Source organism: Lepidochelys olivacea (genome assembly GCF_965140295.1).
Source record: "Lepidochelys olivacea isolate rLepOli2 genome assembly, chromosome: 7".
Taxonomy (NCBI): Eukaryota; Metazoa; Chordata; order Testudines; family Cheloniidae; genus Lepidochelys; species Lepidochelys olivacea.
Window position 1 is genome coordinate 37,714,160 of NC_140417.1, and position 226,833 is coordinate 37,940,992.

At 41.4% G+C, this 226,833-nt stretch overlaps 5 protein-coding genes across 21 annotated transcripts; 2 read left to right on the forward strand and 3 right to left on the reverse strand.

Annotated features, from left to right (window-relative positions):
• Positions 1-1,004: 1,004 nt before the first annotated feature.
• Positions 1,005-2,499, reverse strand: LOC311524045 (uncharacterized protein). Its single transcript, XM_084634770.1, has 2 exons — positions 2,067-2,499; positions 1,005-1,426 (listed from the first exon to the last, which is right to left on the reverse strand). Exons 1-2 carry the CDS (start codon positions 2,400-2,402, stop codon positions 1,415-1,417), a joined length of 348 nt encoding a protein of 115 aa, XP_084490896.1. The 5' UTR covers positions 2,403-2,499; the 3' UTR covers positions 1,005-1,414.
• An 11,095-nt stretch (positions 2,500-13,594) lies between these two features.
• On the forward strand, positions 13,595-113,637 carry RAF1 (Raf-1 proto-oncogene, serine/threonine kinase). Of its 12 annotated transcripts, XM_084634765.1 has the most exons (21): positions 13,807-13,922; positions 14,607-14,671; positions 42,463-42,523; positions 46,441-46,492; positions 47,922-48,154; positions 51,356-51,468; positions 53,713-53,815; positions 55,827-55,984; positions 57,531-57,629; positions 59,496-59,649; positions 63,540-63,567; positions 63,664-63,791; positions 66,537-66,654; positions 87,270-87,354; positions 88,472-88,648; positions 90,887-90,933; positions 93,770-93,888; positions 105,650-105,781; positions 105,963-106,091; positions 108,852-108,986; positions 112,497-113,637. In XM_084634765.1, exons 5-21 carry the CDS (start codon positions 47,948-47,950, stop codon positions 112,635-112,637), a joined length of 2,073 nt encoding a protein of 690 aa, XP_084490891.1. In that variant the 5' UTR covers positions 13,807-13,922; positions 14,607-14,671; positions 42,463-42,523; positions 46,441-46,492; positions 47,922-47,947; the 3' UTR covers positions 112,638-113,637. The 12 variants fall into 12 exon arrangements, with proteins under 12 accessions (XP_084490886.1, XP_084490888.1, XP_084490891.1 ...); XM_084634763.1 differs by lacking the exon at positions 46,441-46,492; XM_084634766.1 differs by lacking the exon at positions 42,463-42,523.
• A 4,672-nt stretch (positions 113,638-118,309) lies between these two features.
• On the reverse strand, positions 118,310-141,669 carry MKRN2 (makorin ring finger protein 2). Its single transcript, XM_084634777.1, has 8 exons — positions 141,510-141,669; positions 139,977-140,105; positions 133,028-133,206; positions 131,518-131,825; positions 128,786-129,000; positions 125,956-126,066; positions 119,803-119,947; positions 118,310-118,876 (listed from the first exon to the last, which is right to left on the reverse strand). The coding sequence occupies exons 1-8, from the start codon at positions 141,533-141,535 to the stop codon at positions 118,733-118,735; spliced, it is 1,257 nt and encodes a 418-aa protein (XP_084490903.1). The 5' UTR covers positions 141,536-141,669; the 3' UTR covers positions 118,310-118,732.
• A 96-nt stretch (positions 141,670-141,765) lies between these two features.
• MKRN2OS (MKRN2 opposite strand) lies at positions 141,766-159,814 on the forward strand. Its single transcript, XM_084634778.1, has 4 exons — positions 141,766-142,568; positions 148,986-149,035; positions 151,202-151,364; positions 158,460-159,814. Exons 1-4 carry the CDS (start codon positions 142,351-142,353, stop codon positions 158,734-158,736), a joined length of 708 nt encoding a protein of 235 aa, XP_084490904.1. The 5' UTR covers positions 141,766-142,350; the 3' UTR covers positions 158,737-159,814.
• A 675-nt stretch (positions 159,815-160,489) lies between these two features.
• TSEN2 (tRNA splicing endonuclease subunit 2) lies at positions 160,490-202,870 on the reverse strand. Of its 6 annotated transcripts, XM_084634774.1 has the most exons (13): positions 202,855-202,870; positions 198,057-198,131; positions 184,894-185,101; positions 183,746-183,827; positions 183,569-183,605; positions 169,397-169,952; positions 169,068-169,145; positions 168,436-168,486; positions 167,518-167,656; positions 166,325-166,361; positions 165,211-165,322; positions 162,244-162,333; positions 161,557-161,873 (listed from the first exon to the last, which is right to left on the reverse strand). In XM_084634774.1, exons 3-13 carry the CDS (start codon positions 185,080-185,082, stop codon positions 161,814-161,816), a joined length of 1,431 nt encoding a protein of 476 aa, XP_084490900.1. In that variant the 5' UTR covers positions 185,083-185,101; positions 198,057-198,131; positions 202,855-202,870; the 3' UTR covers positions 161,557-161,813. The 6 variants fall into 6 exon arrangements, with proteins under 6 accessions (XP_084490902.1, XP_084490900.1, XP_084490899.1 ...); XM_084634773.1 differs by lacking the exons at positions 198,057-198,131; positions 202,855-202,870 and adding an exon at positions 186,991-187,063; XM_084634775.1 differs by lacking the exons at positions 198,057-198,131; positions 202,855-202,870 and adding an exon at positions 186,620-186,698.
• Positions 202,871-226,833: the final 23,963 nt, after the last annotated feature.

Below are 226,833 nucleotides of genomic sequence, written 5' to 3' on the forward strand. Positions count from 1 at the left end.
GCTGCAAATCAATTTGGAGTAGGAAAGTCCACTGTTGGGGCTGTATTACTCCAAGTGTGCAGGGCAATAAATCACATCCTGCTGCGGAGGACCGTGACTCTGGGAAATGTGCATGAAATAGTGGATGGCTTGGCAGAGAAAGGTTTCCCTAACTGTGGTGGGGCAATTGATGGTGCACACATTCCAATTTTAGCGCCAGACCACCTTGCCTCTGAATACATCAAGAGGAAGCGATACTTCTCCATGGTGTTGCAGGTGCTTGTGGATCACCGGGGGCATTTCACGGACACGAAGTGCAGGCTGGTCTGGAAAGGTGCATGACGCACGCATCTTCAGGAACAGAAAGGGACTTTCTTTCCAGACCACAAGATCACAGTGGGGGATGTGGAAATGCCCACAGTAATCCTGGGAGACCCAGCTTAACCCTTACAGCCCTGGCTCATGAAACACAGGACACCTGGACAGCAGCAAGGAGAGTTTTAACAACAAGCTTAGCAGGTGCTGCATGGTGGTAGAATGTGCCTTTGGCCATTTGAAAGCTGTCCGGAGGTGTCTCAATGGCAGGCTAGACCTTACTGAGGATAATATTCCTATGGTCATAGCCGCGTGCTGCACTTTGCATAATCTGTGTGAATCTAAGGGCAAAATGTTTGTTCAGGTGTGGAGAACTGAGGCAGAGCACTTGGCTGCACAGTTTGAACAGCCAGATGCTAGGGCTGTCAGAGGAGCCCAGAGGGCTGCTATTCACATCAGAGAGGCTTTGAGGAATCACTTTGACAATGAAGGGCAATAACACATGTCTGTTTTGGAATTGTTTTCCTGGTACATCCATGTACAATTGTGAGGCCCAAGATGCATGCAACAAAATGCCTTAGAAGCCTGTTCCCGAGAGTGAATTGATTGCTATACGCTTTTGTAGAACACAGAATAAAAATAGTGTACCATTAAAAACCTCAACATTTATTTATTGTTAAAAAGGGTAAAACCTCACAACTGTGTGTAGCTCCAGCTATCATTGTGCAAGCTGTGAGAGAGGGTGGAGTGATGGGGAGGCTCAGGAGGGCTGTGAAGTGAAAAGGAATGTGTGGGCATAGAGCGGGGTGGGGTTGGCAAAGAATTGTGCATCTGCATGTGCTGCAGTGGAGGTCGACCACGGATCTGCTCAGTCTGCAGCTGTACCAAAGACTTGACGTCTCTGTCTGATCCTCCATCGCTTTTATCATCTGCTCGGTCGCTTGCCTAGCAAATGCAGCAGTCTCTTTTCCGCCCTGCCTTTCGGGTTCCCAGCACTCTTTGCATTCCCTGGTCTGTCTCTCACCACGCTGCAGCACCTCCTGGAACATGTCTTCTTTGCTGTGCCTAGGGTTCCTCCTTATCTGCTGGAGCCTGTCCACGGGGGTGCGTGGCGTGTTCCTCAAGGTCTTTGCTGAACAGAAGAGGGATGGTTACATTCCAGCAAATGATTGAAACATTTTAGTAACAAGGGCCTTTTGCTAGTAGAAATCACCTTCTCTCTGACACTCTAGGCAGGCACACAGCTCCGCGAGCACCCCAATCATGCTGAGCGTGGGGAGTGGGGGGAAGGCGGCTGTGCGTACGGACAAAATGGTCACGGCTTGCAGGGCAGCTTTGCAGGGAACTCATTCTAAGATTATCACACACTTTTTCACAGGTGGCCAACCCGCTGGCTGACATCTCGCTGCTGCGGGTTACCAGGGAAACCAGAGCACAACTGCTGAAAGCTTGCGGCTTTCACTCTGGTCTATATGCAGCTCAGCTATGTGCCGCTTTGGTCCCAGCTCCAGCGATTGCTAAATGGCATGGTACAGTTTCCTACAATGGGGGAACTAACAAGGCTGCAATCCCTTGGAATCTGCAGCAGAGGATAAACAAGTACCTCTTGGAAACTTTCCAGAACTTCTCTCTGGAGGATTCCCTGCAGGTCTCGATGTCCATTGAGACCCTGGTTGGCCATGCAGATTAGCTACACAGGGCAATGTCCAGCTCACAGAAAATACTACCTGCCTCCCACTTTTCGATTCCCTACACAACCCACAGCAACTTACCCAGCTTCTCATCTGCTCCTGCTCCCAGATGAGCTCTTGTGGTGTGGAGAAAAGTTCCTGGCTGCCTGCTGAACCAGGCAACCCTGCTGGGAGAACAACATCCTCTTCTAGCTTGACTTCTTCATCCAGAATTTCAGCCTCCGGGTTACCTCCTCTTTCCGCTGCCTGCGAAGTATCCACGGGGCTATCAGCGATGGAGGTGGGGTCACCACTGAGGATAGCATTCAGCTCCTTATAGAAGCGGCAGGTCTTAGGTGCACCACCAGAGCGATGGTTCTCCTTTGCCTTATAGTACGCCTGCCTCACCTCCTTTATCTTCGCTGTACACTGCTGCATGTCCCAATCATAGCTCTTTTCGCACAAGCCTCGATAAATTTGCTTTTATGTGTCCCAATTGCTACGGGTCAATCGCAGCTGTGACTGAACAGACTCCTCTCCCCATATACTGATCAGATCCAACAACTCAGAGGTGGTCCAACTGGGAGCACGTTTGGTGCAATAGCCAGCCATGCTGACCTGGGAAGCCACCTGGGAAGCTCCTCTGGGAAGCCAGAAAGCAGGAAATGAAATTTTAAATTCCTGGGGCTTGCAAGGGGGAGGGACGGGTTGACTGCAGGGCAATGGAGTTCAAACTGCCGACCAGAGCAATAGCATGGGAATTGTGGGATACTTTCTGGAGGCCAATAAAATCGGGGGAAAAAAGCTGTGGTGTCTACACTGGCTGTTTGTTGACAATAAAGGAAGGGGAAAAGACAAAAGTCTCTCACTGGGGTGGTAGTTTTTTGTCGCCAAAACTAGGTATCTGTTTCGAAAAAAAGTCATATTGCAGTGTGTAAACTATCACTGTTTTGGCGACAAAACTTGCCAGTGTAAACAAGCCCTTTGTCTCAAGAGATAAAGAAGGTACTAAAAACAAATTGTTTTGACACTGGAAATACATTTTAAAAATAGGGTTGTTTAGTGATTAAAAAAATTAATCACGATTAATCACGGGATTAAAAAATTAATCGCAGTTTTAACCGCACTGCTAAACAATGTTAGAATACCATTTATTTAAAAAATTTGGGGGGTTCTATATTTTCAAATATAGGCTGGGAGCTCTGGGCTTCAGCCCTCCTTGGGGCATCAACCCACTCAGAGCTCCAGGCTTCTGTCCCTCCACCACCCACAGAGCTACAGACTGGGGCTTCAGCCCCTCTACAGCTCCAGGCTGGAGTTTCAGCCTGCCTGCCTCCCCACCCACCTTGGAAAGCTCTGGGCTGGGGCTTCAGCGCCTCTGCCGCCGATGCGTCCCTCCCCACCCACAGATATGCAATTAATGCGTTAATTTTGTTTTCAGTTAATTCACAGGCATTAACTTTGATTAACTGACAGCCCTATAAAAACCTATTTCAAAATATACACTGGAGTGGAGTGCAATAAAACTATAGGAACCATATACAATTGACAGACTGTTATACCTAAGCTTGTCTCATAAGGGCCCTGTGGCAAAGCTACACTGGGTAGAAGAAAGGCATATTCTACTTAGAGGACCTAAAGTGTGAGATTTCTCTATTCTTATAGCACATAACTATAGCAACATAGATTGTGAGTTAAATAGGTCCTTACTAAAACTAAAAAATATTTTGAGGTTAGATCCTGCAAATGGATCTGCCCAGGTACACCTGTGTGGAGTCTGACTTAAATGGGCTCTGGATGACTGCAGTAGTCTGCCCACATGGGTCCATTTGCAGGTTTTAGTCTTATCTTGAAGGTAATGGGAGATCTATGTGAAGGAAGATTGCAGGATTTAACCCACCACTGATGATAAATTTTAGATTGTAAACTCTCTTGGGGAGAGGGAGGAAGGTGTCTGGTGCCTAAAATGTGCTAGGTGCCATTTTAATAGAATAACAGTCCTCTTTAAGATCTAGCTGTTGTGACTCACCATGGGAGAAAAAGTATACGCTGTAAATAACCCAAACAGCAACTATTCATGTGAGTATCAATTACTGTAAAAGTTTAGCACTGCAATACTCTTGCTATTTTTCTTTAATCTTACCTCCAGGACATTTTGGGATGAACCAATGTAAACAGCTTTATTCCATTTTATTTTTTCCATTCCAGAAAAATCAAGCTTGCTGCCTTGATAGTAGCTTCATATTTAGGATGTCCCATTGCTGTGCATTAAACATGCATGCAATCTAAATTTAAAATGGAGGGGGGGAAATAATTACTCTTCCACTATCTTTTACCACACCAAATACATAAGGGCCACAAATCCTTTTAAGGCTTAGCTGTAAAATATAACAAAGCTACAAACAGCTGCAATAATAAGCTCCTTCTTAGTGTGTCACAGCTCTTTTTTTGAATAGCTTACCTTTTAGATTTTCATCGCTTGGTTTAATGCCTTGATTTGTTCAAGATGCTTTCTATACAACCTGTTTACCTTGGACTTCTTTTGTACCCAGTGATATAAATACTGTAGGCTGAAGGTAAAAGTGAAGTACTGTTATAGCCATTCCTCCCTGAGAACTTTGTGTGTGCATTTATTTGTCTTTGCTTTGTTACTTTTTTCACTTAGCCCTGGTAGACACTTAAAATATAGATTAACCTAGCTGTGTTCTCAAAGGCATGAAAAATTCCAACCCCTCTGCCCCCCATCGTTAAGCCAACGTAACACCTGAGGTAGATGCTGCTAGATCAATGGAAGAATTCTTGTGTCAACCTAGCTACTGCCACTTAGGGAGGTGGCTTATTACATCAATGGAAAAACCCCTTCCACTGATGTAAGCAATCTACATTATGATGATACAGCAACATAGCTGCAGCTGTGCCACTGTAGCGTAGATATGCTCTAACAGTAGTCTTGTCTGTGCTGTTCCTTGTAGTTTATCCACATTTGTTTTTATCTATGTATTTATTTAAATGCAGTGAAATTGCAATTAAATGGTGTGGAAAGTTTAAGACCAATGTTTTACACTCATCATTTGAGGATCTTAAAGCAGTTTAGAAACTAAATCGTATAATCCCAGTCAAGTAGATGAAAAATATATGTACTGATACTGCACATAGTAAACTGAGGCACAGAGAAGATAATTCTCAAGATCACACAATGATTAGTGGTATTCCTGGGAATGGAACTCAGGAGTGCTGACTTCCATTCCCTCACTCTAATCACTGGCCACCCTACTTCTCACATTTGTACATAGTGAGATCTTCTGTGATGTTCTCTCTGAAGCTGTATCTGGACATATTAGAGCATGACACAAATGAAGTGAGAGACTCTGTATTGTACTGTCAACCTAAGCAAACATGAACATGAAACAAATCAACCAAGAAAGACACTAATAACTTCTACTTTATTTTGACTGTTTTTTTTTCCACTTCTATTTTTGTGTTGTGATAATTTTGTTTTGTTGCTCAATTTCCTTGTTCTGGCTTTCTTTTTCCTTGCAATGGCTATATTTCTTTACAATACTTCACTGTTTAGCTATTTGGAATTTGGCTTAGTTTGTTCCCTACATATGTTAACTTTTTCTATGACTGTGTGGCTTCTTCTCTCTCCTATAATGGTAAGCTTTGTGTGGCTTCTTCTCTCTCCTATAATGGTAAGCTTTGTGTGGCTTCTTCTCTCTATTACAAGTTTAAAAATTAATCAGCAGTCTCTTATCAATATCACTTATCCTGGGATCACTTTCCCCTTTCCTCTCTATTTTTTCTTGGGTTTCTTTTGTCTCATGTTGTCTTGTTTATCTCATATTTTACAACTCTTTATATAAAGTGCACAGTGTAGGCTCTGCCAGAACCTATCTCCTTGACACAGTATTATACAAATTAAGTATGTCTGTATAACTAATGTTTAAATGGCTTAAAATTACTTGTTTTTCTGGGCCAGATTTTGCAGTCAGATGTGCATACAACTCCTATTAAGGCCTTGAGAGTTGTATACGTGCATCTGAGGGCAGAACTGGACACAAGGTTTAATATAACAATTTAATAAAAACTACTCTACAGGAAAAGTTCAGTTCATGTTTATAAAACATGCCTTTTGGTGTGTGTCAGGGTCTTGCTCTTTGGAGATATCATATCGGTTTTATTTGTTGGTCTTTTTTCTTTTTGCAGGACAAGGCCTGTGGCAGTGGGAAAGAGGGGAGAATAAAGGTATGTCTACAAGGGAAAATTTTACCAGTTATACTACTATAGTTAAACTGTTGTTATGCCCCATGTGGACACATTTTCTGGTATGAGTGCCTTTTTTTTTTTTTTTTTTTTGATTGAGCTTCAACCCTCACCAAAATGACATAAATTAAACTAAAATAAGACACTTAGGCCAGGACTACACTAGAAAAGTTTGGTGTTATCACAGTGTTGGTAAGGAGGGTGATTATTTATTACAATTTTATACCAGAAAATCCTAATGTAGATGCAGTTATACAGGCTAATAATTTTATCTAGCTGTTATATAGTGCTTTTCAACAGCAGATCTCGAAGTGCTTCACAAACTTTTAATGTATTTATTCTCAAAAAGTGTATTTACCAGTATAGCTTATTTTGTTCTGGCAATTGGCATAAGCTATGTTGTCAAAAGCATGGTTTTGCTAGTATAAACTGCATCTACACTGGGAGAGTTTGCTGGCATACTATGCCAGCAAAGCTTTTCTAGTGTAGGTTAGTCCTTAGGCTGGCATAAATTTCCACACATAGAGGTATACTGCTATATTGGTTTAAATTCACACCTTAGTTGTTTATACTGGTATTTTCCTGTGTAGACAAGCCCTAAATATGACGGATTGGAAAAAACCTCCATGCCATCACAGGCCTATTTAGGCAAGAGTTATTGGTGTTGAGTTAACTGATCTGCAGTTAACATGATTGTAAATGCAAACATATATGCTCTACAAAGTATTGTTCCAGGACACAATGTGGCTGAGACTTGACTTACGTTTAGAAAATTAGGTTGGTTTAACTATGTTGGTCAGGGGTTTGAAAAATCTACACCCTTGAGCGGCAAAGTTAAGCTGACCTAAATCACTGTGTAGACAGCGCTAGGTCGACAGAAGAATTCTTCTGCCGACCTAGCTAATGCCTCTTATGGAGGTGGATTACCTAGCTAACAGGAGAATCCCTCCTGTTGCCATACATAGTGTCTACACTGAAGCGTTATGGGAGGGCCACTGTAGTGTTTTAAGTATAGACAAGCTCTGAGTCTTTGGGCTTGTTTCCATTAAACTTTTATACTGTGAGTTAATTGACTGCTAATTAACTTGAGGTACTTAACACATTTGCAAAGGCTAGTCTTACACACTTTCCATACATTTGTTCTAGGCTACAACTGTTGCTTAACTAGTAAAGTTTACAAACTTTAAGCCTTGCAATCCAGTCAGCTAGATACAAGAAACATATTGATATTACAGATCTGTAAACTGGTAAAGAACAAACATCTGTAGCCCAGAACAAACATGTGAGAGGTAATATCTGGTAGTAATACATAGCTCTTATATTATGCTTTTCATCAGTCGATCTCAAAGAATTTGTCAATTTTTAATGTATCCATGCTTGCAACACCCCTGTGCAGGAAGGCCTTACCTAACATCACACAGGAAATCTGTGGTGATCAGAGAATTGAATGCAGGCTTCCCATGGTCTAAGCTAGTGCCCTAACCACTGGACAATCCTTCTTCCTCTTAAAAGTCTAGTGTACAGATCGGAAAATGGTATTAACACAAGTTAATGTGTACATACAGATGGCTGGAGGGAGGGTAATACAGTGTTGCCACCTCTCACGATTTTTTCATTAATAGTGAGGTTTGGCCAGGGCTGGAGTGAGGCCATGTCTACACTACAAACTGTGGTAGACACAAGTTACGTAGGCACACAGCTGCCAAAGTTTGTGTATCACTCAAATGCATGCATACTTGGCGGCTTGCTTTGGTACAGTATGTATTCACCTAGCATGCTTGCGTCCATGTAAAGTGCAGCGCTCCACAGATAAGTATCCTGGTGCAGTGTGTCACATGCTGCCAACTACTGCAATGTCTTTTTTGGGAATTTTTCACAGTGTGTTGTGGGATAAAAAGGATTTGCCCAGGGATGTCTAGGAGCTTCAGGTAAACTTCCTAGCATGCAAATTTATCCTCCCATAATGCCATCCAAATCCCATAATTTTCATGCCTTTAAAAAATCCCACAAACCTGTATAGCACTTTTCATTGTCTCCTGTCTCTGACAGGAGCATGGAGCCTGCAGAGTTCTGCGCTATTCTCATGAATGTTGCAAATACAGGATGCATGATTCTCCTGTATTTACAGACCCACAGGAAGTACTGCAACAATGGGGAACATGTAGATTTCTTCGCAGACAGTTTGCTGAGAAACAGAGAAAAATAATTCAAGGTTGTTGGTGGCATTCACAGAGCAGCTGCAGGCACAGGAGTGCTGCTTCTGGGGCCGAGAAATGAGCACTGACTGGTGGAATCACATCATAATGCAGGTTTAGGATGATGAGCAGTGGTTGCAGCATTTGCATCCAAAAGGCCACATTTTTAGATCTGCATGCCAAGCTTGTTCCAATCCACCAGCATATGGATACCAGAATGAGAGATCCATTAACAATGGAGAAGCAAGAGGTGATCGCACTCTGGTAGCAATCCTGTACTGAAAGCTTCCAGTCAGTGGGAAATCATTTTGGAGTTGGAAAATCCTCAGCTACGGTGGAGGCCATCATCATGCAAGCATGTAGGGCCATTAACCATCTCCTGCTAATGCAGGCCTGTAACTCTCAGCAACATGCGGAGAATTGGGGGAGGGATAGCTCAGTGGTTTGAGCATTGGCCTGCTAAACCCAGGGCCATTTAGGGATCTGGGGCAAAAATTGGGGATTGGTCCTGCTTTGAGCAGGGAGTTGGACTAGATGACCTCCTGAGGTCCCTTCCAACCCTGATATTCTATGAATAATGGATGGATTTTCAAAAGTGGGGTTCCAGAACTGCAGTGGGGCAGCAGACTGCATAGGCATGTATATCCTTACTTGTGGCAGCAGCCCACTTTTCTACAGAGTAAACCAGGGGTGGGCAAACTTTTTGGCCTGAGGGCCACATCTGGATGGGGAAATTGCATGCAGGGCCATCAATGTGGGGTTGGGGTGTGGGAGGGGTGCGGCAGGGGGCTCAGGGCAGGGGGCTGGGGCGCAGGAGGGGTGCAGCAGGGGGCTCAAGGCAGGGGGTTAGGAGGCTCAGGACAGGAGTTTGGGGTGCAGGAGGAGTGAGGGGTGTGGGCTCCGGCCCTGTGCCGCTTATCTGGGCCCCTGGGGGAGGTGGGGTGCAGGTACCTCCCTGAAGCTCCCATTGGCTGCAGTTCCCCAGTCCCAGCCAATAGGAGCTGCGGGGGAAGGTACCCGCAGGCGAGGGCAGCTCACGGAGCCCTCTGTCCCCACCCCACCCCACCCCAAGGGCTGCAGGAACATGGTGCCGGCCTCTTCCGGAAGTGGCGTGGGGCCCATGGCGCCACAGGGTGGCAATCCTGTATCTGGCCCATAGTTTGCCCACCCCTGGAGTAAACCAACAGAAAGGGCTACTTTTCTATGGTCATGCAAACATTGGTGGATCATGGGGGGGATGTGTCATTAATATTAATGTGGGCTGGTGAAGGAAGGTGCATGACATTTGCATTTTTAAGAACTCGGGAATGTCCAGAAAGTTGCAAGCAGGGGTGTTTTTTTCTGACTTGTGGATTACCATGGGCAATATCGAAATGCCAATAGTGATTCTGTGTGACCCAAACTCCCCTTGTTCTTCTGGCTCATGAAGCTGTACACTGGCCACCTTAACAGCACCAAGGAAAGATTCAACTGCTGGCTCAGCCAGTGAAGAATGATAGTGTGGTTTTGGTGGATTGAAGGGACACTAGCAGTGTTTACTCACTAGAATGGATCTCAGTAAGAAAAATATCCCAATGGTTGTAGCTGCCTGTTATCCTGTATAATGTCTATGAATATGATTTTGTTATACTAAAATAAAGCAAATTTCACAGAACAATCATAGGGAAAAATGTACAAAATCAGGGTATGGTTATGGGAGAGCTGAAGCCAGAGCCTGAGCCCTGCTGCCTGGGGCTGAAGCTAAAGAAGACACGGAGATCTGTTAAAGTCATGGAATCCATGACCTCTGTGACCAAACTGTATCCTTAATAATGACTCTGAGAGAAAGGGAGAAAAGCTACTGCCAGGATGGAGGGAAGACGTGGTTCTGCTATCTGCTGAGTTTGAACAGCCAGACACAAGGGCTATTACAAGAGCCCAACATAGAGCTGTGTAATTGACGGAGGCTTTGAAAGAGCACTTTAATGGTCAGAGACAGTATTGTTCTGTGGTGATATTGTCTGGGCCTGCAGCTTTGGGTGCTGCTAAGAACTGTATAGTGCTTGCTATAAATTTATAAATATGACTTGGTGTCTTCCGAAAGCTCTGAATTACTGTATGTGGTTTTTATTGTGCATTTACAAGTATTGTTTGTTTTGACTACCGCTATGCATTCTGCAAAATTTGTTGTGAACTAATACAGTAATTTGATTCTCCAAAATATAGAATTTTAGGGTGGGGAGGGAGGAGTGCAGAAATATGTTAAACTTTTTTTTTTAAATCCAAAGGCAACATATATAAAATTTTCAATGTAATGGGACAAAAATTTAAAATGAGAAAGGAAATAAATGCTTATGTCCATTTGAGTGCACAAATGTAGCCCATTATTGATACACATAAACTGACCTGTATGAATCAAAGCTATTGTATGTGAAACAGTGGTTTTCCTTACTGTTTCCTGGCATGCAGTGGTAGGGGTAGTAATGTGACATGTGATATGTTGGAGGATATAGTGAATGGCAAACATGGAGTCCTCCAAGGACTACAGAGGGTGGAGAGTCTGGGATTTTTTGACCTACAGAGGTCAACCAAGGTCTGTAGCATTTAGGATTGCTGCCTGAGAAGACCCTTTATGTCTTGGTGGCATTTTCTTCTCCTTATCCTGTTGGGACTCCTGGGCCCTGTTTCTTCTCCTCTTTCTCTATGCTCTTGGTCATATTGGCCCTCCAAGCCCTTTGTTCACGGTCCAATGCAGCACTGGCTTGACATGTTCTGCAAGATCTGCTTCCCGCATCCTCTTTCTTCTCCTCCTCAGGGTCAGGTGTTCCACAGGCATGGAGGGGCACCCTTCAAGGCTGCCATGCCAGATGTGTCATTGGATTTACAGTCACAATGCAAAGGGAAAAATGTTTCAAAACTCCCTTCTTTTATTCCAATAAATACTTTGAATAAGAAATGCTGATTGACACTTTAGCTTCAGAGTGCCTTGGACACAGCACTGCTCTCCAGCCCCAACCATGGTGCGTATGGCCTACCATGGATTGGGGTGGGGAGGAGGGATTTTCTGTTACATGAAGCTATAAAACTTTGGTCCCTATGGGTATAGGACAATGGCAGTGAATGTTGGCACTATATCCACAGGTGGTGGTGATTTTAGCTGATCTCACTCCTGAGTGTGTCAAAGGCACAGAGAACACAGTTGTTACTGGTTTCCTGAAGCCACTGAGGCCCATATACTATGAGCCTGTTTACTGCAATAGTGCCATCCAAACTCATCATAGAGTGGCATGGAAAAGTATCCTACCATCGAGGAAGAAATAAGGCAGCTATCCTTAGAAAACTTATGGAGATCCTCTGCCGTCCTCACCCAGAAAATTAAACTGAAATCTCTAGGAGGATAAAACAGCTATCCCCATGTACATAAATGGGGTGCTTGCATAGCCCCTCTCCAGCCTACCCCAATAGGGGAAAGAAAAGCAGTTGCCAACTTTACGTCCATCTGTTGTGTCTCTACTTCTTCTCATAAGAGTAAAATAATGAAAAGTCAGTATCTTTTTTCTTGTTAACGTGGGGATGGGATGGGTGCCGTCTTTACATTTAAACATTGTAAGGAAAAACGAATAGACACACTTACCCGAGTTCCCTTCCCCTTCATCAGGCTCATCTGCATTTGCCTGGTGACACTGGCTAGACTGTGGCAGTCTCAAATAGCTCCTGGCTTCCATGACTGGAATCTACCACTTCTTCCTCTTCCTTCTCCCCGCTGTTCAAGGCAGGGGTCCCTGTCTCAGGGTCCTTCAGGTATCCACAGTGGTCTGAAGTGTGCTGGTGGGGTCTCTGCAAAGCATGGCATGTAGTTCCTTGCAGAAACAGAAAGTCTGTGGTGAAGCATGCAGATCTACTGTTGTGCTCCCTCACCTTGTGGTTTCCCTGATGCCAGTGCCTTTGCTTTCACACCGCACTGCTCCTGATTCCTGTCATACCCCTTTGCCTGGGTAATCTGCTCACATGTAAAATGTCCATGTTTCTACAGGTGGCCTGTAGGTGTGAATGCACAGGAGAACCATTAGTTCCTGTCTGATCCAGGCAGGAGCACAACTAGTGCGCAGAGCTGCCATGGTCAGCTGGGCGGTTGCACACAACAAGGGTGAGCTACTAGCAGAGGTGAAAGTGGGCCAGTACAGTGTACTGGTAAGAAGTTGCCACCGGTATGGGCCTGTACACAGCCAATGTTAAAGCACTGCTGTGGCAGAGTTTTAAGGACTCTCCTGGGAGGGCTGCCAAAGGTGTTGGGGGGAAGGGGCAGCTCTCCAGGGCCTGGTGATTTAAAAGGACCTGGGGCTCCCACAGCAATGGCTGGAGCCCTGGGCGGCGCGGAAGAGTTGGCTGGTGGTGGCTGACCCCCAGCTCCGCCTCTTCTGGGGTCCCAGAGCCAGGCCCCATACAGGTGAGAGTTTTATGTTACTTTCACCCCTGGCTGCTAGGTATGCTTGCCAAGGTGGGCAATCAGTAAAAAGCATTTCAAAAACACAGGGGAGGTTGTAAAGGCAGGAGGGTGGTTTCTGGTCGGTGAGCCTTGAGCAGTGGAGTTTAAAAGTGTGACTAGCAGTCAGTGTAATGGAATGGGGCAGTGTGGGCCAGCTGCTGGAAGACTGGGAGGGTCAACACAGGTCCTGCAGTGGCTACACAGGCACTGCGTCCTCCTCAGACGGTCGATGATGCCTCTACCCTGTTGAGAGGGTGGTTTTCCTGCATGTTGCTGCTACACGGGCTGGAAACAAATTTGAGCACAGACACTTCCACAAATAGGTCACCGCAAGGGAACGAGCGGCGCCCAGCCTCGCTAGGGGAAGCTAGTCTCTCACGCTGACAGAAGCAGCACCAGCTACATCCAAAACTGCAGCTACTGGGGCGGGTGTGACACCCCACTGCCAGGCTACTTCCCCCAGGGGAAGAGCAGACAGCTCAGCAGAGCTCTGGCAGGCAAGCCGAGCTCGCCTCTCCCCCCTGCAAGTAGCCAAAGCCCCTGCATCCCGGAAGAGGCTGAGGCGGAGGGAGCAGAAAGAAGCGAGGCAGAGCAGCCAGCTGTGAGTAAAGAGATCCCGCCGCAGCTGCTCCCGGAGGAGAAGGGCGAGCCCCAGCCCCCAGGAAGCGCAGTGGCGCCGGGGCAAGGCGTATGGTCGCACTGATTGTCACAGAAGAGGGGCGGGCAGTGGCTGTTGTCAGACCCCACTCCGCACGTAGAGCCGGAGTCTTTCACCCCCTCTCCCCACGCGGCTCCCCCTGCTCTCAAATGGCGACTTGGGTCGCACAGGGGGCGGGCCAGAAGGTGGGTCTCATCGATGGCTCGGCGGTCTGGGCTAGCGGCGGGGGGAGGAGGAGGAGCCGAGCGCCGGCCCGATCGATGGGCTCGCGAGAAATGTCTCGCGGAGGGTGAGGCGGCCATTTTAGATGGGGAGCGGAACGAACGGCGCCGAGTGAGGAGCGAGGCCGGGGGAGCCGTGGAGCCTGCGTGAGGGAGGTACGGGCAGTGCGGGGACCAAGGTCACGGAGGGGGGTGGAGTAACGGGGGTTCCCCCTCCCTCGGCCGGGCTCCCCTTCCTAGCTCCTTTCCCTGGAGCGGAGTCAGCGGTTCCTTGCCCTGTTGCTGAACCCCGGGGACGCTGACCCGCCCGGGGAGGAGACGCCGCCCCGTTGGAGAGCGGGTGTCAGCGAGGTGACCCTCTCTTCCCCCGACATAGGCTGAGGGCCCTGGGCTGCCCTTGCGCTAGGAGCGGTGAAGAGACGGGACCGGACGGGGGCAGCCTGCTGGAGCCGTTTGTAGCTGGGTCCCTGCCTGGCTTGAGCCTTGAGTAGGGCGCTCCAGGCGCAGTGGCCTGGACCCAGCACCGCGGAAGGGGACAGGGACGGGGAGGGGGGCTCCTCCTTCTGTAGGCGCTGCAGATCAGGGGAGGGCGGCCCTTTTGCCTGGCGGTGTCAATGGGAGCCCCCCAGAGGTGACTGGGGGCAGAGAGAGTATTCCCTCCTGCAGGGAGAGACGCTGGAAAGCGGGGCTGTAGCCAGGGGTCTGTGACACACATTAGCTAAGTGGCCGAGTAGTGTGGGGCGTGCCATGTAGCTGAGGAGTTTGTACAGCCCTTCCTGTTTTAGTTTTTCTCCTTCTCCATGGGTTTTTTTTTTTAATCTCTCCCACACTGTTCATTAGGTCTGGCGGGACAGGTGAGCAATGGGCACCTAGAAGCACCTGGAATGCTACCCTGATAAAGTATGGTATGCTGTTCTGTATTTATCTGTACTGACAGGTTTCAGAGTAACAGCTGTGTTAGTCTGTATTCGCAAAAAGAAAAGGAGTACTTGTGGCACCTTAGAGACTAACCAATTTATTTGAGCATGAGCTTTCGTGAGCTACAGCTCACTTCATCGGATGCATGCCGTGGAAACTGCAGCAGACTTTATATATACACAGAGAATATGAAACAATACCTCCTCCCACCCCACTGTCCTGCTGGTAATAGCAGAGGAGGAGGTATTGTTTCATGTTCTCTGTGTATATATAAAGTCTGCTGCAGTTTCCACGGCATGCATCCGATGAAGTGAGCTGTAGCTCACGAAAGGTCATGCTCAAATAAATTGGTTAGTCTCTAAGGTGCCACAAGTACTCCTTTTCTTTTTATCTGTACTGAAATGATCTACTTGGAGCTGTACTAGTACTGCACAGAATTGGGGACTATTGTGCCAAGTTTCTAGTGCTGTACAGATGTAGCCCACTAAATCTTACTGTCACCTTGATCTGCTCTATTGCACTGAGAATAGAAAGTGTATGTATCTCTTATATGGTTAAATGAATCAGTTTTTAAACACAGTGCAAATCACTGTTTGGACATTGGTATTTCAGTTTTGATGCTACATGCTTTGGTTTAGCTTAAACCAGTTCTCAGTTGATTTAAGTTCAAATTAAATACACCTTTTGAGAACTGCAATGAGTGTGTCTTTGCAGGGATTTTTTTTTTTTTAGCAATTTAACCAAATATGTTTAAAATTATGACTTTTGTTAAACTGGGGCAACTTTGCCATGTAGACAAGGCCTTTCTCTAGAGCAGTACCTTATGATTATGCGGTTACATAGAGCCCATTTATCTAAGGTTCTGGTAGGCATACAAATGGTCTTCCCCTAAATAGCATCTGCTTGTATAGTTGTCATGTCTTCTGGCACAGATTCTGAAATTTACATGTCTGATGTTGCCTTCTACCCTAATAGCCTTGGAATGGCATCCATAAATGAAAGGAGTTCGTCAGAGGCTCTGAGGCCTCAGAACCAATTGAAGTTGGATTGTCAAGTTGGGGATGTGTTCCAGGCCTGTAAGAGGCAGTTGGAGATTGTCTTAAGCATGTAAAGAAGAGAAGGAAACTGAGTGGGCCCTTGAACATTTTACTTGCCTGGGGCTCTACAGAAGCTGAGGCCAGCTGTGGTGGATGGAAAATGCTTGAAAAGAGGGTTAAAAATGATCATCTGTGTTGAAAAGCTTGTAAATAGCTAATATTTAGATAGTGCCCTACAAACATTGACTAATTAATAGGTCTGTTTGTTGTGTGAAGATGAAGTATGCTTGTGGCGAGTTTACATAGGGACATTCAGGAAAATTAATCCAAATTAGCTAAAATTGTGAATTTAAAGCAGATTAGTTAAACAGTATTAAAACCCTGTGTGGGTGCTCTCATTCAGAATTGATATGATCTTAATTTGATTTAGTTTAAGTAGTTAATTTCTCTCTGTAGACAAACTCTTAGATTACTTTTGGTCACTAAATTGTGTTGACACAGATCAGAACTTTAACCTATTTCATGAGTGTAATTTATTTAATAATACAAACCTGGCAAAATTGTGTTGGTAACATAGATTTGCAAAGATTGCCTGTAATGGATTATTAAATTTGAAGCACACTCATCATGCAGTTTATGTACATACTCAATATCTCCAAGACTAGATATTTTATTTCACAACAGCAATAATTTACTGTACTTTCATGTTTACCCGATTTGAGAAATGTGCTACTGTTTTCGGACCAGTCATATCCACTTGATACATACTGTTTGTAATGACAGGATCATGGTGGGGTACTTATGGATATAGGATGAAAAAATGCTCTTATATTTTGTGGCATGTATTTGTTGTAAGAAAACTCTTCTAAAGCAGAAATATGAGATGTGTTCAATACATACATAGGACAGGTTCTCTAAGTAGACTGACTAGATAATTCATGTCACTGATCAAATATAACAGAGTTCAGTGAGGCAAAAATGCTACCTTTTTGGTCTTTATAAAATTAACTAGATTCTTTTAAGGAATGGGTATGAATTAATTGCTTTTGCAGGTTTGAGATGATTTGAAGTTGGTATGGTATGCCTTGCATAGTTGAATACATGAATAATCTCGGTATGCTTTCAGTTATGTATTTGCTCTAGCACTGCTAAAAGGAAAGGCAGAATTTAGACAGACATAATTTTCTGAACAGTTAATTCTCAGTGGATTACTGGACCTTGCTACTTGCACAGTATTTTTTTTGTAAATAACTATTTTACTTTGGTAAGCATCGGCTGCATGTTTACTTACTTAGTTACTTGAATATTGCCTTTATATTATAAACGTCGTCTGTTCCATGCAAAGGTGATTTTGTTGGAATTCTGGATGCTAACATTTTATAGTTAAATGGAACATGCCTCTTTTGTGTATTAAAACCCTACTTTGGTTACATTACAGTCCAATAAATGAAATACTGTCAGACCAGGTCTGTGCTACAAACTTACATCAGTATAACTACGTCACTCAGGGGTATGAAAAATCCACACCCCTGAGTGATGAGATTATATTGACACCCTCCCACCCCGTAAATAGCACTGTATCCATGAAGACCTGTCGACATAGCTACTGCCTCTTACAGAGGTGGATTAATTACACCTCCCGGAGTAGCTCCCATCGGCTTAGTAGTGTCTTCATTAAAGCTGCTGCAGCTTTTTAAGTGTACACCTGCCCTCTGAGAGAAATTTTTGATTGGGTTTAGCCATGATCTCTCAGTAGAGTTCAAAGCTAAGAAATGTAACAACCACGGTTAAATGGACTTTATATCAGTGGACATTTGTTTTCATGGGATATAGTCAATGTTGATTGACTCCAAGTGTTTTCTGGAGTTTTTGCCTTCTTTGTGGTGAGGAAAATTTAGCTTTTCAAAACTAGGATTGCAATACAAAAATTGTCTAGATTCTCTCATGAGCAATACAAAAATATATCCATCTGACTTTGTTTGTCATTGCAGGTGTGTCTAAGTTTTGCCATTCTTCTCTAGTGCCTGCTCCAAAAACAGATATCCTGCTTACTGAAATAAATGGAGCAGAGCATACATTCTAACCAGTCAAAGCTGATTTGTTTTAACTTTAGACAAAACAGTTAGGCAGTGGGCCTTTCATGTAATGTACTAATATATATGGCAATACTGGTTTGTTTCCTTTCCACTCTCGGGGAAATCAGATTTAGGTTTGTATCTGGAGACCATTCTGATATTTAGCTTGATCTTTCTGTTCTGCAATTTTATTCCATTTTACCCTTCTATTGAATCGTTACATTGCCTATACTATGTGAGGCCTGCTGTCTGCATATTTCAGTTATGTATTTCAGTGCTGCCTAGCTTCTCCTCTTTTTATTGTTATGTTAGATTGTTCTAATTCAGATTCCAAATTGGGTGTTGCATTGCATCTTTGTTGTTGGTTTGACCAAAAACTGTTTCTTTTGTAAATTACTCACAAAAGGGTGTTAATTTGTATTGCATTCCAGTTGATGTACATAGTATTACTTAAGAACAGTTGGGACATCTTATAAGTATATTTTTAGATCACAAACTGAAGGAGGTTGCTTCACTGACTTGCAGCTGGGTGTGGTGAAGGGTTAACCATATTAATTAAAGTTGGCTCAGAATTTTAGACTTTTAATATAATGGGGGCTCAGATTTGCTTTTCTTAACTCTCTTTGGAGAGCAAGCTAGAATTTTGAAAATCATTGTTGAGGGAATTGTCCAATGGAGATGCAAAGCTGGAGACTTAGCAAGAAAGAGACAGGCATTGCCCTGCTTCATGGAGCGAGGTGGTCCCCTCTTCTCTCTTCCTACCTCCTGGATGACTTGGGGAGAGTGGGGAAACTCCATTCTGTGTTGCACTCCTACTGCTAAATCCCTTTCTCGCTCCTCAGAGGAAGGGTATTGTGGCTTTTATTCCCTGATCACTGCTGCTTGCTCTGTCTAAACCTATGGGTAAATCAGACAGTGGCTTGCTGAGGTGGTAGAAAGACTGTTCGCATTCATTGCTTGTAAAGCATGCCAGATAATTACTAGCTTGTGGTAGGTATGAAAGGAGGGAACCAAAAGGGTCCAGGAGGAGAGCAATGCCGTGATGAGAGGCCATCTACATGAGAATGAGAGGATACTAAGATGCTAAGATTCCCCCCCCCCAACCCCCCCAATGGCCTCTTGGCTGCTACAAGGGAAGTAGACATCCACTGCTGTTGTACTGTTCCCTCAGCCCGGGCTCCTCACTGCTGCAAGGGGAAGGAAGAAGAGGTTTTAATTGTAATTCTTGGGTCCATGTCTCCTGTGAATACCTCTTGTGTCAGTTGCTACTGCTGTCCAGAGTTTCCCAAGCAACAATAGTAGCTCAGACTACATGATTGTTAAATTTCACTGATGCCCATAGGATTCTGAATAGCAACAGTGACACAAGTCTTAACTTCATTGTGGTCTTGCTTGACAAAGTGATGAGCAACAGTAGAGGCACACTTGTTGCCTGTAAGCTTAAGAAGGCAAAACTGCCTGGTTCTGATTCGGTTTGTTTGAAAGGTTATCTTTGCAACTAAAGGTATTAGAAACTTTGTAAAAATGAAAGCTTAGATTGTGCAGAAATTGATATAGGGCCTCCTGCTCGTCAGAACAAACTTCCCACCCACTGTGGACATCTGGATTTTTTAGTTGGCTGTATACATCTGTTTACCAGTCTGGCCTGCCAGCGCAAGTGTGTGTCATGAAATAGAGAATTAAGGATCTGAGGAGTTAAAAGAAAACTGTACTGATTTTGTTTAGCCTAGCAAAATCGGATATTATTACGTACCTGAAGAAATTCTGTGTACTTGAAAATAAATTTTAATATTAGAGGTTTGGCATTTGCAATTTTATCTAATAAAACGTTTAATAAAAAAGTTTTGAGTCTTTATAGTCTCCTCAAATATTTTTTGTATTTAAATGGGTTTCTCTCTGTCCTCCCCTGGTTGTTTTTTGGTTGTAATCTTCTCTGTCAACTAATTGTTTGTGAAAGTTGCTGGTCTGTTTGACATCAGTAGAAGTCTGGAAAAGTCCTTGATTTATGTAGAAAATAGTATCATGTACAGAAGCTTCTACTAACTTGCAAAATGCCTTGCCCCGATCTGGACTATCTCTAGGGTTGAGAACATAGTTCAATCTCCATGGCCACACTAGATATTTGTAAGTTTAAAGTTCCATATCCAATTACTAATCTGCCTATTTTTCTAAATTCTTATGTCCTTTATTCTGCTAATCTTTTCCTTCCTCTTCTTGAATCTCAATCTCTCTCTCTCCTTAATTTAGGGCATTTCTGTAATGCACCACTTTCTTATTTTAGTCTTCTTATCTCAAAGATCCTGGATTATGGATACTTCATTTGCTGAAGAACTGGACCTGGTTCTCTCTTCAGTGTTTAGAATGGTCCTTTCAGTCTGCTTGGGAGGATTTCTAGAGAAAAACATATACTTCACTTCTTACCTCCTTCCATTCTCTGTCCTGTTCCTCTCCTGGGATGAGTTTCTCCATAATGCAGTCACTTACTACCTGTTGGACTGATGAATGATGTACCACAATCTTTGTTCACTTTGCCTTCTTCCACTTGTAAAATTCTTCTCCTTTTCCCCGCTGTCTAGTTTGTAGAGCACTATGGTAGCATAAGGAGAAACTTGCCTGTGCTGTTTTTCTGTGCCACTTCCTTTGTGGCTGGAGCACAGAGAAACAGATGAGGAATGAGTAGTCCTCTTTAGTTCACTATAGCTGAATAAATATTATGTTCAGGAGCACAGTTGGGATAGTTTCACAGTGTAATGTAACAAATGCAGGAAAGCCTGGTGTGGAGTGGAAGAAGACTGTATTTTCAGTATCTTGCATGTAAACTGGCCACTAATTGAAAAATGACAGGTTTCAGAGTAGCAGCTGTGTTAGTCTGTATCCGCAAAACGAACAGGAGTACTTGTGGCACTTTAAAGACTAAAATATATTAGATCATAAGCTTACTATATGTTCCATGAAGATATATATATCTTCTTACTATATGTTCCATTCTATACATCCGATGAATCATAGAATATCAGGGTTGGAAGAGACCTTAGGAGGTCATCTAGTCCAACCCCCTGCTCAAAGCAGGACCAATCCCCCATTTTTGCCCCAGATCCCTAAATGGCCCCTCAAGGATTGAACTCACAACCCTGGGTTTAGCAGGCTAATGCTCAAACCACTGAGCTATCCCTCCCCCCCTGAAGTGGGCTGTAGCCCTTGAAAGCTTATGCTCTAATATATTTTAGTCTCTAAGGTGCCACAAGTACTCCTGTTCTTTTTAATTGAAAAATGTTTTTGATGTATTAAGAATTTAATTTTTTTTTAAACCTGTGGGTCACTCTTTTACTGAAAGTTGACCTCATTTGTAACAGGATGTGGACCTGATGTTAGGTCGAAACCCAGTTTCTAGCCACAATTCTAAAACCATAAAATTAACTTCAAAGTTGTAAAATACTTACTGTAAGACAACTTTGAAATTGACCTTTCAATGCATTCTGATGGAATCTGAGTTTTCTAAGTTCTAAACTACTTTTAACCTTGTAAGATGGCTGTTTTCTTTCTAAGTTCCATCATATTTTATATAGTTAAATTACTGTCTCTTAATTGTGATTTTAGTGGTTAGAATATCTTTTGTTACATTACAGACTTGGTTTAAAAGAAGACTGCAAAGTTAAACAGAGGATGACAAACATGCCAAAACCTCTTCTCCCCCTTTCGCCCCTCCCTTCCCCCAGAAAAGCTTGAAGTGTAACCTCTTTAGAGCAGAGAATATCTTTCTGTATGATTGGACTGGCTTAGTTCATTGTGCGTGCTATTGGAATACAAATAATAAATATTTTAAAAACCAGTGTTTGTCATCAGTCTTAAATGAGTTAAATGTTTTTGCATTGTTTATCCAAGAAAGATGAAAAGAAGCTTTAATAGTGCCTGAGGACCTACACTCAACTTGATGGCATTTGTTTGTCATATGATACATTCTGAACATTGCCACATCCAGTGAATTCTAAAATTTCAGGGAATGGTTTAAGAATTGGGGCAGAACATTGCCGATTTTGATGAAAATCGAAAAACCAGAAGAAGGAAATGGGGGACCTAGCAGCTTCAACTACTCTTGTCTATAGATCAACTATTAACGCTTCCCACCATAACAATACCTCACCCCATCACTTCTCAGGCCTGCCCATGGTCCCAACAGGGTTTAAAATGTTAACACCCTGAATGACTTACTTCCCAGGCAGAAAGAAATAAAATAATGGTGGGAGAGGGAGTAGAGAATGGGGTTGAACACAGAGCCCTTGACATAAAACAGAAGGAGGTAGTGGGGATTGCAGGGAGTTCCTGAAATAGAACAGGAGGGAAGGGAGGAATACAAGGGACTCCTGTGTATGTAGAGTGAGCTTGTCCTACAGAAGCAGAACATTTTGACCCTCTTGTTTTATGGTTTGGTTATCTCAAATGACAAAATACAAGGTTCTAGACTCATAATTCATTTCTATGAAACTATAGGGATGTCAGTGTAGAACTCGCAGATAGGCAATAATGATTTGCAAAAAAAGTAAAGGCACAGTAATGTAGTGGATTTAAATTTAACTGAAGGTGAGTTACTTCCCGGTCTGTCTTTTCTAGTCTCAAGCTTTAAGTTTACTGTGTTTAATGTGTAGCACATGCATAGGCAGTTAAGTTATGAAAAGAGAGCCAGCTTATGTTGCAATCTAAGCAGTGGCCATATAGTGGAAAGATTCCCCTTTGGCATGTTCACTAGTGCTATTTTTACCTATTCCAGTAAGATCTGCCCGTATGATTTTAAACTACAGGACAGTGACTGGAATTACTTTATTTTACCAATTTACAGTATGCGCTGAAGAGTGTTGTGAGAGAGTGTTAACCAGATGCTGCCAACTTAAAATCACATATGTCAGAACATAGTTTATATTGTCACAAATAAAATGACCACTACAGCTGAAAGAAATAGTTTTCTCCATTTCTTTTGTTTTGTGTACTTCGCATTTAACAGAAGTTTGTCAATAGTCACTTTGAGAAATTCCCTTGTGAAGTATTGAGATTCCCTTGTTGAGTATTTCCCTTGTTTGTTTGTTTTTACTCCTGCAGCAGCTAGGGAGAAACATTTTTAAAAAGAGCCAATACGATTGTAAAACAACAACAATTGGCCTCGTGGCACAGGAATGGGCATAGTGTCTGAAACTGTTAACCTGAAATTTAAGTCAATTAAAAAAAGTTTTGTTTATATTCTGCAAAATCTATAGCCTAAGATTCTTCTTTCACCAGGGAAAACGTTCCACACTGTGAGTAGATTTTTCAAGTCCTGCCAGAGATGAAACACTGCAACTAGAAGACTGATAATAGTGAAAATTGGAGCATATAATGAAAACACTACTTCTGTTATCACTGTAGTGTTGCAAAAGTAATAGGCTAATAGAAAATACCACATATATACAAGTTATTGCCATGTAACCCGAACTTTGACTTTTCCAACTTTCATGATTATGTAATCTTAACTACAACACTGCACTGTTGTGGTTTTTTTGAACTTATTAAATATAATATGCCTTTATTTTGAATAGATGTGCTTCTTTCTAACAGTGTTGGCAGGTATTGTGATTTAAAACTTTCCTGATTGCAAACTGTTGGGCATGCTATTTTTGGACTTTAGAAATGTATATTTATGGTAAGCAGAATTTTAAAAGTTACAATATCAGGTTAAAAAAAATCAAATAAGCTTAAATGAATTTTTTAAAATGCAAAGTGATGAACTTACAGACAGAAACAGTACTCTATTTTGCTTTTATAATGAACGTACTGAGTTGATTTTTAAACAAGAACATTACAAGTGGTTTTTATTAAAATGGTCTTTATTTCTATTTAGTTGGTACAGACAAAATTGTTAAGAACAAAACATGTTAATTTTTCTCAAATTAATGTGGAACATTGCTATAATTTACAAAGCTGTTGATCTGATTAAACAAATGGCTTGTGTGTGTATGCATCTGTTGGTTCCCATTGAAAAGCAAGAACAGGCTGGCTTTTTTGGTCTACATTTGTTTTCATTTAAAAAGAAAAGGAGTACTTGTGGCATCTTGGAGACTAACAAATTTATTTGAGCATAAGCTTTCGTGAGCTACAGCTCACTTCCTCCTGAAATGCTTGTCTTTGTAGCAAAGTGTGTGCAGTATGAAATTGGAAAAATGTGTATGTCAAAAGTGCCAGGTAGGTCAGTTCAGTTTTAACCTGCTTTCAAAATAAGCAGACTCTTGTGACTTGAAAAATAATAATTTTTTTTTTTTTAAATTCTGTGTTGTCCGGAGTTTGCTGCTTCAGACTAGTGGCCTGCAGCTTTCAGCTCTTCAGGTGATAGAAGAGAGCTCATTTCTGGCTAGAAACATCCTGGGATTACAAAGTCCTATCTTTGAAATTCTGTTTCTGTTCTACTTCCTGGCCTTCCATGGGATTTTTACCCTCTGACTCAGGGCTTGTCTACACTGGCAATGTACAGCTCTGCAACTTTCTCGGTAAGGGGTGTGAAAAAGCACCCCCTGAGCGCAGCAAGTTTCTGCTCTGTAAAGCTCCAGTATAGACAATGCACCAGTGCTGGGAGCCACGCCCCTCGTGGAGGTGATTTTTTTTAGAGCACTTGGAGAGCTCTCCCAGCGCTCTGCCGCTACCACACAAGCCACGTTAAAGCACTGCCAAGGCAGCGCTTTAGCGTTGCCAATGTGGACTAGCCCTCAGTCAGTGTTGGATTATTTTAGGAAGTGTATGTTTAGTCCAAAATGGGGATTCTGGGTCCCAAAAGTATTTTTACTCCTTTTAGCTTTCCAGCAGCACTAATGAGAACTAACAGCTTTTCTGATTGATGCTTGGTTTACAGTTCTTCCTTTGCCCAATCTGAGCCTCATGTCTTAGTTATTAAGACTTGTCCGGGTTTCCTAGAAATTTTTTCTCGTCATGTGCAGGTTTGTTTAAATATAACTACTTTTATGGCCCTCAGAGTTCTAGTTTGGTACTGCATTTTCTTGAACCAGTGCTTGGCAACAACAGCCTCAATTCAGCAAGGTGCTTAATTGTAGGAACTTTACACAGGAGTAATCCTATTGCTGATCAGCAAAGCACTTAGCAAGTGCTTGACTTGACTTCAGTGAGATTTAAGCATGATACTTTGAGTAAAAGTGAAATTAATTAAGGGCTTTAGCATCCTGCTGAATTGGGGACAGCATTACAATTAATTGTGTGATATGTAGAGACCAATCTAGCCTTATAAATTCAGTGTCTTTCCACTGAAATGTTGCTTAAAAATGACTGACAACTCCTTACCCAAGGCTTAGAAGGTCCTGAAAACTTGCCATGATAGTGTAGGAGGAAATAAAATTAACTCCTATGTTAAGGTAATACTTGTAATATGCAAGTAATCGTTTCAGTGTGGTGTATTATACAGCTGTCATATTTATGTTTTTGAATACCTCTGCTTTTTGTTTATATTCACCAGGTGTTGTACCTGAGGGTTTCATTCCCTAGGACTCCAGTCACTTTTAGTAAAGATTAAAAGTATAGATTCCTTTTCCATTCCGCATGAGTTCTGGCTCACTTTTCTGTAGGAAGGGCCATCTCTTCAGTGTCATTTGCTATGCATGCACTCTTTGGCTATTGAATAAAATGTGGCTCGGGGCTTTTCAGAAATACCTGACGTCTGGTATGATAGCTATAGTTGTGCAGATTTGTGTTTTGTAAGACATACACAGTTTGGGTGAAGTGCAATGTAACCATAGTTTTTAATCAATCTTGTACAATATTTTGCTTTGTGCACCTGATAGTGCAGAAGGTTAGTTTTGTCCCTTATTTACATGTTCTCTTTCTCTTGATAGCATCTATCTTTCTGCACAAATGTAGGTCTGTCACAAATAATGGTAAGCCTCATTAATTTGTGATTTGGATTTCCAGACTTACAAAATGCTGCTGCAACCAGGATTTATGGTAAGTGGACATTGCTCTTCCTTTGCACCAAGAAGTCTATTATGAGGAAGACCTCTTTTGAAGCAGAGTTTGTCATTAGGTTCATGGAATTTGGAGCAATTGAAGAAGCATCCCTATAAAATAAATCTTTATAATTCAGGAAAATGTGTGCAAAGGATGGTGTGGGGCATCACGGCTTACCATACCAAACAGAGGTGGAATTCTTTGAGAACACCATCTAGAACATACTTTCTGGACACTTGTGAGGGTATATTAACAAATGACTGACAGAATAGCAAACAGCTTTTTCCCATGTAGGATCTGGAGCTTCTAATTTAATCAAGTATTTGTTTACCATTTTATGTAGGCTGCTTTGTTCACCCTTCTGGTATGGTAAACTGTAAAATAAGAATAATAAAAGTGGTTACAGAGCTGTCCAAACAGTTTGGAGCTAATAAAACTCTAGAGTATTATCGTGTGTTCGGTTTCTACAACCTGAGCCAAACCTATCTTGACCCATGCCCAGATGTATTTTAAAAGCAATTAATGTAGAAGAATGTGAAAACTCTCTTGTTCTTTCTACTTTGATGACTCAGGAAAATAGTTAATTGTGAGTTAGTTGGTTCATTGCATCCTATTTTGTGTTGGTATGTAAACATAATATACTATAGTGTCTAGTGATTTGTAAGTATCATAGTAGAAAGGAAAAGGTCTTTCTCAAATACAGACTAACACAGCTGCTACTCTGAAACCTGTCATAGTAGAAAGGCTTTTCTTAGGCAGTATTGTAACCTAACTATTTTTATTTGGTCCCCATTTTTTGTAAGATAATACAATATAGCACCACGTCTTTTATCCTTGTATTGTTGGTATGCTCTGTAAACAGACAGTCCCATTTGACTGAGTTGTAGTTTCAAGAGCACAAACATCAACTTTGAACAAATAGCTTTCTGGCTTTTTTTAGTGTGAAAGGGTTATAGAAATAAGGTCAATTTTTATGAAATATTTACTCATTTGAGCTTTATTTTAAGTTTTAGAAACATCTATATCCCTTAACAGCTAGTTGCTTTAAAAGCAATAATGTTTTTTTCTGATGAAATTAAAGCAATATATTGTACTGAAGTGGGCTCCTCTCAGCTAATTAAGGCCTGGATAAATGGAAGTCTTGCATTGCTTCCTGAAGCTCACCAAACTTAGTTTTAAAAAAAGAAAACCAAAAACCAACCTCCTTTGGTGGTGGTAAAGGAGACCTGCGGAGGAATTGTTAAAAAGTGGATTTGCAGCATCTTCTGCTTTTTTTTTTTTTTTTAATTAAGCTGGCCTGAAAGATCCCTTTTAAAAAGAAAATTATTTGCTTTTACCCTAGGTCTTGCCTACACTTAGTTTTACCAGCACAGCTATATGTTGGTAGGGGGTAGTGGTGGTTCCCCCCCCCCCCCCCGGACAAAGTTATTCAGCGACAAGCCCTAGTATAGATAGTTATACTTTATATAAAGTGCTTTATATTGATATTCAGATTTGGGAACCAAAAGAAGCTATAAGTTATATTCGTATAAGCCCTTTTATACTGATGTAAGCAGATCCAGAATAGAGGTGTTTTTGCCACTTTAACAATGCCGGATAGTTAAGGCAGCAAAACTTATAAGTGTAGACAAACTCATAGAAATATGAGGAAATAAATTCTGGCCATCCCTGGGGTTTGCCCTTGTGGATGGTTTGGAACAGGTGTATTTTTAACTTTTGCATCTTACTTGGATGGGCAGTGGTGAAAAGATAGCTATTGCAGTTACATAGATTTAGCAAAAATGAAAACCAAAGTTTTGAATAGTGTGACCGCTATGACCTTTGTAGCTTAATTTTCACTCATTTTGTGATGCTGACACTTCTCTAGTTCCAGTCATCTTAGTTTTCCAGGTGAGATAGGACATGAATTTGTAACATTTAAAAAAAAAAAGAAAAGAAAAAGAAAACCAAGAAGGAGGGGGAAAAAACCTCTTGAAATAATTTGGAGGGAACCCCTCTCACCATCTTCATACATCATAAAGAAGCAAGAGAGTGATAAGCCCAGTCTTTCCTTTGCAATTCACTTAGTGTGTCAGTGCCATCTTAGGCTCCTTCTTCTTGCTCTTTGTTAAATGGAGTTTGTGTATATTGTGTCTAAATTATTCTCCATTGAAAAGTCTGTTATGGAATGTAACTTTTTTATGCATAATGTAAACAGGTTAAAAGAGAATGAAGAACAAAGAAGGAAAGAGGAAAACCACCAACCATCCTAGAAATAAAAAAGTTAAAGAAGTAATGAACATCAAAAATGAAATGTCTCTTCCCATCAATAAAAGTATAAAAATGCAAAAATCCTGCTTGCTGCTCTTCTCTATGAGGTCATGGGCCTGGAACAGGGTCTTCTTTTTTTCAATACTAAATATGTCAATTTGTTTAACCTTTCCTTATAGACCATGTGTTTTTTTTTTCAAAAAAACCTTTTATTTTTTTTCCTCCCTTCTGGACAATATCCAATGTGTCCATATCTTTCCTAAACTGTGGCATCCAGAAGTGGACACTGTACTCCAGCTGGGGCCTTACCACTGTGAGCAGAGCAGGAAAATTATCTCCCGTGTCTTACATACATACTTTATCTACCTGTATGCAAAGGGTGGGAAGAGAGTAATTCCACTTCCCTCCCTCAGCAGAGACCCCTCTCCTTTGCTGGCTGTATTGCTGCTAGAGGAGCTGTAATGGGGAATTTTCTGTGTGCCAGGCTCACCATCCTCTCGGTGCTGATTTTGTTTGTGATGAAGGACTGACAAAACCTCTTACCATCTGTATAGACTCCCACAATGAGTTAATCTCCCATGTCCTGAGCCTGGTACAGCTGATTTGAGTGCCCACAATGTACCATGTCATAGCTTTAAACTGGATAATTCAAGGGAAATTATTTTTGTTAGCTTGAAATTACTTTGCATCTAGAATATCCTGTCTGTTTTTTTTTTCTGGCTTGTAAAAGGTAAATGTTTAGTCTGAACAGCTAACAATTTCGCACTTCCTTGCCAATGAGTGTTTAGTCTGATGATCAAGAAGTCTGGAAGCTCTCATGATGTATAGTTAATATGAAGTTTATGAGATTTGTAAAATGTCTTTTCCCTTCTCTTTCTTTTTACTGTTGTACAAAGATTTAAATATAACTTTTTCCCCACAACTTGTCACTTCCACGTGGTTAGCCAACTGATAAAGTCACACATGGTTTTTAATCAAACATGTTAGTACACAAGGGGAAAGCATAGAAGATGAACACTTTTGAAACAAAATCTGTTTAAATATAAGATTTTTCTAGGAGGAATGAGGATTTAAAAAAATAACAAACAAAAAACAGTTCCTGTCTCAGGCATAAAGATCACCAAATTATCCATCAGCATCTTTGGTTGTTTAGTTTAACTCTGTGGTCTTTTTTGATACGTTTTTTGTTTCTTCAGTGTAATAGTTAAAAATTGAGGGTGGTATAGAGGGTTTTTTTGTACAGAAAAGCTTTGAACACTTACCTGCTTGGGTGTTTATTTTCTTATTATGCAAGATATAAAACATACTTTTTGAATTTATTTTTAAACTATGAAGGTTGGCAGATGAGACTAAAGGCATGGTTATAGAAAATGTTTTAAATATAATTATAGTGCATGAGTTTTGTTCAACTGAACTGCATGAATCTAAATACAGCATATTTCAGAAATTCACTTTTTAAAATTTTTTGGGATGTTCTCTATTTGTACAAAACAATCAGAACTGATGTAAACAAATATACAAACAATATCCATCTTCAGAAAGGCATTTGTTTTCATTAGACAGTGATAATAGTTACCTAAAGCTAAGTGCGCAGTTTTCAGTGTGTAAGTGTTAATTTTGACCTCTACCCAGCAGCCTGCTTTCTTTTTGCTTATATTATTATAATTCAATTGATAATTGTTAATGATTTGTTCTGGTTCAAAAATATGAACAAATCCTAGAAATGCAGGGCTGGATTATAGCTCAATCCCTTTGAGATTTTAAAATGTATTTACTCTGAATCAGTATTGTAGGGTATGTCTACACTAGAAATGCTACAGTAGCACAGCTCCAGCGCTGAAGCTGCAATGCTATAGCATAGATACTACAGTGATGGAAGGAGTTCTTCATCATCATTACACATATTGAATCTATTTCCCCATGTTAAGTATCCTTGCACCTTCTTGTCAACTGTCTATATGGGCCATCTTGATTATCACGACAAAAGTCTTTTCTCCTGCTGATAATAGCTCATCTTAATTAATTAGCCTCTTACAGATTGTATGGCAACTTCCACCTTCTGTGTGTGTGTGTGTCTGTGTGTATAATATTATATATACACACACACACATAATCTTCTTACTATATGTTCCATTCTATGCATCCGATGAAGTGGGCTGTAGCCCACGAATGCTTATGCTCTAATAAATGTTAGTCTCTAAGGTGCCACAAGTACTCCTGTTCTTTTTGCGGATACAGACTAACACGGCTGCTACTCTGAAATGAATGACTGTAGTAAATCCACCTCTCCAAGAGGTGGTAGCTAGTTTGACAGAAGAATTTGTCTTTCAACCTGGCACTGTCTATGCTGGAGCTTAGGTCGCCTTAGCTACATCTCTCAAACAATATAGCTAGGTCAACCTAGCTTTCTAGGGTAGACCAGCCCTTAATCCAGGGGTGGGCAAATTTACTGGCCTGAGGGCCACATCTGAGAATAGAAATTGTATGGCGGGCCATGAATGCTCACAAAATTGGGGTTGGGGTGCAGGAGGGGTGAGGGCTCTGGTTGGCGGTGTGGGCTCTGGGGTGGGGCCAGAAATGAATTCAGGGTGCAGGAGGGGGCTCCAGGCTGGGGTGGGGGAGAGGAGTGCCAGGGGGAGGGGAGTGAGGGCTCTGGCTGGAGGTGCGGGCTCTGGGGTGGGGCTTGGGATGAGGGGTTTTGGATGCAGGAGGGTGCTCTGGGCTGGGATCGAAGGGTTCAAAGGACAGGAAGGGGATCAGGGGGTTGGGGTGCAGGCTCCGGGCTGCGCTTACCTCAAGCGGCTCCTGGAAGCTGTGGCATGTCCCTTCTCCGGCTCCTATGCGAGGCGTGTTCCAGCAGCTCTGCACGCTGCCCTGCACAGCAAATGGGAGCTGCAGGGGCAGCGCTTGGGGTGGGGGCAGGGTGCAGAGCGGAGCCCCCTGGCTGCCCCTATGTGTAGGAGCTGTGTGGCACGGCCCCTGACCCTGCTTCCTGGCTGGAGCGCCGGAGGGGGCCATGCTGCTGCTTCTGGGAGCTGTGCTGGAGCGCCGGAGGGGGGCAATCTCCAGACCCCGCTCCCAGCACGAGCTCGAGGGCTGGATTAAAACAACTGGCGGGCCATTGTTTGCCCGCCCCTGCCTTAATCACTTCTTCAGCCCATTATGCTGCTACTGTGACTTCAAGGAATCTTTCTTTTTATAGTTATGCCACTTCATTCAGGATTTTATTATTTTTTTCCATCAGCTGCTCTGTCTTCTACCAGCAGCGCAATTGAGGGGGCAGGTGTTCAGCCTTGGGTGTGGCACAATTCAGGACCTTAACATAATTGTGTTGAGTGAAGATCAGAAAAGACCATAACAGTTTTACAGTCCTAAAATTGTAAATGTAAGTGTATATTCTGGAAAATATGGAAGCAATACTGAGAGAGGTTGCACTTTAACAGATTTTTAATGTCTGCTTTTATATATATTTTGGGAGGGGCTAGAAAAAATTATTGGACACCTGTTTCCTGCTATTTCCACCTATTGGTTTCCTGCTAAATGCTTACAAAATTGCAGTTTAAAATAATGTATGGCAAGAAGGGTTAGGCAGAGCCTTAAGGACACCTGAATTTTGGTATTGCATCTTGGACTTCAACACCAATTGATTTTACAACCGCATGAACTTTGCAAATTAGTTAACATGGGTACAGTAGGGCATGGAGTTTAAAACTTTGTCCTGAGTCTTGTTTCAAAGCTTTTCTCGTTAGTATTTAATCGCTTACTAACTCAGTTCATTGAAAGTTGCATAAAGTATGTTCTGTGCTAGATTTATGTTCATTCTGTTATAACTGTAATCTTAAACTTGGTACTGTTTTCCCCAGGATTCAGAAATATTGGGGATGAGGCTGTGTTCAGTTTTAAACATTATGTGGAGAATTCTGGTTTATCAGTTAAAAATAAAAACAACCCTCCGCCCTGACTGTATTGTAAATTATTTCTTATCTGAACTGAGCATACTGCACCACATAATGTTTTTGTTTGATCAGATTTGTTGTTTCTTAGCAGTAATATGGTAACATCCTCACAGCTGCACCCTGTTTCACGAAGAAAAAAGTGTGCAAAGCAGGGGAGTGTGCTGTAGAGGTGGGGCTAAAAGACGGAGTTTCTGTCAGCATGCAGAGGCTGCAGAGAGGAATCAGCTAGAGATTCCAGCCAGAAGGTGCAGCTGCAAAAGCAGCCAAAGCAGGGATTCTGGGGAGGGGGAAAGAAGGGGGGAATGGAATAAAATGATGGCCACATGAATCCCAGCATACGCTTAGACCCAGAATTCTACAGGGGAGCAGCTGCAGAAGCAGCCAAAGGAAAGGCCATCAGACATCCAGAGAACTTTCTACAGTTTTGGCTGGACTTTGTGCCTTGTGCTGTTCAGCTGTTTGCCCAACTCTCCCTCGCAGTCTCTTCAACTGGGCTTTACTCCATATCTGTCCTTACCCTCATCTTGCTCCCCTTTCCTACCTTCCCATTTCTTGCCACTCCATCCCCTCCTAACTAAACCTCCCCTTCCTTCGCTCACCCCCAAATTGTAGGAACTGACATAACATTTATGCCATCACATGGTTTACTTTGGTTGTGTATTATATTACACACACAAGTTACATTAAAATATTAAGTTTGCAAAGTAAAGCACTCAAAAGTTAGGAAATGCCAGTATTAAGGTTGCCTTAATTCAGCCTCCCCTACGTGTGTGCATTATGATACAGCCTTTAATTACATGACCAAGTACTATTTTTTCCACTATGCTCTGGGGAAATCTGGGTTGCGTACTGAAGGTGGTTATTGTCTGTAGGGTCCTTGCCTCGTTTATCAGAGAAGTTGGAAGGTGTGTAAGACTGAGGTGGGAATTGAAGGAGGACTGTCTCATAATTAAGGCTGATAAATGCTATTCTGGAGAACTGGATTTGTTCTCTGCTTCTGCCACAGGGTTCCTGTGTGTGATGCTAGGCAAGTTACTTAAACCAGACTTCTCACAATTTTGTGTTCTTCATTTTCTGGGTGCCCATCTTGAGACTCTGCAGTCAGACCTGCAGAAATGTTGATCACTCCAGCAGCAACAGAAGTCAATAGAAATTGTGCTTTGAACATATGAAGTACTACATAAATGCTGAGTATTCTGAAAAATCAGGTCCTAGGTATCCCAAATTGGTTAATGTTTGGCAAAGTTATAAGCAACTGAAATCAAGGTTTTACAATGGGAAGTGTTGGGCAACCTTAACAGTCAGTGCTACCAACTCCACTTATAGTCCCCAGCCTGTCTTGTCAATTTTGATTGTAAACTCTTAAAGGCAGGGATCATCTACTACTTAGCACAGTGGGGCCCCATTCTTAGTTTGTCCCGCTGTAATAAATGTGATCGGGTATGACACTCTCTATATCTGGCTTTGGAGTGGGAGTTTCAGGGCTGCTCAATAAATAATTCTCGACGATCTAGAAACTAATAAATTAGGCATGCAAAACACATGCCTGTTTCATGCTTTCAGTGTGCAGATAGCAAATATGATTTTGCATGATTAGAGTTGCCTGTGCAATCCTGATGATTACTGCATAAGCAAAAATCAAGAGCATATTTATGCCCCTAATTTTTTTTAAACATGAGTCCCAATATCAACTCTGCTTGAAAGAGAGAATTCAGGGCTAGGCTGCGGATGGGAGGGAAGAAGGAATGGTATAAACCAAGTAATAAAATATGAGATACAGTTCTCCCTTGACTGAGGTTTGTTTGTCATGTTAGCAAAAACTTCTGTAACTGCCCATAGACCATACCAAAATATAGCCTGGAATCATGGTTTTTGAGATCCCAAAGATAACAGTTCTGATACTGTTGTTGTTCACTTCCAGTAGTATGCACACTGTCAACAATAATTTCTATTTGTACATTAAGAGCATATTTTTGAAATACTTAGATACTAGCTGACGTGAAAAAATATTCTACAGTAGAACCTCAGGAATGTACACATTGCTCTAAGCCTAGAAATTGTGACTAAAACAGAATGATTATACTAACAAAACAAGACAGAGGTGCACATTACGGCACCATGGAATGCAAATGATATAGTGCAGATTTTTTTAATTTTGGTATGGTAAGAGAAATAACTATTCCAGATACTGTGAAATAGTTAAACATTCATTAGTCTCAGTGATACTGTATTCAAAGTGACCTATTATACTTGTTACATATGACAGCGTCATGTGGTGTATTTTTTTTAGTGGTCCAATAATTAGAAAGCTCCTCTTTTCTCTTGTCTGACTTGTGGGGGATTTTCTCTGTGTGCAGTGTGAAGCCTTTTGGAATCAGAAAGTGGTTTTCAGATTACTCATTTCAATATGCCACTGAAACTCTCTTCATTCAAAGGTATCGGAGAACTGCTCCAGGGGTCAATGTTAATTTAAAGGTAACTTACAAAGAATAATGGAGGAGAGGGTTTTGTTCTCCAGTTTTGCTGCATTTGCAATGTGTGAAGGTTTGGTCAGATTTCTGTGCTTTTTTTAATATTACAAATCCAACCATAGAAAGAGAAGACTTTGACTTTCCTGGTTTTTCTAAGGTAAAAAAAAGAAAAGTGCCAGGAAAAAAAGTGGGCGTAAATTTTTTGTAGGTCACCTTTATCAGTACCTGAGACCATGGTAGTTTCTGTTCCACAATGACAATACTGAGAGCAAGAACAAATATTATTATGGTTGAGAAATAAATATGTAGTCACAGAAAGTTCTTTTGATGCTTCTGTAATTCCTGTTAGTGATGATGGAAGTCAGGTATGTGTGTACCTGAAGGGGACAATAGGCTCCTCAGCTGTTTAAGCTGATTAAAAGCATTCTTTGTTTTTCAAGTTAGAACACAATATAATATCCATATGAAACTACTACGTTAAAAGAACATTAAGGTTGCAAAGCAAAACACTCAAGTCATGAAATAATAAAACTAAAGTTGCCGGTGCAGTTATAACTGTCACCTTGTGTCTGTTATGATAAACTACTATTTTTTGTTAGAACCCTGGCCTTGTTCAATGTGCAGTTTGAAAAGTCCTTGAGGAGTGACAACTGCCTATTCTCATCATTTGGCCCATATTTCATTTATTGCACACCATCCAGCTCCTTCACTAAATAAGGAAAATGCTTTTCTGATGGTTACCAGGCTAGCAGTACCTGTGACTCCTTTCCAGTCTTTGAGGACACCCCTTCAGGTCTAAAGCCTCATGCCTTTCCTATCACAGCATGGAATTCTGCAATTCATAGAATCATAGAATATCAGGGTTGGAAGGGACCCCAGAAGGTCATCTAGTCCAACCCCCTGCTCAAAGCAGGACCAATTCCCAGTTAAATCATCCCAGCCAGGGCTTTGTCAAGCCTGACCTTAAAAACCTCTAAGGAAGGAGATTCTACCACCTCCCTAGGTAACGCATTCCAGTGTTTCACCACCCTCTTAGTGAAAAAGTTTTTCCTAATATCCAATCTAAACCTCCCCCACTGCAACTTGAGACCATTACTCCTCGTTCTGTCATCTGCTACCATTGAGAACAGTCTAGAGCCATCCTCTTTGGAACCCCCTTTCAGGTAGTTGAAAGCAGCTATCAAATCCCCCCTCATTCTTCTCTTCTGCAGGCTAAACAATCCCAGCTCCCTCAGCCTCTCCTCATAACTCATGTGTTCCAGTCCCCTAATCATTTTTGTTGCCCTTCGCTGGACTCTCTCCAATTTATCCACATCCTTCTTGAAGTGTGGGGCCCAAAACTGGACACAGTACTCCAGATGAGGCCTCACCAATGTCGAATAGAGGGGAACGATCACGTCCCTCGATCTGCTCGCTATGCCCCTACTTATACATCCCAAAATGCCATTGGCCTTCTTGGCAACAAGGGCACACTGCTGACTCATATCCAGCTTCTCGTCCACTGTCACCCCTAGGTCCTTTTCTGCAGAACTGCTGCCTAGCCATTCGGTCCCTAGTCTGTAGCTGTGCATTGGGTTCTTCCGTCCTAAGTGCAGGACCCTGCACTTATCCTTATTGAACCTCATCAGATTCCTTTTGGCCCAATCCTCCAATTTGTCTAGGTCCTTCTGTATCCTATCCCTCCCCTCCAGCGTATCTACCACTCCTCCCAGTTTAGTATCATCCGCAAATTTGCTGAGAGTGCAATCCACACCATCCTCCAGATCATTTATGAAGATATTGAATAAAACCGGCCCCAGGACCGACCCCTGGGGCACTCCACTTGATACCGGCTGCCAACTAGACATGGAGCCATTGATCACTACCCGTTGAGCCCGACAATTTAGCCAGCTTTCTACCCACCTTATAGTGCAATTCTCCCACTCTGTCTGGGCCCTGAGCTACGGTACTCTGTGTAGCAACTGTGCTTACCCAAAAAGAAAAGGAGTACTTGTGGCACCTTAGAGACTAACAAATTTATTTGAGCATAAGCTTGCATGAGCTAGAGCTCACTTCGTCGGATGCATTCAGTGGAAAATACAGTGGGGAGATTTATATACATAGAGAACATGAAACAATGGGTGTTACCATACACGCTGTAAGGAGAGTGATCACTTAAGGTGAGCTATTACCAGCAGGAGAGTGGGGGGGGAGGGGGACGTCCTTTTGTAGTGATGATCAAGGTGGACCATTTCCAGCAGTTGACAAGAATGTCTGAGGAACAGTGGTGTTGGAGAGCTGCCTAGAAGCCTCTTGTTCATATTCCGACCTATTCATGACACGGGCTGAAATTGTGGAAAAGCAGCATCACTTGCCCCATAACCTCAGCCGTGCAGAACACAATGCCATCCACAGCCTCAGAAACAACTCTGACATCATAATCAAAAAGGCTGACAAAGGAGGGGCTATCGTCGTCATGAATAGGTCGCAATATGAACAAGAGGCTGCTAGGCAGCTCTCCAACACCACTTTTTACAAGCCATTACCCTCTGATCTCACTGTGGGTTACCAAAAGAAACTACACCATCTGCTCAAGAAACTCCCTGAAAAAGCACAAGAACAAATCTGCACAGACACACCCCTGGAACCCTGACCTGGGCTATTCTGTCTGCTACCCAAGATCCATAAACCTGGAAATCCTGGACGCCCCATCATCTCAGGCGTTGGCACCCTGACAGCAGGATTGTCTGGCTATGTAGACTCCCTCCTCAGGCCCTACGCTACCAACACTCCCAGCTACCTTCGAGACACCACTGACTTCCTGAGGAAACTACAATCCATCGGTGATCTTCCTGAAAACACTGCCCTGGCCACTATGGATGTAGAAGCCCTCTACACCAACATTCCACACAAAGATGGACTACAAGCCGTCAGGAACAGTATCCCCGATAATGTCACGGCAAACCTGGTGGCTGAACTTTGTGACTTTGTCCTCACCCATAACTATTTCACATTTGGGGACAAGGTATACCTTCAAATCAGCGGCACTGCTATGGGTACCCGCATGGCCCCACAGTATGCCAACATTTTTATGGCTGACTTAGTACAACGCTTCCTCAGCTCTCGTCCCCTAATGCCCCTACTCGCACTACATTGATGACATCTTCATCATCTGGACCGCATGGAAAAGAAGCCCTTGAGGAATTCCACCATGATTTCAACAATTTCCATCCCACCATCAACCTCAGCCTGAACCAGTCCACACAAGAGATCTATTTCCTGGACACTACGGTGCTAATAAGCGATGGTCACATAAACACCACCCTATACCAGAAACCTACTGACCGCTATACTTACTTATATGCCTCCAGCTTTCATCCAGACCACACCATACAATCCATTGTCTACAGCCAAGCTCTACAATACAACCGCATATGCTCCAACCCCTCAGACAGAGACACACACCTACAAGATCTCTCTCAAGCATTCTTACAACTACAATACACACCTGCTGAAGTGAACAAACAGACTGACGGAGCCAGAAGAGTACCCAGAAGTCACCTACTACAGGACAGGCCCAACAAAGAAAATAACAGAACGCCACTAGCTATCACCTTCAGCCCCCAACTTAAACCTCTCCAACGCATCAAGGATCTATAACCTATCCTGAAGGACGACCCATCACTCTCACAGATCTTGGGAGACAGGCCAGTCCTTGCTTACAGACAGCCCCCCAACCTGAAACAAATACTCACCAGCAACCACACACCACACAACAGAACCACTAACCCAGGAACCTATCTTTGCAACAAAGCCCGTTGCCAACTGTGTCCACATATCTATTCGGAGGACACCATCATATGGCCTAATCACATCAGCCACACTATCAGAGGCTCGTTCACCTGCACATCTACCAATGTGATATATGCCATCATGTGCCAGCAATGCCCCTCTGCCATGTACATTGGTCAAACTGGACAGTCTCTACATAAAAGAATAAATGAACACAAATCAGATGTCAAGAATTATAACATTCAAAAACCAGTTGGAAAACACTTCAATCTCTTTGGTCACTCGATTACAGACCTAAAAGTTGCTATTCTTCAACAAAAAAACTTCAAAAACAGACTCCAATGAGAGACTGCTGAATTGGAATTAATTTGCAAACTGGATACAATTAATTTAGGCTTGAATAGAGACTGGGAGTGGATGTGTCATTACACAGAGTAAAACTATTTCCCCATGTTTATTCCTGTCCCCTCCCCTTCACCCCCCTGCCGTTCCTCAGATGTTCTTGTCAACTGCTGGAAATGGCCCACCTTGATTATCACTACAAAAGATCCCTTCCCCCGCTCTCCTGCTGCTAATAGCTCACCTTAAGTGCAGGTTTCAGATTAGTAGCTGTGTTAATCTGTATTTGCAAAAAGAAAAGGAGTACTTGTTGCACCTTAGAGACTACAGCTCACTTCATCGGATGCATTGATGTAGCTTATGCTCAAATAAATTGGTTAGTCTCTAAGGTGCCACAAGTACTCCTTTTCTTTTTGCGAATACAGACTAACATGGCTGCTACTCTGAAACCTGTGCTTACCCAGCCATTCCAACTGTGTTTGGACACCTGCGGTTCTTCTCTTGAGGAGCCTGTAACCACTGTTACACAGTGATAAAACAGCCTTCTTAAAACCAAAGTATTTTTTATTTTAGTAGGTACAGAGCCTAAGAGGAAAAAAGGATTTTAAAACAGTTTACACCAGTGGTTTTCATCTGGTGGTCCATGGACCGCATACTATGTCTAATGGGTCAGTGAAGGGTGACTATGAAAATCAAGGTTTCAGAATGCATCCGATGAAGTGAGCTGTAGCTCATGAAAGCTTATGCTCAAATAAATTTGTTAATCTCTAAGGTGTCACAAGTCTTCCTTTTCTTTTTATGAAAATCAAGTGTCAAATCCCCAAAAAGCATTACATTTTTCTGATCATTCAAAAGTATGTGAATACCCCCACCTACTGGTCAAAACCTGGAAGTCTTGTTGTTACTATTAAAGCTCATGGTTTAATGCCCTTTCTCAGGTTGCATCAAATGCTGTACCAGGCATGTGCAACATTTATAGTTGAATTCTGTTCCTTCAGTTTTCAGTCTAAGGCTGTGTCTACACTACAGACTTTACAGTGACAGAGCTGTACTGCTGCAGCTGCACCACTGTAAGGTCTCCTGTGTAGCCGCTCTATTCTGACCGGATAGTGTTTTCCCACGGGCATAATTAAACCACCCCCAAAGAGCAGTGGTAGCAATGTCGGTGGGAGCATGTCTCCCGCTGACATAGTGCTGTCTACACTAGCGCTTTTGTCGGTGGAACTTATGTCCGTCAAGGGTGTGGGTTTTTTCACATCCCTGACTGACAAAAGTTTTGCCGACAAAAGTGCTAGTGTAGACGTAGCCCAAGACTTGTATGGTAGGGGACGCAGACCACAAGCTGAATTTCCAAAGAGGTCTGCACTTCCATTTGAAAATGTTTAGGGGTCCGCAAATGAAAAAAGGTTGGAAACCCCTGGAGTACATGGATGTGTGCTTTACCTAAAGGCTTATCATCCCCTGTTAGTAACCTAGACCGGCTTAACTTCTTCAGACATCCCAAGTGGTCTTCCTCTGGTTCCCCCAAACAACTTCCTCTCTCTTGAGAAAGTGTTCCTTTTCTAAACCTGCCACAACTTTTGATCTTCAGTGTGTGTGGGGCCTTTTCCTGTCCTGGCTTCCTGCTTGTTTTTCCTTACAGCCTCTGATTAGATTAAACTAGTGTATTCATACTGTAAACATCCTAATACCCAGATCAACATACAGTATTCTTAAATGACTACACAGTGGCTCCGATTCTGTCACAGAGTTTTCTAGACTTTTCTATGGTTGTCATAACTAGTATGATATCTTGATTAACTTATTCCCAGAACATCCCCATAGGGCAAGGAAGGACTGTATTACTACCATTTTACAGATGTGGCACTGAGGCACAGTTTAAGGTTCCAGAATTCAGTAAAACTGTTAAAGAATGTGCTTAACTTCAAGCATATGAGTAATCTCTTCAAATTCAGTGGAAATATAACTGTCCTTAAAGTTAAGTATGTGCTAAGTGCTTTGCTGAATCGGGGTCTAAATGAGTTGCCCAAGATCACACGAGAAGTCTGCAGCGGAGGCAGGAATAGAATCCATATTGCTAGATTCCTAATCCAGTGCCTTAGTCACAAAGCTATTTATTCTTTTCCAGCAGAATCCTGCTTCATTTGCTACATGCCTTAAAACTTTTACAGTGGACACCAGGCTTATGCATGACACACTAGCCAATTAGTGCAGTGTGTAAGAGGGGTGCTTTGGACCCCTAAACAAATGCACTCCATAACCTTGCTTTATTGTCCAATGTTCTGAGGGTCCAAAGGCAAAGGTTCTGAGGAAAAAAGTATGTGAACGTGTAATTGAAGACTCATATTATAGGGGAAGCTGGTTGCAATCTCCATATTTACACTGCCTAACACTTTCTATTACAAGATTCTTGTGATCTTCATGGATTCTCATGATCTTTACTTGACAGCCTCTCACTGTTCCTTGGTATGCAGTAGGCTTTCCATATTTGGCAGGAGGAAGGCCCTTGGGCTGGGGAAGTGTTTTTTTTTTTTTGTCCCATGAAATGTTGTTCAGCTTTTGGCAAGATACAAATTTTAAAAATTGCCTTTTCTCATCTTTTGTATTCCTCAAAAATTTTGGTAGCATGCTTAAAAATAATAAAAAAGGAACATTTTAATTCCTAGATTGGTACCACCACTGCCACACATGCTGCACAAAGGAATACTTTTCAGAGTAGCAGCCGTGTTAGTCTGTATTCGCAAAAAGAAAAGGAGGACTTGTGGCACCTTAGAGACTAACCAATTTATTAGAGCATAAGCTTTCGTGAGCTACAGCTCACTTCCTCAGATGCATATCGTGGAAACTGCAGCAGGCTTTATATATACACAGAGAATATGAAACAATACCTATTCCCACCCCACTGTCCTGTTGTGAGCTGCTGGAGCAGCTGAAAAGAGATTTCAGGGGGTGTGGGGAGAGAAGAGAGTAAGCTTGTCCCATCCCCCAATCACAGGACATAGCCTATTTCTCCTCATTCTTCCCTCCTGAACCCAAAATCCCACCTCCTAGTGTGAGGGGGGGAAAAGAGGTGGACAAAGCTTGTCCCCCGCGGTCCTCACTATGAGAGAGCCTTCTGCTTGTGCCAGCTAATATAATTAATCCTTTAGCTCAAGTGGTGGCTATCTTTGTTTAGAGGTTTTTCTAGTTGTACATAATAGTATTTATTTGTACCTTTTTTCTTTCTTACTCCCCTTCCCCCAACCAATCTAGGAAATTACATCCAAATAAAATATAGGGTCACAGGCTTTGTTGCTTCTCTAGGCTGAGCGCATTGCCCTCACCAGGCAATTCCTCATGCCCCAAATTTCTCCTTTCTACTCCATACCAGGTTCCCCCACTCCCCCTGTATGCCATGGGTTCTGTGTGCCTCCTCCATTCTACTTCCTATGTCAGTGGTTCTGTGTGCATCACCATCTCCCTCCAAAACCACCATTCTTTATTTTCTTTCTATTTCAGGGTGTCAACATTTTAAAACTGTATTGGGAGAATTGGTAGAACCAAGATCAGGTGTATTGCCAGGGAATTCCATGAGTCCTCCATTTTCCCTTTTTGGTTTTTCCCATTTTTACCAAAATCAGTAGGTTCTGCCCATTGACACCTAGAACAGTCCCTGAACTTTTGGAATTGAATAGCTGTGGCGTTCAGAAGTTATTACATCCAAACAGAGAAATGTCATTAAGTTGAGTGCAAGGCCTTGCAAGTTCAGTCGATTACATTAAAAGAATGGTATTTAGATTGCAAAGTCAAAGCATTTCAAAGCTGGGAAATGCCAGATTTGTTTGTCAGTGGAAACTTAATTCTTTCTCCTTGTGCATATGCATTATGATAGTCTTTAGTTGCATGCTCACATTCTATTTTTTCCACAGGACCCTGCCTCATTCAGTGCACAGGATAGACATGCAGTGGGGCAGATATAACTTGGCAAAGGTAACTGTGAAAATGGCATTTCCTGACTTATCTGTGCCTGATTTTGCAACATAAATGTTCTTTAAATATAGTTTATTGTATTTCATACATATATAAGGAAAATCTGTATGTATATAAGGCAGCAGTGTTAAGATTGCACAAGCAACTTTAATTTTTGTCCCTTCCTGACTATTGATAGGGTCGATTTGCAACTTGAATGTTTTTTATGCAGTTCCGTTGTATAGATTTTCCTACTTTTTAAAAAAGATAAATAAAACACATTTTTCTGTGTGCTGCTATTCACTAGACATGAGTATAGTGCTATGTACCGTACATGTGCAGTACATGAGGTGGGAGCCCTTGTCAGATTAGATTTCCACCTTTCTCTATCATGTGGAAGAAAGGCCTCCTTTGGCGTTCCTGTATCTCTCTTTTTTTTTTTTTTTAATGCACCTCCATCGATCGCATTTCAGTGCCCAACCGAGCATAACTGAAATATTGCTCCACTTGACTATACTTGGGTATGTCCTGTGGAATCCTGAGGTGACCTCTTTTTGATTACAAATATATGCAGTGTCAGATGAAGGAACTTGGGGAGCTTATTAGTTTTAATTGTTTGTTCTTGTATTCATACACTACATACATTTAAAAACCCTTTTATAATCCAGCCATAACAAATTAGCATTGTGTGTTTGCATCAACTTCCGTTGTGATATTGCAGCTGTTCAAAAAGTGGTTACAAGATTATTTTTTTAGAAAAATTAATTTTTTTTTAATAATTATGCTCAAAAACAGCTTAACTATTTCAGTAAAAGTCAAATGCAGCAGTGCAAAGCTCACATGATTCTGGGCAGTTGCGTTGCCCATCAGAATTTTTTGGGAAGAATCATGTCGTTGTCATGTCATTTGCTGCCTCCCAGGGAAGTCTGGAAGAGGATTGAAAAGTAGAGGAGGGGGAAAAAGGGGTAGACTAGTTAAGAATCGCCACCACCCCCAGAGCATATAAGGGAACAGGGGAAGGTGAGTAGCAGATACTACTTCCTTTAAATGAAGGAGGCTTTTGGGGTGAGGTGAAGAGAGGACACTTTCTGTACAGGTGGGGGTTGGAAGTGACTTGGATTTAATCACATCTGTGGTGCTAGGAAGAGGAGCATGGAGAGCACCCTCCTCTTCCCAGCAGCTGGAAGTTGTCTAGCTTTCTGCACTCCTGGATCTCACTGGTGGTAGAAGCTCCTCCCTCAAAAATCTTTCTTATAGGCCTCTTGTTGTTGATGCCTGGTAAATTGTTAAAGCCCTATGTACAATCTAAAGATGTGACATCATATGCCCAGTGATATAATTCTAGAAAGTCAAAATAATGTTTGCAGCATTTCTCTTTAAAGGTAATACATAGCTGGAAGGCATTGTAAAACCAGCATAGTATGACCAAGTCTATTAATATTCATGTTCAGTAACATGTATATTTTTGCATATCAGAATCAAAGGCTTTTATGAATGCTTCTTAAATTTGATTAGAAATAACAGGAAATTATAGCTAGCATCCATCTATTGTCTTCATTCTACGTTTTGTATGTAACTTGTTGGGACTCTTATGTATCAGTTGCATTTTTAACTGTGATAGGTTAATGTAGAGTCTACCTGATCTTAACAAATTTGTTGTTCTGAAGTTTGGAAAGGCTGGGGAAAACTATTAGTTGGTATTTCAGTGCTAAGGGAAACAAGTACCACGTCAAGTTGAGATTTTATGGGAAATAAGTGTAGAGGAGGTATGCTCCCTGACAGCTGTCCTCTCCCTGAAAAAAAAATTACAGCTAGTAAGTTATTAATCTTGATCCAGATTGGCTAAACAGCTTATCAGTTTAAGTTAGACAGCCACTCTTAACTATAAAAGCTGTTGTAATTTAACTTGCTGACATTAGTCTCCTTTCCTGTTTGATTCTCAAGTTGCAAATACAAAACCAGTCTCATTTATGCATGCTAGGTAAATTTTCAGAAGTGTCTTAGTCCCATTAACTTTCAGTGGGATTCGAGCTCCTTAGGTATTTCAGAAAATTTTTTATCCCTTTGATACTACAACATCTGGGAGATCCTATTGTTTTTGGCACAGTTGAAGGAGAGGATTGCTTAATGTTATGGTAGAACCAGTTTAGAGCTGATATTTGATAGAGAATATGTCTCGTAATTCCTGTGCAAATCCACCCAAATTTGGATAAATTATACAACTTTGAAAAATTTTAGTTTGCATGTGCTCAGTAAACACAAAATTTAGTGGCTAAAATCTGTGAAGATTCTATCTTCCTGGGGCATGCTTCGTTAGCTCTTAGTGCTGACCAAACTCTGCATGCACTGTCCTAACAAAGTGACTGAGCATGCTCCATTCCTAGGGCTAAGGAGGCAAAACTGAACTTTTCCTGTAGTTGTAGCTTCCAGTAGCTGTGACCTGGGTACTGGAACTGAGAAACTGTCTTTTCTCTACTCTGATTATCACTCTGCTGGCACCTAGGAGCATGGAGGAAGAAGTTGTCTGACTTGAAACCTGAGGGGATAAAAGGAGACCGGGGAAGAAGGGGAGTAGATTGGGACAAGGATTCTGGTGAGACTGGGACTAGAGAGAAACTATAAGTGCGAGCTGGAGTGTGGGGGGAAAACTGCTGGTTGGATAAGGAGACTGGGTTTGAGAGCCAGATGGGGGGTGGGCTGGTTGGGCAAGAAAATTCGGACTGGGAACTGGTGCGGGAGAGGGAAACACAGATCAGGCAAAGAGCTTGGTGGGAGGAGAAGGAGATTGGGACCGAAGACCAGTGTGTCAGGGAACGGGGCTGGGAGGTGATAAAAGACATGGAGCCAGGAAAAAACTTGGCAATGAGACTGGGTCAAGCAGCCAGGGAGGGGGGCTACTGAGGCCTTGTCTACACTACAGGGGAAATTCAATCTAAGCTACACAATTTGAGTTGCGTGAATAGCGTAACTTAAATAGACGTAGCTTAGACCTACTTACTGCGGGGTCCACACTATGCAGTGTCTACGGGAGACGCTCTCCCGTTGGCTCCCCCTACTCTTCTCGATCCGGTGGAGTACAGGAGTCAACAAGAGAGCGATCTGTGGTCGATTTAGTGGGTCTTTAGCCAGGGTTTAGCTAAATTGACCGATGCATCGATCGTTGCTCGTAGATCCCTTGGTAAGTGTAGACAAGCCCTGAGACAAGGAGAGTGGGGGACAGATCTGGGAGCAACTGGAACCCGCAAGGAGAGTGAGAGAATGAATGAGGATCTGGGAGGGGGGGAAATGAGACTGGTTTGACAAGGAGTTTGGGATTGGGGGATGAGAAGCCTGAGAAGTGGACATGGAGACTTGGACTGGGAGGCAGGGGTGGGGAAGAGATAGGAATGGTACTTGGACAGATTGGAAGTGACAGGACTTGGTGTCAACAGGCAGAAAAGTATCTGACCTCTAGAGAACACTCTACTCCAGAGCCTGAAATGGAACCCCAGATTTCTGAGTTTCATCATTCCTTTGCTGTCAGTACATACCTGTGAAGCCCACTAGCAAAGTGTCTTATCCCCCTCTAGTGCTGGTCCACATAGAGGATGACAACCTATTACTGCTATCACTTATTCTGTTAGCCCAAGTGGTAGAGGTCTGTCCAGTGCATCTAAAGTTTCCAGCTCTGCTGATAACTCATGTAGGTGTTAGTATGATGCCATGTGATGGAATTTTTTTCCCTGTTTGCTCTTTAAAAGACTGGAAAATTATACACAGAACCTCTTCTCTTCCATCCCCCCACTCCCCTATTAATAAAACATTAAGGTTGCAAAGTTGAGCACACAGAAGTTAGGAAATGCCAGATTTATGGTTGCCTATGTAACTTTAATTCATCCTCCTTCTATATATTTATTATGATATGGTGTTTACATGATCACATACTGTTTTTTCCACAGGACCCTGGCCTAAGTCACTGCACAGATGGACCTGCTCTGGGGATGAATCAAGGTAGTATAGTGATGGAGGACTCCTACTTCATTAGTTGCAGAAGTTGGAAGACGTGGTAGTGCATGAGCAGGAAATTGCTTAAAGTGAGAGGATGGTCTCATGCAGGCAGTTAAATGCTGCCATGGAAAACTAGATTCTATCCTATCCTCTGCCACAGAGTTTCGATGTGATGCTAGGCAAGTCACTTAAACCAAATTTTTCACACATGATCTGTAATTATGCATTCTTCAATTTCTGGATACTTTACTTGAGGTCCTGGGGTCTGATTTGTAGAAGGGCTGAGCACTCACAGCTGCAACTGACGTCAGTGGGGGGAGCTGTGCTTTGAACTTAAATAATGCTGAGTACTCATAAATAGTGATCCATTGTAAAGCCCATGAGAAAATTAGTAATTCTGCCTTCAGAACAGGGTTTAAGTAAAGTGCAGTAAGTAAGTTTTAGGGCCACACATTGAACTGTGAAGATAAAACAAATTATTGAATAACTGCTCATGAAGTGAGAACTGTCCATTTTATGTACCGAATGAGACAGGGATCCTTTGGGGGGAAAAAAAGTGTGATCATGTAATTAAAGACTGTCATAATGCATATGTATAAGAGGGCTGAATTAAGGTTGCACAGACAGCCTTAATTCTAGTATTTCCTAGCTTTTGGGTGCTTGACTTCGCAATCTTAATTTTTTAACATAGTTTTGTGTGTATAAAGAATATTAAGATCAGGAATAGAGATAATTGTCAAAGACTTATTTAGCAATAATCTCTCTTACTGTAACTTGGCTAGGTAAATATACTTAAAAAGCTTGCATTGTGTAATTGTAGAGCCCTGTCTTCAGATACTCTTTGCTCATCTTTTTTGGGGGGGAATGTATGGGCTTAATTTTGTTTCTTCTCAGTTTTTGGAAAGCTTGATAATGACTTAAAAAAAACTGAACAGAAAAAAGACTTCACACTTTAAATATATTTATACTTTAACTCAGACCTTTTAGTTTCAAACGTAGCATGTACTTAGCCATGAGTGAGGGAAGTATACTTCAGCTTGGAAAGGAAAAATTCCATCAGAAATGTAAGTGTGCACTGAACGTGTTGCTTTCAAGATTCACAGGAATGTGTGCACGCATCTGTATTTATGGAGATCTACACAATTAAGTAAACTTAGCTGAGATTGCTGTAACTACATTTTTATGAGTTTGTCTGTTGTAATAAAACACGGACAATAGCATTCTGCATAAATGTTGTTTGTATAATTTTACAATATAACTAGGGCATGATACCATGGTTGTAAAGCACTTGAGATCTACTGATGAAAAATACTATATAAAAGCATAAGGTGGTATTATTTATTACATTGTTTGGTCTTTTACTGTATTTGCTTACAGATTTATCTTAACATCTGAGAACGTTGTAATTTCTTTTGCCTGTACTTCATTTCAGATTTTGCTGTTCCTTAGCCTGTATCAATGGAGCACATTCAGGGAGCTTGGAAGACCATCAGTAACGGTTTTGGATTTAAGGATTCTGTCTTTGATGGATCAAACTGTATTTCACCTACTATTGTTCAGCAGTTTGGCTATCAACGCCGAGCTTCTGATGATGGCAAGCTCTCAGATACATCTAAGACTAGTAATACCATTCGGGTTTTCTTGCCTAACAAGCAGCGCACAGTGGTAAGTCTACACAAGCCTCATGTATGGCTACGTCTACATTACGGTCTATTGGCAACGCTGTGTAGTGTAAGTGTAGCTACATGCAGCAGTCAAAAGTGTACCACATCCACACTGCAGTATGTAGCTACACGTGTCAGTGAAAGGCTCTGGCAGAGGGGAGGCAGCAGGGAAAGCTTCAGCAGCTGCGTGCTGCTGGAGCCTTTCACTCTGGCGAGGAAAAGTTCTGGCTGGGAGGAGGCAGCAGGGAAAGGCTTCACCTCTGCCAGATCCTTATCTTGTGGCAGGGAAGGGCTCTGGCAGCAGGGAGGTGCTGGAGCCTTTCCCTGGTGCCAGAGTTTTTCCTGCAATGGGGAAAGGCTTCAGAAGCAGGGAGGCAGTGGGACGCTACATGGCTAAAAATAGCAACGTAGACTGGGAGGGACGGCTTGGGTGACTAGAGATCCATGTAGGATGTGTATTTGAGTCTACTTCAGATGTATCTGTAGTTTACTCACCTAAGCAATGCCTCACAGGCTATACTGCTATTTTTACCTGCGGTAGGGAGACTGTGCATGTACGTCGACTACACGCCTCCAAAAGAAGGGAGTGCTGAAGCATCCTATGAGATATAATAGACTTTTACTATTGTTAATGTGTATGTGGCAACAGAAATGTTAAATAAAACTGGAAGGTTGGTCTATGTTTAGGAAAGTCACTGTTAGTCCATTAATCCTAAAGGCTATATTTTAAAATATAGCATCTTATTCTGATGCAACGTTCTACAATATACATGTGTAGATTACATTCAAATATTTAATGGCAAGAGATTACAGTAGTGGGCTAACCTAATTTACAGTACTGTTGCAGAACTATCCTAGCCTATGTGAACTCAAATATATAATGATTTTGTCACAGGTTGCTTCAACATGGATCCCTACAATGAAATATATTGAAGATAGATTGAACTTAAACATTGCTTGGTCTTTGTTCCAAGCGGAGCATTCCAATAATACGCTAAAACTCTATCCATTGCTTGAAATCCTAATTCATGTTTTGTCCCTTCCCTCAACATAATGCCATCCACCCACTCACAGTGCTGTCATTTCTGTCTGTGTATGTGTCAAGTATAAAATATTCTGTCTAGCATAAAAACAGTAAACTACAACAAAATTTCCTGACTCAAGTTGATATATTACTGTGGGTGTGACAGAAAATATGCCTGTCTGGCCTGTTAGGACAGCATGCCATGAGCCAAAACATTAAGTCCCAGCAAGTCCATTGTTGTATACCACAAGTTAACTTTTGTAGACAAACCTTCAAAAGTGAACTGTAAAGCAAGTGTGTGGTGTTTTGTTTTTTGTTTTTTTTCTTTTTTTAAAGAGTGGAATGGATCCTTTGATCTATATAACTGCCTCAAACATTTTCTGAAAAGCTTTTTTCTGCTTCTACGTTAGGACTTACTGCTTTTCCTGTGGAGGACCTGGAATGTGACCTCATAGTTGGAGGTAGAAAGTTGAACAGGAGGAAAGGATGAGACTTAGGCTGGGAGAGCTGTAACTCAAATTTCAACCTCTGGTTCAAACATCACATTCCAAGCCCAACTACTGCCAGTGTTTCCTAGGGGGAAAAAGAAATATGTTTGATATTTCTTATGTTAAGCAAGCAGAATTTTTTTCTTAAATCTAAGGCCGTCTTTTCTCATAATAAAGGAATATCCAGAACAATTTTTGTTGGTATGAAAAACAAACTAGCCACAGTAAATATAGCAAACCGTTACAATAAAGTGATTGTGGCAATCACCAAAATACCTCCTTCCAAAACTGATGAGAAGATATTGACAAACTCAGAATGCCATACACAAAACCTGTATCATCTGCCTTCGTTTTGGCTTCTCTTTTGGTCAAGATCAAGTGGCATGTTGAGCCAAAGGGTCATACAGGCATAATTCTTGAGTCTATTGTAGATCAAGTGGTAGGGATGCAGCATTAAAAAGTTATATATTGCATCCAAACAGAGAAATACCATCCAATTGAGCATAAGACATCACAAACTTGTCCAATGTGCTCATGGGCATGTAGATTCAAACATTCAACCTTACATTTCACTTCCTTTAATGTCAAGGCAAACGAATGAAGCAAACAGTGGCTTAACTTCCTCTTATTTTCTGCTGACCGTCCTAGAAAGCAAAATAACTATTATAATGAAATTTTTTTGTATGGAAGGATAACTTTTCTTTATCTTGAAGTTTTAAATTCTTACAGAAGCCCAGAAGTTGATGCACATGATGCAACCATAATTTCCACTAAGCATAGTAGTTTATTCTTAAACATTTAGGGAGGGTAGCAAAGGCAGGTCTCCCCTTTTAAATGGGGGTGAATATACCATTTGTTAAGGAGGTTCACAACTGGAGATGCTTCTGGATCATAAGGGGTAGCACTGATGGCCAAAAAGCACTGCTATGTGCATCTGATCAGACTTACAGCCTTTCAGTTTGAAGGGAGACCTTGCCACAGTTACCCATGTCTTTATCCTATTGAGATTTGACAATGCATTCTATGGGAGCTGCATTAGAAGACCATTCTGAAATTGCAGCCAATGAGAGAGCAGCAATATCAGCTATCCGCATTGGCTGCTGATTTGCTTTTGGGTGCCATTCTGTGTGGTGTTTGATCTTAATAAGCCCTGTATGTATGGTTTGGGATCTGGCTACTTAAGAGACTACCTTTGTCTCTCCGTTGTCACACCACCTCAAATCAGCTAAGGTACTTTCAGTTTCACTCAGTTCCTGGATTTGAAAGTTTGGGAACTGTTCTGGTGGCACGATGATTGAGTTCATTGCTCCTTCACACATTGATCTGAGAGCTCCAAATGTGTTTACATTAAGGGCATGATGTAAGGCTCATTTGTTTTCTAGGGAAAGCTATATTGGATGGATTTTTGGATGGATTTGTTCAGTTAAATTCTGAAGGAAATAGTATCTCTTATTAATCTGATTTAGCATTGCTCCTAGAAATGCTTGTACATGTCATCAGTGTGGCATGTTAGGCACACTTTTTTGAAATTTCAGTCTCTATTAATAAAAGTGCTACTAAGTCTAATTTCACTGTAGTGATGTGTAGAATATGATGTGTCTAGTCTTGTGTAGAATATGAAGATCAGAAAAATGGTATTTTAAACCCTTTTATGTCCTCATTAGAGTTTTGAATTGGCTCTTGTTCACAGGTAAATGTGCGGAATGGGATGACCCTACATGATTGTCTTATGAAGGCGCTCAAAGTCAGAGGTCTGCAGCCAGAATGCTGTGCAGTTTTTCGACTTTTTAATGAACAAAAAGGGTAAGAAGCTGTGTACTAAATCAGAGAAACAGTTTTAACATTCTGTTGGATTTTTCAAATCCTGGTTTTAAACTAGCAGAAACTGTGGTTTCTTCCCCCATTTTTAGAAGTCTAACTTGGTTGTGAAGACTCTCTTCATGCTTTCTTTGCTCTTCTCAGATTTCTTATTCAACAAGCCATGCCTTAAGCATGCTGAAATGATGAAGAAATTAAATATTAGTTTTATTTAAATGCTCATACTCCTGGGGGATTTCTACACCACTGTATATGCGCAGATTTTTTTGCTTCCCTGCAGAAAAATTACTTTCTGATGGGGAAACAAAGAGAAGCCTCAAGAGCTGTTATGTGTCCCTCCCCAGGAGTGTGGGCACATCATTTTGGGTGCCTGGAGCAGCTGGTGGAGAGGTAAATCACCACAGTGGGTGGGGGGGCCCTGGCGAGACCCCGACCGATGACTGACTCCTACCCTGCGCCAGGCTCAGCTGCTAGTCCCAGATTGTCTGGGGGCAGGGGAGGAAAGGATTTTCTTTTCCCTGCAAGGAGCAGCCAGGGCTGGGTCAGACCCACCCCCAGAAACCTCCCCTTGCTGTAGGAACCCCCAACGAGCTCCTGTGCATTCAGATCCCCCCCACCCGAACCCCCCAGTGATCCACCCGCACCCAGATTGCCCCACACAGAACCCTCTCACCCCACACCTGGATTCTCCCCCCAAGCCCCTCCACATTTGGATCTTGCCGGACTAAGCCTGTCTACCCACATCTGGTGTGCCTGGCACAGAGGGACAGGGTCCTGGGGTGTTTCTGGGGCAGGGCCAGCCTTTGTGCTGTGTCAGGGTTGGGTGCAGTCTCACCACCAAATCTGTGTCCCAGGAGGGCAAGGGGTTTTGCAGGGTGATCTCCCACCTCCATGTGGCCAGTGCTCCCCACTGCCATGCTGGAGCCTCTACATTTATTTATTGTCAAATAAAATTTGCAGAATTTTAAAATGTGTGCAGAATTTTTATTTTTTGGCAAAGAATTTTTAATTTTTCGGTGCAGAATTCCCTCAGGAATAATAGTAAGGATTTTATATACACCATGAAATATGTCTGCACTTCTATTTCAAAACTGAAGAAGGAAAAATCTGAGTTAGCTGCTTTTTACAGACTTCTTTATATCATTCTAATCTAGCTAGATTGTGTGTTCAAATTTGAACACACAATATTTTCTTCCTGCATTTGAAGATACATACTTCAGCATTATACATGCTTGATTCTCTCAAATAAGGATCCTTGTATTCAATTTTAATGTTATAAATTCCTGTGGAAATTTTAAAATGTTATGGATTTGAGTCTCATCTCAGGTAGGTATTCCTTTGCGTTCTGTAGGGCTGGGGGGTGCTGCTATTAAATGCCAAATGATTATTTTACAAGCAGAGAGTGTGAAGGTATCTCGTTGAGTTAATGTATTAACTTCACACATCAGAAGACTTGGGCTCAATGCTTTTTGAAGCCACAATTATGAGACAGTCATTTGTGGGTATTAATCTCTGTGTAACTGAGTCTGTATTGAGATCTCAAGTAACTTTGGCGCTCAAGCACATAATATGGTTTCTATATCACTAAACTTGCCATTCATAATTTGGTACATTTGTTCATAAAGAGATTTCTACTGTGCCCATCACCATAACACCTGGATGCCTTTTATCTTATAAAAACAATCATCAAAATATATGACAACCCATGTAAGGTATTTAAACTGCTATTGCTGAAAAATTGGAAATCACGTACAATTCTGTGTTGTTTTTTAAAAACAAAACACTGAAATACCATTAATTCTAAGAGATTGCTTGTATTTGTTTTCATCTGGCTGATGAATCTTGCCCATATGCTCAGGGTTTAGCTGATCGCCATATTTCGGTTCCGGAAGGAATTTTCCCCCAGGGCAGATTGGAAGAGGCCCTGGAGGTTTTTTGCCTTCCTCTGTAGCATGGGGCACGGGTCACTTGCTGGAGGATTCTCTGCTCCTTGAAGTCTTTAAACTACGATTTGAGGACTTCAGTAGCACAGATATAGGTGTGAGGTTTTTTGCAGGAGTAGTGGGTGAAATTCTGTGGACTGCGTTGTGCAGGAGGTCAGACTACATGATCATAATGGTCCCTTCTGACCTAAATATCTATGAATCTATGTTATAGGAGCATGTATTACAATTTACATTATTGAATAGACCTAATTATTCTCACTTCTCAGTTTTTTTTCCTTTTTAGCAAAAAAGCACGCTTAGATTGGAATACAGATGCTGCCTCCTTGATTGGAGAGGAACTGCAAGTAGATTTCCTTGATCATGTTCCACTTACAACACACAACTTTGTAAGTTTAGTTTTCTTCTGTTTTTTGAATGCAGGTTCAGTTGACTTCTTAAACACGGGAAGCAACTTTAAATCTTGATGCTACAGTATTCTCTCCCAATAAATTACTATTAATTTATTAATCAATAAAACCAGAATGACAACAACCCCAGATTATTTACGGGTATTAGTCCCCTAATCTCAGTAATTTTTTTCAGACCTGGCCTAGAACATGTGTCAATGCCCTCTTTTATTTACAATAGTAGTAATGAAATAACAACCTGACAGAGGATCAGAAGCAGAGTTTTTTTTACACTCCAGTTGACAGTATTTTCTAATCCCAAAACTGAATGGATGTCTTCACCTTAGTCTTTTATTTCAGAAAATTGAATAATTTCTCTTACATATTCAGTAAAGTTCGCATCACTTATGCAAAGAGAAAGTATTCATGGTTTCTTTGGCACGCATGTTTGCTTTTTTTGAAGGTATCAGCTGGACAATGATTGTTGCTAGAATAAGGTGTTGCTTTTTGGGCTAGCAGTAGTCCTAAGCATAGTCATGAAATGCCTGTCTCTGGTGACTGATGGTCTTCGTCACCTGGGTTTAACTGTGTATATGTGCATGTGCTTCCAAGGATATGGCCTTCTTGGAAGGTGGTTCAGGATCTGAAAATGACTTGCATTTGGAGTCTGGATGCTTCGGTCAAAAAAATCAATGATGAAGCCCACTTATAGAATCTGTTATAGAGGCTGGTTGTTTTTTTCAGGATGTTAAGCATGTTGATGTCCTGCAAATTCATAACATCTCTTTGCCAGGCTGTGTATGAGGCTATGTTCACAATTTGACAGAATTTTGTTCTGTCAGGAGGTGACTCGTTTTGATTATAGTTTCTTCCCAACAGCATGCTATGGGATTCCTTTGCTTGGGATCCAGTCAATACTGTACTCAACAGAGATAAGGCAACAGATATATCCAAGCAGGGTTGGAGTTCTGATCTATGTCAACTCTAAGTCTATGGTACTTAGAAGCAAAAGAAAGCCAGGCTACATTTAATTGTGTGGGAGGGGAGAACAATAAGGTTGGCTCTCAAGGCCTTTCTTCCTTCTATCAAGATGGAATAAGGCCAAATTTTTTCACAATATGACCATGCATTATCTAAACTGATGGGCAACTTCATTCCAGTCTTCTCTGACAAGATTTGATTTTTCTATAGGGATATTGGATAAAGACTGAAACCCTTCTGATACATCAGGCAGGGCTAACAATTTTTTTTAGCAGATTGTCAGTTGGAAAGGTTATGATTGACATAACGATGCCCCATTTATTTGATCCATTGTTCTGTCTGGGGTAGACCGCAAGCGAACTTGTTTGTGACCAGGCAGAACAGAAAGTGTAAAATCTCTTAGATTTGGATCCTGCCTTAATTGTACATTGTGGGGGAAAGGACTGTTATATGCCTTGCTTCCCAAAAGTCTTGGTAAAGAGATGTCAAGATGTTTAAAAACACGGAAGTTCACCTAAAAGGAAATTTGCCATAAGGAATATAACTACTAAATAGCATTCTTTTGTGCATAACATATTGATTACTTTTATACACGCAATTCTATAACTCTTTAAAAAAGAGAAAAGAAAAGTCCAAGGTGAAGTGATTGGTGCTTTACATTAGGAGTCTAAAACGTCAATGAAGGAAGTCAATGTCAAAACTCCCAAGCACCTTATTGGAAACAAGATGGTGCTCTGAATCTTGCAAGGATACACTTAAATTTGAGAATTAAATAGCTAGGTAAAGAGCTCACTAAATGTCTACAAAATATCCATAATTGTAACAGCACAAATCCACAGACTTTCTGAAGTATAGTGTTAAGTTCAATATTTGGTGTGGAGCAGTTTTATAAAAAGTTTTCATTCATGATTTTACAGTTAATTTTTGCCAGATCCTTAGGTATTCATCCAAGCCACTTGACAGAGCTGGTACCACAAGGGGGTGTGAGAGTGTGTGTACACACATTTTAATCATTTAACTTGTGTTCTAGGCTCGGAAGACATTTCTAAAGCTTGCCTTCTGTGACATATGCCAGAAGTTCCTGCTAAATGGGTTCCGGTGTCAGACGTGTGGCTACAAATTCCATGAACACTGCAGCACTAAAGTCCCAACCATGTGTGTGGACTGGAGCAATATCAGGCAACTCTTGTAAGAGCTTTTAATTACTAATACTAACAGTCTCTGTGACTGAAGAATCTCAGACTCAGTCTTAATATCAGTGAGAGTTATGAATTGTTGAGCAGTGTAATATGTAAAAAGATTTGTGTATTGACGTGATGAAATAACCATCAGTATCTGCTCCCAGCCAGTTTATGCAATAGGACTATTGCCATGAAATATATTAGGCTCTTTTTGTAAAATATTCTGGGACAAGCAGACCCAGACATGGCAAATGTCCAGCTAATTTCTGTAATGTCACCTCAAAGTTCATTCAACATGGACGTATGCAAGAGTTCCTTGTACAACTCATTTTTGTCTCAGGCCTGGTTTACACTGGGGGTGGGGGATTGATCTAAAATAAGCAACTTCAGCTACGAGAATGGCGTAGCTGAAGTCAACGTATCTTAGATCGACTTAGAATCACTTACTTCGCTTCCTTGCGGCATGGGATCGACGGCTGCTGCTCCCCCATCGACTCTGCTTCCTCCTCTCACCCTGGTGGAGTTCCGGAGTCGACAGCAGAGTAATGGGGGATCGATTTATCGCGTCTACACTGTTCACGATAAATCAATCCCCGATAGATTGATTACTACCTGCTGATCCGGCGGGTAGTGTAGACTTGGCCTCAGGGAAAAATTAACCCTTTTGACATAGAGTACTATTGGTATTATGGGGCTTTTGAAAATTTTACCCCAGATCCCATAGTCCTTTTGAAACTCAATGAAATTTAGGTTTCTAAGGCCATGTCTACTGTAGTCCTTATGTCAGCAAAACTTTTGTCGCTCGGGGGCGTGGTTTCATTGAGCTGGTTTTATTATGTCGACGGGAGAGCTTTATCCCACTAGCATAACGCAGTTACACAAGCACTCTTAGAGCGGCACAGCTGTATTTGGTACAGCTGTGCTGCTGTAAACTTTTAAGTGTAGATATGGCCTAAGTCACTAAGGGGTTTTTGAAAATGTTATCCTTGTTTCATATTAGGAAGCTGCGTAACTAAGTGTAACTAAGTCAAATTTAATTATAAATAAAATAAATTTAATTATACTGCTGCAGAATCCTAATGCAGATGCAATTAAACCTATTTAAATGAATAAAATGGTTCAAGTACATCTACATTAGTAGTTTATATTATTTTAACTAAATTTAGTTGCGTAGGTATGCACTTTCTAATGTAGACCAGCCCAAATAGTGTAGGATAAATTGTAGGATTCAGAGCTAACTTCTAAACCTTCCTTTGCACTAGCAGTTTGGTGTTGAATGTCATGCCAGGAAAGGCTAATACCCAAAGTTGAATTTAGAAGTAACACTTGAAAAAAATCATTAGGTCTGTAAGGGTTTATTTGTCATAGAGCACACCATAAGCTTAAAGACAGAGCAGGAAAACAAACTGCATATAAATATGGATAAATCTAATATCTTGCATGATAGAAATCAATCATAACACAAAAATAGGAACCTATAATCATACCCTTTTTTGTAGCATTGATCAGGATGTATTGTAGTACTTACTTAATTCTTTTTGTTGATATTTCAGATTGTTCCCTAATTCAAATATCAGTGACAGTGGTGTCCCTGCACTACCTCCCTTGACAATGCGACGGATGCGTGAGTCTGTCTCCCGGATGCCTGTTAGGTAAACTATTTCCATTACTTTTTGTTTTGGGAAGTATAGTTTTAATAAAATGGAATGATCATGTAATACTGGTGATGGACAGAATGCACTAAAACAATATCACTTCAGTTTTAAGGCTGAAATGCTAATATCTCTTTACATATAGAGATTGTAAATAAGGTGTGTAATATCCCCCTTTTCTACAGTTCCTAGGATTAAGAAACACTTGCACTTGAGATTGCTGGCTTTGAATTTTTAGTCTTGAGGTTTTAAATCAGATCATTAAAGGTGTGGGGATTTTTTTTTAAATATTTGAGACTATTGTCTTTTAACAATATCAGTATCAAAAAGTAATATGCTGTAGAATATAAGTTCCTTCAGACAGTCCTGTGCCAATAGCCCCATTAGAGCACAACTAGTCATGTAGTACATATGTGAAAATGGATGATTCATTTGTTTTGCATGAGTCATATATAGAAATTTTTAAAACACCATCAGTTTTGATACTACTGCATATTCTTAGTTTAACCCAGTGATTCTCAAACTTTTGTACTGGTGACCCCTTTCACATAGCAAGCCTCTGAGTGTGACCCCCCCTTATAAATTAAACACACTTTTAAATATATTTAACACCATTATAAATGTTGGATGCAAAGCGGGGTCTGGGGTGGGGGCTGACAGCTTATGACCCCCCATGTAATAACCTCATGACCCCCTGAGGGGTCCTGACCCCCTGTTTGAGAACCCCTGGTTTAACCTAAGTAGAGGGGTTTAAAAAGGAAACAAAGTGTATAATAGGTTAAAGAAAACATACTACTCTTGAAATTCTGAAAATTAAAGAAAATTTGTGTGGATTTAGATGCTAAATGCATATTGTTCTCCTTCCATGCAGCATGTCCTCTGACCCTTACTTCAGGCTTGGGTCCCTTTCCCTGCAGTATTGGAGGCTGATGAGGTTAGGCCAGGCCAGAAGTGTATGCCCCTCAGCTTCCTCCTGACAAGACTGTCTTTTCAGGAGTGGTGCAAGCCCATTTCTGTGATCCCAGCATGTTAACTTGAAACATTGTCTTTTGGGGGATCTGCAGTAGTAACTCATTCCTTCTTGACCTCCTATCCCACTTGCAACCCGGGTAATAGCAAATGGATTAGGGATGCATCCTTGTCATCTTTTGTAAATAGTTAGTTACTTCAATCTGGCTATTTATGTGATTTAAGGTAAACAGGATTTGGTTGGCCTTTAATCCTGATTGGTAATTCTTTGCTTCAGCTGTAATCCAGTACTTGGCCATATGTTAGACAAATTACATTCTTTATTTAACCACTGTTGTTTGATTTCCATAGAACTGTATAGAGCTCCTTTTAGCTGGTATTAGGTTTCATGACTTCCTCGTAAGCTGTTCTGCGTGATCAGTTGAACAGTCCCAGCAATCTACTCCCCCTTCCCAAACTATAATTTTCATAGCAAATAAAAACTATTTTTTAAACTCCTAAAAATTGACGAGGCTTGAAAGAAGGTTCTTGCTTAAATTTCTCAGATCGGAATTAATTCTAACTGAGCTAGTATTTTAACAATTGGTTAAATATGAGTCGGCAGGAGTTGAAATGAGGAGTAACAAATTAAATAATGGCAAAAATACCACAGACTGCTGCTGAACGTGCCAGGCATGTATTGCCAACTGTTAAGATCTTGCTTTAAAACCCTTTGATTTTGTTCCTAAATTAAACTGGGCAAGATCCAACTGGCTAAATAGGATTAGTTCTATTTGCTGACTAAACTTCCTGGATTCTGTGTGTCTTTGTTTTTAGGCAAGATGCTATACAGTAATTTACAGCTAGTATAGAAAGAAAAATGAACTGTGACTTATTTTTCCCGTCTCCTCATGTCAGTTCCCAGCACAGATACTCTACGCCTCATGCCTTCACATTCAACACATCAAATCCTTCCTCTGAGGGCTCCCTGTCCCAAAGACAGAGATCTACATCCACCCCGAATGTCCATATGGTCAGCACTACCATGCCTGTAGACAACAGGATAATTGAGGTAATATGCTGAATAAGAAACTCTGTAGAGCTCATCTAAAACTACTACTGGTTATTTAACCAGTGTTTTAATCATGTTGTTGCTATTTTCTTCTTAACATCTTCCCTTAGTTTGGTAAGTGGTGAAAGCCCAGGGTGAGCAACATCTGCCTAGAGATTTAAGTATCTTATCTTTCATGCTTGCAGCCTCTCACCTTTGCAAAAACTTTTAACAGGTTTTGTGCTGCTTTACAGAAAATTGTTGGAGCCTAATGTTCAGAAGTTCAACAGATCACTCTTACTGCGCAAGAGCAAGACCAGATTTGCTACACAGATGCTTACTGTTCGGTCCTTTGGAATGTGTTCTTTGCCATTTAAAAAACATAAACTCACAAGCAAATTGATAAATCAATCAGATGGTGGTGCATATCTGCATGTCATTTGCAAAGAATGAATATTAAAGGCAATGCCTCTTGTGCTATGCAGCCCATTAGACCTATACTTAGTATTAAGCACCCTAGAATTAGGTGGTAAGTTTCAGCACAGCTGAGATTCATCCTCCTGCAACTTGCTTTCAGACTTCTATTCTTTTTGTAGATTGGCAGTGCAGTCAAGCCTGAAACAGGTGCTCTAGTTGCTATTAGGTACTATTAATGTTAAAACTCACTGGGGGTCGGGGGGGCTTGCAGGAAGAGGAGCATGACCTGCACAGTTCCTACCAACCAGAGCCTTTATTCTAACAGATTTTGGAACTTCTCAGGACACATCCCTAGCTGCAGAGATTGTAAGATGCACAGAAAGGCTTGTTGCCTTTGGTTCCTCTCTGGCATGCCTCCAAAAGGGCTCATGAGGGAGCGTATCTTCTGAGCACCTTTGGACTCTACAGCTGGGGAAAGATGCCTGTATGGCAGAGCTTCTGAGCTCTTTTTGGAGCAGAGGCTATGTTCAAGCTGGGCTTTATGGGGCTTCCGTAATAATTGTGTAGTACACAGGGCTTTGACGGATACATTGTCATGTTTGTGTTTCATATACTGTGATAATGAGATGCCAGTCTTTCTCCCTTCTCACCTTTTTAATATCTTAAAGGGTTGTGAATGAAGTAATGTAAATGTGCAGTCTTCCAGAAACAAATAGCTTTTTACATAATCTCTGGAAGGTGTTTCACACAGTAATTGAATGGAAAAGATTGGTTTTTAATAAAGTAGTTTTCAAAAATGTGGGCATTAATATTCTCTCAGTAGTTTAAAACTATACTTAATAGAGAGAAAAATATGACCTGCACAGAGCTAATGAATAAAGCTGCTTTTTCTTTCCTCAAGTTCCTGATTGTTTCTGTTCTTTTATTCATCTTAGCAACTGAAAACTATTATTTTTTACTACTTCCTCTGTTCTTTTTTTTTATTTCTCATTGCTTTGTATTAGAACAACAGCTTGAATGCTTCTCCCAGTTCCTGGTGCAGACGATTTTGTTTGAGGGGAAGAGTAGGTATTTTTCTTCGTGCCTTTGCTTTCTTGCAATTTAACAGCATTTGTAAGACTGTAAACCATAGTAATGGCTAAGTGAAATTATTAATCTAAAATTGGTTTAATAAAGATGTTGGTATGGCATGTTTGGTTTAGTTCAGTTCTAATATGTGAGTACTGTAATTGGAGGGGATACCTGGGCAGAGTAGTTTCAGTCATGGGTTAAGTTGATAATTCTACAGAAAGTGAAATTCATCCTTTGTGTAAACCCATTCACTTTAGTAGGGTTTACACTAAAGATGCATTGGCCCCACAATGTTTAAAATAATATCTTGTCTCAAACACGTCCTTTAACGTACTGTCTGGCCTTCTCTCTGGGAATTGTTTTGGTGAATTATAGCATGGCCACACCAAGATGATATAGCCAAGTAGAAACCAAGATTAAATAAATAGTGTGCTCATGGAGTCACATAGCTTGAGGCCAGAAGGTACCACTAGATCATCTAGTCTGACTTCCTGTAGATCACAGGCCACCAACACCACCCAGCACCCACGCACAAAGTCCAACAACCATAATTAGATCAAAGTATTGCAGCCCACAGGAGACTAGACTATTATGTGCCACAGCCAGAGAATAGGAGGGACTCAGGTGCACCACTACCCAAAGCCCCTGCTGTGGCAGAGAAACGATTGTCAGGTGTACCCAGATAATCCTGGCAAGTGAGCCACTTTGCACTACTTGTACTTCACATAAAGATTAGGTGTAAATGACAAATTATAGTACTGGTGTATAATTATATGTATGGGATTACTCAAAAGAGCGCCTATATTATTTCCTTGACTAAAAGGATTCAGCAGAGGTTAATATTTTCCCTTTAGCCCAAACTGAGATAAAATAAAATTATTGAAGTACAGTAGAAGTGCTTTTTTCCTTAGAAATCAGGTGTATGTGTATGTAAATCTAAAAATGTAACTTTTTAAAATGGTTTTCTTTAAAGTAGGTGAGTTTTTCAACTCATTTGACTGAAATTACACTCCTGGGCAGCTGTACAAAATCCATCACTGGTACTGATTGCAGATTCTTATAAAGTTTTCTGCTTTGTGCCTGGTTGTCTCCGTTCTTGAACGGGTAGTGTAATTCAAGAGTGCTTCAAAGAGTTAGATTTCTGCACATTGTAATCTGCTGAAGGTTAGAGCAGAGAAGTACAGCAGAAATGTGTGAATATTTTGATTCAAAACACAGGTCATAGGTCAAAGTTTGTTACTAGCCATGACCGCATACCTTTCTAACTGAATCTTTAGGAATTATAATTAAGACAACTCTTTAAAAATACGTTGCTTACCTTAATAGAGTTAGTATGGATCATTCATAAGCCTTCGTGTAGGATACTTGTAGGTTGTTCTGCACTGCCATGAAATCTAAATGTCATCTGTGGATAGTTGGTTGGAAGATTTGAATTGACTTCTATTAATCTTTTTTAATATTTGACATTTTTGTAGTGCATGTTCCTGCTTTGTGTAGTACTTAGCCATTTTGCCTTTCCTGTACTTACTTTTGTATGGGATATGATTTAGTAGAAGGAACAAGTTGGAAAAGCTGCTTCTGCCAGAACTGACCCTGTGCATGATTACAGAATTAAGTGCTTTAAAGTTTGTGTGGCATGAGGTGAGGGGAGGAGAAAGGCCAACTCTGGTGCAGTGTAACAACCTATTTTTAGCTTATTTGTAGAGTTGTGTTTCGGTCAGCGATGTAAATCTTGTGAGAACTTATTTACTTTGGTATTAGAGTACAAATCTCAATCTTTTGCAGTCTCACATGGTACAGTGGGTGTATGTACTTCCAAAGTGTCTACTGGTTTTAAAGTTTGTTCACATTCTAACAATATTCCCCATTATATGTGTAAGGAATCTCTCTCAATGCAGTGCCAAAATAATAATAATTTTCTAAATGCACTCACTGTAGGTAGTAGGCCACGTTATGAATTATGTACCTATCTGAAATTCAGGGGTGCATAACAGTTTCACAAGACAGTACAAGGGCTGGGAATATCAAAAACATGTTTAGTATTTTCTTTGACACAAAGGTTCTTATTCAGCAGGAGCCATTGTATAGCAATATAGTTTAACTTCCCCATGAAAATTATGTAAATTAATTGTGCAAGCTCATGATTAGAGCCAGGTTGAAAAGGGGGCAAACTAGATGTTTTCAGCAAGTAACAGTTGGATTCTTAAATGATTTCTAAAATATCCAAAACATTCTGTTTTGGAAGATACTGGTCAGTAATCTGGTGCCCTGAATCAAAGCTCTTTAGCACCATTTCATGGGTGATCTATGTTTTCTGATATCTGATTTCCAGACCCCTTTCCTCCCTCCACACTCTGTGTTTGACATCTTACTGAAATGTTGGGGTTTTTTTTGTTTTAATTTTATTTTCTCTCCCGTTTTAGGATGCAATTCGAAGTCACAGTGAGTCAGGTAAGATTTCTATACATAAAATAATTATAATTCTTTCTTTTACTCAACATTTATTTTCTCTTGTTCATATTTCCTGCTTTGTTTTTGTGTATTAAGCTTCACCATCAGCTTTGTCTGGAAGTCCCAACAATATAAGCCCAACTGGCTGGTCTCAACCGAAAACCCCAGTGCCAGCCCAAAGAGAGAGAGCTCCTGGATCCAACACACAAGAAAAAAACAAAATTGTAAGTACTGTAGTATTTGTTTTCAGACTAATCCTGAAGGAGAAAAAGAGGGACTTTGTGACAAAATTCCAGTTTTTGAAGGCCATAACTGGTGATGAAACTATTGGGAATGTTCTGTTTAGTTTGTGTTGAAATGAGATGACCTTGTACTTTAAATTCCTATAACAAATCACTGTGTGTAACTTCAAGTTCATGTCCCATGTAAAATGTTTGTAGTACTGATTCAAGCATTATCATCTGAGTTTTTTTTAAAGGTCGATATATTTTTTGAAAGATACTAGATTTTTAAAATTGTTTGTCTTCATTTGAAACTTCCTTTGGCTTTCATTGAAAAATGATGTTGACAGTGTCTGTTCAATTTAGTGGTAAGTAGTTAAATGAAATTTGTTATGAAAATTGAATTTAACAAAATGCAAGTGTTCTTTTAACATCTTGGTCTAGTAGTTTAGGCCTGTAAGTCTAAGGCTATGTCTACACTACAGTCCTTAGAGCGGCACAGCTGTACCACTGCAACTGCGCTGCTATGAGGTCTCCTTTATAGTCGCTCTATGCCAATGGGAGAGAGCTTTCCTGCCAGCATAATTAAGCCATTCTCAATGAGCAACATTAACTGTGTTGGCAGGAGTGCATCTCCTGCTGACCTAGTGCTGTCCACACTGGTGCTTTTGTTGGTGAAACTTACGTCAGTTGGGTGTCAAGAATGATGATGTTCTCATGCACTGCTCTTTCTTCATTAGGCTCTGTAAGAGAGTATTTCCTAGTAATATATGTATCCTGCTTTAATGTAAGTCTTGCTCATAAACTAAGCTATGCGCTTACATGATGGTCATGGTGCAAATATATTACTTTAAATTATTCACCAAGTGTAGTGCTCACGTGTTGTTAACAAGTCAGAGCTGCTGTGTTCATTTTTAAGGAAAAAAAGATTTGGAATCAGGAATGCATTTTTCATTCTGTTACATGCTTTCAGATGCATGAAATAGGATTAAGTCACTTTGTAGCATCCTTTTAAATGTAAGGGATGTCAGTCTGGTGTGAAAGGTGATTCACCATAGAGCCGATATTTTTGACATGAAAGGGCAATTTGAATTATTTTAAATTAAGAGGTAGAGTGATTTTGTAGTTGTTGGTCCTGGTCTGGGACTTGGGAGATGTGGGTTCAGTTCCTGGCTCTGCCACAGATTTCCTTTGTAACCGTGGACAAGTCCCTTTGTCTTCCTCTTTCGTACCTCAGTGTTGCTGAGGATTAATTAATGCTTGTGAGGTACTCAAATACTGCCGTGAAGGTCTTGTCTAGATGTATGTATTTTGTACACTTCCCCAAACTTCCTAATCAATGCTTTTCTACTTGTGCTGTTTGTGGTCTTTGGGTAGTAGGCCACTTTTCCTTAACAGTTGCTGGAGACACTGTCAATACCTTAAATATCTTTTAAAAATAAAAAAATCATGTGGTATAATTTCAGATTGTCCAATTACATATTTCATGTGAACAGGAACAGATTGCGGTAAAGCAGATAACTAAATATGTATTTTTGTCAGTAACGTCAGCAAAATATTGACCAGTGGATGGTATGCACCTAAATTACTTAGATGCTTTGGAAAATAAGTCCCATTGAAATGGAACTTGTGCTCCTAAGTCACTTAGGGGCTTCTAAAAATGCCAGACTAGTATCTTGTCAGTTACCATGGGCAATGGGTAGGGGCCTGCCAAATTCACGGCTGTGACCATGAAAAATGCTTCACGGACCATGAAATCTAGTCCTTTTTTTTGTGTACTTTTACTCTATGCTATATAAATTTCATGGGGAGACCAGTGTTTCTCAAAATGGGGCTTCCTAGCCAAAAGAGGGTTGGGGGTGGGGTTGCAAGGTTATTGTAGTGGGGTTGTGGTATTGCCACCCTTACTTCTGCACTGCCTTCAGAGCTGGGCAGCCAGAGAACGGCAGCAGCTGGCCAGGTGCCCAGCTCTGAAGGCAGCGCCCCATGAGCAGCAGCACAGAAGTAAGGGTGGCAATATCATACCATGCCACCCTTTCTGCTGCGCTGCTGCCTTCAGAGTTGGGTCAGGAGTCCATCAGTTACCACACTGAAATTTCAGATTTAAATATCTGAAATCATGAAAGTTATGATTTTAAAAGCAAATAATTAAAATTGACCAAAATGAACCATGATTTTGATAGGGCCCTAGCAATGGGTGCCTTTTGAAATGCATTTAATAAACATTTACATTTTATTCAGGAGCATTTTTTACCAGTAGCTGCTCTTATAATTTTTAAGAAGTTGATAGGGTCTGTAAACATTACATTAATTTAAAAAAAATTTCTTTACTCAATTGTCTTTGAAGATCTAATATCACAGTTCTGCTTTTCCCTTGCAACAGTTGATAACGTAAGGAGCCAAAATCATCCAGGTAAATGTTGTCTACCTGTTTTTGGTTTTGAGGTTATCAACTGTTGTAAGAGGAACATTGAATCCTGAAATGGGTCCTGGAAAGAAAATGGAGGAACAAACTGGTATGTGTTAGAATACAAGATAACATATTAGCAATTGTCTTTGCATTTAGCAAAGATCACCCAGAGTGTTGCAGTTCTGCAGTTCATCTTTTTAAGACTTTATGAGTCAAGTTGAGTGTATTTTTAGGTACAGTCCTTGAAACATATTGTCCAGGCAGCTAGCCATGTTAATACTTGAGAGCTATCCCAATGGTTGACATGCTTGTACCTTAAATATGTATTTGTGTTCCAGAGGCCTCGTGGACAGAGAGATTCAAGTTATTATTGGGAAATAGAAGCAAGTGAAGTTATGCTCTCAACCAGAATAGGGTCAGGGTCTTTTGGGACTGTTTACAAAGGCAAATGGCATGGTAAGTACTAAACACTTAGTTTTGTATTTTTTTAAAATGTTGATACTATGAAATGGCAGCTATCCAGAAAAAGATAAACTCTGTAATAATACTCTGCACTTTTAGTACTTTTGGTCTGTAGATGTGCACAAAATATTAATTTTCTTGTTTAGTAACTGGTGAAACTGAGGCACAGTAAAGTCATGACTTTTCCATGGTAATGTAGCAAGTCCATGGCAGAACTGGGAATAGAATCCAAATCTCTCAACTCCATCGTATGTTTAATATGCTAAAACAGACTTGCCTTATTTTCTTCAATCTAATATGCTCTACAATAGCTTTATTCCTGAAAAGGATATTTAGTTGCTAGCAATGGAGTTTGTATAAAGAAATTCCATATCCTGACGCTAAAGATACTAACATAAATGAATTTTGACCTACTGAATTTTAATTAGTTTAGTCATCTTGGTGATCTCAGAGAAAGGAAACAAGCATGTATGACATCTGCAATGGAATTTGGATATGGATGGGAAAATATCTGTTTACATGAGTTTTACTATAAGGTGCATAAAAATTGTTACAGTACTTGTAATTGCCAAGTCAATTTAGGCCTCAAATGTAGGGCTTGTGGGTTTTTGTTTTTTTTAAAAAGCCTAAGATCAATAACAATTTTTCCATAGTTAAAAAAACAAAATTAGATTCAAAATATTTTTAAAGGAAAAATATTCCCTGTATATTTACAGCTCAAATGTTGTATCATCGTCAATGAGGATTGGACAGTTAAACTGAATAGGAATTGGTTATAAATAATTAAACTGATTTTCGTTGTCCAAGTCAAGTGAAATATAGAAACAAACCATTATAACTGGAGAAAGTCAATTTTTAAAATATCCTTCAATGTAAAATTTTATTAAGAATCTTTTTTGTTTTTTACCTGACATATGCCCTTTACTGAGTTACTTTTTGGACCAGATTTTCAGGAAGTTTGGTTTTGTGATTGCACACCTTAAATATATATGTTGTGTGTGCACAGTATGGGTAAAGTTGTACATGCAGTCAATTATATAACAATAAATGGTTATTTGTATGCTTGTCAACTAATAGGGTCTCACATTTGTGCTAGCTGCATGAGGAAATTTGCCCCATTTTTAATAGATCTCTTCAACCATACTGAATAGTAACAAAATGACTTTTTTCTCTTCAGTTATATATAAATAAAAGTTAAATCTAGTGAGATACAACAGAAGTCACAACGTAGGATCCAGTTTGGTTCTAACTTACAATGTTTTTCTGTGAAGTCAAAATCAGCCTTGTTTACTTTACTTAGGTCTGATTTAGGGTGTGTCACTGACTTTGTTAAACAGCAGCTTTCTGGGAGAGCATGTTTTGGCACACATGCTTTTTAATGCAGTTAAATACTGTGGTCTTAAATCATTTAGATGGGTTATTTTCCTTTGAATCTTTTTCTGTGTAGGTTTGAGGAAACAGCAAGCTCATGCTTCAGTTAATGAAGTCACGGGCCTCTCTGTGTCAAACTGTTTTGATAGTATAATCATTGCACTAAAAGCTTCCAAGCAGGAGCTAAATAAAAGGAGACAAAATGGGCAGATTGCTGTAACCTAAATAGTGTTTCCAGACCAAGCTAGAGGCACCGTAAGCATTGCTGATTTGTTCAAGAATAGGGGTGTGACGATTTGAGGAATCTGTATAATTTATGAATTCTGGTTTATGAAGTTGTTTATAAAATTGCTGCATCAGGGAGTGCCTCTATGTGGCTGTGGAATCCACCACTTGCTGACATGGGCTGAAGCATGCACTTACCAGACAAAGGACTATGGAGAGTCAATAAACTTAAATATCTTTACTCTGATCGAACAGTTGGCATACTATGGAGATTAGCTGGAGCTGGGAGAAGATACTCCAACTTGTGTTTAGGCATCTGGTGAAGTGAAGAGTGAGGAAGAAAAATTAGCAACAGAACAAAGAAACTGGTTGGGGAAGGGTAGGAGGACATCTACATTTGAGAGACTCACTGAGACTGGAACTGGAAGCTTTGGACAGGTGAGGGGAAAAGAGAGGCATACTTTCATAGCAGGGTTTCCCTGTTTAGCTATGGAGCAGACAAGCTCAGAGAAAACTAGCTGAGCCGAAAGACTCCATGGGTTCAGAATAAAAATTGTGAGCTGCTGGGGAAGTATCCTTGGCACCCCAAAGGACTGCCCAAGCCTAAAGAACTCTCCAGAGTGGTGAGGAAACAGAGGCGGGAGAAGTGTGTGTTTCATCTAGTTTTGTGTTACCTTATGCTGTTAAGCAAAGAATGATGGTGTGTTAGATAGGCCTGGAACGAGATTCTGGCTTTAACTTTGCATGGGCCCTAAAGAGGTAAACTGTAAATCAAAAGTGTCCACACAGCTCAAGTTCTGACAGAGCGTGTGTTTAAGCTACAGTGCATTCTGAGTGGTTAGCACTGGTCCTATGAGCAAGGCAATTGGACGATGGGTATTTTGACTCTTGGAAGATGGTGCTATAACAGAGGATCTGCATCTTGAGAGTGTTTATAGAGACTCCAAGCCAGGATGGTGCCTGGACTGTGTTCAGATTCTGGAGGCTTAAAGCACCAAGGGCCCAACAATCTGCCGAGTGTCCAACTGGGGTCAATTGACTAGATCTGTAGTAAGAGGCTTGCTGATCAATGGACCATTGAAGAGCACAAGTGTGAGGGCTATGTTGAGAGATTCTCTGAAAAAAATGTCAGAGGCTTATTTAACTCTTCTTGCTTTGCCTTCAAGGAAAAAGGTGAAATCAGTAGATATTTTCAAGTATATACGATCACTTGCAGTGTTTTATTATAGTTCTCTTAAGGTAATCTTACAGAGAGGAATGCATGCTTAACTGGATGGATATCCTGTGTTTTTCCAGAATGTTGTGATGAAAGGTTTAAGTATTAGTTTTGATATTAGCACCACTTCTGTTACAGACTGTCAGAGTCCATTTGGATCCTGTCGTGTCCTGCTAACATGCCTCTAGCTTTAAAAGGAAGAAAGAGAGCAAAGGTTGCTTAAAGTGAGTTGGAAAACTGCCTATCACATTTCCTCCTTGGCCCTGATGATGGCATTTTGACAAAAAATGGTCAGTTCTAGACTTAGGTGTCTCTGTGAGGTTGGTGGGAGGTGAGAAGAGGACTATCTAGAGTATGTTACTTAGCAGGAGCAAGCACTCTTATGTATTTTTCTGTGGAGAAACCTGCCTTAGGGTCAATGTTTGCCTTCACTGGTGGATGCCACATCAGCTACTAGTGCTATTAGACTTAAAAAGACAGGGTGCCTGTTGCTTTAACTTTTTTGTGTCTTTTTATAAAATACAAGTGGGAAATGTCTATTAATTGATGGAACAATTCCATATTCTAAAAAGTCATATTGAGAATAATTTTAATTTGTTTGGCTTTATATAATCAGTGGTTACTGCATCTTTGCCTGGTTGTGTTATATCTGGTAACAGCCCACCATAAATCCTTTTTAAATAAAATAATTTCAGTTCAGTATTGTTAACTGCTGGCCTCATAACATACATCAACGGCAGTTACAGCAGGATCCGGTCAGTTAATAGCCTGTTGTGTACTGTGTAGAATTTTGGTGTTTCGGAGAAAAATATACATCTGTAAGTTACAGAACAAACTGCAAACTAAAAATATGAAAATGGCTCTCAGCTGAATGTTTCTAGGGAGTGTAATGGGAAAGGTATACGGCACTTACTGAAGTTACAATGAATCTGACAAAGAAAATAGGATAACACATTCTACCATCAGTGTTCAGAGTAGCGGCCGTGTTAGTCTGTATTCACAAAAAGAAAAGGAGTAATTATGGCACCTTAGAAACTAACAAATTTATTTGAGCATAAGCTTTTGTGAGCTACAGCTCACTTCATCGGATGCATTCAGTGAAAAATACAGTGGGGAGATTTATATACATAGAGAACATGAAACAATGGGTGTTACCATACACACTGTAAGGAGAGTGATCACTTAAGGTGAACTATTACCAGCGGTGGTGGGGAGGGGAAAGGAAACTTTTGTAGTGATAATCAAGGTGGGCCATTTCCAGCAGTTGACAAGAACGTCTGAGGAACGGGGGGGGGAGCAGAGGGGGGAATAAACATGGGGAAATAGTTTTACTTTGTGTAATGACCCATCCACTCCCAGTCTTCATTCAAGCCTGAGTTAATTGTATCCAGTTTGCAAATTAATTCCAATTCAGCAGTCTCTCTTTGGAGTCTGTTTTTGAAGTTTTTTTGTTGAAGAATTGCCACTTTTAGGTCTGTAATCAAGTGACCACAGAGATTGAAGTGTCCTCCAACTGGTTTTTGAATGTTAGAATTCTTGACGTCTGATTTGTGTCCATTTATTCTTTTACGTAGAGACTGACCAATGTACATGGCAGAGGGGCATTGCTGGCACATGATGGCATATATCACATTGGTAGATGTGCAGGTGAACGAGCCTCTGATAGTGTGGCTGATATGATTAGGCCCTATGATGGTGTCCCCCGAATAGATATGTGGACACAGTTGGCAACGGGCTTTGTTGCAAGGATAGGTTCCTGGGTTAGTGGTTCTATTGTGTGGTTGCTGGTGAGTATTTGCTTCAGGTTGGGGGGCTGTCTGTAAGCAAGGACTGGACTGTAAGCAAGGACTGTAAGCACCATGTCTCCCAAGATCTATGAGAGTAATGGGTCGTCCTTCAGGATAGGTTGTAGATCCTTGATGATGCGTTGGAGAGGTTTTAGTTGGGGGCTGAAGGTGATGGCTAGTGGTGTTCTGTTATTTTCTTTATTAGGTCTGTCCTGTAGTAGACGACTTCTGGGTACTCTTCTGGCTCCGTCAGTCTGTTTGTTTACTTCAGCAGGTGAGTACTGTAGTTGTAAGAATGCTTGATAGAGATCTTGTAGGTGTTTGTCTCTGTCTGAGGGGTTGGAGCAAATGTGGTTGTATTGTAGAGCTTGGCTGTAGACAATGGATCGTGTGGTGTGGTCTGGATGAAAGCTGGAGGCATGTAGGTAAGTATAGCGGTCAGTAGGTTTCTGGTATAGGGTGGTGGTTATGTGACCATCGCTTATTAGCACCGTAGTGTCCAGGAAATGGATCTCTTGTGTGGACTGGTCCAGGCTGAGGTTGATGGTGGGATGGAAATTGTTGAAATCATGGTGGAATTCCTCAAGGGCTTCTTTTCCATGGGTCCAGATGATGATGATGTCATCAATGTAGCGCAAGTAGAGTAGGGATATTAGGGGATGAGAGCTGAGAAAGCATTGTTCTAAGTCAGCCATAAGTGTTGGCATATTGTGGGGCCATGCAGGTACCCATAGCAGGTACCCATAGCAGTGCTGCTGATTTGAAGATATACCTTGTTCCCAAATGTGAAATAGTTATGGGTGAGGACAAAGTTCAGCCACCAGCTTTGCCGTGACATTGTCAGGGATGCTGTTCCTGACGGCTTGTAGTCCGTCTTTGTGTGGAATGTTGGTGTAGAGGGCTTCTACATCCATAGTGGCCAGGATGGTGTTATCAGGAAGATCACCGATGGATTGTAGTTTCCTCAGGAAGTCAGTGGTGTCTCGAAGGTAGCTGGGAGTGCTGGTAGCGTAGGGCCTGAGGAGGGAGTCTACACAGCCAGACAATCCTGCTGTCAGGGTGCCAATGCCTGAGATGATGGGGCATCCAGGATTTCCAGGTTTATGGATCTTGGGAAGCAGATAGAATACCGCAGGTCGGGGTTCCAGGGGTGTGTCTGTGCGGATTTGTTCTTGTGCTTTTTCAGGGAGTTTCTTGAGCAGATGGTGTAGTTTCTTTTGGTAACCCTCAGTGGGATCAGAGGGTAATAACTAAATTTTATAGTCTCTAAGGTGCCACAAGTACTCCTTTTCTTACCATCAGAGTGTTTTCTGAATCAGATTCCAAATGAATGGCAAACAGAAATTAAAGGGATGTCTGCAGTGATTAAAATGAGTACATTGGAAGATAACTGCAGTCTAGTCTCAGTGAGTCCACTAGTATTTTTAAGCTCGTTATAGTTAATGATGGGGAAAAAATTAGGATGTTTTAGTTCAAGTGCTTGTTCACGTCAGTTCCAATCAGGTGTGCACGCATCACATTCATGGTCGTCGGAAAGTTTTCCTTTAGCAGCTCCTGTTGGGTCGGCTGTGGAGCCCCTGGAGTGGCACCCTCATGGCATTCGATATATGATCCTGCCAACCCGACTCCCCTTCAGTTCCTTCTTACCATCTGTGACGGTCATTGGAACAGTGCTCACTGGCTCAGCAAGTGCTCCCTTAATGTTCTTCCGTTAGTCATTAGAGTTTCTAGTTAGTGTTGTAGTTAGTTTAGATCAGAGGTGGACAAACTAAGGCCTGCGGGACTGTTCTGCCTGGCCTTTGAGCTCCTGGCCAGGGAGGCTTGACCCCGGCCCCTTCCCTGCTGTCCCCCTCCCACACAGCCTCAGCTCTCTCTGTCGCCAGCGCTCTGGGCGTCATGGCATTGTGGCTGCTAGTCCTGGCACTCTGAGCGGCATGGTAAGGGGGTGGGAAGCGGGGGGGTTGGATAAGGGGCAGGGGGTCCCGGGGAGCAGGAGGTGGTTGGATGGGGCGGAGGTTTTTTGGGGGGGTGGTTGATAGGTGTGGGAGTCCGGGGGGCTTATTAGGTGGTGGGGGGGGGTTGGATAGGGGTCAGGGCAGACAGGGAGTTGGGGAGGGATTGGATAGAGGGTGGGGTCCCGGAGGGGGTGATTAGGGGCGGGGGGTCCCGGGAGGGGGGCGGTCAGGGAACAAGGAGCAGGGGGGGTTGGATGGGTTGTGCATTCTGAGGGGGGCAGTCAGGGGGCGGGGGCCAGGCTGTATGGGGAGGCATAGCTTTTCTTTCCCGGCTCTCCATACAATTTCTCAACCCCAATGTGGCCCTTGGTCCAAAAAGTTTGCCCACCCCTGGTTTAGATAGTAGGTTGGGAGCGGGGTCTCTCCCCAATCCCTAATCCCCCTTGGGCTCCGGGGCATGCCGCAAGTCTACGGCTTTAAGCCATGCAGTGCTTGCAGTAAGCCTATGCCCATCATTGACCCCCATGACTCTTGTTTAAAGTGTCTGGGGGAAGCGCACCAAACGGACAGGTGCAAAATCTGCAGGGCTTTTTGGCCAAGAACCAAAAAGGAGCATGATTTCTGCCTAAAGCAACTGTTAATGGAATCTGCTCTATGCCCACAACTGGCTGCGGACCTCCGGGCACCGGCACCCGACACGTCTGTACAGAGTGCTCCGGCATCCATGTCTGACACAGTGCCGAGGAAGGACTCTAGCACAAGAGACCCTTGACACCGGCGCTTTCCGGCATCGCAGCCAGGGATAGCAGCCCCGTACAACTTGACAGTCCTACACCTCGCGGCTCCAAGGCCACTGTGTCCCAACTGCCCCTTCAGGCTCCGGTCGAGGCAGAGGCCACTCCAGCACAGGACCAGCTGCAGGGTCAGGCTACAGACCTGCAGGCTGTAACCACCACAGGGGTGTGCACTAACCAAGAGGAGGTCAGGGAGCCAGAGGGGCAGGAGGCCACCTTGTCCTCTTCCACTGATGAAGCTGTGGTAGGGGCGTCCGCTTTGGGCCGCCCTCCCGTTGACCACAGGACACATCAGGACCTCCTTACGCCGATTGCCCGTTACTTGAGGTTACAAGCGGAGAGGAGGTGGTCGAGGCCAAGGACCCCATGAGGATATTCTCACTTCCGAAGGTCCATCACAGGTAGCTCTTCCTTTGATCAAAACAACATAAAGACGCTGTGGCAGACCCCGGCCTGAATTCCTCTGATCGCCAGGGGAGTGGAGCGCAAATACCTTGTCCCATCCAAGGACTGTGAATACTTATTCTCACACCCGCAGCCATGGTCTCTGGTGGTGTCGGCGGTTAACGAGAGAGAGCGTCAGGAACAGCAAGGACCACCCCCCAAGCCTAAAGAGGCAAAAAGGATTGCCCTATTCGGTAGAAAGGTCTATGCCACGGGGGGCCCTCCAGCTGAGGATAGCTAAACAGCAAGCTATCCTAAGTAGGTATAACTTCAATTCACGGACTTCCATGTTGAAGTTCAAAGAGCTGATCCCTGCAGACTCTGAGGCTGAATTCTCTGCCATTGTAGAGGAAGGGAAGACAGTAGCACGGACCTCTCTACAGATGTCCCTAGACTTGGTGGATTCGGCCACCTGTACCCTCTCCTCAAGCATAGCCATGAGGAGAACATCATGGCTTCAAGCATCTGGGCTACCCCTGGAAGTGCAGCAGACCCTGCAGGACTTTCCCTTTGAGGGCGCGGGGCTCTTCTAGGAGCAGACTGACTCCAAGCTGCACAGCTTGAAAAATTCTAGGGCAACCATGAAGTTGTTGGGAATGCATATACCAGCAACTCCAAGCAAGAATTTAAGCCCCAGCCACAACAATAACGCTCATATCCCTCTTGGCCAAGGCAGGAACGGCAGGTGAAAACCTTCCAGTCCCCCTTCGGGGCAAGGTCATGGCCAGTCCAAACCTTCATCAGGCTCTAAACAGGCCTTTTGAAGATGCACCCACGGATGGTGCACCCATCACACCACCAGATCCTTACCCATGTTTTATGAATCATCTATCCCACTTCTACCATGCTTGGTTCCAAATAACATCGGATCGCTGGGTTCTTCGCATGGTAAAAGTGGGATATTCTCTCTCATTCTGCTCCTCCCCTCCCTCCCACCCCCCTTCCCTGTCCCTCTTCAGGGACCCTTCTCACGAGCAACTCCTTATCCAGGAGGTGCAATTGCTCCTTACCAAAGGGGCAGTGGAGGAGTTTCCTCAGGAGCTGTGGGGCAAGAGTTTCTACTCCTGTTGTTTTCTAATCCCCAAGGCAAAGGGGCAGGGGGTGCCTTGGACCCATTTTAGACCTGCGAGGACTCAACCAGTTCATGGTGAAGTTGAAGTTCTGCATGGTCTCCCTAAGCACTATTATCCCTTCCCTGGATCGTGGAGACTGGTACGCGGCCCTTGACATGAAAGACGCATACTTTGACATAGCCATTCGACCTGTGCACAGATGTTTTCTCCGGTTTCTGCTCAACCATAAACACTATCAGCTCACGGTCCTCCCATTCAGTTTGTTGACAGCCCCCTGAGTATTCATCAAGTGAATGTCGGTTGTAGCACCTTCCTCCAGAGGAGGCAAGTGCAGGTATGCCCATACCTAGACGACTGGCTGCTCAGGGGCTGTACCAGGGAGCAGGTAGAGTTTCTTGTATGATTGGTCAGGTTCACTTTCGAGAGATTGCGGGGACTCCTCAACATGAAGAAGTCAACTGTATCTCCAACCCAAAGAACAGAATTCATCAGAGCGGTGTTGGACTCTGTACAGGCAAGGGCGTTCCTGCCAGAGACCCGTTTCCAGGCGATGACACATGTTCAAAGCCTCAGGTGCTACCCAACCACTACTGCAAAGGAATGCCTGAGTCTCCTTGGACACATGGTGGCCTGCAGGTATGTAGTCAGGCATGCCAGAATGAGGCTCAGACCCCTCCAGGCTTGGCTCGCCCAGATATACCGCCTGGGACGCGACAGGCTGGGCTCAGTAGTGATGGTGCCACAACACATACTTGAGTCCCTACATTGGTGGCTCAACCCCCAGATGTTATGCGAATGTGTCCCCTTCAACAGTCCACCGCCCTCCTTGTCCCTAGTAACAGACGCCTCAGATCTGGGTTGGGGGGCGCATCTGGGAGATCTCCGAACACAAGGCCTGTGGTCTCAGGATGAGCTCTCCCTTCATATGAGTATTAGGGAGCTCAGAGCAGTGCGACTGGCATGCCAAACTTTCCAGTTCCAGCTGCAAGGCCAGAGCATGGCAGTGATGATGGACAACACCATGGCTGTATTTTACATCAACAAACAGGGAGGAGCCCGGTATGTCAAGAAGCCTTCCAACTGTGGGAGTTCTGCATAGCCCACTCCATTCACCTGGAGGTGTCCTGTCTCCCAGGAGTGCAGAATGAGCTAGTGGATCACCTCAGCAGATGATTCTATAACCACAAATGCTTCATCCATCCAGATGTTATCCATCCCATCTTCCAAAGGTGGGGATTTCCCCAGGTCAACCAGTTCTCCACCCGGAGCAACAGGAAGTGCCCAATGTTCTGCTCCTTCCAGAAACACAGCCCAGGTTCAATCAGGGACGTGTTTCTGCTACCCTGGGGAGACTGCCTCATGTATGCCTTCCCATCGGTCCCACTCGAACACAAGGTGCTACTCAAGATCCTCAGGGACAAAGTGGAGGTGATTCTACTGGCCCCAGTGTGGCCCCATCAACACTGGAATACCACGCTTCTGGAGCTGTCAATGGACACCCCAATCATGCTACCGATCTGATCACTCAGGATCACGGTCGCCTCCACCACCCAGACCTCCAGTCCCTCCACTTCACGGCCTGGAAGTTTCATGGTTAAACCCCATGGAGCTCCTATGCTCGGAGCTGGTAAGGGAGGTTCTACTCGGCAGCAGGAAACCATCTGTTGGGGCTACTTATCAAGCCAAGTGGAAGAGATTCACTTGCTGGTGTGCCCAGCAACACACACCTCCACTCCAGGCGTCTATACCACTCATCCTGGAGTACCTTCTGCATCTCAAACAGCAGGGCCTAGCAGCGTCATCCGTCAAGGTGTACCTTGCTGCTATCTCAGCCTTCCACCAAGGAGTGGCTGGAGGCTCTGTGTTCACTAACCCCATGGTAAGACATTTTTCTTAAGGGCTTGGAATGCCTATATCCACAAATTAGGTAACCGCTTCTCACATGGGACCTTAACCTGGTCCTCTCCAGGCTCATGGGGACCCCTTTTGAACCACTGGTGACTTGCTCCCTGCTCTGTTTGTCATGGAAGGTGTCCTTCGTGGTAGCCATCACATCAGCCAGGAGGGCGTCCGAATTAAAGGTTCTGACATCCGGCCCACCCTACATGGTCTTTCACAAGGACAAGGTGCAGCTCAGGCCTCACCCAGCCTTCCTTCCCAAAGTAGTGTCACAATTCCGCACTGTTCAAGACATTTTTCTACCTATCTTCTATCCTCAGCTGCACATCAGTACCCAAGAGCAGAGGCTGCACTTACTGGATGTTCGGAGAGCTCTAGCATTGTACATCAAGATCATGAAACCGTTTAGGAAGTCGAACCAACTGTTTGTGGTGGTAGCAGACCAGGTGAAAGGACTCCCGGTCTCATCTCAAAGAATATGTTCCTGGATCACCTCCTGCATCTGCACATGTTACGAGTTAGCCAAGGTCCCAGTCCCAACTCTTATGCCACATTCCACAAGGGCACAAGCCTAGTCAGCTGCGTTCCTGGGCCAGGTCCTGATACAAGAGATCTGCAGGGCAGGTGCATACGTTTACTTCTCACTATGCTATCACCCAACATGCCAGAGATGATGCAGCATTCAACAGGGCGGTGCTCCAATCAATGGTTCCTGAACTCTGACCCCACCTCTGGGGTACAGCTTGGGAGTCACTTGATTGGAATTGATGTGAGCAAGCACTCGAAGAAAAACAGTTACTCACTTTGTAACTGTTCTTCAAGGTGTGTTCACATCCATTCCAATACGCACCCTCGTTTCCCTCTGTTGGAGTAGCCAGCAAGAAGGAACTGAAGGGGAGTTGAATTGGCAGGGTCATATATTGAGCGCCATGGAAGCACCACTCCAGGGGGCTCCATAGCCGATCCAACAGGAACTGCTAAGGGAAAACTTTCCAACAACTGTGCCTGCGGTGCGTGAGCACACCTGATTGGAATCAACATGAACAACACATCTTGAAGAACAACGGTTATGAGAAGATGAGTAACTGTTTTTATTAAATTATGGGGTTAATACCATGGGTCTTTGAATTACCCGTTTGTATATGCCTCATGCTTTTTGACGTAATTTGCTATAGATGAAACAGTTGGTACCCATCATTTATTCAGTTCATATGCCACATATCAGAATAAGTTTCATCTGTAATGTTTAAAGTATATCCTAAAAAACCCCACCTGTAAGGTAAACCTTCATAAAGGTTTTCTGATAGGTCCCTTTTATCTAATACTGACAAGCAGGGAGGATCTTATAAAAGCATATAACTTAAAACTGTGACGATTAAACCAAAGTGGATGAAGGCTAGGATGACATTCTAGTAAATGGGAAGGAGAGAAAGGTGTTAAATTTCTGGCGCTTTTTTTATGTGAGGGTCATATAAGTAATTGCCAGTTGTTTACTTTGTTTTGGTGTCCCTGAGTAATTTTCCCTTCTTCGAGTAGTGTTCCTATGGGTGTTCCACTGTCGGAGTGTGTGTGTCCCTGCGCTGCTGATCAGAGAACTTCGGTAACAGTCCCTCCTGCCTGCACAGGTGCTGCTCCTCACCTGCCATGAGGCTAGCCAGCATGTGCAGGCAACCCTCCTTAGTTCCTTCTCAACTATCCCTGGCTAGAGATGGAGTCAGAGCTGTTTGCAGCTCATTAACTCCCTTTAGATTTGCTAATTTTAGCTTCCCTTAAAGCCTTTTTCTTTGTTACTTGGTTTACATTTTATTGGGTTGTGCCTAAAAAAAACAAAGAAGAAAAGTTTCCCTCCCGCCAACCCTGGTGGCAGGGACACCTCCCCCCCCCCCCCAAGAGTACTTCAAAAAGTTCCTCAGTTGGGGGAGGAGGGGAGCACAAAAGTGTGGTTTGTGCCAACAACTGAAGCCCAGGTCCAGGAAAGACTAAGCAGTAAGGCTCAGACTCTTTCTCATTGAGTTGGCCCTTCAACGGCCAAAGTCCTAGCGGGAACTTTCTCCGCAGCCTTCTACTTCGAAGGGAGATGAGCCCAGAGAGATGACAGTCACACAAGACCACTAAGAGAAGGTCTGTGAGTCCCCATAGCAAGCCCCAATGAAGCTGAAAACAATCCGTGGCTCCATCAATATCATTAGTACCAACAGCACCAGTTTAAATCCACCCCTTATGATCCGGACTGGAAATGTTTGGATGTGTTCAGCAAGGCGGCATACTAATCAGCTGCCCTCCACTTCCATGTAGCCGACTACTAAGCCTTGTTAGCAAAATATGACTATCAGAACTATACAAAACTCAGTTCCCATATTGAGCAACTCCCTGACTCTCATAAGGACCAATTGAAGGCCATAGTTAACGAGGGCCAACTGGTGGCTAAGACATCCCTCCAGTCCGCATTAGATGTGGCTGACACAGAGGCATGATCAATTTCAGTGGCGGTGATGAGACAGGCTTTGTGGCTTCATTTGTCTGGCTTCCCTAGAGAAGTCCACGCTATGGTAGAGGACCTTCTTTTTGGAAGAGATGAAGTATTTTTTTTTGCCTCTGTTTTCACTAACAAGGTCAGCTCCCAGACTGCTGCGCTGGGCATCACAAAATGCGGAAGAGATGGCCAGCCCTCTGTGGAGATAGAGGCGGTTAGGGACTATTTAGAAAAGCTGGACGTGCACAAGTCCATGGGGCCGGACGAGTTGCATCCGAGAGTGCTGAAGGAATTGGCGGCTGTGATTGCAGAGCCACTGGCCATTATCTTTGAAAACTCGTGGCGAACCGGGGAAGTCCCGGATGACTGGAAAAAGGCTAATGTAGTGCCAATCTTTAAAAAAGGGAAGAAGGAAGATCCTGGGAACTACAGGCCAGTCAGCCTCACCTCAGTCCCTGGAAAAATCATGGAGCAGGTCCTCAAAGAATCAATCCTGAAGCACTTGCATGAGAGGAAAGTGATCAGGAACAGTCAGCATGGATTCACCAAGGGAAGGTCATGCCTGACTAATCTAATCGCCTTTTATGATGAGATTACTGGTTCTGTGGATGAAGGGAAAGCAGTGGATGTATTGTTTCTTGACTTTAGCAAAGCTTTTGACACGGTCTCCCATAGTATTCTTGTCAGCAAGTTAAGGAAGTATGGGCTGGATGAATGCACTATAAGGTGGGTAGAAAGCTGGCTAAATTGTCGGGCTCAACGGGTAGTGATCAATGGCTCCATGTCTAGTTGGCAGCCGGTATCAAGTGGAGTGCCCCAAGGGTCGGTCCTGGGGCCGGTTTTATTCAATATCTTCATAAATGATCTGGAGGATGGTGTGGATTGCACTCTCAGCAAATTTGCGGATGATACTAAACTGGGAGGAGTGGTAGATACGCTGGAGGGGAGGGATAGGATACAGAAGGACCTAGACCAATTGGAAGATTGGGCCAAAAGGAATCTGATGAGGTTCAATAAGGATAAGTGCAGGGTCCTGCACTTAGGACGGAAGAACCCAATGCACAGCTACAGACTAGGGACCGAATGGCTAGGCAGCAGTTCTGCAGAAAAGGACCTAGGGGTGACAGTGGACGAGAAGCTGGATATGAGTCAGCAGTGTGCCCTTGTTGCCAAGAAGGCCAATGGCATTTTGGGATGTATAAGTAGGGGCATAGCGAGCAGATCGAGGGACGTGATCGTTCCCCTCTATTCGACATTGGTGAGGCCTCATCTGGAGTACTGTGTCCAGTTTTGGGCCCCACACTTCAAGAAGGATGTGGATAAATTGGAGAGAGTCCAGCGAAGGGCAACAAAAATGATTAGGGGACTGGAACACATGAGTTATGAGGAGAGGCTGAGGGAGCTGGGATTGTTTAGCCTGCAGAAGAGAAGAATGAGGGGGGATTTGATAGCTGCTTTCAACTACCTGAAAGGAGGTTCCAAAGAGGATGGCTCTAGACTGTTCTCAATGGTAGCAGATGACAGAACGAGGAGTAATGGTCTCAAGTTGCAGTGGGGGAGGTTTAGATTGGATATTAGGAAAAACTTTTTCACTAAGAGGGTGGTGAAACACTGGAATGCGTTACCTAGGGAGGTGGTAGAATCTCCTTCCTTAGAGGTTTTTAAGGTCAGGCTTGACAAAGCCCTGGCTGGGATGATTTAACTGGGAATTGGTCCTGCTTTGAGCAGGGGGTTGGACTAGATGACCTTCTGGGGTCCCTTCCAACCCTGATATTCTATGATTCTATGATTAGCTGAATTCCTCCACACACTGAAGGATTCTAGGGCAACTCTTCAATCCCTTGGGATTTATACTCCCGCCTACAAAAAGGAAGTACAGTTCTCAACCACCGTTCAAGTCTTGATCATCACAGTACACATCTTGGTATTTGTCACAAAGATCTTTGGAGCCACAGAGGAAGCAAAGGTTCCCCAGACAAAAACAATCAGGACCCCAAACAACTGCATCTCAGCCCTCCACTTTGAAGTGGCAGTTTTGACGAGTTGATTGAGGTGCCCATAGAACACTCTACTCACCATCTCATGGTGGAAAGCCTCGCTCATCCCTTCGGAGACAACTTTACCCCATTCCACAGCACCTGGGAACGGATAACCTCTGACAAGTGGGTCCTGAGATCATCCAGAATGTATACACCATTCATTTTTCCTCCTTCATCCCTCCCAAACAACCTTCCCTGTCCCTCTTCAGGGACCTTTCTCACGAGAGTCTGCTATGCCGAGGGCTAAACCATCTCCTCAAAGCACAGAAGTTCAAGGTGGTTACTCTGTCAGTGATCATTCCAGCATTAGAGAAAGGAGGCTGGTTCTTGGCCCTCAACCTTCAGGATGCATACTTCCACATTTTCATCATACCTAGTCACAGATGTTACCTCAGATTCATGCTAGGCCAGGACTACTATCAGTACAGAGTACTCCCTTTTGGCCTCTCATTGACCCCCAGGGTATTCTCCACGGTCCTCTCAGTAGTGGCAGCCCACTTAGTCTCTCAAGGCTTTGTGATTTATCCTTACCTGGACTTATCCTTACCTTCTCAGGGTATGGTCCTTCACAGAAGCCCAAGCAGTCACTCACACCACGCTGGACCTGTTTCAGAATCTGGGCCAAGAGATCAACAAACAAAAGTCAACTTTAGCACCAGTACACCTGAAGGCATTCTCCCTCATCACGGATTCCAGTCTCTCCTTGTTGATAGAGACAGCACAATTCAGTCCCCAAATTTTGGCCAGACATTGCCTCCAGCTCCTGGGGCACATGGCCATGGGCACGTTTGTTGTTGCTCATGCCAGACTACACAAGATGCCTCCAAGCATGGTTCGGTTCGGTTTACAGGCCAAACAGAGACCCCAGACCACATAAGCAAACTTCTACGTCTACCAGAGTCAAGCAATCTGTAGACTGATAGAAGGACCCAGTAAATGTCTGTATGGGAATCCCATTTGTTCAGTCTTCCCCATCTCTACTTTTGCCCACTGATGCATCCGTCTTAGGATGGGGTGCACATCTCAGTGGTTACACAATACAGGGCAAATGGTCTCCAGCAGAGGCATGCCTCCATATCAACCTGCTCAAACTCAGAGCAGTCAGAAATGCGTGCGTTCACTTCCTCCCGCTGATGAAACAAACACACACACATCATAATGAACTATATGGCCTGCATGTATTACATAAACTGACAGGGAGGCACCAGGTCTCATTCCCTGTGCATAGAGGCATTAAAACTATGGAACTGATGCTTCTCCCACAATGTCTTAATATCAGCGGCCTACCTACCAGGAGTATGTAGCATGATGGTGGACAGTCTCAGCCATAAATTCCCATGCCGACCACGAATGAGAGATAGATTTGGTGGTACTCTACGACATATTCTGACAGTTGGGGACATTGGTAATAGACCTGTTCGCTACTTACTGGAACAAGAAATGTCCACAGTATTGCTCCAGAGTGGGGATTGGACGACACTCGGAGAGACACACTCCTCCTCTCATGGGACAAGGGCCGCCTTTATGCCTTTCCCCCGTTCCTTCTATTACTGAAAATCCAGCTGAAAATGAAAAGAGAAAAAGCAAACATCATACTGATTGCGCCCACATAGCCCAGACAGACGTGGTACCCTTACCTATAACAGCTGGCATTATGTCCACCGATGACTCTTCCAGTCACTCCTCACCTCCTGTTGCAGAACAAGAGATGCACTCTATCCCAATCTATGGATTCTGTGCACCAGGTGGGGGTAGGCAGGCGCAGCCCAGCGGGATCCTAGTATGGAGGGGCTTAGTATGGGGGGGATCCAGGTTTGGGGTGAGAGGTTTGGGTGGGGCAATCTGGGTGCAGGCATCTGAGCGGGAGATCTGGATGCACAGGGGCTCTTTGGGGGGGTTCTGGGTGCAGGGGCAATGGGAGTTTGCAGGGGATCCAGGTGCATGTGATTGGGGCTTAGCGGGGGGGTCTGGGTGTGGGGAGATGCGGTTCAGTGGGGGTGGATCTGGGTGTGGGGAGCTTGGGGGCAGGTCTGGGTGCTGGGGGAGTGGGCCTTGATGGAGTGGGGGTCCTGGTGAAGCTGGTTGGGGCTCAGTGGGGTGAAGGTCTGGGGGTGGGCAGCTCGTTCTGGGGGTCTAGGTGTATTGGGGTAGTGCTTGTCAGGATGAGAGTTCAATGGGCTTGCTTAACAGGGGGAGCTCTAGCTGTTGCTGAGGGGATGCTGCATTCTGGGCTTCTGCTTACCTCCATAATTCCCTTATACCCTTTTTTCCCCCATCTCATGCAGGACCCCACTAAGCGCATTAGGTTGGCAGAGTGCATCCTCAATACCGTGGCTAGCATCGACTCACGGAGTGGTGCACTGTGGGTAGCTATCCCGCAGTCCTCACTGCCCATTGGAATTTTGGGCTAAGCTCCCAATGCATGATAGGGCAAAAACATTGTCACAGGTGGTTTTGGGTACATGTCGTCAGTCTCCCTTCCCTCCCTCCCTCCCTCCTTGAAAGCAACGGCAAACAATCATTTCACTGCTTTTTTTCTGGGTTATCCGTGCAGATGCCATAGCATGGCAAGCCTGGAGCCCGCTCAGCTGCACATTGCTTTTGTGAGCATTGTAAACACCTCGCACATTATTCTGCAGTATGTGCAGAGACTAGCTAGGAGCCGCCAGTATGAGGAAGATTGTGAGGAGGACATAGACACAGACAATCCTGAAAGCATGGGATGTGGCAATTTGGATATCATGACAGCACTGGGGTATGTTGATAGAGTGGAACGCTGATTCTGGGCCTGGCAAACAAGCACAGACTGGTGGTTCTGCATAGTGTTGCAGGTATGGGATGATTCCCAGTGTCTGCAAAACTTTTGCATGTGTAAGACCACTTCCATTGAACTTTGTGAGTTACCTTCCCCCGCCCTGAAGTGCAGGAATGCCAAGATGAGACCTGCCCTGACAGCTGAGAAGTGAGTGGCAGTAGTCCTGTGGAAGCTTGCAATGCCGGACTGACTATATTCCCTGACTATATTAAGGATGGCATTTCCCCCACAGAAATGGGAATAGATTTAGGAGCAAGAGTGGATAAATGTTATGATAAAAGAGCTCCATTGTGAAGCCAGGGTATAGTTCTGAACTGCAACTGTTAGTGATAGTATAATGGTTGCCCTGTTTTTAGTACTATGTGTGAGAGGAGGGCAGAGGAAAAAGGGGGTTAGCTGGAGGCTGTGAAAGACTCCAGTGGGATTCTTTACAAAAAAGCTCTTGTAGGAAGATATTGGTAGATATTGCTCCAGTACTGTGGCTAATTCAAAAATAAATATGAGTTAAGTAGAGAAGATGGTCAGCCAACAAATGCTTACTTTTCTTGTGTTGAATCCATGGACAGCGGGTATCATAGGGGGTAGGCTGTGCCTTCCCAAACAGCCTAGCGTTGCCTTGCCCACACTCTGCACCCAACCCAGGCCCCATCCTGCGGTTCCCAGAGTGCTCTGACTTGGAGGTTGGCTGGGGCTGGTTGGCCTGCCTCCTATAGGGAGGAGTCAGGACCAGGAATGCTGTTGCCTGGCCGCCCGGAGCACTGGGGCTGACTGCCCTGCCTGGCCACCGGGAGCATTGCCACCTGGTGCTAGGACTGGGGTGTGTGGTTGGGGTGCTCTGGGCTCCAGTGGGGGAGGGGGGCAGGGCCTTGGATACAAGGGGAGGTGCTGGGGGCTAGCCTCCCTTGGCAGCTGGGTCACGGGCCGCCCATGTTTGTATCCCTTTCCCCCTCTCTTTTATTTATTTATTTCTAGATTGAAGGCTCCTCAGACCAGCGAGACTCTTCCTATATGTTTGTATAGCATTTAGCAAAATGGAGCCCCAATTCCGGGTGGGGCTTCTGGTCACTACAATAATACAAATAATAATGGTGATTTAAAATAACACACAGAACATGAAAAATACTATTAATATCCATTTCTATATATGGAACACCTGCTGTGTAGCTGAAAGGATTGTGGAGACTTTTCCTCAAAGAACCGGTCAGAACTTTTGGAGATTAATCTTTTTCTAAAGGCAGGAGAGACCATCTTGGAAAAATCGTTAATTTGCCATTATGATTGCAGATAAGCCTGTGCCCGTTGGGGCTTTGTTTAACGTAGGTGGTTTGGCAATGTTAAATAGGAGTAACCTTAAAACTGTGTGAGGTGCATCAAACAGGCCTATCATCAGGCAGGTCCTTAGGTTTACTTATGTACAGATTAGGCCAGCCAGCTTCCTGCAGTTCTATTTGACAAGAGGATTACAACCATTCTCACCCTCATGAGGCCCTGCCAATACAAGATTATTCCCTCCAGCATATTCTAATGTGCAATGTACAGTCTAATGTTAAATGAGTGTAACTTTCACTACTTCCCTGGAGGGACTGATGGTCCCTGCTTTAAAAATTCCTCCTTACATTCATTTGCTCAGCATCGTACCATTATTATTGTACTTTCTTGAATCATATTTGTCTCCCTCTTTGTTTACCCAAGTAATATAATTATAAACAGCTGACCCTGGATATCAGTCTTCCCATACATAAACTAAATTGCTGCTTAACTTTGGTCTTTGTTTATATTCCTGCAGCAGGTGCAGAATCCAAACAGGTGCTCATGTTCAAGTTAATTTGAATTCGCTTTTCAAGTAATATTTTGTAATATGCTGTATCAAATGGTTAAAGAACTGATGCACTATTACTCTTCCTTTGTCCACTAATTCTGTAATTCAAACATTAAAATCATGGTTTATTCTGCTGTCCTCTAGACATTAATTTTGAGGGAATAAAAGTCTAATTCTATTAACTTCTCTGTACTAAAACTGGGAAGAGGGAAGAGAAATGAGAATTTGGGTTCCTGACAGAAATCTATTGAATACAGTGGATACAGTGCTTGAAACAATGTGCTGAGGATGCATTTCTCCCCAAATAGCTCTTATTTAGAAAAACAACTTAATTGGTTTCCCCTAGATTAATAACTAAACTGTTTATACCTTCAGATTTAAATATGTTGTACAGTGGCCTTTGTTTAAGATCACATATGTGGTCCCATCAGCCGGTTACTAACCATTTAATAATAAAGAAACCCTTTTCAAGTAGTTAGAAAAAGACTGATCTTCTATTTGAGGTTACCTGATACCATCTCCACCAAATGAGTTGTATGAAAATACAAAAGTCTGTTTTGTCCGTGGACCTCTCTCTGTACAAATTACCAAAGATGTATTATGCAGAAATTTCAGAATTTTTAAGTTTAGAGGTGATAAAGCTGCTCTAAAAGACTGTTATAAAGGTTACCAACAATATTGTGTTAAATGTATTTGCAGGAGATGTAGCAGTGAAGATATTAAAGGTTGTAAATCCAACCCCAGAACAGTTTCAGGCCTTCAGAAATGAAGTGGCTGTATTAAGGTGAGCTGATAACATGGACTTGCATAATTTTGTATTTACTGAATTTTCTGTACAGTATGTGGTACAGTGTTTCCTGCTATGGACTGTAAATTTACTGCCTTTTGAGTGCCAGCTTATCACATGGTGCAGGATAATAGAGGTACTGGTCAGTTTTGAGACCTTTATAATTTTCAATACCTCATTTATTATCCCTTGTACTCTTCTTTCTAAGCTAAATAGTATTAACATTTGTAATCCCTTGTCATATATGAACCTTGCCATAATTTTGTTGCCATTCTCTGGAACTCTTGAATCTCATCACTTTTAGGTAAGTTGATTGATACTGGACAGAATATTTGAGATGAAGGTGTGCCTTTTTATATAATGTAATAGTATTTTCTGTACTTCTAAAATCCATTCCCTAGTCAACTCAGAAAACCTCTTTGCTTTAATTACTGCCTATGCAGTGTCCAATATCATTGATCCATCAATAATGATGAAGTAGAAACCCTGTAATTAAGAGTCATTTTATGTGTTTGGGACTAGCTTTTTTTTGCCTCCATTTAATTATTTTACACTATGAAGTTAAAAGTGTCCGCTATCATGCTGCGTAATGCTCCACTGTATTTAAATCTGTCATTTTCTCATGTCTCTCTAGTCTTTTCTGTGAACCAGAACAATTTGATGTCATCTGCAAACTGCAGCTTGACCTTTTGATACCATTTCAGTTAACTTTTCCAGAGTTCTTTAACATAGAAGAGAGGGATAATTTGCCTTTACAGAAGCTGTAGTAGTTTGATTCTGTCACGTTATACTTAAGTATTGTATTAATCTGTCTTTACTTGGACTCTGACGTAACTTTATTGAAACTAAGAAGAAACATTTTAAAGTTAATAATTGGTAGGGTTTTTTTTAAAAAACATGCCTGCTATCTTTCCTGTTTTTAAGATGTAATTGTGGTATGTTGTTTTCTAAAAATAACATCTTGCACATATGCATCCACATGCTCCTCAAATAATTTTTTTAAACTCTAGATCTAAATACGTTGATGTCTCCTTAGCCAAGAATACATTTCAGGGAACTTTACAAATGTTTAAAAGAAGATATATGTTCTTTTCCTTTCCACTTCTTCCATTAGGAAGACCCGGCATGTTAATATTTTGCTGTTCATGGGCTACATGACTAAAGATAATCTGGCTATTGTTACGCAGTGGTGTGAAGGGAGCAGTCTGTATAAGCACCTGCATGTACAAGAGACCAAGTTCCAAATGTTTCAGCTCATTGATATTGCCCGACAGACAGCACAAGGAATGGAGTGAGTAGGATTAGAAATTGTCTATTCTGATCTGTCGACCTTCTTTAGGAGCAACTAATACATAAAAGAAACATTGTCCTAATGTATAATAGATATTAACATGGTACCAAACCCTCAAAGAGTTACAGTAGAACATCAGATTTATGAACAGTTCGGGAATGGAGGTTGTTCGTAACTCTGAACAAAATGTTATGGTGGTTCTTTCAGAAGTTTTCAATTGAACATTGACTTAATACAGCTTTGAAACTTTACTATGTAGAAGAAAAATGCTGCTTTCCTTTTTTTTTTTTTTTTTTAAAGTAATTTACGTTTAACACAATACTGTATTTTCTCTTTTTTTGTTTTGGGTCGCTGCTGCTTGATTGTGTACTTCCGGTTCCAAACGAGGGGTGTGTGGTTGACTGGTCAGTTCGTAACTCTGAGGTTCTCCTGTGTACAAATTATTAGGGAAGATAATGTTGTTTGGGGACTGAAAGTCTGAATAACATTTTAGAAATTTTAATGTTTCAGAGCTTCTTAAAAACACAATTTAAAATCCTCCTGTCATATAATTTAAAATGTACATTTGTATTATACACAAAAAACTGGAGAAAAATAGCATGTGATCATGTAATCAAAGACCGTATCCTAACGCATATGCACAAGATGATTTGAATTAAGGTTGCATGGGAAATCTTAATTCTGGCATTTCCTAATGTTTGAGTGCCCGATTCTGCAAACTTAACGTTTTTCTAATGTAGATTTTTTTCTACTTTCCAAGGCTTTTAAAAAAGCAAACTGAAAAAACAAAGTCCACCATGTGGCATTATATTGATACGCGTGTGTGTTCTCAGCAGTGGTGGAACTTTTAGATCTGCCACTCAGACCTCTGCCACTTGTGCTAATGGAGTAACTAATAGGTTCTCCTCTTTGTGCACCAGCACTAGAGGAGGTGGAGCACAGGCTTTGCCACAGGGTTTCATAGATATTTGCTGACACCAAAGAAATGGTGAGACTCAAGGAATCTTGGCTGTGTTCTGAGTTTTGGAGGAAATTGTTTCTAGTAGTCAGAGACTCTTCCACCCCATCCCCTCCAACCTGTGCCTGTCCTGTCTCTGCCCCACCCCAGTCCATTCTGTTTGCCTACCCAGTCCACGCTTCTCATCCCGGTCCCAGTATGCTTACCTTGCATAGTCTAGTCCTAGTCTCCCTGTGTGGGTTCTATCAAAAATCAAATCCATTTTTATGTATAGAAAAGTATCTTAAATTAGTAACCTTTTATGTAATAAAAATTAAGGGAGTTAATTTGATTTAAAAAACAAAGTGAAATATATTTACAGTTTTTGCTAGGCAGATAGTTTGTGTAAATTTTGGCTCAGAATAAATTTTAAAACCAAATTGTAAGCAACTAAAAAAATTAATATAGAAAATCCCTGCAATTTCTTATATATTTACAGTGGTGCCAGTATGCCTTTATAATTATCTGTCAGCACAGGTTGCAGGAAGATTACAGTAAGTTTAAAAATTCTTGTCGGTGCTGCGTGACATTTAGATAATCTTTTCTTTCTTGCTCTTAAATCTGAGACACAGGATAACACTGTCATACAGCCTTTCAGAGATGGGGGCAGTTCACAAATTTTCAGTATGTTTTTAATTAGCAATGAGTGCAACGTTTGGTTTGCTTTGCAGAGAAGAAGCTGGAAGATATAGTTTAACCTTTAGTTTATCGGCAGACAATTTTAAGCTGATTTCAACCTCACTAGTGTAATTTTGGGTTGATGTAGGTTAATGGAATGCAATATTAGGTAAAGATAATTTTACATTAGTGGTGAGTTGCATCCCTTTCTTTGGCTGTTCTAAAAGAAAAGATACTGACCAATTCATGTGGAAAGGAATGACACAGTTCTTATAGTATTTTCTCATTATTGAAGGCAAGTGTTGATACGTAAACAGCAAATGGGGCATAAGCACAAAAAGAACTTTATGGAGAACGTACAGAAATGATGGTTATTTTCTGTTTTTAGTCTTGTGGACTGGTAAAATTAAATACATGCTATGAAGCCAAAGGGCGTTTAGGACCAAGTTTTAAGTTTAGAACAAGTTGAACTATAACCCTAAAACACTTAGTGATATAATCTTATAATTTATTCAGGTAGCTTTTGTAAAAAAATTTATTTAGACTAAATTTGGTTTGCCAAATTAGTATAAATATATATGTAACAATTGATATATTTTTAAAACATTTTTTTCTTTTCACAGCTATTTACATGCAAAGAATATCATCCACAGAGACATGAAATCAAATAGTATCCTTTCTCTAATTCGTCAAATTTCCTTTAACTGTTTAAATTGGTATCAGACTGATGACTGAATATAAATACTCTGAAGGTCTTCCTGTGAAGTTGAAACATCCTAGTTAAAATTACAACAATTAAAAAAACAAACCAAAAAAAACCCAGTTCTCTTTCGTGATCAAGAGGAAGTCATTCTCCAGCCAGGTAAGGATGTATGGAATATATATTTATACACTTTGTCTTTCTTACCTGTGTTCATATACAATCTTGGGATGCAAACCTGGCCTATTCTAATCTAATTGACTTCCAGTATAGCCCCAGCTTCAAAAGATAATTTAGGACAGAAATTAGACTCTTGTTTTGATTACTTTCACATGGGATTAGATGACCAAAAACACAAAAAATCTGGAAACTTCTGGTGGAAACTGAGCCAAAAATCTTCTTGATTCTAAAATTGGGAAAGGAAAATGTATAATGAACTTGACTATTATGTTCCTAGCAGCATACGTGTTGAATAATTCATACTAAATAAAGATTCTGCAGTTTCCTTTTGCATGTCACTTTTCTTTTCTTGATATGTGAGGCTTATGTGTAGGTAATTTAAAAGAAAATTCTATTCTAGGAGCTTAGTTTATGAACTGAATATCTGGCAAATCTCTGGCTTATGAACTTCATACAAGTCTCTGGCTTTGAAACTACCAAGTAGAATGTTGACTGAAACTGGCAAAATAACAAACTCAAACTTGCCTCAGCAGAATGTAGGGGGGGGAAGCTGTTTTCTTAAATGGCAGAATTTCTACAAAGATAACTTCAGTTGTTCAGTAAACAAATGAGTGTTCATGTTTTCAATGAGGATGAAAGACTAATCATTTTAAGTCTAAAATTGCTATTGATACATTTATAATTGCAACTATCTTTTATATCATTTTATTTCAGTCTGCTTTTCCCCTCGAGTTCACCAGATATCATAAGAAGAGTAAGGGATAGCTCTCTCTGACACATCTATAGAATCTTCCAGAATATTAGATTTTTTTAATCAATTCTTGAATTAGATTTTGAAGTGTGTTTTTCCTTCTGGAACAATACCACGACTAAAGAACATATTGGAGCTGTTAATGATTGGTATACTGTGTAAGACTTATATCCCATGCTACAGACTGTAGATCTCTCAATTGAGTGACATTCTTAAATTAAGCTTCTTGGCACACCCCCCCAACAATGAGCACCAGATAGATGAGTTTAATTTGGTTTCTGTTTCCAGTGATAAATGTTTCCACTTATTTTGAATTCTGTGATAAACTGTGTGCTTTTTTCACCTACTTAGGTATATATGCAGATACAGACATGAACTGTTGTGAGAGTTATGATCTAAACTTAGCTATGGTAGAGATGAAAGGCTAGTTACTCCTGGGGGAATTCTGCACCACTGCATGTGCATAATTAATTAGCTGTGCATATTTTTTATTTTTTTGTGCAGAAAAAAGCTTCTGCTGGAAAGTTGTTGCAGTTCCACCTTTTGCACACCAGAGGGCGCCTTGGCTCTAGAACAGAGCAGCTGCTCCCAGCCAGCTAGGGAAGAGAGAGAGCCTGCATTCTTCACAGTGCCTATTGGGCTAGGTCAGGAGACAGGCTTTGGGGGAGACAGTCCTCATGGTGCTGCTGAGGGGAGGGGATCAGACTGGCTCATAAGGGCTTGTGCGTGAGGACAGACTAGGGGGATGAATGGGAGTGGAGGCGCAGGGCCATGCAGGGGGAGGGAGGAGCAGGCCCACATGGTGATGGGGGAGGGGGTGCAGAGCTACATAGGGATGGGGGTGGCTGAGTGGGACACATGGGGATAGAGGGGAAGGAGTGTCTGGGGGTGGAGGGACACGTGGACAAGGGGGTGCAAGGACACATGGGGATGGGGGGAGTGGGTGTCTTAAGTGGGGGTGGAGGGACACATGTGGACAGGGGCAGATGTGACTGACTGAATGAGAGACACTAGGGGTCAGCCAGGGTCTGCATGGGGGAAGCTCCCTAACAATCCCTGCCTGCCCCCCCCCCCCCAAAAAAACCCCAAAACAAAAACCTGTTCCATGCTTTTCCCACCCAAACCCAGCTACCCTCCAAGTTCACACTCAGGCTCCTTCCCAGCAATTACTTCCCTCTCCCATAGCTCCTCTGTTACCCCGACATCCCCCAAGCCTTTGCACTGCTTCTGAGGGGTGTTGGAAATATGGTTCTGTATTGTAGTTTAAATGAATTATTACTCCGAGTTCTGTATTAATATGCGTAGTAAGGAATCTATTTGTCAAAAAACATTTCCTGAATCTTTTTTATTGTCTGTATTGTTGCAGACATACTTGGTATTTTGAAATAAATGACCAAAAATAATTGAAACTGGTGTGATTATATAGTTTTATTTTGACAAATAAAATATGCAGAATTTTTCAGAATTTGAAAGTATTGTGTGCAGAATGCTTAATTTTTTGGCGCAGAATTCCCCCAGGAGTACCTAGTGCACTAAACAATAATACTGAGCCATCTCCTATAGTTATTCCAGCCCCTCTGCTAAAATATTTGCATTTTCCCTGAGTGTTAGTTATGTTAGTGTAGGCACAATAAATATGAATAAAATGAAAGGGGAGGTATTTGGGATTATATTTATTTCAAAGCTAGGAAAATGTTTTTAACTACCACCTATTGAGGTAATGCATGAAATGAATCAGAGCAAATACAGAAACTGGACAAAACTCTTGGCCCACTGACTGGAATGTGAGAAAAACGAAACCATTTGGTAAAGGTGATAGAAAATCCAGTCTGATTTACACAAAATTTCTGCAGAAGTTCCTAAACAACCTTTTAGATATATTTCTTCATGAAGGCCTCACAGTGAAGATAGGAGATTTTGGTCTGGCCACAGTAAAATCCAGATGGAGTGGGTCTCAGCAGGTGGAACAGCCTTCCGGTTCAATCCTCTGGATGGTAAGAAAAATACTTGCTGATTTTTTTAATTCTGCCTCGTTTATGTGCAAATTCAAAATGTTTTGTCAATGGGAGAATAATCTGATTCAAACTGTTTTGATAATATGCAAAATTATACCTTAAATAAAACAAAGGGAAATTGCAAATAAATACGTAAATAAATCTCTCTCTCTCTCTCTCACACACACACTCTCTCTCTCTCTCTCTCTCTCTCTCTTGTTAATTAGCTAATTGCTTAGTCAAAGGTACTTTGTTGTTCCAAAGCATGTAAGTTCCTTTGGGTACTTGATCTCTTATCCATGGAGATGTGGGCGTCCTGTGTTTCCTTATTTCGGTGCTCACGTCTGAGAATGGTTTACCAGCATAGAACAAATGCTGCTGTCAGTCCTGCAAGTGTCATTTTTTTAAAAATGGTTTTGATAGGACAGCAAAATATTTGCTTTACCTAAAGGGTTGAAAGAGTCAGAATTCTTTAGAACAGTTTGGCATTTTGCTTGTATTGTGCTTCAAAATATTTTTTTTTTTTAAATCATCCATTCTGGCACATTAGGCTCCAGTAAGCTTCAGCCGTTGCCATATAGCAGAAATGTTAATTATTCTAATTTTTAGAAAATATGCAGATTATTAAAATTATTAATTTTTGTTCCCTTGGTGTGATGGGATTTTAAAAAATGTTGAGTGTTGCTGGATTAGTATTTTATTGTGTTTCTGTAAAGCCCCTGTAGTGATTTTGTTGGCACTACTTTAAAAATATCATTCTAGGTCAGTGGTTCTCAAAGCTGGTCTGCCGCTTGTTCAGGGAAAGCCCCTGGCAAGCCGGACTGGTTTGTTTACCTGCCGCGTTCACAGGTTTGGCCGATCGCGGCTCCCACTTCCCGCAGGCCCATTGGCCTGGAGCGGTGAACCGCAGCCAGTGGTAGCCATGATCGGCCGAACCTGCGGACGCGGCAGATAAACAAACCGATCCTGCCCGCCAGGGGCTTTCCCTGAACAAGCGGCGGACCGGCTTTGAGAACCACTGTTCTAGGTGACTTTGAGCAAATGAGTGTCTCTACCTTTCAGTCAACTCATAAAGAACATCCTGTGCTACTATACAGATAATTTTTTTTTTTTTATGAAGCTACTCATGGGCAATCCCTGTTGCTAATATGCATACTTGCATATTCTTGTAATGTATATCCCTACTGCATACATTCAATATAGTAGACTTGGCAGGACATGAGAATTTTTTGTTTTCCAACTCAGCATCTGTGGAGTGTATTTGTTTTGACTTTTGATTAAATTGGAAATATTTTTTTCCTGAACCACTTGGAGGGAGTAACATGTGTATAACTTACTGTACCTTTGAAAGAGGGTCACACTGTGGGGGAAATATTTATGTGCCCTCCTTTGATGCTCTATTTACTACTTAAATGCATTTTGCTAATCAAGTTGCAGTGGGGGAGGTTTAGATTGGATATTAGGAAAAACTTTTTCACTAAGAGGGTGGTGAAACACTGGAATGCGTTACCTAGGGAGGTGGTAGAATCTCCTTCCTTAGAGGTTTTTAAGGTCAGGCTTGACAAAGCCCTGGCTGGGATGATTTAACTGGGAATTGGTCCTGCTTTGAGCAGGGGGTTGGACTAGATGACCTTCTGGGGTCCCTTCCAACCCTGATATTCTATGATTCTATGATTCTATGATCTGTTTAGTTTTCTCCCCATTTGATTTTGCAAAGAAGTTGTAAGGCGCTTTGTGAAAGATATGATATTGCTACCAACACATGGTGTGGTTTCATTACTGGATCAAACAGAGTGACGTGAGAGAGGATGCGTTCTTATTAATGTACACATCTTGAATAATAGCAAGAGAGAAATAGAAATAATAGTAAAGTGAATTGCTTTTTATCTAAATATTCTGTCTCAAATATGAAATTACCTTTTTACACAGTTCCTATGTTGGGTTGTATTGATCAGTTCACTTAATTCTGATTCATGGCTCTGGCTCTTTCTTACCTTTTTCAATGTTTCCTACTTGTATATACTGCTTTCTAACAAACTGAAACCAATAAGTGAATTTTTTTTAAAGGAATTGCAATTCCTGTTAGCACTATGGACCAAAACTACCCTTGTGTCAATAGTTGATATCTATGAGGACTCTTGTAGCATATATTGACAGAAGAGGGTATAATTAACACTATTTAGGCATCTCATGCTTCTATTAAGATTCCTGTCTGTAAAACTAGGATATAGAATAGTAAGTGTTGTCTTTCTTCTTTTATACAAGCAAGAGTAACAATACCTTATAGAGTGTTTTCTCTACCATTAAATGCCAGTTCTAAGGAAATATAGACAAAGTAGTATTAAGTTTGAAACTTGCAAGTAAGGAACAGAAATTTAAGGCTTCTTCTCTATCCTCTTCACACCCTGTTGTTCATAGAAATTTCACTGCACACTGATGGTCCCCTTCTTTACCTAGGCATAATGCAACAAGTCATTATATCCCCACCCTTGCTTTTGTGGCTTGCATCAGCTGCTAAATGTTACTTGAGTATAGGATTTTGTTACTACTTTGGCATAATGCTTGCAGCATGTTCGCTGCTTGCAATGGACTGGAAAAATTGGACTCCTGTTGAAGATTGATGTAAGTTTACTTAAGTGTTACATAACTTTGTTCTTGGCTAATGGCAGAACATGCGATATCAGAACAGCTGGACATAGTTTGCAGCTTTAAAGTAGTCTATGTAATCATGCAATCCATGTGTAACAAACAAAATGGATGTGAATTCAAATAGCTGCCGTTTAGCCATAAAAGGCGTCAACTGCTTTTTGGCTCTGATCTTGCAATCCCCCTACTCATTCAAGCAGTCCTTACTCATGAAAAAATACTCCCGAAATTAATTCGGTTGTGGTACTTGTTTTAAGGACTGATCATCTGAATAACACTTTGCAGGGTTGGGCCCTTTACAATCTAATGATTGCATAGTTTCACACTTCCTTAAACTTAGAAAACGTGCTCTGGATTGTATTCAACTGTACATTTTAGGTTTTTGTATTGTTCTTGGTATATCTTGTGTATTTCAGTCAACCAAAACTGTAAGATTGTGAAGGTAGAGAGTTCTTCCCTCCTTTTAGTAGTTTTTAATATGTGGCGTGCTGTTTTGGTATCAAATTTGCAAATAAAATCTAAATAATTTGTACTAGACAGTTATTGCTCTGACACTGGAAAGTGCATGTGCTGTGATCATTTTGAATGACGATTTTCAGCTACATCACAACTTCAAGATAGCATAGTTTTGCATTCTCTGAGATTATAGTCCAATACTTTATGGGTTGCTATATTTCAACGTTCCTTCCAAAGCTGAACTCTTACTAGGCTATAATGTATTGACAGTTAATTCCTTTTCTGTCTTTTTTTTTTTTATTCATGTCCAGGTTTATCATGCCCTATATTAATGCTAAATACATATGTTCGTAGCATCAAGAACTTGACTAAAGAGCCCTAAAGAATTAGGTACTACAATGATGGGCACTAGAGAAAACCGATAGGATATGGCTGAACACTTACGATTGACAATTTTTGGCATTTAGAGTTTTAACTTTAATGTTTAAAGAGCAAGGATTATATGAAGTTTTCTTTAGCATTTGGCATTCATGTGATATGTTTTCTCATAAACAGTTAAGTTTTTTAAATCGATAGGTTTAAATTAGTTCTAGGAAATAAAAATATTACACAAAAGAAAGGGGGAGTAAAGCTTTTATGAAGCATTGCATTTTTGGTACAATTTTCTGTTTGCTATTATGTTTTAGATTATTTGTATACTTATCTTCCATAAACAAATCTTAGCCAAGCATCCTTGTATTCTTAACAAACATTTCCTGGTTTTTCTCAGACCACAAATCTAGAGTAACAATGAAGACTGCCAGCCCATATTAACACCAAGAGCTTACATTTAAAGTAACACTTGCAGGTAGTCTAATACTAAAATTCAGGACTGTTAAAATGTGTTAATTAAAATATTTAAAATTCAGTATATCTTTGAGTTAAATTATTCCGAGGCAGTGTGAATCTTTCAGTGTTGTCTTAGAACATAATCTGGAAAATGATATTGACCAATCTTTTTTCATTGTGAAAACTGAGTGAAGGTTTTAAAAAAAAAAAAAGAAAGAAAAGAATATAAATGATGAAAGTGAAAACTTTGTTAAAATGTTTCAAATTAATACTCTAAGGAGTTGGGTAAGAAACTTTTTTTCCTTTTTACCTGATAATGGACATTTATTATTAAAGGACCACTAAAATTTTTATATTTAGTACTCTTAGGAGCTCTGTGGGTTTTTTTTTTTTTTGTTGACATATTTGACATGTTGTTCCAATAAGATTTATTTTGCTAGATTTCATTTTATGAAGGAAAGATGTAAGACTGAATCCTAACACTCGCAAAAGTGAAACTTTAAGGCTGTTTGAAATTTTCCTTTCAATTTGGCTTAGACTTTACAGATCATCAATAAAGTACATTTTCTAAACTTTTCTATAGGTCTTCGATTAAATTCAAATATCTATTCTGATGATTTTGTGTCAGAATCAGTAAGTTATATTCTAGCAAATTCTCAGCCAGGAAGCATTACTTACAACTCTCTTGCAGGAGCTGAAAAGGTTTCTGTTATGCATAAAGGACCCAATTTAGGGTTCGATTGTGCTCCTGTTGATAGCAGAACAAGGCATTTACTGAGATTTTATTGTTGCTGTCATAAGTACAATTTTCTGTTTAATTAGAACACTTTGTTCATTTACTCTGAAGGGAAAGGGAATACTTGACACTGATTTAAGTGGCAAAAGACCAAATGCTTTGGTTTTTGCCTATATATTCCAAATAACCCACACTTGGAAACTGAAATAGCATAGAAGGAACACTTGATGGGGGAAAAATATTTCTCTGCCATTGTAGAGGAATTCACAAGGATGAGTCTGGCTTTTCAGACTTTGTGAACTGGGGCCAAGATTTGGGCACTTCCTAGTTCTTATTTTAGGCTGTCTGCAGATTCAGGAAGACAGCACTATATTGATGGATTTGGTTCTCACTTGGAACTTTTATCTTTGTAACCATAAGGGGTAGAAACATGAAAGCTTAGGTTATTCAGCAACTTCTGGTAAGTCCTTATTAGCAACTAGCTCAGGGGTGAACAAACTTTCTGGCCCGAGGGCCACATCTGGGAATAGAAATTGTATGGTGGGCCATGAATGATCACAGAATTGGGGTTGGGGTGCATGAAGGGGTGAGGGCTGTGGTTGGAGGTGCAGGCTCTGGGGTGGGGCCAGAAATGAGTTCAGAATGCAGGAGGGGGCTCTGGGCTGAGATGGGGGAGAGGAGTACCGGGGGGGGGGGCAGGGAGGAGTGAGGGCTTGGCTGGAGGTACGGCCTCTAGGGTGGGGCTGGGAATGAGGGGTTTGGGGTGTAGGAGGGTGCTCTGGGCTGGGATCAAGGGGTTCAGAGGGCAGGAGGGGGATCAGGAGGTTAGGGTGCAGGGAGAGGCTCAGGGGGCGCAGGGTCCAGTCAGCGCTTACCTCAAGCAGCTCCTGGAAGCAGTGGCATGTCCCTTCTCCCGCTCCTATGCGAGGCACGTTCTGGCGGCTCTGCATGCTGCCCCGTCTGCAAGTATCACCCGTGCAGCTCCCATTGGCTGCAGTCTCAATGGGAGCTGCAGGGGCAGCACTTGGCATAGGGCAGTGTGCAGAGCGGAGGCCCCTGATTGCCCCTATGCGTAGGAGCTGGAGGGGGGGCCATGCTGCTGCTTCCGTAGCTGTGTGGCATGGCCCCTGACCCTGCTCCCTGGCTGGAGCACTGGAGCAGGGCAAGCCCCAGACCCTGCTCCCCAGCTGGAGCTCAAGGGTCAGATTAAAACAGCTGGCTGGCCGGATCCAGCCTGTGGGCTGTAGTTTACCCACCCCTGAACTAGCTGTTGGCAAGTGGATTTGTCAGGCTCTGTTGAGAAAGCAAGTTATACACATAAAGATAGATGTCAGAGTAGCAGCCGTGTTAGTCTGTATTCGCAAAAAGAAAAGGAGTACTTGTGGCACCTTAGACACTAACCAATTTATTTGAGCATAAGCTTTCGTGAGCTACAGCTATGCATCCGATGAAGTGAGCTGTAGCTCACGAAAGCTCATGCTCAAATAAATTGGTTAGTCTCTAAGGTGCCACAAGTCCTCCTTTTCTTTTTACACATAAAGATGGTGCTACTTTTAGAACATACAGTTTTTAATACTAAAATATATTAGCCTCTAGGTACTCTTTAAAGAACTTTTAGAATTAAACATAGGTAGACATAGATTTGTATGACTTTCTGGATCTATTCACTAATGAATAACTTCATAGTATTGTTAGTTAACCTGATGATGAAATGTTTTCCACAGAGCAGAGGGCTGCTTTCATCAAGATGGAGCATTCAATTCTTGGTTTGATAGCCTCCACTAGTCACACCTTATAGTAAAGCTTGAGGGCAGTTGTGGCCTGCACTTTGACTACCTCTGTTGTCAAGACTCATGAAATATCAGTATTCCCGTGTGGGTTTTTTTGGTTATACCAACGTTCTTAGGGGTCCAAATTCATCTTTGTTGTAGATTAGGGGAGACCTGCCCTTTCTTTGAGGAATATCGTTGTTTTTATCCTTTCCTACAGTATTGGCCCTTTGTAGTAGCTGATATCCTCATGCATGTCAGTGGCGTGACAATTTTTTCTGAACAGTAATATCTATTTTGCTACTTTTACACACCACTGTGGAACTTTGGAATCAATCCGTGTTATGCAGTGGTTCTCAAGATGTCAGCCTCCACCCCAAATCCTGCTTTGCCTCCAGCATTTATAATGGTGTTAAATATATAAAAAGTGTTTTTAATTTATAAGGAGGGGTTGCACTCAGAGGCTTTCTATTTGAAAGGGGTCACCAGTACAAAAGTTTGAGAACCACTGCTGTTATGTGTGTATAAAAAAGTTCTGCCACAGAATCCAAGATTTTTTTTTTAAATTTTAAAACAAAAACATCCATGTTTCTAGTCCTCATGATTGTGAAGAAAATCGGGAAAACTTGAATGGAGTATAAACCAATGCTGTTTTATTCAAGTCTGCAAACCACCTGAAACAATAGCACTGAGAATTTTGAATCACCCCATTCATTTCAACAGGTTAACTTAGAAATGTAAAAAAATACAGTGAGATGGAAACATATATCATTGTGTCAATACTTCAGTTCCAAATAGCTTCCCTCTCCAAGCGTGAAAAGCTCTAACTTTCTTAATTCCACTGATGAATTCTGTAATGCATTTAATCCAAAAAAACAGCTCTGTGGATCAGGTGACTGCTTGGGCTCTCTCAAGCCCATGTGACCCCGTGGCTCTGAGTTTAGGTGGCTAGACTGAGTCTCTGCTTCAGCGGCAATATCCACATTGGTATTCTTAGCATGCTTGGTCACTCCCCTCATCCCTACCCCAGACCAAAAAAAAAAAAAAATTTGGTAGAAGGTTTCTGAAGAAATTGATCAAGGAAAGCTATTTAGTGGTTTATGTCTGGGTTTATGAGAGCAGAATCATTCAGCCATGTTTCTTTCAATCAGTTTCTGGCTGCATTTGTCAGGGCACAAGTTGATTTTATTTCTGTGTTTTGTAGTGGCTCTAGCATACCATCTGTTTTTTTTTCAACCTTAACTTTACATTCTTTTACAAACATTTCTTCATTGTTAAATATTTGCAGTATAAATTCTATTAGGGAATAAAAGTCTGCTGATTATATCAACTGCTGATTTGTGAATAGGAACGCATGTAGTCATAGAGAAGCCTCATATTGATGGTATTTGTCATCATGAAAAAAGAATGATTAGTCAGTCAACTTGAAAATCACATTTCTGAAACTTGTATGCCTACATTTATTACAAATAGCACATTCAATTATTATACTTGAAAGAGATTGGTGGTGTTGGGAGAGGAAGATTTCTTTAGTTTGTTAACTTTGAACATTTTTGTGTGTTAGGAAAGCAGAAAAACATTAGGAGTCTTTTGAAACAGAATTTAAAAACTTCCCCTGCACTTCTGTACATCTTATTTAGGGGGTAGGTGCTGTCAAACTTAAAATGAGTCAATTTTAAAAAATTCAATTGATAATAGAAAAGGAGTACTTGTGGCACCTTAGAGACTAACCAATTTATTTGAGCCTAAGCTTTTGTGAGCTACAGCTCACTTCATCGGATGCATACTGTGGAAACTGCAGAAGACATTATATACACAGAGACCATGAAACAATACCTCCTCCCACCCCACTCTCCTGCTAGTAATAGCTTATCTAAAGTGATCGCTCTCCTTACAATGTGTATGATAATCAAGTTGGCCATTTCCAGCACAAATCCAGGTTTTCTCACCCTCCGCCCCCCCCCCCACACACACACACAAACTCACTCTCCTGCTGGTAATAGCCCATCCACTCTCTTTACAATGTGTATGAAAATCAAGGTGGGCCATTTCCAGCACAAGATCAAATCCGCACAGACACACCCCTGGAACCCCGACCTGGGATATTCTATCTACTACCTAAGATCCATAAACCTGGAAATCCTGGGCGCCCCATCATCTCAGGCATTGACACCCTGACAGCAGGATTGTCTGGCTATGTAGACTCCCTCCTCAGGCCCTACGCTACCAGCACTCCCAGCTACCTTCGAGACACCACTGACTTCCTGAGGAAACTACAATCCATCGGTGATCTTCCTGATAACACCATCCTGGCCACTATGGATGTAGAAGCCCTCTACACCAACATTACACACAAAGATGGACTACAAGCCGTCAAGAACGCTATCCCCGATAATGTCACGGCTAACCTGGTGGCTGAACTTTGTGACTTTGTCCTTACCCATAACTATTTTACATTTGGGGACAATGTATACCTTCAGATCAGCGGCACTGCTATGGGTACCCACATGGCCCCACAGTATGCCAACATTTTTATGGCTGATTTAGAACAACGCTTCCTCAGCTCTCGTCCCCTAACGCCCCCACTCTACTTGCGCTATATTGATGACATCTTCATCATCTGGACCCATGGAAAAGAAGCCCTTGAGGAATTCCACCATGATTTCAACAATTTCCATCCCACCATCAACTTCAGCCTGGTCCAGTCTACACAAGAGATCCACTTCCTGGACACTACAGTGCTAATAAACAATGGTCACATAAACACCACCCTATACCGGAAACCTACTGACCGCTATTCCTACCTACATGCCTCCAGCTTTCACCCTGACCACACCACACGATCCATCCTCTACAGCCAAGCTCTGCGATACAACCGCATTTGCTCCAACCCCTCAGACAGAGACAAACACCTACAAGATCTCTATCAAGCATTCTTACAACTACAATACCCACCTGCAGAAGTGAAGAAACAGATTGATAGAGCCAGAAGAGTTCCCAGAAGTCACCTACTACAGAACAGGCCCAACAAAGAAAATAACAGAACGCCACTAGCCGTCACCTTCAGCCCCCAACTAAAACCCTTCCAACACATTATTAAGGATCTACAACCTATCCTGAAGGATGACCCAACACTCTCACAAATCTTGGGAGACAGGCCAGTCCTTGCCTACAGACAGCCCCCCAACCTGAAGCAAATACTCACCAACAACCACATACCACACAACAGAACCACTAACCCAGGAACCTATCCTTGCAACAAAGCCCGTTGCCAACTGTGCCCACATATCTATTCAGGGGAGACCATCACAGGGCCTAATAACATCAGCCACACTATTAGAGGCTCGTTCACCTGCACATCCACCAATGTGATATATGCCATCATGTGCCAGCAATGCTCCTCTGCCATGTACATTGGTCAAACTGGACAGTCTCTACGTAAAAGAATAAATGGACACAAATCAGATGTCAAGAATTATAACATTCATAAACCCCTCGGAGTACATTTCAATCTCTCTGGTCACGCAATTACAGACATGAAGGTCGCTATCTTAAAACAAAAAAACTTCAAATCCAGACTCCAGCGAGAAACTGCTGAATTGGAATTCATTTGCAAATTGGATACTATTAATTTAGGCTTAAATAGAGACTGGGAGTGGCTATTTCCCCTTGTTTTTTCCTACCGCCCCCCATCAGATGTTCTGGTTAAACTTGGATTTATGCTGGAAATGGCCCACCTTGATTATCATACACATTGTAGGGAGAGTAGTCACTTTGGATAAGCTATTACCAGCAGGAGAGTGAGTTTGTGTGTGTGGTTTTTGGAGAAAAAAAAAAGGGGGGTAGGGGAGAGAAAAATCAAGGTGGGCCATTTCCAACACAAATCCAGGTCCCCCCCCCCTTTTTTTCCCCCAAAAACCACACACACAAACTCTCTCTCCTGCTGGTAATAGCTTATCCAAAGTGACCACTCTCCCTACAATGTGTATGATAATCAAGGTGGGCCATTTCCAGTACAAATCCAGGTTATCATACACATTGTAAGGAGAGTGATCACTTTAGATAAGCTATTACCAGCAGGAGAGTGGGGTGGGAGGAGGTATTGTTTCATGGTCTCTGTGTATATAATGTCTTCTGCAGTTTCCACAGTATGCATCTGATGAAGTGAGCTGTAGCTCCCGAAAGCTTATGCTCAAATAAATTGGTTAGTCTCTAAGGTGCCACAAGTACTCCTTTTCTTTTTGCGAATACAGACTAACATGGCCGTTACTCTGAAACCTGTCAATTGATGATGTTCCTTTTAAATACAGTGCCCTGTGGTCTCTGGCATCAGGATGTTAAAACAGAAAGACAGTTTATCATGGGAATCCACTCCCTCCATCAGGCTTGGAACTATTGGATTTTCTGCCTTTTTCCTCCAAGTCTTGGAGGCTGATACATTATTCTTCTTTCCTCCAACCCCTTTTAACAACAGTACAAAGGCCAAAGACTGGTACCTATGAATCACAACACATGCTCTAATTCTGTTAGTTTTTAAATGAGTGATTAAGACACAAAAAAGTTCCTTAAAATATAACGTTTGGTGTTTATATGAAAAAACTAAAAGAAAAGCAAGAAAATAGGTGAAGTATAAAGATGTGTGTGGCTTCCACAGGGAATGTGGGTGTATTATTTTAGTACATGTCCACTGTTGGGAAAAACTCCCATTTTTCACTCCACTTACTTAGTAGCTTTAAAAGGTTAGTAGAATATGCTGGGCCCTGCATTATGTTCTTCTCTGATCCCAAGCCTGATCAATATATGTGCGCAACTATCAATGATATGTGAAAATACATATTTTTGTGGCAAAGTGAGAAATTCTGCAGAGAAATTTTTTTGTTTTGTTTTTATTTGCCTGTCTGGACATCAGGACCTGTGCAGATTTACTGAAACCATGTACAGGCTGCTGTTCTTTTCAGCAAAGCAGATTGCTCCTTCTGTCGTCTTGGTTATTTTAGTTTATAAATTGACAATGATGGAACTGAACCAGTAATTATGCTTAATTTTGCCGCTTTACATGTACAATAGTATACTAGGAGTAAGAATAGTAAGTATTTTACCTAATGGTAAACTGTTAAATGTGAACGTTGCTTCTCTGTTAGTTATCATCCAGTGTAGTGGGTTTGATCCACTGTGAGGCAAATTGCATAGTTACCAAAATCTGTCATAGCTATAGTTATTTTTAAAATTCCTTTACTAGAGTAGAAAGTTAACAACTTATCCTGTGTCTTAAGCTAATGTTGTTTTCTTCCAGTTAATGTAGCTGTTAATTTGGTTTTTTTGAAAGGCACCAGAGGTGATCCGGATGCAGGATAATAACCCATTTAGTTTTCAGTCAGATGTCTACTCCTATGGAATAGTATTATATGAACTGATGACAGGAGAACTGCCATACTCCCATATTAACAACCGAGATCAGGTGAGAAATATTCAACTCTGGTATAATGCATTGTATTTCTGGGGAATATGCAATCTGTTTACTGAATGTGTGCAAAAGTGTTTACATTTTATGTTTTTAACTTGTATTAGGATTTTCCCTGGGATATATAGTTTATGTAGACACTATAATAATGTGGTAAATCATCTTAAATTAATACCAGCAGTGTCAATGCACAGCTAGCCACATCCGAGGGACGTGCTGGCCGCCGCTTCCCACAGCCCCCATTGGCCTGGAACGGCGAACTGCGGCCAGTGGGAGCTGCGATCGGCTGAACCTGCAGAAGCTGCAGGTAAACAAACCGTCCTGGCCCGCCAGCGGATTTCCCTGACGGGCTGCGTGCCAAAGGTTGCTGATCTCTGATCTATACCATGGACAGGATACTTCCTGGCATACCAGAACTTTATAAAGTGCTCCGTGGGTTTATTCAAGTGATCAGTATTCTGTGGTGTTAGAGTAGTAAAGTTGCAGCAGAGCGCTGTAGTGAATTATCATACTGCTGCTGAATCTTAGCAGAGACGTGAGAACTCCTCTAATTTCAATCATGGGCCTTTTGGCCTAATGAAGTTCTAGTTTGAGCCTATTTATAAAGAAAATTTTATTAATTGCAGTTGTCTAGATTTTCTACCAGGAAGGTAATGTTATACCAATAAAATAAAAGCCAGCAGGATCTTATTAAAGGGAATAAGGCAAAATGCCACATTTATTGTGAATACAGAAAGAGTCATAGTAAGCAGTTAGTTATAGCTATAACATTCCATTCAATTTCATATTTATCCACACATTCATTCATACACACACACAGGTTCTGCAAGGTTGTTATCATATTTACCAGCCTTAGAGTTGCTCGTGCCAAGCCACCGGCCAGGAGGGACACGAGGAGGGAGCAGGGCCTTGTCAGGTGCTCATCTGATGCTCCTGGAAGTTGGTTTGCAGAATCAGACCCCATAGTTCTCCGTTTCTAGAGTCCATTTTTATAGGAATTTCTTCCTATGCCAGTCTATGGGAATTGCTTCATCATGCTGTTGCTGAATCAATCAGCAGATGGCACGTTCCTGATGGCTCCATGCTGCCAGATGTTATCTTGTTCTTCGGTTCTCCCATCCTTGAGGCTGCTGGGTGGATTCCAGTCTGCCCTCTGGGGGTCCTCTGGTTGTTTCCACTTGACGCCTTCTTCAGCTGATCAACAGTGGATTCTTAGGTTTGCACCTCCCTGATCATTCATTTATTATCCACACCAAGCATCCATCTACGTACATCCTCTCTTTATTTTAATCACAATTGTTAACAAAGCAAGATGAATACAACAAAAGGGCGGGGAGTCTCTGTGTGCTGTTTCTGTTACAAAGTATCCCTTTGAGTCTCTCTCTCTGTGTGAGTAGTTGTTGTTACAAAGTATTGCTTTGAGAACAGACTCTGTTTTAGGATGTACTAACGCAATTAGCAGCTTGCAGGTTTCACACAGAGAGGGAGAGAAACAGTACAAATAAGAGACCAAAACCCAAGAGACCTCTTAATTAGTAATACCCTGGAATTTAAACTATGGGGAATCAAACTAATTTGTGATTTTAATACAGAACTTCTTTCATATGACCCAGCATAACAGTAGCACATTAATATCTAGGAATCTTGACACTTTGGAATTATCCTGAAATTTACTGAATTAAAAATAAATTAGTGGAAAAAAATATTCTCTATTCCTGAATGTTTTGCCAAATTCAAGTATCCTATTAATTTATTAATAAATATGTTTCCCCCAGTAATCTGCACTGGCACGGTATGTTGTTGAACTCATAGGCCAACTTTATTTCTAGTGTCTTTTGATCTGAGTTCTTTTTGAAGCTTTAGTAATGAGTAATGGAAGAAAACTAGTTAAACTGTTGGCTAAAAAGATCTAGAATATCTTAGTCCATACTCGAAACCACAGGAAGGCCACATTTGTTACCCTTAAATTGTAACTACTTTGAACATCAAATTAGAAAACAAACTTGGATTTTTTTGAAACAATCCCATTAAATTCTCAGAATGCCATTATACTTGAATTATGTGGAAGCTTTAAACATCCATCCCTGTTCTAAAACATTGGCCTATCAGTAGTATTAACATGGTTGTCTTGTTACCATTCAAATACCAGTATTTATTTCTGAAACAGATGGAACGTTTCCCCATGTCCTGTAGTAAGACTCTTATTTCAGCAACTTTATTTAATGTTAGGCAATTGGATTCCTATTTGGGAAATTTAGCAGTTTTGAATTATATTTAAGTGTGATACAGTTGTTGCAATATTTTTATTAAGCTATATGTACAGACCAAATCCTGAGTTATAATATTAGCTTAATCTGGGCCAAGAAATCACTAGATGTCTGTTAACCACCTTGATCACATTGGTAAGGTTCATTAACGCCTGAATAACAGTATTGCTAAATCTGAGTCAATGTTCTGCTACTCAAGAAGAAACAAAACCTGCAGACGCTGTTTTGCATCTTAGCTTGCAGTCTAAGAAAACTGAAGCTTATCTTTAGAAAAAAAAATTTCCTTCACATTTAAATATTGTAAGAGGCCTTCTTCTGCTTTATAGCCTCCTCTAAATAGATATGTGGTCTGACAAGGAGTTTTTAGTTAAACATAAAAATACTGTTTTGTGTTGATCAATCAAAATGCATTGGTAGATTAATGAGTAATGACATAAATTGGACTGGATTTCTGGATGGAGTTTGTGTTCTTTGTCACTTGAAGCCTTTAACTCCAGCAAGTTATGTCAGAAAACGCTCTAGACTCTGGTCTTGTTGCTATTATAAATTATATAAAAATTAATACATGAAGAAATTATGAACTAACTATGCGGTGTCACTTAGATGTTAGACTGGCAATGTCGTACATTGGAAAAGCAGGACCACAATTCCAGTTCATTAATTTTGACAAACATTTGACTACAGTAGGACCTGCTGCCTCCCTGCCTTCAGTACTTCCACATTAAAGACTGTATTAAATGGCTTGAAGTAATTCACACCAATGGTGTTCAGATTGCCTGTGTTTGTGCCTCCTTGTTTAGATCATTTTTATGGTTGGTCGAGGTTATGCATCTCCAGACCTCAGTAAACTGTACAAGAACTGTCCCAAAGCTATGAAGAGGCTTGTAGCAGATTGTGTGAAGAAAGTTAAGGAGGAAAGACCTCTATTTCCACAGGTAGGAGTCTATTTTTATTCAGTTTAATTTTTAAACCAGTCATAGAAATATCCATTGCATGTTCTCTGTTTCACAAAAAGACTCTGTAGAAATAATATTAAGAATATGAAGTTCAGTAGTGAAGAAGGAAGACAAATCCACTGAAAACTGAGGGATAGCACTGAAGTGCTACTTGTATCCTATGCTTGATATATATTTTTGAAACCCATGCCCTGCATGAGCCTGCTTCCCTAAGCACTTGACAATTAATAACCTAAACTGCACTGAATTTTGCAAATGTCATTAAAAAACGTCATCTTACATATGCTGATGTAGATACTGTTAGTTGGGCAGCGTTAAAACCGTTTACTTCCAGATGACTGTGGCTTATTCACATTTGAATTTATTTGTTTGCATTAACTTTGCCAGTTTGCCTTATCCATATTTGAATCCACATGTTTTTTCTTCAGTATCACTCCAAAATAAACCTGCTCTGGGTAGTTTTGTGAGGCCATTTTTGAGTATTTTGACAAAGATGCCTTCCCTCAGCTTCCCAACAAAAGGGTTCAGAAGTTACATACTTCCCCATAGCCATTGGATTTTTTGTTTTGGCATGGGTGGGATTTTATAAAAATATCCATTTTTCTGATAAAATAAAACTTTTTTTGTTGAGAATATTTATCTCTAAATTCTGATTCTTAAATTCTAAGACTATGGTCAGAGCATACAATTCTCCCCACCATCTCCCTTTGCAGAGACAAAATTTAGAGAAACTGTAAATGGCTGCTGATCGGAGCAGCTAGTCTTGGAACCCACAAGGGGAGAGGTAATTTTTGATATAGTCCTAAATGGAACACAGACTCTGTTCCAAGAGGTAACTATGGGTGAACTGCTTGGTAATAGTGACCGTAATCTAATTAAATTTAGCATCCTTGTAGGTGGGAAATTACGCCCCCCCCAAAAGAAGGCAACCCGCCACAGTACCATATAACTTTTAAAAACTAGTTAGATGGAAATTTAAAAAGAGCAGTCACAAAGGTAAAATGCTTGCAAGCAGCATAGAGACTACTTAAAAACAACATAATAGACCCTTGGACTAAATCTATACCCCTAGTGTTTAAAAAACAAAACAAAACAAAAAAAGGTAGGACCACCAAAGAGCAGAGTAATGGAGGCCGTTAAAGGCAAAGACATCCTTTAAAATTTGGAAGTCAAAAGGTAATAAAGAAAATAGAAAGGACCACAAACTCTAGCAAGTAACGTGTACAAGTATAATACGGTGGGACAGGAAAGAATTTGAAAAGCAACTTGCTAAGATGCAAAAACTAATTAATTTTTTTTTTTTTAAGTACATTAGAAGCTGGAAGTCTGCCAAACAGACAGTAGGGCCATTAGATGATAAAGGTGTTAGAGCACTCAAGGAAGACAGGGCCATTGCAGAGAAATTAAATGAATCCTTGGCATTGTTCTTCACTAAAAAAGATACCCACATCAGAGCTGTTCTGTTTGGGTGACAGACTGAAGTACTGGCCCAAATTGATGTCAGTAGAAAAGGTTTTAGAACAAATAGATAAACTAAAATGTAACAAGTCACAAGGATCAGTTACTTATTCACTGAAGAGTTCTGAAGGAATTCAAATATAAAACTGCAGAACTAACAACTGTGGTATGTAATTTATTATCAACCTCTGTACCAGATGACTGGAAGGTAGCTAATGTAGTGCTTACTTTTAAAAAGAGCTTAAAGAGATTCTGGCATTTACAGACTGGTGAGCCTGACTTTACCTGGAAAGTTAGAAGAAACTAATAAAAAACAGAATTATCAGACACGTAGATAAACATAGTTTGTTGGGGAAGAAGCATCACAGCTTTTGTAAAGAGAAGTCATGCCTCACCAATCTACTAGAATTCAAGGGAGTCAACAAGCATGTGGAAAGGGTGACCCAGTTGATACAGTGTACTTGGACTTCCTGAAATTCATAGACAAGGTCCCTCACCAACAGCTCTTAAGGAAGCTAATAGCTAGGGGATAAGAGGGAAGGTGCTCTCATGGATCAGTAACTGTTTGAAAAATAGGAAACAAAGGGTAGGAATAAATGGTCAGTTTTCACAGTGGAAAGATGTGAACTGCAGGGTCCCCCAAGAATCTATATTGAGACCTGTGCTATCCAGCATATTCATTAATGTTCTGCAAAAGGGGGTGAACAGAGAAGTGTTTGCACTTGATACAAAGTTTGCAGATGATACAAAATTATTCGAGTTAGTTAAGTCCAAAGCTGACTGCGAAGAGTTACAAAGGGATCTCACAAAATTGCAACAAAAAAGCAGATGAAAATCAAGGTAGATAAGTGCAAAGTAATGCATGTTGGAAAAAATAAACCAAACTGTATGCAATGATGGGTTCTAAATTAACTGTTACCACCCAGGAAAGAGATCTTGGAGTCACTGTGGATTGTTCTCTGGAAACTTCTGCTCCATGTGTATCAATTGTCAAAATGGCTAACAGCGTGTTAGAAAAAGGATAGAAAACAAGACAGAAAATATGATGCCATTATATAAATCTGTGGTGCACCCACACCTTGAATACTATGTCCGATTCTGATTGCTGCATTTCAAAAAGGATATAGTGGAATTGGAAAAGGTTCAGAGAAGGGGAACAAAGATGATCAGGGGTATGGAATGGCTTCTATATGAGAGATTTAAAAAAAAAAATTAGGGCTCTTCATCTTAGGAAAGAGACATCTAAATAAAATCACAGAAGGCGAGGGAGAAGTGTCGTTAATCCTTTCACACAATAAAAAAAAAAAGGGTCACCCTATGAAATTAATAGGCAGCAGGTTTAATACAAACAAGAGGAAGTACTCTTTTCACACAACTAACCTGGGGAGCTGCTTGCCATGGGATGTTGTAATAGCCAAAAGTATAACTGGTTTCCAAAAAGATCTAGATAAATTCATGGTCCATCAATAGCTATTAGCCAGAATTGTTGGGGATGCTGCAATGCCGTGCTCATGGTGACCCTAAACCTCTGACTGCCAGAAGTCTGGAGTGGAAGATAGATGAATGACTCCATCATTGCACTGTTCCGTACATGCCCCCTGAAGCTCTGGTATGTGCCACTGTCGGAGACAGGATACTGGGCAAGATGGACCCAATTTTCTGACCCAATGTGGCAGGTTTTATATTCTTAATCTCTTGTAGAGGAAACTTGATGATCATCACATGGAAGAATTTGAGGAAGGAATCCCACCACTGTGCAATTACTCACTTAAATTTTCATTGTTATTATAAACCTTTATGTAGTATAGCCCTTTCAGCCTGATAGGCCATGCTTTGACTACTCAACCGGCAGGTTACTATAACTAGACAATTCTGACCAGTGTTCCAATGAAAGCCAATTACTGATCTTGAAGGACACTCAAATCCCATAATAAACTGAGGTTTGGGATTAAAAACAGATTTTCAGGCACGTTGTTTCTAACAGACCTTCTTGAAATAAAAGTTTCCTTTTGGTGTTCATTTTTTTTCCAGATACTGTCTTCCATTGAATTGCTGCAGCATTCTTTACCCAAAATCAACCGTAGCGCTTCTGAACCTTCTCTGCATCGTGCAGCCCACACAGAGGACATAAATTCATGCACATTAACATCCACAAGACTACCTATTTTTTAGGATTGCACGCTCTCTCCCTTGCTCTAACCAATAATGAGAAAGAAAAACAGTCATAGCAGTTGTGCTTTTTAATGCCTCAATGTACAGGATTGCAATGCCAGCAGGATTATCTGTCTCCCAGTTTTAAGAACAAGCTGCTAAGGATTTCTACAGTTCTAATCCTACAGGGACATTTCTCCATGATGCCTTTTTCTACCATTTCTTTTATTGGGATAGAGTTAACTGAGACTTTAATCAAGAAAATCTATTACTATTTTTTTTAATAGATGCACTTGAGCCTTATTTTCCCATAGCAGAAAAGATGGACATTTCTTTGGCAGTTTTGTGTCTTGATTCTGTTTAATAAATTGGTATTTTTATAGCAAGAATGACTCAGCATTTGAGGAAAGAAATATTGCAGATTGGTACTGTTTTTTGGATGTCCCATGCCACGTGCCACTGTAAAGTTGAGGGACTTTGACTAAAATGGCCATCTACAAACAAGACTGAGGAAAGAGGAAGAAACTAATTCTGGCAATCAGCTTCTGCGAAGAGTACTCATGAAGCAGATGAAATGTGTTATAACAAATTGCTACATCAACACAAAAATAGTTTTGCACATAGAAGAAAAACTTCTGCAGAGGAGTGGAATATATTCTGAATAGTACTGCTCAGAGAAGGAAGCTAGCACAATCTTGCTATGGTCCTCTCCAGTAACTTAAGAAGCTTTTTTGGTACTATTGACTTGTTTCTTACAGCCCAATGAGGTATCAAGTGCGGAATGACAGGCTTTTTTGGATGAGGAAAGGCTAATATTTCTGCAAAACACACAGCAACTTCAACCCATTTGATGCTGTCTTCCGAGAGATGCACTATAAAAGGGGAAACTGAGTGTATACAGTTTTTCTTGCTGATTTGGGTTTTAATTTTGTTTTTATTGCTCCAAGAAAATGCCTTTTATTGTAAACCAAGGTTCCTCTGATTATCTTATTTTAATAAAATAAATTAAATTTAGGTTTAAGCTTCAGTGTTATTCTTCAGTGCAATGTCTTACAATTCTAAGATGTCTATTTAGATGCATGTAGTTCTGCGATCGTGTGCCCATTTAGACATCAGTGTCTTAAATTATCTCTAGAAATTCTAAATTATCACAAATACTCTTCTCTGTATTGACCAGAATAGGTGGCATGCACAAGTTTTCAAATCCCTACGCAACTACAGCAGTGCTTACACATGCAAATATTAGGAATGTATTTAATGTATTTTTGCCTGTATTTATTGCCCTCTTTCAAGAAATGTGAATTATGCTATTTCTGCTCTGCATTTATCTTCCATTAGTCTGTCTTTCTCAGCTATCGACACTGGTGCATCATGTGACCAGCCATCTTACTTAAGACTACAATTTAGAAATAGTAAGGTAGCCTAATTTCAGACTGTGGGTCAGTCTCTAAATCTCTTTCCTGTTAATAGTAATACTTAATATTTTTAATATTCTGTTAAGTGTTTGGATTAGGGAAGAATGGACACTAGTCATAGGGACCATGTGTACTATTTAGGCCTTGGTTGGTATAGTAATACATTATGCTCCTGTTTTTCCTTAATTTAATTTTCAGTTACCCTGAAATGTACTGTCTCTTCCAAGTAAGAGGGATAAGCAGTTATGCAATTCTCTGCATGCTAATGATTGCATAAATCTGAAACCAACCACCTATTTTATCTTTGACATATAGTAGAACCTCAGAGTTATGAACAGCTTGGAAATGGAGACTGTTCGTGACTCTGAACGAAACATTATGGTTGTTCTTTCAAAAGTTTACAACTGAAAATTGACTTAGTAAAGTTTCAAAGCCATATTATGGAGAAGAAAAATGCTGCTTTCCTTTATTTTTTTAAGTAGTTTAACACTGTACTGTGTTTGGTGGTTGGTTTTTTTTTTTGTCTCTGCTGCTGCTGCCTGATTGTGTACGTCTGGTTCCAAATAAGGTGTGTGGTTGACTGGTCAGTTCATAACTCTGGTGTTCATAACTCTTGAGCTTCTGCTGTGCCATCTACAATTCCTTACGCTGACACATTGTTAGCTGAAGTGGGAATAATTTGCTAAAGGGTAGTTTTTCTGCAGTGAATTATGCAAACCTCTCTACTCAGTTTTTCAAATTGTTTGCCAGCACCAGACTACTGCCCTCAGCTTCTTATTCCATCAGCTGATTTACTCCAAAGCCTTCATGAATGGGGAGAGAATTACTGAAACACAAAGCAAAGGAGCAGACAAATTCTGAGGTACACTTTTTTTAATTTTTACTCCCTGCAGATCAGCAAGGTTCTTGTTACCAGAATAAATGTTGTTGCCACATAAAAAAGCCTTCGCTTAACATTAAGGTTGAAGTAGTTTTGTATAACCCTTACAAAATTTCAGCATTACAAAGATTAAACGAGCAGTGAAGTGAAACTACCCTTAACGTTCAAATGTTTGGTTAAATTCAGCTTGATCATTGGGACAACTTCTAAATCTCGCCCTAATCCACAACATGTTGTTGGTAACACAGTATGAACTATAAGAGTAAAACTTTTTGTTCTGTTCTACAGCGACCAGTCGTTAAATATGATGATTTACAAGAAAAAAATTCTAAGGGGATTGGAAAAATACCACATGCTCCAGGTTTCAAAAAGGAATAATTTAAGTTCTAAGCCACTGAACAGATTCACTTGTAACTAAGTCTTTACCCTAAGATTAAGGGGTGTGTAACTTTGATTGTAATGAACATTTTACTCCAGGAGCAAAAGGCTGCTACACCAAGTCATGGTTCCAGCTAGCCCCTACGAAATGTATGCTGAGATGTTCTAAAGGGGATTTGGATGCTAATTTTAATGAAAATTGGGCATCAAAATTCCCTAGATGACATTGAAAATTTAGCCATAGTTGTCTTGTTTAATAAATACTACAGTATATGGCATCTCCTGCCTCCTTGTTGACAAAGATAAATATGGAATTGTCTTGCTTAAAGGATTTCAAAATTAAAGCAAACAAAAGCAGGACAGTGCTGCAGTTTGCTTACATATAATATGGTTTTTATGGGAGGAGCTGTTTTTCAGTACTAGAAACAATGCAAAACTAATGACCTGCAGCAGAATGCTGAAAAGAAGTCACAGAAAGGTAGTGGCACAGTTGTTTGTATAGAAAAAGTGAATGTTTGAAGGTCTGTAGATTGATTGGCATGGAGTCTTGGTTACATTGTTAATCTTACAGTACAACGAGCATGACTATCTTGCTGAATGTAGCTTGTCTGTGCTGGCATACATTCTTGTTGCTGTTTCCTTCATTCTCTCTCCCATTGTTTGTTACTCCTGCTATTTTTCTCAGTTTAGATTGTAATTTCCGGAGGGACAGGGACTGCCATTTTATTCTGTAGTTGTACAGACCTGATCCTAATGGGGGCCTCTAGGCATTAAAATAAGTAGAAACATAAGTGTGTCAAAAATACTTGGAGGAGCCTGGCACAGGAAAAGATTCATAGTAATCGTGATCTTACTATCCAGACGTAGTTAAATTACAACCTTCTCCGTGAGATTAAGTTTAGTATCCTGAGCTACAACTAAGGGACAGCACTGCACGTTTTCTAGTTGTGGAACAGATAGTTGAAACTTACATATTATTTTGGATAAAAATGGTGCTTAATGAAGGCCATGTAAATCTTCAGGCTTGTCCTAAGTATGCAATCCCAATATCCTAAATTGGGTGTAGCAGGCTGCCTCTGAGGGGAGTAAGTGTGAGCTTTCTCTTCAAGTCATTAACTATCTGTCTCCACCTCTTCCCCTTTACTTGCTCCTTCTTTGTACACGAAGCTCTGTTTGAAAAACTTCTTATACTGAAGATGTTGGCTATAGCAGTTGTTCTCAACCAGGGGTACGCAGAGGTAGGGTGACCACACATCCTGTTTTGGTCCAGATAGTCCCCTTTTTCAGCTATCCTGGCCCTCCCTACTTTTTCACCAAAACCGGGAATTTGTCCCAGAGAAATTTGATACTGGTGGGCAGTACTGCCTTCAGAGCTCACCCCCAGCCTCATTGCGGGTGGTACCGAGCCAGCCCCATCCTGTCCCCTTTTTACTTTAAGAAAAATGGTCACCCTACACAGGTCTTTCAGGGAGTACAGATACAGATATTGGCCAAGTTTTACAACAGGCTACATAAAATGCACTAGGGAAGTCAGTACAGCTAACTAAAATTTCATATGATGACTTATGTATACTGCTCTATACACTGAAATGTAAATACAATATTTATATTCCCATTGATTTATTTTATAATTATATGGTAAAAATGAGAAAGTTAAGCAATTTTTCAGTAATAGTGTGTTGTGACACTTTTGTATTTTTATGGCTGATTTTGTAAGCAAATAGTTCAATGAGGGGAAACTTGGGGGTATGCAGGACCAGACTTCTAGAAGGGCTACAATAGTCTGGAAAGGTTGAGAGCCTCTGGGCTGCCGTGCTGGCACTTCATTGTTTACTCTGTCCATTTAATCTAAACTTCCAGCCAGACCTTCACTTTTGTGAAGTTCACCATCTGTAGGAATAAGCTAGCACAACCTGCAGAAAGTCAGTGAAAGTAATTACCTTTCTCCATCCATCAGTAATAGGGGCATATGTGTACACATACCTAGAATCACTGACATTCTCTGGCTTCTCCCTTTTAACTTAGAGCAGAGGCCAGAAAGGAAGTACCTTCTGGCTAGAGCACATATAACTAGAGACCTACTGAGCTCAAAAGTGAAAGCAGCCAGCTGCCACCATTAGAATGAGAGTAGAACCTCAGAAGTGGAGGTTGTTTTTTTTTGAAAGTTTACAAGCAAACACTGACTTAACGCAACTTTGAAATTTTACTATGCAGAAGAAAAGTGCTGCTTTTAAATGAAACAAGTGCAGAAAGTTTCCTTACCTTATCAAATCTTTTAAACTTTCCCTTCAACACAGTACTGTACTGTACTGGCCTTGCTTTTTTGGTCACTGCTGCTGCCTGAGCAAGACCATGGTCTGAGAACCCTGAGGATGACTCAAGTAATAAATGCAGTAGTGGGGGTAAAGGGTTCCACTGCAACCATGCAGAGGTTATTTGTACCACTATAGTGACTGATCTCTTTGGCTTCTGGTTTCTTAGTGACTAAGATATAACTTCATCTCAAATCTGACAAAGGGACGCATGTAAATTGCATCTGGAATAAATTATTTTATTTTGAGAAATTTAGTTTTGCTTCTGTAAGTGAAATCCAGTAGATAGTTAAATTGACAGTGATCATTGCAATTCTAGGGCCTTAAGCAACATGTTCTATTGAATTACAGACCAGTCTAATTCATTCTTGCATATATCTGCAGTTTTGAAACACTCCTTTCACTCTCCACTACACTAGTTGCCATCAATTAGTGTCAAAGATTACCCTGCTTATACTTCCCATCATCCTAATTTATTGCTAGGGTTCTTTTTTCAGTTTGTGCAAAATGCAGGATTTCTACTACAATGCAGGTATAGCCCCACCTGCAACCATGTCAGCTCAACTTGAGTCTGTAGATCAGTCCATGGATGAACTTACTGCAGTAAGCACTGTTTTGATGGCATTTCATAAGGTGTGCACATATAATGCCCAAGAAATGGTGGTGGGAACAAGGATGGTTAAAGTGTTCTCTCACCAGGCATCTCTAGTTAGTTCTATGCATTTTTTTTTTTTGACTAGGGCTTTTGCAATAATGTCTTGCGCAAATCAGCCAGGTATGTGTCTTCCTAATGTGATGCACTTTACAATGAGATTATAGGTTAACTTTAACTAGGTTTTATCTGTTCTAGCTATACTCCTAGCACATTTCACTTGAGAGAGACAAGATATTACCTCTCCAATCTCCTAGGCCTAACACAGCAAACAATTAAAGAACTGGGCCCTTGCTGTTTTGGGGGCACAAAATCACCCCCAAAGCTTCCTTCCCCTATACTTTTATTTAATATCCTTTATTATTGTTCGTATACAGGTTCTACAAGAACCTCACTACTTTACACTGCTTGCTATAAAAACCTTCAAGTAAGTAGCTGGACTTGTACAGAAGAAAACAACTTTTGTTCCTTAGTTCTCTTTATTGAGGAGTGGCAGACTCTTGATCTGCCCCAGAGAGGTGCATGAAAAGCTCTCCAAGCTCTGTCACTTCATCTTCAGCATGGGGCATAGTCCTACTTTCTCTGTCTTCAATAAAATCCCAAAGCCGAACAGAATTGAAGAACTGTGAAAACAGAAATAAAAAGGTCAGTTTGAGGCATTCTGAGAATGCATTAGATGTCTGCTTTGGGAAAGACTGTACACTGGTATAACTGCAGTCAGGTCAAAAATACTTTATTTTACTTCTCCCATCAAGTTTTAATGATCAACTTCAGAAAAAAAAAAGGGGGGGGGGAAGACCAGCTCAGGCTACGCCTAAATAAAGGGGTGGGGAATTGTTTCTTACCATTAGCTGGTGGTCATGGTGTGTTGCTCACATATGGAGCAGGCTTTACCTACAGCTTGGGAAGGGGAGATAACACCAGCACTGTTTTCTACACATGAAATGTCAAGTTATTTAGAGAACAGCTCCCCCTCTTATTTTCTTGGTCACCTAGACAGGTGATGTCCAGGCTTAGTTAGCTCATGCCTCTAAGGTTTGTTAGGCCTGCTAATTTCAGCTGTATGTGCACCTGTATAACTCCCTCAGAATGTTTTCTACAATTCTTTGCTGAGTCATGGTCCATTGAGCTGGTCTTAAAACAGATGAAATTAAGAGTTTTTTGTAAGGAGAAGTTAACTCCTGCACATAAGAATATTTTTGCAGCTTAAATGAGGGAGCTGATCCTGCAATACTTCCCCCTGTGTAAATCCCATCAAAGACAATGGGAGATATGGGTAACAGCTACAGGATCAGGAATTTGCTAAAAGATGAGGTTCTGAGTACACAGAGAGAGTTCCCCCACTGAGCTCAGAGGTCTTGAAAAATGTTAAGTATAAAGAAACTCATTCTGGTTTTCAGACAAATTCACAATCAGTGTCAAGTTGGGTGCCTAAAAGGTGTTTTTAGAGCAAAGTTCTTAAATTTGCCTCCGTAGAGAGAAATCATGCCCTTCTATAAAAGGGCAGCTTATATTCAAGTGGGGCTTTCAAGCAAATGAATCTGCTTACCCGCACAGTCCCCTCTGAACTCAGCTGTTTTCGTGGTTTCTCAGGTTCAGCTCGTGTCCCATCAGGGTAAGCATGAAGGTAAAGGCATTTTCCTCCAAATGGGCAGGTTCCCTTTCCTTGTTCAAAATATTTGCAGGCCTTTTTCCTGAAAGAAAGAGTAATAGCTCCTTTAGATGATGGTAAAAACGAAAGCTGTTTCTTGGGGACAGGAGAGTGAACTGAGCAGCTTTTCCAGGGCTATCTACCCATTTTTTAAAATTCCTATGACTCTTCTCCCAGTCAAGCAGGATCAGCTCAATGGTTCCAGAATCAAAAAATACAGTTACTGCAGTGTCTGAAAGGATTTTTTAAAAGCAAAGAGACCTGCTCATCCCTCTGAGGAATACAGTACTGATCTCAGTCCCTGCTGCCCTACATTTAAGCACTCTAATCTTTATCATCATAAAGCAACAAAAAGACTCTTGTTCTAGGTGGTGAAGCCAAGTCATGACACTGCAATGATCACAACAACAGCTGAAGTAGAAAGCTCAGGGGAAGTCAAGTTTACTCCTTCAAAACTAAATAATTATCACATTCAGTTAGTACCTTTGGGGGAGAAAAGAATCCAAAGCACTATTTAACCTTCAGTATAAAATGAAAACAGAAGTTGAGTGTTTTAAATTTATACACATGGTGGGAGGAGGCACTCAGTTTATGAGCTGAATCAATCTCACCAGAAAAGTTAACATAAAACATGCACTTTAACATTGCAACCAGAATAATCCTTCATCTGTGTTTGTAACTTAAGATACCTGCTTTGCTACATAAGAAGTTACATTTCCCAGTAACAGACTAAGACAAAAAGTTGCTCCGATCAGTTTAATGTACTTTATAATTTGGCTAAAGGATAGCTGAAGAACTACATGTCCTTTTATGTACTTCAAGTCTCAGGATTTAACTGAAGTTATGTTATCTATAAATTGGTAACAGGAACATTTCACTACAGACCTACATGAAGTAAAAATGTATGAAAGCAAGTGCAAATTTTAACTTTAATTGGAGAAATGTAGGTTGAAAGTTTGTTTTTTCAAATACCAATGGTTATATACAATCAGCAGTCAGACAGATTAGTGCCAAATCATTTTTCCCCTCTTGTACAACAAAAGAATGGTTTGGGGAAATGTCGCCCTTCACTTTTCCACACTTGTGTGTTTTTCAAAGATCTTTAAACAAACTCCTTTTATGAAGAACAGGAATTGTACTAAAGAGTTCAGCATGCGGAGGAGCTCTACACCTGAACCAACTGAACAGTAGAACTGGTTGAAAAGCCACCATCAAGTGTCCTCCCTCTCCTGCACATTTTTTAAAGCAAAAAGTAGATTAAGAAATTGGAAAAATTTCCACCAGCTTTATTGCTCAGCTGATTCAGGTGAAGCCAGCAGAACAATTTAATGAGCAGCAGACTCTTGACATATAATCTGCAATGGTTTTAAAGTGGTGACACAACTAAGTACTTTGTTGACAATCCTGCTCTTCACAAACAAGCATTCTATTGGAGGAAATCAGAAAAGGAAAACCATGAGAGAAAATAATTTAGATTTACAAAAACAAATATTCATTTATGGTGTAACTCAATTGTTTAAGACCTAACTGTAATATAATGGATTAGGACCAGCTGAACAAGCAGGCTCCATGATACTATATTTAAACAAGCTGTTGTCAAAATTACAAAACAAGCAGAGGTAATAAATATACCTAGTATATTTGGCTTTACAGTAGAAAACTGGCCTTGACTTCCTGCTTTTCATTTTCCAGGACTTGCTGCTTTCTTTTGTTCTACCACTGTTTGGTGTGTGTATGTTTTTTTTTTTAAATAAACTTTTAATGAAGAATGACTCTTAGAGATTGCCTGCTGAGTTCCTTGGCTAAGAAATGGATATTTTCAGTATAAATAACTTATTTTACATTACTAAAACCTATCAGTAAAGTTTACCTGTGTAAACTGATAATGTTTAAGCAAATTTTTCAAAAAGTTATGTTTGATTACCTCTATATTATCTGTAAGAGTTAATTCCTTGAGAAAACTGCTATTGAAGTGATTTACAGCATGAACTTCCAATTGTCTAAGAAGTACCCATCTAACCATGTGTTAAAATGCCTTAATCATATATAGAGAGAGCCAGGCACTACACTTAACCTTGGATTAAGGCTTCAAATATCTATCCTTACTTTTTTATTTTGGAGTGGTGTAGGGGGAACCTGCAGAAGATCTGAAAATTCAAATTAAAGGCAAACAAAAAATGGTAATCCACATAAGCATGCAGGTAAGCTCACTCAACTAATTAAAATGACCTTGCAGTTGAGGTCACCCAAACAGCTTCAGCTCTGGTCCTCTCTCTACCCAAACCAGACACCAGCCTAACTTCAAACAATGTACAGTAACAGCAACTCCAAAAATGGAGATGTGAGCTAATGAATTCTTCTTAGTAGACTGTGCGCTACTGCAGTAGCATTAAACTGAAGTTCACCATCTTCACAACAAATACTTCTTCCTCCTTTAAGAACACACACAGTTGCTAGAAAAAGACTTTTCTTTTAAAAAACTGTTTGAGACTATACCCTGCATGTATACAAAAGGTTCAACTGGAAAACAGTAACAGTTTGAGACTTAGCACAGATATGTAGGTACTGTTTCTTGTCCTACAAACATTAAAATGATCTGCAAATAATCACTTTTACACAATGGGATTCCTGCTTTTTTTTTTTTTAAATGAAGATCTCAAGAATGTGAAGTCTAGTCTTCTCTGGTTTTGATGGTAAACTTCTTGGGGTTCTCAGGATGTAAATTGTGGGCCTACACCTTAACTGCAGGGGCAGCATTTAATCTTTTTCCAGATATTTGCTAGGCACAGCTCTAACATAGATGTTTTAAAGAACTTTAAAAATCCCTTCCCCACTCAGCTTTCAGTTTCCTGTGGCATCAACATTTCAGTGGCTGAGCAAAGAAAGGCCTTACAGTCCAAATGACAGCATTTCTGGAAATGATGTTAAGTAGTGGTTTCTCTAAAGATATGTGAATAGTCCATGCAGTGTTGATATGTTGCTAAAATTAATTTGAACGTAAACAGACAGGTAGTGTCTTTATGCAATTTCTACCAAACACTGTAGTGTTCACCCATTTGAAAGCCTGGAAATTCTAAGTATTACCTAGAATTGGGATACAATTTGTGAAGTTGCTTAAATCCTATTTACTTTTAATGAGACAAACTCTTATGTTACTTTTGAAAATTTTACACTGGGTCTTTTAATAGAAAGCTAGTTAGTTAAAACCTTAAGACCCAATACTACAAGGCAAAGTGCTTACTAACTGAAAAATTCACTGTTTAGGCTGAAATTTCCCACTAGTCCTAGCCCAAAGGTGATTTTTTTGTACAGAAAGTGTGGTTAAAAACTATTCTAGCACTTAAATCACCATGCCATACTTTGGATTATGATCATAATGTCACTGATATTTATGCAGTTATTAATGTTGAAATGGAAAACTCATCCCTGTCATATGGGCAATGTACTGTATTCTTAGGAAGAACAAGATCGAGAAAAAAATTAAAAATAGGCTACTTTTTACATGGTCAGCTCTGCAAAAGACTGCAGGACAGACTAAATCTAAATCAAATATAATCTACCAATCTTACTTTTCCACTTCTATTGCATCAGCATTAAGTTGCATTCTCAACTGTCTACAGAGACCCCTGCTGGAAGTAATAAATAGAAACAGCTATCAAGATTTACTTAATAAATACACGCCATGTCACTGTCTTGCCTATCACTCACTATTTGTACCTTTAAAATGAAATAGCTTTCAAAAGTTTACACTTACATGACTAAGTCCAAAATTTAGCTTCTGCAAAACCAAAAATCAGAGAACTGTTTAACACCTGCAACCCAAATATTACAGATACTAGTGAACGAGTCAGGAGATGATATCCAGTAGTTTCATTTTGTCCAGGCTTAATGAAAGAAAAGTGGTGAAATAGGAAAAAATAAAGAATTTCAAAGAAGTAATAGTCCAAGAAATTAATGCAGGCAAGATTTTGTTCAATGATTTTAACAGCTTGTATTTGGAGAGAGACTTTTTTCATTCCATGCTTACTATTGAAGCTACTCTCATTAAGTTTCACATGTTATTTTATATCAGGATAGAATTTTATGAAGGCAAATCAAAAGTGTGTTTTGGAGCTGTGTGGTTTGTTTATTTTAAATGAGGTGTTAGTACTTCTTTTGAAGTTTCCATTTTAAAAAAGCTCATGATATCTAAAAATCAGATCAGAAACTAAATTTGTTTTTGGCTGTGGCAAGCACTAGTTAGCCTTTGATTCTTTCGGGGTCCATAGTGGCTGGATTTTTTGAATTAGATGAATTTCTTGTGGTCTCTTTACTGGCACAAGAACCTCATGGATTCAGGCAGAACTTCTGATCCTGAAGAGTTATGGACCAGTGAACATGGCATTCCCAGGTTGGCATCACAACTGCTGCATCAGGCATATCTTAGAAAGTCTGTCCAATTATAATCCAGATTTATAGCATTATAGATATCTGGACGAAAACCCATGCATTTACTAAACGCAGAGTAGATAGGGTGTCACAGGAATCTGGCAAAACCTACTGAAATTCCCAGACAAAATTAAGTTAGAGTTGGTCTTAAAGTTAAGCCTCCAGAACCACAGGAAAAATAAATAAATAGCATTCTGTTTTAAACAAATTGAGAAGACAGGAAATTCTAAATTTAAGTTTAATTTAAACACTTTAAAAAGTGTTTAAATTAAATGAATAAAAAAAGGCACTGTTAGTGTCACCCTAATAGCTTAACTCTGCCTACATCTACAGTGAAACACCATCCAAAATCAGAAGACCATCCTATGAGTGAAGACATGTCTTCTGCTATAAAAACAAGACTCATGAGATCAACTCAACACTACCACTTCTAAACTGGATATCTGCCCTCTTGTTATATCAAAGCTAGTAGAAGGGATCTCCTGGGCCACTACTAACAGAGACAGTTAATATTTTCCTGAAAGAATGCAAGCAACCCTTACACAAGTGCCATCACCACCCCTTCTCTAAACTCCCTTTCTTGTGAAAGATGATGCTCCCCCATGCTAGGCGAATTGAACAAGAAGTACCCACGTACTAACATGATGGGTGCTTTGGAAATGTATGTTACGCACTTGTTGACAGTGCCAAGTAAACACCCAGGTTTTTTATGGAACCATTCCAGAACAAGCACTGCAAATAGTGTGTCTCCAGGGGATTAATGCACTTCAGGTAGTGTATCATCACTCAGCTTTTAGCATTCCAAAATGGGTTGAAAATTTACTAGCCCAATACAAAGATTTATTTTACCCACACTTCATATAATGGCAATCAATGATAATGAAAGTAGTAATGATAATTTACCCTCCCATCAAAAAAAACCTCATTTATCACAGGCAAGTGAGCAAGTAGAGGTTTGTTAGGTTGATACAGCACCATCCTTTACTGCATACCTCCAATGGTCTGACCACCAGTCAAGTCTAATTGTTCAATAAAACTTATCACGCATGTAATTATTTTTACATTTGCAGATGGTATTACAACAACAAATCCCTCAACAACTCTGAAGTTTTACTGATTAGAGAAAAAGAAACAAACATCATAAAAGTCAGTTCAGTGACAACTTTGGTTTTTTCCCCTCAACGATACAAGAGTATGATAATCAAAGTAGTTATAGCTGAGTAATAAAAATCAGCAGATGTTATCTAAATGTAGTTTTGGAAAGTGAACAAAAATATCCTCAACAGCCAATTTTGGAAAGTAGAATTATTAACATTCCACCTGGAGCTTGGGGAATTTCTAATTTAATCATGAGGGATATTTTCAGAGGCTATTAGCCTAGCTGAAATGAAAATTAAATTCATGATGTTCAGGGGAAAATCAAAGTTAGATACGAGTTCCTTCAACTACCACTGAAGTCACTGGATATGAATAGTGTGTGTGTGTGTGTACACACAATTACATTCCATAAGGTACGTTTTGTACAGTATTAAAGAAAACATTTTAAAAAGAGGCTACTGAATACCTTGGTCTACAACCTTTTCAGTTTATTTAACAAAAAATAATTATGGCTAGTGAACTTACCCCATTCCCTGCTTAAATGCCTCAATCAGCTTATTTTTCTTGTTTTGGTCTTCTACCCAGTATACGCTAGGAATTACAAACTCTGATGTCACTCGGCACTGTGGGCAGGATCTTAAATGGGTAATGAAAAGAAAATAAGTGTACATACACCTTGCAGAGAATAGATATTTCTCAACAACTAGTCATAAACAGCAAGTGGAGAAAGGGGAATTGGATCTTTCATATTGAAGCATCAAAGCATATCATAGCTGATTACAGTGTATACCTGGGGTGGGTAAACTTTTTGGCCTGAGGGCCACATCTGGGTATGGGAATTGTATGGCAGGCCATGAATGCTCACAAAATTGGGGGTTGAGGTGCAGGAGGGGGTGAGGGCTCCAACTTGGGGGGGGGTGAGGGGGGGCAGGTTCTGGGGTGGGGCCAGAAATGGAGTTCAGGGTGCAGGAGGGGGCTCCAGGCTGGGGCAGGAGGTTGGGATGTGGAAGGGGTGAGGGCTCTGGATGGAGGTGCGAGCTCTGGGCTGAGGCCAGGGATGAGGAGTTTGAGGTGCAGAAGCCAGCTCTGGGTGGAGCAGAGGGGTTTGGAGTATGGGAGGGTGTACGGGCTCTGGGCTGGGAGTGCAAGTTCCAGGGTGGGGCCAGAAATGAGGGGTTCAGCGTGCAGGGGTGAGCTCTGGGAATGAGGGGTTTGAGGTGCAGGAGGGTGCTCTGGGCTGGGACTGAGGCATTCAGAGGACAGGAGGGGGAAATCAGGGCTGAGTCAGGGGGTTGGGGAATGGGAGGAGGGTCAGGGGTGCAGGATCTGGGCAGTGCTTACTCCAAGCAGCTCCTGGAAGCAGCAGCATGTCCCCACTCCAGCTCCTATGCAGAGGTGCGGTGCTGGCCAGGCAGCTCTGCACTCTGCCCCATCCACAGGCACCACCCCTGCAGCTCCAGCTCCCACTGGCCCTGGTTCCCAGCTAATAGGAGTTGCGGGGCAGGGGCAGCATGCGGAGCTCCCTGGCTGCCCCTACGTTTAGGAGCGGGAGGGGGACATGCTGCTGCTTCCGCAAGCTGCACAGTTCCATCGCATGCGTGGAGTGGGTGCAAGCCCCCAAACCCGCTCCCTGGCGAGAACTCAAGGGCTGGATTAAAAGGTCTGAAAGGCTGGACATGGGCTGTAGTTTGCCCACCCCGATGTATACTGTACTTACAAGTTTTTATAAATTAAAGTTTCAACTGAAGTAAACCAGTTCAACCCAATCAGGTTTGGTCTAAACTACAGTTCAATCAGTGATTGAATAGAAAGCATGCTTTTCCTGATCAGTGCAGACCATGATTTTTTCCCTTGAAACCTAAGGTATCCAAACCACATTAGACACTTTTCAGGTACCTCAATCCCTGTTCTGTAAAAGAACTACAGCAGCGAAATAGGGCAAAGGAGAAGATTGATACTTGGCCTGTCTACTAAGATTGCAATAAGCAGTCCAGTTTAACTAGTGGTCTTGTGAGATGGACACGTTCATTAGAACCAGATCAAGAACCCAAGTGATTTCACAGGGAACACCTAACAGCCATCAGATAATTTCTAGTGACAACCAACAAGCTGACAAAAGGCTTTTATGTCCCATTACCAGCCCAATGAACCATCCAGTCTTTCAGCCAGAACTTCTTTTAAGATTATTTCCATTCCCTTTTCCTAATATCTTTTCAGAAGGTTGATGAGGTCACAAGTAGTTTAAGAGTTTCAGATCTACTTTCTGAAAATGCTGAAAACATTTGTCAATATTGGCTCAGGGGGAACGATTGCGAAAACCATTTGGCAGCCTCATTTCCTGTCACAGACTGAGCTTCTCACAGTGAATGCCCATTGGGAGCATTACTCTACTACAAGCAGCTTCCAATATGCTAAATTTCACTGTAGCAAACTCCTTGTGAAGGACATGGGGAATACAACCCACTTCACTATAAGAATGGAAAATATTTTTCAAAAAAAGTTTTCCCTGAGACATCTGTAGTTTTCTAAGGAGTTCCAGGGGAAAAGGCAAGTTTCCTCTTTTGTGGTATCAGTTGGATTCTTACATTTTCCTGTATTTCTATTCTGAAGAGAATCAAGCTTTAAATGCATTTATATAGGAGCTAGAACAGCAGATACGACAAAGGCATTGGCCAAATACAGAATAAATGCATGATCAATAGAGTATCCAAATGAGCGTTCAGCGTGAGCATGACAATAGTTAGAATTTATGTGCAATCCAGTAATTGAATGTGTACAAATAAGGTGACAGCAGTTTTCAATTCTTAACTAAGGCCATGTCTACATTTACCAGAGATCAAGGCTGCTGTGATCGATGCTGCGGGGGTTGATTTAGCGACTCTGGTAAAGATCTGCTAAATGGACAGCAGAGTGCTGTCCAGTTGACTCCAGTATTTCACCGAACGAGTAGAGTAAAATAAGTCAATGGGAGAGCGTCTCCCTTCGACGCAGCGAGGTGTAGACACCGCATTAAGTCGACCTAAGCTACGTCGACTCCAGTTATGTTATTCACGTAGCTGGAGTAGCATAATTTAGGTTGACTTACCACGGTAGCGTATACAAGGCCTAAGATACTGTACCTCCTTGGCACGTGGAGTCAGGATTTTCATCACAATCTCAGTATTGGACACATTAGCATTTTTAGGGCCACAGAATTTCTCTTTGTGAACATACTTAGTTTGATATGAAAGTAATAGCATTGCGTCTAGTCAAAAAGTCTATAGAAGAGAACACCTGAATGACAAGCTACAATAGACAGTGTGATCTGGGTGGACATAAGTCCCACTGGTTGACCACAAAGTTAACATATACTTACTTTATGATTAGATTCTCAAACTGTTTGGCACACCTCCACTGCCGGATGCAGGACAAACAGTAGGTGTGATTGCAATTGGAAAGGATTCCAAACCTTCTCTCCGAGGCCGATGGTTTCTCATACACCACTTCCATGCAGATACTGCATACTTTGTCCTGACTTGCCTGAAAGGCAAAGGCCTTCTCCATCTCGTGTTCAAATGCTGCCATGCACATCTAGGTCATAAAACAGAAGCAAAGAGTTACTTTGGGTCTCTGCCATATTTGCACAAGGCTTCTAGCTTGTAAAACACAAATATCTATGGAAGGCATGTATAAAGAAAAAAAAACATAGTACTAGTACACTTAACTCCGTTAAGAATGTAGTTCATGCTTTTTGTTTTATAAAACATCCCCCAAAAGACGTTAAAAGAGCACTAAGGTTGCAAATTCCAGCCCACAAAAAATGTAGATTGCTGTGCAACCGTAATTCACACCCCTTGAGTATGCATTAGGATACAGCCTTTAATTACATGATCACAATCGTTTTTTTCCACAGGGGACAGGCCTTACTCAGTGCACAGAATTATGGTGCTTACTGAATGAGCAGCTTTCAATATTGTTTTATGCTCGTTCACTGTGTGGCCCCAGGCCTTATTATTGCACACTATTTAAACCCTGATCTGAATACAGAATTATTAATTTCTTTAGGGAGTTTTCTATTAAATTCTTCAGGGAGCTCATCACTATGATATCCGAATGCTTCACGAACATGGATTTATTTTCATAATATTCCTGTGAAGCAAGGTGATATTACTTTTCCCAGGCATTTTGTAACTTTTGAGTGCTTGTCTTTACAACCGTAACATTCTGTTAACAATTTTTTAGATGCAATTTCCTAGATGATTTTTCTTTTTTAATCAATCAAAATGTAGGAATTCCAACACGTGGCATCATATTGACACCCCCATAGGTCATCAGCCAGGCTGGAACCACTGCACAGACCTCAGCCAGTTGAACAACAGAATAAATGATAGAAGCAGTAGGGTTGTCATCCTTTGTGTGGGCCAGCACTAAAGGGGGATGAGGGACGCCAGTGGGTTTCATAAGTATTTGTTGACAACAGAGGAATACTGAGACTCAGGAATCTCAGGTTCCATTCCAGATGCTGAAGGGAACTGTATTCTGGTGGTTACAAACCCTTCTGCCCCTCCCTCCCCCTGAAACCTGAACTCTCATGTCCACCCACAGGCTTTTTTCCAGTCTCCCCATTCTGGCTCCTCATTCCAGTCCCAGCCCCCTTACTCAGCCTATCCTTGTCTCCTACCAGCTGCCAGTACTAATCTACTCCCTCCATCTGCCTGGCCCAGATCCAGCTCATGTCAACTGTGCATTCTAATCATGCTGTTCCCGCATTATGCTGCCTCAATGCCAGCAGAGGGAACACTGAGGAGATAGGTGTTTGTCTTTGGCTCTCATTTCCAGTGCCCCATGCCACAGAAGCACACACTAATTGCTGGGCAAAGGACTGCTCGCCCCTCTCCACACACACACCAGCCCTGGACTGGAGCACACTCACTACAGAAGGAATCTTGGAAGAGTTCAGCTGCCAAACTAACAATTCCTTATTGAATGTGTGCAACATGAGATTTTTTTTTTTCCCCCAAAGGCTTATAACAAACAAATTTACACTCCCCTCCACAGGAACAACAAAACCACATCCTTAAGAAAGGCAAGCTCCCTGCCAAATTCGAAGCCCTTGCTCCAAAGCAGAGGCCCTAGAGAGTCTCAGCAAAACAGTTGTAAGAATTTTTAATAAATTTTCCCCTAATTTCATTCTCTGAAACAGCTGAATCATTTTTGCTAAAATTTTCCAAAAAAAAAAACTAAGCTTGAGGGAAGATACCCAATATGGAAAATTTCAGCCAAACAGTTACAGTTTGGCAAAGTTATAAGCTGCTGAAAACAGGGGCTTATAATGAAAAGTGTTGGGCATTCTTAGCTATATGCAGTGCTACCAGCTCTACCTATAATACAAGTGTATTAAACAGCTTTTACTAACAAAGCTACTGCAAAGCTACTGTATATGCAAGAGAACCAATTGTACTATGAGCAGCTGACTTGCCTCCGATTAACAGATTTGGACGACAAGAGGTACAGAGAGCTCAATATAACTGAAGTGAACTGAGCCCAAAATCCTATCCAAATTGGGACTGGATGGCTCAGGAGAGTAGCAGTGGGATGCAGCACCTTTCCTGACCTCAAATTACAGCTAATATCAGCAGTGACTAGATGTTATCATCTGATTGCACTGTGGTGGACTATGTGAAATGAGTTGGTTGTCTCAGGTCAGCGTGGTCTAGAAGAAGGAGTACAAGTAGAGTTTAGAGAACCTGGTGACCTTTTAGGCATGCTGCAAAAGCCATATGTTTGAGAGGGTTTTTAGAGAGAGTCAAGGGGATTCTTCCCACAATGATGAAAAAGGTGAAAAAGAGTTTCTACAGATGGCTGGCTAAATTCCTGTTGGATGTTTATTTTAATGCAGCTGGTATTTTGTTGTATCGACGACAAGTTTGGGTGACTAGAGCGTTCAATAGGTCTCTCAATTATTTTAAATCTAAATTAAATAAGTATATACACAAATACTCTATAAAGCACTAAAGTTAGCCTGTAACACACAAGTGTCTGTGGGCTTTAGAACAAGCATATTTATATCATGTTTTAGACCCAAGTTTAAATTATGTTAATCTTTACCTTCTCATGAGCCTTCCTCTGCTCTGGGTCAAAGGGATGAAGTACTTGCAATTCACAGATTTCACACACATCTCCATGGAGGTAAAGACACTGGTCACCAAACTGGCATTCCCCAGCTGCTGCATAGGGACATAGCTGCTGTCCATCAGTATAGGAACTTCCAGCCACTGAATCTTCTTCGAGCCCACTGCAAATAGCTTCTAAATACGAATGGGGCTTCACTTCCAGATTATCATTTTTGTCACTGCAACACACTGGATCACTCACGGTACTGAGTCTCACCTGTTCTTCACTCCAACCACATAAATCTTAAAGAAAAAGCATAGTATGTAGCATGAAAGACCACAGGAGCATAAAAACAGCAGTTACCTGCTGAATTATAGTTTCCTTGTTAATAGTTAAACCTTTTCACCTGCAGAGCTTATGTATTTAGCAGCTTCAATCTCCAAATTATCCAGCTTTACAGCCTTAAACTACCCACTGTAAAGCTTGAAGATACCAAGTACAGCATATCATGCATTTTCATCTTAAGTATTATAGAAGCTAAGCTAAAACTGCACAGATTTTCACTTAGAACGTGTTTAAAGTCCTATTTCACATTTTAAGTGATTGAATTCACTCACCACAATTAACACATGGTCCCTCCATTGACCAACTGAATTTTCTATTTTTTGGGATGTGGGGGAGGTTGGCAGGGCGATATGAGGGGTTTTAACTCTGATACCTTCACCTGTTTCCCCTGCCAATAAGCCTTTTGTGAAATTTCAGGTTCCCCTAGATAACAATTGTCAGGCTCCTCTAGATACGAGATCAGCAATCAGAAACCCCAAACTTCCTACACACATTCATTCTCACATCGTCTCCGACACCGTCCACTTCTTCAATTTAAACACAAAGCTATGCCCCTCATACAGAAATAAAACAGCTTATGGTGAAAGGAAAAGCAGAGATTATGGTCTATTTACTATTTCTGTTCTCTGACACTGCTATCCAGCTGGCCTTAGCACAGAGGCCCTGGGTAGGAAGACTGGCCAGCAGAGGAGATCTGGGGCTCTGCAGGGCTGCAACAGGGAGGATTCAGCACTGCAATCTCACAGAGGATTGTGAATGGGGATGCACAGAGGGAGAGGTTTGTGGGGGGGCAGTTGGTGAGACCAGGCTGGGTATGTGTATAGTAAAAGGAGGTCTGGGGCAAGTAGGAGCTCAGTCCCTCTGTGCTGGGGCATCAGCAATGGAAGGGCTCCCTTAATGCTGGTGCCTGAGGGGCATAGGAAGGTCATCAGTGGGATGTGTGGGGCAAAAGTTGACTATTTACATGAGTAAAGTTACTAACATGCATAAATGTTTGTAGGATTATGCCCTATCCATGTTACAAATGCAAACACACCCTTTATAGCCATCACTGAAATGGAAGTGATGAAAAGCAAATAATGGAAAGCAACAGAACTACTGCTAAAAATCAGCAAGCCAGGAAAAGTGAAGAGAACTGACATTAACTGCTCCTACTCACCTCTATCCCTAAGCACTAATGTTCTCTTTTTGCGTTTTCCAGGCTCATGTGTTTTGCTCTTGATTACAGGCATGTTATGCTCTGGCAGAGGGTTAGGGCTGTTGAACGATGGTGAAGAAAGGCTGGGTGGCACAGTACCCACTGCACCACCAGACCCAGATGGTCTGGTGTGATCATACCTAAAAACAGAAAACAATGTAATAAAGTGCCACAAAAACTAAGATCTAGTTCAATGCACAATCATTGTTATTCCAGGAAGCTAACAGTTAATGTGGCAAACTCTTGATTTCCACTAATGAGCCTGTTTATTCAATATATTAGCTTATGGATCATGATTTGTTCAGAGACAATATGGATGATGATAATAATACTTAGGATTTCTACAGCACATTTCAAGGATCTCAAAGCACTTTACAAACATTAAGCCTTACAACAGCCTTGCGAAATGGGATCCACATTTTACACAGAGGTTAAGGCCTACATTTTCAAGTGTCCACTCATTTTGGACAACCTGCTGGATTTTAGCTACTCAGCAGCTTTGAAAATCAAGTCATACGTCTTTCATATTGGGCACGGAAAGAATGAAGAACCCCATGTCGGACTCTTTTGAAAGTGCAGATTTAAATGATTTCTCCAAAGTTGCAAAACAATGCTGAAAGAACAATATTCTTAGAGAGTGTGTTCAATTTAATACTACTATTCCATTACAAAAAGGTTTGCTGACATTTATTCAGATGTGGTAACATCAAAATATTGTGTGCCCTGTCAGTTTATGATCTCTCCTGCTTTGCTAACGGACAGCAGCAGTTACACTGTGCTCTTATTCACACATACAAATATGGTGTATAGATACACACACACACAGATGGATTTTTCAAAAGCACCCAAGATTGGCCTAACTCTGCTCCCACTGAAATCAATGGGAATTTTAGTCTATATGAACATGGTGTTACCTATCAGCTCTGTGTTCTTGGGGAATCAGAGCACAGCCTGACTCACTAAAGACCTTCCCCCCCAATCCCCTGCCAGCCTCTGCTTGAACCAAAGCCAACCAGAGGAAAGACTTACAAAAAGCAATGAAAAGGCAGTGGAAGACACACTTAAACCCCTCAGACAAGGGTGACAGGATTAAGGAAACTCCCCTAGCCTCATTTGCATCTAAGATGGGACAAAGAGGTACCTCCATTAGCATACAGAATGGAGAACAGAGATTCTAAGGCAAGAACTGCACTGAACTATGGGACCAGAAAAGCGGGAAAGCACTGCATGATGGGGAATCTCTGCTCCAGCTGTTAATGAACCCACCCCTGCACACACCCAGCTCAGTAGTTATCAGACCAATTCTAGTAATAAATCCTTTATTGGTATCCAAAACACTGAAGCTGCCTGATTGCACTGTGAGCTCTCTGGAAGGAACACAACCCATAGCCAGGAATAATCTGCTCCTATTGTCTAGCCTGAATAAAACAACTTTGGTATATGCCCTTGAGCCATCAGTTTACCCACAAAGAAATCTAGTGTTCTCCCTTGAACTATTGTTCTTCCCCTACAAAAACTCCTACCCATGCTCAAGTAAATGCTCTGATGCCTGGATCCAAAATCTACATCAGTTCCACTGGGACTTCATCTTCTCCTGACTGATTGTGCTGGGGGCTCTGCCTGTCTCCAGCACTCCAGACCCTCAGCTACCACCACCTGGGAACCCTGATCAATTTAAGCTTCACGGAGTGGTGAGAAGCCAGCTCTCTCTCGGTATAGTCTTCTGACCCTGACTTGTGTGGTCAGTTATAGTTTTCTAAACATAACTTTTGTAACCAAATTTAAATTAGATTTAATATTATAACTGTTTTGTTTGGCGCCTCTTGTAGGATTATTACCTGGCAATAAATAATTTTCATGGTTAAGCTGGTTGTTTCTCTCTCTCTCTCTCTGAGGCAACGCTCCTTGTACCTAAGCTAAAGATTCCTGTAGCACCCAAAAATCCTGTGGGTTACTACCAGAACAATTGTAATGTGAAAGTGTGGATAGGGGCGTGCTGAACTTGGGGCTTATGAGGGTGGCAGCTTGGAAGTGTTGCTCGACCCAGCCCGATGAGTCCCGGGGCATATAAGGGGTCAGCTTGGGAGTGCGGATTAACCTGGTCCTCTCAGATGCGCTCTGTTAACTTGTGTGTGTGTATTCACCTGATTCTGGAGCTGGAAAAACACAGTCCTGGGGAACCTAGGTCCTGTAAGATAGCTCCAATCGGGAGGGAACTTGCAGAAGGGAGAAGTAGAGCTCCGTATGAGAACACAAGTGACAAACAGTACATTGATAGAATTATAGAGTGTCGTCCCCCCACGGAAGAGTAATCCTAATAAATGAGCGTACCCCAAAGCAACGGGCAAATCTGGTAACAATGCACTGATCTAACTCTAAAATATCTTCATTGGGGACAATGGAAGTAGCAGTTCTCCACCTCAGGGTTTTTCTAACAATTATATTTAATTCTCTTCAAGTCTGTCACTCGCTTACATGCTGTCCATTCTTGAGCATACTATGAAATGCCATGAACATCAATAGTGCCATACAAATAATACAGTAATGCACACATGACAGATATTGCAACCACATGTATCTTTAGGGACCATATTATATTAAGGTTATGAACGGTTTATGTATCACTGTGGGCCAGGGATTGTATGCAACTCTTACTCCCGGGGGAATTCTGCACCAAAAAATTAAAAATTCTGTAAATTCTGCATATTTTATGTCTCAAAACAGTATAATCACAACCGTTTCAATTATTTTGATAATTTATTTCAAAATACCTGTCACCAAGTATGTCTGTAACAATACAGACAACAAAAAAGATTCAGAAAATGTTTGACAAATAGATTCCTTGCTAGTCATACTAATACAGAACTCTGAGTAATAAGTCATTTAAACTACAGTATAGAACCTTATTTCCCGCACCCCCTCAGAAGCAGTACAAAGGCTTGGGGGAATCAGGGGTAATGGAGGAGCTGAGGGAAAGAGAAGCAATTGCTAGGAAAGAGCCTGGGTATGAACTTGAAGGGTTTTTGGGTATGGGTAGGAAAAGTATGGTACAGGTTTTTTTGCGGGGTGGGGAGGGAAAGTCCCCCATGCAGACCCTAGCTGCCCTTGCCTCTTCCATTCAGTCAGGCACATCTGCCCCATCCCCATGTGTCCCTGCACCTCCACTCAGACATCCCCTCCCCCAACCCCTATGTGGGCCTGCACCCCCTCCCAGTCCCCATGTGTCTGTGCCCCTACTCAGCCACCCCCATGTCCCCATGTGGTGCTACACCCCTCCCTCCTGTCCCCATGTATCCCTGCACCCCCTCAGCCAGACCCTTCCCCTCATCTCCATGTGTCCTTGCATCCCCTGTCCCCATGTATCTCTGTGCTCCCACTCAGCCATCACCCTTCCCCCGTAGCCATGCACCCCACCACCCCCTCCCGGCCCATGTGGCCCTACACTTCCCTGCCCCCCCCCAGCCCTGTGCCTCCACCCCAGTCTGTCCTCCCCCACTAGTCCTTATGCACCCATCTGACCCCCCCCAGAAGCCCCACACTGTCTGTCTCCCCATATTCCCGACTCCTGACCCACCCCAACTGGCCCTGTGAAAAAGGTAGGCCTCTTCCCTATTGTAGATGGGACTGGCCTGGAGTGGCTGCTCTGTTCTAGAGCCACAGCAACCCTCTGGTGGGCAAAAGGCAGAACTGCAGCAACTTTTCAGCAGAACCTATTTTCCACACAAAAAAATTAAATATGCGCAGCACATGAAATATGCACATGTGCAGTGACACAGAATCCCCCCCAAGAGTAAACTCTGGGGAGGGGGAGGGTTACCATAGTTCTGTCAGAAACTAAAAGCAGTGGATGATTAAAGTAAATCATTCAAGTTGTGGACAAGTCCAGAGAGGTACTAGCCCCCTCAGGAGACCAGACAAAAAGTGTTTTTGGTATAAAAAGGCTGAATTTGAACTTACACCGGGTCTTCTTTCTGATCCAGCAAAAGGACATGAACTTTTGTCCAAGTGGCCCCAATCCTGCTGAAGGACTGGAAGGACTTTGGCTTATAAGGGCCCCCTAAGACTGACAGATGATTCCTGTTACGTTTCATGTGTGTTTAAACCGGTTTGCTGTTTTTATTATGTGTTCTCTGTAATACTTTAACCTTAAGAATAAACCTGCTTGCTTAGAAAGAACAATTTGGATTACTGGTAAATCACACCTGTTATAGTCTTTAGAGAGAAAGCAACACACAAGCACTGGCCTTTAGGCAGACAGGCTTGCTGGGGATATCAGACCATATGGCAGGGAGCTGTGCCTGGTCAAAAGGGAGTAAGACAAGGATCCTTACCCAGAGACTGGTGATGGCAGGAGTCATGAGAGCTGACTTGGCACTCCTATTTCCCCCTCCATGGCCCATTCTAGAGGTGCAGTTTACCCAGTATGATGGCAAATACATAACATTTAAAGAGCAGTTTCAATTATTATTTGCCAAACACCAGATTATGTTGATAGGACCTTTAGATAAAAACTATCATATATTAGTTCAAGGCAGCAACATTAAGGATGCCATGGATATTTTAACTTCTGAATTTTCTGACTTGTGTGACTGATCTCCTTATCCTAACCTAGTACAATCAATTTAAAAAGGTAAACAAATGTAAAAAGTTAGTAGTACACATACTAAAATCTAGAAGGATCTCTTATCTTTGCCAGTTCAGTGCATAAACAAAAGGTTACTCACCTGTAGCCAGAGTTCTTGAAGATGGTCTGGTCATTCACACTCCTATGCCTTGTCAAAGAGAGCTCTATTTCCAGATAACTCCCGAGAGCAAAGATCTCATCTCCCACTGATGTCTTTAGAGGCCATTTGAGCAGTTCTCATCTGTCCCAATTCAGTTGATCTGCTAGGCATGTAGGATTACGGGGTACATGTTATGATGAATGCACCAGTCTCTCACTGCCATAGCTTCCTTGAAAAGCTATGGGGAATGAGCTCTTCCTTGCTTGTTCACATAGTACATTGCGGCCATGTTGTCCATAACAACTTGAACTGCCTTGCCAGTGAGTTAGTCAAGACGCCCAGCAAGTCACCCTCAATTCCAGTATGCTGATATGTAGCATCATCTCCAAGTGACTCCAATGGCTGAACTGCTGGGATGGGGAACCCACTTCATCCATTAAGCTGGAAGTGTTGGAGGGTAGAGTTGCTGATGGTGCTGAGAGACTGAATGTTGCCCCTTTTAAGATGCTAGATCACACCGCATCCACCATAAGAGGGCAGGGAACACTTACTTTGGGAAGGCCAATTTCAAAACATGCTGTATAAAACAGATAGTACTTTGCTAGCCAGTGCTGCAGAGTTTTTGTGAGTGAAGCACAAGGAGTTACACATTGCTGAGGCCATGAGTTCCATCAGTGTGAGAAACAGAATTACTGTCTGGTTGGAGTTCTCTTAAAGTCCGAGCAGAGGAGATTGAATTTTCAGGAATCGTTCCTCTTGAAGGAAGGTTCTTCCTGCTGTAAACCAAACCTTAGGTCTAGGTTCCAAGAATGTTTTTGCATTGTTCACAGATGTCTCCCAAAAGGTACATAGAACGGTGCTGGGCTCTGCTAACAGGAGCCATATTTAGGGCTATACGCTTTTGCGTATGAAAAGCATGCTCCCACTAGGACTGACTCTGGTAACAGTCACCCACAGGGTTTCATTGTGTCTAGAACTAGGATTTGATGGCTTAGGATCCTTCAGTATCAAAGGTTTTGCTTTTACTTCAGGAGCAAAGTACAGTACTTTCAGCAGGATTCACTTTTTATTCTCTGAGAGTTGAGAGCTGACACAGGCCTCTCAGTACTCACAGAACCAGTGGCTATGGAACTGGAGGGTTTATCTGCTAGTGCATCCTGAAGCAGTAAGCTTGGAGCTGATGCTCTTTGCAAGCTATTGGGGTGAAGGTGCTGCAGAATGAGCGCCATGAAGGTGGTCGACCTTCCCACCAAGCGAACTGGACATCACAGATGGGCGTCCGAAGTGGGAAACACAGCAGGACAAGAGGCATACCTCTTAAATCCTACCCACTTCCCCTTTGGGACCACCACAGTATCTGCACACCCACACCAACGTGAGTGAACAAAAAAATTAATTAAAATACTTTATAAAGAAAGCACGCTAACATTTTTAACATTAATGCTAACTTCAAAGTGCTCAGATGCAGGATGGATCAACCTGGAAAGGTTCCTACTGATTAACGGTGCATGAATTGTACTGATATCTGACAACAAGACAATATTTTAATATCTATAGCACCGCTTGTTTAAGGAACTCAAAGCATCTAGTAAGGGGAGATTATCCCTATTTTACACAGAGGTTAAGGCCTAAACTTTGTATTAACAACATTAACATTTCTATCACACAAATCAAGAAATTCAGCATAAAAATTCCACAGCAACCTTAACTCAGTCTCCTTTTTTTCCCACAGCATCCAAATGAATAACAGTTAGGCATAACTCTAGAATTTATTATTATTTGTACTACAGTAGCAGTCAGAGACTCAACTTAAGCCCAAGCCACCACAGTATTCAACACTACAAACATGAGATGACATGGTCTAACAAAAAGGAACTTGCTGTCTTAAAAAGCCCACCACAAAACTTAAGGATAAAAAGCCATATGATCATTACGGTTCATGCAGAGCACAAAGATACAAAACCAGGAAACTGCTGAGTCCCCAATTTATTCATCAGGAGCGCAATGTTTGCCATTCATGTTGGTTTTATAAGCTTTTCATTATCTTACTCTTGTTTATAAACATACCCAATGTATCTTTGTTGCTGTGGTTCCTTTATTTCCTAGAGTGTAAAAACGTATTGTCTGCAATCACCTTTTCTAGTTGTGGGAAAAACACACTATACTAGAAGAGTGGCAATTTTTACCTGCAGCGAGCTCCATAGGCACACTGTCCTTTCTGGTAGTATCTGCAGATAGTAGAGGGTTTGCTTGTAGTTAAGTCATGTGAAAACAAACACCTGCTTCCTTCACGACACACCCCTTGCATATAATACCTGAAGCGATAAATGGTTACAACCACAGAGATCTGTTACATACTGTAAACTAGGACAAACACTTATTTTCTAGAGAAAGGTTTTGAAGAGCATTTTTCTCTCAGTCCTGCCCTTTGTTCTCCATTGCAAGAAAAACCCCAGGTAAAGGATTACACCTGGGGAAAAGCAGTTCTCTTAAATTTCCAGCTAGAGTTATGAGTATAATTAGCCACTTTAATCACATTATGCAACACTTCTGGTTGACACTTTCCTAAAAGGTCCTGCTGGTGAATCACTAAATACTTTTAAATATGTGTAGCTGAAATACATAGATTCTTGGTCACTGAAGACAAATATTTGCTTTTTGCATTTGTTTTTTTTAAAAAAGGTAGCAACAATGAGCACTACAAAACAATTAAGCAGAGCAGAAATACAAGATAAACTATTATATAGTGTTATTTTCAATTCTTCATCCCCATGTAAGTTTTTAAACCAGCAAACAGTATTATAGTAAATTGACAATAACGACACAGTGCAAACACTGGTCTCTCTAACAATTTGTTTTAACGAACTCTGTTCTGCAAGTTGCTCAGAAGATGGCCAGATGCTAAAGGCACAATACGCTGGGAACTAAAACCAAAACAACGAAAAGCACCACTCTGCAAATTCCAGAGGAAAAGACAAATCGTTGACATTAGGGAGAAACAAACCCCAGCCCCGTACGCGTGACGGGTTATTTTGCATCACGTACCTGGGCTTATAGAGCCCGGCAACCTGACAGGACCTGACTACAAGCGTCGGATTCAGTCGAGTCGGGACTGCAAACAACCCGACCCTCTGGGCTCCAGTCCCCTCCTTCGGCCGCTCTGGGCTGGGGTGCTGAAGCGAGCCCGGCTCCGCTCCGCGCCAGCGACAACCGGCCAGCTCGCTCCGAGAAGCGGCGGGGACGCCCGCCCCGCGCCCGCTTGGGAACGCGCTCGTTTGCCCGGCTCGCTGAGGCTGAGGGGCCCGGGCCGACGGGCGCCCGGTACACAGCCGCGTTCGCTGGCCGTTTCCAGGCAGCCCCGTACAGGCCCGCGCGCCGGGCAGCGCGCCTCGCCTCGCCTCGGCTGTCCCGGGGCTCCGGGCCGAGCTCCGGGATCCAGGGCCTGGCGCCGCGCGGCCGGTCGGAACAACGGCAACCCTTGGGCTGGGAAGCGCCATTTCCAGACGCTGCGACACCAGAGCGGGTCGCCCCGGAGCCGGCTCTAGCTGCGGCCCCGCTGGACTCCTGACACGTAGGCCCAGTGGGGCCCCGCACCCAGAGCCGCGGGGCAGCGAACGAGCGAGTCCCGGTGTCTCCAGGCGGCCTGGCACGATAGCGGGGCAGGGGTCAAGGGCCGTGCCGGGACCCGACCCCAGAAGCTGCGTCGCCCCCGCTCTCACCTGCAGGTCACCTCCTTGGTGCTCATGTCTTCGCTCCCCAGCCGCTCCCGCAGGCAACGGACACGCTCCCCCCACGCCGCTCGCTCTTGGTTGGTTCCGCAGAGCCCCGGGTGAGGGGCGGAGCCGCTGGGACTCTCCCCGGACTCCTTCTGAGGGAACTAGCGCCTACTGGGAAACTATTCGCGGGGGACTTAGCCATAGAGACAGAGGGAGGGGCCAGAGCGTCGCTTCCGTGAACCATAGAGATACAAAAAGAAAAGGAGGACTTGTGGCACCTTAGAGACTAACCAATTTATTTGAGCATGAGCTTTACTGAGCTACAGCTCACTGCATCGGATGCATGCCGTGGAAACTGTAGCAGACTTTATATAGACACAGAGAATATGAAACAATACCTCCTCCCACCCCACTGTCCAGCTGGTAATAGCTTATCTAAAGTGATCACTCTCCTTACAATGTGTATGATTATCAAGTTGGGCCATTTCCAGCACAAATCCAGGTTTTCTCACCCTCCGCCCCCCCAACTCACTCTCCTGCTGGTAATAGCCCATCCAAAGTGACCACTCTCTTCACAATGTGTATGATAATCAAGGTGGGTTTTTAATTAATTAATATTAAAATAAACACTAGCTCTTTAAGAGGATGTCCAAACATTATGTCTCCAGTTACTAGTTATCCTAACAGTGAGTGGTTAAGTGGGCTGTCATTCTGAATGACATCACTGAATAACATCCATTCCTAATCCAGTGATCCACCTGCTCCGGGTGAGATTGTGATAGGCAGTAAAATAAGATCGTTTCAGAAAGCTTCCCTCTATTTGCACAAGTAGTTGGCTGAAACAATGCAGTCCTTGGACTCAGAGAAAGGCTTAATCAAGTTCAGCCATTGTAAGAAGGACATATTTTGTTCCTACGTGCCCAAGCTGTGCCCTGTTTGTGGGCAGAGTCTAAACTACAGGAGACTGGAAGATGCACCTGTCAGCATTCCCAGCCCATTTGTCAACGGGCACAGGCAGAAATGTTCATTTTTACTTAAACCTACTACAGGAACATTTCTTAGGTATGGATATTTTGTTTTGTTACCATTGGTAAATGAAGTGTTTCTAAATGTTTGCTTATAGCATTTGCTCATGTTAATATATATTACTGCTTCCAGGGACCTGATCCTACAAGTAAAGTGTTCCACCAAAGCCAATGGAACTACTCAGGTGTGTAAAACCTACCAGATTAAGGTCTTGCAGGATCAGGGAAACTCCCAGTTAATTCAATGAGAGTTTTGCCTGAGTGGAAACTGAGTAAAATCCTCAGGATTTGTCTCTTTCATGGTAATTTTTCTAATGTGTATCAAACTGAACATACGGTGTATGTATATACACAAGAACATGGCTTTTTTTTTAAAGATTCCTTGGACCATACTGTATTATTGATTACATAGGGGAGTTCTGATTTAAAATCTTATATAAATTATATGACATTTTATTCAGACACTAGAATTAAAGGTGATGTTGAAAGATTCTATATATGTAAAACAATGAGTTATACACGTATACCAGTTTTCTCCTTTAGAGGGAAAGATGCCAGTGTTTATTACTTTTTAAAGAATGAGTTTTCAATGAAGTCAAACTGAATGAAGTTCCTCTCCCAGAACCTCCTTCCGTCAGTTTTAGTGTCAGAAACAGGCAATGTGGGCCTTGATTTTTCATCTATGAGCGCTCCAAGGCTCTGCAGTGTGAGCTGTACACTATGATTCTGGGCTCATTGTTCTGCTCATCCCTCCTTTGTTGCTGGTGACCACAGCAGCATGTGTGTTTTTCATTTAAATAAATTTTTCTTTTAAAGATAAACTACCTTTGTTAAGGCTAAACGTGCTATAATCTATTAAAATTAAATTAAAAAAAAACCACAACACAACAGGCATTACATGTTTTCTGCCAAAGCTTTAAAGAAAGTCAAAGCACAGAACTGGTGGAAGTCACTCACTAAGTACCTGGGCCCCGTTTGCTAAAGTGCAATATGAGCTTGTAACAGCGGTTGCCTCTTCTGCAGATGGAGAGAAAATGTTTTCTTCATTCCAGTTTATTCAACTAGTTCCTTGCACTGACTAGATCAGTGGTGGGCAACCTGCAGGCCGCATGCGGCCCATCAGGGTAATCTGATTGCGGGCCACAAGACGTTTTGTTTATGTTGACCGTCCGCAGGCATGGTCTGGGCCAATGGGAGCTGCGGGGGGCCATGTCTGCGGATGATCAATGTCAGCAAAATGTCTCGCGACCCGCAATCAGAGTACCCTGATTGGCCGCATGCAGGCTGCAGGTTGTCCACCATTAGACTATATCATTCAAAGTTGAAAACCAACTGGGAGTTGAAAAAGTAGGAAAGTTTGGAGAGAAAAACAATCTATGACTAAAAACAAGGAGAGAGAGGATGAGATCTACTATAGGCATACAGCAATTCTCCAAAAAGGGCTATATCTCAGGAGTTTAGTGTACCCACCCTACACACACCCACATCATATATAATTTGAAGTCTTATGTTGTTTGTTTAGATGAGGTATGATTTGGAGATGTCAAGGGGTTCCATAAGTCCGTACGTGAGATGAAACAATGGTATAAAAAATGATAGCGTCATTTTTGTACTGTTCCAGGAACACTGCAATATGACTGACTGTAGTTTTTACTGTTTAAGTTAAAATTAACACCTTAATGTTATTGGTCAAAGCTACCAAACAAAAATCCATTACAAGATTTTTACTGATTTTGCATGGACAAGTATTTTTTTTTTTTTTAGAAATTATGAAGCTGTTTAGCATGTGGCAAAAATGGTGAATATCAACATTTGCAGTATACTAATATGAAATGTTTTCATATTGCATGTTCTTAATTGTCAAAGTAGCTTACAAATTATTACCATAGTTTTCTATATTTTCAGTTGAAATTTGCTGACCAGATTAGTCTCACAATGAAGGTTGTGCACAGTAGGAGTAGATTGTGTCCTCATAGTTTATACTGCATAGTGGGTAGATATAAATATATATGAGTTCCTAATATAATGCTTTTCCATTTGTTAGCTTTTGTACTTACAATGTAGCTGCTAGTCTGCCTGGTAGGCTGTTTTAATATGTAACTGCCTGTGCATGCAGTACTAACCTTTGAAATATTCTAGAAACTAGCTTTTTAATTCAGTGACACCTAAGTATTAGTGTTAGATAACAATATGCAGCTTCCTACTGAGATTCAATCAAAATGTTTAGTAATCAAAAATGGCAATTTTGATACTAACATATATATCTACTTTAACATAAGTCTGTATACTTGTACAAGATGAAATATGGTGGTGGTGGTAATGCCAGCAATATACTTTGGGCATTTTACCTCTACAAGAAAGTTATAGTATATGAAGACATGAAGAATACAAGCCCTTTAAAGCATCCATCAAAGAGAAAAAGACTCTTCACAAACTTTGAAAAATGTGTTATTTGTCAAGAAAAATCAAAAGAATGCAAAAAACTGTCAAAAGCCACCAGTCTTGGACAGTATTCTGTGATGCTGGCAGCAGAATCTAGGAGAGATGAACTGTACTGGAGACTACTATATGAGTCTTGTAGTTTAGATGATAGGCCACCAACACTATCACAGGGATTGCTTTCAGAAATACATAAGTAAGTGGAATTTGGCACATGTCAGAGTTGTACTGAATCCAGAAAACTCTGAATCCGACCAGAGAACATCAATCGTGTTCAATCTGCTTCTATAGCTACCAGAGTGTAGACATCCTCCAGTGATTAGTCCAGTTGTATTGTTCACTTGAGAAAACCACACAAAAAATACAAGCAACTTCATAAAATAGAAATATTTGAGAAAGCAACCAATCTAAGGGAGGCAGCACTTCAAAGAGGAAATGATGACATGTTGCAGAGAATATCTCTGGAAGATTTGATTGCTAAAATGCAGTTTATCACTCTACTTGCCTTTCTTCCTATGTGAGTAAAATGAATCTTAAAGCAAAACCATCTAGTTTCTCTTCAACAATACAGTCCCCTTATGATATTTCATCAGCTGATTGAAGAGATAAGATCATTGTCTATGTACAACAAGAAGGCTCTTCTCCTGTCCTAGCTATAAAGCTCTACTTCCCTCAGACGTAGAAACTGCAAGCTATTCCAGTAGCAAATTACATGCCAGATTAGAAAAAACACTGATTCTGCAATTTCATTCCATGCAAAGCATGGACAAAGCCAGTCAACCATTGTTCTAGGCTATGCAATAATATTAGCTGACACTACTCAAGTTGCTAGTAATCTGAAGCAGAAACTTAAATCATCCAACTGTTTTATGGATGTTGTTCTTCCGAGTGGGCCTGATGAACAGCTTTCAAATTAACAAATAGTTTTGAATAATGCCACTTCAATCCTTCAGTCTGATATAGCCAAAATGAAAGCCTCAGATTATTACTCAAAGCTAGGTAGTTGTAGTTTACAGTGATCAACTACTTTTGTGCCCCACTGGTGCAGGAGTTTGTCCTTTGATAGATAAAATGAGTATCATCCTTCAGAAGACATTCAAAGAAGGTGCCTCTCAATTGCGGAGCGTATAGTATTTCACAGTTCCAAAATTATCACATCATTGCTCATAAGTAAGACTGAGAGTCTGTCATGGAAGTCACAGATTCCATGACTTCTGCAGCGGCTGGTGTGGTTGACCAGGGGCTGCTTGAGCAGCTCAGGCAGCCCATGGGACAGCCGCACCAGCTGCTGCTGGGGCAGTCTCAGGCCACCAGGGGTGAGGCAAGGGGTTGGGGCACGGGTGAGGGCTCTGGGTGGCATTTACCTCGTGGGGCTCCCTGGAAGCGGCAACATGTCCCTTGGCTCCGTCCTAGGCTGAGGTGTGGCCAGACAGCTCTGTGCACTGCAGCTGCCCCAACAGCTCCTATTGGCCATGGTTCCTGGCCAATGGGAGCTGCAGAGCCAGCGTTCAGGGTGGGGGCAGTGTGCAGAGCCCCACTGGCTGTGCCTCTGCATAGGAGCTGAAGGACATGTCGCTGCTTCCGGGGAGCCACGCAGAGCCAGGTAGAGAACCTGCCAGCCCCACCAACCCCTCGCCCCCTAGCAGCTGAGGGGGTCCCAGGCTATGCACCATTGCCCACCCCTGCACCCAGAGCACCTGCGGCACCCTTGGGCCACCCCCTGCCCCAGAGCACCCAAGATTTGGTCAGGGGTATATAGTACAAGTCATGGACAGGTCACGGGCCGTAAATTTTTGTTTACTGCCTGTGACCTGTCCATGACTTTTACTAAAAATACCTGTGACTAACACGTAGCCTTACTCATAAGTCTTGCTGCATAGCTACACTATGAATTTGGGTCTCAATTTAATTGACATACTACACCTTAATGGCTTCTGCATCAATTACTAGTTCTGCAAAAACTGACTACAGGCAGGTGTGTTCATTCTAAATGGAATTGTATCACTTCATGCTGGTGGAAATCTCATTCATGAAGGAGATGATAATATAGACATCAACACAGAGATAACTGATGGGAAGAATACCTTCCATTCAATGGCTAGAGTGGCATTTCAACAACAGTCTGCAGATAATGAAGCATCACAAGACATATCACTGAAGCATGGGAAAAAAAAGTCACTTAACTCTCCATGGACAATCAGAGTCTCTTATACAGTGCGCAGTATTTGAAAAACCTAGAACACACCCCGAACCAACGAGCCATGAAAAAAATACTTGAGAAAAATCAACTGTCTGTAGTCAGAACAATCTTTCCTGCACTGAACTGTGTACATGCCCAGACAAAGACTGTGGTAACCCATGCACACTTAACAGAGATCATAATGATGAACAAGATGATGACAATGATGTTGATTAGAAATGTCACCAGCACTCTTACATTTCAATGATACCTGTGCAAATTAATTATTATACTTCATTTTACTCTTTAAATTATGGTTGTGTTGCTCTGAAATCACAAAAAAAAATCCAATTTTATGTCTTGAAATAATACACAGAGTCATGAAACTAACACAAATGAATGCAAATATTTTGAAGATGTCATTTAAACACGTTGTCACTGTTTATCCCAAATCTATGATAACGGCGTCACTGGACCGCTCCATAACATACCTCATCTTAAAGTAGACATATTAAGCTTTCAAATGATGTGCATGTGCATAGGGAGGGTACATTAAATCAACCAAATAGGTAGTATCTGCCACTCACCTACTAGTCCTTTAAGATTTTAGAACATGATGGCCAGAAACTATCAGTTCAGTTCACTAAACTACAGATATACTTCCTTGGTTTGATAAATCACTTTATTTCTTATGTATCCAGCATATTTAAGGTAGTTTTATTTAACTATTTAAACAACTATTAAACTGTTAAAAACAAATTTAAAATGCTGTTTTTGTTCATTTTTAATTTAATTTGAATTTCCATCCAAATGCAGCCTGACAAATCACAAGTAAAATATTATCTAGTAAATATATGCATCATTCACCACTTTATAACATAATAAACATGTAAAAATTAAGAAGCTGAATAAATGTATGTCAAGCTATATAATTGCTTAAATAGATGTATATAGATGTACTTTCTGGTTAGCAAAAAGTAGTACAGTAGAACCTCAGAGTTATGAACACCTCGGGAACGGAGGTTGTTCATAACTGAAATGTTTGTAACTGAACAAAATATTATGGTTCTTTCAAAAGTTTACAACTGAACATTGACTTAATACAGCTTTGAAACTTTACTATTCAAAAGAAAAAATACTGTTTTAATCATCTTAATTTAAATGAAACAAGCACAGAAACAGTTTCCTTACCTTGTCAAATTTTTTTTTTTTTAAACTTTCCCCTTTTTAAAAAAGTAGTTTATGTTTAACACAGTACTTGCTTTTTTGTTTGGTCTCTGTTGCCTGATTGCATACTTCCAGTTCCAAATGAGGTGCGTGGTTGACCAGTCAGTTTGCAACTCTGAGGTTCTCCTGTACTGAATTACACCAACCAACGAGAATCAACCTTTCTTTAGGAAAATAGGTAAAGAGTACAGATGCGAAACAAGATTAAAATTGATTATTACATAAAAGTTTTCTGTTTGTTGATTTAAATCATGATTAAAATTGGTGATTTAAATGACTTATTTAAATCAGTCCATCCTGTTTTGTCCTAATCAGAGATGAGTGAACTTGTTTGGGTAAAATAAAACCAAACCCTGAACCTTTTCTGGGAATGAAAACACTTGTCTTTTAAGTTTTTCATGGTGGTGGTTGTTCATTTCCATTTGCTTGTCCCCATCCTGGTTTTAGTCGAGATCCAAAATACCAACAGAGAAAACAGCCTTTTCAGGTTATTTTTAATAGGCCAGAAGGGGAAAGTGGTAGAAATTTTTGCATACCAGATCTAAAGCCAAGCAATATTTACAAGAAATAACATTTTCAGTCATGAAAACATTCCCGTTTTTCTTTCAGAGAGTATGATGGAAGCTCTGATCTCCATGTCGGAATAACCAATACTAATGGTAATATGGGCTTTGCAATTAGTTTATATTCTTTTTAAAAATGTTGTGCATCTCTAATGTTTCTCCACTACCTTACTAGGATTTGCACTGTATATTTAATATTTGGCTTTCCTGCTCTCTACCCTCCCAAACCGACATTTGGGGCTAAAGTAGTCTTACTGCCTGAGAGCTGAATGGCACTCATTTCCAAGCCAGTCAGTTCTACATTGCTATGGTTGTTGGATCATATTAAAGAAGCTCTGTATTAAAATCACAAATGAGTTTGATTCCCCATAGTTTAAATTCCAGGGTATTACTAATTAAGAGGTCTCTTGGTTTTTGGTACTGTTTCTCTCCTTCTATGTGTGAAACTTGCAAGCTGCTAATTGCGTTAGTACATTCTAAGACAGAGTCTGTTCTCAAAGCAATTCACACAGAGAGAGACTCAAAGCAATACTCTGTAATAACAGAAACAGAACCCAGAGACTCCCCACCCTTTTGTTGTATTAACAATTGTGATTAAAATAGAGATAGAGGATGTATGTGGATGGATGCTTGGTGTGGATAACAACTGAATGATCAGGGAGGTGCCAGCCCAAGAATCCAGTGTCTATCGGCTGAAGAAGGCGTCAAGTGGAAATAACCAGAGGACCCCCCCTGCCCCCCAGAGGCAGACTGGAATCCATCCAACAGCCTCAAGGACGGGAGAACCAAAGAACAAGATAACATCTAGCAGCACGGAGCCGGCAGGAATGTGCTATCTGCTGATTGATTCAGCAACAGCATGATGAAACAATTCCCACAGACTAGCCTAGGAATAAATTCCTATAAAAATAGACTCTAGAAAGTGAGAACTTTGTGGGGTCTGATTCTGCAAACCAACTTCCAGGAGCATCAGATGAGCATCTGACAAGGCCCTGCTCCCTCCTCATGTCCAGGCCACCTGGCCAGTGGCTTGGCATGAGCAACTCTAAGGCTGGTAACTATGATAACAACCTTGCAGAACCTTTGTGTGTGTGTGTGTGTTTGTATGAATGAATGTGTGAATAAATATGAGATTGAATGGAATGTTATAACTATAACTAACTGCTTACTATGATTCTTTCTGTAGTCACAATAAATGTGGTATTTTGCCTTTTTCCCTTTAATAAGATCCTGCTGGTTTTTAATTTATTGGTATAACATGGTGACATATGAGGCTTGCTGTTAAAAAACATCCTCCCCTTTACTACAAAAGACCTGCAATGAAATCCTGGCCCAACTGAAGTTAATGGAAATTTTACCATTGACTTTAATGACGTTAGGATTTCACCAAGACCGAGAATTTGAATCCAGGCTTCTGTCTTGACCCCGAACCAGAACCATTATCCTCCCCAGACCCCACAAATTTTGGAAGTACGGACAAAAATGGAACCCACATTCAAAACCAAGCACAGCCCCATTTTGTCCATCTCCAGCACAAAACTAACTAGGCAGCCCACTGTACTATGGCCTTTTAATGAGATTTAAGTATGCTGAATTGTTGCTGCTGATTTTTAAGCACATACTGATCTTAAAGGGACAATTGTTAAATTAAAAATATTTTTTAAAAGTCCTTGCCCACATGCTATAATCCCTCTGATTATTAAAATTATAGAATTTTAAAAATCTAATTTATCAGTGTCAGTGCTGTTTACTTTTTGCATTTTTTCCTCATCTTGGACAATGAAAATAGATGTCAGTTTTACTTTAATTTATAGTCTCTTTCTGGATAATTTCAATTTCATGTACTAGCACCATGCTGCCATATTAGGGTTGCAAACATGGCAGAGGAACAATAATTTATTTTAAAAGAGAATGTTTCATCTGGAGTTTAAAGAAAACCTTTTGGGTTTAGGTTTTGTGAAAGGTTATTTTTCAGAATCTAAGGTTTTGGATCAAATTTATTCTTCCACTGATTTTTTAACAAATGCAAAGTGAAATTACAGTATAAAAATGCAAACTGTTTCATGATCAAGATTAGACATGTCATAATATGTTGTTTTAGGGGGGAAACAGTAATCTGCAGGCTGTAGTAATTACTGTACTGTCATGAATAATGCCATTAGGGAAAGCAATATTGTTGTAACTAGCTGTCTCATCTTATAACAGTGGACTTTTATTTCTGATTCTCCTCCCTTGCTGACAATCTGCTGCTTATGTTTCCAGGGTTGGTGTATAATTACAATGAAACAGGCATTCATAGAGTTGAACTTGGGTGGGAGCAATGCATTAGTATCCCACTAATGCAGCCAGACATGTATGGACTGCTTGAACAATGGGATAAGTACCTAGAAGAATTCTCTACGGGAGAGGCCTGGTTTTTTCACAGGTATGTAGTTTAGCAGATAGATATACTAGAATAGTAATTATTAAAGGATGATGAATTGGGATATTCAGCTTTGGATTCTGCTAAGCATGTGGTTCACAGCTGAGATTGATTTACCCAGTCATACAGGAGCCAGTCTGAATAACTCCTTCCTACAAAACACCACTTGAAAATCGACACCTTTGTTAACAGAAAAGGGTATTTTGAGGTAATTATTGAAGTAACAGACAACCCTGATGGAATGCAGAACCTCTACAGCGTATTAAGGTCAATTCTTTAGCAATGTGAGTTTGTGCACTACTGATAACATTCTCCTCACCAAGTCATGGCTCCTGAAGAATGTATGGTTGGCTGTGGAAAGAGAATCACTGACTTTTCCCAGTTCTGTAGTCAAAGAATCACTGGTTATGGGATTCAACCCTCTAGCTACCTTTTGATCTACAGGGTAAAATCCTGACCTTACTGAAGTCTATGGGAGCTTTGCCATTGACTTCAGTGGAGTCAGACTTTCATCCACAGTGTACATCCAGATGCGTACTTCATGTCAATAGTCAGAAATGGAAAAAATATACTATCAGGCTTATCTCCAGCAGTTCCAGCTAGTTTGCAATGTTTTCCTTTTGCTAATTAACTAGGGAAAGACGTCAGCACAAAACCATCATGTTCGGCATAGAATGCTTCATTCTTTTTAGGTTCCATAGGGGCTGATGGCTGACAACAGCATCATCAGTGATGTGGTCAGGCTGGAACATGCATGTCACCTCACCAGGCATACAGGCAAACAACAAACTTACAGCTTCAAAGGAGAAGGCTGATGCTCTAAATGTTCATTTTAAAAAGTGAAATTACTAAATATCCTATTTGGGCCCAATCGTGTGAAACGCTGAAGTCAATGAGAGGACACTTGGTATTTTGTAGAACCAAGCCCAATTTTAACCACTGTATGTTTGGCTGCTGTAGTGGTGTATTTTAACATTTCTTTTTGAGTCTTCCTTGTCTTTTTGGCTGAAATCGAAAGGATTTGATTTCAAGTTAAATTTTCAAAAGCAACTAAGTGACTTCAGAAAATGAGTCCCATTGACTTCCAGTTAGTCTGGCACTTTTTAAATTCCCACTCGTAAGTGTTTCTTCTTAAAAGTAATTTGATGTCAAACAAAATGATGGAGGAGAGATGGTTAGGTATTTACACTTTTTTCTACAAGCCTTTTTGATAGCAAGAATATTTAATTCCTAGACAGCTTACTCACGAAAGTGACCTACTAGTCCCAAGTATGCCTGCAGTCACTCTGTCCATGCACACCCAATCTAAATGGTGACATATTGAGCTTTCTAGATATTCTAATAGAATAGATAGCAATTTTACACAGATTTTTCAGATCATTCACCAAAACTATGCAGATTCAAACACAAATTTTAAAAAATTGGTCCTGTGTTAAGTTTTTTGTAGTGAACTAGTTTTATTACTGCATTTTGAACCTCAGCAAGCATTGGGCCAACTAGTTCTAATTCCTGTTCTTTAATTTGCTTCCAAATGACTGGCAGGCATACAAGCAAAGTCTTGAAATGGAGCTGAAGCAAATTAATTGACTCACTGACAAAAAATGTTTTTCTTGAACTTACTTTAACCAAAAGTAAAGATCATTATTTTAAATTGTTCTAAAATCTGCGTAACCTTTGAAAGTAGCTATAGAAGTTACATTTTACCTTTTTGTTATACAGTCTAGTGCTGTGATGACAAAGTGTATTTTCTGCTGATCCAGATTTTGTGCTCCCCCTGCTGCAGTAACTGTAAGCCACTGGTTTTGTCTGAGACAGATAATATTCATTTATGGTTTTGGTTTCTCTCTCATTATTTTCTGCATGATTCTAAAGACAATGTGTGATTTGTAGCCATTATAATTTTATATCCTGAGAATTTAGTTCTCTCTCAAACAATAAAGCTTAGATGACTATAATGTGTTAAGACACCAACTATGTGAATGATCTTGGGCTTCAGCATGAAAAATCTGATTTAATATGTCCCTTCCCAAGACCTGAAAGAAAATCAGTCATGCTTCCAAGTTACAAATACAATACAAAGATCCCAGGAGTGGTCTCTACTGGGATCATTAGATATCTGTGGAAAGCAAGTATAGGCAGCAAGTGAAGAGTAAAAATGTATTCCAAGAAATATTTGTGATTTCACTGAGAGCAGCTCCTTAGGAAAAGAATAAAATCACGGTCTCTGAACTCAATTTTTAAAATAAGCCATGTTGTCTCAGCTTTCCTTCTAAATTAAAGGTTATAAAACATTTGTGGGAAAGACTTGTGTTGTATTTTAAGAGACCCCACATACTTTGTATATTGCCTAGGAATGTAGAGGAGACTATAAAATACCTAAATTCCCTCTTTTAATTTAAATTAAGTTATCTATAAGCGTAGGGACACTAAACTATACCTTGCTTTTTATTGGAAGAGTCTGTAAAAATTAGATGCAATGAATGGTGCCTTTCTGCTGTTTTTTTTAAATGGTATATATAAATGCAAGAAAGAGTAGGAGTGGCAACTGAGTCAGACGTAGATAACCTCCAGTGGCTTAAATTACAGGCAACTTTATTTTTGCTAATACCAGGCCATATTTCCCATTCAAAGGTGGTAATCTAAAAACACATTCAGGGCCATCCTTAGACATATACAGCATACATTTGCAGTGCCCCTGGGTCTTAGTGTCCACCCGTCTGCCTCTTCCTATCCCTGTTCTGACCCTTCCTGCAGGCTCCCATCACAACTGGCTGCTGCAGCCTGGTGAGTCTTCCTCCAGAGGGGATCTAGTACTTAAAAGTGAAAAAGCCTTCCAGCCTGCCAGACCTATTAACACAACATTTAAACTGCTAAAGAGCCATTCAAGTGGTAATAAGAAAAGGAGGACTTGTGGCACCTTAGAGACTAACCAATTTATTAGAGCATAAGCTTTCGTGAGCTACAGCTCACTTCCTCAGATGCATATCGTGGAAACTGCAGCAGGCTTTATATATACACAGAGAATATGAAACAATACCTATTCCCACCCCACTGTCCTGCTGGTAATAGCTTATCTAAAGTGATTTCCAGCACAAATCCACAAAACCTGGATTTGTGCTGGAAATCACTTTAGATAAGCTATTACCAGCAGGACAGTGGGGTGGGAATAGGTATTGTTTCATATTCTCTGTGTATATATAAAGCCTGCTGCAGTTTCCACGATATGCATCTGAGGAAGTGAGCTGTAGCTCACGAAAGCTTATGCTCTAATAAATTGGTTAGTCTCTAAGGTGCCACAAGTCCTCCTTTTCTTTTTGCGAATACAGACTAACACGGCTGCTACTCTGAAACCTGTCAAGTGGTAATGAAGCCCTTTAGCAGGCATTTGCCAACCCCCAGGTATATACAAAAAGAAAAGGAGTACTTGTGGCACCTTAGAGACTAACCAATTTATTTGAGCATGAGCTTTCGTGAGCTACAGCTCACTTCATCGGATGCATGCCGTGGAAACTGTAGCAGACTTTATATAGACACAGAGAATATGAAAAAATACCTCCTCCCACCCCACTGTCCTTTTCTTTTTGCGAATTCAGACTAACACGGCTGTTACTCTGAAACCAGGTATATATACTGTCAGTTTCTGAATTTACTGACAAAAACAGCTGTGTATTACTGTAATATTTACTCAGAACATGTTAGTCTATAGGACCTTAGTTTAAAATTTCTTTTCAAAATAATATTTCATTAGTGTGTTGCTGAAGATTATAAAAATCACATCTCTAAAAAATCCTTATATAGATTTTTAGATGCACAATCCGAGTATTCATCTTTATTTAGCCTTAAATGCTTGGATCTTCAGACATATAGCTTTTTTAAATAAATCCTTCAAAAGACCGCCTTTATCTAAAATACACATGAGCCGGGCTGCCATCAGGCATAGGGGCACCAGTTTAATACTGCATAGGGCCCCATAAATCCTAAGGATGGCCCTGAACACGTTTGATAGTGATGAATGTGATAATGCGTCATTTGTTATAAATACAATGATGGCAAACTAAAATCCCCCAAGTTATCTTCAATAAACAGCAATGGAACCCATTTTCTGTTACAGTGCTATACCCCATTATGACCTTGTTTCAGCAGAAACACTTAAGCATGTGCTTTGCTGGGTTGGGCACAAGCAGACTAACTTTAGGCATCCAAACGTTTTAAATTTGGACTAGGACTAATGAGAAAATTGCACTGGGGTTTCCCAACTGTTGTGCAATGCAGCATATTTACTTATAATTACTTAACTAAAACAAAGAGAAAAAGGAGTACTTGTGGCACCTTAGAGACTAACAAATTTATTTGAGCATAAGCTTTCGTGAGCTACAGCTCACTTCATCGGATGCATGTCCAGGTCCTGGGCTGGGGGGCCAGGGCGCTCTGCGTGCTGCTTTTGCCTGCAGGTATGCCCCTCCCCACCCAGCTCCCATTTGGAGCCAGTACTGGGGGCGGGGGCAGTGCCCGGAGCGCCCTGGCACTCCTGCCTGGGAGCCGGACCTGTCCTTCTGGCTGCTTCTGGGACACAACGCAGTGCCACCCAGGACAGGTACAGACTAGCCTGTCTTACCACCACAGACCCGGCATTTAACAGCCCAGTCAGTGGTGCTGACTGGAGCCACCAGTGTCCCTTTTCGACAGGGTATGCTGATCGAATGCATCCAATAAAGTGAGCTGTAGCTCACGAAAGCTTATGCTCAAATAAATTTGTTAGTCTCTAAGGTGCCACAAGTACTCCTTTTCTTTTTGCGAATACAGACTAACACAGCTGCTACTCTGAAACTTAACTAAAACAATAAGCTATGATGAAGCACGTATATTCAGGCAATAACATGCTTAGCAAACCAGAAGTCAGAGGTCACTATAAATACATCATGCACCAAAGCAAAAGAGCTTTGAAGAGATAGCAGAATGCTTTGAACTAGACTCAGTCCTCCATGCTACAAGTCTGCAGAAGACTGGATGTTGCAAATGAATATTGTAAATTCCCAGGGGTAACAAGCAAGTCTTGTGCATTCATAGGTCCCCTTGCCAGGAGATACACAGTACATAATATATAACACAGAAGTGACAGCTATACAGGAGGCAAGAGGAGAGAGGGTCAAAGGACTAGGAGAAGCAAGATTTCTGTAGGAATGGGAGGTGGTTATGGAAAGGGCATAGAATCAGGTAGGGGACAGAGCAGGTGGTCTGTGCAGGGGTTTACAGAAGGGAAGTGAAGTAGTAAGGGGGCGGGGGGAGTAGTAAGACCACCAGAGATGTGCAGGAGGAGAAAGAGATAAGATTATATTAAAGTTGACTGCTATTGCTGTAAAAATTCTTAAGATACATACTATTAACTTATAGGAGAGGTTGAGAAACAATACAAAGATAAAAAGACAGATAATTGCAGCCTACTTTTGGCTTAGGTGGTTCCATAGGACAGTCCAACTTGAAGAATAATATTCTGGTTAAAAATGGGGAAAAGAACATATAGAAAAAATGTTAATTTGTCTTTCAAGTGTTAACTCCATTTCAATTAGTTACTTAAAGGCATTTCTGCCCTTGTGATACATGTGCAATTTATTATCGCCAACAGGAGTTTGCCAGGCAGAGTATATGCCCCTAGATCAACATAATAGCAGCATTTAATTGGTTTAAACTATGCTTCCAAGGAAATACTACAGTGAAAGATGTATGTCGTGGCACATTCACATCACTGCTGCAGGTGACAGCTTTCTGAACCGGATAATAGTACAGCAATTAACAAGGGGATAGATAGCTAACTTGGTCAAAGCTATCTTTTTATTTTAAACACTGGAATTTATAATTGCATACGCTAGAGCAGGGGTTCTCACAAGAAAATTTTTGGTGGCCTCAGAGTGCGGCCACCAACTATTACTGGTGGCCACTCTAAGTATTAGGAAAAATTGTCAATTAACTTCAGGAAAAATAAATACATATGCACATATACATGTCCAAATCATTGTAATTTATTTATGTAGGGTTTTTTCGCAGACTCAATAATAAAAATAATATACAGTTTTCTTTGTTCTTTACTGGACCTAAACAGAATAGAAACAAATAATGTGCTTTGTGTTCTTGTTCCTTTTTGTTGTTGTTTCTTTTGCTTTTTTGGTTGCTTGTTTTTAAGACTTGCTAGCTAATAAATCCGTTTCTGTGAAAAGTGATATTTATCACTTTTCACAGCAGCAGACTTGCTATCGAGGCAGTCAAAAGTGATATTAACAAACATACAAATATCACTTTTCACAACAGACTTACTCAGCCCTGACAAGCTGGGGGACAAATTAAGCCCTGGATGGAGAGGTGGATAGGGAGGCATCTCAGGGCCAGGGGTGACAGGGCTGGGGATGTGAGTCTGGGGACTGGAGCCCAGCAGCAATGCACTAGGGCCAGAGGACGAAGTGGGGGCCAGGGCAACGTGTGTGTGGATGCGCGGGGGGTGAGCTTGGGGCCAGCAGTCACTGCTGCATGGCTGGGGCTGGATCGCACAGCCCCACGGGTGGAGTCCAAAACCCTGTGGCTGGGGGTCAGAGCCCACAGCTGCATGGCCAGAGCCCAGGGCCAGAGGAGGCAGGTGGGCAGGGGGTGGAGCCCACTGCCACACATCTGGAGCCTGCCACCCCAGGTCTGAAGCCCGAGACCCACTGCCTGCCTGATTCTCCAGCATTTGTGGCTCCAGAGGGGGACAGGGCCCAACACCTACTGGCACCACTGGTGGGAGGGGGACATCCCCCCCCCCCATCATTACTAAGGAGGCTGTGGCTGCACAAAAAGCCCCTGGCTGCCGCATGTGGCCACATTTGAGAAATGATGCACTAGAGCTTAGAATCTGACTTTTTTTTATGCCCACAATTTTGCAGCATCTGAGAGCATCAGAGGGACGGACAGTCATCATTACAGGTGCATTTAAGTTCTAGCATTAAGAGAATTTTAGTATTTTTGGAAGGTGTATGGTTCTTTATCTCAGCCAATAAATCATCATCTCCAGTTTACACACACTATTTGAAGAACTAGTCTCTCTCATTAACTTGGTTATCTGTTTCACAGGTACGATGAACACCACCACAATTGTTATACCTTTGCACTGGCATTTATTAACTGTGTCTTGGCTGCACAAGGTAAGCAGCCAATGAGTAAAAGTGAATTCACAGAAAGATTTGTGATACCACAGACAAGGAAAGCTTCCAAGTATATCACTGTCTACCAGGAGGTAGCAGAAAATTATTTCTACATTGGTGACACCCTTGATCAAGAAAAAAACAATTCTGGAGAGGACACATTATTACGTTTACAGGCATTCAAAGCAATGAAAACAGATCCATAAATAGGAAATCTTTGGGTCCAAGCTTCAGTTCTCCCTCTATATACCTGACATGCCTTCCTGCAATATTTGAAAACTAACTGATTGTAGAGACTGACTGTAGAACTCAGATATGTCTGAGAAAAGGATCATCCCTTTCATCTCTCTCTCACAAGACATTAACATGACACAAGAAGGAAAAGACTTGTATGAGTGTGTTCTGGGAGCTTTAAAATTTTGCACTCTGCAACTACCTAACTTTCATGAGCACTATCACTATGGGAAATTATATATGTTCCTGTTTGCTATATCATACTAAAAGTTGTATGAGTGTAGTCATGTTTTGTAGTAGACTATGAGTGTTGTAAATTAAAACAACAAATGTAGATTACCTTTTGACCAAAGTCAGAAAAACAGTTTGTGACAAAAATGAATGGTGACACTTATTCACTAAAACACTGCTTGAATTAAGAAAGCACTGCAATTACTGGTCATATATACTATTTTCCTCATATGCAATATGCAGATACTAAAATGCCTGAGATAAGGTACAAACTGAGTAAGTTTTAACTTTACCAATAAGTGGCGGTGTTCATTTAGTTTCTTGTAAACATAAAGTACTATCATAAATGCTACGTTGTACCTCCATATTTTTACTACCATTGCAAGAATAAATAGCTGGAGTAAAACTATACTCCTCTCTCTCTAGAGGGGCTATTTTCCAGTGAAGTGTCTGGAAGTATTCAGTACTCTACAAGAAACATTTTATACTAGCCAACAGATTTTGCAGGCTGTTGTGTCCATAACTAGCACTGGACTCGTCAGAATGTCCCTCAACAAGAAATTAAAGGATTTGAAAAGACTGAACAGCAGTTTTACAGATTGTTTCTGCAGTCATGCACTGACCTATTATAGCCAACTTTTGCTAGTTTTCACTGTTCTAAACCCTAAATAACTTCGCTAGAGTTAATCTAGATAGATATCAATATAACAGAGCAGAGTTCAGCCTTATTTCTCCTCGTAGTTTTTGCAAAAGCTCAGCCAGAGCTAGTATGAATCCAGGTTCTATTTTCTTCAGAATTCTAATAAATGGTTCTTAATTTTGTCCCACCTCTAATTTATACTTTTGTATAAATGGTAGAATAAGTATAAAAAACAACAACATTCTTTAACTTCTTACACCACACAGTTCCATTTATTTCTTACTCTCATAAATGCCTTCTGCCATTGTTTACTATATTTTAAAATTGTATTTAACATCAAGCACTCCAAAAATGAAAAATAAGAACACTGAAAGAAGTTCTCATTAGGGTGAAATTCACCCCTGTTCAGAGGGTAAGCACAAACCCCCTCTGTACTACTTAATCCATATTTTGAGAATTCAAATGGAACTTAAATAGTGCTGGGCCTTGAGATGTGTTTCTGCTCAAGGGTGAATTTCTGATTGGCTCAGAACAAGGACCTTCTGTGCTTTTACCAATCGGAATACACTTTGTGAATGAAAATATATGGCAAGTTTTGGTCTCCCTGGTTATGCACTTCTAAAGGAAATAATTTGGTGCAATAGCATTGAAAATATTAAGTATGGTCTGCTCTATGAAAAAAAATACCTTGATATCTACTTTCTATAAATACCTTGACATTCAGCTTGAAGAGAGAGAAGCCATTATCCAGCCACAACATTTCCAATTACAGTACAGACGCTACAGAGGGAAAACACAAACATTAGAATATTTTTCCCCTTTTTTCAATTTTATACATAGCGTAATCTACAATGAAATGGTGCTTTATATTGCTACATTGCTGAAACAGAAGAAGATATGGCTGGATTACACTGTGTTGACTATCCCTTGCTGGCAGATGATTCCTTGAGGACCATTACCAGCTGGCAGAGTTTAGAGCAACTCTTGCTTCTGCTGAGGTCAGGGTAGAACTGGCCAAAGAATCAAGGAGCCCCTTTGCTGTGCTGAATGGAAACAGTGTAGAAAAGAATATGTCACAGTGTGTAAAGCAACATCCACTAAAACCAGTTCAATTGGCTAACCAGGTTATCTTCTATGACTAATGACACCTGCAGTGCTACCAAAGGGGACACTTGATAACTTACCTTCATGACATTTCATATTATGGAATACTTTTAATACCAAATCACAGTGACAAGCATAAAAGTAGCAAGCTGCCCAGCATTCAGAGTTTTATTTATGTTAAATACAACAATAATTGGAATTTCAGCTGTGCTTTGAGAAATTTCAACCTAAGTCAAAGTTAAACTAGATTTTAGATTACCAACCATACCAATGAACTTGGGTATCATCTCTCTCCCCTTCCCTCTATTTGACGTAATCAGAACTGCTTGCTTTGTGTCATATAGGCCCTATGCTGTTTATATAAGGTACTTATTTGGCTGCCCTATTAAAATAGTATCTGTCTCAGTCTTCACTGTAGTTATCTCCACAACACCTCTTTGGAGTTGGGAAGTGTTATTATTCTCATTTTACTGAGGCACAGTGAGACTATATGACATGCTTAAGATCACACAGGAAGTCTGGGACCTGAATCCTAGTCTCCCAAATCCTAAACTAGTGGGCGATCCTTCCTCTCCCCGGTAATGCTGCTAACAAAGATTTAGTTCAATCAGCAAAGGCTTGTGCTTTCAGAGCCGGGACAGAAGAGTTTATGTAGTGGCTGCGAGGCACCAAATGGCCATTGCATGCAGTCTAGTGACCAGTGTGAAGTCCTAGATGCGTGTGGATTTGTTACATATTATGCTGTTAGCAATCAATGCAGTGCAGTTAGTTTTGCTAGCAACAAGTTTAGAAGTTCTATAGGAATACAAAGGTATGCTGGATTGGGAAGAGATTACTTTAATTTTTTTCACATGGACAAATACAGTTATCCATTTTGTTTTTTCGGTACAACCTTCTCTGACAGTACACACCATACTCCATGTTCAGTACAATTTTAAAAAGCATTCAGACATGCATTCAGAATATTTTAAACAGGAATATGGCTCAACTCAGCCATGTAAAGATTAGATTTTTCTCAACCTAATTTGCTTATAATATTTGCTCCTTTAACACTGGATTTCTTGGTCCATCTTATTATAGTTCATCTTGTTCACTGCGCTCTCGGGAGGAGACCCAACGATTTACAATCAGTTCCTGAAAGAGAAACATGGACTATTATAAGAGCAAAAATAAAAAAAAAAAAGCTTCCCCCCCTCCCTCCTGTCATGCCAATCATAACTCGGTAGCAGCAATTCTTGATGCCCCAACCTACATTTAAAGATTAAACTTTGGGACCAGCTACCTCTGTGCTAGGCCTGCCCTCCAATGAATTTCTACCAACTCTGGGGTGCAACAGAATCTATGATGCTCAACATCATGGTCTTGTGCTCTCCAGAATTTGAAACATGCCAGAGAGAAAACAAAAATTAAAGTGTGCTGCTATGTTAGGGAGCTAGAGTCTTCAACTGCCTCAAAGGATTGCTCAGCTAGCAAAGATGAAGAAATAATTCGGAGCACAACTTACTTGAACTTTAATTCTTTTTAGACAGTCTGGAGATGACATTTCTTTCTCAGTCATATCACACGGTCTAATCAAGTAGCATAACATAAGTTCCTGTCGACAAATACATGAATATTCCTTATGTGAGACAAAATGTACAAGCTTCAATTGATTTTTTGAAACTGGTTTTAAATTAGAATCTCAGGTGTTTAGTTCGAACAACAGATCTCTTAGGCAAATTAAGAGGTATATACACTTGTATAAGATTTGTTAATGGGAACTAGATATACATACTGAGTATATGTATGTATATACTGAGGAGAGAACACACCCATTTGTGTATCTGCCTTGAGGCAGATATTAACACTCATGTGACACCTGGATACCCTAACCTCGCCATGGAGCCGTTGCTGCGAGCGATCTCCAATGGCGCAGATGGCTTCAACCTCCACGGTGAGAGGGTGAGCGTCCTGGCTTACGTGGATGACCTGGTCCTGACCGCGAATGACCCAGAGAACCTCCAATGTATGCTAGATGCCACCAGTTGAGCTGCTGATTGGATGGGGTTCTGCTTCAATGCAAAGAAGTGCACCTCTCTCCACATCGACAGCAGCAAAAGGGACTTGGTGTAGACGACAGGGTTCCAGATCCAGGACGAGCCCGTCATCCCCCTGGCAGAGGGGCAGGCGTACCGGCACCTTGGCACGCCGACGGGTTTCCATGTCTGGCAGACACCCGAGGACACCATCCAGGAGATCTTGCAGGATGCCGCCAAGATTGATGCCTCCCTGCTAGCACTGTGGCAGAAGATAAACGTCCTGAACGCCTTCCTGATCCCCCGCATCTAGTTCGTCCTAAGTGGATCCGCTGTGGCAAAGGTACCCCTCAACAAGGCAGACAGGATCGTCCGGCAGCTGGTGAAGAAGTGGCTGTTCTTTCCCGAGAGAGCCAGGAACAAGCTGGTCTATATCGCTCACAGGCATGGCGGTGCCAATGTCCCCCACATGGGTGACCTGTGTGACATCGCGGTGATCACCCATGCCTTCCGCCTGCTGACGTGTCCTGACGCCATGGTAAGGAACATTGCAGCAAATGCCCTCCATGACACAACAAAGAAGCGGATCAGCAGAGCCCCCTCCAACCAAGACACTGCCAGCTTCCTGAGCGGTCCCTGGATGGCGAATTCGGACGGGACGGTGGCGACATCGCTTCACTGTGGTCCCGTGCTCGCAATGCCATGCGTCGCCTGCGGGAGCGCATCGGCTGCTGCTGGGAGTGGTGCTAGGAGCACCAGGAACTGGGAGTCCTGGTGCCGCAGATCAGGTCCGACGACAACACCATCGTCACCCCGAGCGCCAGGGGCATGCTGGAGAGGACCCTGAAGGCGGCCATCCACTCACTGTACATGGAAACCCTGAAGCGTAAACCGGACCAGGGTAAAGCCTTCGAACTGACCAGCAAATGGGACGCCAGCAACCACTTCCTCGCCGGGGACGGCTTCACCTGTTTCACCGACTGGCGGTTCATCCACCACGCCTGGCTCAACTGCGTCCCGCTCAATGGAGCCATCCGCCACGGGAACCGAGACAAGCGTTGCAGGAAGTGCGGCTACTCCAACGAGACCCTGCCCCACATCCTGTGCAGCTGCAAACCCCACTCCAGAGCCTGGCAGCTGCGCCACAACGCCATCCAGAACTGCTTAGTGAAAGCCATCGCACCGCACCTGAGGGAGGTCGCCGTGAACTGCGCCATCCCCGGTACGGACAGCCAGTTGCAACCTGACGTGGTAGTCACCGACGAGGCCCAGAAAAAGATCATCCTCGTCGACATCACGGTCTCCTTCGAGAACAGGACCCCGGCCTTCTGCGAATCCCGAGCTCGTAAGCTGGAAAAATATGCCCCCCTGGCCAACACCCTGAGAGCGAAGGGCTACGAGGTGCAGATGGATGCCCTGATCGTTGGAGCCCTGGGCGCTTGGGACCCCTGCAACAAGCGTGTGCTGTGGACCTGTGGGATTGGTCGACGCTACGCACGGCTCATGCGGCGCCTCATGGTCTCGGACACCATCCAATGGTCCAGGGACATCTACATCGAACACATCACTGGCCACCGACAGTACCAGGAGGTGTGAGTCGGTACGACATCGTGCATCAACTATGGGAAAGGGACTGAGAGACTTTTTCCATTGGACCATATGAACTGGAACCATAAACTCACTGAACATTAAATCCCACACCAAATGAGGGTAGATCCATTCTCATCATCGTATCCACTCATTATATTCCACACCTGAACATAGCCATTATATGGACAACATACCCCCATAGCTCAATGCCTGTACTTTGACCCGTTAAACTTTTACCCCCAATCGGGGAGATTGTAGATTATGTATTCCTTATGCCACCCGCTCCTAAACCGAATTTCGCACCCCTTGATAATCTGCACCTTATTCCCTGATAACCAGAAACTTCTATGCTTAAACTCTGTACCATTTTCTTTTTACTTCAACATTATCTTAATAAAATTATCTATATAGACAGGTCATACAGAACTGGTAACCTTTTAGAAGTTTGCATGTCCAAAATACTTTCCTATTTGGGCAGGTGAGTGGAGGTGGAAGGAAGTTTGTAAGTGCTGAGTTGGAAAGGAATGTCACTCCAGGACTTCCCCATTCTGCACCCCTTTGTTTCCCCCCCATAACTTTCAAAGAGCCTGCACAGATGTGACCCTCCTGCTCCAACCAAGGAAACCTGCATATGGATCCCTTAGAACCCATCAACATTGCTACAAATACTGGCCAGGAAAGGATGTATTCAAAACACCACTACACAGTGTGCTGCCCCCCAACATAAATATGAAGCAATCATGCTCAGAACCCAAATTCTGATCCAAGTCCAGTATTGCTTTTCCACAAAAAATCTTCAAGCTAAACTATTATATTTACCAGTTAAAACTATTTCTAGATGCAGAATCAATATCTTATGCTGTTACCTTAGAAACATTCATTGTTGTTCTGTTCAAGCCAGACAAAGACATCCAATTGAGCGGTCTGCGCAGTGACCCTACAAAGTTATCATTAACCAGTTCAGCAATGACCGAGTAACTGGAAAATAAACCCAAAGAATAGTTTGCAAAGAGAAAATTATGGTCACTTAAAAATCCTGTAATTTAAAAACTTCAGCCTGAGAATATTTGGCTATTGTGACTGTCATAGCCAAACAACAAACCTGTAGGCTGCAGACAAGCCATAAGACCTGCATCAGTTTCTACTAGACAAGGAGGAAGTGGTGAATGCAGTACTTAATTTGTGCCAGGCCTTGCCAGGGCTGAGCCTGGCACCTCTAGGCTTGGAGCTTCATAGCACTGGCACCTCTGGGCTTGCCACGTCAGTTATGAAAGTAAAAAATTTGCTTGTGCCCTGGCACCTAATTGCTTGAGCCCCGTTACCTCTTTCATTACAAATTAAGCACTGATGGAGAAGGTAAATGGTGGATGCAGTGAATGATAGTTCCTCTCCCCACTGCTCCTACCTCACCCCACCATCCTGCTACTCTTCTTTCAACAGTGTTCTCTTGAGAGCGGCCATCTTTCATTCACACCCCATAACTAAATTTGATTGGCAGAGGAATGGAGATTACTTATGGGCTTTTTTCCTAGGTTACCCCCAAAATTACCTAAATCATCCATAATACAAAAGAGACAGTATTACAAAAATCAGATTATTTCTCTGATTCCAATCAGCACATATGACATCTAGAAAGGTCCAGGGAGGCATTCTGAGGTCTTCAATTATATTCTTAAATATCTGTATATGAACTTACTCTCAAACTTTGTTTTGTGCTTCTAGTAAAATGACATGTTGATTCAAAATATTTGCTTATCATGCATGGTTAACCTTTCTGGTTAGAAAAATTTGTTTTGGATGTAGAAGGTACAAGGCAGGAAAATCATACTTTTAATTAGGAGAAATATATCCCAGTAAAAAGGGGGTGGGGGAAAGAGAGAAAATTGTATTCATTCATTTGAAACAAAAATAGAAGTTAAATCACACTAGTCAAATGCAGAGTAAATGTTTTATAGTCAGAATATAAAGTGAATGCCAAACCTTGCATGGTAAAAGGGGGGACCTTTTCGATATAGCACTGCAACAACAAAGAAATACCATATTAGCCAGAGAAACATGAATTCCCAATTTTGGATCTCAGTATCAGAGATCAGAATCCTTATAAGTAACTAACCATCATACTCATTACATAAACTATTGCAGAATCAGAGGAGCAAGGCTGAACCCTTCAACAAGCTCCAGCTGATCCTATGTAATTGCATGGCACATGTCAAAAGCCGGTGCTGTATAAAGTGGACAGGAAACAAAATTCACACCAGAAAGTAAACTGCCAAAGAACAAGCTCAAATAAACTCCTGTAGGCAACCAATATCATCAACATTTCACCTATTAGAATGGTTATTTTAGTGGACAGTGAAGAAATTGCATTCAGGCACAACTTCTATACCATAAGGATTGTGTGTTAACTCCCAGTGCGCACACAAAAACGTTCCTTGAGAGTCTTATAGTAGTTTCATCTGAATGAAAAGAAGCATTCTGCTATGTTATACAGACATGCTTTTCTTCATGGTTTGCCATCATTTTACAATTTTCTATTAGAGGATAAAATTATACTATCACTCATTTCAATCTACAAAACTAATCAAGAAATTACTACTTAACAATTCTTAAGCTATTTACTACAGAAGTATGGACACTACTGAATATGTCCATTTGGGAAGAAATCTTAACAAAACAAAAATAAGTGATTTGAACAACAACTTCACTTTATGCTCTAATCCAACTCCCACTGAATTTGGTGGAAAGATTTTCATAGAATTCAACACAAATTGGATCAAGCTGTGAGAACAGAGAAAGCACACTACTCCAAACACTCATTAACTCCACTTGGGCTTCTCTGCAGAGCGGGTGGATTGGTTCATGAGATGAATTGGTTCATGAGGTGTGCAGTTCCACAGCTAATATCAAGCCAACAGGCCAAAGTTACAGGCCCTCCATGTCACTTACAGCCTGTTTTGGTACCAATGAATCCACACAGGAGCAAACCATAGCCTCTGCCTGCATTAATGCCTTATCTGCTAGCCTATAGCCTAACCAGCGTGGAGAGTCATCTTCCTCACAGGAGCTGTGGAGATCTGCTCTGCTTGTACAGTCCCAATGTCAAGTTTAAGTGGTGCACTGGCCATTAAAGATTTAGTTGAAAGCTATTCCATTTTTGAAAGGAAACTACTCACAGAGATCGGTTCCATACTTCAGTCCTACTTTGGGGACCCATCCCTTACTTCGGAAGTAGTGATATGCCATGTACGTAGTTCTAAAATTAGGTTGCACTTCACTAAAAACTTCCCATAGCTTCAAAATAGTTAAAGGTTCCTAAAAATCATAACCAAAGGCATTAGTATTATTACACTAAGATTACAACCTACTGCTCTTACTTACAGGGAAATACCCAGGAAACGTTTCACATAAAACAGTGTCTTTAGTAGAATATTCCATTCAAGTACCAAATATCCTAATCCCAATGCAAAAAGACTACACTTGAGATACTAGCACTATGGGAGTCCATTGTCTGCAACAGACGTCTGCTTCAATAGGGGTTTACCAATCAATACCAAACCACAAACACCACCACCACCACCACCACCACCACCCACCTTTGAGTTAGCAGAATTCTGCTAGGTCTCATGTTAGTAGCTCAGGACTCGAGAGCGAGAACCCTACACCGATGATATACATAAAGAAAAATAAAAGCTATTGTTTGTTATGAAAGACAGTGGTTACAATTCAAACTGAAAACTTTTTCATGAAAGGGAGGGCATTCCTCTACATACTTCTTCCCACATCCCCCTTTTCTCTTGTATTTCTCCCACCTACTCAACACACAACCTTTCTTCTACAGAAGGTATCTTTTTATCTGTACTTTGTTGCTAAATAAAAAGCATTGCACAAATATTCTTATATCTACACAAATAGAAACACAACTAAGGAGAAAATTTCCAAACCCCTGTAGTTGGTAGTTGCTGCCTTTGAGATTAGCAGCATGTGATTCTGTCATAGTAGTTGGAAGTTTGAGACAGTGATCTAGATCCAAGTCAATAGTATTTTGCATCTTTCAGAGCAAAAGTCGCAGATAACCAAATGTAACATCTTACCTCATTATAATAAATACTCAAACATCCTAGAGCATAGACCAAGAAAAATGCCTAAAAACATAAAAAGAGTAAGTTAAAATACACTGTCTGTATCACATGGAGACCTGTAGTTATAAGATTTACATGTTACAACAAACTCTAGAATTATCGCATAAAAGAAGTTTGAAAGCCACCAAAAGAGAGGCATTCCCAGAGAATCACCTTTGAAGTATGTCATTGTGACTTTAAAGATAAACCAGCATTATCGGAATTTTACTCACAGGAGAACAGCATATGCAAACACTGTATTCTAATTAAAGCAGTGTTTATAGATATTTTTGGAAGAAAGAGTAGATACAGGATTTATGTGAAAATTATAGGTCCATTCCTGCAGCCCTTACTCATGTGACTAGCCTCTCTGAGGTAAATGGAATTATTCATATGTGTAAAGTCTACAGAATTGGACCCTTCAATGTCTTTCACTATTTCCATGTAATCTACAGATCATTAAAATTATTAGTTTACCAAAAACAGTGCAAACATTTTGGATTTTAAAAATCAGATCATTCTTTAAGAAAGAGGTATTTATTGAACAGATCAGTGCTTTGTTCTGATGTTAGAAGAAAAAGAAGTTTCACAATATTTAAACATACCTCCTCCAGACCGAGTTGCAAATATTCAAAAATCCTAAATGGATTTCTTCTGCATACTAATTTTTCCCTTTTGATTAACTAAAAGAAAAGGTATAAAAATAAAGTTATAAAGAAGCAACCAAAAAAAAGGAAATGTGTGTTGCATTCAAATGACATTTTTCAAACATCTTAGATTCCACCTTAACTTTTCATTAAACATTTATTAGTGATTGATCTACTATATAGATGAACATTCAAATTGACAATACTGAACTGTGAAAAGAACACACTATATTTAGTAAAATTAAATAAATTACCCATGGAAAAAAAGAAAAACTTGCTTGGCTTACATTTGATTCATCATTTGCTGCTTCATCTTCATGACACAATTTGCTTTCTTCTTCCTGTACCAATACATACTCATAAGCATATTCTTTCCCTTTGGCGAAGTCATGAAATACTTGGTTAATATAGTCTTTGGCCTTGCAGCCACAGTGCACAATAAAATCATCATGTTTTTGGCAATGTACTTCAACTATAGCTTTAGTATTCAATGTATACAGTTCCTCAGAGCCATAGTTGGCTGATGGATCATCGTAAGCTGAATCACCTTCCAAACAAGCTTTCTTGCAGTCTACACTCGTGTTATGACATTTAACATTTGATGCTGCTGAATCGCCATTATTTATGGCAGAATCTCTTGAAAGTTTCATTCCATCTTCTACATTTTCCATTTCTGCAGCCATTCTGCAGTAAGAGTCATCATTTTGTGCAACTTCTCCTTCCCCTTTCATAAAAGGCAGATCAAATGGCTTAGTATAATTTTCAAGAATTTTGTTAACGGAGCAGTCATCAAGTCCTTGTTCTTGCATTAGGCTTTTAGCCCACTCTAGATGACACTGGTACCTGGATAATGGAAAAACAAGAAGTGGAAGATTCTAAGGCAGAGTATTGTTCAACTAATACATGAAAACTAGGGCTGACAAGCGATTAAAACCATTAATCACAATTAATCCCATAATTAAAAAATTATCATGCTTAATCACTTGGTTAAACAATAATAGAATACCATTTAAATATTTGTGGATGTTTTCTACATTTTCAAATATATTGATTTCAATTACAACACAGAATACCAAGTATACAGTGTTCACTTAATATTTGTAATCAAAAATAAATATATGCACTGTAAAAAAATTGTATTTTTCAGTTCAACTCATACAAGTACTGTCGTGCAATCATGAAAATTGAACTTACAAATGTAGAATTACGTACCAAAAAATAACTGCATTCAAAAATAAAACAATGTAAAACTTTAGAGCCTACAAGTCCACTCAGTCCTACTTCTTGTTCAGCCAATTGCTCAGACAAACAAGTTTGGTTACAATGTGCAGGAGATAATGCTGCCGCCTTCTTGTTTACAGTGTCACCTGAAAATGAGAACAGGCGTTCACATGGCACTATTGTAGCCGGATGTGACTGTGCACCCCATAAGGCTTTATGGAAATATGCTTATGAATGTATATATATGACATAACTGGAATATGTTTTATGCTACATATGCCATGTAACATATCTTTGTAAAAGTTATGATCTACTGAATCTATTCATCCTATTTGTATGCATGTATCATTTTTGTATTTGAAGTTATGAATATTGGCTGTGTACTTGCTTGATTTTTAAGTAGCCTTTGTAAAGCACTTGGTCAGCTTCTTGAGAAAGGAATGTGAAAATTAAGTGCCCAATCAAGAAACACTTAAACAATGGAACTTGGAAGGCTCCAATCCACATAAGAAGTCTTCCTGGAGACAGTCAAGATAGCATGTGGGCAACAGCTGCTGCCTGTAAAAACTGAGTCATGCATTGACATGTGGTTTGCCCATGTGACTCCAACACTCCATCTTGGAGCTGGACTTTGCATAGGAGAGAGGAGGGGGTCTCCACCCACAAGAGAAAGTCTATTTAAGCCCATGGGAGACCCCTCCATTTTGTCTTCAGCTGGCTCACGAGATATCCTCTCCACCCCCAAGGATACCTGAAAGAAACGGGAACAAAGGACAGTAAATACAGGGGATGTGAGTGATTGCTGGACCCAAACTAGAAGGAGACTAGTCTGTAAAAGGAAGCTTACTGGAACACCTCTGAGGGTGAGGTTTTATCTGTATTCAGTTTTCTTACTGTATTAGACATAGAACATGCAAGTCTATTTTATTTTGCTTGGTAATTCACTTTGTTCTGTCTGTTACTACTTGGAACCACTTAAATCCTACTTTCTGTATTTAATAAAAATCACTTTTTACTTATTTAACCCAGAGTATGTATTAATACCTGGGGGGGGGTGGGAGAGGGGGAAAAACAGCTGTGCATCTCTCTATCAGTGTTATAGAGGGCGAATAATTTATGAGTTTACCCTCTATAAGCTTTATACAGGGTGAAACGGATTTATTTGGGGTTTGGACCCCACTGGGAGTTGGGCATCTGAGCGTTACAGGAACACTTCTTAAGCTGCTTTCAGTTTAAGCCTACAGCTATTAGGGGACGTGGTTCAGGTCTGGGTTTGCAGCAGGCTAGCGGGTCTGGCTCAAACCAGGCATGGCACTGAAGTCCCAACCTGCCAGGGCAATAAAGCAGAGGCAGAAGTAGTCTTGGCATATCAGTTGCTAGCCCCCAGGAGGTTTCTGTGATCCAACCCATCACACCGGAGTCGCAAGATATTTACGTGCCAGATGTGCTAAAGACTAATATATCCCTTCATGCGTCAATCACCATTCCACAGGACACACATCCATGCTGATGGGTTCTGTTCGATAACTATCCAAAGCAGAGCGGACTAACGTTCATTTTCCATCATCTGAGTCAGATGCCACCAGCAGAAGGTTGATTTTCTTTTTTGGTGGTTTGGGTTCTGTAGTTTCCACATTGGAGTGTTGCTCTTTTAAGACTTCTGAAGGGATGCTCCACACCTCGTCCCTCTCAGATTTTGGACAGCACTTCAGATTCTTAAACCTTGGGTCGAGTGCTGTAGCTATTTTTAGAAATCTCAGATTGGTACCTTCTTTGTGTTTTGTCAAATCTGCAGTGAACGTGTTCTTAAAACAAAGATGTCCTGGGTCATCATCCAAGACTGCTAGAACATGAAATATATGGCAGAATGCAGGTAGAACAGAACAGGAGACATACAATTCTCTCCCAAGGAGTTCAGTCACAAATTTAATTAACACATTTAACGAGCATCATCAGCATGGAAGCATGTCCTCTGGAATGGTGGCCGAAGCATGAAGGGGCATATGAATGTTTAGCATATCTGGCACGAAAATACCTTGCAACGCTAGATACAAAAGTGCCACGCGAACGCCTGTTCTCACTTTCAGGTGACATTGTAAATAAGGAGGTGGCAGCAGTATCACCCATAAATGTAAACAAACTTGTTTGTCTTAACGATTGGCTGAACAAGAAGTAGGACTGAATAGACTTTAGGCTCTAAAGTTTTACATTGTTACATAACTGCACTCAAAAAAAACAAAACAAAACAGAATCTACATTTCTAAGTTACACTTTCACGATAAAGAGATTGCACTTCAGTACTTGTATGAGGTGAATTGAAAAATACTCTCGTTTATCATTTTACAGTGCAAATATTTGTAATAAAAATAATAATATAAAGTGAGCACTGTACACTTGGTATTCTGTGTTGTAATAGAAATAAATATATTTGGAAATGTAGAAAAAAAATATCCACAAATATTTAATACATTTCAATTGGTATTCTATTGTTTAACAGTGTGATTAATCGCAATTAATTTTTTTTTAATCGCATGAGTTAACTGCGATCAACAGCTCTAATTAAAATCAACAATACAATATAGAAATGAATGTTAATGCTTCCATAATTCATTTTTTAATTTAAAATATGTTTTATATATCAACTGAGGGATGTTTTTTAAACTGATCCAACACACTAGTTAAAACAGAGAGTAACCAATTTATAAGACTCTTTGGTATTCTATAGTGCTGCGATACTGTAGAAAAAACAAACAACTCAAGATCGCCATATCATTAAGTTTTCTACATATTTAAAAAATAATTACAGATTTACCTGTAGCTACATGCTGGGATCCCAAAGAGAATGTTATAGTGAGGATTGAGTGAATAACAGATTGAACTTCTTAACAAGCAGCTGAATAACACAAACTTATCTAAACATGAAGCCTACAAAAAAAATTAGACTAACTAAGATTTAAAAGGTGAATTAGTTCAAATTCTGGATTTATTTAAAGGAAAAGACTAAACAGTATTTCAAGCTCAGTGGGTTCAAATCCACTAAAAGTTAATGAAACAGGCTGACTCTGGCACAAGATTTACGGACAAATCCTCAGCTGGTGTAAACCAGTGGAGGTCCACTTACTTTAATGGAGCCAAGCTGATTTACATCAGCTGAGGATCCGGAACAAAGGAAGTCTGAAGAGCAGGCACTTCCTAATGGCTGCTATATGAAAGCTAACTATGCTATAAAGCTTAAAGGCCCAATTCTGCAGTACTCACTCAACCAAATATTAAAGGAAGTATTGCCTGTGAAAGGACTTCAGGATCAGGCTTTATGATTATCAACTACTGCCGTGAAGACTTTATATAAACAGTTTTCATATGTTATACCAGAAGCTAAAAGTAGAAATTAAGGATACTGATTTAAACAGCCAGCAATAGAACACTGAAGACCAATGTCAAAATATGTCCAGAACTAGTTCTCAGCTACAAACAGAGGCTCCAGACCTTTGCAGAATTTCAGTTTCACATCAATAACATCAGTATCTGAGGGTGCTGTGCTTTGGATATATTTAGACACAACTAATTCAGAAATGCCCTTGGAAAGGTCATTCCAAAGTAAATTAAGGGATACTATTGTAAATAGTTTATAGTTGAAGAAGAGCGGTCTTGTAAATGTGATTTGAACAGGCCATCAACAATAATATGATAAAGATCTGAAATGGTCTTTCCAAATTTAAAAAAAAAAAAACACAACAACTTTGTTTTACTCCTTTTTGCAGCTCTAAGGAGATGGGAACACAAGGAAGATCATCAAGGTATTTAACTCATTTAGGAAATGTTTTTCACTCTATACATTTATATCTCCTAGGACTGTGGCATACCTCAGATTTCAAACTGTAAAATCACAGGCATTTGGTAATTCTAAGGTACTTTAAGAAGGTCTACTAAATAGCAAGTCTTAAAGTGCAAGTGGCAAAAAAAACTGGACATGTTCTCTTTGCTCCTTTATGATGTATAAAGAAGATCTGAAAGCCTCCCTGTTCCACTCCCATGCCCCCAAAATAAAAAATTTCTGCTTTCTTTCTTACATTAGATACTCAGGTTTTGTCTATCATGGAAGACACTACCACAAATGGAAAACTGGTAGGATTATGACATCTGTCATAAATATAAAGGGAAGGGTAAACCCCTTTGAAATCCCTCCTGGCCAGGGGAAAGCTCCTCTCACCTGTAAAGGGTTAAGAAGCTAAAGGTAACCTCACTGGCACCTGACCAAAATGACCAATGAGGAGACAAGATACTTTCAAAAGCTGGGAGGAGGGAGAGAAACAAAGGGTCTGTGGGTCTGTCTATATTCTGTCTTGGCCGGGGATAGACCAGGAATGGAGTCTTAGAACTTTTAGTAAGTAATCTAGCTAGGTACGTGTTAGATTATGATTTCTTTAAATGGCTGAGAAAAGAACTGTGCTGAATAGAATAACTATTTCTGTCTATCTTTTTTGTAACTTAAGGTTTTGCCTAGAGGGGTTCTCTATGTTTTGAATCTAATTACCCTGTAAGGTATCTACCATCCTGATTTTACATGGGGGATTTCTTTATTTCTATTTACCTCTATTTTTATTAAAAGTCTTCTTGTAAGAAAACTGAATGCTTTTTCATTGTTCTCAGATCCAAGGGTTTGGGTCTGTGGTCACCTATGCAAATTGGTGAGGCTTTTTACCAAACCTTGTCCAGGAAGTGGGGTGCAAGGTTTTGGGAAGTATTTTGGGGGGAAAGACGCGTCCAAACAGCTCTTCCCCAGTAACCAGTATTAGTTTGGTGGTGGTAGTGGCCAATCCAAGGACAAAGGGTGGAATATTTTGTACCTTGGGGAAGTTTTGACCTAAGCTGCTAAAGATAAGCTTAGGAGGTTTTTCATGCAGGTCCCCACATCTGTACCCTAGAGTTCAGAGTGGGGGAGGAACCTTGACATGGTGGCATAGTGGTGGGATTAACCTGAAATAATTTTGAGATCCAGTTGAGATTTTTTGAACTAGAAATACAGATTTTAAAAAGGAAATTTTTTTTCCTTTGGAGCTGCTGGAAAAACCAGCTTGTTTTCTCTCTGCTTTGGAGCCAGAGGTGAGACAAAAGGGGATTATCTTTGTGAATTGCAGGTTTTTTTTGCCTGGAGGCAGGGTACTTAACTCCTGCAGGGAAATTCACAGTCTTCCGATCCAGAGGTTCCCCCCCCCCAAAGTAGATAGGGAGGGGGGTGTTCTACCCATTTGCCTGGAGACAAAAGTGGCAGGGTTTTTTTTTTTTAGGATTTTGATTTTTTTGTTTTACAAGGAGCACAGGTTTGAAAAGGAAATTTTTTTTCTTCCGTTGGGCTGCTGGTAAGCAGGTTTCCAAGTAGTTGGAGGTTTTTTGCTTTGATTTGGGCCCAGAGCAGAGACAAGGGAATTGTCTTTTTCTGTAGGATGACAATCACTATCAGACAATAGGTATTCTATTCCAGCACAGCAAAATTTTACAGACAAGTTTTGTTTATTTCTAAACCTTGGGTGTAAAGTTAGTTAAAACAGAGAGGTTAGAATGACAAAATCCACGGCTCGACACAAGCTGGAATTAGCCAGATTTCAGGCTGCGGAAAGACAAAGGGAACATGAATGACAGATAGAACTCATGCAGCTGAAGAAGGAACAAAAAAGGGAGGCAGCGAGAGAGGCAGAACACCACCAAGCGGCTGCTCACAGGAGAGCTATGGAAGCAAGGGACAAAGAACTGGAGGAGAAGGAAAAAGAGAGGAAGTATGTGGGAGGAGATGGAGAAGATAAAGGCTCAGCAGAATATCCCAACAAACCCTAGTAATCCTTCTCCAAGTACCACTTCCCATCCCAGAAAGTTCCCCACCTACAAAGCAGGCGATGATACTGAGGCCTTCCTAGAAAACTTTGAAAGGTTGGGTACAACATCTCTACTGACCAATACATGGTAGAGCTGAGGCCGCAGCTCAGTGGACCATTAGCTGAGGTGGCAGCTGAAATGCCTAAAGAACACATGAACAAGTATGAACTGTTTAAATCCAAGGCGAGAGTCAGAATGGGGATAACACCCGAGCAGTCTCATCGGAGGTTCAGAGCCCTAAGGTGGAAACCAGACATGTCATTTACCCGACATGCCTACCACATTGTAAAACATTGGGATGCCTGGATATCAGGAGCAAGTGTTGAATCTCCAGTAAATTTGCCCTTCCTAATGCAAATGGAACAATTCTTAGAGGGTGTTCCTGAGGAAATAGAAAGATACATCCTAGATGGGAAACCCAAAATTGTAATCGAGGCAGGAGAGATTGGAGCCAGATGGGTGGAGGTGGCAGAGAAGAAGAAAACTGGTCGCAGTTGGAGCAGAGACCAGAATGGACAACCCCAGACCACACCCTATTACTGGGGGCCACCCACGGCCCCACCTACCTCCCAAAGAACCCTCCAGACCCCTTATAGTCCCACCACCCCATTCTCCAGCAACCCACCTCGCCCCAGTGACCCGTCAGCTGGACGATGTTTTAAATGTAACGAGCTGGGGCATGTAAAGGCCAACTGCCCCAAGAACCCCAACAGATTACAGTTCATTGCACCGGAATCACACCAGAGGTCTGCAGGCCCAGATACCTCCCAGATACCCTTGGAGCGAAGGGAAACCGAATGTGGGCGGGAAGAAGGTCACCGCATGGAGGGACACCGGAGCACAAGTCTCAGCTATCCATGCTTCCTTAGTGGACCCCAATTTAATCAACCCAGAGATCCAAGTGACGATTCAACCCTTCAAGTCCAACTCTTTCAATTTGCCTACAGCCAAGTTGCCTGTCCAGTACAAGGGCTGGTCAGGAATGATGATTATCCCATCCCCATGCTGTTGGGGGAAGACTTGGCCAATCATGTGAAGCAGGCCAAGAGGGTGGGAACGGTCACCCGCAGCCAGGCTAAACAAGCCGTGAGGCCTAGCTCTGTTCTGGAAACTTCTATCAGGACCCAGTCAGAGGTGATGGACCCGGACCCCAGGCCAATGTCTGCAACAGCAGTAGTGGATCCAGTCCCAGAGATCCAGACGGAACCAGTCCCAGAACCGGAACCAGCCGAACAACCAACACCAGACCCAGTGTCAGCACTGAATCCAGTACTTGCAACCTCAACACCAGAGGGCCCCACTGAACCTGAACTGGCAGTAGCCGATAACCCTACACAAGAGGCTCAGCCGGAGCTTGAATCCCAACATAGTGCACCAGCGGAGAGCGGTTCACAGTCAACAGAAACAGCTCCATCCCCTATATCGCTTCCAGAGGGACCAAGCCTAGGTCCACAATCCCATGAGGAACTGATGTCTCCAACATCAAGGGAACAGTTCCAGACCGAACAGGAAGCAGATGAAAGCCTCCAGAGAGCTTGGACGGCGGCACGGAGCAACCCACTGCCTCTCAGCTCTTCTAATCGATCCAGGTTTGTTGTAGAAAGAGGACTTTTATACAAGGAAACTCTTTCTGGGGGACACCAGGAAGACTGGCATCCTCAGAGACAGCTGGTAGTTCCAACTAAATACCGGGCCAAGCTCTTGAGCTTAGCCCATGATCACCCTAGTGGCCATGCTGGGGTGAACAGGACCAAAGACTGTTTGGGGGGGGTCATTCCACTGGGAGGGAATCGGCAAGGATGTTTCTACCTATGTCCAGTCTTGTGAGGTGTGCCAAAGAGTGGGAAAACCCCAAGACCAGGTCAAAGCCCCTCTCCAGCCACTCCCCATCACTGAAGTTCCATTTCAGCGAGTAGCTGTGGATATTCTGGGTCCTTTTCCGAAAAAGACACCCAGAGGAAAGCAGTACATACTGACTTTCATGGATTTTGCCACCTGATGGCCGGAAGCAGTAGCTCTAAGCAACACCAGGGCTAAAAGTGTGTGCCAGGCACTAGCAGACATTTTTGCTAGGGTAGGTTGGCCCTCCGACATCCTCACAGATGCAGGGACTAATTTCCTGGCAGGAACTATGGAAAATCTTTGGGAAGCTCATGGGGTAAATCACTTGGTTGCCACTCCTTACCACCACCAAACAAATGGCCTGGTGGAGAAGTTTAATGGAACTTTGGGGGCCATGATAAGTAAATTCATAAATGAGCACTCCAATGATTGGGACCTAGTGTTACAGCAGTTGCTCTTTGCCTACAGAGCTGTACCACACCCCAGTTTAGGGTTTTCCCCATTTGAACTTGTATATGGCCGTGAGGTTAAGGGGCCATTGCAGTTGGTGAAGCAGCAATGGGAGGGATTTACACCTTCTCCAGGAACTAACATTCTGGACTTTGTAACCCACCTACAAAACACCCTCCGAACCTCTTTAGCCCTTGCTAGAGAAAACTTACAGGATGCTCAAAAAGAGCAAAAAGCCTGGTATGATAAACATGCCAGAGAGCGTTCCTTCAAAGTAGGGGACCAGGTCATGGTCTTAAAGGTGCTCCAGGCCCATAAAATGGAAGCATCGTGGGAAGGGCCATTCACGGTCCAGGAGTGCCTGGGAGCTGTTAATTATCTCATAGCATTCCCCACCTCCAACCGAAAGCCTAAGGTGTACCATATTAATTCTCTAAAGCCCTTTTATTCCAGAGAATTAAAGGTTTGTCAGTTTACAGCCCAGGAAGGAGACGACGCTGAGTGGCCTGAAGGTGCCTACTATGAAGGGAAATGTGCTGGTGGTGTGGAAGAGGTGAACCTCTCCATGACCCTTGGGTGTATGCAGCGACAGCAGATCAAGGAGCTGTGCACTAGCTACGCGCCAACGTTCTCAGCCACCCCAGGACTGACTGAACGGGCATACCACTCCATTGACACAGGTAATGCTCACCCAATTAGAGTCCAACCTTACCGGGTGTCTCCTCAAGCTAAAACTGCTATAGAACGGGAGATCCAGGATATGTTACAGATGGGTGTAATCCGCCCCTCTGAAAGTGCATGGGCATCTCCAGTGGTTCTAGTTCCCAAACCAGATGGGGAAATACGTTTTTGCGTGGACTACCGTAAGCTAAATGCTGTAACTCGTCCAGCCAACTATCCAAAGCTTATATTCTACCAGCTAAAGTTAAAAATTCTTTTCCTTGCCCTTGGATGGTATTGCTGCCACCAAGTGATTTACATGAAAATTCAGGGAAGGGTCACTTGGAATCCCTATTCCCCAAAAATATCCCCCCAAGCCCATTCACCCCCTTTCCTGCGGAGGCTTGAGAATAAACTACCAACCAACTGCCTTAGCAATGTGAGCACAGACCAGACCCTTTGTCTACGAGACACTGAAATCTACCAGGTTCTTAAAAGAAGAACTTTATTTAGAAAGGGGAAAAAAAAAAAAAAAAAAGAATCACACCTGCAAAATCAGGATGGAAGGTAACTTTACAGGGTAATAAAAAGATCTGAAACACATAGGATTCCCCACTGGGCTCAGCTTCACAGTTACAAAAACAGGAATAAAACCACCTCTGTAGCAAAGGAAAATTCACAAGCTAAAACAAAAGATAATCTAAAGCATTTCCTTGCCCTACTTACAATTTCTATGAATTTAGATGGATTATTCCAAGTATATTTTCAGGAGATGTTGTACCTGCTTGGCTTCTCCCGCCGTCCGTAGAGGGGAACAACAAAGAGAGAGAACAAACAAAACCTTCCCCCCCACCCCCAGATTGGAAAGCATCTTTCCTCATTGGTCCTTCTGGTCAGGTGCCAACTAGGTTATTTGAACTACTTAACCCGTTACAGGTAAGGCGATTCAGTATAGCTGCCAAGGAGGGGCTTTATACTACCCTTCTCTCTATATTTGACACCTCCAACAACAACAACGAAAATTTAGCTGTAGGGAGAGAACTCCAACTCCAGCTATTTGGCAGCCACAGGGGTAGAATTTCTGCTTCTTTTTTCCTTTTAACAGGCCAGCCAGCCATTAGTTAAAGACAACTATTTGAAATTTGCAAATATCTTGATCAAAGATACCAGCTCAAGTACAAATTGAAGGTCTAGGGTAAAAAAGTGAACACGAGACTATAATTCCTAAATAAAAAAAAATGCTTACTAATCTTTAAGATAAACCCAAACTAAAAAGACATCATCAACTTGAAATCCAGAGTTTTTTGTTTTTTTTAATGGTTTGAAGTAATTTCAGGCACTACATAAGAATGGCCACACAGGGTCAGAGCAAAGGTCCATCTAACTCAGTATCCTATCTTCTGATAGTGGCCAATGCCAGTGCGCCAGAGGGAATGAACAGATAATCATAAAGTGATCCATTCTCTGTCGCTCATTCTCAGCCTCCGGCAAACAGAGGCTAGGCACACCATCCCTGCCCATCCTGGCTAATAGCCATTGATGGACCTATCCTCCATTAATCTATCTAGTTCTTTTTTGGACCCTATTATAGTCTTGGCCTTCACAACATCCTCTAACAAGGAGTTCCACAGGTTGACTGTGCATTGTGTGAACAAATACTTCCTTTTGTTTGTTTTAAACCTGCTGCCCATTAATTTCATTTGGTGACCCCTAATTCTTGTGTTATGAGAAGGAGTAAACAACACTTCCTTGTTTACTTTCTCCACACCAGTCATGATTTTATAGACCTCTATCATATCCCCCCACCCCCTTAGTTATCTTTTCCAAGCTGAAAAGTCCCAATCTTATTACTCTCTCCTCATATGGAAACTGTTCCATACCGCTAATAATTTTTGTTGCCCTTCTCTGAACCTTTTCCAATATATCTTTTTTGAGATGGGGTGACCACATCTGCACGTAGTATTCAAGATGTGGGTGTACCATGGATTTATATAGAGGCAATATGATATTTTCTGTCTTATTATCTATCCCTTTCTTAATGATGCCCAACATTCTGTTCACTTTGACTGCCGCTGCACATTAAGTGGATGTTTTCAGAGAACTAGCTACAATGACTCCAAGATCTCTTTCTTGAGTGGTAACAGCTAATTTAGACCGCATCATTTTATACGTATAGTTGGGATTATGTTTTCCAAGGTGCATCACTTTGCATTTATCAAAATGAGAGACGTGTGTGTCTCTGCCAATTATGTGACTATACAATCACAGTTTCTTATTTTTAAGACTTTCTCTCTCTTGCTGTTGCTATGTAAGAGATGCACACAAGCAGGAAGAAACTGACTGCCTATTTAGGGGAAATAGTGAAACTAAGGGTTGTTAAAAATAAATTTTAATCTTTTTCCAATCATCATAATTTTAGTTCTTACTTGTAATAGTAGGCATAGAATTTTCAGAGAGAAGTGGAATTTTTAAACTGACAAATGTTATTTCTATAGGAGATTATTCTGATACCTAATTTAAGACAAAAGTCCCAAACGGTTATAATTATAAAGACAATTATAGTCAGCTACATAGTTTTAAAACTAACAGTATGAAGAGTATTAGTAGTAGTAGTAATAAAATACTTTACCTCCCCAACTGAAATTTTAGAGATGGCAATTAAGTAGAAAACAAAAGCACTGTAAGAACAATTAAAACCAAAACAAGTTATGCAGATGAACATGAAATTCAAATCCCTCTCTTCAAAAGGAAAGCCCTGAATCATCCAGGGCTATTTACTACAGACTGGTTTTAAATGGTTAAAAATTTTGATCAGCATATATAATATTACTGTCATATTATATAAGATGGTTTCATACAGGGCTGTCCCTACACGGGTGTGGGGCCTGGGGTGGAAGTGATGGATTCATCTCTTCTGGGAGTGACCGCGCTGGCCAGTTGCACTGGCCTGCGCGACACCCTAAAGTGCAGGGCCTGGAGTGGGGGGCCCCTAGGGCGGAAGTGATGGATTCGTCTCTTCCAGGACCGATCACACCGGCCAATTGCACCGGCCCACGGGGCCCAGAGCAGTCGCCCCGATTTGCCCTACCCAAGGGACGGCTCTGGTTCCATATCTTTCATCACCAAATAAAATAGACGAACTTTTATTGTACTCTACTGGATAACCATACAATAGCACTTACAGTGCATAGCATTTTAGTCAGATGAATAAAATGCTTTGAAGCATGCTGTATATCCTGCAATAATGTGGATGTCACTATTTCACCATGTTTATTCCTCCCCACCCCCAGCAACTGTTCCTCAGACATTCTTGTCAACTGCTGGAAATGGCCCACCTTGATTATCACTACAAAAGGTCCCCTTCCCGTCCCGTCCCCCCCTCCCTCCCCCCCACTCTCCTGCTGGTAATAGCTCACCTTACCTGATCACTCTCCTTACAGTGTGTACGGTAACACCCATTGTTTCATGTTCTCTGTGTATATAAATGTCCCTACTGTATTTTCCACTGAATGCATCCGATGAAGTGAGCTGTAGCTCATGAAAGGTTAATCTCAAATAAATTTGTTAGTCTCTAAGGTACCACAAGTACTCTTTTTACTATTGCTATTGACACCTGAAGTGGTTAATACCATTTATTAATTTATTTTGTGGTAGTGTAATTATGATGCATTTCTGCAGTAGCATACATCTGATATTAGGAAGTGGGTGAAAGCAGCATTTGACATGTGTTTACTTTAAATTGAAATGGTTATTATAAAAAAGACTACATTTTGTAATCCTGTGGGTATGAAAAACAATACAGCAACTAATTTATGCCCCCCACTGGTTGTTTCTTAAACTAGTTGGTTGAATTTAAAACAAAACACCTCACCAATTCCATAACTTATTTCTTGCATAATAAACAAAAATACTAAATCTGAAGTCATCATGCAGGCAAACTCAGGAAAAAGATCATGCTATGTCAGATTAAAATTTTATGTAAAACATTACAATTGTATTAAGTGTTAGACTATTTCTGCCCCCTCTGAATGAGCCTAATAAGCAAATAGGAAAACTATAAAAAACAGCCCCAGAATAGTCCCCCTTTTTTTGTTGCAGAAGTATAAAGGTTTCCTTCTACATTCACATAATCATGAATCAGTTGCTCATATTATAGTGAATACACTCTTGGCTCTAACCCGCACTGCTTACTCAAGCAAAACTCCCAATAGCTACATGGAAAAAACAATGCTAGGAATGTTATCTAATATTTTATCTGTCTTCAATAGGATTTAGGAACTGGAAACAAGGAAGAGAAACAAAACTATGAGAATCAGCCTTTTTACAAGCCAGTTTGGGAACCATTGGGCTAAAACATGAAGCAGAATGGACTGTTACTGTACAAACTTAGGATGAAGTAGGAAAGTTGCACTTACTTTTTTGATGAGAGTATGGGCATGTTTATCTTGACATCTGCATTAAAAGAGAAAATGTTATTTACAAGTGTTTTGGCAATGCAACGATCTACATGCATGGATCTGCAATTAATAATTAGGACAAACCAAGTGTATATTACTAAAACTGTCAAGAGAGTGGAAAGTAGTATGATTTACCTTGCCACTTAGCAACCAATAAAGGGTCTGAAATATTGTATTCTGGTCTGCTTCTCGAAAGGATACCTTTTCCAAAATAGCCCTGCAGGTGCAGGGAAAAAAAAGTTGATCAGAATTATTGATACAGAAAATAGAAAGGAATATCTATCCAAAGATCTAGATGCCCCTATCATAAATTACAAAAACACCATTAGATCAACCACCAAACTCACGCACCCCAAAACATGCGAATTCTCTCAAAGGCCCACCTCTGCAGCAGCCCATGTAAACGTCTTGCAGTATGCTGCGAAGGTCAATAGATATGGGCTATTTCAAAACAGGAGTGAAAATCTGTTGCAAAGCTTAGTGTCCCCTCACAGAGAATGCACTACCACCAGCGCCTTCTCTTTTAAACTGAGAGGTAGTCAGCTTGAGTGCCACTGCCAATTTCATCTGTGGTATTATGACACAAGGATAGAGGCGATCTTTCAAGTAGTGAGGTGCCAAATGATTTGCGGCTTTATGCATCAAACCCAGCACCTTAAATTCAATTCAGAAGCCAAAAGGTATTCACAGCATATCACGGAGTACCAGTGATATGTGCAGCCATGTAATGGCCATGCCGCTGCATTCTGCGCCAGCTTAAGTTTCCTGACTGATCTAAGGTTTGTTATTTAACCTCTAACAATTAACAATTAATCCAATATTAGGCACATAGAGTTGAGATTAAATAAATGTTTTCTTTATTAATCCTAAACATTTGCATAAGCATAAAACTTTAATAGTTTTTTAATCAAGATGCTATTAATAATTTTTAGAATATATTATTTTTATACTGATTACTAAGTGAGGTTCCAAGAACAGGAAAGTCCTTGAATGATATTCAATTACTATAAATCCTATTGACCTTATTATTCTATTACCTTATTATTGACCTTATCATTGGGCATTAGGAATAAAGAATTATCTTTATTGCTAGTTTTATGACTTCTGATGCTGTATTACCATTTTGCTCTAAAAATTTTTTTTTTCAGGTTAGGAATAAAATGCTTATAAATTTCATATGGAACACAGATCAAACTACGCTAGAGAACGTTGTGTACGGAGAACGTTAGCGATACCACAAATAGCATGCATTGAACATAGAGAATTCAACCATGGAATGTCACCTTGCTATACAGCTGTTCTATGTCTTCGGGGTTCCTCACAATTACATTGTTGTTAATAACTTCAGCCTGGTATATCTTGAAATCCTTCCCACAGATGTCTTCCTGGGAGGCAGGAATAGGGAATGGCGAATCATATGACTCAAACACTCTTCTTTTCCTTCTTGGGGCATGGAAAACTGTTTCTGCCATTTCCCAATAGTAATTTTCCCTATACAATAATAAGGTAAAGACAAAGAGCAGAAAGAGACATTTTTAATATTTTAGAAGCTGGTTTATTTTACTTACCTGGACATCATTTTTGGCATTGCAAATCAGCAATAAAACCCAGGTCTCCCAACTCCCATTCTCTAATCACTACACGATACACCAAGAATTATTTCTTTAACAAGTTATTCTCATTTTCTGTATTGCAGCTGGACCTAAAGGCTAGGTCCCATTGTGCTATCCATTGTACAAACATACAGCAAAGAACCAGTCCCTATTGAAAAGAGTTTACAATCGAAGTTTAAGAGGAGATACAACAGGTGGATACGACAGACAGGGTAGCACAAGGTAACAGTAAGACAATTACAATGAAAAGGAGTACTTGTGGCACCTTAGAGACTAACAAACAAGTACTCCTTTTCTTTTTGCGGATACAGACTAACACACCTGCTACTATGAAACAGTTACAATGAGCACCAGTCCCAGCATGCTGCTTAACTATTGTTAAGTGTTTTGTAGGCATCATGACAGGGGTGAAAGGATTTTAAAGAGCTTTTTAAAAAGAACAATGTGGTGCTTTGGAGATTTTTTTTTTTTAAACCAGAAAAGCTCCTTCCATGCATAAGTAGTGGTATAGGAAATAGCACAATAGTACTCTTCAAAAATTTGACAAATGGGCAATCAACAGTGGTGTCACTGGTGGCAAATCAGAGGCTGTTGTCTACATCTCAATAGTGTAGACAAGGTAACAGGGAGGGCATTTCTATGTTGACTGTTATTATTAAAGACATGCCTACTGCCACAAACCCATCAACAATATAGCACACATAACCAAAAAGATGGGAAGGCATAGCCAAACCTTTTTTTAAAAAGTGCTCTGTTCTTCCTGTGGGAGACCAGTAAACCAAATAACCAGCTAGATAACATTTGTAACACACACTGCCTTATTCTCTACTATTGGGCACCCTGTCTAACTTAGGCCCGTGCAAAGTAGATGTAAAATCACAACCAGACCAGACGTGTCCTCTCCCCCCAGCCTTTTAACATCTTCTTTGCATAGCACCACCCTGTGCCAGGCTCTGGGAATCAGGTACTGCCTTTCCCTACTTATCACAGGGTATGTTTACGGCAGCACGCAAATAACGAACGCAGAGGGGACAGGCCATGTCAGTGCAAGGTCCAGTCACTGTTACACTGGGACATCAGCAGCATCACCATACTGCGCATACAGGCATCATCAGGCGGTCTCCTCGCCACAGAGCGGGGCACAGCGGAGGTGCTGGGCGCCACCAAGGGAGGCTCGAGGCCTGATGTTCTAGCCCTGTGTCCGCCATGCGTGCAGGCCATACACCTACTCTGAGGCGCGGAGTGACTCTCGCCGGCCCCCCTATGGCGGTGGCTGAGGCTGAGCCGTGTCACGGGCTCCCCAACGCCACAACAGCCTGTTCTTCTAGACTAGGCGCCCTTCCGTTACCATAGCAACCACGGGGCCGTAAAACAGCGACGACGTCGCAAAACAAACCGACTAGCGGCGCGAGGGAGCCACGCGACCTCTTAGACTTAAGCCCAGCCTCTCTCAGGCCCCCGTTTCTTCTCGCGCGCACAAGTGGGGGAGCGAGCTTGGAAGTAGTTAACGCTAGCTTCCGCGCATGCGCACTTGACTGGCTCTGGGAACGGAGGAAGCTGAAAGGCAGGCCGAGAGACCACCCCCCAAATTACAAAGGGGCCGCGCCCAGTGGGCCGGGCGCTGCCAAATGTGGGGGGTGAGGAGGAGCCTTCGTCGGTCCGCCCCACAGTTTGGGGGAAGGGGCCTTATCACCGCATCTCACGGCGGGGCGGGCCCTGGGGCAACCCCAAATCCCTCGCCCCCCTTCTGCCCCGCTCCCACAGAACCTGGCTGCGCCCAGAGCAGCGTTCGGGTAGGAAAGGCGAAGCGGCTCGGTCGGGTAACGCCTCTCCTCATGTCCACCCGCCCACGTGTGACGTGGCTGAGGCTCAGCGCTGTTGCAGTAACACCTAGAGGGCTGGCGCAAGCTGGCCCGTGTCTGTTGGAACAGTATTTATTGACCGGTTGCTTTTTTCAGAGAAATAACTTGCGACTAAAACCAAACAAAAATCTCTTCCAGGGACATTTTCTATACAACTGCTTCCTTCTGTGGAGACCCACTTTACATATGCTTCTGCACAGAGTTCAGTTAAGCTACTGTGAACTTTGATTCGCTTATCAGATAGGCGAGAAAAAAAGGAGTACTTGTGGCACCTTAGAGACTAACATTTATTTGAGCATAAGCTTTCGAGAGCTACAGCTCACTTCATCGGATGCATTTTGGGGGGGGGGGAAAACACAGACTAACATGGCTGCTACTCTGAAATTTATCAGATAGGCTAATGCCAAAAAATACCTTGTTCATTTCTTCCACAGTATACAGAAAGCAATTGTTTACCTAGAAACATGGTGAAACTTTTTTGTTCACTCTCTGATCTCAACCATCAGCCTCATCTGTGAACTACAGCATTCTGGGAAGCAATACACAGTTGCCAACTTTCATGCAGTAAATAAGCACCCTGACTTTCACAATAAGCCAAAAATCAAGCCAATCCCATTTCAAAACAAGGCTAAAACAAGCCAATCCCTAAGAACCTCAACACTCTGAGTAGATCGCCCAGGCCTGCAGTGTGGGACTGTGGTGGGCCTGCTGTGCACCCCTGACTCTCCCCTCCCTTGCCCCCCTCCCTCCCAGCTTGCCAGGAGCCAATAGAAAAAAAGCAGCAACAAGTTACAAGTCCAAAACTAGCCAACAAGCAACTCACAAGCCAATTAAGCCAAAACCAAGCCCAATTTCTGCATTTTTTCCCCACAGGTTTGGCATATCTGTAGTAATATGAAAATAAGCATATATCAAAGATACCCATTGGCTTCAGAACTCCCACTTGCAACACTGCTACAAGTTACCTTTAAACCAGGAGAAGCATCTACCCTTCGGTAACTATTTCACATTCTTAGGGCTTATTAGAAGAAATAGAAACTCAGCCTGGTATAAACTTATGTAAAACTTTGCACATGTAGCATTTCCTCTTTCTCAGGGATGTGAGTCATAACATTATAAGCGAACAATGTATTCCAGTAGAGCTTTTAATTCATTTTGGATTGCATACAAAAGAAAAACTTCTAAGATTCCACAACATTTAGTTTAATAACAAACTGAAGTTTAGTTTAGTCTCTAGCTTTCACAAACTCATCTCAAAGTTTTCTTATCAAATATTAGCTGTAGTCCACACCAAAATGTCATACTTCTTTAACACCTTTTCAAAATAAAAACTCAGCCCTCTGTTATCAGGCAATATAGTCAGTGGGTGGAGGCAGGGTTGTGGTTATTTACATTAGCCAGTTCCAACTACCCTGAACTGACAGAAATTCCCATGGAAATTCTGGTTACGTTAACTTTGACTGAGATATGGGACTGTTTTTGGAAACTTTAAAAAACATCTAGGGAATACTTTTAACTTTTATTAATATGTGGTATCTGAATTTAGTTTATTAAAGACATAAATCAAAGTTGGCTGCTGCTTAGCTTCAACTGGTTTTCACAAGAGAAAAAAAAAAAAAAAAACCAAGGAGAGAAGCCAGTCATATATCGGCCAAGTGTCAACCTTGTGAGAAATCCCACAATATGAGAAATCCTGGAGCCCTCAAAAATGAAGGAACGTGAGGTGAATAGTATTAGAATAGGATGTATCAAAAATGAATGTGTAATTACAGAATTTATTTCAGACTTGGCAATAGCCTTGTGTTCCCAGATATTGCAAGCACATAGGTGAGGAACTGTTAAGGATCATTCACTGCCTCTCATCTACATGCAGAACTCTCACTGGCATCCCATGATATTACCATAACCATCATGATGCATATACAATTATGTTTTCACCGTATATACTAGCCATCCAGCTACATTACACAGCCTTATACATTATACAAATGTGTAAGCTTTAATTTTCATGAGTTCTAGTTTCCCTGTTAGAGCACTGAGTTCCCATTCCCCTTCTCCTCATTCAAACACACCTAAGGCCCCAACCCACAAGTTTCTAAATGACTTCAAGTCCTTTTATATCAAAAGGAGTTGAGGGCACTTGGTACCACAAAGGATAGCCTGCACTAGAGGCCCAGTGGCAGATCCACTCTTTTTGACAGAGGAGTAAACTAATCCCTTTGTAGATCATTTAGTGTTTCTCCTTCATTAGTTTCCCGAATGGGGTGTGTTGCCTTCAATCATCGAATTTGCTGCTGGTCCAGTGAATAGGAGACCAGGTCACCAGCAAGGCAACCCATACATTTCCATTTAATTTTTTTTTTTTTTTTATCATCTCTCCTAGAACAAGGGAGATTGTAATAATTAGTTGCATCCACTAGATGTCCACATTCCAGCAAATTTCAGCCATAACACCTTAAAAGAATACAGTAGGCTCCTGCAGAGCATGTAGAACTTCCCTAGTCTATTGAAAAAAGTAAACAAATTTTTTCAGCTTACTGGGTTTTTTCCCCACGAATGGGTTTGTCAGGCTTTTGGTGTAAAATTGCACATGATTCAACACAACAGCCAAAAATAGCTCCATTTTTATTATATTTATGATGCTAAATTTACAAAAGGAAACTTTTTGACTGACACACTCTTCAAGTACCTACTATCAGTGGTTTTCAACTAGGGGTATGCATCCCCCAGGTGGTACGCACAGGTCTTCCGGGGGTACAAGAACTCATCTAGATATTCGCCTAGTTTTACAAAAGACTGCATTAAAAGCACTAGCAAAGTCAATACAAACTAAAATTTCATACAGACAAAGACTTGTTTATACTGCTCTATATATTATACACTGAAATGTAAGTACCATATTTATATTCCAATGGATTTATTTTATAATTATATGGTAAAAATAAGAAAGTAAGCAATTTTTCAGTAATAGTGTGCTATGACACTTCTGTATTTTTATGTCTGATTTTGTAATCAAGTACTTTAAAGTGAGGAGAAACTTGGGGGTATACAAGACAAATCAGACTCCTGAAAGGGATACAGTAGTCTGGAAAGGTTGAGAGCCACTGCCCAATATTAACTCACTGATTATATTCACTCTTCTTATGATTCTCCATCAGATGGCACACATACAGTATTAAAGAGCAAGAAAAAAATAGTGGGAAATTGGAAATTATAGTTTTGGTGCTAAATTTACAAAATGGCTTCAGTTTTGCCTCTAATTTTTCCCAATGTAGTTCCTTTTGCGTTCATTTCAGTGAGCACATTTCCACAACTCTGGCACACGTTTTTATAACTCTCATGCACAATGGTTAAGCACATACTTCAGACATCGCAGCTAGCTTCTAATATTGGTGTGTAACATTTGGCTGGTCATTTGACTGTTTGATTGGTAATGGGAAGAATAATTATACTAGCATGCATGTAATCATGGTAATTGAGCATACATGCTTTTGCACTCACAATTCTAAAATTGGGCCTGCATGCACACGTTTTTGGGTCTGATTCTCATTTCCACTGAGGCTCCTTTTCATTGTTCTAGCAGTGCAAAGGGGCCTTAAGGGGAGTGAAAATTACAACATTTACTACTCCCTTTTAAAGCATGTTCCCATCTCCTGCCAAAATAATGTATTTAGAGCTCATGAAAGGTGACAGATCTTCTATTATCTGCAGAACAGGCATAGATTAATAGATTCCAAGGCCAGAAAGGACCATTGTGATAATCTAATCTGACCTCTCTGGCAGCAAAATTTCTCCAAAACTGCTGATTTGCCTCATCATAGATCAGGATTGAGCAAGTTAGTAATACTCCCATTAAGTCCTAGGCCTATCTGGTGATACTGCTAACATGGGTACCAATTAATGTCCTCTGTGGTGATGTTTTTGTGATTGCGACTGTTGGGGGTTGGCTGTGTGCTCCAGGCTGGCAGTACTGCCTAATGGCAATACTCCAAGACATAATGCCTAATGGCAAGAGTCCAAGGGTCAATTTACCTGGCAGTTACAGTTCAGGGTAGTGTGGCCCCCTGGTGAGAGTCCAGAGGACGCCTTGCTCAGCAGCTATGATTCAGGATAATGAGACCCAGTGCAAGAGTCCAAAGGTCGCTTGGCCTAGTGGCTATAGTTTGGGGGTAGAGGAACCTGGGTCCACCTACTCCACTGGGTTTCAAACCAGGGATCTTCGAAACAGTAACCCTTGCACAGGTCTCAGGGCCTGATACCCTCAAGCGCACTCCCCGGGTTACTTCCTACCCTTGTTCCAGTCCCTCCAGTGTCATCTTTGGTTGGACTTGGGGTCCCTCCTGTGTTCCCCTCTGATCCATCTCCAGTGTCTGTTCTGCTGGCCACAGTGAGTTGTCACCCTTAGCTTCCGCTCGACGGGCTTCCAGCAGCTTGGCTATGAGCCTCTGTCCTGGCAACTTCCTCGCAGGAGGCAGCTGCATGTGACTGCTCTCCTCCTCAGTCAGTCCAGATTGAGTGGTGTCCTTCCCTTTTAAATGCTCCCTTCCTCTGGGAGCATGCCCTGCAGAGGCAAGGGGTCATGGCCTCTTGAGCCCACAGCAGCTCTTTTAACCCTCGCCTCACCAATGCGGGGCTGGTATACCCCATCATAGGGACACCTCAGAACTGGACTGAGGCCACCAACTAACTTCAGACACTGGCCAATTCCAAAGATTTGAAGTGTAGTAATGATTCAGATTACAATCTATCCTGGGCTGCATTCATAGGTTTGACCTAGAACTGAAAACTTCATTTTCAATTACTGTTCCCCTTCTGCTTTGCTTAGCATTTGCCGTTTTATTAAATGTAAGGTAAAATAGGCGTCAGAGGATGATATGCACCTGAGCATTGTAAGACTGAGCTGCTGGGGCCAAATTCAGCCCTGGCATAGTGGCTATAACTCCCACTGAAGTTGTACTCACTCCAGGGTTGAATTTGACTCCATGCCTTTTGCCTGGTTTATAATAGAGGGTCAGAATAAGGACCTTTTTTAAATCATAAAGTTTGTCTGTATGTTTTCACCATACAAGATGACAAGTGGGTGTTACCCCACATAACCTCATCATGGCCTGATTCATCAAGGCACTTACACTTTAAGCACATTAATAATTCTGTTGACTTCAATGGGACTTCTGTATCAGGGTCCATATATTTCTGAAATATGTGTGGATTTAAGATTTATCCTAAATACTGCTCTGGGATCATGTGTCTTAACTTTCTAAAGGACAGAATAATAACCAGATCAGGATAAATCCCTAAATCATCACATTTTTAAAACTGAAATAAAGCAAAAAATTAATTTGCTGCCAAAAGTATATTGCCTTAAAAAAACATCCTCTTATGAAATATGTCCCAATTTGTAATATTTACTTTCCGTTTATTTAATAACAGGAAAAGGTTTGCAGCTCCTTTGTTGAGTTTTACATGTCAGCAGCTTAAGATTCCTCTTGCTTTTTTCAAAATTTAATTTTATCAGAAAAAAACCCATACGCCATGGCCTATACTAGGAAATATTCTTTATTTTAAATAAATTTATGAAGAGGCAAAGGAAAACAACTGCCTCTCATAAACCAGTGGAAGTACCCTTATAATGGATTGGTGGCTGGGCCTCCTACCCACTTCTGCTTCTTCATCATTGCTGCTTTTTCTCCCATGATCTCATTACCTCTCTGGTCTTTTTTTAAACTAAGATTTTTAATTTTTAAATTCTTTTTTGTCCCCTCCCTTACCTGCTGGGCATCTCCCTCCCCTGGTGGCTCAGCTCTACTCAGCAGAGAGTTAGATGTTGCTCATGCCTGGGGAGTGCCCATTGATGGATCCATAGGACCAGGCTTGGTGTGTTTTTGCGACTGAGCTGAATGTCACAAGAGCAGAGAAGTGATGCTTGGGGTTGGTGGGCTGCTTTCTGATTCTGTGTCTCTATACATATGGGCTTCCTCTAGCTGTTGTGGCCGGCTGTACTAGAGTCCTCTAGGGGAACAGGGAGGGAAGGCAAGTGGTTTTCAAAGAGCTTTACACTTCTTACAGCAATCCATTACATTGTTGTATGCTGTGTTGTGGTAGCCATGTTGGTCCCTGGATATTAGCGAGGCAGGGTGGGTGAGATAAATATCTTTTATTGGACCAACTTCAGGTCTGAAGAAGAGCTCTGTGTAAGCTTGAAAGCGTGTCTCTCTTACCACCAGAAGTTGGTTCTATAAATGATATGACCTCATCCATCTTGTCTCAGTAGTACTTACATCCATTTAGGCCTTGTCTCCGTAAAATGACAGCCATGTTAGAGGATCAAGTTACAGCATGGTTTTGTCCTAACCATCTTAAAAAAATGGGATGGTTTTGCCACTGAAGGCCAGACCAAGTCATGATAAGTAGTCTGGTTCTCTTAATATGGTTATAACATGCTTTGATCTTGCTTTAACATGATTAGGACACAAGCAGGTGGTAACTGGGTTCCCTAACATGGTTGTAACATGGTTTCAGCCATGTTAGTCCATATCCGCAAAAAGAAAAGGAGTACTTGTGGCACCTTAGAGACTGTTTTCAGAGTAGCAGCCGTGTTAGTCTGTATTCGCAAAAAGAGAAGGAGTACTAGGAGTACTCATCTGGACTACAGTTACAACAGTCTCTAAAAAAGAAAAGGAGTACTAGTGGCACCTTAGAGACTAACCAATTTATTTGAGCATAAGATTTTCGTGAGCTACAGCTCACTTCATCGGATGCATTCAGTGGAAAATACAGTGAGGAGATTTATATACACACAGAACATGAAAAAATGGGTGTTATCATACACACTGTAAGGAGAGTGATCACTTAAGATGAACTATTACCAGCAGGAGAGCAGGCGCGGGGGAGAAAACCTTTTGTAGTAATAATCAAGGTAGGCCATTTCCAGCAGTTAACAGGAACGTCCGAGGAGCAGTGGGAGGTGGGGGAAAAATAAACATGGGGAAATAGTTTTACTTTGTGTAATGACACATCCACTCCCAGTCTCTATTCAAGCCTAAGTTAATTGTATCCAGTTTGCAAATTAATTCCAATTCAGCAGTCTCTCGTTGGAGTCTGTTTTTGAAGTCTTTTTGTTGTAATATTGTGACCTTTAGGTCTGAGATCAAGTGATCAGAGAGACTGAAGTGTTCTCAGACTAGTTTATGAATGTTATAATTCTTGACATCTGATTTGTGTCCATTTATTCTTTTACTTTGAGACTGTCCGGTTTGCCCAATGTACATGGCAGAGGGGCATTGCTGGCACATGATGGAATATATCACATTGGTAGATGTGCAGGTGAACGAGCCTCTGGTAGTGTGGCTGATGTAATTAGGCCCTATGATGGTGAATTTATTTGAGCATAAGCTTTCGTGAGCTACAGCTCACACATCAGCCACACTATGGGAGTGGATGTGTCAATACACAAAGTAAAACTATTTCCCCATGTTTATTTCCCCCCACACACCCCCCCCCCACTGCTCCTCGGACGTTCCTGTTAACTGCTGGAAATGGCCCACCTTGATTATCACTTCATTATGCTCAAATAAATTGGTTAGTCTCTAAGGTGCCACTAGTACTCCTTTTCTTTTTTAGAGACTGTTGTAACTGTAGTCCAGATGAGACTTTGGAATGTTTCGATTTTGTGCTCTTTGTTTAAAAAAATAAAAAATAAAATAACTCATAAAAGTAGGTTTATATCTGAACTATGGGGCAAATCCTGCCCCTCCTCCTTTCTGAAGCCATGGAAGAGACCCTTGCACTGGAATCCAAAAAAGGTAGTAGAGATAGGACTTGGGAGGAATTTGTAAATCTATAGTGCAGGGCCTTTTTTAAGCAGCACACTAATTCAGAGGTGCTCCAAATCTCAGAGGATGTATTTCAATTTGAAAATGATAGCTTTCCAAACTGTTAACCCTTTCCAAGACTGGCATACTTCAGTGCACCTGACTGATAAATGCTGCTGCATTCCTGAAGGCTATGTTATTCTGAGATTGTGTTTTTGCATGCTTATTCTCACACAGGATAAAATTACACCAAGCTAAAGTTCTCTTGCTCAGACCCTTCCTGCATAAATTTAAAACAGAGACATTCAGTCAAACAGTGTGTGGGGCTGCATTTGAATGCTGACAGTCCAGTCACTGCAATGCACTGTGTTATGAAATCTACTGTGCTGATTAATGATCTGATAAAATGTCATGTCACAAAGGAAGAATCTGATTAACAGCCACGTGACTGCTGGTTATTTGTACTGTCTTTCAGATCTGTATTAGAGTAAATACAAATGTACAAAGTGAATATAAACAGAATGTTCCTACAAGATTTAGCATGTCCCTGCAAGATTATACATAGGCTTGGAAGAACTAGATTTTTATTGGTAAATGTCGATTTCACCATATACACACAAACTGATAATAATAGTCAAAATTTACAGATAGGCAAAGTAAGAAAAATGCTACTTAAGAATTTATTATAATTTGATTTAAGGATATTTACTTTGTATATTTTGACAGTGATGTCGACAATTTGTGTTTTAAGTTATAAAGTTTTAATTTTTTGAATCTCAATGTTTACTGTCATTAAATAGTTATTGTCCAACCCCCCAAGTATCTGATCCCCCATGATTTCCCTCCACTATGAACATTGAAAAAAATCAGTAAAAACTAAAAAAGTTAAAATGAACATGAATATTAGCTGTTGAAATTATAAAAAAATCAAATTCTGCCACATCTAATTATACATATTTGTATAGTGCATAATGCTTGCTCCTCACCCCACTCTTTTACTGACAATAGCAAGCAACAACAACAAAAATCACACAGCCCACTCTCCTGCTGGTAATAGCTCACCCGAAGTGATCACTCTTGTTATAGTATGTATGGTAACACCCATTGTTTCATGTTCTCTATGTATATAAATCTCCCCACTGTATTTTCCACTGAATGCATCCGATGAAGTGAGCTGTAGCTCACAAAAGCTTATGCTCAAATAAATTTGTTAGTCTCTAAGGTACCACAAGTACTCTTTTTCTTTTTGCGAATACAGACTAACACGGCTACTACTCTGAAAACAGCCCTAACTGTATAATTTACTGATCTAAAATAGATTAGATCATTTTTTTCAATATCTAACATATTTTGTATAAATGATTTCCATTCTGTTTATTCTGAAACATTCACAGCTTGAATTGCTTATTAAATGAAGATCACCTAGAATCTGTCACAGATGGAAAAACTACATCTGTGAATCAGTGTACTCCATTCATTGGTTCACACAGAGCAAGTCCCACAAATCTGCTCCCAAATCTGTAAAATGTTTCTGGGTGCTGGCTTATGCATCTGGAGCTTAGCTGAAAGGTTTGTAAAAAAATCACATGGGACTACTTAGCTTTCTGATAAATATGCCTCTGAGGAGGCTCATGTATATGTTGTTTAGAGCGGAAAATTCTGGAACACTTACACTTGCTAAATTTGCTCCAGGTATACTTGTTTCAAACAAATATATTGGAATAACTGGAACAGTGGGATAAAACTTCCTGTCAAATCATGCCTCTTTTGGATAGCATGGACAGATTTACATGTAATCTAATGTCTGCCTCTCTCCTCTCCACTCCCTCTCCCTGACCCAATTAACTGTGTGGGGGATGATAATATCCTGGAAGACAAAAGTCTCCACGGCACATTTATTCCACTTTCAGTTGTGTGTGCATATGGCTTTCAGGACATAATTGAGACCCTAGACTGAAACTCTACCCTTATATATGCGGGTTTCCATTACAGTTGGTGGACCACAATCATGCAAGGACATCACACCTTTATGATCTCCAGTCTTGACCACTACAAGCTCCGCTGTGGCCTTCCTAACACCCATCTTTCCATCCTCAGGTCCAATCAAAACACAGCTGGTAAGATTGTTTTCCTGACCCATTGTAATGACCATACCACCCTGATTCTCCTTCTCCATTGAAGAGATACAAATTTATTGTCCTTACAATTAAGGCCCTCCACAATTTAGCCCACCTTCATTTTACCAAAAATCTGGATCCTATTGCATTGCCTTCTATTCCACCAGCAGTGCTGGCTTCCATCATCCGCTTGCCCATATCTCCCACAAGCATCTTTGTTCTCTTTTCCATGCCACCCTTTACGCATGGAACATCCTCCCCAAATGAATCAATAGGGCTACTACCCTGTGTTTCTTCAAATCCCTCCCCAAAACTCACTTCTAGCAGGATTCTTATGGTAAATTGACAATTGAGAATGGCTTGGTCAATGACCAGCAAGGATTACTGATATAACTAATTTCTCGTTTATTTCTTAAAAACTTCCTCTGACTTGAAATATGCTAATTGTTATATAGCTAATATGCATTCCTCCCACTGTTACAAAACAATTGGAGGGGGTGAATGAGGGTAACACCCGTTTGTTGCATCAGGCTAGTCTACACTACAGACTCTTGCTGGTGTAACTATGTGGGACGATCCCTGACTGACATAACCAAGCTGAGAGAAACCCCGAGACACTTATATCAGTGAAATTGTGCTTTTAACAGTATCACTTGTTTCAGTCATCATGGAGTCATTTTGCTATCCTGCTACAAAGCACAGCGTTGTCAGTGTAACTACATCCACACTAGGAGTGCTTTGTCAGTAATAGTATATATGTAAAGCATGCCTAGCATAGACATGGCTTTAGTTTAGATTATATGCTCGTCAGGGAAGGGACCATGTTTTCAAATGTGTAATGGAGCCTCAATCCTTCTTGAGTCTTTGGGCATTAAGTACTGCAAATACATAAAAACATGATAGTAATCAATTTATTTAAAGGTAAAGGTATATTGTAGAAACTATAGGAGATCCCAAACTAACAGAATATAATTGTAGATTTATATGGCAAATTCATGCAATTTATATATATATAAAAAAACAAGAGAGTTGAAATCACTTACTCATTTCCCCCATGTAACACCTAATGACCTCACAAACACCTAATGCCATGCGGGACATGCAGTTGTCATTTGCTACTGTGGAAGAAAAACAGAACACTGAACTCAAGTAAAAAGTCTTTGAATTCACCTTTAAATTCAGAATAAAAAAATCTATTTACACTCAGTACGCCTTACTGTACAGCAAAAACAAGTTTACTTCACATGCCATTTTCTTTTATAATCTGCTCTGACTCAAGTGCTGAATAAGTATATTATTTACAAAATATCTCTATCACCACACATTTATCTTGCCAAAAGGAATTAAATGGTTACACATTAAAACTATTTTTATATGCATGATACGCTACAGTAGACATTAGTATATGCTATTGTAAAACTTGTTCTGTTTTATATGCTGCGAAACAACTTACTGAGGCTTAAAGGAAAAGGTGGCTCCATAGAAGGAGGGAGGGCTAAATACATTGAGGATTTAAGGGAGCTCTTCTTTACCAATTACGCGCTTCTGATAGAACTAAAAAATTTATTTTTTAAATTTTTAACTCAAAGCCCAAATGTCAGTATACGATTTTAATCACAATGATTAGAGGTTTAGTTGCAGTTACTGGAGGAATAATATTGGTTAGAACAGGGAACTAAATATCAGGACTTCTGCATGTTAATCTTGACTGCCACTTACTTGCTCAGAACCTTTTGGAGGAGGGCAGAGGGGAGAAATCGATTAATTTCTTTATGCCTCAGTTTACTCATTTGTAAATGAGTCTAATAATAGCTGTCTGTCACAGTCACAGGCCTAGCTGCACTTCTCTCACCTTCCTGGTCTCTTTGAATGGCCCCCCTCAGCAGACAGGCTTTTTGCCTTTACCTCTCCCAGAGAGGAATTCTGCAGCTCTCCCACCCTTAGACAGTACCCTGGTGTCAACTGTGTTTACTCAGCAGGAACAATTGGGTTTGGCACATGCGGTTCTGTGTCTGTGGGATTCTGTAACCAGTGGTGTATATAGAGAGCAGACACCTTTCTTAAAATCAAAGTATTGTTTATTCTCACAGTAGGAACAAAGCGTAAGAGGAAAAGATTTTTAAAACAACAAATAGCCTACAGGCATGTCTCTCTTACCTAAGGCCTACCATTCCCTGATAATAACCTAGGCAGGACTATCTTCTTTAGATATCCCAGTGGGTGTCTGTGTCAGTCAGGTTTTCTCTGAACATGTTTAACAATTATCTCCAGCTCTCTTGAGAGAGTCACTTTTTAAACTGCAATAGTCCTTTTGATCTTGCGTTTCCATTTTTTTTCTTGTCTAGCACTGACTTGTATCACCCCCATAGTTTTTACTGAGGGGTGGCATATTTTGCTTCTTGCTCATTTTTCCTGACAAACCCTCTAGTACTAAACCCACATATTCATGCAGTGAACATTCCCAATAACCAGGATAACACTGAGTATTCATAAATTACTATAGAGCAGCTACACGTCTATCACACTGGCTATCTCACAGGAATGTTGGGATGCTAAATTACTTTTTGAGAAGTACCTGGAGATTCCTGGCTGACCTCATGATGTATTATTTTTAGTCCAGATCTATAGATCTTAAACCACAGCTGTACTCTGGAAAATGGTGGTGCAAAGGTGGCACCTTCTTACCCAACAGATCTCTCCCTTGTGTATATTCAGAGTCATATCTACTGATGGTAGTCAGAATGTTTATCTATTGCCTTTCACTCCTGCTCTGACTGTAGAGCCGACACATGTACAGATTCCACTCCATCCTGTGCAGCAAACAGAGTTGTTTACTAAGTTCCAATCAGCTACATCTGCACAAACCCACTGAAAGCAACAGGTTTGCACAGGGGTCATTGAAGGCATATCCTGAAGATAATGGTGTTGTGTGGGTGTACTTAAGGAATTAATTTGGTCTCCAGAACCTTTAGAACTTGTGATAATGTGTAAGATGGAAAGATCCTACCTTGGTATTCAGAACACAGGTTGAATTTCTGGGATGCCAATTATTATTATTATTATTGTAAATGGAGCATTTTTAGGCACTGATCCTGCAAACACTAATGCACTTCTTACAAGAAGCCCCACCCAACTCATTGTTACCACATATGTGACTAAAGATGTGCATCTGCATAAATGTTTGCAGAGTTGGGCCCTCGTTATGAAAAATCACTTAGAGATAATAAACATGGAGCCTGAGAATGCTTTTATTCTCTTTTTTTGCATTGTCACTTTTCAGAGTAGATTCAAAGTATATTAAAAATCTGGGCACATTTTGGAGGATCATTGTTTGCATCCTTCCTGCAGGCTTTTAAGTAAAAATAGTTTGATGGCTACAAAACAAACCGTGAGGCACAAAGGTTTGGTCCAAATATATTTCATACAACCTGATGTAACGAGAATAAAAATGTTAAGATACACTTGAAATTATGCTCATCAATATTCTTGTATCAAAGCGTTTCAGTACAGTATTCCTTCTGTACGTTCCTTTATTATTAAATAGTAAACTATTACATTCTGGCTCTCAACATGATTAAGGTCCATTAAAATGCCATCTATGCTGCCAAGAACAACCTCATACCATGTACTCACTATTTTCATGATGGTAAACTGTAAAGCTTAGTGAAATGCATTTTTAAGTAGCAATTTGTTCTTGGGTTTAGAGCACACAAGTACAGGAAGAGCTGAAGAACCTTGGTTTAGGTAATATAAATACTCTTAGAAAAACTCCATTTAAATTCAAAAGGCCAGATCCTCAGCTACTATATTTTGCCATAGCTCTAGTGATGGCTGATATACACCAGCTTAGAGTCTGGCCAAGTCTCAATGATCATTAGATCAAATTCAATCCTCTGATAATAATCCAGCCCCACTGAGTATAATGGTTTTGCACTGAAGTAACTGAGAGGAAGAGTTAGCTCAACATATTTAAAACAATAGGCACCTATTGTAATTACAAACATTAAAAAATATGCAGACAGTTAAATAATTTAATTCCTTATTTCCTATAAAGTCCCATGCAGGCAGAAGGAAGAGATGTCCGTGCAATATTAAATCATGGCCTTCAGAAGTTGGGATGTCTGTTGAATACAGGGAATTATACAACATGCACTGCCCAGGTTTTTGCTTAAAGATAAAAAGATGGATAATAAAAGTAGAATGCACAGTGGCATTCAGATGCTATTAAAATTGAGTAAATGCTATTATCAAGACAAGAGCAAGTTCAGGCTTTTCAATTAACGCTATAATTATTATTTAGGAAGAGTTGGAATGTGGCTGCCCCTTACAAAGATGAGAGCATAGAAAGATCACCTAATGAGCCGCTCTAAATAGTTGGAAACGTTGCTGTTCAATATGTCATTCAGTCTGTTAGGAGTTTCAGACTATTTCTTCACTACATTTCTAACTGATGTTGCTTTATCCATTGAATGTGCACATGTTAAGCATGGACTCTTAAAGAACGTGAAGTCTAGTGTTGCTGACTGTATGTGACACCCAAGAAAGGGTTAATATGGGAAACAGGTTTCAGGAGCTGCTAGAAACAGGGTTGTGCCCTCTATGTATGATCAGCTAATAAAAGTGCACTCTGAAAGCTGTAGTATTGTTCTGTGACTGAAGTATTAAAATGAATTCATAAAACTATGATTCAGCTATTTAGCAATCAGCAGCTCATTTGAAATGGCCAGATATAAATCAGGTGGGACTAAAAGAAAATATTGTCCAAAAGAAGGGAGCATTCCTATGTGTTAATGTATGGGTTGGTAGCATGACCTTAAATGACCTGGTACCGATTGGCAGACCTTAGAGTTTGAGAAATGAGCTGTTACAACACATATTAATGGCATGGTTATCACATGATAACTGATGTCAGTAATGTCTATTAATGGGAAGTCTTGGGATTACAAACTATTAACACAACCCTTTGCAAGATTTCAGACAGATTGCATCAATTCTTGCAGTGGGTGCATGATTCTCTTGAGCCAACATTGTATATTTTAAACAAATGATTTGTGGTTGAATTTGGATGCTTGGAATAAGTAAAACAGCAACTGGCTGTTATGCAAGGTCAACACACTTTCCCCCATGGACTTTCTCAAGGATGCCACATGCTTGACACCTTTCCAATTTATTATTTATAGGCACCATAATCTAACAGACAGGATGCTGGACTAGGAATAAAAACATCTGAATTCTGTTTGTGCTCTCCCACTCACTCAGTGTATGACCTTGGCTAAGTCACTGCAACTGTGTGCCTCAGTATCCCCATTTTACAGATGTGGAAAATGTTATTTATCCACCTTTGTAAAGTGCTTTGGAAGCTATCCAGGAAAAGCACTGTTACTGAAGGATCTTTATTTCCTAATATGAGTTTTGAAAACACTTGTGGAATAATAGGAAAAATATGGATTCATTTGAAGAACAGCATCTGTTGAAATGCAAATTTACATTTCCAGCCCATTAAATATATATTATGCACATTTTAATAGCTTCATAAGCTTCATTTTACTTCATATGGGATATTCTGGTCTCTCAGGTAAATAACAGGCTTTTGAAAATATTTCCAAATTACGTGTTCACTTGAGAAAGAACTGGTGTGGTCATTTTGGTAAATGATCTGCCTTTTAGAAATGTGCATGAAAAATTACTTTTCTTTTATTTCTTAACACATAGTCACAAGGAAATAAAACAATCCCCAGCCCCAGACTTTTCAATATGCAGGTTACAATAAACTGAAAAGAGCCAGGAAATGTTGAATTAGGAAGAACTGTGTGTAAGAACAGACTTTAACTGTTCACTCACCTCCACAAATCCAGTACAGCAGTAGTAACTGATGTCCAGTACATGGGCCTTACAGATTGCTCACTCTGTGACAGATAGTAAGACAGGAGCCATGCTTTTTTTTTTTTGCTTTTTTTTGCTTTTTTAAAGAATACAAATACATCTGCTAGTGCAGATCAGCACAAGAGGGTCTATTGACTTTTACTTGTTTACACATCTGGCTAATCATCACAGCAACTGAAATATGTGAGGTGTTCATTCAAAACTAATTCCGTGCTTGTGCCTTCCATTTGCCAACATTTCTGATCTTAAAAGCTGAACTGATATTTAACCAGATGAGACCAAGAGAAAAGTTGAAAGAAGTATATTTTCTGTTAATCAAAATCTTCACACATAAAATCTGTAAATTATAGTTAATGTATGACTTAAGTATAAATATCCACTAATATGCAAAAGGAATGTAGGAATTGCCAGAGTGGATTGGATCTGGGGTACATCTAATCCAGTATCCTGTCTTCAATAGTGGTCAGTGCCAGATGCTTCAGAGGAAGGTGTAAGAATTACACTATGTTATTACAAAGCCTATTATTCTTCCCTCCCAACACACGCAGACACTGACATGATCAAATATTATGTATGCTGAGGTAGGACCAGGATTTTACTGAGTTTGAACTCACGGTTAAAGAGGTAATTCTTATTCTAGCACCAGCTCAAGTAGCCACTGCCAGGCGGTGTGTTTGAGATATATACTAGGTCCATGGGAAGGAAATCTTCACCCCCAGGCTGTTGACATGATCTTTAGCCACTGTTGCATTACTGCATGCAAAGTGGGTAGCCACTGGATTTCAGGCACAGATCCAGCAGCCCCAGCCCTGCTCCTCTGCTACCCCACCCTTAAATGAATACAGCCTTTAAACTGATATACAAAGTAACCCCTTAAGCATATGTAATGGAAACTATAAAGTATAAAACAGACTTAGACTGACACTCATGAACCAGGTGCAACATTATTACTGTTACATACACGTATGTCATGTTTTTTAAGATTAGTTTCAGATTCAGGAGGAATCCAGAGTTAATCATTGTAATTTAGACTCCTGCCAAAATATCCATGTAAACAATCTCCCCAGTGTTTATTCTGCATATCAGCAATTCAAGGAAAGCTCAACTGTTTAGTCTTTGTCACCTCACATCAATGTTAAATAATTTAAATGTACATACCCTGCTAACTAAGATATAAAATAACTAGTTACTTGAACAACAGGACACCTAACATTCAAGATGCTGAATGTGATTTGTAGGAAGTTCTTGGCGGGTTTGATTTATCTTTCATTTGTACAAGGCTTAGCATTTTCAGCATTGGATGTCTCATGAAAGGAGGAGGTAGACATATTTCATAAGAAAAACAGCAGTCTACTGTATCTTATCACTCTATAGCCAAAACAAAAAGGAGGTGATCAAGTACTAGCTAGCTGTCTTTAAAGATACATTATTGCTATCTGCCTAACGCCATTGAATAAAAGGATACAATGTCATTTATGCATTACTGTCATATACAGTATTTTGGTGATGCAACAATCAGTCCATATTCTGCTCCTGGTTACATCCGTGCAATTCCATGGAAGTCAGTGGGATCCGTAACCCACTGTTTAACTGCAATCAGCTCAGGATACAGGCAACTTTCTGCAGTAGTCAATCCGTACTGCCAGCACTACGGAACAAGTTTTCCAGGGGGAAGGAAGCATAGCTTCACTAATTGGAAAGAACATTGAAGTAAGCAGAATATAATTACACACTTTGAAATTGGCCAAGGCACTAGGTTAATACCCCTCTGCTTATGCAAAATGCCAGAAGTTCTTTCAGCGAACAACAGTGGCCAGAGTCTTTGTTTTACACCTAAACCAAGAGTTAGCAGCACAGTTCCCCCTAACCATGATTCATTACTTATAGAAGAGGTTTCAGAGTAGCAGTCATGTTAGTCTGTATTCGCAAAAAGCTTATGCTCAAATAAATTTGTTAGTCTCTAAGGTGCCACAAGTCCTCCTTTTCTTTTTATAGAAGAGGGACGTGGAAAACATCTGTTAGAGCATCTAGTCCATGCAGGATTGTTCCCTACAGTAAATTTCTAGTGCTTTGTTTCATCTCACTTTAAAAGTCCCAAGAAAATGGAACTTCCCTTGGGACTCTGTTTCTCAGTCATGGTCCTTGGTCACTTAGTTTTCCTTAATATTTAGCCTACACTTTCCTTTTCTTAATTTGAGTGCATTATTCCAAGTTATAGCTCCAAAACGCAACATCACCATCCTATAAATGGTGTGGTTCATTCAGCTGAGTCATCAGGAAGTAACATCTTAGTCTGATCCATCTGATAATCATATTTCACTCCCTATAATCTGGAAGGCAATAAGTTGGACACACAGGGCAAATGTATCCCAAATAGGTATCCCCATGTTTGGAGTTACCCTCACTCATCTGCGAACCACAGAGCACAGTCTGGTTTGTCTGGCCCTGAGGTGAGGTTAAACTTCTGTTGACTTTTTCAAATTCAGCCCTATTGCAGTACTGCAGGGTCATGTTGCCTCAACACTGAGTTTCAAAACATAGCAAAACCGACTTGGCCCTTGGATGATATTTTATTTTGTCAGAGCCTAAGAGGGCAGCAGCATTCTTAGCAGCAAGATGGTCTGAAACATCTGTCTCCAGCTTTCCCCTGACCTCAGGGAAATAATCTGTAATCTTCATATTTTAATTGCCACTGGGGTTTGTGGGCTGAGGGTGGGTGGGAATGTGGACAGGCTTCATATTTTTGCAGCTAAATTAATCCTACATGATGTGAGTGAGCGTGTGTGTAAGTTAAATGGCAGCCTAATTATTGTGGGAATAATGTAGCTACAATACAAAGACGTTAAAGTATTTGTGGGCTTCTTTTCCTGTCATTAACAACCTACACATCTTGGAAATCAGGGGTTAAAGTAAAGTGACAGCACTGGCGCAAACCTTCTATTGAATCTACGTTGCCTAGGGGAGCACTGCACCCCCAGAGTATCCCCTCCTAGGCAAGATTCACACAGAAGAGGACTCTGAAGACGAAGCTTCTTGAGCCTGGTTGTGGAGATTCTCAGGCAAATCTGGGGCTTCCAGCCATCCTGCCAGTAGATAGAGCTGTAGCACCTGATGGGAGAAGCATTCCAACCAGGAGTAGCCAGTCCACCTCCCTTTCTCTACATGTGGATCGGTCCCTCAATACAGCTTCCCCTCTCCTCCCAAGAGAGACAGGAAAAAAGAGACCCACCCCACTCCATTTTCTTCTCCCTCTCTTGGTAGAAAGCTATAAATGCATAATGCATATTTTAATATAAAATCTGTTTTTGAAACATTTTAGTCTCCTAAAACGGCATTGGCTATTTCAAAGTTTTCCAGCAATGTGCCCCTCCCCCCTGCACCTCCCATTTTTATTTGCTTTGCATCAGTACAGATTCTCCATCTTAGTTAAGAGTAAATGATGGCACCGACAGAAATGAGAGAGGGGAGCACAAGGAATGTTCCCCTACAAGCCCCCCCCCACGCCCCCACACACAAACTTTTGTTTGTCTGGGGATGGGGTTGCATGGAGACAAACTTATCCTGGGTACATCTCTTCTTTTGGCCTCTTCCTCTTTCTCTTACGGCATACTGATTCCGCAAGATGATGTCACACTGCAACACCAAATGGAGCCAAGAGACAATGTGGAAGTTACAACCTCCCTATGAATGTGTGATCGCTTTTAACTTCTCAGTGAAATGTAAAGGAGAGCGAGATGCCATTTTGTTCTCTCACTTATTTTGAATTAAATTCATATTCTGCCATCTGCAACCATTGTCACATATCTTGGGTTGGGTTCAAGTTGCTTTATTTGGCAGCAAAGACAATTGAGTACAAACAGCTGATTGCGCAAACAAGTAAATTTTTCCATTTCTCCTCTTGTGAAAGTTTAAAATTTTCCAGAAAAATTATCTGCATAATATAAAATTACCGTTTAGTTAGCACCAGCTCATGTGCTAATCACTACCTCCACCCATAACTTCTAGTATACATAATGATAAGGGACCCAGTTCAGCCCTAGTGTAAAGGGGCACAATTCCCATCAAAGTCGGATGGGCCTACTGGAGTCATGTCTATTTATACCAAGGCTGAATTTGACCCAATAAATAAGATAGTATTAAATTACAATAATCCAAGAATAATTTTAATCTTAACAATGGAAAACACCCTAGAATTAATGCTATGAAACACTGCATCACGAATCAGGCATTATTCCTGCTTTTATAGTATATGACTGTTACGTGGCCCTGAAAAATATTTTGCATTCCACTTTGCAGTAAACTTCAATATGTATTGACAAAGGTTATTAAGTAGCACAAAGACACTGAAATGCGGCAGGAGGTTTCTCCCACTGTTCAGTGGCCTATGTGGAATGAGTTGATTTCAGTCCTGCTCCTAATGGAAAGGTTCCTGATCCAAGTGGAATTAGTAGCACCCATATTTATGAGCTCAGTAGAGTGACCAAGGACTGAGTACATACAGGCACTAAATTATTGTACACCCCTAGAGGTAGACTCCCCACGTTAGGGTTAGGCACATTGGTGACTTTCTGGATGGAAACTTGCAGTCTTGCTGCCCAGGCTGCATACATCCTATAGATAGGGCCCTACCAAATTAAGGTTCAGTTTGGTAAATTTCATGATCAGAGAGTTTAAAAAATCTTAAATTTCACAGTTTCAGCTATTTAAATCTGAAATTTCATAGTGTTGTAACCGTTGGGGGTCCCATCCCAAATGGAAGGTTGTGGGGGTGTTGCCAGGCTATTATAGGGGGGTCATGGTATTGCCACCCTTACTTCTGCACTGCTGCTGGTGGCAGCACTGCATTCAGAGCTGGGCAACCAGCCAGCAGCTGCCACTGTCTGGCCACTCAGCTCTGAAGGCAGCATAGAAGTAAGGGTGGCAATATCTCGACCCTCTAGAACAGCCAGATTTCACTAAGGAGACCAGATTTCATGATCCATGACATGTTTTTCACGGCCATGAATTTGGTAGGGCCCTACCTATAAACAGTCTTCAGTCTCCAGAGATGTTAATTTGTCTCCTTTCACAAACATGAAATTCTCTTTGTACGTATTAAAAAGGAAAAAATAAATAAAACAAAACCCCTAATATGCCAGAAATCCAGCCATTCTTTTCAGAAATTAATCTGAAGAGAAATGTGCCACAAGAAACCCATGACACAGCCTGTTGAACAAACCTATTAAAACTTGTAGGGGTGCCATTTAAAAATAAATAAATAAAAGAGCAGGGGGTTACTTCATATCCCAAATTACTGTCTGATTTTGAGTCATGCATTCAGAGTCTGTAATGAAACCCATTTGTCAGATACCCAGAATAATACAGTCACTGTGTAGAAGATTTTTATTTTCTGTATAGGGCACAGGGAATAAAGAATACAATTTCTGCATATTTTAATGGGAATTATACAGCAGTTTCCCAGACACCCAGCCTGAAAATATATCCCAGTTCCCCACCTGCAGCGAGAGATTGTGCTGAGCTTACTGATGGGTGGCTGAATCAAAAGGCTAGCAGCTGAGCACGCCTAAGTACAAGGCTGAGGAGATCCCTGAAATCTTTGGTGTGACTGAGAAGCAGGTATGGGAAAGGCTGCTGGCTCCGATGTGTCAGGGATTACATGATAGGCGTCACATGAGTGAGGGCATTGCTGCATAAGGAAAAGCAGCAAATGTTTCGTGAAATGAGCTATGTCTTTCACTTCGAGGAATAGAATGGTGTCCAGGGTTATTTTCAGACACGGGCACCTGGTTGTGGTTGAATGGGGTTTAGGGACAGCCTGCTACAGTTTCCCCATTGTTAGGCTAGTCACCATTTAGTCCAATGGCTAGTAGTTCCTTGCTGTGACTCCAGCTGGATTGTTAATAGTCTTTTCCCATTTCAGAGCAGAAAAGAGTCTGGTGAGTCAGGAGACCAGAAACCCTAACAAAGGCTCTGACTTCTTGCAGTTCAGACCCCTTTATTCTTCAGCCTTTCATAATCCCTCTGCTGGGGTTGGTAAGGGAACCCAGACCCACCCACCCACCCACTCCTCTGGGTGCCAGTCAAAGGATCCTTTGTGAAACAGTTTCTTCCAATCCCTTTCTGCTCCCCTGGACGGCTTTCTACCATGCCTCTCTTGTAGGCTGTTTACCAGACTTATGCTCGTTGAGCCTCTTATTCTGGAGGTAGAGGCAGAACCTGGGCAGCTTTCCACCAGTACAGTGCTGAAGGCTTCTGTCCACAATGGTTCCTCAGCCTCTCTGGAAGCCATCACTCCCCGTTTTTTTATCTCCCCAGCTGTTGCAGGGCCACCAAATCAGCTCTAGATAAGGAGGTAGCTCATCTTCCTGTTAACTCATTAGCACATGGGACAACATGGGATCTGTATACCCTGTGACAGGTGGCAAGAGCCTTTGACCAATGGTACTCAGCCTTTGATAGCTGAAAAGGCATTTCATGATCTGATGCAGCCACAGAACATTTTTCAGAGTAGCAGCTGTGTTAGTCTGTATCCTGAAAAAGAACAGGAGTACTTGTGGCACCTTAGAGACTAACAAATTTATTTGAGCATAAGCTTTTGTGGGCTACAGCCCACTTCATTGGATGCATGCAGTGGAAAATACAGTAGGATGATTTTATATACACAGAGAACATGAAACAATGGGTGTTACCATACACACTATAACGAGAGTGATCAGTTAAGGTGAGCTATTACCAGCAGGAGAGAAAAAAAAAACTTTTGTAGTGTTAATCAAGATTATGTGATATAGAGTGCTGGATGAACCCAATGAGCACTAACTCAGCAACATTTTGGGCCCATCTCTTCACTCATACTATATATATATATATATATATATATATAATCCTTTAGTCCCGCCACATAAAGAGCTCAGAAATGAAAGGATGGCACTGCAACCCTGTCTTTTCACAGATCTGGCTCTCCTAGACTATCTGTGCAGCTCCTCTTAACTCTCACTGGTGGCTGGCACATCGATCCTCCGCTGTTCAAACTAGTAGCATGCTATCCCCTCCTCTGGTGTCAGCTGTTGCCTTAATTGGTTGCTGTCTGAAGACAAGCAGGACCACTGCCCCCACTAGCATCCTGGATGACTGACGTGTGGGGAAAGGAGATGTGAAAAATACTCCCACCCACCCACTCCCCGCACCCACTGCAGCAGGGAACAGCACAAAACCACTCCCTACTACTGCCTCTGACTGCAGAGAGGGTGCTGAAGGCCACTGAACAAAACAGTAAACCCTGTACATGATGGAAACCACTTCAAGCCAAGGAGTGCTCCCAGCATCCCTAGTTCCAGCAACCTTGTTGCCATGTTTCAGACCAGACAGATCAAATGGGGTGCCTGCAAGAGCCACATGTAGGATTTGGAATTACTGCATGAAGCTAAAAAGCTAAGGGTGGAGGTTCAAAGCATTAGACATGCTGTGGATGATAATCTGATTTCAAGACAGTGGGAAGAAACTACAAATATGTGTAGTCTGCACCAAATACTTGGGGTGTGTCCAGACTAGCCTTTATAGAGGGAATAATTACCTCAGGTTAATTAAGTGGTGGGAAAATACCCACATGAAAACATAACATGAGCAGTGCCTTGATCTGCAAGTAGTCTCATTGTTTTCAATAGAACTGTTCGTGGAGCAAGATACCAGTCAAAATGAATGCAGGTGATATAATCTTGCACATAATGGATGGGAGTTTATATTCCACCATTTGGAAACTGCCATCACTTTTGTATATTATTGCTGTGTAAAGCCCACTCCTCACACTGCTGTATGGCCTACCCGAGGCTAGACACTGGACTATTGCTGACTTTAGTTAAATATATACCTGTGTCATGCAGTCAGAAGCACAGAAGAGGACATTCTGCTCATTCCTTGCTATTTATTTCAATGCTGCATTCACTCAGTTAATCAGTTTTTGAATCCTTATGTCCAGCTTCTTCAATGTAGTGCCAAATTGCCTGGTTTGATGCAGACAGAGTTACACATTTACCCAATTCTATACTCCCCAGTGGCAGCTGGAGTAATAATCAGGCACCAGTACAGCATATGAGGTGCAAAGTTCTCTTGCTGTTAAGTTCATAATTTCATTATCATCTTGTGGCAAAATACGGGTATCAATTTGGCAGGAACTCAAACAGTGCTATTGTGCTTACTGTTTGTCACTCCAGTATTTTGTCTATATGCCCAATCCTACACAAGCAAGCCAAGGAATTTTGCTAACTCAGCTATAGCACTCGTGCTTTGCAAAGCTCTTTGAACACAAGTTCCCAGAGAAGAAATTCAAGAACACATTGCAGCAGGGAAAAATATGTTTTAAATACATTTAGTGAAAATTACTTAAACAGTTCATCAATCAAGTGACAGAACAGAGTAAAATGTTGTTTATAATCCTTCTTTGCTTTGGGTATATTAAAAGGTTAGTCTTTGGCAGGAAATTAACATCATATTTTATTTTTTTCTGCTTTTTTCTATTACTGTTTGGCGAATGGTGTGTAGTCTTAGTAAATTCCATGACAGACCCCAGTGCAATGTGGGACCATTAATGAAACATCACTATTTTCTGAGAGTGATCGCATGGGACTGACTATTAGATAGGTGTCCAACATCAGCCAGAGGCTATTCATATATGTTTGAACTAGCATGGTGTGCGGGAAAGTAATTTGATTCAGCTGAAAAACAGACAAATACACACCTCCTTGATTTGTTTTATGCTGAGATTTCAAATTGCACATATTCAGAACATTTATTTTTTTATTTTACCACTGTTTTCTTTCTTTTCTTATGAAGGGTTGAATTTCATCTGGCTCTTTGTCTAGCAAGCAAAGAAAACCTATAGTTGAGCAGCAGGTTCAAGTCTTTAGCCTCTGCTAAATGAATCCATTTTATGTTTTAGTCACATGCTCTGTAACTGTAACAGAAATGAAAGAGAGGCAGAAAACCTGGTAAAACACAGGATTCAAGGTGAGGATGTATTTAATCTGATGTCCAAAATTAATAATTGTGTTCAACTTCTAAAAATTTAGAAAGACAGAGCAGGAATAGAAAAAGTTGAGAGAAGGCACTGGAAGTGATTAGAAGTATAGAGGTCAGAGGCTTCCATATAAAGAAAGATCAAAAGGATGTTAACACCTTCAATTTGGAAATAAAAGAGTGAAGGGGAAATAAGGAGAAAGACGGTAAGTAGTACATAAAAGAATGACTCCCACAGAAGAGAGTATTTGGATGGTCCTATTTCCCCAGTCCCGTAATACAAGAACAAGGGGATATTTGGGGCTAAATGTTCAAACCTGAGGCCAACAGATTCTGCAGCAAAAATGTGGGTGCACCCTTGCACCTGCAAAGCCTCTCATTTTTCTGAGAAAATCAGTGACTTTCACATTCTAATGGGCAACTAAACATGCAGTTAGTGCGTTGGCTCAAAATTGGGGTTTGCAGGCTTCAGGAGCAGTCCTAGGTCTGAAAATGTCACTGCCAGTTAATTGGGAAAAACTCCAACACATTTAAACTAGACAAAAGGAAACCTACTGTAATGAAACACATAAGTCACGTGTGGCTCTCATTATTGCAGTACATTGGTGAGGGGAAACTGCGTAATATGTTTTTTTTAAACAGTCTTTTGATAATAACAGCTACCACATATAAAATATCACTTTGCCTTTCCAAGGTACTTTACAGTAATTAACTAATTAAATTATAAGAGTAAGTAAAGGACTTGTAGTTACTTTAACTAGGGTAAAATTACAATGGCTACCAGTCCTCATGCTTCAGGGTTGCAGCTGATTACATGATGGGGTCAGGCCTTCTGAGATACATATTGCACACTTGGGTGAGTGTACTGAGAGTATTTTGTGCCTTCTGCTAAAGCAGCATTTCCCGAACTTTTTGATAATGTGGACCACACCTTAACAGAGATATTGCTTTGTGGACACACACCGTATCATTCTCAATCACACCAATCACCTCTCCTTACCCACTCATGATTTGCAATCACCTCTTCTCCTTCCAGCTCTCATTGCATATTATCCCTGGGACAACCACAACAGTTGTTTATATGGAAAAGAGATATTAGGAAAGTATTTATTTAATGCAGTGTTCTATTTAATTTTAAACTACAGCTATCAGCTGGAAACAAGGAGAAGAGCCAGCATCATGTGGAGAGAGAGATAGCTCAATGGTTTGAGCACTGGCCTGCTAAACCCAGCGTTGTAAGTTCAATCCTTGAGGGGGCCATTTAGGGATCTGGGGCAAAAATTGGGGATTGGTCCTGCTTTGAGCAGGAGGTTGGACTAGATGACCTCCTGAGGGTCCCTTCTAACTCTGATATTCTATGATTCATGTGACCAGCCAGCTCTTGGTGGCTCCCAGTTTGGGAACAACAGCAATAAAGCATGTGGTACTTTGAGAGACAGGTTCCCAGACTAGATGGACCACCGATCTGTGTTCTGCAATGGCAAATACTGAACCTACTTTCAAATCTGAATTGAATTTTAATAGTTTTGCTTAGTATAGTTTGTCTTTTTTCCTTTTCTTTGCTTGCCTTTGTGGTAGTATCAAGATACTATTAGAAAGTCTGTTCTTATGTATTTCTAACTTTGCTGGAGCCAGGAAGTACTGGAAATCTCAGAAGAAAACCTGATCTTGTTAGAATCCCAGACCAAAGAATTTCAGATATCCTTCCAATAGGCATCCAGACTTTGAATGCAGCACTTGACTCATGATCCAAATACAACATAAACATCTCATCAGATCATATGTGCATTAAAAACATGAGTTGAATTTTTCTCTGATGATTTACAGATAGACTCCTATGGACTATCAACCTAAGATTGTCTCTCAGAGCCCGCTTTCTAATACCAAGTGACTTCAATGCAACTTGATGACACTTGACACTTGCCAGGAGATGTTCAACGTTTTGCAGAACTGAGCATACATTCCTATTGCCCATTAAGGCAAACCTCCAAACCCTTCAGAAACACTTTGTGTCAATGTCTCTATGAAACAGTCAATGACTTATGTCTTTAGCCCTTTGAAATTATCACAGATCTTGGGCTGGGCCTTGAGGTTGGGGAAGGTTTCCAAGCCAGTGAGGGGTAGGATACAGAGGATACCCAACCATTACTGGGAGGAGAAAATCCTGCAATATCTCTGGGGAACCTGAGACAGAAATTTTTAAGGCCATATTTTCAGTTTTCAAAAGAGGCATCTAATTTGGGGAGCCTCCGTTTTTCACTGCAGAACATAAAGACACTCAGGGCCTTTTTTGTGTGTTTTTAAAGAAACCTCGTACATGCAACAGTTGAAAAGCAAAACAGAAGAAGCTAGGAGAAGTAGAGGAGAGGAGGAAGAAATGGCACCAGATATGCCAGGGCTTTTGTATCTATTTAATATTATTTTCTACCTGTAGTGGCACCCTTACTTAGATTTAGATACATTACTGGTGAAAAATTACAGTAACCCCTGCGTATCTCTATATGGGGTCTAATCATTAGTGGTGGACAAGTAGCAACAATATGTTAACTTGGGTTACGTACATGCATATTCTTGCCAACTCATCAATAAAAGACTGGTAGGGCCTAGTGTGAACAGCGCAAAGTGGCCAATCCATCACAAGCCAAGGGAGACTATCTAAAAATGCCATGACTTACTGCTCTAATGCATGGATTCCTCTTTCTAAGATCACTTAAATATTCATGGATAAGCAAGCTGTCTTTTTACTTTACAATCATTCAGTGCTATTCTTTTTGCAATCATTAAACTTTCAGTATTCATTTTAACCCTTAATTCCTGAAATATAAAAAACAACATTCTCTCTAATATCTATGGATGGGCTATCACCAGCAGGAGAGTGAATTTGTGTGGGGGGCGTGGAGGGTGAGAAAACCTGGATTTGTGCTGGAAATGGCCCACCTGATGATCACTTTAGATAAGCTATTACCAGCAGGACAGTGGGGTGGGAGGAGGTATTGTTTCATATTCTCTGTGTATATATAAAGCCTGCTGCAGTTTCCACGATATGCATCTGAGGAAGTGAGCTGTAGCTCACGAAAGCTTATGCTCTAATAAATTGGTTAGTCTCTAAGGTGCCACAAGTCCTCCTTTTCTTTTTGCGAATACAGACTAACACGGCTGTTACTCTGAAACCCATCTAATATCTATTACTTTTGTAGAAGGCAAACAATGCTATAAAAACAATCTGCGGCTTTTGAGGACTTTTTATAATTTCCTCCGGCTTTTTCAGAAACTGGAGAACATTGCGTCCTCGCTCCCCAGTAACTCTTGGGAACAACAGACTCTGTATGCACTAGAGACTGTCAGAGCCTATTGGAGTGGAAGAGACAGACTTATACAATTGTCTGGTTTCAAAATGTCTCTTGAAGGAGCACTGCAGTCTCTGAAGTATTCCCCGGATTTGGAATATGCATTGACAGCCAGTGTTGAAATAGACGTGCCTGAGATGTCACCACCAGAGGAGTACAACAGTATAAGTACTAGGGCCCAGATCCTAGCCCTGCTTTACTGTTGGCCTGGTATGCAAATGGTGGGGAAAGAGGGTTTTCCTGCAGACAGGAATCCTGGAGCTGCACAGGGGAAAGGGAATAAGGCAACCCTTTCTCCCTACCCTCAATTTACTGAGGCCTCAGAGATTAGTGACATCATCCCAAAGAGCGTGATTGCCATGTGTGATGGTGACGGTCATATGGGGCAGGATCACAAATATGGCAGCTACACAGATGCCCTACAGCCACCTCTGGGGTCTCTCTCAAAGTCCACAGTTGTATCCATGGCCACATAGCTTCTGAGGACTCAGTGCTGTTGGTGCTGCTAGGATCAGGATTTGGCCCAAGATCAAACATACTGGAGACATATCTGCAAACTCCATTGATTTATATATATATGGATCATATGCATACATATAACCTGTATGCTACCCTAAAGGTATAAATCGATTTAGTAAGGGCCATAATCTCTCCTCAGCACACATAAGTAACTCCCATTAATGGCTGTCAAGGAGGAAAAGATACACCTGAATCTTTGGAGAATGCCTCCTTTGAATGTGTGCCGTACTCTGACATAACTGCTCAAGATTCCAGTGTAAAGCTTTGTCTGTTCAGCCTTTTTAGTCAAAAACAGTGAAAGTCACCTTGGTGCACAGGGTCAGCACAAGGGCTATGCACCCTGTCAAGCAGGGTCTAAATTCAGCCGGAGCCCCCCTCCACAGAGTTTTCATAGCATGTTGGGGGACCGGGGGGGGGGCCTCCGGGAAATACTCTATGAGAATTTAAGCCCTTCCATCAACCCTCATAATAGAGCTTCGGTGGGACGTAACCAGTACAATGCCCTGTAAAAGCACTACTATAAAAATACAATTATTGAAAGACATTACCCATTTCATTACTGCATTCTGCTTTAGTCACTCAGCTTCATTTGACTGCGCTGTTGCAGCAAAGCCATTCTTTTAAGTGCTAGTGTTCTAGTGTACTGCTATATAAGGCAGTACCGAAGGTGTGTTTGCCCCGTGTACTTAATACATTAGGCAGCACTGAAGTGGTCAGAGGACACATCTGTGCATTTTTTTGTTGTTGTTAATCACAGATTTTTGCCATATAGTAGAATTTCGTTTTTTAAAATAAGAGGCTGTATTGAAGTTCCATTGATCGGATGGCCAAAATAAATGATTCGCAGGGTGCTAATGCTGTGGCATGGTCTTAGGGTTAGAACAGGGGACTGGAAGACAGAAGAACTGGATTTTTACTATGCCACTGGCTTTGTGTGATTTTATGTAGGTTTCTTAATCTCTCTCAGGCTCAGTTTCCCTATCTGTAAAATGGTTATGAATGACACCAACTGTTGAAAGTGTGTTGAGGTCCTTGCATGAAAGGCACTATATACATGCAAAGCATCGCTACCTCATAAAACAAACCTTAATTATTGACTGGATCATCAATGTAGTCATAAAGCCATGGTTCCGAGAAAGGAGAGACTGGAGAGAGGCCGTGCCCATTTCCTTTTATAAAAGGGCAATTAAAAGTTTGAGATTTTATTGTTAAAACCACATTTGAAAGAGATATTAATATGTCCCATAAAACATGTTGGAGTCTTAATCTGTTGTGCAATTAGTCATGTAAAATTACAGCAACAGTACCAAAATGCAGGTGGGCAGTTTCTAAGAAAATCAGAAGATACCAATTATACAACAGACACTGTGGTCAATCTTGCAGTTCCCGTACAGGCAAAAACCCGTTCAGCTCAAGGGAGGCCTTGTTTAAAAAATGACTGGGATTAGACTCACGGTGTGTAAGAAAACCTTTAAAATTCAGATCTCAGAGTGAAATTTCCTTCTTCTGTACTTCAAGCAGAATGTACTCAGCGTAGCATGATTTAAGACTTACTAAGCATGCCAAGAATACATTAGATTACTCTTGGCAGTGGGAATTGCATTTGTGTAATAACAAGCACTAAAATCTTCTTAAGAAACTGTCTGATCTGTAACTTGGGACTTATTCATTTTGTTGTTGTAATTTTTCTGAAAAAAAAAAAAGTGTGTGCATGATTCTTTTCCAAAAATCTGTAGGGTACTTAGGAATTTGTTTTTTTTTTTTACTGATTGGGTAATAACTCTGTTCTCTACTTATTTATTTAAGGCTTGTTTAGAATGTAGAGGAGAATATTTGTTCAGTGTCTCCTAGACACACTGCTGTCACAATGCTATCTCAGACACAGATTGCACAAGATTTTCAAAAACTAAAGATAGGCTCCTAAATCTATATTTAGATGCCTATCTACATCAAGTCAGTGGGAGCTGCTGGATGCTCAGACCTTTTGACAATCAGCCCTCCCATTTAGTTTTCTAAATGTGGACTTATGAGCCTAAATGTAGTTACCCATCTTTGAAAATCTTGGCCATCTGCTCACACTCTTAGTGAGAGAAACCCTTATGGGGCTAGAAAGTTCCATGAAGTTCCCACTTAGTTTCTTCCAAATCATAGCTTTTGGGGAAAGGTTTGCCCCCTCATAGAATTTGCATGGTCTTTTGTCCCTTATCCCACAAATGCCCTGTGGTCCCTACTGACCTCAGGATAGCACCAGAGGGCAGGAACATCTAGGTCTGCCCTGCTCTGTTCCCCTGCCACAAAGACTTCTGGGGGAAGGAAATGCTATTATAACTTGTATCCTCAGCTTTTTGGCTGCCCACCAAACTATCATAACTATGAGCAAGACAGAAACACCCAGCCAGGGTGCAGGCAGGATGCAGGAACTGGGGGACAATGAAAAAGAAACTGGGATGTAGTAGCAGGAACCAGCTGTCCTCCAATTTGCACCAGGAGCTGGCACCTTATATAGCTACTCCTTTCTGGCAGCAGACAACTACAGTTGATATGGGGACACCACAGACACACACCCCCTTACCACAAAAATAATCTGGCCGCTGCTCTAGGGGAGCTGCCTCTCTTCTCCTTTCCTTTGAGCTATACTCTGTAACACAGTTTCAGCTTCCTGTATGTGGAGGTTGAGTGGCTGCTCCCTGATGGGGTAAGAAGCCTGTCAGTCAGTGAAACCTAGGCAGGTTTCAGCCCAACCCAGTGGTGGAAGAGTTGTCACATTGGTCTAATTATGTTTCTCATGTGTTGTGGCTGACTACTTTGCAGTGGCTCTGATAGCGCTGTATTCGAATTTTGCACACATATTAGTTTTTAAAAATATTTTGATTTATAAAGAAAATTGCCACATACTTGTGATGATGATTATTATTGCAAAGGTTGGGCTATTTGGAACCAGTTGCACAAAATAACTTACTCTTAAGTCTAAATCCTGCTCATTTGTGGTACTACTTGCTATGAGTAAGGATAGCAGAATGTGGCTGTCTGTAAGTAGTCCCACTGCCTGCCGTGAGGCCTTTTACATGAGTAAAAGGAGTAGGATTTTGGCCACTAGCGTAGTTTTGGCATTGTTACACATGAATGCAAGAAAATTAAACATGAAAATCAAATAATGTTTCTGCTAAAACAGGAGTCTAGATTTTCACTCCAAACTTATTCCACATTATGCACAAGAAAACTAACCTGGGAACTGTGTTTTTAAAAAAAATACTTAGGGGTGAATGGTATTGGTCAAGAAAATGAGACTCACACCATTGTTCATAGTGCTCCTGATTCAGTCACCTGCAGGCTAAGGAGTCCTCATTGAGTTCAGTGGGATTACTCATGGAGAAAAGCACTTCTCTCAACAAGGGGTAGCAGAACTGAGCTGTCATAACCATACAGCTAAGGGTAGCCTAGAATTCCTCCTTACCTATCAGGGGTTAAAAAGCTCAGATAACCTGGTTGGCACCTGACCAAAAGGACCAATGGGGAAAGAAGATACTTTTAAATCTTGGGGGAGGGAGGGAAGGCTTTGTTGTGTGTGTTCTTTTGGGAAGCAGAGAAGCATCAGGTCAGAAAATTCCTTCTCCTATAAACCATCCTACAAGTCTCTCATATTACAAAAATTGTAAGTAAAAGCCAGGCAAGGCATGTTAGATTATCTTTTGTTCTGCTTGTGAATTTTTCCTTTGCTGGAGGGAGGTTTATTCCTGGTTTTTTTGTAACTTTGAAACTAAGCCTAGAGGAAGTTCTGCTGTGTTTTTGAATCTTTTGTTATCCTGTGAAGTTATTTTCCATCCTGATTTTACAGAGGTGGTTTTTACATTTTTTTTTTTTAAATAAAATCCTTCTTTTAAGAACCTGATTTCTCTATGGGCCTAAGACCCAGGGGTTTGGGTCTGTGATCACTTTGTAACCAATTGGTTAGGATATTATTCTCAAGCCTCCCTGGGAAAGGGGGTGTAATGGCTTGGGGGGATATTTTGGGGGAATAGGAACTCCAAGTGGTCCTTTCCCTGATTCTTTGTTAAATCACTTGGTGGTGGCAGCGTACACTCCAAGGGCAAAGAATTTGTGCCTTGGGGAAGTTTTAACCTACGTGGGTAGAAATAAGCTTAGGGGGTCTTTCATGCGGGTCCCCACATCTGTACCCTAGAGTTCAGAGTGGGGAGGGAACCCTGACATGAGCACAGGGTGAGTAGTGCTGGGGAAGCTTTCACACACACAGCTCTTCCAAGTAATACTGACCTGCACTACCCCACTGTTCAATTACTGGACTTTTCTTGACAGCCAGAAGTGTTAATGTGCATTAAACTGCATAGTGGGTTTTGCAATGAGGAAACGTCTACCGAAGATTGAGGGTCCAGTTCTGATTTTTTTATTTAATGCCACTTCAGGGACTATTTTCTCTAAATAAGGACTTCAGAGCTTGATCCAAAACTGGGGAACACTTCACTCATTTCACATTCAACACACAAAAATGTCAACCTTAAAACTGTAGGTTTGATCCAAAGTGTTGAATTTTTTCCATGGACTTCAGGGGTTGTTGGATCAGGCCCTATATGACTAAGCTAGCTAAACTTCACTCTTAGACTGATTATTTCAACATCAATACTATCTGTGTACACAATGAGTGTGTGTAGGAAGAGTGTATATATCTTTTATTCAAGTAAACCTGCCTATCTAAGGTACTTATATTGTCCCATTATCATTGTAACCGAGTGACTCAGTTTCTTTAATGGATTTATCCACATAACCCTCCTGTGAGATAAGTCGTAAGTACTAGTCAATGAAGAAGGTTTGTTATGGTAGCATAAAATAGCAATGCCTTGCACTTATATAGCACCTTTCATGCAAGGTAAATGTTTTACAAAAGTTGGTGTTCATTTATACCCATTTAGCAGATGGGAACTGAGCCACAGAGAGACAAAGTGACTTGCCTAAAGTCACAGGGGAAGTCTGTGGCAGAGCAGGGACTTAAACTCAGGTCTCCTGACCCCCTAGCCCATGGGCAGTGAGTGAACCAGCAGCATGGGGAGGCTAGTCCGGCCTGGTCCTTCCACCTCAGCCCCTGCTCCTCCCACTCCCCTTCCCCTGCCGAAGCCTAGAGGGACCCCCACCATGGCTGCCAGCCCCCTCTTGCCCCGGACCTCCCACGTGTCCCCCAATCCCAGAGTGCTGGGCGGCGTGACCCCAGCAACAGGGGCCCCACAGCAGCAGCCCCAGCCACACCAAGTCCCGGCCACAGGCCAGCCACCCTAGCCCCAGCCCCACCAAGCAGGTTTCCCAGAAGAGGAGGTAGCCTGCCTGAGCTGGGGCCTTGGGGTGGAACATGGGCAGAGCCACGTGGGGCTGTTTGGGGAGGCACAGGCTTCCCCAGCCTATGCTATGTGCCGCTCATGCTCTAGCCACTGGGTAACCTTTCCTCTCTTTAGACAAATTAGACATGCACTGTTACCATTATTCAGTTGTTTACACCCAGAACAGCAATAAATGTGTGGAAGGTGGGTGCCCTGGAAATCTTATTTAAAGGTTCTTCACCTCTTTATCTATGTATTTTGTTTACTTTTAAGGAAAAATTAAAAAGCTCTTTCCCATTCTCTGCTTTTGGGTAGGGTGACTCAAGTGCTGATTCTGGGACACTGTTCTCCTTTCCCATCTATGCTGAAGTCCTGTTTAGTTCCTGCCTTCCTGCATTTGATCTATTCTCAAGCTCTTTTTTCTTTGTCTCTGAAAATATATGAGCTGCAGGGGGGAGAGTGTTTTCCAATTTCCTATGCAAGGGAAAATGAACAGCAAAACTTTGTCTGAGTCTCTGTCAGAGGAATTTTTACTTTTTCTAAGCAGACCTGCTCCAGTATGTGACAGCTGCTCAAAGGTTTTGTAATAGCTTAATATGTAAGGTAGATGTGTGTCTCTTTAAATCATGCTACCCTGGATGTGGGTCTTTTTAAGTCCTGTTACCAGGTTTTGGTTCAATCCATTATGGTAACGGAATCTATCATGAAGTTTGGATCTGAATCCAGTGCACCAGGGTGGCTAGATTTGCACGCTTGATTTGGAACCATGTTGTCTATCAAGACTGGTATCCCATCTATAGGAGAGAACTTTATATGAAGGTGAACCATTCTTTCATACTGGGCCAAAGTCATCCCTGCACTAGCACAGGGACAAAGGGGAGGAGCCTGTACTCCCCTAGGCAGAAACTGCTGGCTTCTAAATTTAGTTCCCAGCACAGCCTGCCCTAACTCATTACCACTTACAATAGCCCATGGCTCACTGTAACAGTGCAGAATTGTTGGGGCACAGGATTGGTTAGGTCACTCCAGCATTCACCCTGATGTGTTCCCTGCCTGCCCCAGAATGCATCTATGCTGGGGCTTCCTACATATAGAATGATGTTTATGGAGCTGACTCCACAGTTCCTGCAGAGACCATCTTGTGCCAGGGAAGAATGGGGCACTATTTATTTTGAACAAAAAATTCTACTATTGGACACCAGCAATACTCTCTTCCTAAGTTTTGCTGTGCAAGCTATGCTGATGTTGCCCTCTTTAACTGGGCGGGCACTTCCACAGCACCTCCTTGTGGAATGGCCCTGTAACATCCCTCCCTAAGTTTCCCTTTTCACAGGGCTTCTCAATAATTTTACCAAGGCTTTCTCATAGCCAGTAACACCCTTATTGGGCTGGTTTATCATCATAGATAGTTCCAAAATAGAGTCCTCAAAATCCAAAAATAAAGTTCCTATATTAAGGTTTATAGATTCATCCTTCCCCACTCATTGTCAAGCCTCTCTCCAGCCTTCCTGTTTGGAGTCCTTCCTGCAATGGCAGGCCACTCCCAGCCCAAGCCTAGCTGGAGTTTTTTCTCTGCTAGTGACTGCCTCTGCCTCTCTCATGCCTACTCCCAGGCCTCCCTGCCTGAAGTCTGTCCCTAAGCCTCATCCTTATCTAGCCAAGAGCCCTGATGTGTCCAGTCACTTGACCTCCCTCATTTTCCACACCTGCGGAAGAGAGTTGATTGCGTACCTTTAAAAGGCCAGCCACCTGACATGCTCATAGGGCCTTCCATCTTGTTTAGATCAGTGGTTCTCAAAGCCGGTCCGCCACTTGTGCAGGGAAAGCCCCTGCCAGGCCGGACCGATTTGTTTACCTGCTGCGTCCGCAGGTTCAGCCGATCGTAGCTCCCACTGGCAGCGGTTTGCCACTCCAGGCCATTGGGGGCTGCGGGAAGGGCAGCCAGCACGTCCTTTGGCCCGCACCACTTCCCGCAGCCCCCATTGGCCTGGAGCGGCGAACCGCGGCCAGTGGGAGCCGCGATCGGCCAAACCTGCGGACGCAGCAGGTAAACAAACTGGTCCGGCCTAGCAGGGGCTTTCTCTGCACAAGTGGCAGACCGGCTTTGAGAACCACTGGTTAAATCATCCCTTTTCTCTATCTGATCTGATCTCACGCACGTTGGTTTTACATTGGTGTAACACAATTGCCCTAAGTGGAGTTACTCCAAATTTACTTTGGGATAAGTGATAGCAGACACCAAACTGCTGCCTTGAAGGTGGTAATTGCAATATATTTCTAATTCTGAGGGCCCAGGAGGAACCTTATGAAGGATTATAAAATGGCCAGACAACCTTGTGATGAATAACTTTTCTGGAGTGAGATTACACAAGCCTTTATTTTTCCACAGAGACCTGAGGATGCACAAATTTCATTTGTTTGAGCTACTTCTGATGGAGTGCATGTGGAAATGAGAGAGAACTTTCATTGACTGAACCCTCACATTCTTCTAACTGTACTTTTTTCATCATACGTGAAAAATCATAAAAGAGGTGCACTTAACATTTTATTTGTTTCATTCTCAATCTCTGTCCAAAGATTATTTTTGATCATATGAAGTTTACAGTATCCTTTCTGCATAAGACTATAAAAATAGGCTCTAAAAAGATGTCACAAAAGGCTTTTGACACAGTCCCACATGACATTCCGATAAGTAAGCTGGAGAAATGTGGGCTTGACAGAACTATCATTAAGGGATACATAACTGATTAAACAACTGAAAACAAAGAGTAACTATTGATGAATGATGTCAGATTGGAGAGAGGTTTCAAGTGGGGTTCCATAGGGATCTGTTCTGGGTCCAGTGTTGTTAAACATCTTTATTAATGAGCTGGATGTAGGAAAAGAGAACATACTGATAAAATTTGCAGATGACACAAATCTAGGGCGTGTTGGCAACACCCCAGAGGATAGAGCTACCATTAGAGGGATCTTTATAAATTGGAGAACTGGGCTACATACAAAAAAATGAAATTCAGCAAAGACAAATGTAAGGTGCTACACTTAAGTGTAAGCAGAGTCAGAATGAGCTCTACCCTGACATCTGGTAGTAAGCTGTGGAAAAGGACTTCAGGGGCTGATCTCGTTTGCCTGGACACGCCCACCCTGCCTAGCATGATGGACTGCTTGCCCAAATGGTCACTTTGGCTGCTGTGGGATCCCCAGTGTCTTTGTTATTGGGGCAGGAGTAATAAAGGGTTGTTATCCTGGTTATGTGACTCAAGAACAGTAGAACTGTACTTGGCATTTTATGACGGAGGGACTCGCCCTCACCAGGCAAGAGACATGGGTTCCAAAAGCCAGTGAATTGAGAGAGGCTGGGGAGAGGTATTTGTACCTGGTAGTATGGGCCCCTTCTGAGGACCCTGAACATGGCTTTTGCCCCCTCCTCTCTCCACTGTGTAGTAATGGAGCTAATTTTGACTCTATTAGGAGTTTTGTTACATGCTGCAGAGCTGAAATCCCTGATACCTAGGTCTAAGCATTAGACCTACTTTGGGCTAGTGGAGCACCAGCACTGAGGTGCTCCTACTACCAACTTAAAAATTACTGAGTGCTGAAGTCACTAAGAGCTGTGTTAAGTAGGGGGGCCTGAAAACAAGTTGGTGAGTGGCTAGCAGGATGGCTAGCGGAGAGGAGCAGATAGTGGAGAGGCATGGTGAGCGGAGTGGCCAGCAGGATGGCTGGTGGAGAGGTGCAGCTGGTGGTGAAGACTGCAGCAGAACCCCACAGAGAGGTGTGGCAATCAGCTGTCAACCTGAGCAGCGGAGCATGTAAGAGGCCTGCCATACTTCCACCCAGGCTGGGAGGTAAACTCTGCAGATGAACTTCTGAACTCTGGAGGCTGCATTGACCAAGGACAGAAACTGTGGGAGGGGTAACTTTTGGGTTGCTGGACTTAAGACCCTGTGGGGGAAAAAGGATGCTGCCAAACTTACTTGGGGGTGGGTCTTTTGCTCATGGTTTGTGTTATGAATCCTGTTTGTGGTGTTTCCCTAATGTAATGCTGCATTGTTTCCCTCCTTTATTAAAAGGCTTTTGCTACACTCAGACTCTGTGCTTGCGAAAGGGGAAGTATGGCCTCTTAGAGGTGCCCAGGGGGGTGGTATGTAATTGTCCCAGGTCACTGGGTGGGGGCTCGAGCTGGTTTTGCATTGTGTTAGTGAAACAGAACCCCTAGATACTGAACCCGGCCTTTGTTGCTGCCAACGCTGACGGGCAGAAGAGTTACATAAGAAAAACCAAATACACAAATACAGAATGGGGGATAACTGGCTTGGCAACAACACTGCTGAGAAGGATCTGGAAGTTGTGGTGGATCACAACCTCAGCATGTGCCAGGAACGCGATGCTGTTGGGGGGAAAAAAAAAATCTGAAATGCAATTTTAGGTTGCATTAACAGAGGCATAACATGCAAGTCATGGGAAGTGATAGTACCGCTCTACTCAGCACTGGTTAGGCCTCAGCTGGGGTACTGTGTCCAATTTTGGTCACCAATTTATAGAAAGGTGAGAGAGAAACTGAAAAGGATACAGAGGTGATTGCCAAAGATGATCAGAGATGAAATGCAAGCCATATGAGCAAAGGCTGAAGGAACCAGATATGTTTAGTTTGGACAAGAGGAAATTAAGGGGGGACATAATAGCAATCTTCAAATACTTGAAAAGTTGTCATAAAAAGATGAAGAAAAGTTGCTCTCGCCACAGAGGTCAGGACAAGAGGCAGGGGGTTAAAACTACAGCATAGCAAATTTAGATTAAATCTCAGGGAAAAAAATTCCTAACCGTAAGAACAGTAGGACAATGGAACAGACTGCCTAGGGAGGTTGTGGCAGCTCCTTCACTGGAAGTTTTCAAAAGGAGTCTGGATAGCCATCTGTCTTGGATGGTTTAGACACAACAAATCCTGCATCTTGGCAGGGGGTTAGACTATATGACCTCTGTGAACCCTTCTAACCCAATAGTTCTATGATTCTGCGTGACAAAGTTGTACTCTTTAAGATGATCTTTAAAAGGAAAAGTGCACTGAAAGTCCAAGGTTTTCTGTAGAGCAAATTTTGTTAACCATGTTTACATTCTATAGTTAAAATGCAGAGACTACAGATACCTCATGCTTTTAGTCAAAACTGTGTATGCAAACAGGCTGAACCAAAAACTTTAAATTATACAGATGGGTGCAAAGAAACCCGCTTACGATAATAGCTTGCCTATAAGAATACATTTAGTTATTGTTTGATTGCCCAGCTGTCAACCTAAAGTAGCAGAGAATTGCTGTTGTAAATCATAGAAAATGAGAGATCTAGAGAAAGAGGAAAAACTACAATTCATGTACCATTCAGATTATGAAAAGGTGTTTAATGTCCTGAACTTCTTTTGATTAGAATTGAGCTTTGCTTCTATCCAGGAGACAGTAATAGAAATCTGGACTCAAGCAAAGCTCCAATTGACTGTTTCTTAATTTTCCTTTATGCCACTTTTCCTGGTGAGGGTTGTGGAGGCAGCATGGAGAGTAGGGAGAACCAGACCTCCCTTTCCTCCACAACAGGTTCCAGCTCCTCCTAGGGGATTCCCTAGTGTTCCCAGGCCAGCCAGATATAATCCTTCCAGCATGTCCTGGGTTGCCCTTGGGCCTCCTCCCAGTGGGACATGCTCAATAGAGTTCCAAAGGAAGCCACCTAGAGGGCATGCTTATCAGTAGG

What these genes read in the sequence shown, in the direction of transcription:
- LOC311524045 (XM_084634770.1), bottom strand. Translation starts at nt 2,402, where the DNA reads ATGCAGCAGTGTACAGCGAAGATAAAGGAGGTGAGGCAGGCGTACTAT.
- RAF1 (XM_084634760.1), top strand. Translation starts at nt 47,948, where the DNA reads ATGGAGCACATTCAGGGAGCTTGGAAGACCATCAGTAACGGTTTTGGA. An exon ending in CTAACAAGCAGCGCACAGTG is followed by an intron (nt 48,155 to 51,355) that starts GTAAGTCTACAC and finishes TCTTGTTCACAG; the next exon opens with GTAAATGTGCGGAATGGGAT. An exon ending in CTTTTTAATGAACAAAAAGG is followed by an intron (nt 51,469 to 53,712) that starts GTAAGAAGCTGT and finishes TTTCCTTTTTAG; the next exon opens with CAAAAAAGCACGCTTAGATT.
- MKRN2 (XM_084634777.1), bottom strand. Translation starts at nt 141,535, where the DNA reads ATGAGCACCAAGGAGGTGACCTGCAG. An exon ending in AGAGGAAGGCTCATGAGAAG is followed by an intron (nt 129,001 to 131,517) that starts GTAAAGATTAAC and finishes TTTATGACCTAG; the next exon opens with ATGTGCATGGCAGCATTTGA. An exon ending in GTTCAGAGGGGACTGTGCGG is followed by an intron (nt 118,877 to 119,802) that starts GTAAGCAGATTC and finishes CTGTTTTCACAG; the next exon opens with TTCTTCAATTCTGTTCGGCT.
- MKRN2OS (XM_084634778.1), top strand. Translation starts at nt 142,351, where the DNA reads ATGCAGTCCTTGGACTCAGAGAAAGGCTTAATCAAGTTCAGCCATTGT. An exon ending in CGGAATAACCAATACTAATG is followed by an intron (nt 149,036 to 151,201) that starts GTAATATGGGCT and finishes TTATGTTTCCAG; the next exon opens with GGTTGGTGTATAATTACAAT. An exon ending in GAGGCCTGGTTTTTTCACAG is followed by an intron (nt 151,365 to 158,459) that starts GTATGTAGTTTA and finishes TCTGTTTCACAG; the next exon opens with GTACGATGAACACCACCACA.
- TSEN2 (XM_084634771.1), bottom strand. Translation starts at nt 186,024, where the DNA reads ATGTTATCTAGCTGGTTATTTGGTTTACTGGTCTCCCACAGGAAGAAC. An exon ending in ATTGGTTGCTAAGTGGCAAG is followed by an intron (nt 183,606 to 183,745) that starts GTAAATCATACT and finishes CTTTTAATGCAG; the next exon opens with ATGTCAAGATAAACATGCCC. An exon ending in TAAAAAGAATTAAAGTTCAA is followed by an intron (nt 161,874 to 162,243) that starts GTAAGTTGTGCT and finishes TTTCTCTTTCAG; the next exon opens with GAACTGATTGTAAATCGTTG.